The 274,765-nt window shown below is 32.9% G+C and overlaps 19 protein-coding genes and 1 non-coding gene across 26 annotated transcripts; 9 read left to right on the top strand and 11 right to left on the bottom strand.

The window, feature by feature from the left end:
- Window positions 1–19,976: 19,976 nt before the first annotated feature.
- LOC134236892 (uncharacterized) lies at window positions 19,977–34,483 on the bottom strand. Its single transcript, XM_062719046.1, has 8 exons — window positions 34,406–34,483; window positions 30,332–30,373; window positions 27,912–28,126; window positions 26,380–26,487; window positions 22,012–22,057; window positions 21,782–21,885; window positions 21,621–21,686; window positions 19,977–21,127 (listed from the first exon to the last, which is right to left on the bottom strand). The coding sequence occupies exons 3-8, from the start codon at window positions 28,078–28,080 to the stop codon at window positions 19,977–19,979; spliced, it is 1,644 nt and encodes a 547-aa protein (XP_062575030.1). The 5' UTR covers window positions 28,081–28,126; window positions 30,332–30,373; window positions 34,406–34,483.
- A 12,516-nt stretch (window positions 34,484–46,999) lies between these two features.
- LOC134236891 (uncharacterized) lies at window positions 47,000–50,849 on the bottom strand. The gene is made up of 4 exons (XM_062719044.1): window positions 50,630–50,849; window positions 49,876–50,400; window positions 48,583–49,591; window positions 47,000–47,099 (listed from the first exon to the last, which is right to left on the bottom strand). Exons 1-4 carry the CDS (start codon window positions 50,847–50,849, stop codon window positions 47,000–47,002), a joined length of 1,854 nt encoding a protein of 617 aa, XP_062575028.1.
- Window positions 50,850–51,051: 202 nt separating this feature from the next.
- On the bottom strand, window positions 51,052–52,389 carry LOC134236890 (uncharacterized). The gene has a single exon (XM_062719043.1). The coding sequence runs from the start codon at window positions 52,063–52,065 to the stop codon at window positions 51,052–51,054; it is 1,014 nt and encodes a 337-aa protein (XP_062575027.1). The 5' UTR covers window positions 52,066–52,389.
- Window positions 52,390–53,248: 859 nt separating this feature from the next.
- On the bottom strand, window positions 53,249–54,163 carry LOC134236912 (adhesion G-protein coupled receptor G6-like). Its single transcript, XM_062719081.1, has one exon. It carries the CDS (start codon window positions 54,075–54,077, stop codon window positions 53,277–53,279), a length of 801 nt encoding a protein of 266 aa, XP_062575065.1. The 5' UTR covers window positions 54,078–54,163; the 3' UTR covers window positions 53,249–53,276.
- An 8,418-nt stretch (window positions 54,164–62,581) lies between these two features.
- Window positions 62,582–72,804, bottom strand: LOC134236906 (probable G-protein coupled receptor Mth-like 1). 2 transcript variants are annotated; one of them, XM_062719072.1, is made up of 2 exons: window positions 72,355–72,804; window positions 62,582–63,792 (listed from the first exon to the last, which is right to left on the bottom strand). In XM_062719072.1, exon 2 carries the CDS (start codon window positions 63,785–63,787, stop codon window positions 62,618–62,620), a length of 1,170 nt encoding a protein of 389 aa, XP_062575056.1. In that variant the 5' UTR covers window positions 63,788–63,792; window positions 72,355–72,804; the 3' UTR covers window positions 62,582–62,617. The 2 variants fall into 2 exon arrangements, with proteins under 2 accessions (XP_062575056.1, XP_062575057.1); XM_062719073.1 differs by lacking the exon at window positions 72,355–72,804 and adding an exon at window positions 71,471–71,658.
- LOC134236909 (protein SCO1 homolog, mitochondrial-like) lies at window positions 64,849–241,307 on the top strand. 2 transcript variants are annotated; one of them, XM_062719077.1, is made up of 8 exons: window positions 64,849–65,008; window positions 65,220–65,348; window positions 65,798–65,888; window positions 67,372–67,569; window positions 69,365–69,457; window positions 69,802–69,917; window positions 70,040–70,184; window positions 241,292–241,307. In XM_062719077.1, the coding sequence occupies exons 1-7, from the start codon at window positions 64,922–64,924 to the stop codon at window positions 70,175–70,177; spliced, it is 852 nt and encodes a 283-aa protein (XP_062575061.1). In that variant the 5' UTR covers window positions 64,849–64,921; the 3' UTR covers window positions 70,178–70,184; window positions 241,292–241,307. The 2 variants fall into 2 exon arrangements, with proteins under 2 accessions (XP_062575061.1, XP_062575060.1); XM_062719076.1 differs by lacking the exon at window positions 241,292–241,307 and having other exon boundaries at window positions 70,040–70,244.
- LOC134236905 (uncharacterized) lies at window positions 80,717–86,967 on the top strand. Of its 3 annotated transcripts, none has more exons than XM_062719070.1 (15): window positions 80,717–80,980; window positions 81,089–81,100; window positions 81,227–81,387; window positions 81,660–81,833; window positions 82,758–82,842; window positions 82,956–83,119; window positions 83,306–83,406; window positions 83,532–83,611; window positions 83,717–83,815; window positions 83,925–84,044; window positions 84,689–84,787; window positions 85,130–85,273; window positions 85,510–85,611; window positions 85,789–85,903; window positions 86,043–86,967. In XM_062719070.1, exons 1-14 carry the CDS (start codon window positions 80,890–80,892, stop codon window positions 85,899–85,901), a joined length of 1,545 nt encoding a protein of 514 aa, XP_062575054.1. In that variant the 5' UTR covers window positions 80,717–80,889; the 3' UTR covers window positions 85,902–85,903; window positions 86,043–86,967. The 3 variants fall into 3 exon arrangements, with proteins under 3 accessions (XP_062575054.1, XP_062575053.1, XP_062575052.1); XM_062719069.1 differs by having other exon boundaries at window positions 80,720–80,980; window positions 84,680–84,787; XM_062719068.1 differs by lacking the exon at window positions 81,089–81,100 and having other exon boundaries at window positions 80,720–80,992; window positions 84,680–84,787.
- LOC134236904 (uncharacterized) lies at window positions 90,286–97,652 on the top strand. Of its 2 annotated transcripts, XM_062719067.1 has the most exons (12): window positions 90,286–90,517; window positions 90,853–91,230; window positions 91,348–92,591; window positions 92,885–93,058; window positions 93,401–93,485; window positions 93,680–93,852; window positions 94,785–94,879; window positions 95,016–95,095; window positions 95,320–95,418; window positions 96,759–96,881; window positions 97,021–97,119; window positions 97,531–97,652. In XM_062719067.1, exons 1-12 carry the CDS (start codon window positions 90,382–90,384, stop codon window positions 97,647–97,649), a joined length of 2,805 nt encoding a protein of 934 aa, XP_062575051.1. In that variant the 5' UTR covers window positions 90,286–90,381; the 3' UTR covers window positions 97,650–97,652. The 2 variants fall into 2 exon arrangements, with proteins under 2 accessions (XP_062575051.1, XP_062575050.1); XM_062719066.1 differs by having other exon boundaries at window positions 90,287–90,517; window positions 90,853–92,591.
- Window positions 114,837–123,244, top strand: LOC134236903 (uncharacterized). 2 transcript variants are annotated; one of them, XM_062719065.1, is made up of 14 exons: window positions 114,837–114,977; window positions 117,959–118,185; window positions 118,291–118,464; window positions 119,252–119,336; window positions 119,633–119,793; window positions 120,364–120,458; window positions 120,882–120,961; window positions 121,066–121,164; window positions 121,262–121,384; window positions 121,541–121,636; window positions 121,854–121,994; window positions 122,422–122,523; window positions 122,676–122,799; window positions 123,023–123,244. In XM_062719065.1, exons 1-13 carry the CDS (start codon window positions 114,866–114,868, stop codon window positions 122,792–122,794), a joined length of 1,614 nt encoding a protein of 537 aa, XP_062575049.1. In that variant the 5' UTR covers window positions 114,837–114,865; the 3' UTR covers window positions 122,795–122,799; window positions 123,023–123,244. The 2 variants fall into 2 exon arrangements, with proteins under 2 accessions (XP_062575049.1, XP_062575048.1); XM_062719064.1 differs by having other exon boundaries at window positions 123,002–123,244.
- Window positions 124,084–127,710, bottom strand: LOC134236910 (uncharacterized). Its single transcript, XM_062719078.1, has 5 exons — window positions 127,573–127,710; window positions 126,624–126,787; window positions 126,249–126,470; window positions 126,038–126,159; window positions 124,084–124,348 (listed from the first exon to the last, which is right to left on the bottom strand). Exons 1-5 carry the CDS (start codon window positions 127,602–127,604, stop codon window positions 124,139–124,141), a joined length of 750 nt encoding a protein of 249 aa, XP_062575062.1. The 5' UTR covers window positions 127,605–127,710; the 3' UTR covers window positions 124,084–124,138.
- LOC134236907 (cathepsin L-like) lies at window positions 128,773–152,648 on the bottom strand. The gene is made up of 11 exons (XM_062719074.1): window positions 152,526–152,648; window positions 149,815–149,862; window positions 149,477–149,590; window positions 147,909–148,016; window positions 147,265–147,350; window positions 140,050–140,077; window positions 138,620–138,724; window positions 133,163–133,229; window positions 129,945–130,157; window positions 129,500–129,638; window positions 128,773–129,358 (listed from the first exon to the last, which is right to left on the bottom strand). The coding sequence occupies exons 1-11, from the start codon at window positions 152,582–152,584 to the stop codon at window positions 129,180–129,182; spliced, it is 1,146 nt and encodes a 381-aa protein (XP_062575058.1). The 5' UTR covers window positions 152,585–152,648; the 3' UTR covers window positions 128,773–129,179.
- On the bottom strand, window positions 153,227–153,298 carry Trnaa-cgc (transfer RNA alanine (anticodon CGC)). Its single transcript has one exon. It is a non-coding gene; the product is annotated as a tRNA-Ala (tRNA).
- Window positions 154,702–159,535, top strand: LOC134236920 (uncharacterized). Its single transcript, XM_062719090.1, has 9 exons — window positions 154,702–155,038; window positions 155,241–155,343; window positions 155,836–155,923; window positions 156,226–156,364; window positions 157,048–157,204; window positions 157,753–157,923; window positions 158,430–158,552; window positions 158,695–158,808; window positions 158,908–159,535. Exons 1-9 carry the CDS (start codon window positions 154,730–154,732, stop codon window positions 159,198–159,200), a joined length of 1,497 nt encoding a protein of 498 aa, XP_062575074.1. The 5' UTR covers window positions 154,702–154,729; the 3' UTR covers window positions 159,201–159,535.
- Window positions 167,442–174,498, bottom strand: LOC134236902 (ubiquitin-conjugating enzyme E2 J2-like). Its single transcript, XM_062719063.1, has 9 exons — window positions 174,384–174,498; window positions 172,637–172,765; window positions 171,585–171,625; window positions 171,084–171,186; window positions 170,684–170,728; window positions 169,860–169,893; window positions 169,397–169,444; window positions 169,007–169,087; window positions 167,442–168,886 (listed from the first exon to the last, which is right to left on the bottom strand). Exons 2-9 carry the CDS (start codon window positions 172,756–172,758, stop codon window positions 168,668–168,670), a joined length of 693 nt encoding a protein of 230 aa, XP_062575047.1. The 5' UTR covers window positions 172,759–172,765; window positions 174,384–174,498; the 3' UTR covers window positions 167,442–168,667.
- Window positions 175,841–178,041, top strand: LOC134236908 (beta-1,3-galactosyltransferase 6-like). Its single transcript, XM_062719075.1, has 2 exons — window positions 175,841–175,933; window positions 176,872–178,041. The coding sequence occupies exon 2, from the start codon at window positions 176,975–176,977 to the stop codon at window positions 178,010–178,012; it is 1,038 nt and encodes a 345-aa protein (XP_062575059.1). The 5' UTR covers window positions 175,841–175,933; window positions 176,872–176,974; the 3' UTR covers window positions 178,013–178,041.
- LOC134236911 (metabotropic glutamate receptor 3-like) lies at window positions 192,989–210,443 on the top strand. Its single transcript, XM_062719079.1, has 12 exons — window positions 192,989–193,385; window positions 201,501–201,640; window positions 204,017–204,187; window positions 204,306–204,450; window positions 205,281–205,427; window positions 205,720–206,000; window positions 206,087–206,192; window positions 206,362–206,540; window positions 206,882–207,120; window positions 207,494–208,413; window positions 209,611–210,044; window positions 210,267–210,443. Exons 1-11 carry the CDS (start codon window positions 192,989–192,991, stop codon window positions 209,763–209,765), a joined length of 2,880 nt encoding a protein of 959 aa, XP_062575063.1. The 3' UTR covers window positions 209,766–210,044; window positions 210,267–210,443.
- LOC134236901 (tumor protein p53-inducible nuclear protein 2-like) lies at window positions 215,723–224,085 on the top strand. Its single transcript, XM_062719061.1, has 3 exons — window positions 215,723–215,881; window positions 220,736–221,026; window positions 221,907–224,085. The coding sequence occupies exons 2-3, from the start codon at window positions 220,903–220,905 to the stop codon at window positions 222,530–222,532; spliced, it is 750 nt and encodes a 249-aa protein (XP_062575045.1). The 5' UTR covers window positions 215,723–215,881; window positions 220,736–220,902; the 3' UTR covers window positions 222,533–224,085.
- Window positions 230,724–231,572, top strand: LOC134236895 (uncharacterized). The gene has a single exon (XM_062719049.1). It carries the CDS (start codon window positions 230,724–230,726, stop codon window positions 231,570–231,572), a length of 849 nt encoding a protein of 282 aa, XP_062575033.1.
- Window positions 241,267–243,863, bottom strand: LOC134236894 (uncharacterized). The gene is made up of 5 exons (XM_062719048.1): window positions 243,858–243,863; window positions 243,483–243,610; window positions 242,266–242,355; window positions 242,034–242,162; window positions 241,267–241,315 (listed from the first exon to the last, which is right to left on the bottom strand). Exons 1-5 carry the CDS (start codon window positions 243,861–243,863, stop codon window positions 241,267–241,269), a joined length of 402 nt encoding a protein of 133 aa, XP_062575032.1.
- Window positions 243,864–260,644: 16,781 nt separating this feature from the next.
- On the bottom strand, window positions 260,645–262,511 carry LOC134236919 (uncharacterized). The gene is made up of 4 exons (XM_062719089.1): window positions 262,388–262,511; window positions 261,377–261,466; window positions 261,090–261,218; window positions 260,645–260,847 (listed from the first exon to the last, which is right to left on the bottom strand). The coding sequence occupies exons 1-4, from the start codon at window positions 262,465–262,467 to the stop codon at window positions 260,727–260,729; spliced, it is 420 nt and encodes a 139-aa protein (XP_062575073.1). The 5' UTR covers window positions 262,468–262,511; the 3' UTR covers window positions 260,645–260,726.
- Between the last annotated feature and the right edge of the window lie 12,254 nt (window positions 262,512–274,765).

Here is a 274,765-nt window from a genome sequence, read left to right as displayed (position 1 = left end):
TGCTTGACGACGGGTGGTATTACAAAAAATAGCGACTGCGCGGAATATATGCGCGCACGGTTCACTGTAATATGTATTTGTATAAAACATTCAGTATAATATAATAAATATTGCATGTAGTTGAGTGTAACATTGAAAATTTTCACCCCTCGAAAACCATTGTCAACCTCGGCTGCGCCTCGGTTGACAATGGTTTTCTTGGGGTGAAAATTTTTAATGTTACACTCAACTACATGCAATATTTATATAATACATAGTGTAAAAGGCTTTTGATATCAGTGCATATTAAATGTACTGTAGCGCCAAAAGAAGAATATTGACCCCCATTTTTGGATTTGAATTTTGATTAAGCTATGTATGTGGAAACTAAAAATATACATGGCCAAAAAAGTTTAAGAACCCTCTCTATGTACACTGCACTCTAAAGAGTTCTGATTCTAAGGTATTTTTCTGCAGTTAGCGTGATCTGCCCTTAGATCTAAATTCTAAAATATAGAAAGAGCTTGGCCCACGAAGGGTCAAAATATGCCCTGTAAAATGGTCAAAATTAAACTGAAGTTTTGGCCAAAAATTTTTTGCTTAAAAGGAAGTCTAAGTATTGTAGTTTATCAAAGTGGAAAAAATCTTAGAGTTCCATACTTGTATACCTGAGATCTATAGCCCCAAAATCATAAAAAATCAGGAATTTGCTTGATTTATCACATCTTGGGGGCTAAATAGTTAAAAATTTTACATAGAGCACAGGCCTGCCCCAAATTTATTTAGGGTTCAGTTTAAAACTAACATTAAACGGTTTCTATTCATGAAAAAAATTTTGTGGGGCAGAAGTGTGCTCATACCTTAAAAAGAACATTTCCACAAAAATCCGAATTTCCTCAGTTTTAACCCTTTTGCCCCTTGTAAATTATATGGTTATAGATTTTGTAAGAATAATACACATTTTTCACAAAAAAATATCATAATGCGATTTTTTAGTTGTTCACTAACACTTTAGTAGGTGTATAGGTCCACTATTTTTTTTTTTTGGGGGGGGGGGGGGGGGGGCAGTTTACTGTAATTAGTTGATACCTCACTAGAGGTAAACAAATATCTTCGGACTTTTCTATGAAGTCATGCGTATAAAACGTATGTATCATGTATCAGCAAAAGAAAAGAATACATTAAAAAATACTAAATAAGAGCTACAGAACTTTTAAAAAAACCCATGAATTTTGAAGTTGTGTACAAATACTGAATATATTCAAAGTCATATTCGCTATTGACGTATTGTTATTGTTTGGCATTGCTCAGTAAAATGGACAAAATTCTACATCTTCATCCCAAATTAAAACCATGGCTTTTCCTTACACCATGTTTGTATAATTGATATATCAGCCTATTCGAACTACAATCAGGAAGATATGGTCTACAGCAGGTGAGAAGTGAAAGTAAAGTTTTCACTAAATACCAGAAACGACATAAAACGTTTTATGAAATAAATAAAGACACATTAATTTTATATCTTTTTAAAATTAAAACTCATACCCAGAGTGTATATAGCTTTTGGGTTAATTCTTCAAGGAAAGCAAATCCTCTTTTTTTCAGGCATTATTAGAGCTATGAAGGTCCTAGGAAGAAATATTGGAGGTGGGGGTTGCAGCCACGAACCCACAAAAAATTCCAAAACTAGCAGGAATAAAGAACGTAAACGTACAATATTGTTAAGGGGATAAAGCTGCAATTTATCAATATTTATCTATCTTTTAGTGTAAATTGGCAATAGTAATTCAGGCATAAAACAGCCTAGTTCAGAAAAACTGATCTTCAAATATATCTTTAACACTTACTTAAAATCACTATGTCAAGTTCAGAGCCCCCTTCCTCCCCTTTGACGGTACAAGGCGGACGACTTGAATACAAAACCGTTTCTTCTTCTTCCGTTTTTTGGGGTGGGTGGGGCTGTTCCAGCCTGCCCAAGTACTGATTGATTGTTAAGTAACACTTTGGTTGAAAAGAAAACTTACAAAAATAAAATTAAAGTTTCCCTAAGATTTTTCACTCAGTCTGATTCCCGTGAGATATTGCATTTGATTTTTTCATCTATTGTTTAGTATTATAAGGTGGGGGGGGGGGTGTTGATTGGAGGGAGGAATATACGTATCTAGCTGCCATGTGAGAAATAAAATGCTATTACTTTGTACAGTACAATACTACTTCTAGACTTTGATGAAATGCATGTGCATATCTCATTTTCTGTACACTAATTTTCACCAAATTTATTTCAAGGTTTAATATTTAATGGGGGCACAATTATTTACTGTTTTATGGTTTTAGAATAGAGGTGTCCAAGGCTAGGACAATCCCCGCTTTGAGACAAAGAAATTCAACTCTTAGTGTAAGAATTCATGGTAAGATGTTTTCAATAATTGCTTTGTCAGAGTCATCTTTTACATATCTGCCTCTTTTATTTTATTAAATAACTTACTGATATATAATTTCATTTTTCACTTAGGTTAATTGTTTTGAGGTGTGTGAAAAAAACTCTCACAAGATTCGAAATCTATCCAAAGCTCAAGGTTGGGCATAATACCGAACCCGTTTTTTTCTATTAGCCTGAACATGATAATAGTTAACCACTACGTTACGAGGGCTTTTTGTCATCAATGTATGTTAGAGTGCTTTAGGTAAATCGTGTTGTTGAATTAAATATCTTTCCATAAATCGCTTTTTATATTGAATGGTTTCGGACTCCATTTTTTGAAACGTAAAATAGATTCTACATTTACGTTTCAATCTTTATAACTTTAATGTGGAATGGAGACTTGACCCATTTATATTAAAAAAAAAACAACAATTTATACCCATGACCATTTTCCGGTAAATATGCGTAACAGGGGCGGATCCAGCAATTTTTGAAAGGGGGGGTTCCAGGTCGGTGCCCCAGCTCTCATGCATAGAATCACACCACGGCCACTTCAAGTCCATATAGCTACATTTATAAGAAGGGGGACTCCAAAAACAGTTGACTAGCTTGACTAGCAAAAAAAAAAAAAAAAAAAAAAAAAAAAAAAAAAAAAAAACCTATGCACCACACTCTTAAATCTGTTTTTTTTTGGGTGGAGGGTAGAGGGGGCTTCCTGTACCTTTTCTGTTCGGTACATTACTTACAAATGCTTGAATCTGCGTATTTTATGCATACTTCTAAAAGTTAGTTTTTTCTGAACATGGTCCAAAAATGGTATATCTAAGGTTCGTCAGAATTTTCCTTACTATGCTACATGTTACTTGCTGGTGGTCGGAGCGCCAGGGTTGTGAAGGTATAAGAAGGGAAGCAAATACGCGAAAATCTACAGATCTAGCAAGCAGAAAGGACAGAGATTTTTCATTCCTTCAAATTATTAGACGTAAAAATATCTACATTACACACCATGTATATCCAAACATGCGGGGTGTATGCTATGTTGTGCGCGGGGTGTATGCTTCCGAAGCGAGAGAAAGGGGGTCAATGTACGTTCTTTGTCCATTTTCTCAATTTACGGATATTTTTCGCCAGAAAGCATATGCCTACGGAAGAAAGCATTATCTAAGGAGTATATGGATACCTATGAATCCACTGGACACCTTCTAGTTTTATCAAACACCTCAACACATTTCCGAGGATCGGAGCAAGATTGACGCAACACTGTGTTTATGATCGAATATCAGAACAAAGCTTTGCTTTATCGTCATTTTTTTTATTATTGTTAAATACACGTTTACAATATAAACGTTTGTACAAATTGTCTGTAAACAAAACAGTTCGTATATAAAGATATTGACGAAAAATCAATGTTGTGTCCGGGGTGTATGCAACATGTTGTGCGCGGGGTGTATACCCCTCTTTTTACTCTATAGTATCATTGTCTGAAATGTCATTAAAAAAATCTTAACAACTGACTTTTGTGATAAAATTTCTACTTTTTGTTTCTTAATTATTCACCAGTTTTGTAAAAGCACAACTTCAGGTTCATGAATTCGATTTACTGGAAATAATACGTTCATCGTACTTTTGGCTTTACATGCACATGGAAGTAAATGTACAGGGTACTTTGTTTAACTGTTTAATGTGATAACCAGCAATGCATCCCTTCTTTCGATTTAAAGGCACCTTATTCAGATCCTTCCTTAATAAGCTTCACATATGCATCATTTTGAACATTTAACATTTCCTCATAATTTCTGTTTAACTTTTTTTTCAATATTTTTTAAATGAGTTTTAAAATATTTAGATTTTTGTAATGGCATCAACAACAAAAAAAAAATGTTCTCCTTCATGTAGTATGCGTAATAGTAATACGTAATAGTTTACGTTGTGTACTTTGGCCCCATAAGCCCATATCTGGCAGTAAAATATTTGTTTAATATTGAGGCATTGTATTGTACTGAGTACATATTTTCTAGGAATGGGCCCGAGTCGGGTGTGTTTGTGTCTCACGTCATTTTTTTTTTTGGGGGGGGGGTATCTTTACTACGTGTATATACAATAATAAAATAAAGGAGGAGTGGACATTCATTGATATTAATTACACGTCAACGTGAAATTGTAATTGTACCAAAAACAGTTTTTTTTTTGTTTTTTTTTTTTACAATTATGCATGCCCTCAGAAAATTGTCGTCCCTTATTACAAATGTGCATTTTTATAGCCGGCTTTACATGTTTATTGTAATTTGTAAAATACGAAATCTTATCAGATAAGGAAAAATGAGTCCAAATATTGCAAAAATTGAAAGGAAAATTAATATATCATACAGAAACGTAATAGCATCCCCTTTTTGTTCCAGACACAGCTTTTCACTACAGAAAATGTTCATCGAAAGTCAGGTTGTCCCCTATTTTTTGTTGCAGCATAACCATGCAATGGTTATGCTTTATGTTTAAGTAAAAAACAAAGAGAGAATTGGTACTGAAAAAAGACGGGACCTACAACCCCATCTGATCTAGGAGTTTTGAGTTCGATAAGTCCTCCCCCTTTTTTATAGCTAGTCCACTTATCTCAAGGTTTTTTTTCGTGTATCCCCCTTCAAAAAAGATTCTACATCATTGTCATAAATGCTTAAAAATACATGTATTGATAACATAAATGTTGCAGAAACAAAAATAAAAAGATTTATTCATAATACACCATTCATGTAGTGTTTTTATTATTTTTAACAAGCCAGATATTTAGAAGAAAGGGCAAAGTGTCTTCAATGCAGGGATTGAGGAAGGGGGGGGGGGCTTTGGAGAGATTTTTTTAGACATTTGCGCCATCTACAATGTAGATAACAATCGCTCCTTGTGCATCTAGTGTCTTTTATGCTTGAATATGATAGTTTGTTTTTAATTTTATTTTTTATTTAGTTAATTTGTTTTTTACTTCAGTACGTTTATGGAAATTACTTTTTGGTTCGGCATTAGTATTTTAAAAGATCTTTTATCAACACTATTTGTCGCTTTTAAACTTGTGTAAATAAAACTTCCATTGATACTTCGCACAACAAACCTAAGAAAAATATGGGGTGTATACACCCCGCGTACAACATGTTGCATACACCCCGGGCACAACATTGATTTTTCGTCAATATCTTTATATACGAACTGTCTTATTTACAGACAATTTGTGCAAACGTTTATATTGTAAACATGTATTTAACAATAATATAAAAGTGACGATAAAGCAAAGCTTTGTTCTGATATTCGATCATAAACACAGTGTTGCGTCAATCTTGCTCCGATCCTCGGAATTGTGTTGAGGTGTTTGATGAAACTTGAAGGTGTCTAGTGGATTCATAGGTATCCATATACTCCTTAGATAATGCTTTCTTCCGTAGGCATATGCTTTCTGGCGAAAAATATCCGTAAATTGAGAAAATGGACAAAGAACGTACATTGACCCCCTATCTCTCGCTTCGGAAGCATACACCCCGCGCACAACATAGCATACACCCCGCATGTTGGGATATACATGGTGTTACAGGAAAAATTTCTCCCTCTCTCTCTCTCTCTCTCTCTCTCTCTCTCTCTCTCTCTCTGTACAAAAATAAATGGGAGATGGGGGGTTCAAACCCCCGGAACCCCCCCTCTGCATCCGCCAATGCGTAACTGCATGTCAACTTTAAAAAATAATAAATTAAGTCATGCAATGAAATAGATGAATCAAACGTGTTAAAGATGACATAACTGACAACATAATTTTAGAAAAATAAAACTTTTCCGTGAATTTTTAAATTGAGAAATATAATGTCTCGGAGCGGGAGATTAAATTGTCCTCACCTTTTACGCCCTCTTTCCTTTATAAGGCATTTGCAGATTGAATTAATAGCTAAAATTTCAGATTCAGTCATTGTTTTTTTTTTTTATTTAATAGAAGTTTATGCCTTTGTTTTCCAATAAAATTTATGAACATGCTTAACTTTGGTTTCATCATGCTTTTTTTCCAAATATATACCTAGTCATTGAAAATGGTTTAGCCCCTCACTTTCCACAGGCACGTCGCAGTATAGGTTAAAAATGAGGAAAGTGGTCGTGTTTGGAAGAGACTTCAGTTTGGTACTGAAGTTCGAACTCCCCCCCCCCCCTCTCCCCACTACGGAATAGGATTTTCGTCTTTGGGAAATTGACTTTTTCCTTTTTTATTTTGCTTGTCAGGTTTTTTTTTGAAGGTATTAAAAATTCTTACACTTACCCCCCCCCCTTTAATTTGCTTCGAACGCCAATATAATATTATGTATTTGTATACTCACTAGTTTGCCACTATTGTCTTTATAAATAAAGAGAGGCATATAGGAAAAGTAAAACTTTTGGCTTATTACAAGTTAATGATTTTTCTAGCTCAGCATACTCAAAGGTGTGTTGTAATCTCAGTGATGTCTTTATCATAACAGTCCACAATAATGAATGTGTGGTGTATAGTAAAATTAATGTCCGGTAATGTCTGGCAACTTTTTGTGATCTTGTAACTTTTTTACATTAATTTTGTTAATTTCTGAACAGCGTAACTTGGGACATCGCCCATGATGATGACTATCAGGTCCCAGATTCTTTTATGCGAATATTCAGAGGGTTTAATGTAGAAAACAGAGACAATTTCGTTAATAACCATTAAGGTTATTAACGAAATTGTCTCTGTTGATGATGGTGTTACGTATGGTAGAAAATGACGAAGAATTTATTTTCTTAACAATATAGCGAATATTTCGGCAAAACTGCTTACAAGAATATTTTTTGCAATCAAAATTCCATGCAAATTGAATTCAACCAGTCTTTTTTTTAAAATCTTCATTGGTTTGGTGGATATTCGTACATTCTTGCAGTCATTTTTCAAATATTAAATACACAAGAGTTCGCAAAATTACTTTAAACAGATGAATAATGATTGTTATGAATGGGGTGCAAGCGCACTCTCATAGATGACTTATTTGGAAATAAATTCCGTTATCTTATTTTATATTTGTACGTAACAGAGAAGGGGGGTCAATATTATTTTGCCTAGTTTTGATACGTACATTTTTATTAAGATGCTGCCCATGGCTAAAAAGGTTAAACACTAGCTGGCTAATTCCTGTATTAAATGAAAGTTAGAGGAAGCCACCCATCCCTAACGGAATAAAGCTTTTTGAGGAGGTGTAGTGATTGCTAGTATATTTACTTTTGATGTATTAACTATATAAATATATATTTATATACAAATACGAAGCAAGAAATATTCCTTTTGGTGTATTTAGTGAAGATGTAAAATCAAACATAGTATTACCACCCCTGTGGACGCAGTTTATCAGGAGATTGTTGCTGCATGTTAATTTTTTGTGGAGGTTTTCTCCTCCACCCCAACCCAAACTTACATTCAAAAACATTGTTATTGGGCCTTGCATTGTTAGAATCGCACAAAATATAACTGGGCACGTACTTCTATTAAACTGATAATGTCATATCTGGTAGTCAATTATCCATTATCAAATCATTCCTGTGTTTACAATCACATAATTTTTATTGTCCTCTATGACGTTACGTCACGTTATACCAATTGTGACGTTCCGTTCACAATTTTCTAGTAAAACAATGCCATACTGCAAACTCTCTTAAAGAAAAAGTAAGACAGATATCAAAAAAAGGAAAACAGTTTCATAAAGCTTGAAGTCTATTCTATCTATTATCAAATTTCATTATTTTTTTAGATGAGGCATTTTTTGACCATTCGTGGGCTTAACTCTTTACAATTCAAGTATTCTTAACATTTTAAAAGGCCAAGATAAATTATCTGAACGTGTTATTTACATTCAGCATTGAATTATCATTTTTTGAAAGATGAGGTGTGTGCAAACAAATTAAATGACGCGCGTTAGCGCGTTATGAAAATTTGTTTGCACACACCATTCGGTTACGAGACTGCATCTTTCAAAAAAATGATAATTCAGTGCTTATATATACATTTTATAGCCCCTGTATTTTCCACTTTCCACAATTTTGATTTTTCTAATTAATGCCCTGTTCACACGGAGAGTTTAATTCGAATTAAACGTAAAGTTACTGCGAGTTAGCTTCGCTTGGCGTTCACACGGAGAATTTAATGCGAATTAGTTTGATTCGAATTAATTTACTGCGCATTAACTTACTTCGCATTAGCTCCGTGTGAACGCTAAGCGAAGCTACTTCGAATTAAATTTTGACGCATATGCGTAAGGCTAGAATTAAGTCAAAGGACACGTGTTGGTGGTTATATATAGGTATTTGTGCTATACTTGGTTAAAAAATTGAGGGAAAATATGTTTATCACTAAAATCAATGAATACCTAACGTTAGCCACTACAGTAATGATGTCAAAGGACGGTTCTGCATACATGACGTGATTTACGATAACGTCATAATAGACTTACTGACGCCTGACTGTAGAAGAAAAACTTTAGGGCCTACTTCGCATTAGTTTACTTCGATTTAGCTGTCGTGTGAACGCAATTTAATTCGCATTAATTTGATTCGCATTAGTTTACTTCGCATTTATTTACTGCGAATTAAACTCATCGTGTGAACAGGGCATAAAATCCTCGTCTCATCCTTCATGTAAGTTGCAATTGATAGAACAGCTTAAAATCCTAACTTCCTGCCAGAGTTCGTTTGCTCACAAACCAAAATCCGCAAACGAAAATAGTACACAATAAAATAGATAGCAACAATCAAAGTTTCATTTATTTTTCAATCTAAAATGATAAACTATATTTTTGAAACAAAGAAATACAGATGAATAGTAAAACAGACATAAATTTTTCGCTTTGTAATGGCGTAGTCCTTGTATTCATATGTCAGACCAGAGACGTACAAGAAAACATTGATGTAACCATCAATTGTCGCCCGGGAAATATATATAAAGGTAAACTATGGACATGAGTCAATCATCAAACCGCTTCGACGTGTGTGAAAAGGCATGCGTCTTATTGATGGAGACGATAGTCGCAAATATTCGGAAAACTAATATATTGGGATAAATGTCAAACAAAAACGATACCATTAGAAACTTCAATTCCTCGATAAATGTTGGCTGCATAAAATATAAATTAAAGTTAGACACATGCATCACCTTTATTCAAAAATGTATTTAATTTTCAATTTTAGAATATAAAACACGAATTGTGCAGAGTACGTTTTTATGCGAGAAGTAAAATTCGATATTCTAAAAAAAAGGACCTGTCGTTTTTTCGATATTAAATGATAAGCAACTTTATATATTAGATATGAAAAAATGTATATTTTTACAGATTCATTTTATGGTAGTAAATATATTATGTATCTCGTAATTTATAGAGGGAAAGAACATTCTGATTAACAATCTTTTCCGTGTTTAGAAAACCCTTAATTTTGAATAACTACTCCCACCCCAATCCCCATATACCAACACTTAAACTTATATGTATAGAGCAGCCCGGTCCTCCGGGCTGCAATAATAGAGGGACCGCTGACTCTTCCGGAGCACTCTAGATTTTTCTCGTCGTTTCAAAAATTCGTTAAAAATGTTCAAAGACAACACAATATCAGTGAATAGAAGTCAGACAGACTTTGGCGATTTGGTCTTGTGTGTTATCTGTATTTATCACTTGTAATGCTTTTTATCAGGGTCAAACAAAGTGAATGTAAATAAGTATTTTCTCTATTAAAGTAATTAACAGTGATTTCTATTCACTGATATTGTGTTGTCTTTGAACATTTTTAACGGGGGTAAATGCCACGCACCATATAGTAAAAATTATATAAATAAGCACAATATTAACTCCTTTATACAATATATTTATCTCAATGTCCAAAAATAGTTTGCACTTGTGTAGAGAGGGTCCTTAAGACTTTAAATATCAGGATCCAACGTCGTTAAATTATTTGAGAAGTAATGTTAATCAGATGGATGTGGATGTATATTTAAAAACTCCAAGGAACTTTTCGAATTTGAAATCACCAAATTAAAAATAAATCAAGAACGTCCTTGAAACATACATTCGACAAGTTCTACTTTATGAAAGTATATTTATACCTCATATCAAATTTAATTTAAATGTATGAGAAAAAAAATCAAACCTAAAAAACATTTGAATGGAAAAGAATAAACGAAAACCCAAGGGTGGTGCAGTAGGAGCAATTTTCAGTACCAAAATTTTCCAAATCAGCCTTTTTGAAGGCGTTATTACGCCTTTCTATTCCAAAAGGCGTTATTAAGCCTTTCGACAAGACGTTTTTACGCCTTTCTAAAAGACGGTATTACGCCCTTCTAAAAGGTGTCATAATGTCTTTTTTTTCACTGCATGACTTACTTAAGCCACCGGGGAGGGGGGGGGGGTCTTAACTTCTGGACATGAATTTCACAATTAGATATAGGGCTAATTTCTCAAAAAATAATTTACACAGATGTTGTAATGAGATTTCCATGCAGGGAAAAAATTTATATGCGTAAGACCATAAGTATATGTTCAATGTTGAACCAAATAAGGCCTTCTCTAATGCCAACCACACCTCTACCAAGGGTCATTTATTTCAATTGCTCATTATACCCATGCAAATAGTTTGTCAGATTTTTTCCAAGAGGATAGACATATATTTTTAAATAACATATTTGATTACGTTGCAAGCAAAGCCCCAAGCTGTATCCGCCTGTATCCTAGATTTTCACAACTTGTAGAGTGTTGACTTTTCTAAATTGAATGCAAACAGTTGTCAGTGAGATGTGTAGGAATATAGAGAATTCCATAAATAAAGATGGTTTTGATTCAAGCTTTCATGTTTTTATTAACATGAAATAACATCTTTTTATTTTCCATTTTAAACAGATGGCTATAGTCTTGCTATAGTTAAAATATAATAATCCATCTATTGATAGCTTGGTTCCTGAACATTTTATGCAGTGTGGTAAAAAAAATGTTTGGGAAAATTATTTCATTTAAATAAAGTTTTACCGAGAGCCCCCTCCCCCCCTCGAGTTTGGGCAGTTGAGTGGGGCGGGATGGGGGCTATGAAAAGCACGGGCCTGGCAAAGGCAAAATAATGGTTAATCAAAGAGCGTAATAACGCCTTTTAAGAAGAGGTCCAGGACCCACATCACTCACCTGAGCTCTGGCTATGTAAAACTAAAAGCAAAAATCAGTTCAGTACTGAAAAATTTAAATATAAAAGTGGGTTCAAGTGGGATCATGATTTGCACAAACTTGAATCTACACAACATGAGGATGTTTCCATATAACTATGACCAATCATGGCTACTTCTTGAGAAGAAGAATTTTAAAGATTTTTCCCATGTTTTCCTATGTTATGCTTTGATCCCTCATTGTGGCCCCATCCTACCCCTTGGGGTCATGATTTGAACAAACTTGAACACTACCAGTGGATGCTTCCACATGAGTTTCAGTTTTCATGGCCCATTTGCTCTTGAGAAGATTTTTGAAGATTTTCCCCATGTATTCCTATGTTAAACTTTGACCCCCATCATGGCCCCACCCTACCCCTGGGGGTCATGATTTGAACAAACTTGAATCTACACTACCTGAGGATGCTTACACATGAGTTTCAGTTTTCATGGCCAGTTGTTCTCGAGAAGAAGATTTTTTTAAAGATTTTCCCCATGTATTCCTATGTTAAACTTTGACCCCCCTCATGCTCCACCCTACCCCTCGGGGTCATGATTTGAAGTAATTTAAATTTACACTACCAGAGAATGCTTCCACACGAGTTTCAGTTTTCATGACCCAGTGGTTCTTGAGAAGAAGCTTTTTAAAGATTTTCCCTATGTATTCCTATGTTAAACTTTGACCCCTCATCATGGCCCACCCTAACCCTGAGGGTCATGATTTGAACACACTTAAATCTACACTACCTGAATATGCTTTCACATGAGTTTCATTTTTCCTGGTCCAGTTGTTCTTGAGAAGAAGATTTTTAAAAGATGCCATTAATTTTTCACTAATTCATAATTATCTCCCCTTAGAAGAGGACGTGGCCCTTCATTTGAACGAACTTTAATTCCCTTCACCCATGAATACTTTGTGGCAAGTTTGGTTGAAATAGGCCATGTGGTTCTTAAGAAGTTGACGTAACAAGTATGTACACTAACATGGAATTTGACGAGCTCCTCTCTGCCGTCAATGAAGCATATCAAAGCGCTAACAAGCCACAAAGAGACATCCCTTATCCAGATGCTGAAGATCTTATCTTCCTACTAAAGTGTGTCTTAGAAAACAATTACTTTGAATTCAATGGAAAATACTACAAACAAATTATAGGCTGTAGTATGGGTGCGACACCATCCCCTGAAATCTCAGATACAAGAATGTATCAAATCACAAATCATTTTATGTCAAAATTCAAATTCGCCAACCAAGTCCTCTATCATGGTAGATATAGAGATGACGGGTGTATAGCCTTCAACGGCACAAAAGAGGAAATCCTACAATTCTTCGATATCGGCTATACCTGTCACGATCACTTAAAATTCACATTTGAAATCTCAGGTGAAAGTGTTAACTTTCTTGACACCACAGTATACAAAGGCCTGAGATTCCATTAGAGTAATGTCCTCGATATACAATCATATGTAAAACCAACAAATAATTTTCAGTATTTACACAGAGAAAGCGCCCACAGTCCTTCAGTATTTAAAGGACTTATAAAAGGTGAATGCATCAGACATGCAAGAAATACAAGTGATTCATCTATCTATCCTGACAACAGTTTTAGCAAACTTTAAGACACACTTAATCAAGAGAGGTTACTCTGATAAGGAAATCGATCCCATTATCACTGAAATGGGCAAAACAAACAGAGAAAAGTACTTGCACGAAAAAATCATGAAAGAAAAACAGCGTCAACTAAATATTATGATTACCAAATACAATCCATATATCAAGGGTTTAAAAAAACGCCTTCTCAAACACTGGAACATTTTGCAAACAGACACAATTTGCAAAGAGTTATTTATCGATGAACCAATAATCGCCTACAGTAAACACAAAAACATAGGCGAAATGATAATTAAGTCACGCTTACAATAGCTTAAGACTAATACTCAAGGTCGGGCTCCTGATGATGGCGGGCCTTAAGAGCAAAAAATTATATTTCTCTTTAAAAACCGCCGAAACACTCTATGTCTCCATAATAACACTTTATTGAAAAAATCATAAGTGGTCTTGAGTGTCGAGCCCTGCTAAATTTACAACAGGCTTGGTTGATTGATGTCTTTTTTCAAAATCAAAAAAGAAGATAATGTGAAAAGTTTACAACGACAACAACAACGACGACGGACAACGGACAAATTATGATCAGAAAAGCTCAGTTGAGCCTTTGGCTCAGGTGAGCTAAAAAGGCATAAAAACGCCTTTTGTAAAGGCGTGATAACGCCTTTCGGAATGGGAAGGCGTCGTTAACGTCTTTTTGAATGGAAAAGTGTAATAATTAACACTTTGTTTTCAAAAGGCGTTATTACGCCTTTTCGCATCGATCTGCACGGATCACGTGATATGGGCGGTCACTTGACATGCTCCGCAGCGTTCTGTCACAGGCGCTTAAAGATTTTTCCGACTCGTATATTTCTTACCATGCAATTTATTTTTATGCCCCCGTAATCGAAGATTCAGGGATAAACAGTTTTTGTCGTGTCCGTCCGTCTGTTTTTCTAGCTGTCTGTTTGTTCACAAAAACTTTAACCCTGTCCACAGCTTTTGATTTAGTGGAACTATGACTTTCTTATTTTACATATGTATTCCTTGTGACAAGACCTTTCTACTGGTACCTTTTGACCTTGACCTTGGAGTTTGACCCATTTTTACACTAAAATCCAAGCTTTTACTTTAGTCATAACTTTGGAATGGTAGATACTTGGACTTTCATACTTCAAATATTCAATTCCTTGTAGCAAGATCTTTTATTGGATACCAACAACTATGACCTTTGGACTTTGACCTTGGAGATTTCCATACTTACGGAAAAACTTTAACCTTGGCCATAACTTTCGAACAGTAAGGAGTAGGGCTTTCATACTTCAAATATTCAATTCTTGTAGCAAAAACTTTAATTGTACATCAAGAACTTTGACCTTGACGGTTGACCTTCTTTTTAAAGAAATTAACTTTGGCCACAACTTTTGATTGGTCAGGGCTAGGGCTTTCATATTTCAAGAATATATCTTGTGAGAAGATCTTAATTTGGGTACCAATATATTTAATTTGCATTTAAGAAAAGTTTATTCTTTGCTATTTTGCTATACGAGGGCATCAGTGTTTCACAAAGACACATCTTGTTTATTGCAAAAACAGTCCATTTGTCAGAAATGGCCAAATCTCGGCAATAGTTTGGGTGGATAATGATATCTTTTCCAGAACGAGCATGGTGACCATCAAAACCCAAGTCCTCTCTCTTTGGAGCGTCGTTTATTCAATGTGGAAAAAGCATGGATGCATTCTTTTTATCCTTTTTAATATGTTTAAACTCTAAAGTATATGATATTTTAAGACTAATAATAATCATATTATTGTTAAGATATTCAACTATTTTTGTAACTGTAAGTTGGCGATATTTCATATCGAATTGGTTAACAAAAGACACATCTTTTCCCCAGCTTGCTTTCACTGTACAGTGTATAATAGAGCAAACATCATTTTAAAACATCTCCCTTCCTTCACTTAAACAATCAATCAAATTAATGATAAAACTTCTTGCAAGTCGATTGTCTTTATAAACCGTGTACAAATTATTATATGCTTCTGTAAAGGAATATCCAAGATACACGCTAATCTTTACAGCCGTACGTTGCTCGAATACGACTGAGTCAATCATTTATTTTCACAATTGATCTACATATTGACGTCATTTTCAAATTGTGACGTTACAAATATGGGACAAATCATTTCATTACATATGCTATTTATGAAACACGTGTATGATTCTCTGTGTGCCAAATTTCATTCTGATCTGAATTTTGGTTCTGTAAATACTAAGTATATATATAAGATAGTTCGAGTACTTTTTGATCACCCCTCTTAGTTTTTGCCCTGTCCGTCTATCTGTCTGTTTCTTCGCAAAAACTTAAATCTTGCCCATAACTTTTGACTGGGTGGGACTTTGGATTTCATGTTTCACAGGTGGATTTCTTCTGACAAGACCTTTCTTTGACCCTTTGACTTTGGAATTCGACACACTTTTACACCTAAATTCAATACTTTTACTTTAAATTGGCCTTCACATTTGAACGGTAAGGGCCAGGGCTTTCATACTTTACATATGTAATTCTTGTGACAAGAGCTTTCATTGAATTCCTACATCTTTGACCTTTTTGATCTTGACTTTGGCCTACTTTAAAAATAACTTTATCCTTGGCCATACTTTTTGAACGGTAAAGGTTAGGTCTTTCCTACTTCACATAGATGTATTCCTTGTGACAAGGCCTTTCTTCAGAAATAAACAACCTTAATTAAGCCTGACCCTTTGACCCCGGAGTTTGACCTACCCTTAAAAAAGTTAACCTTGGCCACAACTTTTGAACATGGTAATAGGGTTTTATATGTCACATTTGTATTTCTTGTGAGAAGGCCTTACTTTAATTGATTATCAATATGTTTGATTAACTTGTACATTTGAGAAAATTTAACCTTCGCTATGTTGTCATACGGGGGCATCAGTGTTTCACAAATACATCTTGTTTATGGTTATATTTACACAATTACACTTGTTTATATTGTCAATATTGCAGTGTTTCCTCATTTGAGTTTTTATCTGGCAATATTTCCATTTCTAATTTTTTTCTCTGTGATATCTGTTTGAAAGTTGGAGGAGTTTATTTCTTGATAATCCTGCTTGAATGTAAATAAGGCAGGTCGATAGGTCAGCACCTAAGGAGACTTAGTACGCATGCAAATCTCGTGCGCATCTGTCTCTGTGTCTGACTCTAAGGAGGCCAAATATGCATGTAAATCTCGTGCGGCTGCTTTTGGGTTTGACGTCAGTGTGCAGGACTATTGAAATTGGCATGGAACTCCTCGTGTAATTTAAATCTATTAGTCTACATTTTTAATGTCTAAATCTGCAATTTCATTTTACAATGAAATGGAAATATAAGGAATCACTGTCTAGTTTGGAGAGTATGCCAGGGACATCAACAATAGTGGGAAACATGGGATAATTTTAGCATAACGGGCTTCGCCCGTTATGCAAATTATCCCATGTTTCCCACTATTGTTGATGCCCTGGCATACTCTCCAAACTAGACAGTGATTCCTTAAATATAGTCTTGTTTATAGAACCCTCAACAAGATGTGTTGTTCTATACTTAAGGGGGATGTACGGCCACCTTTAGTGCAGTGAGAACAAAATGTAAACATTTCTTCAAATGCCTAAAATACATTATATTTTGATCAAATTTTAACTCCTTATGATAAAGATACAACAAATATGCATAACTGAATGCATGTTGTGTATATATAATCTATACTTTTGCAGAAAAATGCTTTTGATATGCTCATTAGAACTGCGCAGCTACAGAATTCAGCAGAGCCTTAAAAAATCCAAAAAAATATGCAAACTGTGCATTAATGTTCTCTCTACAACCATTTGTTGAGAAAATGTCTAAATATTACACTTTTAAATGATAATTTCAAGTTCAAAACAAGGTACCGTTGTCTTCAAAAAGAGTGTAAAGAACCATGAAAGTAGTTCATGGATAGCAGCACGTGGTCTATTTTTAGCACAGAATTTTGTTTTCCAGATCTCTTCTTAATATGGAGGGGCATAACAATCTTTAAATGTAGAAGAGAATTACAGTTGCAAAATATTTCAAATAATATGAACACTTTTAAAAGAGGAAAGGTGTTATAGTGTGGCTTGAAGTGTTTTATTTAGTATTATTATCGAACAGTTGTTAAATAGTGTACGTATTGATATAAAAAAAAATCGTAAACTTTTTGATTCCAGGTAAGGAAAAATGAGCACCATCAAAGTTAAAAATTAAAAGTTTGTAAGTTTGCCACAGATAACTTATATTATCTATCAAAATTTTAATTATCACCAATGAAACACAAAGAAATTTAGACACATAAAATCGATATGAATGACCTTGTTTTAGTACCTTCTAGTACGATGGGTGATCAAAAAGTTCGCGAACTATCTCTATATCTACAAAACCACAATTCAGATTAGAAACATAGCCAAACGCAAGTTCTATAAATAGCAAATGCTGAAGTTTTGCTCCTTGTTTGTGACGTCACAATCTGAAAATGACGTCATTATGCAGGTACTTGTGACGAAAAATGGTTGTCGCAGTGGAACTCGTTCAACAAACGACTATGATATTTATTGTATATCTTAGAAATGCCTTTGAAGTAGCGTATAAGAAATTGTTTACAGTTTATTAAGACAAATGACTTTTTATAATTTCAATCAATGATTGGATAGATCGTTTAGTGAAGGAAGGCAGATGGTTAAATATGATACTTGTTATATTGCCCGGTGAAAGCAAGTTTGAAAAGGGATGTGGTTTTAATTAAGCAATATGCTATCAAGGACCTCCAATTTACACTTTGAAAAGTACTTGAATATTTCAACAATAATATAACTATCAAATACCTAAGATATTGTTTACTTTTTGATCACCCCTCGTATACTGTGTCAAATAAACATGCATTTACAATTTTCATTACAGTGGAGCAACATTTGAAAAGGAATGAAATCATTCAGAGTGGGTTAGGAGACTTAATGAATAAAAAAAACTTTTTTTTCTATTTGCCCATATTGTCAAAATTACAATTTTACAAAGTAAAGAAAAAAAAAACTCAACATAATTAAATATTTTATACCATCATTAAAATGACGTTTGGTGGTCCTCCCAACTCAGGTAAAAATTATAGGGTCCGTATTTAAGGGGAGAAAAAAAATCCTTAAAATTTTAACATAATTGTTGACGGAAGAAAAAAATATCGTGTAATTGGATGTAAAAAAAAAAAAGAGTCGGGCCATTTCTAGGCAGTAGATCGGGAGATTAGGGCAACCAAATATTTTTATAACAAGTGGTCTTGTAAGGCTAGTACATGTTCCATCACATACTTAGTAATGCAAAATATTTGAATCTTTGGCACTATTTTAAAGACAAACATAGGATTTTCGGGGGGGGGGGGGGGTTAGCCTCTCAATTTTTTTTTTTGCGATGATAGACATAGCATATGCAATGGACCTTTCTTTGCACATATTGTGCTCGCTTCTAAATTTCAAAGAAACAACATAATATATTATCAAGCTTCGTATGTTCAATGAGCGAAAGCTTACAACGTTGACAACATAAGGAGACATGATGCGTTTTTATGTCCAAACATAACTCCATACAATGTGTGGGTCATTGCATACAATCTAGCTATTTATGTGAGGTGCCTGAAGGAAATCCTATAACTGCCTATTTTTTCTATCTAACTTCTAAACAAAATAGACATATGTACCAACTTTTCGAATGTAAGACATGGAATTACAATTTGTTTTTCATGCACCTCATATTGTTTAACATTTTCAAATTAAATGCTAAGCATCCTCCTTGCAGTGCCCCATTTGAAAATAACTTCTATCGCCACAGAAAAAAAGACCCACCTTAAACACATATGTTTAGGACATTTTTATTTTTTTTTCTTGAGTTTTAAAGAAACCAACAAATTATCAAGACTTGTTTGATGACAAATTAAATATAATCATGGTAATAAACGGATCTATCCATAGCAGATATATGCACATGCCAACCACGTGCTCAGTGGAATATTATTAACGAGGAAACTCGAGCTGTAAATAGAACAATTTTTCCCGATTTGCTGGAGTGGGGTTAAAATCGCGTTTTTTCAATAGTCAGACGATGCGATGCAACAAATAAAAGTAGTACGTAATATAACCTAATGATTATTACTTAATAATTTCTTGTCTTGATGTTATTATGGTCGCATTTATTCTAAAATCAATGTTATTCGAACTCTGTGTGACAGAGGAATGGCGGACGAAATAAACACATGGCCTCAGGAAGACATCCATACGAAAAATCAAATTTTCAAGAATTATGTATTATGACAAGAAAAAAGCGAAACAAATGGTTGTAGCCATATTATCAATGAATTAAACTAACACCATTTTTAATGCATTAATCATCTCGTGAATGCTGTAGCTGCGCAGTTCTAACATGAATAATTTCCTCCCAATTAAAACAAAATAAACTTAATTGTTTACTAATTTTGGTCTCTAACAGTAGGTAATTAGTGCATTAGCACTTTGGGTAACTTTGGGCTAGTTTAGTAGAGTATAAAGCGCATTCTTGACATTTCTTATTTTACACCAGACTAGATCCAATATGGCTTGTACATCCCCCTTAACCAAAAACCTGTTACAAATATTCAAATCTGTTTCTAACTTTATGAAATAGGAATTAAACACACAACTGTCTTTGGTCATTCTTCTCATATAATGTCCTAAAACACTTCTTGCCAAAAACATACGTGCTTCAGCTCGGACGACACATATTTTCTAATTCATCTCTCGCTAGCGCTGTAACCAAGGGATGTAGCATGTAATCATTTGACATATCTAACTGATGCATTCTGTCCAGGAATATAGGAATTTTTTCTTTATCAATACTAACTTCGAAGAATGATTTATTATCCTTTGGACGTACTAGCTGAATAATGGCATCAATATTACAATGCCTCAAGACAGCTTCCGGGTCCTTCTCGTAAAGTGAATGGAAGGCGCAAATGTAGATAAAGGGATGCCAGAAGACGTACTGTGTTGATTCAGGGGGAACATCATTTTGTTGATCAGAATTCCTCGGTTTTAGGTATCTTCCTAACTCATTTTTGTACATTCCATCAAATGACGAACCTTGAATTACAAACCCCATGTTTTCGCACAATTCAGCATCAAAACCATTTGACCGATCAAATTTGCCTTTCAAACATATGTACATTATCCATTGATAAATTAGCTTGGTTTTTTCATTGTTTAAAGCTGTCAAGTGCTCTACAAACGATTTCAAGAGATCACGATGAATTAGATATGCAGGAATGACATCATCATGAAACTTTGCCAGTACATTCATTTTTAATGGAATGCCAATATGACTTCCTCTTCTTAACATATCAAATTCCAGATCTTGGCATTCGCAAATTTTTTTCTCACACGGGTCCTTAATGTTTTCTTTAAAATATGTCTTATACTCTTCATACCTAGCTTCATTTTCGGTATCAAGACTTATTTCTTTATCAAAGAGATACTTTGCTTCTTTTTCTAACATTTGATGATATTTCTTTGACAAATCGGACCTCATTCCAATTACAATTTTGACATGCGCGACTTCATGTAAAATGTCCACAAGAGACTTGCATGCATTTGTTACATTTTTCATGGAACAAGGGTCTTCATTCCAAATACCAAACCAGCCATACACAAACATCACGGTGTTCTCGTCGATTACTTTTGGTATTTCTGTATATCTACACTGGATGATTTTCCAGTCCTTATTTTCTTTCACATACGCCGTCAGTATACGTAATGATGTGCTGGAAACAGAACTTCCAAATTTTCCCAAAATGACAACACACTTTTCACGTGATAGTGTTCCTAAAGCATTTTTGACTACGCGCATATCTTCCGTCACTAATAAATGTAGAGAAATGTTTGTAAGCATTAAAATAAAATGTACTCTACAACAAGTAAAATTAAAAATTTTAAATCATCTTTGACAAAGATTTATAATATCAAATCAGATCTTTAAATCATGAAATAATGTCAGTATCTCCTCAAGATAAACCTTTCTGATATAAACTTTTATAAATGCACTATTACAGTGTTGAAGAGAATCAAACTTTAAATGTCTAAATTTAAGGTTTCATAGCCCTACGAGATAAAAGGATGGATTTATATTATATTTCACTCCCTTTGGGGCATAAATAGTCATCTCCATTATGATGCAAAAAGTCTTAAGACATGATTTAATTAAATTAAGACTTAATTAAATTATCAAATTAAGTCATGTTTAGGCACTTTTTTTCCCAACATTACAGATAGTCTGCATGTTTTATTGTTTTATAATATGAAAATAAATCTTATTAATTAATTAAACAAATTAATTGAACAGAATTAATATTACCCGGTTGATGATGAGAAACTCCGGCCTGTGTGATCATGGGCTGTTGTTCTTCAGGCTTTCCTGAACCTAAAGCAAACAAGTATACAAATCAATCTTCATATTTTTCATGATTTTTTTTTATTTATTAACCAATCCAAAATTGAAGCTTATGAAATTCTCACCAGTATTGCCTCGTCTCCGCCGATACATAATAACAATGATCAATACAGCAATTGCAACAACAACAAAAGCAGTAACAAGTCCGGCGATCAGTCCTGTGTTGGTTCTGTAAAAAATATTTGTGATTCTGAGAATTTTGTTTAAATATCCAAACAATGTATTCATTTTTTTCAGTTCAAAAATACCATGAAACAAATTACTACGGTATCAGGAAAAGTAGTTTGTTGCTTACCCTAGATCTGCATCTTTTGGAGTATTGTTACCAAAACAAGCTGGATCTAAAAATATTTTTAGTATTTTAACGCAGTGGTGTGATACAAGTACCAGCAAATTATACAATAATAGGGAAAAATGCAGGACAAAAACAATTTTTTTATATTATATACACGAATTCCAGTCACTAATAAATAAAGATGTTTTATTTCAAAATCGAAATCTGGTTTGATTTTGACTGATAAATGAGTTAGTTGAAACTATAAGGTAACCCGAAAACATGGAAATACTCAGTATATATCCCATGTATGCTTCCCACACGCATCTGTCCATTAATACCGCGGAACATTAACTGGCAAAATTGGAAGTATACAGCTTACGTCATTTCTATCTGTTACAATTAAAACATTCAGTGATAGACAACGAAATGGGCGGGTACAATTCGACGCGGACGTTTGGAAAACATCGGATTGAAATAGCAGGTCGAAATTCATTTTCAATCCACCTGAGCTGTTTTCAAAGCAAAGAGTGAATGTATGATCCAAAAATCAACTATATTTCAACTCCCACATACGTATTGTTTGAAGTTCACATTAACATGAGTTTTAGCTTATAATTTTAAGAACGCGAAATATCATACAAGACAAAGATTATTTTTCAGGAGATATTTGATTCTAGAAGGGGGGGGGGATAAAAAATTGTTGAGTCAGGTCATAGCTTAACATGACAACATATTTTATTTCTAGGATTATAAGAGTACACGAGTTTTATACTTATTCTCACTGAAAACTGTTGGACAACTTTATTTAAAAATCGTTCAACCCCCCCCCCCCCCACCACCACCACCAACACAAAGATATACATATATTTACCAAACAGAAATGAAATATTTCTCCCTTAAATATTTATTCATTTAAAACACTGGACAAAAAAATTCAAACTGTACCAAAATTGAAATTATTTGTCTTCTGGGTCAATCAGTAATAATGTGCCTTCTACACACTTCTAGCTGAGGTGGATTGAAAACGAATTTCGATCTGCAATTTCAATCCGATGTTTTCCAAACGTCCGCGTCGAATTGTACCCGCCCATTTCATTGTCTATCACTGAATGTTTTGATTGTAACAGATAGAAATGACGTAAGCTGTATATTTCCAATTTTGCCAGTTAATGTTCCGCGGTCTTATTGCATTGGAGTTTATCATATATAAATTATTATACTTATTTTCCTCATAGGTATGGCACGCCAAATTCACAAAAATGAGTTAATCATAGTTTCACAATCGATAAACTAAGTTTATCGGTTGTAAACTATAGTTTACGGACTGTAAACTATAGTTAACAACGTTAATCTATTCTTACATCTGTAAACCATAGTTAACGCGATAATCTGTGTTTCACAAGCGTAAACTATACTTAACACCGAAAACAATCATTTGCGATTGCAAAACATATATAATCTGATAAATACAGTTTCACAATTTGTAAACTATAGTTTACAAACGGTTAAGTATAGTTAACGATCTGATAAATATAGTTTCACGATTTGTGAAACTATGATTAACAACTCTTAACTATAGTTTACGATTGTAAACAATAGTTTACAAACGTGAATCTATGTTTATCAACAAAATCTATTGTTAACGCTTATTTCAGACAGATAAACTTAGATTAGCATTCGTAAACTATAGTTAACAACCGTTAAATATAGTTTTACAGATGAAAACTATACTTAACGAATCGTTAACTATAGTTTACGATTTGTAAACTATAGTTTACAGTCGATAAACCTAGTTTATCAATTGTAAAACTAGGTTTAGCTCATTTTTGTGAATTTGGCGTGCCATACATAGGGATAATATTCAAAATGAACCAGGCAGTCATTATGTTGGCTAAGAAAAGCTCGGGAAATGGGGTTAATATGTTTGTTTGCAAGAAAATATTGACAAGCGCTGGTTACATTAATATTGGGTTAGGGGTATATTGCTGAGAAAAAATGGGTATACAATGCACACGTTAACTGAAAGGAAAACCAAAATAAAGTTGACAGCCTCACAAACCAAAATAGCGGACTAATTGTACTAGCTTAGGCTTTTTTGGGATTGTACTAAATATTGATTGCCTTCTGTTTGTATTGTTATGCGTTAAGTTATCGACACTTTTGATTGTAAACCTTCCGATTCCTCTCTAACAAGCAAGGGCCCTTCGTCGGAAAAAATCACAATAAACTGCACATTAACTTGTTTTGCATTTTCCTTTGTTAGACTATGCAATGCCAAAGCCAACTGAACTTCCGTCAACAATACAATGATTGCAAGAAATTCAAATCGTCCGTGAATATCAACAAGAGGCCCATGGGCCTTATAGGTAACCTGAGCATCATGCAACAACTTTACAACTATTGACTTTCGTTCATGTTTTAACACTGTTTAAACTAGACATCATGGCATTCACAATTTTGAAAGCAGCACTATTGCTAATCATAACTATACACTTAGCATGTTTAGTTTGGTTGCTTAATACCCATAGACAGAGTAGGGGAACAAAAAATGCATTTCGACTAATCAGTAATATTCAGCAATAATTAGTATAGTGCCAGTACCACACATGAACCCCTGACCCTTGGTCCACACTTGCTTATCAAAAATATTTGATTAATACAAAGGAGAAGATTTCAATCAATTAATTCATTTTCATTATATAAGTAGAGCCCCCCCACCCCCATGGTACCTTTACTCAGGGGCGTTGAAATTCACAATTCAGGAAGAATGGCCCTTGCTCATCATAGCTATATAGGTAGTTCATATGCTTAATACCCAGGAGCAGAGAAGAAGATTTTTGAACAATTTCTGCATTTTCTCTACCTAACCAATAGAGCCCCGCCCTAACAACAGAAACCCTGACCCAGGGGTCATAAAATTCACAATAGCATTCTTCCTCATCAGGACTATGTACTTAGTTAGTTTATTTAATACCCAAGAACAGAGAAAAAAGATTTTAAAAGAAATAATGTATTTTCACTATATAATCAATAGAGCCCCACCCTAAGACCAGAACCCCTGACCCTGGGGCCATAAAAATTCACAATTTTGGAAGAGGCATTCATGCTCATCATAACTATATACTACGTTAGTATATTTAATACCTAGCAGTAGAGAAGAATATTTTCCAACAATTTCTACATTTTCTCTATATAACCAATAGAGCCCCGCCCTAACACCAGAACCCCTGACCCTGGGGCCATAAAATTCACAATTTTGGAAGAAGCATTCTTGCTCATCATAACTATATACTTAATTAATTCGTTGAATACCCAGCAGCAGAGAAGAAGATTTTCAAACAAATTCTGCATTTTCTCTATGTAATCAATAGAGTCCCGCCCTAACACCAGAACCCCTGACCCTGGGGCCATAAAATTCACAATTTTGCAAAAGGTATTCTTCCTCTGACATCATAACTATGTCCTTAGTTTGTTTATTTAATACCCAGGAGCAGAGAAGATTTTTAAAGAAATCACGCATTTTCACTATATAATCAATAGAGCCCCGCCCTAGCACTAGAACCCCTGACCCTGGGGCCATAAAATTCACAATTTTGCAAAAGGAGTTCTTCCTCATCATAACTATGTCCTAAGTTAGTTTATCTAATACCCAGGAGTAGAGAAGATTTTTAAAGAAATAATGCATTTTCACTATATAATCAATAGAGCCCCACCCTAGCACTAGAACCCCTGACCCTGGGGCCATGAATTTCACAATTTTGGTAGAGGACTCAATGGTCATTCCATTCATGCTAACAGTTTGACCGCTTGATGTCCAGGAGTAAGGAAGAAGATTTTTAAAGATTGCACTAATTTTATTGTTTTGGCCCCATCCCTCAGGCCTCAGGGGGCAGGGACCATGGAATTCACAATTTTTGTTCCCCTTCACCAATGGATGCTTTGTGTAAAATTTGGTGGAAATTGGTTGAGTGGTTGCAGAGAAGAAGCTGTTAACACACGACGAACGACGCACGACGACGGACGAAAACAGATAGCAATAGGTCACCTGAGTTTACTCAGGTGACCTAAAAAGCAATGTGTTCATGGATGTACTTTAAATGCATCAGTATGTACTATGGGAGATGTATTGACATCGATATTATATCGTCATCAATATTCACGTGTTTCTATTTTTATTTACCACTTTTCGTACGTGACGTCACACATTTCATGGTTGCGTAATTCTGTCAACCACGGATTTAAGAGCACCGAACAAGTTATCAAGACACCGCTCTGACCATGTTTTAAAAACTAATTTTCAGTCAAAAAGTCTTTGCATATTATAACTCCTTGCGTTTGTCCTCTTTCAATCTTTGCATTTGTAACATCTGACAGCGTTATACTTACATTTATACACTTCGTTAGATACATAGGTGCTGTTTGGACACATTGGGATGGTAGTGTTACATGGTTGCCAGTCAATGTAGCCATCAGCAGTAAAAATCGGGCATTGCCCTGAAAACAAATCAGGAGACAAGCATTTTAAAATCTATTGCCCTTCTGTTTTTGTTGACAAAGATTTAATTCACAAATATTCAAAAACATGCTTCTCGAATGAAACATTTGGAGATAACGAACAGTATTCAAGATCAAAAGTCCGTAATATCGGGTGAAAACGAAAGTGTTACAGACAGACAGAAATGTAAAGATGAAAAAGACAGATGGAATTTAATACCCCCTACTTACAGTGAAAGCGAGGAACATTACCTTACATACTTCTTTTACTGATCCTGACATGTTTCATAATGCGATGCTTCTGATTTTTCAGCAATATATTGCTTTTTTGGGTTGTTAGAACGGAAATTAATGTCGCAGTTGCCGCACAAGCGGGTTATGTAATTTTTTTCTTCAATTACTGCATGCGACTTTAATTCCAGTACTAACAAAGAAAGACATTTTATTATTTATATTTACATCTGTTTTAAAAAACATTCAAAGTAAGATTAAGAATGCTTAATATTTTATTATAGACGTATCTGTCTTTTATGCATAACTGCTGAAGTAGCCATTGCTTAAGAAACCTATGCATGTGACTTTTGTTGTGTCGTTTATGGACTGATTACCGTAACGGTAATGGTCTTCATAAAACAAAGGAAATAATATTCAGTTGATGTAAATATATTCGTATGTTAACTTTCATAGCCCTTTGTGGCATCACTATACATGTATCTTCAAGGATGATGATTTGAACAATTTATGAATTACTCTTTGTGACGAGGCCTTAATACGTGGAAGCTTATTAATGCCAAACCTCATCTCTGAAGTTTGAAAAAATTATATTAACACTAAGTCAGAATTTAATATACACACTTTTTAAAAATTACTTGCCCAGCTGATCCTGATAAAAATTTAAATAATTTTCATATATCATCCCATGTAAAAAAAATTTAGAAAACTATTGTGTCACAAACATATCCTTGGACCAATAGTTTAAAAAATAGCATATAAACTATATTTGAAACTTTCACTTCATCAATCTTTTTTCCCCGTGTAACATGTGTAATGGTTCAGGAAAAAAATATTCATTTTTTTTTACTGTAGGTTCCAGAGTCAAATTTTGATCCCAATTTATTGATCAAACTTACCCAATTACTTTTACAATGATAAGCCTTTTTAGACAATAAGTGTACCGCTTGATAATCAAGGGGCAAAATACAAATAGGGACTTTAAGAGACAATGTAATTTAAAACAGAACTTAACACCCTTGGTTCTGTACCCATGAACTTAAAAAGGTTGAGTCTGGAGAGGAATCACCTGATCATTTTGCAAATTAAACGTTTTGCTTACCCCTTACCAAAAATTGCTATAATGTTAAGTATATACATTGTATGTTACTAAAATTAACCGAGACGAATACGGTAATTAATATATATTATACCTGCAATGATCTTTGTTTTCTCCACACATCGTTCCCACTTCCAACCTTTACTGTCAGACAGACAATGATAAACACTCTGTCCACCACAATCCGCCTGTTTTATTGCTGCTCGTGCCTCCCATGTTTCCTTGGTAACAGGACAGGCATCTATGTTCCCTCCCATTGACATATTCGAATAATCTCTCAGTAAAAATCACTGTTCATACAACCTTATGCTGTAATATATATACCCCGGTATATCAAACAAAACTGTTCATAAAATATTATGTTGAACATTAAAAAATGGTCGTAAAAATATGCTGTATTTAAAACTAAACTGTTTATAAATAAAGCATCTCACATACAAAAATGTGTCGTTAACCGTCAACTAGTCTCAATTGATTACGCAAAACTGTTGACCACTTGGAGTTGAACTTTTCTGAAAAGCTTTAACTGTTTTGACTTCTTTGACTGTTAGTTGAATGCTATGCTATGAAAATGTCATGTAAAATACAAGACTGAACTAATTGTTGAACACTCCGATTATGTGATATCTTAATTTGCAGAGTTGGTCCTAGTTGACCACTCGATGTAAGAAAATCTCTCTGAGTTTATTTGTGTTGGGTTTAAAATTACATTAATATATATTTCAGTACCATAATTACAACACATTTTTGAATCAGAGTATGTTGTATGAGAAGGTGGGGAATTTTGAATTGAAACATTGTTGTCTTCATGAATAATTCAGCTTGTCCAATCTCTGTAAGTATAAAATTTAAAGATTTTTCTTACTACTTATTTTTAAACAGATATTAAGTAAAAACTAAAAAATGTAGTCAGTATGGGTCCCTCCTATTGTGTACCTTTTTTAAATATTAAAAGAATTTTAAAAACTTGTCATGCATCAAGTGTTAAAATATGCCATATTGCTATATAGACTAAATCTATACTTTTTCTGTATAAAAAAAAGAACTTGTGAGAGTGTGCCAATTCCATGGCAAGCCCTTTTACTATTTATTCGTGAAATAAAAAAAAAATCTTTCAATAAGAGAGATATCTCTCTAACATAGAGAGATATCTCTTTAGCTTATAGAGATATCTCTTTGACTAAAAAAGATATTTATATACTTTAGAGAGATATCTCTTTAAATAAAAGAGATATCCCTTTTTGTAAGAGAGATATCTCTTTTACTTCGAGAGATGTCTTTATAAGCTAAAGAGATATATCTTTAAGCGAGAGAGATACCTCTAAAATTTAGAGAGATATCTCTTTAAAAAGGTTAAAAGAGATATCTTTCTTAGTTAGAGAGATATCTCTTTAGATTTTCCAAAAGAGCTATCTTTAAAAGCTAAAGAGATATCCCTTTTAATGAAAGAGATATTCTTTTTCTAGTGTTCCTCAAAATAGAATAATTAATTCTCTACTTTAAAACAAAAGCGAAACAGGAAGTAAAATCTTTGGAATTAAGTTTCGATGTTATAGGAAAAAAGACTGAGCAAGCAATTACCCAGAATAATATATGTACTGAGTAGACAAAAATTCTGTAAATCCCCTTCCTGATACAAAAAATAATAATGGCAACTTCGTTGATAAAAATGCTAAAAGTTTAATATTCAGGAATATATATAATCTCAAATGCAATGAACCGAATTTTCTCAGCTGATGAAATAATCAACTTCATGTATTTCTAATTTGAAATCTAGACAAAACTGAACTACTTGTGATGTTTAGTTGAGCAATAATGTAGAATATCATGAATATGTCGAATTAAAAAATACTTTAATGTACTTCCGTCAATAACAAGCTTGCTTCCGGTAAAGGGAGAAGTCATTTTAAATGGAATTAAAATAACAATAATGAAGAGAGATATCTCTTTGCAATAAAGAGATATCTCTTTTTGCCTGAGAGATATCTCTTTTTGACACTTTTGAAAGATGGTTCTTTCATTTTGAGAGATATCTCTTAAGATAAACTAAGAGAGATATCTCTTTTACTTTAAGAGATATCTCTTTAATTTGGAAAGATATCTACAAAAGTAAAAGAGATATCTTTCTAAGTCAAAGAGATATCTCTTTGTCCTTGAGAGATAAATCATTTTACAAAAAGATATCTCTCAGGGAGAAAGAGATACCGGGGTATCTGTTTCACCTAGAGAGATATCTCTCTAAGTATAAGAGATATCTCTCTAAGTTTAAGAGGTATCTCTTTCTCATAGAGATATCTTAAAAATGAGAGATACCTCTTTAAGTTGGGAGATATCTCAATTTTTTGAGATGTAATTTTAAGATAAATTTTATTTTCCGAATAAATAGCAAAAGGGCTTGCCATACAGCTCAAAAGATTTATCATGTATTAATATGAATAGAGTTTTAGAAACCTCATTGTTTTGACTTTTCATACTCAGAAGCATGGCAGTTTAATTTTAGAGAACACTGCTTGCCTTAGATTTCAAATCTCCCTGTGACGTCACAGCTGCGCCAAACTGTGGGATACCAAAAATATCCAATGAGTCATATTCATGGGATAAAAGGGGGTAAACATGGTATAAGACGTCAACATGCGGCGACTGAGACGGGGTTGAGTTAAATTGATATTTCTTTTTCCTTGTGTGATTGTGTCGCTTCAAACGTGGAAAATATAAAATATTTATAAAAGTGTTAACATACAATGTTAGGGGGTTTTATTGAACTTCTGGGGCTCGTTTCTCAAAAAGTCGTAGATTTGGGCCTAAGTTAGTCCGACTAAAAAAGTTACGCCAATATTTAGTCGGGCCTAAATCGCGTTTCAGAAAGCGGCGTAAGATTGGGCCTAAGACTAAGACCTCTCCGCTAGGTACTAAGCATGCGCAGATCGCATTTTATTTGGTTTAGAGACTACAATGACATGTGGCGGATCAAATTAATATCACACTTGAACCTAAATAAAGGATGTAAAGCACAGGAAGCACGGGCACACTTGCATGTTTCCTTTTCACCGTCTTTCAAACAGATCTATTACGCAAACCCATCCGTATTTTCAAGTTCAAAGCATTAACATTGTAGCGGATTCAGAAATCTTGAAAAAGGGCCAGGCAGATTGGGGTCGTGTTAGGCGCCCACAGCTACACTAAACAAATCTGACTGAGTAAATCTTTTATTATAATTTTGGACACAGCCTCCCTCCTCCTCTACATCCACAAGTGTTATATTAGATATCTACATTTAAACCAAATGATGTACATATTCATGATTATACATGTATTTACATGCACTTGCGAAAATTTGAAGTAAAAGGTAATTTAATTTTCCTGTGAGTAAAAGCCATGTATGGCTAGGGGCTGGAACAGGCTCGTAGCAAAAGTTTTGAAAGTCGGGGGAAGGGGGGGGGGGGGCAAGCAGTATCTGAAGGAAATTTTTTTCATTATTTGACGAAATAAATTTTCTTACAGAATGGAAGCTTTCTAGGATGCTTATCAGAAGGCTAGAAACAAGGTTAAAGGACTGGGATGGACAATATGTAATGAATGACACCAGTATTCCAGAAAGCCTGAAGACTTAAAGAAGCAGAGATTTAATTGGTGAAGTGGAGACTCTTAGTGTAGCAAACTTCTGAGAAAAGTGTCTGATAGATATTTTCAGAAATTTATTCTGGCAATATCACTATTTTCAGCATAAAATAAACTTTGAAGTATGATTTATTTGAAGTTATCAAAGTACAAATTTTCAATAATGCAAGGAATGGTTTTGACCTCAATGTGCATTTGACAATCTCAATCTGTGGGCTCTTTTCTGTAGGTTACTTAAAGAATAGGGTCTATAATCCTAGACCACTCAAAAAGAGCAGGCGCCTTCAAATGAGTGTCTAAGCAAAAATACGTGACAAGGTTTTATATAAATTTCAATCTGAAACAACTTTCATTTGTTTTTGAATTAATGGAGATCATTTGGAACATGTAATGTGAGCTTTGCCGTTGTGAAATTCAACGTAGCAAAAATGATGCAACTTGGTTTTGACTATTTACTTTAAAGTTTAAGATTTTGATCAGTTTTCAATATTTTAATTGGTAATTGTACATTATGAATTTTATGGATACATGCATCAGTTTGATAAAAAGAATTTTCAGTATCTTTTTCTTGTGTTTGTCAAATTGAAGATTCAAAATGTAACATATAATATGGAACACCCTTTATTTAGTTTTAAACGAAGCTTCAAAAAATGACATTTTTGACACAGTATATGAGCGACGATTTTATATACATGCAAGCCTTGAACAAGAAAGAAATTTACACATGTAAAATATTTTCTGAATAGAGGCCTAAAATGGCCCATATACCATATATAATTCTTTATAATTTCAATCAATTTATTCAATATGAATTAGACATACATGTATATTGGCAATCAAGGTGATACATGTACCTGCATGTATGATACATGTATTACATTTTGGACTTTTATGTACAGTTTTACACTGATATCGTAATGATAATTTACGTAGGCCATGTAGAAATACATATGTATACTATAGTATACACCATTTGCAATATAACACACGCATTCTCAATTTTAATGGAAATATTTTAAAAATGTATAAAAATTACTATATTTATTGCCTGTAATATGGTTCATAAGAATTCGATTTAAAACTATGAAGCTTTTGCAAGCCATTAAGAAAAAACGATTAACCCATCTACACTTCTCACCTCTCGACAGCGAGTGAACAGTCTTATGAACAGAATACCGGTACTTTAAGTATAATACTCGAACATTTTACAAATTCAAATTTTTATGTTTTATCAATATTATATTTAAATACATGCAATTAAAGGGGAAAATTAAAGAAGGATTGACTTGGTTGATGGTATAGTTACAGTATATATCTCATTATCTAAAACATATTCTTAAAAATGAATATTGTTTGAGGATTTATTGAAACATTATCCATTTCAAAACAAAAAAAATTATCCGGGACCTGGCATCGTTTTAAAAAAGTGAATGGATAGAGGAGGGGGGGGGGGGGGGTTAAGTAATTGAGTGACCAAAATATTCAGCAGAGAAGTGAAATGCTGAAAGTGGGCGTCAGCCCATAAATTATACACCTTTTTAAACAGAAAACGCATTATTTCAATAAAAAAGGCAGGGTTGCAGCCCCCCTCTCCCACAACGCGTGCCTACATTAAAAAATAAACCTGGCACTTTCAAATTTCTACCCAACTAGAATTTAAAATTCTTAATTATAACTTCCTAGTTCAATACACCTTTTGCGGAAAAAAGTCTGCATCTCTACTTTTCTACGTAATATTATATGTTTATTAATTTTCGTGATTTTTCGCATATCATATAATAATGTGCATGTATGCATGTAAAGGGTGTTAAGAAAGTTCGTTCCACATTTTTCTTTTATTTTCAAAAAAAAATACGATGAGAAGATTTTTAGAGTTTGTGATATTTCATATTTACAGAGTCCATTTTTGCTACTGATAAGGTTTTAACTGTCTTTTTGTTGAAACAGTAGGGGGAGGGCAGGTACTGAAACAGATGATGTCTGTTCAGAAAAATTAGGGATGATGCATATTTGTTACATATATTAAGCACATAGGTCAAAACATGCTTTCAAAAACTAAGCAAAAAATTATCAAATCTGTGAAAAATTTCAAAATGACAAACCTATTCTTTAAAAAGTGATCTATCCTTCCTATACCTAAGCTTATCAGCTTGTCTGATTTAAAATAAGCTATGAAGAAACAAAAGTAAAATATCCTTTATTTTCACTCAAATAGACCAGTATTTCTATCATTCAGGTGTTTTGAAAATATATGTATTTTCATATGGAAAAAATCCTATTATTTCCTGCTAGAAATTAATTGCTATAAATCTAAAGCACACTTTTGTGATTTTGTAAGACTTGAAAATTCATCTTAAGTTTTTAGTTAAGCACTACTTTAAATTTTTGAACATATTTCGTCCTGGAACGAACTTTCTTAACACCCCTTATATGAATAGGTATTATATCGCCTAAGTATAAAATAATTTTTTTTAACTCTTTATGATTAAAACATTTGCTCTTTTCCAAAGTTGTGTACAGACTAAGAACTTACGCCTACTCATGAGCAGGCCTAGATTTAAACCAAAATTTAGTCTAGACTAAGTCTCCGCCTTTTTGTGAAACGCAACTTAGTCCGACTTCCGCGTTTAGTCACTGATTTAGTCCGGACTAAGCTTACGCCTGGTCATAGGCCTTTTTGAGAAACGAGCCCCCCTGGTGTGTAAAAGACTAGGCCTAGTACATTGAATTGTCGCGAAGGAATGCTTGTTTATAATGCTATAAGACGTATGTCTTTTGAAATAAAGAAAATTGAAATTGATTATTAAGCCGGCGAGTAGTTTTGGTACATGAATCGAAAACGAAAGTTGTTTCCCCAAACAATTTTATAGAAGGATTTAAAACACAATTTTAAATAATAATTTTTAATAAGAAAATCTTATTAATGCGCAGAAAATGGATTTAAAATTTTTTAGAATTGGATTTACTTACATTCCTCCTACTTCGACTTCTTTCAAGTTAAGGGTTTGAGTTTTTGTTATAGTCTGGACATAACATATGTTAGAGACGCATTTAAAAAAATCAATGTTGTACGACAAGCCGTTGGTGTTTAGTGTTATTTCACGAGTGGGTAGGGTTTGGTTTTTTTTGATATTTTCACGAATTTGAAGCAAGAGTGAAAGTATCAAAAAATCCTGTCTCACTCGAGAAATATTGCGGGTTCGAATACCACTGTGGGACGTGGAGACCGGTTCCTCCGATGAAACCGTAATATAAACCGAGGTCCCGTGTCACAGTAGGTGCTGACACGAAAAAGAACTACCACTGCTCAATAGTCGTATGTGCCGAATTTAGGACAAATTTTGCAGTGGTGACGCCTCCATATGAGGAATAATTATCGAGAGGGACGCTAAACAACATGCAACAAATACTCGTGAATTAAACTCCTTATTCAACTACAAAACATTGATTTTTCCGTTTCATACATTTTCTTTAATTATATATATTTTTTGTTCCTGTCTTTTTGTTAAAAGTATCATGCATACTGCCAATACGAAAAATACTATAATTAGAATTCAAACGATGTATGCAGTCGACGGTTCGTCGACTATCAATTGAACATTAGGTGAATCATGCAAATTAGGGAGCGTTCAACCTATTTGCATGTAGACGTTACAGTGTACGCACGATGTTGATGACGTTTGACGTTACGTTTTAAAGCTGACTGACCACTGTTGAGCGCTCTAATATATTCTTTGCAGTTGACAATTAGTTGAATACTCTTCTATTTTCTTTGTAGTTTCCGTTACTTGGTTCAAATAGAGATTGTTTTTAAAATTATGGAATTGCGAACCAGGTCTACAAACCAAACATAAGTAGAGTCAAAGGGATTTTTAACAATGATTTGTCAACTCTAGTAAAATATGAGATTTCACAAATCGAGTGTTCAACAACGGTTAACTCTTTCCTCGCATGAAATTGTCAACGTTGAAGCATTCAAATAATGGTCAACACAGTGAAAAACAGTCAATTGACCATCAGAGCAGAACGGTTGAGACGTCATAATAAAGTGGTGCGATATAAAAAAAACATTGTAAACATTGATTTCAGCAACATATTCAGAGAAACTCTAGCAGTTTTAGTCTTTGTCAACATGATTTATTTACTCTATCTTATAACATGCCAAAGAGTATTTTACGACGATCCTCATTACGGGGAGGAAAATTGAGAGTTTTTCCGCACTTCTGTTATTTGTCACACTGTAAAAAATATATCATTTTGATATTCTTTTACACTGTGTCAGAATATCATATTTATTCAATAATAAAATTATATTTTTTTTTTACTGTAATAAATGTAATACATATCTATCCAGGCATCCATTTCTGTTTAGATCATCTGTCCATAATACACTACAGAGATAAATTTACAAACAAGGTCAATAATACGACAAAAAATTACAAAATTTTAATCTACCGTATAAGTGGAAATTTTAGCGAGACGCAAATTTAGCGATTTCTACCTAAAATATGGTATTTTATTTTTAGCGAGAAGTAATTTTAGCGATTTTAAAATGCTAACTAAAGAAGCTATTACAATTAATACGCAATTAATTTTTAGCGATATTGAATTTTAGCGATGTCAGCACCCTCGCTAATAATGCCAAAATTAAATCCTCGCTAAAAATTCTACTTATACGGTATATTTGGTTAAACCATTCAAACATCACTTTATGTGTTAATACCTGCCTTTGTTTTAGAATTGATCGTATTAAGAGCAAGGTCTGCATGAGTATCGGCAAGGTCTGCATGAGTATCGGCAAGGTCTGCATGAGTATCGGCAAGGTCTGCATGAGTATCGGCAAGGTCTGCATGAGTATCGGCAAGGTCTGCATGAGTATCGAGTTCGGTCAAAATCTTAGTCAAAATTATATTAATCATCACGGGTGTAAAATTAACATGAATTTTAATTAATAAGATAAGAAACAACTCTATGATGATAATTTTGCATGCAACCTATTTCCCAAACTTTCATTCAAATTTGTTCTTATTCTTTTAGCTTCAGATTTATTGAATTTGTTAAAATAATTCAGAAAATGGGTCCATTTTATATTGTTATACCCTTATAAATAGCTTTCTATATATTTATTACTAATAAAAAGTCCAACAAAAGAAATGTTTATTACGGTCTAATAATTTCACTGTTGACTTGCCTGCCGGTCCAACATAAGAATTGTTAGACTGCAACGTCACAAGTAATTAATCATCGTTCAATATCGGTGACACGGAAATAGCCGAAGTTAAGAGCTGAAAGAGTTGTTGCTACCACCAAGGCAAGGAAGAAGGTAAGTGTATGTTTTGTGATAAATAATTTATGTGATATAATAAAGATATAATTAATTTTGTTCTTTATTAGCTGTTCTTCCTTGGCCTGCGGCCTCTGGCAACATTCTCACCTTCAGGTCCAACAAATCATATGTTGCCCTCATACCCAGTCAATAACTGTATATTAGTTTAACTGTTTAACGAATGCAAAAATTGAAAAAACAATAATACATGTAGGTCAAGGTAGTGGATTTAATAGTTTATTTCATTTTTAAAGGCTACGGAGGGTATAATGTTACAGGAATAATGCAGTTTTCATTACAACCCCTGCGAAATGATATTCATGATTTTAAGAACCTTCATGAGTTGTTCATAATTGTTCATGAATGGTTCTTAAAGGATTCTTAACAGGTTCATAAAAGTACATATATGTAGTTCATGAATAAAATTCATGAAAACATTCATAATTCATAGTTCATGAACAAATGATGAACAAATATGAATATTGGTAATTTTCAGTTTAAAGAAAAAACTTGATAGTTCAAGGAAATGAATGTTCATGAATTTTCATGAAGACTAAAAATGTAAAAATTATTGTCACAAACGATTGCCAGAAAACACTCATTACTCCCATAATACAACTTTTAAATGCATATATGCAATTGTTGAACAAGCCCCTGATTTAATTAATAACATGCTTTTGTTTTGATTTTGAAAGTATGGGATCATAAGAGGTTAAAATCACTATTTTCTACTCTATGTAATTGATAACTTAGGTTCTTCGGGATAATAAAACTCTGTTATGAACTGTCTTATAGAAGGGAGATTGTAATTAAATTATGATTAATTTATAAAACACTGCATCAATATTGACAGCATTTTTTTCTCATATTGAATTACTAATGTTTCTTCATCATTTAAATTCACAGGCCAGCTATATTAATATTGTGCTTTAAATTATCTCATTTTTCAAGACACCACTTTGTTCGACCGAATTTTCTCTATTTGTCAAACTTTTAACAAGTTGTAAGAAAATGAAACAGACTTGCAGTCTAGGAAAAATTTCATAATCTTCGTAAAAATGTATCATAAATTTATTGACAACTAAAAAATTATATCTCTTGTCCGTACTCTACCGTACCATTCTTGGGTCGAAAAGCTTTATATTTTGATGCAGTTATAAAGTCACATTTTTCTGTCCATCGTGTGTAAATGATACAGCACAGGCTGCATGGTTGTGAAGAAGCTATGACATGAACCACATTAGTATTTTGTAGTCTATTCACCTATACACTTTAATAGCTCAGGGTACTCAGTTTGAGGACGAGTGGTTCCAAGAGATATTTGTTGTCCTCTGATATGGAGGCGGCCATACTTGAATACGAAACTATGGCTCTACAGGTATAATGTAAAAAAAATCCAGTTCAATAAATGATATAACTTATATTGATTTAAAAAAAAATTGATTTCAGTGAAAAATCATTCAGATAGTGTTTGTTATTTTTTGTTTAACAAAAATCTTGGCAATTCGAAACTATTTCTTAATTAGCTCTGCATGACACTTTTTAAAAGGCGCAAACTTTGAAACGCGCGAGACGTTGGAAAGTGAATCGGTAGAGTGGGAGGATTATTAGCGTAGATCTAGTCATTCTTTGTCAACCTTTGAAGAAAATAACAGAATACGAAGAAGGAATATCCAGAGGATCAATTTACTTCATAACTGCAGATCTTAGTGGTGAGTTACAAAAAAAATAAAGGCAATCGCTGAATCTGTGAGATATTTATCAAGATGTTACTGTCTATTTGTAAGAGTTCAGTTATGTCTTTTTTAATGAAAATTTTGTCAAACTTTGTTATGAGTAAGGATCCAACCAAATTACGTTACATTTAGTTATTAAAGATTGAAACATTCGGGACACTTCTAGTATACCGGTCCCCATAAATATGGCGCTAAAATAGGTGCCGCCGAAGGCGGTGTACAATATATAGACGATCGCGTGAGCGATCGACAAAATCGAAAAAGAAGCCACAAATTGCAAATTTGACCCCAAATTCGTGTTCCTTGTGAGAAATTGGGTTTAAAAAACTGGTTTTTAAACACAGTTTTTTAAATGAGAATTAAAAGATTTCGTAAAATAACGTACTTGTTTAGGAAGTCAAACTCCCATCTTGCGTTGTTTATGAATGTGGTCACATGATCATTTTTTGACGTAATCTCATAAATATTCATGAGATGCGTCATTTCTGTTTTGACGTAATGAAGAGATGCCTGATAGGACTCAAATTGCAATGTTATTAAAATTGCGAGATTTTCGTGAGAAATATATGGATTTAACAAATGTTAGCTAGTTACTAGTCATTGATGGATCGCATTGTGCATCATCATCGATTTGATAGGGAAAATATTCTGAATTTGGACATTAAGAGGTCAGGATATCGAGATGCAGTAAATGGTAAGTCACTTTTACAGTAGGGCCTAACTTGCCTAAACTTAGCACTCAAAGTCGGTCATGTTTGGACATTAGACCTAGATTGATTCATCCGAACTTGCATTCATAAAAAAATTCCTGTTCTTTGTATGCAAAAATTTCATGAACTAGGCCTAACCCAAAGGCAAAGTGATGGAGATCGATGTACGCCTATATCGACACGATTCGACATTAGGCTGATTCAAGTAAGTTTTTGGTCACAAAAGGCAAAAATTATATGAATTACCCCAAAGTCAGAAAGATTTCAGAGTGAATTTATAAAACAACCCCAATTTTAAAAACTATATAACCTAACCCTAATCACTCGATCGGATGCGTTTTGTTGAAGCGAGTGGGAAATTGCGGTTTGTTTACATTCTGCATAGCAACGGCAAGGGAAATAACTGCTCATGCGCAATCGCGTGTTTCTGGGGACCGGCATACTAGAAACTTCCCAAACATTCATCCTGTTCACCTATAACATCTTGAACATGGCGGGCAAGGGAAACAGGCTAAACTCGCGCTCGGAATGCTTTAAAATATGGCAGTGCCTATGATGCAGAATTAAATGAAACAAATATGCAAAAAAAAAAAAAACAAAAAAAACATTAAAGTCTTGAGTTTTCACATTTATGAGCATTTTCAGTAAATCTTTGTTTTTGTAGGGAAAAGAGAAGTAGTTCACAGATAATGTAGATGAGTTGAGATCAGAAGATTAAAAAACTCTGGCTGCCAAAAAAAAAAAAGAATATAAAAAATCCAGGCTCTTGAAGAAAATCAAAAGAAAGGAATAAAAATATGAATCGTAATCGATCAAAGGATCCAAGTGATGAAATTTTGCAAATTCCACACTCCTGGGAAAGCCAATAAGATTTTTTTATTTGACCACCTCTGCTCAAAATCCTTGAAAGCCCTTTTAGCTGATGCCCTAATTGCTGAACACACTTTCTGCCAGACAGTGATACTTGGATTAAAAATCATTCCATTTTAGGCATACGCTTTGAAATACATTGAATAAGGAAGCCACTTTCCTCTTGACCAAGTAAGCCACTAAGGTTAGGGATTCTGCAAAGAGTCGCGTTTTAATTGAAATTTTTCATAATTTTACTAGGAATGAACTACATAATTTATTTATTATCGTTATCACTTTTCAGAGTTGTTTACTTGAACAAAGATTTTGTTACCATGATTGGAAAACAAAAATTCTGTGAAATCTTTCAAGATGCTATTAAAGTATTTTCTTTTACAGTTTTTCATTTTGCATAACTTATTACATTTTTGTTTACAAAAAGCAAGAACATTCATGAATAGTTCATGAACATTCCTAAATAACTTTTACAAATTATTCATGAATAGGTATGAAAATGCATTGAACCTATTAATATCATTCATGAACTTTTCTTGAAAGTTCAAGAATATAATTCATGAACTTTTCTTGAAAGTTCAAGAATTATTCTTGATCATTTTGCAGGCATTTGAAAAATCCAAGTTTGTTCATGAACAACAAATAGTTCTTGAATATTCTTGAACTGGGTTTTCATGAATAAAATCCATGAAATCATGAGTGTCCAATTTTAACTTCATGGGATCTTCATGAACAATTCATGAGCTGATTCAAGAATATAATTCATGAACTTTTCTTAAAAGTTCAAGAATTATTCTTGATCATTTCGCAGGGGATGACTGGTTAAATTCAATGACATTCAAAAGCACATTGATATTTGTCATTTGGAAAATATATTTTAAGTTGACTATATCTAACTTTTGCTGTAAAAGTAAAAGCACTACTATAGGTCTTATGTTAATTATTGATTCGGTAGAGGTCCAGATAGGATAGAAATGTCCAGTTTACTATTGTTAAATGAAAGTACCAAGTGGAATACTGCATTTTAAGGATCGGTCACAGAAGTCTCGTTCTAGGGCATCAGCATAGCGATCGGGAGGCCCGGACTAGATCCTTGTTCGCCGCGAAAAAAGTATATATATATTATTATAACAGTAACTTGATCCGAAGGGTCGTATCACGTCGAGTTGACAGGCGCGGATCATCAGATCTAACGAGACGCGAAGCGTCGAGTTTGATCTGATGATCCGCGCCTGTCAACGAGACGTGATACGGCTCTTCGGATCAAGTTACTGTTATAATGATAAATTTATTATATACCCCCTCATAACTAGCAAAATATACCTAAATAAAACTTAAGAGATAAATTGTATAATATTTATCCATAAAACAAAGCATAATAACAAGGGACTTTTTAACGCGCAAGAAAAACAACGTCATGTTTCTGCGTACTACGTCATCAGTTTCAGAGAGTGGTGATATGGATTCAAAAAAGAACATGTTGGTGATCCGGAAAATCGGATCACGACGTCACGTGAAAGCGTAAATTCAACAGTAAAATTGGGTGATACACATTAGGTATATAATAAAACAGATAACCAACCAATTTAATTTAAAGAAAACACTTTAAAAATTAATCCTTGAACAGCAAACTTTTAAACTCATATTTTTGTATTGTCAATGTCATTGTGGGTTTGACTATTGCTATTCTGTGAGGTTTGAAATGTAACCGAATTCAATTGAAAGCTTATCCACTTTCGAACTTTAGAGTCTTTAGTCGTTATGATTAAAATACAAACTCCCTGACAGCCATTCAAAACAATATTCGTAATGTGAAGCCACGTCATAGATATATTATTTGCAACATAAGCCAATATCCAAGATCCGCCACAGAAGAAAAACATCTGAAGATACATCACCCACCTCTGTTTTTCTTTCTGTGTCTTTTGTAAATTTTGGGTATTTTTCTTCGCAATTTCCAAACCATGGAGAGATACCCCAAGACAAATCATATTGAAAAAAGTAGAAATGCAAGTAGGAATAATAAAAGTTAGAAGTAACGCATCTGCATTTCCCACCCAACATGTACCCCGTGCTCCATATTGCATTTCAAATGAAGAAAGATTGATATCAAGAGTATAACTCACCGAAACAATGACGAAAGGCAGCCCCCAACCTATAACAGAGTATCTGACAAACAAACTATTGTTCATGAATTCCCGCTTGAGAGTTTTGGAGCAAACGGCCAGGGTTTTCACCAGATCAAAAGCTAATACGCTTGACCAAGAGAATATGCAAAGCCATAAATAATGTAAAGATAAAGCAAACCAGAAACAGACTTCTGGTGGCAAAAAAGATGGAAGAATAAAACCAAATTGTGCGAAAAACCAAGATAAAGAAAACGAGAGAAAACATTTTGCTGGGCAAGTCTGTATCCCTCTAATCATAATTTGAAGAAGAATTGAAAGCAAAAGGCAAGATAATGATATAGAAAAGAATACCAATGTCAAAATCAAAGTTAATGTATACTTTTCAGAATTTGTTTTTTCAGTGTGACAAATATACAAAATTGAATTGATAATTAGATATTGTTTACTATTTAAAATGGTAGAACTTAAATTAAAGTAGACAAAATTGTTGACTATTTGGTATGTGTCAGACTCATATGAAGTAAGAAATGATGAACATTCTAAAATATTATTCATTCTACAGAAGTAAAAATGTCCATTTGTAAACTTTAAGGTTGTATTAGGATATTTGGTTATTATGACAGTTAATGAAAAACGAATCCTAGACAAAGGGACGGAAATTAACTTCCGCTTAAAAACAACATCAAGAGATCCATTCCATGAAACGGAGAATTCATCCGTCGTGAAACTCTCAAGAATACCCCTATCACAATTTAGTGACTGGCTCGGAGGAAAATTTTGTAAAATAAATGAATCTGATGAAGTATTCATTTCGGAAAATATTTCTGTTAAATGTTTCATATTCTTTTGAAAAACATCTGTGTCATCGACACCTAATCTGATTAGAGACATTTTCTCTATATCAAATGAAGAATTCATATTTTCATGTAAAATATAAACATCAGTGCGATAAAAGGTTTCCAGCGAATTAGGAACTTTCGGCTTACGTATAAATTCATAACTTGACTCATTGTGAATACATCTTTGCTCTTCTCTGAAAAATCCTACTGGACAGATTAAATTAGAACACAGCCCAGTTACTTGGTCATATGTCAAGCCTGGGGAACACTTATTTGCAGTATTGCTGATTTCAATATCCTCTCCAGTAAAACGGAATAAGATATTCATGTCCATTTCAGCAGGTACCCCTTTGTTAGGATGACTATCAATGACTGGCTCCAGTTGTGAAATATTGTGTCGGACTGCCAGAGCACAGTGCTTATTTCTGAAATATATCTTCTCATTTTTATCAAACAGAAGAGAAATGTAGCCATTGCATAGATTATGATCCGTACTCTTATTTGATAAAAACATCGACCCAGGGGATACATTTGACGTGTTTGTGTCGAGACAGTATCGAAGGTTTCCCTCTTCTTTGAGAGTATAAACCAGTGCACAATGTTCAGATAGTCTTTGAATGTCAAATTTGGGGATGCATTTATATTTCTTTGGACAATGCACAGAAGAGTCCCAAAGTAACATATCTCTTTTCTTATACCCATGACAGAGTGCACAGAAGGGATTTATAAACATTAAATGGTGTATCCCTGACTTGACGGAAGTTATAATATTCAGAATTTTATAACCTGATGAACATTTTGCATTAAGATTGCCGACGTAATGAGATGGACATTGATTAATTAATTTAACAGTAATTATTTTTGTCTGATTTCCAGTGATATTCTTTGCCTCTATCGAAAAGCATCCACTGTAGGTGTTAACTTGTAGCATATAGTCAGATTCCGAATTACTGTAATTCGTTGTTGATTTATTTGAAATTTGTTGAAGAAAAAGCTCTTTATCGAAGCTATCCTCGCAACAATCGTGGAACAGATTGCACTGTCTATCACAAGCGCAGTATCGAATGACATGTTTTTTGCCTGTGCAACTCCATTCATCTCTAATTCCAGGGTCACATTTAAGATAAGGGCAATCTGAAATTAAGCAAACATATGTAAATTTTTGAAATAAAAATACATTTGATAAAATCAAGGATTACAAGATTTGAATAATTCAAATACTAGTAAATGTATCTTAATATAATTAAAATTCCATGAAACGAATGGGTTCTACAATGGTAAATTTGCAAACCTGAAATGTTCCCTTGATTCCTTAATAATGTTGTATTAGATGATATGGAAAATGATTTAATCGGATAAAAAGACCCTGTAGTTTCAAACGTGGCAGCTTGAATATTATCTAAACCGTAAAGGAAACCTAAAATTCGGAAAATCATGTTATTTTTTTAATCGTAAAGAAAGCAATTTTCGGTTGCAGAGAAAAGAGTGAGGATATGTATTTAAAAAAATCTGTCATTTGAAAAAGAAATTATTTACTCAATAATAACTTGGCGTTGCTGTTATTTTATTATTTCATATATTTTTTAAATAGTATATGTAAATTATTACAAACATTTTACAATTAATATCCAGAATATTAGAAATTCATTCAGATACTGGTATATGGCAGAATGAAAAAAAAAACTATTCTACAAAATTGTATCACAAGTACATGTTCAACTCACCAAAAAATATAATGAAGATCCGCCTTACGAACATTTTAAAAATAAGCGTCCCCCCACATTTCATAATTTTATAAAGAAATACCCCATTATCACCAGATGGGACATTAATGTGCTTCGTGTTTGCTTTGTTCAGTCTAGGGTTTTGTCAATAAATTAGGAAGTTCAGAAAAAAAAATTCATCCAATTTTTCAAGTATTATACCATATAGCTCGATGAATTAAGTGCATTATGTTGGCGCTTATTCTTCTGAGTAAATACATTACCATTAAGATAAATTTTATCATTTAAAACTCCGGATATTTCATAATTATATAACACTGAGACAGATATTTGTTCGAACAATGGCCATGTTTCTAGATTTATTTCACGTGTTCTATACTTTTATACCGTCCACGGTAGCCTAGTGGTAGAGCCTTCGATTCGTGAACGGGAGGCCCGGGTTCGATTCTCGTTCGCGGCACCGCGTCATACCTCATGCGTAAAAATATAGGCAGTGACTGTTCCTTCGCCAAGCGCTCGGCACTAGAAGTGAATACATTTAGGTCTCGTATCACGGTAGGCATTGGCACGATAAAAAATCCTTACTGCTCAATGGCCCTGAGTGCCGAGTATAGGTCTAAATTTGAAGCCCTTCATCGCCATACGGTGACGTCTCCATATGAGTGAAACATTCTCGAGAGGGACTTAAACAATAAACAATCAATCAATCTACACTTTTATTTTTTTTCTCTATACAAAATCCTTGTTTTGATACGGTTGAACATTGTATGTACGGGTGTGCTTGAAAGCATTTATAATTTCATTTGAAGGGTGGATCTCACTAATCATTATCAAACAGATATGTTCAGAATAAGAGAGTACTAGTAGTACAAACGCAGCAGAACTTATCCAACCTCACGTACTTACCAATATAGAATCTGCAAGGTAAGAAAGTTAAAAAAAAAAAAAGCCTTATTGTGAGATAAATAATTAGAAGTAGTTTTTGAAATTGCTACAAAAATATATTGAATATTGATAAAATATATATTTTGGTGACTTATTTTAACTCTTAATAACACAACAAAGGTAATTTGGAAGATCACCTTTGAAATAAAATCAAACTGGACAGCGCTGATCATTTTTGAACAAATGGTTTCTTTGAAATTAAGCTTAATGCAAATTTAAGGAAATTTATGTCAAAGTGAAGGGGAAGGTCAATGTAAAAAAAATTAAGCTAGACAAAAAATATCAATATAAATGAGATCAAGTAAAAGGAATGGTCAAGAACAAGAAATATTGCTTTCATTAATATATTTTAGCTTATAAGGCTTAATATAAGTTTCTCGGAAATTGAGCTGAATATAACCTGTATAAATTAAAGAAAAAGAAGTCAAGGTAAAAGAAATGGTGATGCAGTTGGAATTATCTCATCAATATACACGAGTATGTAAATACATGTAAAAGTTTCTTGAACAGTTTTTATCAAATTAGACTAAACCAATTTCTCTTTAAAATTAAGTCAAGGTAAAAGAAAGGTCAGGGTCAAAAATGTGATTTTTTAAAATAGCTATCAATGTGTCTATATTATAATAATACAAAAAGAGGTTAAATGTTCCTTTGAAAAGGAGCTAAACGCACAAAGTATATTATATTAATGGTAGACAAAAAGAGTTTGTTAAATTAATTCTTTGAAAAGGAGCTAAACGCACGAAGGGTAATATAAAATGAAAGCCAGATATACAAATGATGTATAGATGTGCCTCTTCTGTTTATACAAGTAGTCACACCAAATATGAATCCTTTTGAGAGATTCAGTGGTCTCCTTAATCCCAAATACACCCAGAAATGTAATTTCGATATTTTACTCAGTTTTTACTTTATGTTAGTGCCACGATAATGTTAGCAGGGAAATGACAACAAAATGTTTGTTTTAACCTTTATTTTGGCGAACATTGGCCGTGGCATAGTAATTTGTGGGATGCCAATTAATACACACAACTTTTGGGCAAACCCACACAAATTCAACAAAATTCATCAACACAAACAAGTCATATGTGCAAAAAATGACCACCCCGGGTAAACCGCGGGTGGTTACTTATTTAAGGTTACTTATTTAAGTGTAATTAGTTATATGCACAATTCAAGCACAAAACAAATTATATCAACATATCAGCAAATATTTTACATATAAAATGGTTCAACATTTCAACCCCCTTCACAGTTCAATGGTGAAAACTTCACAACAATACAAAGTTTATTATGCTGTAGGCCTCAGTTGCTTTGGTGTGCGCAAACGCCATTCCTGTAAGGTTATGCCACGACATATTTCACGAAGACGACATCCAGTGCAACAGATTCTGTAAAATAAAAAGAAAAAGCCAGCACAACTAACCAAATTTGCAATAATTTAAACTCCAAATTATGGGAATGGGTGGGTGGGATATTTAAGGCAATTCATCGCAAAATTTTTCTTACAAATATTATGAAAAAACTTGACAAAGAAATATTCAACCTACTCTGTATCCAGCAAGTTGATGAAAAGAATGTTGATCCCGAGCTTTCCGACTTATATATACCCAAGGCCGCAGGCCGATCCCGACCAAAAAATTAATACCTTTTCCCAAGTTGATGAAAAAGTCATCTGATTTTATATGCATAAAATAGATGATATTATTTATACAGGGAAATGACAACAAAATGTTTGTTTTAACCTTTATTTTGGCGAACATTGGCCGTGGCATAGTAATTTGTGGGATGCCAATTAATACACACAACTTTTGGGCAAACCCACACAAATTCAACAAAATTCATCAACACAAACAAGTCATATGTGCAAAAAATGACCACCCCGGGTAAACCGCGGGTGGTTACTTATTTAAGGTTACTTATTTAAGTGTAATTAGTTATATGCACAATTCAAGCACAAAACAAATTATATCAACATATCAGCAAATATTTTACATATAAAATGGTTCAACATTTCAACCCCCTTCACAGTTCAATGGTGAAAACTTCACAACAATACAAAGTTTATGTAGGCCTCAGTTGCTTTGGTGTGCGCAAACGCCACATGACAGCGAACAACCGAAGGAGAGTTCGCAGTCATCCCACACATGGGGGAGCACCCAAGCAACTGACAAAAAGCCCCCACGGACCAATGTTCTTGATGTTTTGTTTAAGGATACACATTTCCTTGCTTTGACAGGAAAAATTCTAACCCCCCTTGGATATTATTTAGAAAGAGTTTATTTCCTAGGTCATTGAGGTGTACTCCATCTGGCAACAGAAATTGCGATATGTTTTTCAATAAATCAGGGTACTTTATGTAACAACCCCCCAACTCTAACACTAATGAAGCAGCTACCCTATTGGTCTTAAGACAACGCTCCATTGCTTTATTGTCCCCCGAATACCTCCATTTATTTCGTGGCAGCATCTGTGACCAAACAAGTGTAGAATGTGGAAAGCGAGTCTTGATAATCTTTAGATGGGATTTAATTTTCTTCATAATCTTTAGAGTAAACAGATCAATTGATCCTAAATCGTTTGCCCCACAGTGAATAACCAAAAATTCTGGGGATTCCTCTTTTTGTGAGAAAAAAAGCTTTCTTTTAAGTCCCAAAAAATTCAAACCTGAATATCCCTGCCACCAGATATTTATTTTCAATCTATCCAATCCAAGATTTGTTCCCCCCGGTCTGCATACTGATGCCATCATTGCATTCTTAATAATAGAGGAGCCCACACACCAGACTTTAACTTCAGAGACCTCTACAAATGTATGCAATAATTTGAATAATTCTTGTTATATTTACAAAATTACAACTTATTCGCCCCAACATCTGCCAAATAGGACATCTTATGTGTGATTTGTATGCCCTAGACTTCCAACGCCCTGCTTCCATTATGACATCTTGTGAACACCCCGCTTCAAATGCTGCAGTGGCTGCCCCGATACAAAATGAATGGGCCCTATAATGTCCCTGAACCCCCAAAACCTGAAGTGATTTTTTCAAAACCGAAGAGAACTGATATCTGGTAAGGGGATTTTTTCCACAGTGGATAAATAATGGCCCTTTAATTTTTGGTCTTACTGCAAGATAATCTATCAAACTTGCTACTGGACACAGGATTCCCCCACTTTTATCAATGGCTAAAGAAACCCCCTTTCTATCCTGATCACATTTTGACATTCTTATGTGTACAAAAACCTTGGAGTAATTAGCTTCAAATTGAACATCAGTCACTTGTAAAATTGTATGAACACTATTACCAGTAGACAATGTGAATTCCCCTATTCTGAGAAAACCAAAGAAGGCTAATATATAAGCAGCTCTGAACAATTTTGTTTCATAACTATTGCTACAAATGCTCGATAAAACCCTAACAACTTTAGTAAGCAACTGCAAGGTTATAGGTAGCCTTGCATCTGCAGACCTACCAGTTCTTCTCATACCCTCAAGAACCTTTACAACCAGAAAGTTCTTTGTTTCATCAACCCAATTGTGAATTTTGCATTGAAAACTAATAGAAGATAGATAAGATTTTGCCGTAGCATAGGAACACTTCTTAAGTGACAGATAAGCAACAAAGTGAACAACATCTCTAAGAGGTGGGGGCCATGAAATTTCGTACCCAAATTCTTTCCGGAAATTATAAAATGAATTTTGTCCTGTTTCGTATGCTGTCTTAGTGTTTTCAGAGATTGAAGCATCTAGCAATTTATTCATTTGAATCTGTAAATCATGTTGACTAATTCTACTGGAAGAGGGTCTGGTCTGGTGCTTGCCTCTGGTGCTAACGTCTTGAAGCGGAACCACTGTTTGCGAGAAATAGAATCTGCAATTTTGTTATCCAAGCTACTAATGTGATTTGCCCTAAATATAACATTGTTGATCATCAGTCTAAGAACCAAATGTCTTACCAATTCCATCACTCTTTTGGACTTGGAAGATTGGGTATTGATGACACTAACTAATGAAAGGTTATCAACATGAAACTGAACTTTTTTATGTAACAACCTAGGTCCCCATATCTCTATTGCTAAAACTACTGGTATGAGCTCAAGAAAAGTCATGTCTCTCAAAATTTCTTGGTTGTTCCAATGTTTTGGCCATTGGAGAAAAAACCAACTTCCACTAAAGTAACCCCCACAACCTAAATGACCTGAACCTGCACTATCTGTAAATAACTGTAAAATGCTAGAATCTTCCCATACAGTATTAGGAAAATATGCAACCCCATTGAAATGGTTCAAGAACACCAGCCACATTCTAAGGTCACTTTTAATTCCTACTGATAATCTTATATGATGATGTGGCTTGAAAACTCCACTAAATGCATCATACATTCTTCGAATAAAAGCTCTACTAGATCTGATTGCCTTTGAGAAAAAATTGAGCATTCCAACTAAAGACTGCATTTCTTGCAGTGTAACTTTTTCCCTATCTAAAAAATTTTCAATCAGACTCTTCAGGATTTCTAACTTAGCTTCTGGGATCTTAATTGTCATCTCTAGTGTATCAATTTCAAAACCTAGAAATATTAATTTTGTCGTTGGACCAGAAGTTTTCTCATGGGCTAGAGGTACCCCTAAATCCCCAGCTAAGTTACTAAAAGTAGACATTAGAATTTCACATTCATCACTACCAGACCTACCTGCAAAAAGGAAATCGTCTAAATAATGATCTAATGTATTCAATCCAGACTTGAACTGAGCAAGCCAGTGTAGAAAAGTTGCAAATGTTTCCCAAATTCTGCAACTAATGGAACAACCCATGGGAAGGCATTTATCTATGTAATATAATCCATCTACAGAGAAACCTAACAAGTCAAAATCCCCTGGATTTCGGAACTAAACGAAAAGCACTTTTAATATCCATCTTACCTATCAATGCGCCCCTTCCCAAATTTGCAATCATATTGACTACACCATCAAAAGATGCATACTGCACTGTACATAAATCTGGGTCTATAAAGTCGTTGATCCCCTGGGAACTAGGATAGGATAAATGGGTAATCATTCGCCACCCTCCATCAGATTTAGGGACAATGCCAACTGGTGAAATATGGAGGTTAGAAATTGGAAGTTGATCAAAAGGACCCATGATTCGGCCAAGCTTTATTTCCTTACTTATCTTTTCCATCAACTCATCATGGTGTTCACTTGCAGACTTAAGATTTTTTGAAAACACATGACACCTTGGGCCTGTATAATTTATTTCAAAACCCTTTGAAAACCCATTTTTTATATAATTAGCAGCATATTTGTCTGGATATGGCTGCAAATATTCATTTAACTTTTCAACATTAATAGGGGAATTTCCTAGGGCCCATATACCTTTGTGGTCTTGGGGTTTGGGTTGGGTGTGACAAAAGGGGTCTAACTTGAGGCTGTCCCTGCAGTTGTACCCTTGGGTAACTTGTGGACTTCCCAACATAATTAGATTGAGGGCACAAATATTGTGGATGACTCCCAGAACATTTAATGCACTTGTGCATGTACTGGCAAGAAGGTCTGTCACAATGACCCTTGAAGTTGAAATTATAGCACTTGTTGTAGGCTGGGCTGTTTGGTTTAATTGTTAGTTTAGATTGTGGGGATGATGACATAAACATCAACCATAACTCATAGTCTACTTTAGACCAATCTATGGTGGGATCGATACTGCGGCGAAGTCGAAACTGCTCGTCATATTTCTTCCATCCCAAATCCCCCTCCCCACATCTTGATGCCCCGAGTCTTATGTCATGTAAATATTTCAGCAAACCCTGATAAGATTCTGGGTGGGCCGAAGCATAAATGCTAGAGTAAACTAAGAATGCATCTGTCCATCTACTGATATTTTGAATCTTATTGCTAGGTTTAACAACCTCTCTTGTGACCAACTCCCCTTTTTCATTAAAAAATATTTTTTTCTCTGAAGATTCTGTCAGGGAAGTGTTATCAAGCAACAAACTAATCTCTATGTATGCTGAACTAATGATTTTAGACTTCAATGAGTTAGAGACATTGCTAGCCAATAGTGAATGAATGCTATCTACATATTGATTCTCATAACCAATGCTTGTACCTGATTGAGATTCAATTGCCAAAGCAGGCACAGGTGCTGGGGCCAGTGGGGTAGAGTTTGACTTTCTGGCACCAACTACATTCTCTTGGGCGGCGATGCTTCCTGAAGGACCTGGTTCCTGAACTGTATGATTATCGTCAACCTCTATCGCTACCGCTGGTCGCTCTTGTCTTGACCTCTTTGACCTTGATGCTTTGCCCTCGTTGTCTCTCAGTCTGCAATTCCGCTTAGTCTTATTTTTGGGAGGCATTTCCGCTCGTTAGAGTAAATAACAAACAAAAATTACTAATTGTAATTCACCAGATACAAATTTTTTGATAAATTTGCTACGGGCAAAAATTTGCAACAATATATTCAAAATGGCTGTCGTGTCACATTTAATCGGGCTGTAAATCCAGCACAATCCAGAGAAAATATATACGTTGGATTAAAAAAGTATTAAGAACATACAAACTTTATTATCCATTAACCAAAATTTAAATTTATTTAAGGCAGATGTAAAAAATTTCTTACAAATATTATGAAAAAAACTTGACAAAGAAAAATTCAACCTACTCTGTATCCAGCAAGTTGATGAAAATATTTTTTTAACATTTTTAAAATGGTTAATAAAAAAGAATGTTGATCCCTTGAGCTTTCCGAATATACAAATTTTATATATACCCAAGGCCGCAGGCGGATCCCGACCAAAAAATTAATACCTTTTCCCGTAAAATAAAGTCATCTGATTTTATATGCATAAAATAGATGATAATATTGTAGAAGTCAAATAGGTCAAAATTAAACTGTTTTACAATATTGTGTTGTTATTTGCAAAATTAGAGATAAATTCGATAAATAATAAATATTTTACTGGAGATTAAAAATTTTAATTAAGTATAAGGATGTTTTATGATTCTGGGGCCAGGAATCTGAATAGAAGCTTATGAATGAAATTCTGCTTCATAGGAATATAAAAAGATCGGCATATCCAGGGGCACAGTAAGTGCTCACGAAAATTTCAAAAGATTGTAGGAAGACCTAAGACTTTATGAACATAGATATTGTCTATTGGTTACAAATAAACTTAATATACTTAATATGAATAGATAACTTTGATTGAACTCTAAACAATGAATAACAATTTTTGATATATATAAATTTTTAATTACAGAAAGTGAAAAGGATTGGACAGAAGACAAAGGTTTTTTTATCCCTACAATAGCAATGAATTATTTTAGCAAATATTTCTTTTACCAAAAATAATTTCAGCATACAATATCATCTCATTAATCAGGTCAAGTGATTAATTTAATGTTACAATAACAGAAAAGGTGAAAAAGGATAAAAAGTAAAATTCAATTTTATGAATAAAGATTTAAAAAAAACATGTACTAACTTGTATATGTAAAGAAATAAGCATATAAAGATGGATTTTCTTCGGGGAAATATTTTTTTTTCTCACTATGAAATCTTTCTGTCTCATAATTTCGTGCTAATAGTTCCACCACCGCTGTTACTTTGGGAAGTATTAGAATTATCTGGTTCTAAGCATTTCATTTTAATTCTTATCCACCTTTTCACCTTAGAGTCTCGTGTTGTCATTATGAGGATGAAAACACCCTGACTGCCATTTAATATCAGATTTAATGTATGCATCCATAAAAGAGACACATTATTTGCCACGTAAGCAAAAATCCAACATCCACCACAGAGGAAAAACATCTGAAGATACATCAACCACCTCTGCCTGTCCTTCCTCGTTTTTTGTAGATTTCTAGAATTACGCTTAGCAATTTCCAAACCATGGAGTGACACTGCTAGGCATATCATGTTAAAAAATAGGAAAGTACTTGCTGGTAAAATATAAGCTAAAAGCAGCGCATCACTATTTCCTATCCAGCAAATGTTTCTAGCCCCATATTGCAAGGTAAAAGTACTTAAACTGATTTCGAGAACATTACTTAAACCAACAATAAGCAGCGGTAGCCCCCAGCCAACGATACAGTACTTAACAAACAAACTGTTGTTCTTGAATTCCCTTTTCAAAGTTTTAGAGCATGCATTTAATGACTTTACCAAATCAAAGGACAGAATGCTTGACCACGAAAATATACATAGCCATAGATAATGCAACAACATGGCAAATGTCAGACAAACTCGTGACGGTAGAAATGGAGGAAGGGTGAACGAAAACTGAGCGATGAACCACGACAATGAAAATGAGAGAAAGCATTTGGCTGGGCAAGTCTGTATCCCCCTTATATTGATTTGTAGAAACATGGCTAGTAATAAACAGAATAGCGAAATAGAAAAGAACACTGTAGTCAAAATTAAATTCAGCACATTATCATCAGAATAAGGGTTCTTTTTGTGACAGATATACAAAATAGAATTAATTATTTTATATTGACCGCTCATTAACACAACTGAACTTAAATTGAAGTGAACTGAATTGTTGGTTAGTGTATATTCCTTTGCTTTATATGAAGTTAGAAAGGTAGGGCATTTCAAAATAGATCTGTTAGTGCAAAAGAAGAACGTTACATTGGAAAATCCTCCAATCACTACCATAGCGTCAGTTTTTAAAATTTTGGCTGTGATAGAAAATCGAATTTTCCCAGAAGGAATTTGAATGGTCTTCTGGTTGTACAGAATGCGAAAAAAGTCATCTTTTGTTTCAAGCAATTCGTCGGCTCTGAGAGTTTCTAGATCCCCTTCCTCACAAATCAGGGACTCATTCGGTGGAAAATTTTGCAATTGAAATACCTCTGATGAAAAATTCATCTCCAGAAATATTAAATTTAGGCATTTGATGACGTTATCAAACACATATCCTTCATCAGCACTAATGACAAAAGTCCGTTGTGAATCATCAAAGTTTTTGTTCCTAAGATAAAAATACATTAAAGAATTGTTTTCAGACGTATCTGTTAAGTATGGCTGATAAATGAATTCGTAGTTAGGATTATCGTAGATGCATGATTTAGCTCTTTTGATAGATCCGTGTGGACAGATTAGACTTGCGCAAAGTCCGGTGATTGGGTCATATGTCAAATTTGAGGCACATTTAGAAGGGTTTCTATTGTCAAACCCATTACCTGTAAAACGAAACAGAATGTTCATGTCCATTATTGAAGATATCAGTTGTATATTTCGCATTTCTCTAAAAGGCTGTAAGAGAGAAAGGTTGTATCTTGAAGCGATTGCGCAGTTTTTATTTCTGAAACTTATATTCTTGTTTTCATTGGTGAGAGGGGATATGTATCCAAAGCATAAAATGTCATCTATCGTTTCTTCTCTTTGGTCTACACTGAGAAATTTCTCCGAGATAAAAGGATGTACACAGTATCGAAAGTTCTGATTTTCCTTAAAAGTATGAACCAGTTCACAATATTTAGATAGCTTCTGAATGTCGGTTTTAGGGATACCTTTGTAGGTTTCAGGACAGAGTACAGATGTGTCCCAAAGTTGGAGATCCTTTACGTTATATCCATGGCAGAGAGCACAATATGGATTTCTAAATACCAAGTCGTGTATGCCTACCGTTACCGATGTTAAAATGTTCAGAATCTGATAATTAGATGAACATTTTGTTCGAAGTAAGCCAGTGTAATGAGAGGCACATTGATTAATTACCTTAATGCTAATTATCTTAATTTCAGATGTACTGGGACGCTGAAACTTAATTGATATGCAACTACTATACTTAAAAACCTTCATCATGTACTCATAGTCAGTTTCATTGAAGTCCATCATTGAATCATAATTGTAAGAATGAAAATATATGTCACTGTTAAAATTATCTTCACAGCAATCTTGGAACAGATGGCACTGACTATCACAAGCACAATATTTAACTTCATCTTTTCGGCGAGAGCAAACCCATCCTTGCTTCTCTTCATCACACCGAAGAAATGGACACACCGAGTTTTCTGTGAAATTTAGTTCAAAAAATGATTATTAAAATCATATATTTTATTTGCAGAATTTTTAAACAGACAATTTTAACAATGTATAAAACCACAAAATAGGAAGATTGTATTAACGAGGCCGAGTCTAATTATTTCTGCCCTAGGGATTTTGATGATTTTTTGATAATTAATATTTACTGTTATATTTATTGTTTAAAGATTACAAAATCGAATGTTCACCATCGCGATTTCTTCGGGGGCCATCTCAAAATTTGTCAAAATTTACTATTTGACCCTATGTGGACTCATTGGAAAAGCGCCAAATCATCCAATTTTTCCCATATTTTTTGTATTTCTGCCCTAGAGATTTCTTTTTCATTCAAGTAGATGAAAGTTATTGTAGAAAGTTACCAAATAGTGAAATTTCAAAATTGTTCACCATCTAGGTTGGTCTAGGAATTAATTATGTTTATTTTTTCAAAGCCCAATACCTCTAAAATTGCCATATCACGGTATAAATACATTTCAGTGCAGATGAATTATCTTTGCATATGATTTTTTTCGGTTAAAAATAGCAATGTTTAGAATTCTAATATGTTTCTTTGGATAATCCAAGGAAGTCTTGAACACGCAAGCAAGTCATCCGTCATTTTTCAGCACCATGCATTGCTTGCAAAATCCGAAAATGGTGACGTCGTTAAAAGCATTTCAGCGTTTTTCCTAATTATTGTAGTAAAATCACGTTTTCAAACCAGTAGGGGTTAAAGATAATTTTAATTTTGAATTTAAATCAAAATATTTGGCAAAGGTGTACAGCCGCACATATTACTGCATGAAATTAAAAAGCTGCGCAAAGTCATGCGCACTCGAATTACACTCGGCCTCGTTAAATAAATCTGAAAACAAAAATTAAGAAAACAACCTAAAGAATTATTGTAGGATGAAGTCACATTGGAGATCGTGAATATTGTCTCATTAAGACTGCACCCTGGTGTTGTTAGCTTTCCTTGACTTCTCTCGAGTTGTTGCAAACAAACTACAAATCATATCACACGAGAAAAAGTGTCATATTTTCAAATCTGGAATACAATAAGGCAACTTCGTCTAAATATTATACATATATATCTATTATTATTATATCTACCAAGTTATAAGTACAGTTTAAAATTTCTATTTTTAATTAAAGTTTTTCATTGCCATTGAGTTGTACAACTCATCGGGATATCACAAGTCAATAAACTCATTATAAAATAACGGGTTCGTAGAAATGTTTTTTAAAAATGAGTCAAAACTGTACTAACAACTGCTTCAGACAGAATCCATAAAATCATTGCTGATTTAATGTTTTAATACCTTTTATTCATTAAAAAAAAACCAACAATAACAACTATTCATACTTATTAAATGGAGAATTTCAGCCGGAATGTATTTAATCTTCTAGTTCTCGTACTGATTTGTTGCTTATTGAAGCGGACATTTGAATGATGTGCGAACGATGTCTAAGTAACTAATTTTAAACATTTCATTTTTTACATTGATTTTTGATTTTGCATAAACAATTAAATACAATTTTCCGTAGATACGTTATTTAGTATTCAAAACTTAAAAATTGAATAATTCACTTACTATTTGCTATCACAGTCAACATTAAGAAATAAGAATTCACTACCATTACAGCCATTATGAAAATTAAACTCAATTTTTTACGGACTGTTTTAATTTATATAGTGATGTTTCAAAAAACACCAGGGAGATATTTCATATTATAACTGTCTTAATTATTATTTGTTCTCCGGAGAATGTCAATAAAAAATAGTAGGCTTCGTCAATTTACAAATTGTCAGTCGATGTACCACGCAACACTTCAATAAGAATAGGCACTGCTGCATGGATATTTTTTCAGTTAATGGACTCTGATCAGTTGACATGATTATAGCGGTCATGTAATAATGTATCATTTCTATATTTGTTAACGATCTTTTACGAAAAATCCGCCATGAAAGCATTAAGAAATTTTTATGAAGCATTGCATAATCAATTTTTTTTTGGCTATACAAAAACTACAGAAATTAGCTCTGCTTCGCCAGTCAAATAGCTCCTCGTCCTTAATTTTCTATTTAGGAGAGAGATAGGGATAATTCCTGTCTGAATTCTACACTTAAGTACACTGTTCTACTAGACCTTTTACGTTTTTTTTAATAGAGATGTACTTTGTTTACAGGATAGACCAGGGAAAAAAGGTCTGTCTGTCATTGGAAAAACACGACCAAATACAGGGAATGTCCGGTGACATCGAGGACGTTTTTTTTTATTGACAAATAATGCGCGCTCGAATCTGAACAAAACAAGACTATAACATAACTCTGTTTAGTGTCAGAGAAACTGTACAAAAGGATAGTTTTAGCTAAAATGTTGGATGTTGTGTCACTGTGTATGTTAAATTGCGTCGGTTTATGACGTCACGGCGCACTGGAGAGCAGTTCAATTTTGTATGTTTAGTATACGTTTTCAATGTTTTCAATTGACAAAAATAGTTTTAGAAATTAAAATAAATCATCGACAGATAGCATTTTATTAAGCAAAATGGGTGTTTTGTAAGCTTACGATTTTTTTTTTATCAAATTCCAGGGTAAAACAAAAAACATACGGGCAAACAACAACTAGTTAAAGCGACGGCACGCCATAGAGAAATATGTCTTTTTGAGGAATGAAGTAAGAATGGTGTCCATAACTTTCTGATAAAAATCCCAAGAAGGCCCCATATGTGTTCAAAATTAGTTCCGCAATCGTCAGTTTATGGGTGAATAAAGAGGAATTCACTTGTACATACATCAGTAAACAGCAGTACACCAAGTGGTAGGGACAACTGCATGTAAACTTCGTGCATTTTGAAAAGGCATTTAACAGCATATAATGAGGTAGCCTTTGGGGCATTCAACGTCATTATGGTATTCCATCCAACTTGTCCATTTGATTAGGAACTTTTACAAAAACTTCGGATGCATAGAAGAACACACAATAACAGGATGTTAAGACCGCAGTCAGCAAGGATGCATGCGTAATGACTGCAGTATTATTCAACTTGGTCATCGATTGGGTCATGTGGAAGACGACAGATTCTAAGCAAGGGAACCTGTTCTCAACTTTGGAGGATATAACCTGGGGGCCATAAAACTTAATTAGATGAGCTCACTTTTGATCTCAGACTCATTTTCCCCAAAGGATTTAATAGTGAAAAGTGAGAGTTAACTCGTCTAAGTTTTATGGCCCCCAAGCCTGGACTTTGCGGAAGACCTCGTACTGATGCGGCACACACACCAGCATATCCAAGAGAAGACCAGCAGGCTGCAAACCTACGAACTGCAGGTACATGTAAGATAAGAGTGGAGGAAGACTGTTGCTGCCCTACACACCACAGAGTGCAAAAGACGATGATTTATATTGAAAATTTTACTGAAACGCGCAGAGGTTTTGATTTCTCACAGTTTGTCTACGATTTACCGACAGCTGTCAGTGTGGTAAGAATCTAAGCGTATAATTTGTTGTGCATATATTTCTGACGATTTTGAGGCGTTAACAATTCCTAGCAATTGGACTTAAAACCGTGCATTTCAATCGCAAAAAATGAGATATGGATGTATTTTAGAAGACATTGCAGTATTCAAGCTCAAAATCCATTCAACCAAAACAAACCAGGCCTGGGAGCCATAAAACTTGGAGGAGCTCACTTTTGATCTCAGTCTCACTTTTACCAAAGGAATATATAGATGAAGAGTGAGACTGAGATAAAAATTGAGCTCGTCTTTGTTTTATGGCCCCGAGGCCAGATGAAAAGCAAACATGTGCACGGGCAACCAAAAACATCAGAAGTGGAAAGTTATGTGCTATGGAAGAGTAAGCATTCGCTGTCAAACGGTCCCACACGCTGTGTGCTCCTTGTCATGAGAGGGTAAGCGGAGAAATTTCAGTGTGTGAATAATGGCCTAACAATAAGTGTTACAGACGTCAGTTAGCATTATACCCTATGGTAGAATGTATTTTTGATAATGTCACTGTATCGACCATAAAACTTGCGAAATGTTGACTTTAAACGAGACGATTGATATCCTTGTATCATAACTTTAACTTTTCTATCGTCAACTTCCCTTATGCAGCATTATACCTTCATCACCTGCATACAAAGTATATACATCTCAGTTGATTCGATACACAAGAGCATGCTCTACGTATGAACAATTTCTTAAACGAGGTAAATTATTGACAAACAAACTGATGAAACAAGAATATCAGCAGTCTCGTTTAAAGTGATCATTTCGATCGTAAGTTCTATGGTTGATACAATTATATTGTCAGCAAATACAATTTATCATTGAGTCAAATGCTGACTGACGTTTTTCATACTAATTGTTAGTCCACTATTTATACACTGACTTGACGGGTTTTTCCGTTCTTTCCCTATCATAACCAGGAGCACACGGCGGGTGTGGTCGGTCGGCGGGGGGTGCTGACTCCTCCATGACACCTGATCCCACTTCTAATGTTTTGGAGATCCGTGTTTGCTCTGCTTCTATTTTGTATTGTTTGACCCACTTTTGATCTTGAATACTGTTCATTATCTCCATGCATGTTTCATCGTCAACTTTCTGGTCAATAGTTTGCCTCATCTAAAGCCAGACATCTCTTTCGAGACTGTAGCTCAGTTTGTACTAATAATAAAGGAAGAGAAAAGTAGTCATTGGCACTTGGAACTTTACAATGGCAATAAATAGATAAAATGATCCTTGATAAAGTCTCTTTTTTGGCAAGATTTCATTAAAACTACAACCTCAGGAGTAGCTTTTAATAAAAATCTTACAGTTACCATGGTAACATCATTCATCAAAATGAAAAAGAAAACAAGAAAGACAATTATATATCTCAGTGTAGTCTACTTGCATGCCACATCATATTATAATCAGACTAAACACTGTATTTGAAGTAGCTTTTTTAAAGTATTTCACAGAAATTTATATTTCTAGTGACCACGGCAACATCGTTCATCGACTTCAAAAACCGACATACAGAATTGTGTATCCTTGTGTCGTCTACTTTTGTGCAAAATTAGATTAAAATCAGACAAAAACTGTAGGAGGAGTAGCAATTAGTTTACAGATAGACAGACAGCTAGACGGACGGACGACAGACATATTACTATTGCATAAGCTCTTCTGGTCTTTGACCAGTAGAGCTAAAAATGACCGTATACGTGGAGCTTAATCATGCGTATCGGATAAATTTGGTATACATAAACCCCATAAGCAGATGATTGGTATATTGCTACATACTATTAAGTAAGGGTCTTTGACGATAGAAAAGTTGAAGTCAACACGTTTATTATAAAGTTTTGTTGCTATCTTGCTATTAATGTCTTTTTCTAGTGTAATATGCATCATATATGAAACAGATGTGTCAGACTGTGGTGTTGTATTTCAAGTTCACTATGATATATCCAGTCGCAAGAATGGAAGTAACTACGAACTATTGTTAATTGATTGAAAGTGCGTCGTCGACACAGCTTTAATTTGTTATATAGATTTTTTATGGTAAAGCTGAATATCGAACACGGGTCGCCATTCTTCGCCAATGCTTCTATATATTATTAGGTTACATCCCAAGTTGCAAAGTTTATGCAAGTTTGATCTGATAGGGCCATGAGATCAAACTATAAAGCAATTCAATACAGCATCTGACGCAATGTTGAAAGTGTTCCAGGATGCCCACCCATGCAAGATTGGTCTAAATAGACCTAATAGTTTCTTGGCAATAGATCTGCATCCATTACTTTAACCTGTTCCATTATCTGGAAAATGTATACTGTAGATTCCTAAATATACGCGTGGAATTAATTATCGCGTAATTTCGCGCGAAGCACCACACACTCAATTAAATTACTTGCCCTTATTTTTATTGAGCTGAAATCTATGTTAAAACTCTTGATCAACTGTCCATTCGCGAATTCTTATTCTCGCGATTTGCTGTTGAAGAGCCCATTCGCGATAAAAAGTACTCGCGAAAAATAAGGAATCTACAGTATTGGATTCAGCATCCGAAGCAAGTAAATTAGGTGCATTCTTATATAGAATTATAGATACATCATCTACGCAAGATTGTTCAACATATACGGTTACTTTATCCAAAGATTTTAACCTGTTTACTCATCCAAAAATGTAGGTCAGAGTCAGCATCCGAGGCATGTCCATTAGTGTACATCCTTGGATGCATCATTCATGCAAGTCTGATTATCATAGGGCTCAAAAACTTTAACCTGTTCACTAATTCGGAAATATAGGTTAGTCCTTGCCTTCGAAGCAAGCCTTGTTGTGTGCATCCTTAGATGTATCATCCATGCAAGTTTGGTCATCATAGGGTTCATAGTTACTTGGAAATGAGACCTGCTCTGAAACATTAATCTGCTCACTCATCTGGAAAATGTTAGTAACATCCATCCTACGAAGCAAGCCTGGTACATGTAGTATACATCCAGAGATGCATCATCCATGCAAGTTTGGTCTGTATAAGGTTTTTACTTACCTGGAAATGAGGCCTGCGCCAAAAAAGTTAACCTGCTCCAGAAATGCTATACTGGTAATTCCTTTGCTAAAATTGCAGAATCTTAAATCTGATACACACTAGAAGCTTCTCTGATGCAAGTAATATCAATGCAGAGTATAGAAGCACTTAATAAAAAAGAAAACTGTACCAAAACCCCTAACCTGGGACAACGACATCGACGATACTAGTATTACATAAGCTCCCCAAGCTTGGTTGAAGTGAGCTTATACCGAAAAACACAAAAGAATACAGTCATTCAATGAAATTTTATAAATAATTTATAACCAAAATACAGTATTTTACATTTGCTTAGAAATTCTAAATAGAGTGGGATCTTTTGACAGTGTTGATAGGTTTATTTGGAGTTGACGTGGTGAGAGAAGTTGATTTCGCTTTACTGTAAGACAGTTTGTATCTCTGCATCCTTCTAGAAATTCCTTTAACAACTTTAGGATGCTTCAAAGTCATAACCAAGACATAAACTCCTTGACAACCGTTTATGATATTGTGCATAACCTGTAGCCATAGGAACGGGAATGCTATAATGATAAAAGCCAAAACCCAAGTGACTCCAAGCAAGAGTGATATTTGTAGATATACAGTGCATCTTGCAGCGTCTTTTGTGCTCTTCTTAACATATAAAGATTGCTTTTTAACATATTCTATTCCAAACATGGATACTCCAATGCATACAAAATTGAAGACAAGACAAATTACGACAGGGGTTGTAGTGCTGATGTACACAGCTACTTTGTTGGTGATCCAGCAATGTCCACTCGATCCATAGCCAAAGTTCACCGACTCTTCAAACTGGTCAAGAAGAACACAAACCAACACGATTGCAAATGGTACAAGCCATCCAAACAGGGAATACTTTATGAACAATTTCTTACTGTCTGTAGATCTAAGGTAAGATATCCTGCAAATACTGAATGCGTACGCAAGGTCAAACGCCATCACGCTTGTCCACGTGAAAACAGCTAACCATAAATACTGCAGGAGGACAGCGTTAGTTTGACAAAAGATTGTCGTCAAGTGAGGAACCAGTGCAGCACTCTGGGCGAAAAAAAGTGCCGCTGAGAATGACATCATGCATTTGTCGTGTGTGGAGCGGTAAGTCTTTGTACAGATGTGAATGATGAAGGCAATGATGAGGCACGTGACTGAAATAGTGAACGTCACGATTGTTGTCAATACCCGGATGTCATTGATGTCAAACAATGCCTCCTTTTCACACACAAAAATCCCAGAACTGTTCAAAATATACTCGTTTTCTTCATAAATTTTATTATTTCCCAGAATTGAGATGGAGCTGTTAATGTCCAAATATGTTCCATTTCTGTAGAAGGAAAGGGAAGCGGAACAATTCAATATGGACTTCACCGTAGAAAGGTCAGCCGTAGAAAGGTCGGTGTCTTCCAGAAAGCTGGCGTTCTTCACAAACTGAAATTTATTTCCGTTCCAAAGCATCCTGTGTGTGTCTTTCATTTAGTCTGAAAATGAAAGCATAGAGTTTTAATAGTTGACAGTTTTAGGTAATCAGTGACGAATAATTTTTGGATAAAAATCAATTGAATCATTTCATCCATATGTCTTTTATGATTATTCCTCCTGGAACATTATCCATGCACATGTGTAGCAAAAATATAGGTAAGTAAGAATCGTACGTCCTTGAGTGAAGTATGGCCTTTATCTCCTGTCCATTACATACAATTTGTAGGTCAGAGTCATAAATCTCTGATCAGATCGACTAGTCATGATGAACAGCAGGTGTGAGCATTGTGAACTTTATTACATTGTATAATATATATATATATATATATATATATATATATATATATATATATATATATATATATATATATATATATATATATATATATATATATATATATATATATATATATATATATATATACTGGATTATTATAACTTTAACTAATGAACTTTTGAACTCTACATGTTCATCACCAATCTGAAGCAAAGAGTGCTTTTGGGTCTATGGCTGCCCGTCTCTGCTCATATCTAAATTATAATTTTTTTTTTCAGAAAAGAAAATTAAATATCTACATGAACAATGTATCTTTTTTAGAACGTGACACTTATAAGAGTTTACGAAACTTTATATATTTTAATACAATTAAGATGCTTTTTTTTTAAAAAATGTATGTATTAAAAAATGACCTCAGGGCCATCTTTATTTAAAAATTAATTGATTGCCTCGACGGACTAGCTAAAATGACCTGACTCAAAACTTTTTTTTTAAATTATAAGTTTATTTTCAACAAATTAAAAATCATTAAATATGTTACAGGTTCTGACTTCCGTAAAGACTACACTGATTTTGTCTAATCTTTTATATTTAAAAAAAAAAAAAAAACAAAAAAAAAAACCCCAACTAGTTTCAGCTTAAATGTTAGATTTTTAAGTTGAAGCACTTTGTGAATATGTCATAGAAAAGTATTTTTAGGCCCTACTGGGTTTCGAGTAATTTCCTCGTAACGCGTTTTGTGACGCGAGTAATGTTAAGAACGAGTTAATATGAGAAGCAAATATGGCTGCGCCCATGAGCTGACTGGATGACTTTGGTTACATAAATAAACTGAACTTAAAGAGAGGAAAATGTTTCCCATAACACGAAGTATTGCTGTGAGGAATGTATGCAAAGTACAAACGTTTTTAAATACACCATCTTTACTGAGACACCAGGTAAGAACTAAGAAAACAACTAGTCTATATATTGTTTAATGCAGCCCGAAGAGACTTTCTCCCGGTGTGTAAAAACCTGATAATAAAATGTTTATTCTCTAGTTGCTTAATGTTTTGTTTTTATTCAATATACTTTTACCTAAACAATCCCCGTATGGAAAACGTATTAACCACTAATAAATGATGAATAAATGATGTAATAATATTGCAGACTTTTCTACACAACAAAGCTGTCAGATCTGAATTACAATCACAACAGAGGATCATTTATAATTTTTTAAAAGAGCAGAGACGATTTCAGTCTTCAAAGCAGGGAAAGGAAGACAAAAGTGAAAAGACGGTAGGTAAAGAGCATCACATCTCATTAAAATTGTGTACTAAAATAAAATGATTCTAAAACATCGGATATTTTGATCTAACTTTTGGACTGCTTTATTTGGAAACTTTTTGAGATACTTTGAATTTAAAAGAATTGTCTATATTTAACCTCACTTATATTCATTATTTAACTTTAAAGAACTAAACAAATATGGATTTATTAGCGGTATACTGTAAAAGCACAAATATTCTCTGGGGATAAAATTCCATTTATATCATTGTTAACAATATTATTAACGAAATCCCACACAAAATTTTTCGAAAGTTTGTGCTTCTACAGTACTATCTTACATTCAATTTGCTGAGCATGGATATTGACTTACATTAATTTATAGATTTTTTTCAGACAGATTTCTCTCTGCATGATCTGTATGATTTATCACACATGTTTTCTATTACATTATATTGTAGCCAATATCATGGAGGATTTCTGTTGTCTTTGCTATTGTTGGAGGTCTCTATGCCCTTCATTTATACAACACAATGAAGAATCAAGAACTAAGTAAGCTCTATTTCACTTGTATAAATATTATTACTTCCATTTTCTTTAAGTTATTGTGGAAAGCATGTTGTGATTGAATTCAGTTCTTTTAAGACTGCAGAGATAAATTACTTGCTTGAGCATAATCATATACGAGGGTTGTCACAAGTTGTCTAGTGTAAAAACTAAACATCACTGCGTTCTGAAATTTTCACTATTATTTAGTACATATTTTAGTAATATACACAGCAAATTTCAGATAAATATATGCATAAATAAACAAACTATGTGATTTTATGCCATGTATTGTATCACCTTACGGCGCATGGATTATAACGTCAAAGTGTCTAAAACAGCGTCACGTTTTATCTTTATGAAAATGAAGTTGGATGAGTCCGACTTAAATTTAGAAATTTTATTGATACACATTCCAAATTAGTCTCCATAAAGAGTCGAAGAACCAATTGGCACCCTCATGCGATCTTCTGAAGATTTATCAGTAAGTTACGGACAATATTCTCACCATCATTCAACTATCTGGTAATAGAAAATCTCATATCGGCGTCTACTGTGACAGATTACAGTAGGAGTTTTCTATTTTTGTACTCCCCAGGGACTCGTATTCTTCGCTTCCTATTTCATTTGTATACTTATTAAGATATGGTGATATTTTTATAATCTTTTTTCTTTTGTGGTCATTTGAAGTCTCTAAAAGGTGTCATTACAACATCGAATTAAAACGGAACTGCTCTCCCGTGCGCCATAATGTCAAACAACGTCGCCATTTTTCGTGTGTTGTGTTTACCACTTTCCAATTTCGAATGCTCGAGAAACTGCCAAAAATTAACAGAATGCCTTAAAATTTTAACACAGACTACAAAATTGATTGTGGAATCGAATTAGGATAATTTTAATCCAAATCTTATGTATTTAAAACTTTTATTTTGAATTCAAACTTGTGTATTCTTAAATAAAACCTTGGTTTTTTGTCCGTGCGCTGTAGGACAATACCCCGTGCACATTCAAGCATAATAAAATCTTCATTTTTGCCTATATTTTATCAAAAAAATTATCATGCACTTAAATATGATAAATAAACATTAACTGAAATTTTCAGCTTAGTGCGCCTATTACTTTTCGAGAAAAACGCTTTGTCCACGATTTTACGGGACAACCATCGTACATGTAATTGGAGAGTACAATTGCTTTGTTATTTAACAAAAAGGTACAAAACTAGTACCGGTACACTGGAATGTGCGCCTCACAACCTTTTTGCCACATGCAGAGGAGTGGTTCTAAACTGTGATAGAGGTTTTCTCTTGTATTTGATATAATGCATGTTTTATCGCATGATATGCTGTTCACATTTAAACTGGTACAAAATAAAATGGGAATTGCTTCCAGTGGTGGTTGATAACTTGTTAATGTAGATAATTATACTTGCCAAAGAACAGCATATGACCATTGATAATAGGTTAGAAATTAAATTTGCTCTCTTTTTCAGGGGAAGCAAAAAGGAAGAGGAAGAAGCTAGGTACAGCAGCTATTGGAGGTACATATGAGTTGATAGACTTTGATGGAAAAACAAGGACAGACAAGGACTTCCTAGGAAAGTGGGTACTCATGTACTTTGGCTTTACCCACTGTCCAGATATCTGTCCAGATGAGATAGAGAAACTTGTAAAAGTTGTGGATAAAATAGGTAAGGAAATAACGATTTCTTTAAAGAAAATAGATATCTTGTATACAATTAATAAAATCCAAAAAGGACAAACAATTTGATCATTATTTTACTCTTGATGTACAGTTGTGTGCCAGAATTTAAGATCATTTTATTTTTCTCTTTGTATTTCATTGAAAACAACATTTTGTAAAATCACTGGCAAATGGTCAATTTTTGTCCAATTTCATTATTTATTTCAGTACTTAAACCAGAAAATGTTAATAAGTTATCTTTCTTTAAAATATCATTACATATTTAGTTTTTTAGTAAAAGATAGTTAATCACTTAACATCAGTTATAAAGTTGACTATATAATTCATTGTGAGTATGTGACTTAAAAAATCACGTTGCACTTAAATTACCATATTTTAAAAATATCAATGCTGATCAGGTAGAAACTATTGTTTTCATCAACTACAACAATTTCTTGAATTATCAAAAAATTTGTAATAAAATCTGTCAAGAATTGTTGTCATACCAGTGATTTACAAAATGTTGTTTTCAGTGAAATATTATAGAAAAAATAAAATGATCTTAAATTATGGCACACAACTGTACCATATTCTTGAATATTACTTTTTTAAAGTGACCTTTATAGAATAAATAATCTTTATAGAACAGTAAAATAGTATTGAATCTAAAATATGCAAAAATTACCTTGTACGTTAAAATATGATCAAGTTACATGTACATGTATAACCATTTGACTAGTTTATTAATGTAAAGAATGGGAAAGTTAATTGGAAAAAGTTATAATCCAGAGCAGCAAAACTTTAATTAAGGAAATTCACAGGCTTTCATTCCCATTTAGTACAGATTTTAGTAGGACCAAGTCATAATTCTCCTCATCCCTCCCCTCAAAGGACAGGGGATGGGCAATATTCATAGAAAATTCAAAATTTTATATTGGTAAAAATTAAAAATTTAAAAAATGGTTCAAATGACTTAAATCATGCCTTTGACATTTAAAAAAAAAAAATTTTCACCCATTCTCAACTGTGTTTCTTCACAGATCACCCTGAGCATTTTTTGTTTACTTGAGGAAAAATCTGATTAGAATGCAAATCTCTACATAGATGTAGAGATCTGTATTTTAATTAGATTGCTTAAGGAAACACCTGGGATGATTTTGATTGTTTGCTTTTCTTCAGAGGTTTCAACGTGAACCTTAGGTGTACAAGTCCATAATTGTTTGAAAGGAAAAACGGATTTCATAACATCTGGTTACTGGTTTTTGCAGACTTTTTTCATTATTTTTTTTAATTTGTAAAAGACACCTGGTAAGCATCATGTCTATTGAAAAAAAATAAGGAGTTGAGTCAGACAAAAACCAGTAACTACCTCATACAAATACTTGAACCTTTCTTCATAGGATACATGTATAACAGCACATATTTGATGCAGTCTGGGACAATTGTAAATACAGTGTTTAAAAATTGTGGTATTATTTTTAAATGTTCATTTGATCAACCCATTCCTACATGTAGAATTTGATATACATGTACGACTCCTATATCTTTTTAATTTTTCAATTTGTCATTGATACTTTCACTTCAAGTTTGTAAAGATGTACAAAATGGAGTCTCCTTTTTTGTCAGAGACAAGGAGCAGTGTGGCTCAGATGAGTTTAAATCTTTAAAAATTAAAATTTGTTACTTGTATCCAGTTGCTAATTTCCCCATACATTTAAGTAACTGTAGACATTAGATATCCAGTTGCTAATTTCCCCATACATGTAAGTAAGCTTGATTACCTTGTGTATTTTTTGAATTAGATGCAGATAAAGAGTTACCTAACATACAACCGGTGTTTATAACTGTTGATCCAGATCGTGACACTCCCAAAGCCATGAAACAGTACTGTGAAGGTAAATTATGTACAAGTTTTGCAGCCTCCCTAGAGAAATATCTTAATTGTAATTGCATTAATAAATAAAAGAATGTGAGTATAAATATTTGAGTGATTCTGTTTTAAAGGTTTACACTTTTTAAACATACATACATGTAAAAAAAAAATTAAAACCCTCTTATCTCAAACTCAGTAGAACCAAAAAAGCCAAGATATTGGAGGGGTCAAGTTATTGAGAGTAAAATGCATCAAGGTAGAATGCTTGGGACCATTTGTGTCCAAATGACTTTAACATAGCCATTCAAGATATTGATGTTCAAGATTCTAAAATTTTAAAAATGTTTTTTTTTATTTGATTTACAGAGTTTTCACCTAAGATAATTGGATTGACTGGCTCTAAGGAGAAGATAGATGAGGCTTGTAAGAATTTCCGTGTTTACTACAGTAAAGGTCCGGAGGATGAGGATGGGGATTATATAGTAAGTGACTGTAGGAGTATGTCCAGTATTAGATAAAACAAAGAATTCTAAATTTATAAACAAGCACACAATGCTACAAATCTTTTGAGTGTGTCACTTATACAATTTAATTTGTTTTGTAGGTTGATCATACAATTATTGCATATCTCCTCAATCCTAAAGGAGAGTTTGTGGAATATTTTGGAAAAAACAAAACTTATCAAATGTTAGTGGATGAAATCAAAGAGTACATGGAAAAATATGCTTTGTTTGAAGATTGATGTGTGTAAGAAACTATATTCCTAATAAATATGTTATTTTCATTAATAAATTTGAACATCCCCTTTATATGGATAGTTTGGTGTCTTCTCTTTTATACTGTAGCATGCATGATCAAATTGCTTGCAACATGTAAAAGGAAAATCCTTTTGTAATCTGGTCATACATAATTTTTTCATGCTCATTCGTGAAAAACACTGTAAATAACTACAGTTATAATAATATGCAAATACATGGTTGGTTTGCTAGACCCATCTTATGGTAAAAATGAGACACAAGTCAGTTTGCGGTATGTAGAGACTAGTACTTTGTATGAGACTGTATAAACCGAGGTCCTGTGTCACAGGAAGTGCTGACATTGAAAAGATCCTTCATTGTTTAAAGCTAGCAAGTAACAAGGCTTTTAAATTTCCTCTCCGAGTGAAAAATTTTCAAAGGACATTAAACTAGCAAACATGAATCAGTTCAGTAACATACATTTTTGTATTTGAACTACCGCTTGTAAAATTGTAAACTTTAACTATTAGATCAACAAATCCGTGAAGGATGGTTACATTGACATTTTTTTAAGATGATCTTTCCTTTTATTTCCTTTATTGTTTCAAATTCAATAAGAGAGTGTGTGTGTGTGTAAACCTATACCCTCTCTGTGTAGATACTGGTCAGTTGTGGAGGTGCATTCTGCAACCTGTTCAGCTAGATAAGTTATTTTTTACGAAGGTATTTTTAAACTATTGACTCATTTCCATAATGTTCGTCCTTGCATTCGGATAAGAGAAGGATTTGCGCTAATATAACCGATCCGTGCCTATTTCCTTACAAAATCCAATGGGAGATTTCTATTACATTACTGCTGATAAAGGTTTGATAAATATAAACGACCAGAATTAACTTTTTAATAAGGTAGACGTTTTTGAGCAATCTTTTTAAATGTAGAGTGTTAATTTCTCAGAAAAGGATATGAAAAGTAAAAAAAAAAGTTAGTTTTAACATTATTATATATATCCGGTCTTTTTCCTGCTGTAATTGAAATAAATCGTGAATACGAATGGATCATAAGCTATGCGTTTGGGTAACAGCAGACCTTGACCTTGAATTAACAAATGGGTATTCAAAACCATTGGTAAATTCTTTTTTTCTTCTCCCAGAAAATTTTATTAGTCCGTTCGGACTAATTAGCTACAATTTTTATTAGTTCGAATGAAAATGTATTAGTCTGAGACTAACAGACTAGGTTTGTTATGATGTACAATGTGCCATCATGAACTCTCACGTGAAGTATGTTTTGTACTCACGTTAACGTTTTGTTTTAAGTTGGGAGCGCACGTGTGTTGTTGCATCTATCATATTTAATGACCGTCACGGATTAGAAGTTGAGGTCCGGAAACCATTAACCAGGTATTGATATTATTTTTCTCATTTACACCGCCTTGTCAATCAGTATGTGGATCTAGATTGTCAGAGGTAATTACCTTTATCTGACAAAGAAGATTTGCACATCTTGTTTACGAACCAAGATGACTGCTTTACTACAATAAAACCCTCTGACATCTAAGTTTCTCTTTTTGGCACAGCACATGAGGCTAGAAATACATAACAAGTACTATTAACACATTCAGTTTCTAAGACCTGTATATCCAAGTTTTAATCAGTTTGAATTTTTAAAAAGCGCAACATTATAGCAACATACAGTTTTGATTCTTTCAGTACTGTCGCCTGTTTAATTCATAAACTTTTGATTTTTTTTAATGAGAAATCCTTGTGTTTCAGGATTATTATTTATATGAATCTTAAAATTGTAAGTAAACAGCTTGAACATTGTGACAATTGCTATCTTAATTTAGAGTACATCCTTATCTGGATTGATTTTATCTAAACATTGCTACTTCTTTAAAAAATAAAATGAGTTTATAAATCATATCAAGCAATTTGACAATATTCTGTTGCAATTGGTGAATACTAGTAAATGGGAATACAAATTAATGAATACTCAAAAACTCGATTTTTAAAAATACATATGATTTGCACAGAATATGAAAAAAAAAATGTATCATTTTCATTATTAAAAGATAAAAAAAATAGTTTCTAAAAAAAATAATAATGGTAAAATAAAAACAAAAAAGCAATTAATTTATTCACTGTAATTAAAAAAAAATTAAAAATCCTTTACCGTACTTACTCAATAGAGAATGGGTTGCATGATGCCGTCACACCCGGAATAAATCTCACACCGGAATTGATTAATTGCTCTGCACACTTAAGATGCCAGGACTCATTCAGTTTCCCGGGGAGATGATTCCATCATGTGCGATACAGGTCTGTCAGCAGCCGGTAAACTGTGGGCAAGCGACGACCAAGTCAAAGTATCGTGTAGATGGATTAAACTACAGAGGAGAGAAAGTTAGCACTGGTGAGAGAAATATGATAAAGCTAATCACAGAACAGATGATTTCTGTTTATCTTGTCCATTACTTATGACCCCCTGTATTAAATGTCAGAATACGTTTCTAATCTCCTGAAAACCATTGCGGAACATGCCGGTAATAGAGAAATAATGAAGTCAAGTATTTTGTGAAGGTCAGGAGGTTCATAAATTTTGTTTTATCGCCACTTACAACCCCGCGACCTTCCATTTCATATATAAGTAAGCAAAATTTGTACCATCTGGAAATATCCTAGTTAATATACGATAAAACAAATATCAGGCTTCAAAGATCTTCGGAAACGGAATTTATCTGACAGTGAACAGATCTCCTTTCTGGATTAAATCCTAGTAAAATGGATTATTTTTATATTGCAAAAATTAATAGAAAAAATATCTAGTTTTATAATGTTTTCAATCTTTTTTCTCGTACGTAACTTTGCATTCTAAAAGCTTCATGTATTCGAATGGACCTGCATCCGACTTTCAATGAATTAAATGATTGTTCTGTGGAACATTCAAAGTATGTGAGCGTTTTTATAAGGGTCATACTGTTCCTCATTTAATTCTTCTAATCATTCGATCCCAAATTAATAATATTTTCATTTTCATTTACCCTTCATTCAGTCTTAAAGCATTTATCGATAACTTAATATGTTTTGCACAATTTCGAGGCATGCAGTCATATCTGTGTTGCAAACAGCCAAATTGAATTACATGTAAATACATGTACGAGGGTCGCTCAATAATAATTAAGTACACATGTTTTGTAACATAAAATTTATTAAAATGCATAAATATGCATATAATCTTACTCTTTCACAGTCGAGAACTCATCATCACCAAAAACTGCGTTTTTCCCTGAAGTCTTCGCAAAAATATTAAGTCTTATTGTAAGCACGGTGAATGCACTGATCTGAAAACTTTAAAAACGGTCTTTGCCAAAAATTAAATGAAAATGAAGGCGTATCAAAATAGGGGCTCTTCACAAAAATCGTTGTAGATTCAATATGAAAGATGTGAATTTGATATCTGGAAAGACAAGCCTTTCACGCTGTGTTCAGATGGGTTACATATGTAAGAAATACAACAATGTAAACGGAGTGTTAAGACTACATTTGAACTGGTTAATCAAAATATCTAGGAACATCAAAAATATGAGTGCTGTGAGCAACGTGAAATCTTAAATGCCAGATTAATAGTGACAGACATCGGTAAGGCGCTCAGTAATTCAGCAATATATTTTGTGGAGTCGTGACAAAGGAAATTTGAATCTAAAATTGTTTCTATATTAGGTGGATGCCTTTCAGATGTCTAAGAGGAAACATATACGTTAAATGTCCAACGATGGTACTATATATATAGCGAACACTGTATTCGTACTACAAATGAAGGTTAATCACAAAATTCTTTAAAAATCATTAACATCAAAACAACTTTTTCAACTCTCTTTACAACCATTCCCTTCGATTAATAAAAGTGCAGTATTTTTGACATCAGTAACAGCTTCCTTTTCCATTAAAATAGAATTCGTAAGAACATTTTCTTACCTTGTCATTGGTCATTTGCAGAACTATTTTATTAAACAAAAGAAGTGTGAGCAATGAGCTCCCTAAATGATACCCCTCGCCTTCAGACTCCCTTAATGTTTTACATACAACTTAGAAATATGAAATAAAGCTTGATTTTCTCTCATGGTTGAATCTTTAATGGATCCATTACAGTTTAAGTGACCTCTTTTCATTGGTCACAAATAGTTTCATTAACATTATGATACAAAGAATCTGTGAAAGTATCATGAAGTTTTTAAAAATGAATGGTAAACAATTGCAGTAAATTAGAATGGAGTTAACCCTTTATTATAGAGAGAAAACTGGCAAGGTCCAGTGAAATATTCAAAAAGTAAATTTACAGAGGCTGTTTTATAGACACAATATGGATTTCATGTAACAAAAATTCCGATAAAGTCTCATTAAATTTCATTCAGTGGTATACAAGGAGTTGCGGATAACCAATGTACGGTTTGCCAAAATTAAACAAATTATCACTGATGATATTTGATCACTTTTCACAGCGGGCAAAATTGATAAAACATTCTTTTTGTATACACAAGTACTTTGAAGTTGATAATAAAAGGTGGTTGTGTTTCTATCTATACATGTACATATGTATGTGCTTTATAGTGATCAGCGGACCGTTTTACAGAACTCACACAAAAGACACCTAAGACAAAAATATATTAAATCTATATATTTAATTTATGCTGTTATAATATTACTTTAAATTAAAATGGCTTAATTTTTTTTAAAAAATAATCTGTAAACTTGAGATATTTTAGATTTGCAAAATTAATGTTGTACAATATTGCAATCAACTAAAGTTTTTGGTCTCCGTCGTAAGTTCCTTTGTAAACGGACCCCAGGTCTACCAACAATCTGTGGGCATTCCCTTTAAGTTGGGTATCAATTGCATGTGCCCTTTCAGTATCAGATTTATGAAAAGTTTTATTTAAAAAACCACTGTTGATATTTTATTGAATTGATTTGAAAAAAATACGAGTTTTTAAAACTTAACAGTAAAATATATAGGCCTATATATCCAAAAAATAATTAAATCAATAAATCTTGTGGACCAGGACATAAACTTCTGTGTAGACCTATACTGGTTTACACATAAATATCTACATAAACAAAGTCAGTCATTCGGGAAGTTTTTTCAAAAAATTTTTTTTTCCAATGGCTAATAAATATATAAATAATGTAAAAGTTGCATTGTAATAAACAAAAAAGTCAATATTAAATGTCATGTTACCTATAAGGAGTTTTGATGTTGTTCTGATCACGTTTGTTAGAAAATAAAGAAATACTGAAATTATCTATATTTATAGTAAAAGGTATAGTGATTAAATATACATAAGTATAATTTTTTCTTGACATAAAAAATAAAAAAAATATTTTAAACAATTTAACACAAAAATATATAGAACATTTTATTTCATCGAAAAGTTATTTTTAAAAACTTCAAATTTTTAGAGGATTTTTGACACACCTGTCAGGGCCGAGGTGTCAACCAGCACGGGCCGAGGTGTCGTTGGGCCGAGTAGTCTGTCTACCTTACAGTGTTTTAAAGAAACATTTGGCAGTAAAAAGCTTAGTACTCAATGGACACCTTATGTTTTGAAAATATGAGTGAAAACGACAGCGTGTAAGAGTATCTAAATAATTATTTTTAAAAAATCAACAATTGTAGTTATCAGCGTTTGTCTGAAATTCAGACAGATAATAAAACTTGAATACATTGCTCTAACCCCTCAAAACAAATTTACAATAAGACACAAAAACAGTCATGGTCTGAGAAAAGCTAAGAATTGCAAGAGCACAAAACTAGTTTTATATGATATATTAAATCATGTCTTGTGTATGAAATTCGATTTAATGGACTTGAAGTTCATTTTTGGGAAATCTACGAAATCAAAGTTGTTCAAAAAAAAAAATTGAAATTTTATGAGAGGATACAGTGGGAATCCACTTCAGTTTTTGTAAACCAAAACATGTGTATTTTAAGGAAACTTTTGGGATCATAAAAAAATAGTTAGCGATTTTGTCACACCAACATATTCGAAAATCTTTGTTAAAGTATTTGACTTGTTGTCATTTTCCAAAGTGTGTGTAAAAAACTTTTTCATAGGCAAATATTTTCTGTTTTTGTGAGATTTTTGTAAATTTCCAGTATATTTTATATAAAAATATTTTAATATTAGATGAAATATCAAATAAAATTTGGATTTGTAATTAATGATTGATTAAAATTTTCACGTTCTCGAGAATTTTTCACTATAGGCACTTCGCCACCACTTGTCGGTTTCTACAAATTTTATCCTATATACCCTGCACTCAGGGCCATTGAGCAAGTGGATCTTTTGTGTAGCACCTAAAAATATTAAAACTATAATCCAGAAAACCAGGTCTCCATGTTCCACAGCAAAACATACACACAGTATATTGTCACTTCGCGACCCTGAGCAGACGCTTAACAATTTAACGCACCACTGTTGTAATTAAAAGAGAATATATAAGTGAAATCAGAGCTCGTAAATCTGTTGAAAAAAACTTTTTGTACGTTTAACGGGTGTGATCACCGAGGCTATTTATTGAACAGCACTTAGCGCGGAGTGACGTATTTGTGAACAAAAGTTATTTGCTTTCATTCATTCAATATGTTGAAATAATTATTTTTCTGATTAAAATTCTAATATTTTTCAAATACACAAAAGATTGCCCATTTCCATATGAATATAATGAATAAAATTTTTGTGTGGAAAGTGCAAGGAATATATGTCATCAAAAAGTAAAAATTTGAAATTTCAATAACTTTAATGAAATAAAATTTTTAATATATTTTTCAGTGTGAATGAGATGCTATTAAAATATATGTAACAGACGGACAGAAAATATTAACTTCAAATCTGTTTCCATGCACCTTAAAAAAACATAAATACACCACTTGTGTGCTTTTCTTATTATTAAATTGCATTTTCCATTGAGCTCACTATATGAACAACCATCCCATAATGTCCATGTGTTAAAATATATTGTTTTACGAAAAAAAGAAGAAAGTCTTTGTATCAAATGTCCAGTGCTTCTTTACATGTATATGACGTCATAGGTAAACAAAAAATGGCAATTGCACACATGTTTTGCTATGAGGAAAAAAGTTGAAAAAAAAGTAAAAAATGCAGTAATTTGTGATAAAGATTCGTGTTGTGTTTCATTAAACTTTCACTAGGCAAGTATTCAAAGTTGCGGACAAGAAAAAGTTTGCAGACTGATAGTGTCTAATTTACATATAAAACAAACGGATTTTCCAAATTAATACTGATTAAGGATTCATGAAAATTCATGTGTTGTAATTTAACATAGAAATATATAATTTGTTTTAGAGGCCTGTGTTTGCTCAAATGCTTGATGAATTTTATGGTTATGATGTAAAAGCTTTTGAATATTTGTTTACAAACATATATTTTAGGAATTAAAGTTTAATGATAAGTGTGAAGGTAGAGAGTAATTTTATATTTGAAACACATATAAAAAGAAGAACCGTCCATGTTTGTTTTTTTTTTATTAAATATGAAAAGACATTAACTCCTATATTTTTTGGCACTTTTTTCATTTTAGTTGGCCCCTTTAATGTAAACTTTCACAAAGGTGATATTTTCGTGTGCTAAAATTGCATTATGCGAAGTTTAAACGTTTATTTTGGCAATTCAGGAAAGTCCAAATACCGGTCTCCGGGATAACTGTTTTAACAATATTGCTGCAAATAAAACACAGACGTGTAGACTAAAAAGAGTTGTTTAAAGAGTTCAATCATCCTCTGTATTCGCTACATGTTCAGTCATTCTGAGTTTTAATTATTCCAAAATCCAAAAACGCATTCAAAGAAAGACTATTAAAGTTAAGGTACATGTATATTATGCAGAGTGCTATTGAATTGCGTCGTTGAGCCTTCCTAAAACGGAGTGTAAGCTGAGGCGTTCTGATAATGATCTTTATAGGTATATGCATAGGTAAAAAGGGAAATCTTTTAGGGCTTAAACATAAAGATATTACTTATGTCCTTTTTTCTTTTTGAAAAAAAATTCAGTTACATGTATATTTTGCACTACTAATTGAACAAACTTCGTGTATAATTTGAAAAAGGCAAAGTCTGTGTATGGAAATCAGTGCCTTTGGTGTAGGCGTGTGCACAGATTGTTTCATTTGAACACTATATTCCTCCTACGAGAAGAAAAAAGTCAAAAGAATAGAAAAACTACAGTAATTTGTGATCGATTCGTCTTGTGTTTCTTCCCAAACTCTTGCTTTAGGCAAGTTTCAAATCGACAATCCAAAGTTTGCACTGATAGTGTCTAATTTACATATAAAACAAACGGATTTTCCAAATTAATCTGATTAAGGATTCATGGAAATTCACTTCTTTTAATGTTGACATAGAAATTATTTGTCTCCAATGTCAAATGCTTGATGAATGGTTATAGGTTATGCATGTAAAGGCGTCTAGATTTGTTTACAAACAAGTATTATTGAATCAGAGATTTAAATCAGTTTTAGGTAGAGATAATCGTTATTTTTAAACAAATATATTCCATAATTATGTGTTTCTTCTTTGATATAATGTTTATGAAGTCGTATTAAATCATATAAATTATTTCTCTGAATTTCCACATTTCACCTCAGGTGCTAGTGAAAATTTGTAATAGATGTATACATTTATCCAAATTGAAAGAAATTAGCATTTTCAATACTTACTGTTACCGATATTGATTAGCGAGTGCTACATGGACATTAATGATATTTTTCCTACATGCCCAGAAAGTAAAGAAGACTTTTCCCGGTAATTTTCATTTATAAGTCTAAAATTCCGATCATACATATGTTTTCATTTTCAAAAAAAAAAATATTTTAATTCTGACAAAAATTGAACATATTGTCCTTTCTGACATGTTGCAAATTTTATTTGAAAAATAAATTAAACAAGAAAGGATAATATGATGACCTGAAAGGCTAAGACAATAGGATACTAAATTGGTTGACATGTATCAATAATATGTGAAGATATAAAATGCCCCTTTGTGCCTTATATATTATTAGTTGTATTCTACCTTTAAAATATTTTGTTAGATTGCTTTTGTAAGGCAGTTTGCAGAGTTTTGCAAGATGCTTTACTAAATATTTCTGCGAAAGCTTTATAACAAGTGCATAATCATGATACATCTCCATTCCCGCAAGTCTCGACAACAAATTAACGGAATGACAGTACGTTTAAGGACTTCTTAATCCCATAATAAACCAGAGGAAGTAGTAATGGAACAAATGGTTTGGTTTTTTTTGACGAATTTGAAAAGTGAGTGATAAATGTAATTGTACCTTACTTCTGTACACCCAAAACAAAGTATTTTCCTAACAATCCTTTACCACATCAATTATTTTCGCACCTTCATAATTTGTGACTGAACATATATAGTGTAAATAATTTTCAGTAACAAAAAGCGCATTCTATTATATGGCAAATATTTATAAAAATACTAGTCGGCTGATGCCATGGTAACTTATCAACAAAACTTTATAATGAACGGTATGAATTCGTGAATTCTCCTTATTCATAAAACAATATACCCTTTTCAATTTTTAAAACAAGGCAAGCTATTAAATATTAAGTTGTTTAAAACAAGGATGTCGACAGTCTTGTTTGAAGCCAGCATTTTGCAAGTTCCATGGTCGCTACAATGACCTTATTAAGAAATGCAATCTATCACTGGGGTCAAATACTGACTTAACTTTTTTTTATACTAATTGCATTGTTAGCCCATTATTTACACACCGAAAGTTCTGGGGTCAAATACTGACTTAACTTTTTTTTATACTAATTGCATTGTTAGCCCATTATTTACACACCGAAAGTTCTAAGGATTTTTCCATTTACCCGATCAAGACAAGGAACACTGCGGGTGTGACAGATCGTCTAAGGATGCTTTTTCCTTCAAGACACCTGATCCCACCTCTGATGTTTTAGAGGTCCATATTAGCTCTGGTCCCTATTTGTATTGTTTAATAAACTTTGAGCTTGAATGCTATTTGTAATCTCCATATTTTGTGTTCAAAACTTATTTGGACAGCTCTCGCATGTATATTGCTCCTATTTAAATAAATTTCATATACAAGATAAACTTATATGAAGAACTTTATCAGTGATTAAGCTCAAAGGTCCAGTGATGTTGAGGATAGTGCATAGGAACCTCTGAATCATCAGGTGTGGATCAAGTGATATAGAAGAGTAAGCATCTCCTCTCGAGCGGTCACACCCGCTGTATATTTCTGTAATGATTGGTCAAATGAAAAAAAATCGTTCACAAATTTAAAATGATCTAAAGCATGCAAAATGGGCGTCTTTAATTTATGTTAATCAGTTTTTTCTCTCGCCAGAGAGCTGTTTACAAGGTCGCCTGATTTTTTTTGTTTTAAACATCAATCTTTGCTACACTTTCACGCAACTGCAAAGGCGCTGTCATAAAATGCAGCCACTGGTGCGGATCAGAAACCAAAATCTTTGTAGACATAGGTACAAAGGTTTCTATTACATCATAACAACAGATGTATTAACGCCCAGGGACTACATACAATTAATTTCTTAATTAAATTCGATCTTTTCTGGAACTTATAATTCGTTTCATTGCGGATTCGTGAACATTTTAAGATATATTCCTCTAAAACGCTGTTGGTATATTTTACAAATATGAGATATTTTATCCTGTTATTAATTGTGATTGCCCTGTTTGAAACTTCGCTTGGAAATCCTAAAACAAATGAGAAAAAAGAAAAGAAAGGTATGTGTTTTCGTAAATATCATGAAATCTTTAGAATATTTAATATATTTTTTTTCTATCCGAACTGTCAATATTAACATTAACACATATCATTTTCCTATCTTGTAGCACCGAGACTGGGTAAGTAAAACTTAATCAAAAATAAGTACTAACAAGTACTAATATCAAGATAGAAAGGTAAAAAAAAACCATTATAAACAAAAAGATTGACCCATTTTGTTATTTTTTGTTCTTTTTTCCCGCTAGATTTTAATAGTCTGTTTCGATACCTTATGAAGTATTTTCCATCAACTCCTGATTTTAAACAGCTCTTTGCTAAGCCACAGAAACCAGACGCACCTCCACCTTCCGAGAAAAAGACCACTGGATCCGCCGTTAAAATTAAGCAAGTTTCCCCAAACAGCGATGTAAGTTACAAGTTACAGCTACTAGTAATCTAACACTAGAATAAAACCTTTTGGCAATTATCAAACACATGAGTTAAAGGAAAAATACTAAAGAAAATTATTCAATTTGGTTGTTTTCTAGAACTAGTTCATTTATTTTTTCTAAAAAGTTCAAATGACATTAGCTTACCTTTCGTAACATTAAAAGAATTTTCAATAAGTTAACGAAAATGAGCAGGTACAGAACATTCAGTTTATAAAAGGTTACAATTTTTACTTGATATTTGTGCCAGGTTTCCTCATGCAGAGAAGAATTCCGAGATATTCCAGGACATACAATGTGTAAGAAGGACAAGGGAAAAGCTATACGCTGGGGTGTCTCTGAAACGGAAAAATTGGAAATTGTCAAACAGCACAACATGTTAAGAGGAAGCATCGAACCCCCAGCTACTGATCTCCCGGTTATGGTAATCTTTTTATTTCTCCTAAACTACCATAATGTTCTTTATCCCCCCCCCCCACTTCCTCCTATATGCTTTAACACCGATGATTTTCCGAAAGAAATCTATTAAAAGATTAGGAATGGCCAGATAGTGCTAACCTTGTGAGGCAAAATTTGTCAAAAAATTATCTTTTTACTCGACCTTTGTTTTAATGAAGTAGTTATCATTTCTAGTAAGAGGTAACTCTCATATTAGAGGGTCAATGAACCTTAATAGTCTATATCTAGCGAAGGAAAAACTTTAATAAACTTAATTCAGGGGTCATTAAATTTGTTCAGAACTTGATTTTTTTTGTTGATCCATTTGTTAATGATAATCCTACAATAGGTCTTTCCTTCAGACATTGGTGCTTGGAAGGCATTCTACGTGTTATTTAACTGATTGATGTTAGTAGCTTCATTCATCAGCACATCATGAATATGCAGAGCTAATATCAGTGGATACACGGATGATCCCTGTAGTCGAATTCTTATTGCTAGGACCAGGACCTAGCTCTTCTCACTAAATACGTAATCACTGTATACTGGGTCGTCATTCTTAATGAATATTAGCAAAATTCAGGAACCACATTGCACATAATTACATGCTTGATATTTAGTGGTTGTTAATTTCCTTTTACCATTTCATCAGAATTTAGTCATGTAATGTAATTAAAATAGCTAATTTCTAATAAAACGGAACGACCTACATTTGCTTTTAATTCTTTAACTTGGATATTTTTCCTTTACAAAGAACCGAAAGAGTTTAAGACATTCTATATATAAGAGAAGTAAAAAAGATTTGTGTCGACTTAGATAGAACCTCGGACAATAAGATTTTATAAGGATAATATTAATAAAAGAGTATACATCTACAGATCAAAATCAAGATCTTTTCAATGCTTTTTAGCTATGGGACGATCGATTGGCTGAAGTTGCCGAGAAGTGGGCAAAACAGTGTACAAACCAACACGACAAAGTCCGAACTATTCCTTGTACGTATACTAATATCTCTTAAGTACTGAAGGGCATGTTCATTCAAACTTTCGTAAATTTTCATGATTAAAGCATAAGAATAATTGATGTCCTTGTATATACTGTATATTAGCACTAGGGAGTACAACCGTTGGTCAGAATGTAGCTGGTGGACAGCCAAACTGGACAGTGGCTATTCAGATGTGGTGGGACGAAATTGAGATGTGGAAGTATGGACCGGAGCCCGATACCTATCTTGGTTTTAATGGGTGGCTTAAAGTCGGCCATTTTACACAGGTTTGACAACTGTACACTAGAATTGGTATTTAGTACAAACATTGTAATGAAAAGCTTCATCTTCAAGTTAATAATACAATAAAGAAGAAGCATCAACACAATATGCACAGAACCATATTTGATATATAAGTATACAAGGTTTAGATTCTAGTACCTTTAAGTAAATTGGTATTTATTCTTATACAGATGGCACAGAATGGTACGTACCTGGTTGGTTGCGGATATGCTTACACCGACGATGATCCTTTCCGTTACAAGAGATACTATGTCTGCAACTACGCTGCGGGGTAATGCAGCTATCTGTAATTCGTGTTTAAAAACATAATAACAGGCAAGGGTATCTTTAAAAGTTATACTTAGACTGCAAAAGTCAATGAAGTTTCTCACATATTTTTTAAAATTTATTTTGCAGACAATCAGATTTAGGCAAACCATACACACAGGGTAAACGGTGTAGCAAGTGTCCTAATTTCTGCAAAAATGGACTTTGTGGTAAGGTTAATAAGAAGAGTTTTGTATTCGATGGTTAATTTTCTAATAATGTCCATTTAATTCAATTTAACAAAAAATACAACAAACCCATTCTATTATATGCAGATTGTGGCGGCAAAAAGTGTGATAATGGCGGGAAATTAAATGTAGAAACATGTGAATGTGAATGCAAGAAATTATACACCGGACCATCATGCGAGCAACGTAAGTTTTACATATGGCAGAATAACCCCATTTTCCCTCTGTCTGTAAATCTGTTTGAACTTTTTGTGCATTCACTAAAATGTACTCTGAGGAATTGTTGTTTTTTTAGTTTCCTGTCCCGATGAGGATATGTGGGTCTGCGGGAAAACATGGACGGCTGATCTTTGTGATCATTACGCCAATGTCCCGTTTGACTGTCCCTACATGTGTGGAAAGTGCAAGTCTACAGGTATGGGTCATAGAACAACTTAATACTTATGTTATTGTTACATTTCAGTTACTTTCTAGTGAATAGAGATTAAATTACATGTATTACACTAAAACTATATAACGTTATACATGTAACATATGCAATACCTTCTATTACAGGGCTATAGCTACATACTTATATATTCAGATTATTCGTATGATTATAAAGCTAAACGTTAATTCAATATATTATATAAAAAAAAAACTTTGACATTTAATACAAGAATACATTCTAAATTCTGTTAAACTCGATTTATTATTACTGAATACTTTATTAGATTGCAAACTTGAAATCAATTAAGAAGATGACACAAGATGTGGCAATCTTAGAAGCACATCACTGGAAAAAAAAATATACAGAAGCATACAATTAACATTGATCATAAATCAATACTTCAAAATCCTGCATTGCACATTAAAGATAATCTATTTTTTTTTTTTAAAAACTATTCTTAATAGGAGCTACAGAAAAATCAATTTTCGAAATTCACACTTCTGTATTTATATTTTTTTAAACAAATCATTATACAGTTAACAGAATGTTACGGTAATAATTTGCTACTCCCTGTTAAACATTAATTTACTATGATGGAATGATATCAATGCATCTTTCAGGAAAGAAAGCAAAGAAAGCAAGCAAATATGGAGCATCTAAAACAGGAAATAAGAACGCCTTTACATCAAAACATGGATGTAAATATTCCGGAGAAAGAGCTAGTCGAGGTACATGATAAAAATGTTTGTTAATATGTGTGATGTGAAAAAATTATCTTGATAAAAAAAACTTATTTTTTCATTTAAAAATGTTAATTAATTATTTATATTCGTATCATTGTTGTAATATTCAAATTACTTGCTTGAGAAAATAATTCGTCAGCCTCACAGTTTTCAAGGAATAAAAACTTTAAGAATTTAAAAAGTTTTAATTATCCATGCACGTCTTGACTGAAGCGTTTCAAAAGTGCTTCATTATAGCAATAGCTTTGATCGTAACCTTATCTCCATTATAAGTACAACTATTTTACATAAGATGCTAATGTAACATATATATCCCTTTTTTTCTAGAGGAATGTAAAAAGAAGTACGGTAAAAATGGGAACGACATTCCCCAGTGTGGAAGTATGGGCGGATCCCTGTCCTGTAAAGAATGCGACAGATTCTCCAACGTTAGATCAGAAATGTGTCCAGTGATGTGTGGACTTTGTGATCGTAAGTATAGAGCAATGTGGTTGCTGTTGTATTGCATTTGATTTCGAAAACCATATCTCATGTCTTAAGTTTAAGCAGCCAAGATTGTAGAGCATAAATTGAATAATAATTAAATTAATGGCTTGTTTATTGTGGACGCAAAATTACTACAATGTACTTATAATCATCTTGGGGAGTTTGAGAATCTAATATTTTCCTTGACTAAATACTTACACGCGTTTTTGCGATACTTTCAGCTCCATGTGATGGGAAGGTTTGTAGTAACGGAGGAACACTCAACACAGACACGTGTGAATGTGCATGTGCCCCACCCTATGTACCCCCTACATGCGATGATGGTAGGATTTTTCTGTAGTCATGAGTAAATTCATATTATAAATCTTCTAAATCTGCAAAGAAAAGAAATTTTGACAAAAAAATCGATGCAATTTCTCTTTTTCATATTATATTGCATTGTTAAATGAAATTGAATTACTTGAATGCAAATGTTTATCAATGATTATAATTCTTGACAGCTGACTGCAGCAAGCCGGACGGGAAAAGCTGTCTTGCTTGGCCTAAGAGCTACTGTAAAAAGTATGCTAATGTTCCCGAACAGTGCCCCCAACGCTGTGGAATCTGCCCTTAGAAGTAAGACTCAGATTTACTGTGGGGATCCAAATGCAAAATTTTCTTGTTAATCAATAAATGAATTAAAATGTCTACATGCATTAAATAGACCGCCATCGATATCCATTTGTTAAAATACCCTTTTTAAATATTTTTACAGATTAATGACCAGGAATGGTGCAGAAAAGACGAGGGCTACAAACCACATTATTTTCACTTCTTTGTTTTGTATTTATTTGCACTATATTATTAAAAACATAATTCCATTTTTTAAACTTAGCAATTGAAATATTACTCTTTATCTGAAGAAGACAATTGCTTTTATATATTTATGTTGTTTAAAGGAGTAGTTTTAAAGACACGTCAAAAATGTGATTATATGTGGTATGGCTTGACCTTACAAGTATAGACCAAGCGCTTACATTCTTAGGTTCGTGAGCTAGGCTATCTAAGTTTATATGATGTACATGTATCTGAAGTTTTCAAACGCACACATATCATGCAAGAAATAAATGTGGACTCTGTGAACAAAGCCCATGGTTAAGGTACTGCAGAGTGATAAATACTAAGGTTCAATTTTAGCATCATCTTCTGCACATTTTTTCCCAAGTTTGAAAATTTCATGTTTCATAAAAAGTGATTGTTTTAATCAATAATTGTAATTGTTATAATAATATTTCAATATCTAAGCTTGGTTGACTTAACCTGTTAGCAAAGTCTTATGCTTTCTAGTTCAATACAGGCACACTTTGGAACTTGTTTTTTGTGTATCCTGTAGATAAAAAGGGGAGGAATTCAGATTCATTTACAAGTGATTTACATTTGCAGAAAACATCTAAAGAGTACAAATTACATTTCCAAATCTTCCGTTTTTTACATTTAACTTCTAAAATATTAAGGCAATTGATAAGATAATGTTTTAAACAGAGAAGTATTTGTCTGTGAAGTTAAAATTCTACCAATGACACTTCTACAATTGATTGAATGTAAATGAGTAATATTGTATAACAATCTAAAGAAATTGTTTTATTTATTCATTGTAAAGTTTTGAACAAAGTTTTAAAATAAACTTATTTCCAAATATTTATTAATCCTTTTATGTTTGCATTATAATTCAGGGGATTATATATCTTTTGAGTTATGTTTTATTTCAAACGATTTCGATAAATCTGGCAAATCGTGTTTGGTTCATAAAATTTAAATTCTTTTGAAAGTTTTGACACATTTGTATATGCTACTTCTAATATTAAAATCGTAACATGATGTTGTTTCTTAAAGATAAATATAACTCGTTTGTGGGATAGTAAAGTATTGTATACAGGTGAATTCTTGAAACGTATACTACTAAAATACAACGGGTACGTCTGAACTTTGATGTTTTTTTAATTGAAATGTGAAGATACTAAAAATGTTTTTAAACAATCGAAATTGTGGGGATTTCAAACACTGATCTCTCAAAGAAGAGATGGAGAAGCATGCATCTATTGGCCAGGTACACCAGTCTTGTGTCCCTTGTCATGATCGAGTGAAGGTAAAAACCCCAAAATAGATAAATAATCAAAAATAGACTACATGGTCTGAAAAATGATGGTCTTCCAATTTGTATGAAAGAGAACAGTCAACACTTTACCTGAGGACAGTCGACTTTCACAGACAAATTCATGGCAATCAGAATTATCAAAATGGGATAACAATGTATAATCTAACTATTTGTCAAAAGCTTGTTTCGTTTAAGAAATAATTTTTTCCTACGTACAGCATACTCTTGCAAATCGAATGAACTGGGCGAAATTAACTCACATGTGCAGTGATAATGATATATTACTGCATAAGGACGGTGTCAATAATACCAAATGAATGAAACGTATAAATTAAAGGTAAAGAAGTAAATTAAGGAAAAACAATTGTCCATTGTCCATTTTTTTTTTTGCATTTTCTCGCATCTTCTCGCAAGATAATACGTCTTAATCATCAATGATGGATTACAGAATTGCGAAAAAATAATTCTGTTAAGTTATTTAAATTCATGTTATATGTTTATTGTAGAATTCAGTGCACCTTTCACTTAAATAAATATACAAAAGAGATAAGAAATTACACATTTTTGTGAAAATGACATTTTTATTTTGTGTCTATATATATATATATATATATATACACACACACACACACACACACATGTAGAATACATTATATAATTTCATTTTGTTTATACATGTAGCGATTTTGTAATGCAGCTAACTTAAAGCTCTGATCCAATATTTTTTTCTAATTTTATTGAAATTTGCAATTTTTGGATACATAAAAATGAACATTACAACAAATATTGAACAAGATGTCTTATAATTACCCCCCTTTTAATGGGCTACCTGTCTCTCCCTAATTTCATTCATTCGTTTAAGAAATCAAAATTCAAAATTCGATGATTAATCTTATACTTACGCAATCATTTATTTCGAAATGTAATCACTCACAAGCAATGGATTGTTTATCCACTTCCAGAAAGTGCGATATAAGGTTTCTCGGTGAAATTTAATAATCTTGGGTTTTTGATAATGAAATATTTGTGCAATAAACACCGATTGACTCGATACAAGGCCCTTTTTTGCGGAAATTATCGCTTAATGATTATTTATATATAATATATTTTCTTCAATTTATTTTTTCAATATTTTTTTTACTTAACAAAAACTTTATCGTTTAGTTTCAAATGAAATTGATCTTTAAGGAGCATTTGAACCCTTTGAAACATACAGAGGTGCAGTCAGTCCACTATCTTATATATGAAAAACGCAGAAAATTGTTTTTGTTTGGAAAATCAGATTCGTTGTTTTATTTTAAAGACTGTTTGTATTTATTTATCATCAAACTTTTATTGCTGTTGAGAGGAAAGTTTTTTGTAAAGTTTCAAAAAACAAAATAGAATAGTTTTGTACATTGTCTTATTTGTATTTTATATCGACCTTTTTAAATCATCATAGACCAAATTGATAGAAATTATGAGACAGCTTTTATAATGAAAATTTCAATCAAATTGATAGAATTTATAATAGTTTTTAAGCATTGAATTAATCTTGGTAAGTGGATTGAGTAATTTTTGCACAGCAGTTGCAAATGTTTTATCTTATATACCCAGCGAGAAGATACTATCTTCTAAATTATTCAGATAAAGAAAGTGAATGTACTTTGAAATATTACATTCTCTCTCCGAACAATACGTACGTGAATATAGTTATAAACCCGCCATACAGATGACCTCAAAGACTTTTAGACCCCTTCTTTTAGTCGGAGGATATGACAAAAATTTGGTACATACATAGAGAATATTACATACTAAAATCCATATCATGTCATATCAGCTTTGATTTCAGCTGGCTTTCCAAACAACCAGTGTAGATTTCTTGTGCAATGCTAGTCCTTTTCAATCATAAGTTTTTTATGAAACATATGGAGATATCGAACAGTATTCAAGACCAAAAGTCCATGAAACAATACGAAATAGGAGCAGCACAAATACGGACCTCCAAAACATCAGATGTGGGATCAGGTGCCATGGACGAGTGAGCATCCACTGCCGACAGGTCACAAACGCCATGTGCTCCTTTTCATGATCGGGAAATAACGGAAAAATCCGTCGTCAATAAATAATTCTATATTTGCCATACTTACATCTAGTGAATATGGTATCTTTTTATACAGAATAAATATAGAATAAATTATATCTTTGCTTTTAAGCATGTGGATTACCGGTTGCAGCTATTGCAGAAAAATACATTACTTTCTTACACAGCATATTGATATAATTATTTTATGTATTTATTTTTTTTTTCATTTTAAACTGATTACTGTTTTTCAGCTCCAGCATTAATTTTCATATTATAATTTAACAAAATTAAATTCTTTTTAAACGCTAATATTAGAAAAATTTTTTATCAAAATTATATATATATATATATATATATATATATATATATATATATATATATATATATATATATATATATATATATATATATATATATATATATGAAAGCATTAACTATGATGATAATGAAATTCAAAAGAATTAGCTGTTTTAATTCTTTTTTTCTTCGTAAATATCGTTTTAGATTTTTTTAAATGCTTTGTTTTCTAGATAAAACATTAAAATCATTGTTTAAACATATATATACTTCTGTAAAGTACTTCCAGCTCATTTAACTTAATTAGAGCAAAAGCTGTTTTCAAAAATTTAACACTTGTTGAAAAAGTGAATTACATCTGCCCTCAGATTTACCTTTGTATATGGAAATGTTTTCTTTAAAACAGTGCAAGCTATTATTAGAGTTAACATTTAAAAGAACTTAATTCATCAGAGAGAGAGACAATTACGTATGTTTCCTTAACTTAAACAAAGATCACGATCCCATGCACATTCGTATTTTGTATTCAATGTGTTTAGTGGTACAGGGCTTTGTACCATACAAGTGAGACACTTCCCTGAGGGTTCCCTGAATGAGATGATGAAATGGATAACTGGTCTGTTATTGGTGGCGCTGTTACGTGACACACTATCACAGATTGCAAGCTCTTCACGTTCTCATTCATCCTCTTCTTCATCTTCATCTTCATCCTCTTCATCGAACAATCACCAAGGTAAGATTCAAAGCAATGACATTTTTAAGCAAAAATGTCACTGGGAAATATGCCCATTACGCATTTAATTTATTTGTACAGTTTTTGCACGCTTCTTGATAACAGCAGTTGCTATAGGTAAACATTAATTACCAAGACAAAATGCAATACAATTCGGTTAATGGAATGCATTTGTCATTGTTTTACACGCTTGACAATTTTTTGTATTCCTTGCCCTTTACAGAAAACTTGTTTAAAGTTAATTTGTAGCGAAGTATACCATTTCATTGTATTTTTTATTACGAGCCTCCTGTAGAGATACTTAAATTGATTTCATTTTAGTTTTATTGTGTTAGGTTTATCCAGGTTTGGTTCTTTTGGGGAACCCAATGATCCACACAATTTCGATTTGTTCGCGAATCCATCCAACTTGCAGTCAAATAGCCATTTCACCAGAGAAAACCAACTACCATCGACAAGACAGGGCAATGGAGCTTTTAAATCGGACAATTTTGGAAAAAAATTTGTGGAACATTTCGTGTCCTCTGGAAGTACAACAAATTCACAATCACCAATTTCTCAACCAATTCATAACTTACAACAGAGACACTCTTCTTTCGGAGGTCAGCAGAGAAACTCAAATCAGGGTCAACAAAATCCTCACCATCCATTTCTTCAATCTCAATCAGGAAGCTTAGTAACTCAAGATCAACCTCATCGTCTCAATCTTCAACGTCAACAAGGACCCTCAAATTTTCCAGGTCAACCTCAACATCCAATAATTCAAAGTCAACAAGGACCTTCGAATTTTCCAGGTCAATCTCACCATCCAATAATTCAAAATCAACAAGGCCCCCCGAATTTTCCAGGTCAACCTCACCATCCAATAATTCAAAATCAACAAGGCCCCCCAAATTTTCCAGGTCAACCTCACCATTCAATAACTGAAAGTCAACAAGGCCCTCCAAATTTTCAAAGTCAACCCCATGAATCAGTTCTTCAAAGTCAACAGGGATCTTCAAATTTTCAAAGTCAACTCCATGAATCAGTTCGTCAAAGTCAACAAGGACCCCCAAACTTTCAAAGTCTGGAACACTCCAAAATTCAAGGTCGACAGGGCAACCAGTTGATTCAAAGAAGACAGGATCATTCATTCTTTCAAGATCAACAAGGGTCTCCGATATCTAGTGTTCAGCATGGAAATCCTGTCTTTCGAGACCATCTAGGTCAACATGGATTTCCAGTTCAGCAAGAACATTCGATGACACTAGGTCAACAAGAGCCTCAAAACAACCAAAGTCGTCAGCGAAGTTTGTTGTTCGAAGGTGAACATGGAAATGCAATAATTCCAGGACAACCAATAATTCAAAGCCTTCAAAGTCATCAACGAATTCTGAATCAGGGTAAGCCTTTTATTGATACAGTTCAGGGACAGCAGGATTTAAAGGGACTTTTTAAACCACAGACTCATAAAATTGAAGCAAATAACCAAAGGCACCCAACTTCGCAGGGTAGTCATGCTGCTTCTGAGAGCCATTCTTTCAGCACAAGCAGTTTTGATGGATCAAGGCTGACACCTAGTGCTAATGATCATAGTTTCTTTCAAAAATCATTTTCATCAGTAAAAACAGACCAGGCGATAAAAAATAAACCAGGGCCTTTACTTACACCGCCGGTATTTCAAAGTCCCTTTACGCCATCATCAATGGGAAGACCTATTTATCCAAGAAATTTCATACTTCCCGAAAAATACAGGGTAAACGAAGCACATGGTACCGATATAAATACTGTATTTCAAACACAAAGTGAGAGAAACAAGCAGTCCTCAATTACTCAAAATTTTCCCGATGCTCCAGGAATATTTCCATCCCAGGGATTCCTTAAAGCCGAAACGCCGAAACCACAAGTGTCCAACAGCGGAACAGATACCCACACATCGCAAAGTAGTTCTTTCAGTTTCCATACAATAAATACTCCGCCGTTTGGTGAGGGTGACTTTCATCCTAAAAGAGTACAAAACCTAACAACATTCCATGGACCTGTGCAATTTAGGAACTGGGTACCTCAAACTGTGGCAGATGCATTTGACAGCGAGGTAAAAAGTTGATTTTTTCTAGAAATATCGTATCTCATGAGTTTTTTCACTTGTATTAAACCTTCGAGAAGGATTTGAAGCTCAATTTATTCAAAAGATAAATCTGAAGCCATTTTTCGGGACAGCTATCTTTTTTTTTTCATAGTTAATATTGATCGCAAACAAATTATCCCTAGCATCTTATGATTTGTGTTTTACCATGTTTTTTTTAAATCAAATATAAACATAACATTATTTCTGTATAATATTACAAACGTTAACTTACCTGAAATGATAATTGATTTTTTTTCAAGATAGTAACGTGCACTGAAGAGTATCAAAAACTTTCCAACCACACAATGTGTTATGTTGATAACCCTTTTTTGAATGTATCCGGTGTGTCAGAAGCGGAGAAGTTGGAGATAGTGAGAATTCATAATCAACTCCGAGGCAATGTACTACCAGAGGCTTCTGACATTCTTACCATGGTGAGTACTAATAGAACTATCGAAATATCCCAAAGATGAGACAAATTACTTTGCTTAAAAAAGAACATTTGGACCATATATGCACATGTTTCTAATAGAAAATAGAGAGAAGTTTCTAAATAGAAATAAAAAATATGGTTAATAAAGTAGCTTTTTCTTAATCTTAATTGAGACAAAAGAAATTTCAAAGTGATTTACTCTTGACGTATACATTTAAGTACTTAGTATATAGATGACAATTTTCCATGAGGTTGATCATGCAAAATAGCTATGACGAGTTCTCTTTCTTTCTGTGAGCAAGTCACCTTATAGCAATATATACTATATGTTCTCTGTCTTCAGAAATGGGACGATAGACTGGCCATTGTTGCTCAAAAGTGGGCGAATCAATGTAGCAGATACCATGATAAAATGAGAGCAGTGCCATGTAAGTGAAATTGTCAGTGGAATTTATTACAACCCCTATTTCATCTTCTTATTCTTCTTTTTCTGATGACATGAATTCTTATCATGAATTAGATTAAAAATGGAAATTCCTAGCTCAAAGTTCTTTATAATCTGTCTGTGTTGTTTTATCCTTGAGTCCTTTAATCAAGGAATTTGATTTTTTTTCCTTTAAAGCATTGGGAAAACATACATTAATTGGACAAAACTTGGCGGGAGGATATGCGAACTGGTCGACTGTGTTGGAAGAATGGTGGAATGAGAACCTTATTTGGCAATACGGCGTTGATCCAAAGACTTATATTCCAGAAACTATTGATGTTGCTGAAACGATTGGACACTTCGTACAGGTCATACTATTTTTAACTTAGATTTAGACAAATTTAAAGCAATGTCTCCAAATTGAATATGAACTATTTCTCAATAACATATTTCAAAACTTTTTCTTTACTATCGAAGTTTTGAGAAATAATTTGAGGATGCAAGGTTATCAACGATCTCGATTAAGGCCAAAATTTCCCAAATTATGTAACTGATTCAATAGCTTTGTTTGCAAATACAATATACATTTGTATGTGGTTAATGCAAAGACTGTCTTATGTCTTTTTTACGAATTGTTCGGCGGGTATTTTTGCACTGAATTGTCTACGATCTTTTTTTTGTTACATTACTCATTTAAGAAAATGAGGGCACGGCGGATGTTGTTGGTGGACACAGGATGCTTATTCCTTCATTGCATATGATCTACAATTTTTTTAAGGTCCATATGGGTTCTGCTCATAATTTGTATTGGTTAAATGACCATTTAAGAATGATCTCCATTAACTCACGTTTCATTGGAAATGGAGATACTGCATGAAGCTAGAAAATGATACTATGAGTTGAGCATGACAGATGAGCATCAAATCTAAATATATCTTGAAAATCTAAATATAACTTAACAAATTTATATAATTTATTTGTTTTGTAAGAACTTAAGCTTAAAAAAGAAGATCTAGAGAAAATCGAAGAATGTGCATCAAAAATATTTACAATACGTAACTATAATTTACTATTGTAACTAATTTTATATGGTCATTACACATTATACCACCTATAAAAGACTCAATGAGAAACTGAAACATATAGTAGTTTCTAAAGAAACAAAAATGCAAGTATAGGTTTTATACATGAATAGAGTATTTAATCACCAATGTCTATTATAAACTAAGCAAAAAAATGAATTACCTTTGTCTATTGATTGGTAAATCATAAATCACTTAACGGAAAACGATCTTTTTAGGCTGCATATAATGGTACCTACCTTGTTGGTTGTGGATTTGCTGAATGTGACGGGAGTCGATACGAGAAATATTACGTCTGTAACTATGCTCCAGGGTATATACTTCATTTAATTAAGGAAAACACATCATGTCTGAGAAATACACTCTTCATAATTTTCTTTCTGTCCTTCTTTTACTATAGTTATTACATATTGACCTTTTTACTGAATTATCTTCTATGTATTCTAAAGACTACGAAGCTTCACACACCCTTTCACAAAAGGAGCAAGATGCGGGGCATGTCCTCATAGGTGCAGGAATGGAAAGTGTGGTAAGATAGGGAATATCAAGTCAAATAAAACGAAGTAATGCGTATTTAAAAAGAAATTTTTCCCTTATTATTATATACGGGATATATAATAGTTACAATATTCAGAAAAAGGATATTTTTTATATTTTATTTTATTGTATGTTTTGTATTTTTGAAAATCAGATCTTATCTCAATTATTTATCATCATAAGTCATGCAACTCGTTTTTCATTCTAAACCAACAGATTGCGGGGATAGAGTGTGTAACAATGGGGGAACACTAAATACAGAGACTTGTCAATGCGAGTGTGGCTCGTTATATGCAGGACCAAACTGTGATATCCGTAAGTTTGTGTGTTTGTGATGTCAAGAGCGCACGGCAGATTTTAGGATTTTTTCCCCATAGTTCAAAGATTAGAGGCTCTTAAAAGCAGATTAGAAAATTGTACGAAACAAATTAAAAATTATAGAAAATATATAAAGATTGAATATAGAAAAAAATGGGGGGGGGGATTTGCATGCGATACGCATTTCTTTTCCAACATTTCCAAGTTCACGTCTTCTGTGTATTTCCTGCCAATAAATTAGTCCATTTCATTTCTATGAAATTCATTTCAAATAATACCGTATCGTTCATGAGCAGATATACCTGTAACAATTGTACAATGAATTTATTATGTTTTCATGATTTTCGATTTTTGAAAATTTACTTCAATAAGTTATACTTTAATGAAATTACCATTCATAAAAGTGCATAACAATCCAGTCTATAAAAATATTTTTTTTAATTTAAAATGTGATATTTAAATATCATTTTGTATAATTATACAAAATGATAAGTAAATATTACATTTTCAATCTTTTATTCTTTGTTTTGTTTGTTTGTTTGTTTTTGTTTTTGTTTTTGTTTTTTTTTTTGTTTTGTTTTGAACATATTTTATTTGCAAGGAAAGGGATAAGAAACATGTTCTAACAACTTACTAGTTCTTCTCTTAAAAACACATAGAAATTGTCATGCAAAATTTGTATCTGTTATGCATTTGAAAATTCATGTAACCTTTACACGACCATATCTTACCATCATAATAACATTTCTGTAAATTACAATAGTTAGTTATCCTCAATTCATGATCTTCAATTTAAACCATTAAAGGAATCCTCTTTTAGAACAAACGCATCATTTTTTTTTCTTATGTCTTGTACAATTTAAAAACGTCAGTTATTTACTTTGGTGCAAATATTATTATTATCCCAAATGATTTTTTTACCTCTTCTGAAGAACTGTACAACTATAATTTTGTGTTAATTTTTCATTGACAAACACAAGTATTTTTGTCATTTGATATCTCTTCAAAGCCCCTGGTGATGTATGCTGATTTTTTGTCCTAATCATCTAATTAGTTCTATAATTTTAATTCAAGAATATCTTGAAAAATTATTAGTAGGCATGTAACTGAAAAGTATGAGTACATGAACGTTGCGTATGTCAAATGTTTTTCAAATGTTGTCCACATCAATTTATATTCTACTTCTTTTCCCATTTTTAGATACAAACATTCAAATTTCTTCACTTTTCATTTAATGGAAGAGTTGTAAAACTAAACACAATTTATCTTCAACATGTACAGTATCACAATAAAGCTCAGTTATATTCAGTTAATCTGAACTCGTCATCTTTTCTCAGTGCGATGTCCATTTACCGACAATGCTGCCTGTGGAGTAGAATATCAGAAAGAACACTGTGTGGTTCTTCCTAACGCCAATCAAGAGTGTCCCTACATGTGCGGACGCTGCGCTAGAGGACACAGTATGAGATATTAACTTTAAGTATAACCCCAACGTCGTGTTTATGGCTAATATAAGACATTATATCCTAAAACGAACCTTTTTTAAATTACAAAATTTAATATTTATTTCAATTAGTAACAAATAAATATTTTTTTTAGTTCTTTGTGGCGGAAGGATATGCTACAATGGCGGATCACTCAAAGAAAACACTTGTCAATGCTCCTGCTCTCCTCCCTATACTGGCGATACATGCGAAGGTAAACAACATTTTAAAGCATAAAAAATATGAGAGAAAAAATAATTTAAGAAACCTTGCATTGATTTGTAAATGGAAATAAGGTTCAATATAGCTTTTACTTTTACATTATTCCAATCGTGCCACTCCTGGAATATTTTAGTGATTAATTTTTTTTAAAATACATATTTGGAATTCCATCAACGGTTTATTAGAAAAGAATTAATTGTTATTTAATAGTAACAAAAATGAATAAATCAGTAACAATAAATACTATGAACAATTTTGAATAAGAAGTGTTAAACCAGGCTGTTGCATTTACAAATCCATTTATGAAAATATCATGTAAATGACCTTATATTGATTTAATAAAGTACAATCAAACTAATATGAATATAAATAGAATAAATTGTTAACTGTTTTTATTTTGTAGTCAACTGTGGAGAAACGGATGATCCACATTGCCCTCGCTGGCCGGACGTTTTCTGTCATTGGAATCCGCTTATCCAAAAACAATGTCCACATAGATGTAAAATGTGCAATCAACAGTAGAATGTGGGAACAAATATGGTCAAATATAAATAGAAAAATAGCAGAGTTATCTCACTTAATTAGGTTTTTATTCTTTTGATTAAAAATTTTTCGACTTATTATTAATATTATTGGTATATACTTTTTATCGGACAGCTTTTTATCATGGACGGAATGTAAATATACTTTGTTTTATTAAGTACTATATGTAAAATTACCCGGGAGAGTTTTTAATGCGTGTAGAATTTACCCAACTATTTCTGAAACGATCTTAAAATAAAACTCACTTATACTTCCATTATTAAATAGGAAACTTGTATATAAGGAATAGTTTTTTTCACAGGCACCTGGCGTTACTTATTTTTCTTTTAATAAAAAAATATACACATACCTAATATGTTTATTATTAGGTATGTGTACACAATGTATATTTTTTTATTAAAAGAAAAATAAGTAACGTCAGGTGCCTGTGGTTTTTTATTTGAAAATAAAGAATTGTCCCAGAGACGAAAGCACATAGCACCTTACGGAGTCCTACGTGTGATGAAATATAGCTTTTGAACACTGAAAATACTAACCTTCTCAATTAAGGTATAGATTGTAATATTTACAGAAAATATTCAGAAAAAAAAACTTGTTTTGTGAACACTCAACTCATTAAATGATATCCCCGCTCATCCATATGATTATAACGGCAAAATCCATGTTTTGCTCTGGAAGACCCGAAAAACATGTTAGTGTCAAAGCCCGATCATGATAAGGAGTACACGGCGGATGCGACCGATCGGGAGCGGATGCTCACTCCTCCATGGCACCAGATCCCACCTTTGATGTTTTGTAGGTTTGTGTTTGCTCTGCTCCTAACTTGTATTGTTTTATGGACTTTTGATCTTGAATAGTGTTTGTTACAATTACACTATAAGTTTCATCAAAAAAGTAAAATATCATTATGTAATAAAGCGAGAGTCTCATTAAATCTTTCATTCAGTGGTTGCGGATAAGAGATTGGTACTTAAAAGCACAGCAGACGAACGGAATTTCGATTGCTATATTTTCGCTCACTTTCAAGCGGTTGTTATAGATAGCAACGACGGTTATAAATCATTAGCATATATCAACTCCAAGTCTTTCTAGGAAGAAAAACTTAATATAATTTAACACATACACCTTTAAATGTAAAAACCAGCATCTAATTGCAAAGTACTTATCAAATTCATTAAATCAATTCTGCCTCTTTATAATTATCATACGTGATTTTCTTTGTCTTAGTACTAATATTTATAATCCAACCACTCACTGATTGCTTGGCTTCTCAGCCGGGAAAAAATTAATTCGCATTTAGTCGATTGTTGTCTTACCAACCTAGTTTTTAGCCCCTTAATGTCAAAATATTACTTATTTTTAAAGTATACGTCACAGACATGAGTTTTAAGATAAGATTAAGACTTTAATTTATCAATTAATCACTTTAAATTTTGATATCTTGGCCTATAAATGAATGAATTTTATGCTATATGGTACTTTTAATCATAAACCCATACACCAAAGTTATGATTTACTGAAAATTAAACAGTTACATTACACACGTGAGTTATTTTAAATATCTATCTTGATTAATTAATTTAGTCCTCAAAAGACAAAACAAGAAAATTAAGGCCAAATTAATATCATTCTTCTAATAATTGAAGTCCTCAGAAAATTACGATACTTAAATTGTGCGATAATGCCCAACTTTGGTGCCAGGCACATTACTGGAAGAAGAAGAAGAAGAAGAATAAGCTTCAGTTTTACTTTTAAAATGTGTCAACAAAGCATAATATCTCTCCCTCTCTCTCTCTCTCTCTCTCTCTCTCTCTCTCTCTCTCTCTCTCTCTCTCTCTCTTTTATTAACAAAACACTTACCTTGAACATGTGTAAAGCTTGTATAATGAATCTCTTTGGATTAGAATATGAATACACTTAAACACTGCAGAACAGACAGATACATACGCACTATTTATTGCTAAATGTTTTTGTTTTTTTTTTTAATATTATTAATTATTTTTAATTGCTCCAAAATGTACATGTTTGAAGATCGTGCTTATTTACCTAAAATTGCACGTTTTAAAATATTTTTATGAGTTTAAATTATCATTTCTTCGTATCCCTCAATTACTGTTTCTAAAGATTAATTTTATCTGATACCTCAAAAATTTAAAATTCCGTAAATGATAATATCTTACAGTTGGATAATCGGTGATGCTTAGAAATATATTAGAGGTTTCTGGAAAATCGTGTTGCTTTATGCAGAAAGGACAGAAGAAAACTGTTTGCTTTCAAACAATATTTTCATAACGTGCAGTGAGTGGGCTTGTATAAAAAACAGACGATGGAAATTCTAAAGATAAGATGTGATACTAATTTTAAAATTATTGATTCATAATACATAAGTCAACTAGTGCTAATTGTAACCGGAACCGTTTTTTTTTCATTTTGGTTTTCCCTCTTTCATCAAATAAATTTATTAACTTATTTTTTCCTAATTGCTATAAAATTTTTGCATTGCACTTGACACTTGTGCATATTATTTACACTATTAAATTTTATTTTAATGTACTTACAAGGCATTTTAAAAAAAAGTATTTTTATGAGTTTTGTAATTATATGCATTTCATGCACGTGCATGATGATCCCTCAATTACTGTTTCTAAAGATTAATTTAAAGTTTTAGCCAATCAGATTGCATGCATGCGCGTGATTTCAAAATTTTAAATTCCGTAAATTTCAAAGATAAAAAACGAATGTATTGAGATTTTTGTTTCTTATAGTGCATGCGATGCTGTCCTCTTGTCTATAATACTATTTGTAATAAATTAGAGGTTACGTATATCAATTATATTGGAAAATCGCGCGCTCTTGTTGTTTTATGCAGAAAGGTCTACATAAAACTGTTTGCTTTCAAACAATATTTTCATAACGTGCATTGAGTGGGCTTAATAATAAAAACAGATGATGGAAATTCTTCTGGGGAATCAGATATTAATTAAAGATGTTATAATTGAATACCTAAAAATTTTAAATTATATCAACATTCATAATAATCAGGACGTTTATTCCTTATATGATTCTATGAAATGAATTTCATATAATGGGATTACTTATAAAATAAAAAAATATATATCACAGAATATTATTCAAAATAAATTTAAAACTTATTTTGTTGTTGATGATATTGTTTTTAATGAAGATCAACATTAATCTATATATATATATATATATATATATATATATATATATATATATATATATATATATATATATATATATATATATATATATATATAATTGTAACTTTACAAAGTAAAAATATCAACAATTCATCCAACTTCTACTTTTTTTTTTCCAAAAGAACTCCAATTTCTTATTGATTTCAAATTTTCAGGACGTTTATTCAGAATGCTTAAAATTTCAAAAAGTGAAAATTTATAGGCTTTCGTATGAAATGAATTTCATATAAAAATGGGATTAGGGGTCAAAAATTATAAAATTCAATATTTTGAAAAAAAAATATTTTGTTAAACATATAGAACATTATTCAATTAATTTAAAACTTACTTTGTTGTTGATGATATTGTTTTTAAGTGATGAAAATTGAAACAACATCAATCTATATATCTAATTGTTCAACACCTATGTCTGATTTTTACAGTGGTTTAAAAAAAGTTTGTGCGTATAATAAATTATTTTATAATCTCTCTCTCTCTCTCTCTCTCTCTCTCTCTCTCTCTCTCTCTCTCTCTCTCTCTCTCTCTCTCTCTCTCTCTCTCTCTCTCTCTCTCTCTCTCTCTCATATTCAGATATAACATAATGAACAATTTATGACAAAATAACATGCAAATATTGTAAAAGCAGTCATATGTCCCAGTTTGGGCATTTAGAATAACACATCTGTTTCTCTGACTGTTTTCCTTTCCTTTCAATTAATCACTTTCTCCTTCAATTACCATAATAATACGTAATTAATTCGTTGCACACGCTTTCTTGCAGATGCGCAAAAACTATATATGGAGGTGGGATGTCAATCACAATTATTAGATTTATCAACATTTATTGAAACCTGCATTGTTAAATGGGTATTTAATATTTTGCCCCTGGCAGCTCTAGATTAAGTTTACTTGCTTATGCGGAGTATAGGACAAATAAAGAAAATTCTTAAATCATGATGTTTTAACTAGAAATGTGTTACACGAAACACATGGAGATGACGAACAGTTTTCAACCTAAACAGTCCATTAAACAATACAAATATTGAAGCAGAGCAAAGACGGACATCTAAAACATTAGAGGTCAAATCATGTGCCATGAAGGAATGAGCATCTTCTGTCCACCGGTCACACCGCCGTATGCTCCTTGCTATGGTTGGGAAATATCAAAAATAATTCGTCGACAATTCAGTCTGTGAATAATGGCCTAACAATTAGTATGAAAAACGTCAATCACAACTTGAATTAATGAAAGAATTTATTTGCTGACAAGCATCTTTAGAATATCAACATAAGAGTTGACATAATCAGAATATTTTGAAATAAAATACATGTATGTGACATCATTCTATTTAATATTTGGATGCTATACTGAATAAAAAAACTAAGTACACTGTATGACAAACAAGATCTCTTCGGCTTTTCAACCTTTCAACTTTCGTTTGATGTACATGTATACAGGAAGTAATATTCCACTATCACTTGTATATGGTGCTTATGTCTCCAAACGCACTCAATACTCTAAAAAAAATGCTTGGAGTAAAACCAATTTGTTAACAGAGATTGGCTACAAATCCCATAAAGCCCGAAGGGCTTTAGTGGATTTTGGTTTGTCCTTTATTTATAAAATTCTGCATCATTTTTAAGTTTAACATTAAATCTGTATAACAGTGCAAATTGAAATATTCAATGATAAAACCTTATTACTTATATTTACATTTGTGACTTTTTCATACTTTATATTTGCCTGATTGTTACTTTTAACGTGTGAACATGCGTTTTTTTCAGTGAAATGCATTACGGCATGTATGTAAATATCATTAAATTATTTCGTATGAACCTTTATGACAAAGTTTGATAGATAAATATATATATTCGTCGAACGTTTATCCAAACGCACATTTTTTATGAAAATTTACATCTCTTTTGATGCTTTTTTCTATATTCTGTACTTTACACAGTTATAAAAAAAGCTTGCCTTAATTTTCTGTTATATATTTTCAAGGAAAACATTTGCAAATGTAAATATATATACATGAAGTAATATTCCACTATCACTTGCATATGGTGCTTTATGTAAAAATATTGCAGGGAAAACTTCGAAAATGTAATTTTAATAAAGACACAAATTTCAGAGAAATGCTTAGCGAGTAAGACCAATTTGTTTTGATTACAGATATATGGCTACTAAAAATTATGTTAAAAAATAAAGAATTTTAAAAGTATCGTTTTAAGGCAGTATTTTGTAAATTCTATGGCCGTTATGATGACCTTGTTAGCAAATATAACATATCTATAGGTCATAATTTGATTGATAGTTCTTACCATTGATAGATCATTGCTTTTATATTAAGTCCGTTGACTTTCTTTGTCTACTTGATTAATATATAGGGACCACGGAGATTGTGACCTGTTGAAAGGTGATGTTTACTCTTCCTAGACAACTTATCTCACCTCTTGGGTATATAGTCTAACAGGTTCATGTTTTTGTACTGTTCGCATTACAAAGAATGACATGCGTAGTTAAACTCAAGGTTAATCTTTATATATTTATTTTTGCAAATCTTGCTTTTTAATATCATTTCTTCTTTAATTTAAAGAGACAATTTCTTATCACTATTTCATTCAGAGAAGTACGGCTTATAATGTATAAACACTTTACGGATGATTGAGTATTATTAATATTAACATTTTTCTTTATCAAATCTATATGTATAAAATGATGCTATGTAAATGATTCTTGGTCTACAAGATGTCTGAAATTATTAATACTAAAATCATTGGACCTTGTATGTATTTGAAGGAACAGTACTGTTCATGTATGATATTTATATCAATAAATGAATTAAAAACAAAGAGAACGTACTTTTACACGTTTTCGTATACTTGTTTTATGCATTTAGAAAACTTAGAACACTTGCACTGTAAATTTACCACAGTGATAATCCTGTGGTTTGTTAGAAACAGGACAATTCATGCTATACAGTGTATATTAAGGTGAAATCATAATGAGGCATTAATTTATTTCTTCCTGTCTCGTGACCCATTTATTCCTTTGAGACTTTGAGGTTAAACTCATGTTTTGTACCAGAATTATTCATCAGATGATATATGAAAATACCATGTAAAGATAAACATTTTTACTGGAATCATTTATTGTCCCCCGATGACAAATTTGAAGATTTTTTCGTGAATCAAATTAAACACATTTTATAAACTATAAAATATTTTTATCTTAAGTGAGCATATGGCGAATTTATTCACAGAATTGAGAGTTTTGGTCAGTCCTTTGTATTGAAGTGGAAAATAAAATTGATAATTATTTTATTAAAATAAGTTTTCATCTTTAATATATCTTATTTCTTTGGACTGATAAAAGTTTACTTTCTATTAATTAATATCACACATTTGAAAAACTTTGCGAGAAAATTTATAATATTTGGTATTTCAACAATACAAAGTTTGATCTTGTCAATACACGTGTATATCTTTATTGCCAATATTACACTCCATTGCTTTGACGTCATATGTGACTCAAGCTTGGTCAAAAGTTCTTATTATGTTTACAAAACAGCATAATTGTTGAGTCTGTTTATTCAGTTAGATAATAAATAAGTGATAATTAAGTTATTGACATTTAGTAGGAACTGATTTGCAGTGTTTCGATGCATGAATTTGCAAATAGAGGATATAGAAAATTTCGGCATATTTCCTTGGCTTTTGCGGGAAGTGCAAACACAAGGGCTTTGTCACCATTGAAATAAATCGTTCATACTCCAATTACAATTTTTGAACCATAAGATATGTAAGGAAATTGAACCTTTTCTTAACCAAAAATTATAACCTATTTTACAAAGAAGCTGCAAAGAAACTAGTGAGAATAATGTGAAATTCGTCATCGTCTACCCCTTGAGATTAACCACTGGGAAAATGCATTATGGATTTGTTTATTTATCATTTATTAAAATCCTGAATAAAAGAGATCTTAAATTTTATTTTCATAAATATTTATGCAGTAAATTGTTTTATTTAGCCCCTAGTTGATAATGGTTTTGTCTTTGCTGCCCTCTCTGATTTTAGGCAAAATTTCTAATCTTCCCTATTTATAATCTGTGGGAGGCATTCATACATAAAAGTTGAAATGTCCATAACAAAAGGAATATTGCCGATGTCAAAATTTCCCCTAATTGTATTATGTAATTTAATTAAACATTAAAATCTATATTTTTACTATGACCACTTAAAACAAAGCTACAAACAATACAAATGTGTAAACAGAACAAAAAGCATAGACTCCGGAATATTCCGGATAACAGTGTCTTTGTAAAGATCATATACTGTAAACCAACTTTTATTCGCCACGACATTAATTCGCGATTTACTAGGGATAAACTAGGTCGCGACGATTTATTTTCGCGATCAAACCTTTTGGATTTGTTGTCAATTTTATTCGCGATGACGATCTCGCGATATTTCTTGTGCGCGAAAAAAAGTTGGTTTACAGTAATTTTAAAAAGCTGACTTTAAATGAGTGTGTTTAAATCCCAGTAACATCAATTTATTTCTCAGGTCTTAAATTGATCGTACTCGGAGCATGTTCTTAAGTATCGAATGAATTGGGAATCATTAATATCATATGCATATGGTATAAGCGGGATACTACTACAAAACTAAGGAACACTGACGAAAGAAAAACTGAAGTCATCTTATTTGTTTCGTAGTGTCTTGTTTGTGCCTTTCTTGTATAGGCAGTAAAACGTTCACACATTTGTGGCTGACTCAATAGTAATTTTATTTCAAGTTTACTTGGATGTTATGAGTCGACATATGAATATGAATTGCAATAATTGATAACTGAAAAAAAAGTAAGAAAAAAAACGACGCTGATAATCTGGTTGTTAAAATGAAAGTCCCAGCAAGATTTGAATGATATTAAATATTTTTTATTCCTTTATACATTTGAATTATTTATTGTTATTCAGCATTCTTTTCAATTTTTAAAAGGAATTGTGGATATAAAATTGGATAATGTGAAATTTCAAAGTCTATTTTTTGAAAACTTTTATCAGTTAGATGATGCTAAGTGACATTTTATTTTACATGAAATCATTATGTATGAATGAATGGAAACAAATCTGTACTATTACGAACAGTGTAGTATTTAAAGATAAGGAAATGAACTCGTTTTATTCCGACTCTAATTTTCACAGAAACGTGGTTGTAGAACAGGAAGATCGACGCCAGATGGAATTTATAATTTTTGAAAAACTTATTGAAGAATATTCGTATGCGCATATAAATGAATATAAGACTTCAACATCTTAATGAATTTTTATAAGTTTAAAACAGAAGTTTCCCTATGATTGCACAGAGAACATAAGTGTCCTTGAATTTAATCCCAGCACTATAATGACAAAAGAGATCGTTTAACTTAAAAACAAAAAATATCTTTTATTCATAAAGGAGATAACGAGCAGTGATCGACTTGCTAGGTGGTGCAGTGGATACGTGTATTATACATGTAATAGCGTTTGATGTAGAGTCACAGAGTAAGGAGTTCACCCTTACATCCCGGGTTCTAATCCCACAGCGGACAAGGTGACCATTTGGATGAGTCCTTTAAAACCGAGATGTCGTGTCTCAGTAGATTCTGGCACGAAAAAAGATTTTTCTTACTACTCAATGGGCCAAAGTGTCGTGTAAAGGTTTATATTTACAGCCCGTTAGTGAGTCTCGGGGAGACTTTAAATAAACAAACAAACATATTGGCCAATCTCAAAAAATCTTCAAACAATTCAAGTCTGCAAATTGGACCCAAAACTTAAAAACTTAAAAATATAAAAACGAAGATATTGTTAAGAAACTTGATTATTTTGTGTCCTCCAGCTTTGTGTGATCATTAACAATATAAATTTAGATGTATGCTACGCTACATGTGTATGGGAAGGGTAACTTGTCAAACCAGCAAATACATGTACCACATCTAAATAAAATATTTTTTTGTTTTTTAATATCATTACCTTTCGTTTTTGCGCTTTAACAGCGCTCTCTTTAAGTAAAATATTTTTTTTTTGTCAATCCATTATGACGAAAAATTTCAACTTTCTTTTTCCCGTACTTTAAACAGAATTATAGAAAAAATTTTCATGACATTCAATCTGAAATCATATGAAAACTTATATAATATCATTAACACTTTCGTTTTAGCGCTCTAATCATTATTTTGTCTATGAACTCTCTTTAAAGCAATATAACCTGCATTTTTGAAATTTTTATTTTGCAGTTAAAATGTGTTGTTATGATAAATTTTTATGCAACTTAAACCTTTATGAACAATTAGACTAAAATAAAGTAGAAGAAAAACTTCTATCTACAATCCAATGTACAGTTTCATATTAAAAAAAAAAATATTATTATACAGGACGACAATACATGTAATGTAATTTGATTTAATCGAAGCTTATAAATAGTTCTTCCATCGCAAATATGAACAAGAGGTGTTTATTAACGTTATTTTTATCGTCATTGAAAGTTATTAACAATTTTGCAACAAAAAATTCCGACATCAAACTTGCAGCTCATATAGCTTTAAAATACCATAAAACATACCATAAACAGGCTAACTACCATGTGACGGAAATTCCAAGAAAATTTGTCACACAACTCTTGTTTGGGAATTTGATTTACTTCGGGACATCCACTACAAAGGGGATGATAAGCATTTTGTTTTTTTAATTGACAATGTTCACAGCATTAATCTTTTTTATGTTTAATTACTCTTTAAGCACATTTTTACGAAGACGTGGACCTGATTTCATGACGATGTTATTTATATTTAGTTTACTACCCCCGGTTTTATATATTGCTACACTGAAAATCTTTTTTGAACATATAAACATTTAACATAAACAACTTTTAAATACAAAGGAACATCATTTTAGTTAAAGACTTAAACGTAAATATCGAATGCTTTAAGGGGAAATGTTTTAAAACAAAGATTAAAATTTTTTTTACACATAATATACTAGTACACAAATTCCAACTAATTCTGACTAGGCTAGGATAGGTGCTTATTAGGTCCACGCAATAAAAATGGCTGGAATGGTATTCGTAAAGCGAGTAAAACCTTTTAAGGAAATATAGAATACAGTATGTGTCAACCTCCTAAAGTAGTCAGATTTTAATTCACTAAGGAATACCAGAAAATGTTTTACTAAAGAAGTAGATATCTTATAATCGGATCAAACTTCTTAAATGCCAAAATGATACCGAGGTACATGTATTATTAGTTTTGAAAAAAAAAATCCTTACTTTAAACTTTAGATCATACAATGTACTTATATTTTAACATATAGAACTTAATAAAATTACCTAAAATGCATAACCATGTAATTTATAGAAGTAATACATCACATTTAATGACATTAATACAAGAAAACCCCAGCAAACTACCTCTCTTTAAAAGACAAACATCTTGGAATAATTGTACAACAGTAGGTCTAAGAATAAGCTTTGACGATATTTGTTTTGTATTTAAACCATAGTAATATTACATTTGTAAAAAAAAAAAAAAAAAAAAGATCCTATTTATCATTTAATAAAATTTTCAAAAAGTTTTGAGTGAAAATATTCATGGAACGCTCAACAAATTGATAAAATCTATAAAATGGGATGCCTTCAAAATTGCATTTTGACTCATTCCACACCCCAAAATTTCAACTAATTTTCAAATCTATGACTACAGTAATTGTGAAGTCGGACAAAAGAAACTGTTTGTCCTTGACCCTTCAAATTTAAGTTAATTTCACATAATGCATTATCCTCTTCTATATTCTTACGAAAGGCTTTAATTTTCTCCTTCCTCCAGCTTTATTTTTTAGGAATTATTAGCATATTTATAGCTCACTTATTCCAATCAAGATCCATAAGGTCAGTGCAAAAGTCTGTGTATAAGCTAGGCGGGTCCAGTTCAAAATTTTTCTTGCCGTTGTTTATGTATACAGACAAGGAAATGTACATAGTGTCAGAGAATTAGAAAACCATTAGGGGATCTGACACAATGCCCATATCCCCTGTCGCTTGATGGTGGTCCGTCAGATGAACTTCCTCAAGGCGCAACTTTTTTATCGTACAAATTAGAATATAAAAATTTATTATCACATTTACTCAAACGTATTTTATAGGCGTTTTTTGATTCGACAAATGGTGTTTAATGCCATTTTCATAATTTTGACTAATGAAGCAACCGTTGACATAGAACTCTTATTAATGATTGATGAATGAGTATCTGATTAAGCATTGATGCATGTGTGATTCTAGGCCGATGAAACCTTTGATGTACGTATTTGCTTAACTTAGTACAACGCTGCAGAGCAAAAGTTCTTTCTGTTATTATATAAAACATTTGTACTTTACGACATCATTTTTCATTGCAAATAAATCAATTATTTTTAAGAACTTTTTATGCTTAATGCTACGGTGGACCATCATCAATTAACAATTGTCTTACATTTTATGAGATTTTTGACATGCAGCTAATTACAAAAAAAAAAGCAAATAAATTTTTGATAACTTTGTAAAATGCAACTGAAGGAGGAAATCTAGAATCATAGTTTGTAATAAATATCTTCATTAAAATAAAATGACAAAGTTTTTAAAAATATTTATATCATAACTTCTTCTTAAAAGATCTGATGATTATGACTTACCAGACAAGCATGATTAGAGCGAGGACAATCATGTACAAGAGAAAATGTTTATAATGTGAACACAAACAAGGAACACGCAAATTAATTTACCTTTGCTTTCCTTTGACATCGTTGATAAAAAATCATTTCTTGTAAAACTACAGTAAGGTACATGATTACCACTGATTATTTATCCAAATAAATGATAATAAAATAAAAACTGAGCATACGTTTGTTAAAAAATGCAAAACTGTACCACTCCGAAAAAGAGTTAATAGACCGCCAAAAGCCTATCAATGCAAACAAAAGAACAAGAGGCACATGGAACACATCTCTCATCTAAACAATTTACTTAGGAAAAAGGATAAATCAGTTCAGTACCGAAAATTTGAAATATAAAATTGTTATCCCGCTCAAATCCGGGGATCATATAATTTATAAACAAAATGTATTCTACACTTTCTAAGGATACTACCACATCAATATTATTATTAATCATGACTTTGCTGTTCGTGAGAAAAAGATTTAAAAAACAAATATTTCCTATCTAAAGCTCTGATCGCCCATTGCAATTTCACATTCCCCCTTGCGGTGGTGGTGGGGTTTACTTGAATCTACACTAGTTGTGGAAGTGTCCATATAAATATGACAAATCATGGCCTTGCTATCTTCAGAAGATTTTTAAAGATTATGCCTACAAATTCATATGGAAAGCCTTGATCGCTCATTGTAACCCCATTATACCCCTTGGGGGTCACGATTTGAACTTGAATCTATACGCTACCTCAGGATGACTACACGTAAGTTTCATATTTTCTAGCACAGTGGTTTTTGATAAGATTTTTAAATGATACTATTGATTTTTCACGATAAGTACTGATTGGCTCTTTATTTGAACACATTATAGAAAAAAAAAATTGTGGCATGTTTGGGAAAATTTTCATCAGAAGATGGAAATGTGAAAATCTAACAACGGCTGAAAATCTAGTATTTCATTAAGCTAATTTAAATGTTTTGAATATCAAAATTACCTTCCAGAAGTAAACATTTTTTTCTCGTAAAATTTCTACTTTTGCCTCAAAATATGCCCATATATTTTAAATGTTTCGTATTGTTTAGCACATGTGCTTAAAGAGGCATCTTTTTGTTTTAAACTTCTTAGTAGAAAAACAGACAAATCAATTACTCAGTATAGAATTGCAATATTGCGATGAAAATGTTTTGTTAAAACACATTCTGATTGCACACACAAACACTCTGTTAAAGCTGACATCAAAAAGATGCTTGAGTTTCTGATTGACAACATCTATGTGGTTTTTGGAGACCAGGTCTTCCAACAATCTATTGGAATTCCCATGGGTACCAATTGCGCTCTGTTATTAGCAGACCTATTTTTGTATTCATATGACAATATGTTGATGAAACAAGAATATCAGCAGTCTCGTTTAAAGTCATCGTTTATTTGTTACCTCTAGCAGTCTCGTTTAAAGTCATCATTTAATTGTTATCTCCATAGCCTTCATTCGTCTTTATTCGTAGCCTATATATTATTCTAATGCAAGAAAATAAAAATTGATAATAAATTCTATCTATTGTGAATTTTGTATCAATTGCTATTGTTATTTTGGACATGTCAAGTATATTTTGCAGCATGATACATAATTTTTAAGTATTATACTTTTGAACAACAGTATGGTAACGATTTAGAAGAATTCTTGTACTGTTTGCAGCAATATATACATGTTGTGCTTTTTTCATTCGTCCCATTTTGACATCCTTGCATAAGAAAAAGAATCAAGTTAATACATGCATTATCTATATATACAAAAGATACTGAAAGACATGTGGTTTGCGTGGTTTTCATGGATAAAAAGGTTCATTGTATCTCTTTTTTTATTTTTTGTTTATACGTACTTGTACTTTGTATATTTCTGACAAAGTCAATCATATGTTGTTCATTCGATCAGATAATTAACCATGTGCACAACTCTGATTGACGATATTACAAACTGAACATTATCAGAAGATGAAAACGTCACCTTTCATATACATTTAGAATGATATGAATCTGCATTGGTTAACTTCATAGGATTGATCATTCAATAAGTAATTTATATCTATATTTTATATCTGTACTTGAGTGTTATATTATGTTAAACGATTTGCATATACACTGCTTAACCATTGATCTTTCATTGTAAAAGTGCTGCCAACTGCATATTGTTTTGTGGGCAAATTCATCTTCATAGTTTTTTCTCATAAAAACGTGTTATTAATACCAAGCTATAATACTCTTATTGAGTATAGTTTCAAAACTTTTTAGAACAACCCATGAAATATAGCAATTGCTAGACTTATTAAGAAAACTGTCATCTGATTTTTATATCTTAAAAGATTTGAATTTTAAAAGTAAAACAATATAGAAAACATTTTTTGAAATAACAAACATTGAATATCTTAAACTCAATGTCATAAATGTTTTAACACTGCAATTTACGGTTTAGGTAATATATGCGAGGGTCGTTCAATAAGTTATACAACCTACGGTTTATCATTACAAATGTAGAAGCATTCTATTATATATATATGTATTTCAGTTAGGAAATACTATTTCAGTACTTATGATCAACGAATGTTTTATTTTTTCAAACAATCATCACAAATAAAACAAAAAAGAAGATATAAACTTAGTTAATGGGTGTCAATCCACTTAAACGGATATTATAAAATGTGAATAAAAGAGAAACCTACATCTTATTATTGCAAAGAGAAACCAGAGCGTCAAAAAAGTCTAAAACAGGTTCTCAGTAAGTATACCAAAAGAATGGCGAACATTTTTTTTGGTTTTGCTCAATTTTCATTGTACTTAAAAGCTGCAACAAATAAAAATGAATAGAGTCTAAATCATGAAACACATGCAGATAACGAACAGTATTCAAGATCAAAAGTTCATAAAACAATACAAAATAGGAGAAGAGCAAATTTGGACCTCCAAAACATCAAAGGTAGGATCAGGTCCTATTAGTGATATAATATTGCTTTCATCAGCATTGTGTAATACTCAACGAAATACTAAAACGGGATGTGACTGGTCAATAGAAGATGTTCACTCCTCCTAGGTACCTGGTCCCACCTCTAGAATTTTCAGGGTCCGTGTTTGGTCCCTTGTTCACAGATTTGAATTTTTAGGTCCCTTTTTTAGATCGATCACTGCTCGTTATCGTCGCCTTCTCATCAAACAAACTTAATACTTCTTGTGTTTAATATTGACAATTTTACTTGATTTTACATCTTTAACTGAATGATGAGTGTACATGTACATTGTTTACCTACCAAATGTTTTTATTAATTGGCACACCTGTAAAATAATTGTTTATTTGATCAATAAAATGGGTAAGTTCTTTATTTAAATATTTCATTCGTGAACTACATTATACAATGTGGTAACTTAATGAGAACTTTGTGGTCACATAAGACATTGTAGTTTAGAGTAACGTTCATAAATCACGAAGCCTTTGTAATAATTTCGTATGTATACAGTAATCTGTCATAATTATCTCCACGATTCTATTGAATGAAAATTAAGAAAAATGAATGGGTATGAAAGAAATTATTTTTGAAGAAGATATTATGATGGACGAGGTGATTAAGGTTAAAGAGTACCTTACTGTGTTGTTAAACTTTCACAAGATTCAAAATCGTTAATCTAACATAATGATTGTTATATTTCAAACTTTGTCACTTAATTAAACCTTATTTGAAAATAAATTGCAAAACAGCTATTCCTCTATAAATAAGTATCAAAAATGTATTACAATGGAAAATGACAAAATGGTATTACTTTCTTTCCACGATGGAGTTTGTAATTACAGCGAAAGATTGATAATAAAATAATTTGATAAAGGTTAACATTTGAATTTAATTTTTCCCATCTGTCTTTCTATTGCAAATTTTAAACCTTATACGATATGATAATAAATGTGAAAGTCAACATAGATCTTTTTTATAAGATATAAATCAATTGGCATCGTAACACTTAAAACTCTATGAAGATGACCTTTTCATCATCAGTAGCCTTTAACTATATTAGAATTTGTTTATTGTTCGAACTACTAACATCTAACCTCATAAATTGATAAATTAAAAAAAACAAAAAAAAAAAACACAAAATTTGAAAAAAAATTTAAATGTTTCGAATTGAAACGTGATAAATGGATTCCCTATTTCGTCATATTTCAAAAGTTAAAAAAGGTATAAGTTAAAGTCAAAGTTTGCATTTTGACCTCTTAAAGGTATAACTCTTGATAAAACTGATGTTTATTAGATTAATTCTTAATTTAGATTTTCAGAGGGTGGAATAAATATTTTCTCTTGAATTATTTATTTCTAAAAAGTATAAATTTACAAGTAGTTATACATACTTTAAATGCAGGCTTCGTATTTTTATAACAGTTGCTTTTGATAAATCAGTCATATCGAATACTGAAGCTACACAGAACGCTTCCAAAACAACAAAAAACTTTTGGAAACTCCATAACAAGCCAATTTATTGATAAATCGAAATTCAGTAAATAGATTTGTTTAGAAGTCGGCATTTAAAATTGTTAAATCGTTTAAACTTACATTAATATGCTATTATTGATATTACAAAATAAGACAAAAGAAAAAAAGGCAAAATGGATCTAAAAACAAAATCTTTATTGTGTAACTGTTGCATTTTTTGTAGAAATTTCTATATGTGTACCCATTTGTTTCTTACGTTTTGTTTGCTTGGTATTATCATAAATCAACATATTAAAGAAATAAATACATGTTCAACAGATATTTTATAAATTAGTTTTATTTATTTAATACTTGGTGCAAGTTTGCGACGCAATTAATATAGTTTACGAATTGATAGCAAAATATATATATTGAAACCTGTGAAACAGTTCATTCTCAATGTCAATCTGTTCTATTAAAAATAAACCCTTTAGTTATTTTGTCAATGTTTCGCCTATGTCTAGTTCATTTGATAAATTCATTGCATAAAACACAAGATGTAGTAATAAAGTTAGTAAATGTAATAAATTTCTTGGAGTTTACTTTTATTTATAAATCATAAACCATCAGATAAACTTTCTGCGTAAGTCAACTTATAATTAGCATATAATCAATACGCCCAATTTGTTCCCCCAATGGTCGGTTCTAGAAGTCCAATTCCTCGCTCCTGTTCGTCATCGATTCGCATGGCTGGATACTTATAAATAAGCGTGCATCGCCTTGTAAATATGTCATAATCCTACAAGACGACACAATCCTATCTACAATGAAGACTGTTTCTCTGACCGTGTTACTTTTTTTGACACTTCATCTTGTTTCTGCCCAAATTACCTGGACCAGAACATGGACCACAGGCCCTAACGGAGGAGGTGGTGGGGGTAAGATTATTTTTTAACTTTTGAAGTATTTTTAAAACGTAAATATGACCCTAGTCCATAAAAAAGTCTTCTTTTTTAGCCGTTAAGTTAATAAAATCATAAGATTACATGATAATTTAATTTTGTAATGACAGTTCTGTTTCATGCCATTGTTTTCCATTTACACTCTAGGAAGATTCTTTGGTAAATATTTTATAATTATGTTTTTGTAACTCTTAAACTTATGTATTTGACGTGGACTACTAACCTAAATTAACACTATAATAGCACTATATATATATATAAAATAATTACATTGCACAAGATTATAAATTATCATAAATATTAGGAATGAATCATTTCTTACAGAACCAAACCTTTTATTATCATCAACTATTTGGATTAATTGACCAATTCAAGATTTAAAAATACAATTTGTCCTTTGTTACCAACAAAATATTTATTAAATAATTAAAGAGCTAGGTTCATTTTATGCATAAAATGGCCCTGTACTTATATCAATTAATTAACTATCACCCTCTTTCCCATTTCATATATATATATTCATTATAAAGTAGACACTTTGAGCTTTCATTTCCTGTAATAAAATTTCTTTCTGAGAATCCAGATATTGGAAAAATAGGCTTTGAGAAATTGCAATGTTCTTGAAATTTGCAGAAAACATGCTTATTTGACTACCTTCAACAAAGAATTAAAATTTGAGCACAGCCCATAATCCCAAAAATAAAACATTTTTTTATCTTCAGAAACAGATCTTTCATTATGTATTTGCATTAGGGATGTCAAAATTGTCAATAATTGATATTCGAATATTCGATAGGAGTATTCGAATATATTCGAATATTCGATAAAATAAATACATTTTGCATTATTAAATATATATCTTCACTCTCCTGTCAAGAAGTATAGGTTTTATGCCATTATTTTGGAATAAAAACTCATGTAGAGATTGGTATAAAATGTATTGTACTACATGTAAGTCCTACAAATTTATACCAAGCAGAACAATTATCTAACGGTGAAATATAAAAAGCAATTACTTTTTGCTAAGTATGAATTCCTGATAATGATTTCTAATGATATTTACATAAACAAGGGATCCATGTGTTTACTGTTAAACTGTGTCCTTACAACAACACAAGCTGATTGTAAGTAGTTGACACTATCATACAACTAATTAAGTAAACAAATAAATAAATTACTCTAATAGATACACTCTTCACACCTTTAAGGTAATCCAAGGGGAGTGTTTTTTTTTTTTAAATTTTGTACAAACTTGATTCAATTTCTAATAAAACTTGCCAGGTATTTTCTCTCTTTTTAATGCTTGTATACTTAAAACACGAATATTCGAATCATAAATTCATATTCGAATATCAACTCATCGATTGAATATTCGAATATTCGAATATTCGTTGACATCCCTAATTTGCATATTTTCGATCAGAGGTTGTGCTCTAGATGAAATATTGAAAAAATACTTCAACTTTAGGCCATTTTCTAAGAAAGTTACAGATATAAAGAAAATGACGCATTTTATGACGTCATAATGCATTGACAAGAGTGAAAATTACGTCATGATTAATAGATACGTGGTCACCAACTCTCCAAGTGATAAATACTGCATTGGCAACCTAAACTGAACGGTTTTGATTTTTCAGAAATTCTCAGGGCCAAATATGGCTCAAAGTGGCTCTTGCTCTTTATGATACTATTTTCTTTTGGTATATATACCGTACAAACTTTTTTACCATACATTAATGAATGCCATATACTTAACGGAAATCAAACAAAATTGTATAGGAATTCTATGTAGAACATTTTAAAAGAAAACGTTCTTGGTCATTTATTTCATCAAGTTTGACATGCTCATGTTTTCTCTTCATTCTTTAATATATAGTTTATAACAATGTGACAAGTTTGTAAATTTTAATCTTTTATTACGATTTGCGAAGCTACATTTATATAAGTACTACCATAAGTTTATTGAGTGTTTGTAGTTTAGTAACCAAATTAATACGTGTGAAAATGTCTGGTGCAGGATTGTTAATGCTGGACCTAATTCTTTGCATGAAAACCACAAGCCGTACATTAATCCTTATGACAGCATAACAAAATAAAAACGGTGTATATATTTACATAGGAAATATGTTTAGTTATGTATTAGTCAGCAATTTGTGGTTTACGGAGAAGACGTGCTAGCAAAAAGAAATATAAGTTAATCTTGGAAAAGATACATTGAAAATTAAAAAAAAAACAATTATTACATAATGCCTTTATTAAAGAAATACAGTAAGAACTACGCTAGTGGCAATAGAAATTGTGTTGTGGAAGGTGCTTAAGTACATTTAGAGACGTAACGAGCTTCATATGGTCAGGAATGTCTGAGCTCAATTATTTCGTCACAATTCATTAACCTTTACCTAAAGGTGAGAAACAGACCACTTAATGACCATTGAATGTTCTATTATCTGTAATGTATTGGAACATTTTAATGGACCTTCGGTATTATAAAAATCCATTAAGTACAAACTACGACTTATGATTAATGATTACCTATAACCTCATAAAATTCCTCTCTCGATTCATTTGCAGGTATTACATACTGTTTCTTCTATTTAGATAAAACTATATCCATATCTCTGTGCGACATAAAAAAATCATCTTTAAATATTACATTTGACTACTTCAAAACAATCTTTATCATAGGATTTTAGTGGGATTTGCGAGGAATTCATGTAAGCTTGATGTGAATTAAAAATCACGTCGGAACAACTTATTTACTTAGATAAAATCAGAAGGATTTTTGTGTAATTGAGTCTTCTGCTTCTCAATGAATTCCATGAATACGAATATATTATAAGCATTAACTCGTAAAAGATATGACAAATAATCTTTCATGTCTGCCTCTATGTCTGGCGTGCTTTCATTTACAGACATTACGAATAATAATTTTCAAACGACTTCTATTCTTTCTGCAGATTTCGGTCAGTTATTTAGAGAACTTCTTAATAATATTCCAAATGCACCGAGCTTTAAACAAATCATTTATGGAGGACCGCATCCGTCTCGGAGACCCAGTATTCCCCGCCCGGGTTACACGCCAATTGTTCCTTCCAACGGACCTCCCGTACCCCCTGAGGGGCCAAACGACCAGTACAACCCCAGACCAGCAAAACCACAACCACCTAGTGACATTAAACCTCTGGTAAATCATCAAAATTTGTTACAATCTTTAATAAGAAAGCTTTTATAAAATAAATATTGTGCTTATTACTTACTAAATACATTTTTCCATTGTTAATTGTTGCAGTCAGCAACATGCACAAAGGAATACCAAAAACTTAGAGGACACACCCTCTGTATGACAGACAAACCAAATGTTAGCAAACAGGGTATCACTGAGGCAACGAAGCAAGCTATTCTTGACCAGCACAACAGGCTGAGGGCCACAGTCCAGCCACCTGCCATGGATTTGGTAGAACTGGTAGGTCTTAATAGAGTATATACCATTAACCAAACATTTATTTGCAAACATGCATAGGCTACAAAAAATTAATTTGTTTAAAAAGCTTAAGCATCTGGATTATGTCTCTTTGAAAATGTGTGCAAGAATTTTATCAGATGCAAATTCAAAAATTTTTATGACTGAAAATTGGAATTGGAGCTCAAAGGAAGAATGAATCATTGTATAATTTTAAAAAAGTGCCTTCAATAATAATTTTTGGCACCACTACCCATTAACAATAATTATCAAATAATTAACAGAAAGACTAAATCATAATTATGTGGATTGATGATGAAGTATTGTTATGACACTTATTTTATTGAATGTTTCCTGGCTGTGTCGTGTGTAAAATACAAAGTATCGTCATTAACGCTTGAATCACCGTCAGTTCATGCTTTACCTTATATGTCTTGGTCGTCATAATTCGGACTATTTCTTCTATGGTCATCTTACCTGTTTTGGTTATACAACCTGTATAATTAGTGTAGGCGGTGACCGGGCGTCAGTTATTCGCTGATCATCGTTCCTTTTTTGTACATTTTCGTCCACAAGGAACGTTGTACCTAAACATAAAACCATCAGTGACATGAGACGCTAAATTACCTGATCATCATTTCTTACATCTTTTGAATAATTACAGATACTTCTTTTTTATTATCAACATTGTAGTTAGACTTTGTATGCTAAAAAGAAAAAAAAAAGAAAATCATAAAAAAGATGTTTACTTTGATTTTAACTTTGCAAAAATATTTTCTTCTTCTTGTAGAAATGGGACGAGAGACTTGCTGCCGTTGCTCAGAAATGGGCCAATCAGTGCGAAGCAGGTCATGACAGGCAAAGAAGCATTCCTTGTAAGTATTCAATCTTTCTTGAGAGAAATTAATTGCATTTACCTTTTACAACTTACAGCTGGTTATTTTCTTCAAAGGATTTAAAATAATTGATTTATTGTGATTTATTCTGATCGTTTGAACATGATAAATCATATCGATTTCTGTTTCCCACTTGCGTGAAAATTGACAGATATTATGCACTTAACAAATGCTGTAATTTTCCGATTGACAATTCATCAATGTTCTAAGGTAAATAGATGTTAATTTACTCCTACCTTGTCTCAAAGTTTGAAAATACTTTCACTTTTTGGCAGCTATCGGGATGTCGATTGGACAGAATGTTGCCGGGGGTTACCGCACGTGGGAGCAGGCGGTACAGATGTGGTGGGATGAAATCGACATGTGGACCTACGGCGTGGAACCAGACTCCTACCTGGGCCCAGGGGGCTGGAAGAAAATTGGACATTTTACACAGGTTAATAGCAATTAATTTCTTTCTCGTAAATAGTAAAATTTGAATACAAAGGAACACCACAGATGGCATGGAATCAATCAATCGATACCATTCTTAAATGATTGAATGCATGCCTTATGGAGTAATATAATAGTCTAAATTATAGCTCTGTATTCAATAGACTTAACTCTTCTAATGAAACTAAAATTTAATTATAATGAAGATATATGCTAGTAAAAGATAAATATTAAATCATGAAAGAGTTTTACAAATCTGAAACCTAAAAGGCTTACAATAGTAACTGTTTTAGATATATATGCACAATCAAATAATTATAATATCAAGAGGTTGTTCACATTATTATAACCTCGTTGCCTTGTTTCATTAACTTTACCACTATTTTATCATGCAGTTCATTATGATTACCGTACATTATGAAAAAAAACTTACTACCTTAATTAATCTGATAGCGACTTAATTTTTATAAAAAATGAATTTAAACAGAATGTTGCTTATTACGGATGGAGATCCTTAACCAAATGTTCTAAAAGGATCAACCTCATATATAATATTCCAACACTTTTATTGTAGATGGCCCAGAACGGTACCTACCTAGTAGGTTGTGGATTTGCTGTGTGTGACAGAACAACTTTTACACGATACTATGTCTGTGACTATGCAGCTGGGTAAGTTTCAAACATTTCTATTCCTGTCGAACGCATCAAACGTTCTCATTTTCTGTAATTGAAAGAGTTTCATTAAGTTTTATGAAGCTTTATACTTCCTCAATAAACCAAGCTTTGATGAAATTTTAGCTTTCATTATAAGTTTCGTAGTTTTTTGATATTTTTACCAAAGAAAATAGCAATAGTTTTCTTCATTTTGATATCTTTTGAAAACTCTGGTAATATATGCTGATTTTTTGTATAATATTTGATGGAAATAGGATTTAAAACTTGTAATTTCCTGGAAAAAATAACATGGAAAGTAAGATATGTATACTTAATATCCTTAAATTGAACAATTAAGTCTTTTTGTGCTAATGGACCTCTATTTTCCTCTATTTTTTCGCTATTTGAATAAATGCAATTATACCTTTTTTTGTATAGACAATCTAATTTGGCTTCACCCTACACCACCGGCAGAAGATGTAGCAAATGTCCGAATTTTTGCAGGAATGGACAATGTGGTAAGTGACTTTTAGTTGTTCGTTTGTTAATTTACTTTACACAATAAAATAAGAAAAATTGTGTATTTTAATATGAACAATCATTGGCTATTTTTACATTTTAGATTGCGGTGGTAAAGTTTGTTACAATGGTGGTACCCTCAATATTGAAACCTGTCAATGCGAATGTCAGAAGTTGTACAAAGGACCTACTTGTGAGCAATGTAAGTGACATTTTTACGTCATTTGAATTATATATACGACACTCTTGATCGATATATACATGTTGGTAAAACTTATTTCTACGCCGTCCCATTTCAGTGGATTGTCCTGCCGAGGATAAGTGGGTGTGTGGTAGAGACTGGACCCCGTCTTACTGTGGAAAATTTGTCAATGTCCCCTTCGACTGTCCCTACATGTGTGGCAAATGTGGCAACACAAATGGTGTGCATATACGTATATATAGACAACTTGAAAAAATTGTCTACGAACATGAGCTTTTTTCAGTCAAAGTTCAAAAGACAAAATAAATCCCTAGACTCAATTACATTAGTAAAATCAAGTACATGTAATATTATCTTTTTAATATACATTTTATAGATGCTATAGATGCTATGGCTGCCGAGAGTGAAAAACCAAAACCTCCATTTGTGTCTGCGTTCGGGTGCAAATACGGCGGCAAACGATCCAGTCGTCGTGAGTATCCCCTTCTCCTTTTTTTTTTTAAAAAGGCATGATACAACCAATGTTCTGAATGTACTTGTGCAAATTTATTGATAAAGAAAAATAAATTGATAAAAATTTATAGTTAACGGTTCTGAACATTAGTAAAAAATTAATTTAAGAATCAATTCATTCATGTAAAATAGGATTATAATGTAATTTAGAATAATAAATGATTTTTTTTTATCAGAGGAGTGTCAAGCCTATGGGGACCGCGGGCTGGACATCATGCAGTGTGGTTCTAAAAATGGCACTCTAACATGTGCTGATTGTAACCGATTTTCCAACGTTAAAAGGGAAATGTGCCCCATCATGTGCGGATTATGTGACCGTGAGTATTTATGATTCTTTGTGCTCTTTGAGTTATGGTTTTGGGATAAATTAAAATCGTAAATATTCTTTTCAGTATGTATTATGCTTAACTATGATGCAACTCTTACTGAAAAGGTTAAAGGGAAAATTCATGCTTATTACTAAATGTATTCTAGGTCACAACATACATGCATTTAAACATCATGTATAAACGTGACGAAGAGGTTGTGTTTTGTTTAAATCAAAATAATGTAATTTAGCTATACCATTCAGTAGAATAAAAGAAGGTATTTTCGTTCATGGTGAAGGCCTCTAGAAAGGACTTTATACAAATCTTTATTCTACACGAATGGCTTATGACCCAAATGTATGAAGAAGAGCACCCTTGCATATATTTTTTATTTATCCAAGGATTTCACTGCACGGCGTCTTTCTCTCTTTTATAGATCCATGCAATGGAAAGGAATGCCAGAATGGGGGAACATTAGATGTTAATACATGTACCTGCCGATGTGAACGTCCATATATCGGCGATATGTGTGAAAAAGGTATCCCAATCTTTAACAAGACTCCAAATTAAGTGCATTGCATTTTTACATAATCTTCTTTTTTTTTTATATTTGTAAGTATTTTTACGTTACAGACGACAATTAAGCTAATTTTTGTGAAGTTGACATATAATTGTTATTTTTCGCCACAGTTGATTGCAGTAACCCAGACGAAAGTCATTGTGAAGCCTGGCCGAAATATTACTGCGAAAAGTACGATAACGTTCCCAGAGATTGTCCCGTCAGATGTGGACTATGCCCCGGACCATAAGCCTCGTAAGTATATTCATTTTCTAAAACGCATTATAAGTGTTGAAACCACACAAGTTGCTGCATCATTCAAATTACGTTTTTATTTTGGGTTCCGATCATTTATTTTTCAATTGCTTTTATCTGTCCTAAATTTTAGTTTTGGTATTTAAGAGAGATTTTTATAACCAAGAGATTATACTAAGACTGCATTCTTTTCTCTTTACAGAGTTGTTTTTAATTCTTACAGAGAAATCCAATCTGCATTTTTGACTTTTCGTGATGATCACGTGACAGGAGATGACGTGATAGGTACAAAACTTCCTGTCTGTGTAAAGTGTGTGCATTATTTGTTGTGTTTTAATATTGTTCAGCATTTTCTGTATGCTATTTTCAAACAAATGTATATAACTAGGTGCACTTTAAGTTTATTTTTAGTTAAGTTAAATAAATTATTACAAAACTTTTGAAATTTGCTTTTTGATTTTTTTTTTCATAGATGGTTTCTCTTATAATTTAATAAACGAAAAATCGTTTTAAAAGGCATACATCTTCCTTCCTAACAAACAAAAGGATGGGCGGATCAAGTGCTTGGAGGAGTAAACATATCATTTGTCTAAATCTCACGTGGGTCTTCTGATTTGAATAAAAATTTAAGTCATATTTGTATTCAAAGTATGTGTAAAATCAATGACCTTTCAATTCTTTTGAACGTCACTAAAATGATGACAAAACGATAGGTTGCATTTGTCTACTACAAAATATCCAAAATTGTGACTTTAAGATAGATGGAGGAGAGTCCTGTTAATTTATTTTGTTTCTCAGTAGCCTTTCTTAGTTTAGGGAATTGATTGCACCTAGAATATGTTCTTGCTTACTGAATAGATATAAACTGCACATGCTGGTAATAATGGTAGAGTAGTGGTTATATATGAGGAGCTGACGATCAAATTAGATTATCAAACACTTTACTTGTAAGTTGACCTGTTATGTCTATAAAAAATCCAAATGTGAATCAATGTCACAGATTATGTGGTGTCCTTCTTTTGACTTTACTACGATATATCAATTCGCCAAACAGATAAAAATGACCGTCAATATATACAAATAACAAATAGATGATCACAACAAAAGACTCCTTCCCCTAGGACAAAAAGAATTTTCCATATAGAAAACCTAGAACAGGTCCACTACGACGGAATACATTATTTTCCCGTCAGACGTTCCAACATATCGTATTTATTTTACATGTACTCTTTGTTTTATAAGAATTATTTTATCTGCATTCTTGCCAAATCATAATTATACATTATCTAATGAAAACGAAGCCAACACAGTTTAATTTCTAAACCAGAAATAAATCAGATCAACCAAATATTTCCGGCTCCGCATTCGTGATGTTGAACTCCACCTCTACTAGAAGTGAGGCTTTAGCGGAGTTCGTCATGGCGGCATTCACCGTGATTCCGTACCCACTTGCCGACAACCAATGTCCAGAATTCCAGACAGTCAGCTTTTCTTCATCTGCTTCCATGCTTTTAAATAAAGCTTCATTTGCATGAGCATTTGTCCAAACCTAGAAAATCGTACAAATATAATCTATTATGTTAAATCTTCCTTTTTCAAAATAAAACCTGTTTTGCACGTTTATCGGATAATTTTTCTACATCTTAAGATTATCATTCTAAGACTATTATGAGTTCGGCTCATCCATACTAGTAAGTATAATCTAAAATGTCTACCAAAATTATAGACAATTAACTTTTTTAGTCAAATTGAATGCCAATTCACAATTTAAACTTCCAAATGAAAATTCATTCAGAATTCTACATATAATAGTTACTGTTTTTTTTTTTAATTTTAATATCAGACAGGTGAGCATGCCAAGAAAACCTTAACAGTCTGTCCGGAGAGCGAACTCAATAAAAGCCGAATTAACGTTAATCTGTGAAACTCCGCCGAGAGATGTTGGCGAGACGATTAATGTCAACAGTTTTGAGGGAGGGATCTTAAGTTTTACTGGGTTTAAAACATAGGTACATAATTAATTATTTAGAAGCCTTTGCACTCCTTCTTTTTTTTTGGGGGGGGGGGGGTTCATATTTTTCAAATACTGTAAAAAAAAAAAAAAAAAAAAAAAAAAAGAAAGTTAAAGAAAAAGAAAGTTAAAAATTATTAATTATAGTAAACTAATTCGTCAGTAGAAATAAGCTGTCTTTCAATTTTTTTTTAACGTATTTCCATATAGTTTTTTTTTTCCTGAGCATAAATTAACGTCGGGTACGATGAACTTGGTAGTTGTGGAAGTACCGCGCGTCGAATTATGGGGAAAAGGGTACCAGATTCCCGGAAGTTGACATCATTTCCTGGTTAAACAAGAGGGGAGAGGAGTACTAAATTGGTAGAGATATCACACCGGTAATTGACCAATCAAAATGAACTTAGTCAAATGTAGGTCCATACATATAAAATTGATTTTATTTGAGACATTTTTCTATTTTTTTCCAAGCCATTTTTAAAACTTTGGTACCTGTGCCTAGTAAATTTTATGTACTTTTTGAACAAATAAAGGTTTTTGACAGGAACTATTTGTTTCCCGGGAATAGGAGGCTACTTCCTGCGGTACACTCGGAATGTTTATAAACACATTGAAAACACGTGGATTTGAGGGTAGCCCTGTTTGCAGATGGAAAAAGTCAGAAAATGCCGTGTAGGTACTGTTTTGTGTGTGAAAGTGTCACAGGTAATGTTTAACACCTCCTGCTAGATATTTTTTTAAGTAAACAAATACCAGTTTTTTTTACGACTTTTTATTCTATATGGAATTTTATAGTGAAAACAATTACCGGTGTGACGCAACCTGATTGGCTATGTTAATATTTTTTTTTATTTTAATGTAAAAATATCACTGATAGAAATAAATGGTGGAATATATCAAGTTTATTTTTCTTTAACAAAGAAAGCTGAAAACCTATAATCCCCCCCCCTAAAATCAAAATCTGCTGCCGTAAATTGTCTCGCTAGTGTTTGGGGAATATGGGTGATTTGCATCAATTACACTTTTATTGACTTCATCAGTGCGTAAACCGGACGAGATTTCTTGGCATGACATAGTTTGCTCCTACCAAACCTTGTCGATTGATATATAATTCCGTCATCACATGATGCAAAAACTAGTATAATTCCATTACTATTGTTTTAATAGTTAAAATCACAGTTTTATCTGAATCATGCATATTTTCCAACTAAAAACTCTTATTCTTACCTGGACATGAAGTTCGTTTGAATTGATTCCAAAGAAAAACGGAACACTCCAGAAAACAGCTACTTGGTGGTTTGTTCCGGAAATGGTGTATGTAAGAACTCCAGAAGTACCCGCCGTGGCATCTAGGCGCATACGAATACTGATTTAACTAAAAAAATATCCACTTACATTACCAAGGCTTGGCAACAACCGTACAAAAAATTTCACTTACAGCTTGTTTTCTCAAAAGTGAAAATTCCTGCATCACCAGCCGGTAAATATCGAGGAAGAGGCTGACGAATCACGCCGTGAGACAAATACCAAGTGGGGTTCACGAGTTTCCGGTTACCAAGGTTCTTTAGTCCAATGACACATACCCGGGAAAAATCGACGTTGTCTGCAATCCCCTTCAAGACGCTAAAGGAAGCAGTTACCGCAGATATCACGCCCACAACTGTTTAATTAGATATACATATATTTCATCCTAAAAACTCACCGAGTCTTGACGATTTTCATTCTTTTAAGTTATCAAGGCTACCTGTGAATTTCCAAATCGTTCTTTAAAAAAATCAACCAACAATGATGCATTAATTAAAGAAAATATTACCTCTCTTTTGAGGAAGGCCAGCTTGCGTCAGATCTCGAAATCCCTGGTTCGTTTGGAGGAGCTCGCCATGGTTAACCACCATTTTGTCTGCAAGTCGTGCTTCATGTTCAAGTCTGTGTGTGTCTTTATTTGATTTTCCAAAACAATTAGAAATAAGTATAAATCTAAAATAACAAAAAAAATTAATTAAAGATTGTTTTGTAGAAAGTATGTCTACTAACAACTGAAAGAATATGCGAAAAAATCAGGAAAGAGTAATATATTCGTTGTGAAGTACAAAGGATGAATTAGAAATGGACACATGTTCAGAAAAAACGCAAGGAACACTTTTGAAAAGGAAAATTGGTGACAGTAACTGAAGGAAAAATAAACACATGAAACCTCATTATTTTTGGAAAAGAACCGATCTGAAAAACAAGAAAAATGATCCCGGATCGTCATTCTGGTATGTAATCAATGAAGCTGAAAAAAAATTACCAGATAAGTAACGTGCTTCAACCGTTTTGAGTTAAGACAACGAACTTTTTTCCATTTCCAATTTTCAAAGAGTCCATTGTTAGCCCTGGATAAATTGTTTATTGTTCAGAGAAAATGATATTAACAATTTTATTCAAGATTGCCCATGGACTCAAAGACTATAATCAAAATCGTTGATTATTGAATAAGACACGTTGAGAAATCTACCTATTGCTGAAGTCTTCTCATTTATCATACAATCTAGTTGTTAGTTTGACGTTGTCGTCTATAGTCAGTGAAACATGCTTCTAAGTAACTGTCTTTTATAATTTCGTTTTACTGGGAGTTATCGAGTCAATATGAATTGCAATAATTACCATCAAAGTGAACACTATACACGCTATATTACATCTACCAAGCCAATGCATTTTTTCATATCTAGCTTTCTGACAAACAATTTCTAGATCTTTTGGTGTGCAAAAAAATTCCTTACCCTACCAAAACAATAAATTTCCTTGAAACCATGACTGCTGTCAATATCTAATGTACCTTATTTTGGAGATGACCTTTGTCTTCACACAAGATAAAGATTCTTATCATGTAGACCAAAGAAAGATAACTCTCCTCATATAACTTGTTCTCAAAATATCATTGAAAATTAAAATCAAAAAATATATTTTAATAAACCTTTGACACTTTCATTGCTTGCAATACTGTGTTTTGGGTGTTCTTTATGTTAGAAACATAACTTTAAACTCATGTTACATTACATGACTTTTATTATATGACAATATTTACTTTTTAAAACAAAGTTCACCCATTCTTTTTAGACGAAACAAATAAAATACTTTAGGATTCAAGAATTACTAGTTGCGTTAAATGATATACGTTTGGAGTACATCAGTGTAACTATATAAATTATTCTCTATACTGTACTTAGTATGAACTCACAACTGAGATCTCTGCACGGATGGGAATGATCAAAAAAATTCTACTCGTCATTCCACACGTCCGTAAGTTGTAAAATAAAATGAATGTTTTGCATTCGACAGATACAGAACAGCTAAAACAATCCTGAGTTTGTTTATTTGAATGTATGCCCTACGCCCTACGAGAAGGGCACCAGCAGTTACCAATGTGACTTGTTGTAAATTTTCAAATTTACTGTAACCGGTATATTCAAAATTTACCTGAAAGATCGAAGACGACAAAGTCTTTAGCACTGTGCTCGGCTCTTATCGTCATCGATCAGTGAGAGTTCTTGTTCTAGACAGAATCTACTTGATCAATACATAGGCTCATGGCTGGTGTGGCCAGTTGACAGGGAATGCTAAGAAGAGGAAACAAAGCTTCTGATCCCATCTCTGGTGTTTAATTGGGTATGTGTACCATATTCACGATTTGTTAATCCTGGATTTATCTCTAACCTTTTGCAATTTACATAATCTTATTTGAAGAACTCAAATCCTGTTTCTAAGGATAACACGAGAGACAGAAATTAACCTTCCAAAAATTTCTCATACTTATCAGTTTAACAAAGAGTCATAAAAATAATTTTGTAATTATTAAAGATATTACATATTTTTTATCATAAATTTCAGTAAAATTGAAAGATATGCGGACTCTTGTGCAATCAACCGACTTTATCAACAGTTTTAGCGGAATCAGGAAGTAAACCAATATACTAGACTAGTACATGTACAAACAAGTTTATTATAAACAGAAATTTGTAAAACTATATCATTGGTTAAACTCAACATGAATGACTTTCCATATAGTTAGTATGTTTTAGAAATATATTTATTAAAGACTGTTTTAATTCCTGAGACACTTATTTCTGTTAAAAGCACGTTGTCCCCAATAATACATAATACAAGTATATACACAAGGTACAGTTTAACGTTTCTTCATTTGCAAAAAGGAATAAGTATCCTGAATTTTTACACTTTATATTAAAATATATTTTTCAATTTAATACACATACACATCTGCCAGTTACTATTTCTATCTGCTACAAAACTATTTCTGAACAAAGTTACATCATGGCACAATTATCATATAGCGAAATGTATTTTGAGCAAGAGCGATAACACGAGATGGCTAATTTTGATCCAATACGGCGGTGGTCACTGCAGTATTTATTCCACATTTCCCTTGTCCACGTAGCATTCGGAAGTAACCCTTCTCACCCCACTTAGGACCCCACGAGTTTTTGATTTTCCAATAGTCTTTGGTTCCAAAAATAGATTTTTCTGTTCCGAAACCCACCAGCAACACAGCTGGAAAGAAAATACCATTTTTAACCAAGTGTAGTTAAGATTTTAGTGCAATTGGATTTATTTTATTTTCAATATTATTTCAAATTTTGCAGTTCAATAAAATGAACCCTTTTTTGAATTACAGAGGCAAGAAAATCCTACCATGATCCAAACTTTTTGGGTTACAGACAAAGGATGGCGGATCAAAGATTCCATGATGGTAAAACTGAAGAAGCTCAGCATTAAGGGCCACAGACAATGGTCCCAGCTTTATGAGCTGCTCAGCAATTGATGTCTCATTCTGCAATATAATTGATTATTCCATTTTACCCTTCTATAGTCTCTTTTAACTGACAGCTATTGAAAATATCATTTAACTTTATAAAAAAAAAATTGTTCACATAAATGTAATTTTTTATGTTCACACATAAGATTTTTTAAATTTTTTATTTATTTATTGTCTGTTTTATTTACTCTTTTGTTTTATCAAATTTTTTTTTATAATTTAACTTTCGAAATTTCACTCTTTAAAAAAATATGAGTGTACATTTTGAATTATTTTGCATAAGAAAAGCCTCTACAAAATTTCATTTTGTTTGAACATTACCTCATCAATAGCTTTCCAGGACATTACTTTTAAGCCTGGGTGGAACTTGCTGACGTCTAATTTTGTGACACAGCTTTGACTCATATTACAGTAGGGTATGGGTGGGCCACAGAGTGTTGTGTTGTAGCCAGGGGCGGGGCAAACCTCACATGTGCCTGGAGCGCCACCTAGACCGGAACAATACCAGTAATCTTCCCAGGTTTCCAAACCTCCCTAAATATAAAATATTAAAACTCTCATATATATCTACAACTGAAAATTGTCTAATATCTACAACTGAAAAAGCCGTGTTGAGTTTTAATCGGGCATTTCTTGCGTTGGATCGGAAGTAATTAAAATTGGCCTATCTGTAAGAACTTTTACTGCAGGTCATCACAAATCTCTTACCAAATTTAAAACGACATACACCTATTGATTAATTACCCTAGGAAAAATTAAAACGAACAAGAAATTTGTCAATAGGATACGACTATCCTGTCAAAGGTTCAATACTCATGTAACACGATATTTGCATTAGTGTGTGAAGATTGTATCTTAAATTGCTTTTTTAGCTGTGTTATATAGACAAGAAAAAGTGTAGTCAATGGCCATTCGAAAGGTCCAATTAAAATGAAACTGAACATATAAAAAATTTCACTAAAATGAACATCAAATCTCTTGAAACTTGTAAATAAAAGACAAGTGGTCTAACCAGGGTCAAGGATTGATACACTAAAAACATACATAAATGAGATTTGATAACATACCTTGATTTTTTAAAAGTGAACTTAGTACACATTTGAGAAAAGTAAAGTCACAGTGAAAAATCAAAGTTAAAATGTTGTTTCACTATAAAAGCTTTGAACTATATTTAAAAGCATACGAATTTTCAGAAAATTACCCGGTATCTTCATCAGTTTCTTTGAAACTGAGCTATATGAATAATTTAGAAGATAAGGGCTAGGTCAATAGAAAAGTCAAAGCCAAACAATAGATTGTTCAAAGAAACTTTCTAAAAAGTATCAGCAAATGAAGTTTGATAAATTTCTTGACAAAACTGATCAACTTATATAGGTCTCATCAATCTGTATCAGAAAAAAATATGAAAGTCCTAGCTCTCAATGTTCAAAAGTTTAGCCAAGATTAAAGTATTTTTCAAGTAGGTCAAACTCCAAGGTAAAGGCGAAACATACTTAAACCCAAGTAAAAGTCTTATTATAAGAAATATATATCGTTCAAATGTTATGGCTAAGGTGTTTAAGTTTGTTAAATGTTGCTGAAGTGGGTCAAACTGTAACACCAAGAGCTCAAATATATTGGTACACAATTAAAGGTCTTGTAATAAGGAAGACACCTATGAAACCTATAGTTCTAACAAGCAACAATTTGCATCAGCAAATGTGGTTAAATAAACAATATCTTGAAATTTTGTTTGAAACCTGCTAAACACATTTTTGAAACTTGTTTTGAAATGTGATGTCAAGGTCAAGGAAAAGTAAATTTGTTGATGCAGAAAAATAGCTTTCATCCACACGGATCAGCATATGAAGGAAGGATAAACAAGCTAATTCAGAGAATTCGTGTCCCCCGCTTAGGGAAAAAGTCGGATCCCCCTGACTGAATTAGTAGAATTATTAAATGTATACATGTATACTTATGCAAATAAAATACATTTATGTCAATATGCGTATAAAGATTAGATTGTGTGTGAAATTCTTTTTATATGGAATATTTATCACACTGTAATAATGATTTTATAACCTTAAATTTTTCTGTTCACATGCTGAATACTATCATTAAAAAAAAAAGAAAATTAAAAAAAAAAACAGGATGCCTAGGACCTCTCACTTATGAAACGGGAGACATACCACTAGACCATCGCTTTAAATGTTGTCGCGTATATGCAGAAGTGAAGTCACATACCTGTATATATTCATGCTCGATATTGTCAAAATTTTATACAATCCATGGTGTTTGATTTATTTAGCCTTTATTAAACAGTTCTAATAGATGTTATAAGCCGCCGAGAACCTGTTTTATGCGAAATAACTCTCCGCATGCCCCTGTGCTAAAAATAGCGACATGTAATACAATAAATACTAATATATCGAGAGGTCCTAGAATTTGTATGAAATTGCATAAGCAAAATCTTCTTGAAATATTATGTTACACACACACAGAATGAATAAATTTACGACCTTGAACTTTGACCTTTTGACCTCAAAATATTTTCCCTAGGCCACAAGTTGTTATGTAAAATTTCATTGCAATAGCTCAAAGGGTTCTCGAGATATTGTGGAAACGAAAGTGTTATAACAGACAGAATTTGCTTATTTATAACCTTGACCTTTGACCTTTTGACCTCAAAATCAATAGAGTCCATAGGGAGTTGTGTGCTAAATTTCATTGCAAAAGCTCAAAGGGTTCAAACGAAAGCGTTACAGACAGCTGTTAATAACTTTTCAAGCGGGGGACAAAAATATAGGTGCCTAGGATTAAAACTGACAAGAGGTATTTAAACAAAACGTTCATTTATAAAGGTCATATCTAAGATAAACCCAATGACAATTAAATTCAAATATTATTTTTCTCATATATTCCAAGCTCTCTGATTCGCTCAAACTTGATCACATGATCAATTATATAACAGCATACATGTATAGACTTGAGTTACTATTTATAGATTCTAAAATGCATATCGACTTAATGCTTTTAAAAAAGGATATAATTTTCTGTAAAACAACATTTGTGCTGAATTCAAACTAGCTTAGACAGAGTATGACTTGATTTTTCTAAAAAAAAAAAAAAAAAGATTGTACTTCAACTCTTTATTATAATTGCAATGTTCTGTAATAATAAGTAAGACATTACGATGCCTTGAAGAAGAATCTACTTTATGTTAAAACAAAATAGATATGTTTTTCAAAAATCGATACAAAACTTAATTAGACAAATTAACCTTTTAAAAAGGAAATCCCCTAAATTACCCCACCGGTACACACATTACAATAAACAGATTAATTGATTTGGATCTCTAGTCTCTCAGTGTTAAAAAAATACAAGAGAGGAAACTTATGGTTGATTTAGTAAATCTTTGTAAAAAAAAAATAATATAACAAATGTAGCCTTTTAATTCGGTCAATCCATAGATATATTGACTTCACAGAAAAGCATATCTGTGAAGTCGATATATCTATGGATCAACCTCATCAAAGGCTATATTTATATAATATACATACCGCTTTCATGACATACTGATACGCTAGAAAGGGCCAACCTCCAAAAACTCCACAGTCCGCCTCACCCCTAAAATATTATAGAATATTTCGAACTTGATACAATGGGTTATATACTAGTTTATACATAAATATATTCTTCTATAACTAGCCAGGGTAAATTAAACATTTTAAACATTTAAGCTTTTATTAAAACCGCTTACTATAATATTATCGAGTATAATCTGGTTTGGGTCAGTTTACGCCTTATAATCCGCGAAGCGGATTATAAAAAAGCGTAAACTAAGCCAAACCAGATTATACTCGATAATATGGCCAAGAATTAAAGTCATTCCTTATAATTTAATTTTAAAATAATTAAACAACTTTTGATGTAAAATTGTGTTGCTTTTTATCAGTTTAAATTTACCGCGCAATAATACAACCGCAGTAACGGAAGTGATTTGAAGCGAGGGGATTTAACTGATTAGATCTATGATGTTTGTTTACATGAAATTGTTGAAGGTACATTTATTAAATCTAAATTTTCCATTGAATTTGAAAATCAATTATACAAAATGTTTTGCGTTCCTTTTTGGAAATCAACCAATGAGAGGCGAGAATACAAACAAAATTAAATTATTTGAATTTGAAAATCACTTTATGGAGGAAATTCTTATTCTTAAATTGTTAAAAATTTTATAAGTAAAATCTTTACAAAAAGAATGCTACTCAGCTCGTTATATTTAAGTCAGCTTTTACACCTCATTTATCTTTATATGAGAGTTTACATACTTTGACTTTAATGTCCAAATGACAAAATGTATGTCATTATTTATTTATTACAATAACATATAATACAAAGTAATCAATCTCAAAAGTCCATTAAGCAGTACAAAATAGGAGCAGAGCAAACACGGATCTCCGAAACATCAAAGGTGGGACCAGGTGCCATCGAGGAGTGAGCATCCTCTGCCGACTGGTCACACCCGCCGTGTGCTCCTTGTCATGATCAGGAAATAACGAAAAAACCGTCGACATATAATGGGCTAACAACTAGTATGAAAAACGTCTGTTAGCATTTGGCCTTATGATAATTCAATTGTATTTCCTGACAAGGTCATTTATAGGTCGACCATAGAGCTTACAAGATAATAACTTTAAAAGAGACTGCTGATATTCTTCCTTCAGCAACTTGTTTTTCAAAAACTTACCTCGTTTTAAACTTTGTTCATACGTAGAGCATACTCTTGCGGATCGAATCAACTGAGAGATATAAACCCCGTATATACACAGGAGATGAAGGTAAGTAAGGGAAGTTGACGATCTAAAAGTTAGTCATCTCTTTTGTCGTAAAGCTTGGTTGTTAGATTACCATTCACATCTTATCAAGTAAAATATCTAAATATGAAACCGATGTGTTTCTGTGGTTTCTGTTCTCTATAGTATTTTCATTTCAAGCTCACTGGGATATATCGTATGGACATAAGAATGGCAAAAACCATTGTTAATTGACAAATACGTCATTGATAAATCTAAATGTCGAGTTGAAGGCCACAAAGAGTGCTTTCTGTTTCCACGTACTTAAGATTTTGGAAAAATTCTACTTAATATAAATACAGAAAAGGTCTGATTATAAAGGTGTGTAATTGGTAATCATAAGATATCCAATACTAGTAGACTGTTGGAAGACCTGGTCTCCAAAAACTACATAGATATTGTTAATCAGAAACTCAAGCATCTTTTTAATATCAACGTTAGAGTACTTGTGTGTACCATCAGAATGTTTTTCACAAAATAATTTGCAAATACTGTGAATTGCTAATTTTCGTGGGGGTTTAATTTTCGTTATTTTTTAGGTATGGGGTGACCCATGAATTCATGCCCATCACGAAATGTAAAGGATGTATTCGCTTTGACAAAAGAATTGACCTATAGGAGAGAACAAATTCCCGGAAAAAGTGGCATTCAAGTATTAATCTTTCTTTGTTGTTTTCTACTGTATATATGTCTAAATTTTTCAAATTTGTATTTTAAACCTTAAATTCATCATTTACAACTTTACAATAAACCTCCAAAGTTGGCTGAAACACCATTTTGTCCGTTAAAGCGTTAATTTTTGCATGAATTTTGGCCTAAAAGTCCTTCAGGGCAGGCCTGCCCCTAAATAAAATTGTGATATTTTGATAGGTAATGATGTAAGAAATATTTAAATAGGATCTTTTTTTATGCCATATATAATTCACAAAAAACCTACAAAAAAATAAGGAAACCTGATTTTGAAAATCTGCTTCAAATGATACCAATCATTCTCATAGACGGACTAGCTCAATTGATATATGAGTTGGTTTTACACCGTGAAATGCTTCTTTTTTAAGTCGCGGGTTCGAATCCACCTGGCACCACACTTTTAAACTTTTAAATTTCGCCTTTTGAAAGACTATTTTAATTTTTTTTAATAGACTTGTGTATTTTCCTTCAATTATCTATCCTTTATGTATGCCCATTCTTGTTACAAGAAAAACTAAAGAGATGTCAGATCGTAACAATCAAATGCACAGTTGGCACTGGCAGTCAGGCGGAACAAACCTCAGAAGAAACACTTTCTCCGAGGACAAGAATAACTCACTCTGTTACTCAATGCAGGTATTCTTGGAAGTATTGAGCTGCGACGAATTTCAATTGTATATATTCCTTAGAATTTAATCACAATGATTTTGGCTACATATATCAGTAACTGTACTCCCTTGGATTTCATTCAGGCCTATATAATTTGCACACATTAATGACGTGTTTTATGGTATCCACGGATAAATAGCATAGACATACAGAATAGAATTTCAGAGACAGTAGACATTACCATTATGCATAATGAGAAGTAAAGACAAATATCAATTATTACATTTAGAGATAACAAACTCAGAAAATCAATGAAAGGGTTTCTTCTACCTCTACTCACTGAAATAATATTTAGGAAAAAACAAATTGTTAAGTGTATTCAGCCTAATGTCATTAATCGGAACGGAAATCGACAAGCTTTTTGTAGAGAAAAAAACCAAGCCCGGTCCTATAGGTCAAATCCCTATTTGTAATGAAGTGATCCTTTCCATATGCACAACTACAAATAAGTTCTTTATCTACGAAATCAAATCCCCATGAACCAACATTTTTTCCTCAAACCACGAAAATTTGACCCCATGAAAATATGTGATTTTAGAATGACAAGGTAAGTGAATCTACAAGCTCCACTATCAAAGAGCCTGGACTTTAATTTATCGTGGGGAATAGTTGTATATAAGGTTGAAAAGTTTTCATGCTGTTTATGTTGTTGATTTCAGTAAAATTTTGTGATTCCAATGCTCCAAAAATTCCTTGGAATATCCAACTATTTAAATATATTATTGCACAGTACTCTTCAAGTTTCTCCTTCTCTACTGTTAATATCTCAGTGAGGAGTAAATAGAGATGCCTGGCAGAACAATTACTGAAACCCGTTAAGTATCTTTGTTTGTACGGATTTTAATGAATTTTCGGAACACAATATTGATATGGTTAGCCTACTTCATTTTGTTTGTTTGGAATATTCAAAACTGATACATGATTTTGAAGAATTCCTTCCGTGCATGCATTCATTACGGAAAATCAAAGAGAGGAATCAAATTCCAACTTTGATTTTTTTAAATGCATCCTAATTTGTAGATAATAAATTGTTATATAACATAATTTGTAAATTATTCTAATTGTTCTACTTTTATTATCCAACGTGCGTTTCTTAAACTTATCAAAGGTAAAATGTAATATTATTTCTGTATATATCATTCAGTTAAATTGTAGAATAGCGACTGTCAACTTCTATATTCGCTGGAGATTTTATTACACTACTAACGCTTATTAAAGCCAAAATATAACCTTCAACTCGCTTAATTGGACATTTGGACGAGCACTTACCAAATCCTGTTGGTAAGCATAAAATGTTAAATTACAATTCGTGGCTTTTGCTGCTTAACTTAACCGATAAGCTACCCAGATAAGTGTTTAGCAAATTGTTCAAATAACGAGTTTCTAAATCTTTCTTCTCGAAATCTAATATTTTTCTGGAAGTGATTTTAACCTTCAAAATTACTTTTGTCAATTCAAAGCATAATATCGCACAATATTTTTTTACCAGTACTATTTAAAAACACAATTCCATTTATCAAAGAATCGATTGTACCAACTTTGAATGATATTGTGTAGTGTATCAACAAAATTCAATTCGAAAATATATTCTTTAAAGCAATAAACTTGTTAACAACTAAATATTTAAAAAATACCCATACACATTTACAAAATGCACCTTGCAAGTTGGAACTTTTAATATGTCCCTATAAAAACTATCGCAAACGCAAATAATTAAAATCAAAGCCGTAAATCACACCCGTTCGTTGGAGCGTGATTGCTTTACGTAAAACCTTTCTATCAATGCCATGTTAACCAATAACATATTCAGATGGACAACATTGGATCCTGACACGAGATTTCTCTTATATTAACGTGGATAATAAAGAATCAGACCAAACATAACCTGACACATATCTTCCTACAGCTCGGGTCAAGGTAGCATGACTATAAATTCTTAATTATCTGCTAGGCGATTTCCGAATTTAATACAAATATGATGTCTAATAAGTTAATAAGATATACATGTACAAAATATAATCTGCAAGTGAATTAATATAATGTTCCCATAAATTATTGAGAATTTTTCTATGATACATTTATCTTAAACAAAAACGGATTAATTTAACTTTACTATTTTATTTAATGACATTTCTTCTGATTTCTAATGATACATGCAATTTTCATGGATAGCCTCCCATTTATATTATATGCGTCCTATATTGTCCGCTGATGTTTAAAATTACTGCGTTAAAAAATGGAAAACCTATAGTAGCCACGTATTATATTAAGGAATTGTTAAATCTTGCAATTTTTCTGAAACACTTAGTAATATATCATCATCTACTTAGTATTATGTGGTATAAAATATTAAAAAAAGAAGAGGAATTCAATTTAAGAAAAGAGTTTGTAGGTCTATATTAACTAACATTCACATATCTAAGAAAGATTGGATATCTGCTCCAAAAATAACACTAAGTGTAGATAAATGGGATTTCATTCCTAGCCCTAGTAGCTCTTTTCTTCTACCGAATTCTTTTCCACTTTTAAATACTTTGTTCCACGTGAATCAACAGTAGACAGTGGAATACTCTGTGCTTCTGAAGAATTGATAGTTTTTTAAAATCATAAGTATCGACGATGGGCTTTCTTTTTTTTTTAAATCAGTCTAAATATAAGCAGTAAACCGAAAGACTGCAAAGAAAATGGTTAAGTATTCACGAAGACTGCATATAAAATGAATAAGAAGTAAGTATTGTCTTTTGATAAATAACTATAGCCCTCGGTGTAAGCATTGTTAACAACTTATAGAGTGTAACTCACTTTGGGACATCCTCCATCCCATCACAATCCACAATCTGCTCCACAGAAAAGTTGGTCAGAGGTTTCCCCATCATTGCCCATTGTCCCTCTATGTTACCAATAGCGCTGAAATTCACCCAAAATTAAATTAATCTTTATATACATATTAAATATATTGTCTTGTACTATTTCATGCTCTTAGTCTGTGTTACACTAGCAAAACAAATCTATGATGGTAAATCTTTGGGCTAAATATTTGTTACCTATAAATTCTGTATTGCAATATATATACTACGATCATTTCCAGTGTGGTGCGATATGTATTTTCTTACAAAATGTCATTTTCTTATTATTAACTTCCACCGACATGCAGAATATACATGGCTATACATAATAAATGACAAAGAAAAATGTCTTGATTTAATTATGTTTTGAAATATTACACTTTTGCCTTACTGTCGCACTATTTTTCATATATTTTTATCCAAATATTTTTTCCATAATATAAAAAAGGTTCATGTTCTCATGAAATACCATGAGAGGAGTATGAATATTTCCATTGTGATGTGATTGAAGTAAACAAAAATAGTTCACTTTTTTTCTTCAAAAAAGATCGTTGAATGACAAAAATATGTGGCAAGTCATCAAAAAAATAATGTAAAAATAAGATTTTGAGAATTCATGAGTTCATATGAACTACACCGCTTCACACCTGCATGCAATGAAATATGAAGGCATGAAGCGTCGTAGTTCATGTCCTCATGAATTTCTCAAAAAATAAATTCATCTCTAAAAATAAATCCTTTGTCTTAGCATTTTGTCTACATATTGGTACTACAAAAATGTATGGCAACACGTTATTTTTATCATCGTAAAGCAATAAATGTTTATTTTTGGCAACAATCGTCTTTGTTATAATAATCAAACAAGAATGTGTAAATATATGATGTGCATGTGTGTGTTTGAAAAGAGAGGGATAATCAGGTACCAATTCCCAAGACATTCCCAAGACATTGATAGCAATCTGTAAGATGACATGCTCAGTACAAACAAGAGGTTTATGGATCACTTTACTAACCCGAGTCACTTTGGTCCTGCTGCAGGTGATCTTTGAATTTTTCCTTTTTATTTTGATACATTTGAAACAATATTGTACAAGTGGACCTAGCCTAACCTTAACATTATTTAAAAAAAAAATTTTTTTTGCCCATCAATATGAAATGGTGTGAGGCTGCTACTTTAATATTTTTTTTGATTTAACATCCTATGTATTCAATGCAAAACTCTGCGGCCTTTACTGTAGCTCCACCCTATATAGTGAAAACAACAAACATACGGCGAACAGTTTACAAATGTGTGAGTTCTATAGTTTTGTCCACAATAAATAAAAACCCCGAAATATTGACAGAATAAGGAGACGCTATTCCTGTTGCACTGATCACGTGACTTACCTGAAAGCCCAACATGACCCGGCAGCACCTGCAATAAAGAACAAATAATCGATGTGGGTAACCACGAAGTATCGCATTTGTCATCTTAACAAAGCAGCAGAAAAGTTTGGTTTTGGTTTTTTGTTTTTCACTGCCGTATAACTGACCATGACCTCAATATTACGAATATTTATTAAGAATTAGGTATGATATTAAAAAATTATCTTGAATTCAAATTATTCAAATTTTTATATCAGAAATACCTTAAAAATAATAAAAGTGTCTCATTACTAAGAACATTTTCAGCAGGTTCTCTCTCTCTCTCTCTCTCTCTCTCTCTCTCTCTCTCACGAGCACTGTACCTATTTGAACAATTTCTTTGGGCCATTTATCTTTTAAGTTGCATGTACGAAATACAAAATTGATGGCATGAAATTGGCAATATTGTGTGAATTTACGTAAGAATGTAAAGCATAGAAAACCAATAGAAAAATTGCTTATATAGACATGGAAAACCATTTGAATTGTAAAGGTACAATTAACCAATAGAATACACATTAAATATGTTTAGGGGGATCTGTGACAAATATACAGTATATAAAAATTATAAATGTTGATTTTTTTTCATATTCAAAAATCGATATTTGATATAAAAAATAATTTTCTAAAAAAAATTATTTTTTTTAAATTGAAAAATTATTTTTATCTGATATCAAAAATAACTTGGAATTCTTGATATCAAAAATTAATGTTTTAATATCAATAATCCTTATTCTTAATATTTAAAAAAAATGGTGATTTTCTTTTTATCAGAAAATTGATTCCTGATATCTAAATATCATTTTTCTGTAATCCAAAAATCGTATTTTTAATTAGAATAAATGAGTAAGTATTCTTTTTTCTAATATCAAAAAGGTTTTGCAATTCTTTATATCATAATATTAATATTTTGATATTAATTTTTCAAATTCTTAATAATGTAAAAGGAAATATATTTAAAAATGTGGTTTTTTTAAATTTCTTGATATCAACATATCATTTCTGATATTAGAAACTTTATTTTTTTGATATCAGAAAGGACAAGATAGGGAAACGGCCGAATCTTACCCCTAATTAATTAGATGTAAAAAACAGAACACAGGCAAAATTGTGATAGTTTGTAGTTAAGAACTTAAAATGATGCTTGCTTTAACACCAGCACTTATTTGGGTTCAAAGCTTACACGGAGGTCACGAGAGGGTGCAGAAGTAGGACATTAATTTACTCGCTCAATTCTGGTGGAATTTCATTATACTTGTGATACTTTTCTCTTATGAAAACTTATAGCACAAGCTTGCCTATCTGAGTTTTTCACACATAAACTGTATTTGATACTAGTGTTTAAAATATATAATTTGGTAGATAGGCAAGCTTGACGTTCTCTATGATTTTCGAAACAGTGTGCTGTCAAATCTAAAAAAAAAAAGTTGCAAAAAAATGAGAAAAATCGAAAAATTGACATATTTTCTGACCTCTCTGTATATTCCAAAACTTAGAACTTATATTCATTTTGTGGCAGGATGACAACAAGTTTTTATTGATAAATTGTTTCATCATTCTAAAAGACACCCAAAATCAGGGACCAAAAAGAGGACTAAGCCTATCCTTGTCTTTGTTTCCTTTTTATTTTTTTGACATATAAAATATTTTGTATTTTCAGATATAGAAAATCGATTTTTGATAGAAGAAAATAAGACCCCATAAAATTGTGATCGGACTAATGAATGCTCCTTGTGGTGCAACCTTCATCTTTCCACCAGAAATCAGCAGGCATGTTCACGAAGCTATCTTAGGACTACGGTGTGTCCTAAGAACGTCTTAGGAAATGTCCTAGTCTTAAGTCAGTTTCTCGAAGCTTTCCTAAATTTAGGAACTTGCCTAAGTTTTTCCTAACTTTAGGACAAAATAAAGCTTGTCTTAAGATCATCCTAAGTTTGTTGTGATGCTTTTGATTTTGAACATTGCAAGTATTAACGACAATTTCTTGTTTCTCAGCAGTCCGTGTATGATCTGTGAATTTATACAAATAATTAAAAATGAAATGATACAACATATGTTGCAATTTTCGATACTTTTAATACAGAGATGATATTTATATTTTCCACATTATCAAGAATTCACATGAATATCGCACTTGAAAATTTCAATTTTTTTTTTATCACGTTATACAGTTTTTCAGGTTAAGAAGGGGGGAAATATTAATTAAATAAAATTTTCGGAAAAAAGCTTTGACATAAAAATAAAGAAAACGTTTCATTCAGAAAAACATATTTAATACACGTATGTGTTTTGGGGGAGGGGGGATGGGTTATTCGTTAATTAAAAGTGAAGGTGGGGATGGACCGATCATTTATCAAAACTTCTATCATAGATTAACCGGTTGGGAGTAAATACAAAATTTAGAACAGTTGTCATTCAAATATTTAAACTATAGAGAGTTCCAATATTCAAGAAAAAAAAAATAGTGATTTCTTTGTTTGAAATTTTTTTTTCGTGTCCTACAAAATTCATTTTATTTTTAATCAGCTTATTTATCAAAAAATGACAGAGACTTTTATAATACTTTACATACGCGTCGGAGGCATGGGGTGTGGGGTGGCTAATTGAAAGTAGGGGGTGGGGGCTAAACCAACAGAATAAGTAAACCCTAATTTTCAATGCCAATATTATGTCTATCTTTGCAAAAAAAAGTTGGGGCGGGATAAGCCCCCCCGAGCGCCCCCCCCCCCCCGGTTCTGACGCCTACATGTATGCTTTATATCACAATCATCATCAAGGTAATGTGAGGTTAATAATATTTTTTAACTATAAATCTTACCTATAATTTGTTTATTTCAATACGATTTACAAGCGGTACTTAATATCTTATTATTTTTTTTTTAAAAATGCAAACATCAAAATATACTGAGGTCACATGTACATGTAAATGGATTTCCTTTTTTTTATGGCTTAAAATGTCTCCAAAATTTCATATTTATCGATATAATATCTTAGGAATAATCTTAGGACAAATCTTAGGAAAGTTTCATGAACATGCCTGCAGTTGTATACCTCTAGATACATGTAAGCAGATACATGAATAACAAAGGTTCGTTATTGTTCAAAATTTTGTGATCTTGCGGTCCCTATTATTAACTTTCCAAATCACATACAATTTAAATTTCATAATTCTTAAATATATCATGGATAACAAAAACGTAAAAAAAAAAAAAAACTATATTAGCAAATTATTCAGGATGCTATTTTTTCTTCTTTTAAACAATGCTTAACAAGTATTTGTCTTAAATAAATAGAATAAACCAGGACCATCGAATATATTACTTAAATAAACGTGTTTTAATGCATATTTGCTAATCTCTGTTATTTTTGCCTCTGTGAGGAATTATAATGTAGGCTATATGGAAAATCAAACTTTATTACGGAAAATTCGTCTAAATTCTTTCATTAAAAAGTTGAAAAAACAACAAAGTCGAGAAAGCAGACCAGGAAATATGGTTCAGCGATTTTTCTTCTGCAGGCATGTTCATGAAACTTTCCGAAGATTTGTCCTAAGATTATTCCTAAGATATGACTTAGAAGAAAGTTAGGAACATCCTAAGTTCAACTTAAGACATATCATAAGATGTATCTCGATGTTAACTTAGGAAGATCTTAAGTTACGACATCCTAACTTACAATGAACAATTGTTTCTTAAACATTTATCGATAACTATGAAATTTTGGAGACATTTATAGCCAAAATAAAATAAAAAGAAAGGAAATCCATTTACATGTACATGTGACCTCAGTGTATTTTGATGTTTGCATTTTTTTTAAATTATAAAATATTTAGTACCGCTTGAAAATCGTATTGAAATAAACAAAGTATAGTTAAGATTTATAGTTTAAAAATATGATTAACCTCTCATTACTTGATGCTAGACATAATATAAGCATTGAAAATTAGGGTTTACTTTTCCTGTTGGTTTAGCCCCCCCCCCCCCGAACTTTTAATTAGCGATCCCACTTTCAGTTTGCTTTCGATGCCTATGTTAAGTATTATAAAAGTCTGTGTCATTTTTTGATAAATAAGCTGATTAAAAATAAAATGAATTTTGTGGGACACGAAAAAAAAAGTATTGTCAAACAAAGAAATCACTATTTAAAGCCAACATTTTTTTCTTGAATATTGGAACTCTCAATAGTTTAAATATTTGAATGACAACTGTTATAAATTTTGTATTTACTCCCAACTGGTTAATTCAGAAATTAGAACATGTCAATAGTTCCATTATCTCGTAAAATTCCACGTAGTATGCTAGGTAATCGGGTTGGGGGAGTTAGGGGTTGGGTTGGTCCCTCGTTATTTTCCGAAAGTAAGTTTATTGCTATTAATCTATGATAGAAGTTTTGATAAATGATCGGTCCATCCCCACCTTCACTTTTAATTAACGAATAACCCCTCTCCAACCCCCAACCCCCCAACACACATACGTGTATGTTTTTGTGAATGGAAACTTTTCTTTTTTATGTCAGTTTTTCCCCCAAAATTTTAGTTTTTGTTAATTTAATTAATATCCCCCCTTCTTAACTTGAAAAACGGTACAACGTAATAACTTTTTTTTGAAATTTTCAAGTGCGATATTCAGATGCTTCTTGATAAGGTGGAAAATATAAATATCATCTCTATATTAAAAATATCGAAAATTGTAACACATATTGCAAAGAAGAGGCTTTTTGGTAACATTTCTTTTTTAATCATTCGTGTAAATCATAAGCTCATACACGAACTGTTGAGAAACAAAAAATCATGAGAAATTGTCGCAAATACTTGCAATGTTCAAAATCAAAAGCATCACAACACACTTAGGATGATCTTAGGACAAGCTTTATGTTGTCCTAAAGTTAGGAAAAACCTAGGCAAGTTCACAAATTTAGGAAAGCTTCGAGAAACTGGCTTAAGACTAGGACATTTCCTAAGACGTTCTTAGGACACACCATAGTCCTAAGATAGCTTCGTGAACATGCCTGCATGTCAATAAAATAGCTATTATTTATGTGAAAATTCTTCGTCATTTCTACTTTTTTTTTTATATCAGAAATTATATTTTTTTTATATTTACAGCTGTATATATCAGTTGAATTTCTGATGACAAAAAAAATCATTTTCTGATATGAGAAAATCAGATTTTTGATATCAGATAGGACCTACATTTTTGGAAAGAAAGAAGTTATAAAGAAACAAGAGGCCAACGGGCCTTATAGGTCACCTGAGCATTATGCAACAACTTTCCAGTTATTGAATTTGATTCATGTTTTAAGCCAGATGCTATATGGCATTCACAATTTTGAAAGAGGCACCACTGGTCATCATAACAATACACTTAGAAGTTGCTTAGCTTGGTTACTGAATACCCATACGCAGGGTAGGGGAACAAAAATGCATTCCAACTAATCAGTAATATTCAGCAATAAACAGTAGTGCTCCTAACACTGTGACAAAAACCCCTGACCCTAGGTCCACACATTGCACAAATTTTAAAAAGGCACCCTTAAAATTGCCTATCAAAAAATAAATAAATGTTTTATAAATACAAAGGAGCAGATTTCAAACAATTAATTCATTTTCAGTATATAAGTATAGCCCCTCCCCCCCCCCCAACACTGACCCTGGGGCCTTGAAATTCACAATTCTGCAAGATTAGGGCCCTTGCTCATCATAACTATATAGGTAGTTCATCTGCTTCATACCCAGAGACAGAGAAGAAAATTTTCAAAGATTTAATGTATTTTCACTACATAATCAATACAGCCCCGCCCTAACACCAGAACCCCTGACCCTGGGGCCATAAAATTCAAAATTTTAGAAGAGGCATTCTTCCTCATCATAACTATGTACTTAGTTAGTTTATTTAATTCCTAGGAGCAGAGAAGAAGATTTTCAAAGAATTCATGTATTTTCAATATATAATCAAACGAGCCCTGTCCTAACACATGATGAGAGCCCCTGACCCTGGGACCACAAAATTCACAATTTTGGTAAAAGCACTCTTGCTCACCATAACTATGCACTTAGTTTGTTTATTTAATACCTAGGAGCAGAGAAGAGATTTTCAAAGAATTCATGTATTTTTACTATATAATCTATAGAACCCCGCCCTAACACCAGAACCCCTGACCCTGGGACCATAAAATTCACAATTTTGGTTGAAGTACTCTTGATCATAATAACTATGCACTTAGTTTATTTAATACCTAGGAGCAGAGAGGAAGATTTTCAAAGAATTCATGTATTTTTATTATAATCAATATATATATAAAATTCACAATTTTGGTAGAGACACTCTTGCTCATCATAACTATGCACTTAGTTAGTTTATTAAATACCTAGGAGCAGAGAAGAAGATTTTCAAAGAATTCATGTATTTTCACTAGAGCCCCCCCCCTAACACCAGAACCCTTGACCCTGGGGCCATAAAATTCACAATTTTGGTAGAGGCACTCATTCTCATCATAACTACATGTATGTACCTAGTTGGTTTATTTAATACCCAGGAGCAGAGAAGAAGATTTTCAAAGAAATAATGCATTTTCACAATATAATCTATATAGCCCCACCTAGCACTAGAACCCCTTACCCTGGGGCCATGAATTTCACAATTTTGGTAGAGGACTCAATGCTGATTACAATCATGCAAACAGTTTGACTGCTTGATGTCCTGGAGTAAAGAAGAAGATTTTTAAAGATTGTATTAATTTGAGTGGTTTTGGCCCCACCCCTCAGGCCCCAGGGGGGCAGGGATCATGAAATTCACAATTTTTGTTCCCCTTCACCCATAGATGCTTTGTGCCAAATTTGGTTGAAATTGGTTCAATGGTTGCAGAGAAGAAGCTGAAAATGTTTAAATGTTAACACACGACACACTACACACAACACACAACACACGACGCACGACGACGGACGAAAACGGATAGCAATAGGTCACCTGAGTTTACTCAGGTGACCTAATAAAGGCGATGATAGGACTTGCCATGTAGCAAATTCCTCCAACAAAGGAACTGGATGAAAAGTAAGACTCCCCATCCCCTCTTTTTTAAATACATAATTGTGAACTTACTGCGCTATGCCTATAGATTTATTTCTTTTCAACATATTTGATATTAATGATTATGCTAATAAGTAATTAAATTTATCAATTTCCAGTATGATTCCGTCACCTTGATCCTTGATTGCTGTGACTTTGTTTTGGGTTGACCAATCGAATGAGTCAGGGAGAGATCCAGACCTTGAGCTCCTTACATATCTATAAACATAAATATCAATATTAAGTTCCAGCATGAACAGGAAGGACTCAAACAATTCATTTAATAAAACGGAAAATAAAAACCCAGACAATATTGTACGTTTGTTATATGAAGTTTAATCATGGTCATGAGAAAAAAAAAATTGGGACCAGACATTATATTTTTCGGATTACTGTCAATTAATTTATTTAACAAAGCAATTAAAGGTCAATGCTAAAGCATGGACTGTTTTTGTAAACAAACAAATGAGGAAATGTTATTTTTTTTCTACATACATGTGTTCTTGCTAAAGGCAAACATTTATTCATGTCTGACAATGTATTAGGTCGTGTTAATCACTAGACAAACGTTAACATTACCAGTTTACTTGTTGTTTTTGTACGTGTTACAATATATAAGACGTGCCGAAATTCCTTTTATCTGTTAGAGTCATAATTACAAAATATTGTTCATTTATTTCTGTAAAGTGCTTTCAAACACTCACTTTAATTACCATTAATCTACATTTTAAAAGCCCAATGACACTTGCATCACGTGAATTAATCATTCTATATTACCTTTCTTTTTCAAAAACTGGCGCCCTTCTTTTGGGCATTAATACTGTTTTGGAAAATTCCTTTTGACTTAAATCTGCCAGATGGTTCAAGCCAAAGACCGTCTTCCCCCTGAAACGAAATGTGTTTAACAGTTAGGGCACGTGCAATTTTTTGCATTGCCTGTTAAACTCGCAAAGAAAAATAAATCTGTCTCAACGTTTTACATGCATCTCTCCATGAATGATGAACAAATAAGAAACGTCATGCCCTAAACGAAAATCAAAGTGGATTTTTTTTCTATGTACAGAGAAAATTAGCCATCATCGAAAGTAAATGAAGAAAAAAATCATTAACATACATGTACATGTAATTTGGATACGACCAGAGATCACATTCACTGAACACTCAGAGTTCTTATCTTAAAAATTAAATAAAAGGAAATATTGGAATTCCTTACAAAGCTATACTGCTTTGGAAAAAAAAAATAATCACTAGGTTCAAAATTAAATGACAATTTGTGACACAAATTCTGAAAGATTAGATGAAGTAATGGTTGTCACCTCTCTTTTATCATTTTTAGTATGGGTTCCATAATGCTTGCGTACCATTATCTGTTAAAGACTTTACTGTAAAATGTACATGCTTTGATGAATTTACCTAAACATTGCTTCACCATTGCTATCTTGACTACAGTGTACTGTATATTTTATGTTAACAGAAGGCAGAGTTGTTTCTTTTTATTAAATATATAAAATCGCTCGAACAGGCAAAAAAAATTCTACTGTTGTAGCAAAATATATATTTGGGCTTCCATTGAATCGAAGATTTTTTAAGGTGAATTAGCGTAAGATCAGACTTTGATCATTTATTGATTGATTCCTGCCAGAGATCTGACGAACAGGTGATTGATGACATTAAACATGTGATACATGATGTCAATCACCAGAAAGGACAAATTCTCACTATTTTCTAACATCTGGACAATTACGAAAAGTATTCTTTCAAAAATAAAAAATAAAATAATTCATTCAAGAAATATATTCAAAAAGTAAATTTTCGTTCTTGTCATCGCCGAAATGCTGTATATGCTGTTGTAAGAAATATATCGTATTTCTCACCTGTATGTTTTTCCCTATAAATTTTACCGATGAAGAATTTAATAAAGGCATAATGGATTCGAGCTGCCAGTAACCCAGTTCAAACTCCATAAGGACAAATAAAATACCAGACAAGAACACTGACCCTACCAAAACAAGGGTGAACAGATGTGGATTAACTAACTGCTGAGAACTTTTGTCAAAATATCTTCTATTATACTGATTTACGTAAAATGTAAAAAAGGACATGATATTTCAAAATAAATCCCTGGGCCACAACGCTCACTTGAGTAAACTTTTCCCCAAACTTTATAACTTTACAACTTTGCATATTAATATGTTAATATGATTTTTGAGGAATTCTGCTCTTCTAAAGAAGATTTTTTTGTTTAATTTCCTAAGTATTTATATATGGTCCATATAAATCTGAATGCTGACCAGTTTGAGGATACCGGTATATAAATAATGTTTTCTACTTGTAACAATACTTACTCAAACATAACGTTGAGTTCGTTTATGACTTTCAGATTTTCCATGAAGACCTTGAATTTTCTGCCTTCTATTTCCTGATTTCTGTACTCTTTGTTGTGCTCCTTTTTCCACATTCTACAAACAACCAAATAACCAAAAAATTGGGCCACACAGTACAGTTTTGACCCATAAGGTTACGCCCCAACCCCTACCCAACCCACAGAACACCATTATAATATTTCATGTCAGTAAATAAGAAACATCATTTTATTTTTATTTTTCAAAAACAGTACAATTTATAAAGAAATATTAAATAATACTGCCCTTTTCAGAGTTTTATATATGTAGTGTGTTCTTACTGAAAGATTTTCAATGCGGTCTCTGCATCCTCGGGGTATTTTTCACAACTGAAAATAAATTTTAAAAATATTAAAACTCTTTGAATAATTTACACTATTTATGCATAAATGATCTCTCATATTTTTCCTAACGGTACCGTTATATAGTAATGCTGTAATAAAATTTAGTTATGAAGATTTGACCTAACACACCCCCTCCCCCGAACCACCACCACCACACACACTCACACAAAACAGGGTCGTCATTTTCAGGATTTGAAAACCCCCTTTTTTCTTTTGCAATTTTTTTTAAAGTTTACAACTCCCCCCTTTTCAAAAAACGATACTATACATTCCTGAACACATTGCACATAGATTAATGGCTACTCTCGCAGTCGTTGTGCTGTACGTTTTTTTTTAAGTTAGCAGTATTCTATCGCTTGTTTCTGTAAGCCCCGTGGAACCCAGGGCTAGCGCATAGAAGGGGTGAATACCCCCCCCCTCACTTTTTCCGAGTGTAGTGTCTGTAGTAAATCTGTAGTTTGTACGTTTTTTTTAAATTTTGTATATTTTCATTTAGATGCTAGATGCTTCCCTCCATCCCCTGACCACCTTTTATTGCTGTAATGGCGAGCGCAGGCAAATTCAGGCATTTAAAACAGTTTCGGCAAAGGCCAACCTCCAACCTCCTCTTTTTGTCGAGTTTATCATCAAAACCGCGTTGCTATACGTGGGTCTATTTGTAAGATATAAATAAGTACTTTCTTATAGTCCGCAATTGGTCTTTTAACTAGGTAACTAATGAGTTTGGTTACATAAATTGTGTATTGAAATGCACTTACTATTGCCTCAGTCACATGGCAAACGCATGTGACCTTCATTACTGCCTAATGATTTATATAAGAAGTAAACGTTAACGACACTATATTTCTCCGACAACATTAAGACTTTAAATTGTCTTTTCCTCATTTTATCTTTTAAGTTATTTTTTTTAATTGAAAAAATATTTTAATTTGGGTATGGGGGTGTTTTTCTACTTTAAAAAACTCAAAATAACAAACAACAGCAAAAAAAAAAAAAAAAAAAAAAAAAAGAAGGAGAATTTTTACTATAGTAAGTACAGTGTATTTACCTTGTAAATTAATAAATAAAAAAAAGATTAACAGTCTATTCAGTTGGTTTGCAGCTAGGTTATTCAGGATATTGATTAGAAAAATAAACTGGCATGTGCGAAATTCCAACTTTCTACATCAAATGCTAGAATACGTGTGAATAAAAACTCAGAAACGGAACAAAATCACTGGTGCATATATTTACAGATTCTCCATGTTTCAAGGAAAAGTGCCATAACTTCCTTCAACTGAGTTAAAAAAGAAACGGTCGCCAGGAGGCAAATGTTGTTGGAGACAGAGAGTTAAAATATTGCGAAAAAAATTATAAATACTAAGTAATTAAAAATGTAATATTGCATAAGTATTTTAAATCGCGACGGTGGATTATAATAAAATGCCTCTTCATTTATACATGTACATATGATATTGTTTAAAATTATTTATTAATTTATTCGAAATCATTATTTTTTACATGTACTTATTTTCGTGAAATCAACATAGTAAATGTGGAGTTATTTACTAGAATAAGCATGTTCAGTTAAATATGGAATTTTTTTTTCGTTTTACACCTTCAAAATTATTTTAGGAGACTTCTGTTTCTGCAAACAAGAGCAAAACGCAATCCCCCCTTCTTTTTTTTTACATACGGAACGATTTAATCCAATTTGTCAATTCTAAGCAAGAGGAGAATTATTTTTTCTACATTTTTATTTTATTTTTCTGGTTAAAATCACATGTTAATATCATATACAACTTTTCTCATTTATATCAGGATTTATGCCTTTAGATAGACTCGTACATCGTCTGTAAAACAGTGGTCAGCAGGATTTTTTTTACAACAAAGTTTTATAAAACACTTATGAGACTATTAATATCATCACACCTCGGTAGCCAAGGGTGACGACCCTCTCCTCATCTGGTCACACTTGACTTCTCTACTTCTGAGAATTTCTTTGTTTTATTTTTATATTCTTATAACGGAATCTGGAAAATATCAGAAAAATTTCTGCAGCTATAATTTATAAATATTGTTCAAGAGAACCCCCACTTTTTAGCAATTTTATAAAGGAATTCAATTTAAACTACTTCAACTTGAAGGACGATAAATACTTAACATTAGAAATTATACGTCACACTTCAATTTTTATTATTCCTGCCTTTTTTGTAGTTTATTGTTTCCGTAAAAATGAAAAGTGGATTATGTCAAGTGTCTACATAAAGCAGGACTGCATGCCAGGATCGAAAAAAATAATCAGGTTGTCACCTTCGCCTGACCTGCAGACTTTTCTATAAAACATTACCCCAACCTCCCTCCCTTTTTCCAATACACTAGCATTAGTACATCTGTATTTATATGATGTATGCCATGATTACAAGACAATAAACAACGTTGAGACGTGTTATATAACCCGTATAAGAACGACTAAAATCTGTCCGGACGTCGGTCGCCATCAATCATCGTCAAAGTTCGGCCGATCTGGGGCGAACTGCAATAAAATACCTCACATCGTCCCCCGTTCTAAAAGACTCCAAAGATAGCACAGACGCATGCATGTACATATTCCTGATAATTTTTTAATATTGGAATTTTAAAAAAAATAATAATTAAGGAATTATTACCTTATTAGTTGTGAGACAGTGACCCAGAGCAGGAAAACCGCTAGAATCCGGGATGTCATCCTCTGAAAGCACTGGGGTAAGATCTACCTATATATAATGGAAATTAATTAATGTCAACTGAATGAGAATATTACTAGCGGTGGACAGATTAATTCTTTTCAAAATGTCTCATGCATATACTGCACCGTGCGTTACCGTGTACAGTATTAAAAGTGTGTCTGTGGCTTGCTTTATCTATGATTATAGACAAAGTCCAATTATTTTATATTTTCTTTCGTTTACATTTGATATCTTGACAATGTGACTTCGTGATAATTATAGTATCGATACAGTAATATAATTACTGTCATTTCATTGCACACTTGATTTATTTATGCAATAGTATTATACTGAGATAATTTTATACATTAAAAAAAAAATTGATTCATTTATGTAAATTTGCTTTTTACAATCAATGTATACACAACAAAGATAATATATCTTTAAAAATTCTATACATCTTTAGCATGCCAAACATGAAGGGCTCAAAATTTTTGTATTACTTAGAATAAAGCTAATTTTATTTGTTTAAAAATCTGTAATAGTTGAAAAAATATTTACATATACATGTATTTAAAAAAATAGAAAAAATAAAATGCATTATTACTTTCTGTATGTTTGAAAGTGAGACAGAAAAAAATATTTGAAAAAAAAAAAAACTGTGGAGATGCCGGGGATTGAACCCGGGGCCTCTCACATGCGAAGCGAGCGCTCTACCACTGAGCTACATCCCCTGTGCCAAACAGGGATCGATAGATTATTTATATCACTTAGTTTAACGCATACAGTTCTAAATTTAGATTGCTTTTTATTTGTTTCATTGTCAGGGCTTTGTCATCTTTGACTAGCATAGAGATAAAAATATGTGAATATTGAGTACTATGAGAAATAAAGACAGTATCGATAACCTTGAGTTTCCTATCACATGACGAATTCATATGAACAACTTGACCATAACAGCCAGCGCTTAAAATAAAAGATCGACATATACGCAGGAGAAACGTCTGTTTCTTGAATAGTCCTATAATCCATCAGAAATACTGGGAGATCAGATTTTGAATTCATTAAAATTGTCCAGAGACGGCGTGTATATAAGATGAATTAATATGTACAATGTACTTACCGAGATTAATATGCACGCTTCTCACTTTGTTTTGGTCTGTTCCAAAGAATGAACTTACACCCGCGTGAGCTCTCGTGATGGAACTGCGTACCAGGTCACATCGAGTGTGAGGCACGTTCGCAGCTTTATACATGTATTTTTTTTTTAAATCAAATATTGTGGCATTTTTGGGTATACTCATGTGTAGGCCATTGGCGTCGGAAGCAAATTGAAAGTGGGGGTGGGGGGGCTATGTGTAAAGAAAAATTTTTGTACCTTCAAAAAACCTGACAAGCAAAAAAAAAAAAAGGAAAATGTCCATTTCCCAAACATGAAAATCCTATTTCGGGGGGGGGGGGGGGGTGTAAAGTACCAATTTTTTTTTTCCAAAAACCACCTTTCCCCATTTTTAACCTATACTAAGACATATCTGTGGAAAACCTCCAAAGATATGTTCACTGTCTATACTAAGTATAAATTTGGAAAAAATTTATGGGGGGGGGGGGGTAAACCTCCGGAGATATGTTCAATGTCTATACCAAGTATATATTTGGAAAAAAAGTGGGGGGGGGGGGGGGCTAAGCCCCCCTAGCCCCCCCCCCCTCCCGGTTCCGACGCCTATGTAGGCCGTATAGATATAAAATGAGCACAAAAATTATATACTAGTATACTGTATAGTATTTCAACGATTTCTAAAATGGTATTTTCCTGTAATAAATAGAATAAAAGACCAGTAAAATACTAGTAATAATAGGGATATACAGAAATTAAAAAAATAAATAAAATTTAATAAAATTTAAATTTAATAATAATAATAATAACATTATCATATTTAGAGATAATAATTAAAAATGTAAATTATGAATATTGTTATTATTTAGTCTAAAATGAAATGACAAATTATTCAACTGGTATAGGAATCCTTGCTCTGGTACCCCCCCCCCCCCCTTCTTAAAATAGTGTAATGGATCAGTTTTAAATTGCTGCAAAAATTTATCAAATCAACTTCTTAATTTTGTTAATCATCTAGATATGCAAAGGATCGCAACATAACCACTCGGACATGATCGAAAATTCGCCTCTGCGGAGATGCCCATGGCTAATGGAATGGAAAAATTGTCAATTTGAGTGCACATCATGTGGGTTTTCAGTACTACAATACAACAGATGCACCTGTAGTTCTGAGTGCTTCTGTCCAGAATGCACACGAGTTTTAGAGTCCCAAGCATACCAAACTTTTCTAAGAAATTCAAATGTGGAGTATCGGTGTTCATGTGTGGAGAAATCTCTACAAAAATCTTGCCTTTCAAATTCAGAAGAATTCATATCAAACTCTCAAGTAGAAAAATCATTAGAGTACCAAAGTGAAATTGTAAGTATTTTTATAAAAAAAATAGATAAATAAATACGTGAATACATATATACATATCAATTCCCAGGGTTTGAAATAAAAATATTTGATTTAAAATTAATTATATATTTGCAAAAAAAAGTAACTAGTATGTGCATGCATATAAAAAATATATTTTTTGTTTGATTTTTGGGATATCTATTTATTTATTTATTTATTTTAGAACCAAGCATTCGTCCCAGACAATTCTGTCGAAGGTTCTGATACCATGTTCACACAGCATCCAACAGAAAAACTTAGCAACGGCCATGTGTCTCCCCTGGAGGGTAATTCAAACTCTGATAGACAATGTATATAGATAATGCATGACGAATTTTTCTGTTCGCTTTATTTTCATCATTTATTTAGTTTCAATGACGTAGCATCGTTTTTTAAATTGGGGGAACAACGAGAGAAAAATGTTCATCCTAGATGAAAAAACTTGACAAGCAAAAAAAAGGGGGGGGGGTATTTCAACTTCTTTCAGTACCAAATTTTCTTCCTATAATATACTACATTTAAAAAAAAAGGAGGGGGGGGGGGGGCAACCAGCCTTTCAATGAACATTTTCAACAGTAAAAAGTTATGTTTGGGAAAAAAGTTGGGCCTCCCCTGTTGCTACTCTTCTGATTTTTTTTAGAGTAAAAGTTTAAAAGAAAGGGATAAATAGTTTTGATTTGCAAGATGTACTTAGTTATTCGACAAATCATTTAGCATTCTTATTCAATATTCGTGCATAGATAAAAAAGATTTTATAATAATATTTTCTCTCATTTTAGAGAATAGGAAAAACTTTGAGATGAATCTGGATCTTTTCCTGAGATCGAAAGGTGTCCAAAAAGAACGCAAAGTTTCTAATGCTTCCAGGCAAGAACTGTTTCTCAAAATGAGAAGAAATATTTTTTAATACAGCAATTTTAGATTCTTCGTGCTCTTCTCTTAATTATTTTTGTAATTTTTTTTAGTTTGAATATTTTATTTTTGTTCTTTCATTCGTTGTTCAAAATATTAAAAGTTTGTTCGTTGTCAGCTTCTGTGTTTTTTTTTTATAGAATACTTACGTTCATTTGAAAAAAAATATTTCAACTACATATAGTATCTACAAAATGAGCGCAATTCTTATCAGATCCATAAAAAAAAAAATCAACCGTGTCTGTCTATCTTTGCAGAAAATTCTACGAGTATCAAGATAAATTGATAGCGGGGTACGAGGAAGCGGAGAAACCAAAGGACGACAAACAAGCTCGGTCTAAATCACTGAGGAAAAAGACGTCATTGTATGCCAAAATTAGTTTTGCTGCAAATCTGGTGAGTGCTAGGTGATCTGGAGGTCTATTGTTAAAGCAGTCTCAATAGTTTTGAAAACTGAATTTTTTTCATTCTGTCACAATCTTGACAATCATCAGTCATTTTTAGATATTCTGATGGACACAATCATTAATACAATTATGAGTGAAATAAATTCATAAAATGGGGAAAAAAGCAATACTTAGATATAGACTTCAAATTCCTGGAAGCAAATTTTCCGATTTTGATAGACTGCTAAGCATTTACATCATCTAGTACAGTGAAATAGCATCGTTTTGAAAGGGGAATTCAACATAACTGAAAAAAAAACTTGACAAGGAAAACAGAAAGAAAATTTTCCAAAGTCGAATTATATATCCTATTTAGTGGGGTGGTGGTGGTGAGGGACGGGGGTTTAACTTCTTTCATTATCAATTTTTCTTACTAAAACACTAAGTTATGATCCTTATTTAAACTTCAGCAATAATTTTCTATATTAAAATGTTAAATATATGGAACATCCCCCCCACCCCGATACTATGTGCCTCTGGTAGGCATATGTGCTTTAAAGTTCTACGCATCGACATGACTAACATTCGATATTCCACGTTATCAGACGATCTAAATTTCAGTGCAAATACAGACATAAACAGGAAAATAGATACACTACCTTCTTTATTGTATATGAACATTTTGTTTTTTAGGTTTTACTGGCGGCCAAGATGACAGCGGCTATCCTGTCGGGCTCCATGGCCATCATAACCAGTCTCGTCGACAGTGTGGTGGATCTAGTTTCTGGTTTCGTTGTCTGGATAACGACCAGAGCTGTCCGTAAAACTAACCATTTTAAATATCCTAATGGTAAAGCAAAATATTAACTTTTCCTCCGTATGTCTAAAATTCGATAGCCAATAACATCAAGGTTTTACAAAGCTATAAGAATTTATATGAAGAGCCATAAATACATACATGTTTATGTATCTGTAGACAGAACTTCTGTTAAATGACTTTTTCGTTGATTTGGGGTATTAACGGTATTTCGTAATATTAATAAGAGACCCACTTTATGTTTCTGGGTTTCTGTTGGTACATGTATTAAGAGACCCTTTAATTAACGTCCTCCACGACTGTATTCAATTTCAAACATGAACTATTTCTTAACACCACTAACAAATATTTTTCCTTGAACCGCGAAAACACAGGCCCCACGAAAATAAGTAATTTTACATTAAATAATTAAACGTACATTACAATCGCGATGCAAATTAAGCTTATGGATGATTTATAAGATTGTTACTGGAGTATTATCTTAAAATATTTATTATATCATAAATTATAAAGATTACAATATTAGAAAGCATTGGACGAATCTATTTAAAAAATCTAATATGGCGTCGGTTTGTTCATAGGGCGCCACCTGTTGGAACCTCTTGCAGTGATTCTGTTGTCGGTCATCATGGGAATGGCATCGTTACAGCTTCTGAAGGAGGCGCTCGGTAAAATCACAGCCCTGTCTAATGGATCTATAGCACCGCCCACGGTGGATTACATCACCATTTCTATATCATGCGTCACTATAGGTACGGGATTGTATTATCAATTCTATGTTTTATCACTAAATATAAGATTTTAAACATATATTTGATTTCTGCTAAAAAAAAAAAAGTAAAATAGGTGAAAAGAAAAATATAGGAAACGTACAATTTAGGGAAGATGACCATCTCCTAGGGGAGATAAATCTACAAATTGATCTTACACTAAGATTCATTTACCTGAATAAACTTTTTGCATATAATATTTCAAATTTGACCTGATTAAAATCCGAACCCTAGTTGGTCATAGTGGCACTATACGTAATCAGTGTAAGGATACAAGAATCAAGAGCTCTGATTTGAATCTTTTTGTGAATATGTATATATACAGTGTATTTACATCCTCCGTTAGAAAAATTAAAATACAATACATAAAGTGGCAGTGGGTTGCATGCTTACTCCCTATGATCGGGTTCATTATTTATAATGTCCCTCAACATATAGGTATTTCACGTTGTGTCTTAATTTTATCAGCAATATATGCGTTTTTACAGTACTAAAGTTGATCCTGTTTCTGTTGTGTCGACGCATCATGACCCCTACGGTACAAGCCCTGGCCCAGGACCATAGGAATGATGTCTTATCTAATACATTGGCCATTGTCTGCGGATATATAGGTATGAAAGTTAAAAGTAAAGTGCGTTTATTTATTAGAACTCATGAAGGATCTTTCCAGTAAAAAATGTAGCTCCCAATCTGTGATACTTGTATATTAAAGATTTGTACAGACTGTACATGTATGCGAGTTTTACATTGAAGGATCAAAGGAAATCCAGGACGAGTTAGGAGAAAGATGTCTTGTATTTGTGGATCCAGTTGGGGCCATAATTATTTCCCTATACATAGCAATCACTTGGTACATTACCGGAAGAGGTAAATACATTATTGGAACCATTTTCAACCCTCGAAGTTTATATATTTACAATTGAGTTGGTTTAATTAAGGGATAAAGTGTATTTCCTTTTTTTAAAGATCAAACCAAGCTTTTGACAGGCTACAAAGCGGACCCAGTCATTGTCAGTAAATTGATTTGGCTTTGTATGAACCATCACAACCTCATAGAATCAGTTAATCACGTGAGCGCATATCACGTGGGGTATGACATCACAGTTGAACTGGACATTTGTGTCTCAGCAGACTTGTCAAATTACAAGGCACAGGAAGTGAAGGATTCTTTGAAATCGAGGCTGGAAAAGGTTGACAATATCAGTAAAGTTTACATCAGCGTGGTTTCATATAGTGAGAAACAATGTAGTAAATTGTGAAAGATGCCTTTTGATATAGATGTCTCAGAAACAGGAGTTCTATAGTGAAAAACAATGTGGCCTAGTAAATTGTGGAAGGTTCTCAAAGGAGTATGCTTTCATTGAATGACTGCCTGATTAATTCAGCTACATATGTTTCAGAGACAGAAATCTGAAAAAGTAATGACGTGGTACAAGACAGAATGAAGAGAGAAAAAAGTGCTTCAACATCTTTTACTGATTTACACGTGTAGATAATTGTATACGTAGGAAAAACAGTGAAATGAATAGTTATTCTCTCTATTCTCTCTATTACTTGTATGACTTTAACTAAAACGTAAATTATGTCCTCTCCATTCCACTGTATGTATTGATATTATGTAAATAAAGGTTTTGCTGAAGTCAGCCCCTCGATAAATCGACAATTCTCTGGTATACATCATCCTCATAGTTCATGTCTAAAAGTTATATTGCCAAATAATGTTACTCAGCTAGACTCTTACGAGAAATCCTTTTTATATAATATTTTCCCTTTATTCTCCCTGATCCTTTATCAATACCCTCGTTTCTTCTCCCTTTTCCAAAATTCTTCTTTACATATCATAATATAGGCGAAGTCCCCCTCTCCTCCCTGATCCCATACCTTTCTTCCATCTTTCCATTCCATAATATTTTCCCTTCTCCCCAATCCTATACCTTTTTTCCCATACCTCTCCCATATCCCTCTCCCTTCCTTCTCCTTCCTGACCCTAATAACCTTCTTCCCATGTCCCTCTTCCTTCTTTCTCCTGATCCAATAACCTTTTCATTCCCTCTTCCTTCCCTCTCCCGGACCCCATAAACTCCTTCAAATGCCCTTCTCCCTTCTTTTTCCTCCCCTGTCCCCATACCCTTCTTCCTTCCTTCTTCCCAAACCTCTCTCCCTTCCTTCTCATCCCGGATCCAATCATCGTCTCAAGGAGTCTGTATATAGCTCTCATGGAAGAGGATCGTACATTTTGGCCTTGATTTGCGGCGATGTGATCCAATAAACTTCTTCCTTCTTCCAATACTCCTTGTCTTCCCCGTTTCCATTTTTTCTCCTTCCTTCCTATACCATAAGATTCTCTCTTCCCTCTTCCTGTTCCTAAACCCTTATCTCTTGCCTTCCATCTACTTTTCTCTTATCCATTTTTTTCTTGTAAACTATAATTAACAATTTCGATAAATTTCGGTAAAATCAGGAAGTGGGCAATTGGCAAAGGAGATCAAAGAAAGCAGTGAATGCGAAATGTTTTACTTGAATTCTGCACAACACACTTTTAAAATTTTCAAAGAACAGACAAATATGTGGCTAGGAAAGGTATACTGGTTTTGTAGAGAAGGTTTTCGCCTCTCACAAAAAAGGCTCTAGAGAAGAATTTCCTTGGAAAATATGCTCGGGCGGGAGGAGGTATCTAAAGTAATATTACATACGAGGGCTGTTTAAAAAATAATGTCCTGAACTCTATGATATACATCACAGATATCATATGACATTAAGGTTGACTTCTTCTCACATGATTGAATTTTTAATGAATTGATATCAGTTTATGTGACCACTTTTCATTTCATATTTTTATTGTGAGAAGCTGGAAAACAAGAGCTATTCGAGACACTGCATTAAAATGAATGGTAAAGAATTTGTAAACTAGAGTGAAAATAAACGCTTCTTAAAAGCTGTTGTGCGAGGGCTGTTCAATAAATAATGTCCTCGGTGCTCGAAAAGAAGCAAAAAACGCTTTCCAATGATTTAGTCTTAATGATTTCACGTAAGTATTCTCTTTTAATTAAAACACATGTCCATAACATTTTTATCCAATTTCTTAATGTTTTAGAACACATTTTAGAGTATGGCCCTTCGTATACTGGAATATAGCACATCCTATGATTTCCTGGACTTGTTTCTTCTTTCTAAAAGGTTGTTTTTTTAAGTTTGGAAAAAAACAAATGAATGGGTAAAAGATCTGGCCAATTTTGTTTATGTGACAAAACATTAACTACCTGTTTATCCCTAGAACTCCTGTACTCTTCATGGCGTGTGGGTTTTGACTTGTCATGAAGAAATTTAATGTAGTGGATTCCTGATTCGGGTTCCATCCTCTCATAAACCTTTTGATTGTTTTGCAAAAATTTGCTTTCTAGACTTTATTAAATTTTGGCAAGCAGTACATTGGTTGTTGTAAGTCCTTGTCGCCAAGGACGGTACCCATTTTTGATGCCCATTATATAATTTTTGTTCATTGAAATCCGCTTGCTCATATGTCTATAAAACAGACATTGGTTGCTGTAAATTTTACATAATTCAGTGAATATTATTGGGGGGGGGGGGGTTCTTAAGACGTTTAACGCGGGATGTTCAATAAATACTGTCCTGAGCTCTATGACATACAATATAGAAATCATATGACATAAAGCTTCACTTTCTCTCATGATTGAATCATTAATGAATTGATTGCAGTTTATTTGACAACTTTTCATCACATACTCCGTGTAGTTTCATTGTGAGAAGCTTGAAAACAAGGGCTTTTCGAGACACTGCATAAAATGAATGGTAAAGAATCAGTAAACTACCTAGCAAATTTGATAGGCATCAATTTGGGGATAGTTCATTCTATTTTAAAGAAACATTGACAGTAAAAAAGCTTAGTGCTCAATGGTCACCTTATGTTTTGAAAAATGAGTGAAAACGACAGCGTGTAAGAATACCTAAACTACTAATTAAAACAAATCAAAAAATGTAGTTATCAACGTTTGTCTGAAATTCAAACAGATAATGAAACTTGAATCCATTGCTTTAAACCCTAAAAACAAATTTACAATAAAATGCACTTTACAAAAACAGCAAAGGTCTGAAAAGAGCAAAGAATTGCATTAAGAGTACAAAGACAGTTTTGTATGCCATTTTCTTAAATATTAGTGGTCTTGTTATTTAAATTCTTATTCGGTGAGACAGTTCAATTTCTGGAGGAGTCTGAAAGCAAAATGTTTGCATAAAATCGAAAGTTTTAGGAGAGGAAGGAACCAGATTAAGGAATCCACTACGTTAAATTTCTTTACGACAATGTCCAGACCCACACTCCCTGAAAAGTAAAGGTGTTTTGGGGATAAAAGGAAAGTTAATGTTTTGTCACACGAACGATAAGATCTGAGTTGGTTCATTTTCTAAACTTGAAGACACACCTTTCAGAAGGAAGAAACAAGTCCAAGAAACATAATATCTGCCATATTCCAGTATACGAAGGGCCATACTCAAAAATGAGCTCTAAGAACAATCAGAAATTGGATAAAAATTAACATTAGGATGCACTTTACAAAAACAGCCAAAGTCTGAGAAATGCAAAGAACTGCACATGCACAAAAACAGTTTTATTTGCCATTTTCTCAAATATTTGTGGTCTTGTTGTTAAAATTCTTATTCGGGGAGGCAGTTCAATTTCTGGAGAAGTCTAGAAAGCAAATTTTTGCAAAACAAAAGGTTTATGAGAGGATGGAACCCGAATCAGGAATCCACATTAAATTTCTTCATGACAGCGTCAAAACCCACACGCCATGAAAAGTACGGAGTTCTGGGGATAAACAGATAGTTAATGTTTTGTCACACCAACAAAATTTGCCAGATCTTTTACACATTGACTTGTTTCATTTTCCAAACTTGAAAAAGAAAATATCTTTCAGAAAGAATAAACAAGTCCAGGAAATCATAGGATCTGCCATATTCCAGTATACGAAGGGTCATACTCAAAAATGTGTTTTAAAAACACTCAGAAATTGGATAAAAATGTTATGGACATGTGTTTTAATTAAAAGAGAATACTCACGTGAAATCATTAAGACTAAATCATTGAAAAGCGTTGTTTTTTTGTTTTTTGTTTTTTGTTTGTTTGCTTCTTTTCGAGCACCGAGGACATTATTTATACTCCAACGCATATCCCACATCAGATTCAGTTTTCCAGGAGGGAATCCTACTATGCGTTCTAGTTAAAGAGTGCTATTTCCCCAAGAACTAATTTTCTCCCAATGAAATATGATGATTGTACCAATGTATGAGGAAGGGGTACACATTGTAACAAGTGACCTTTCTTCAATATGGCGATCAATGGAGTTACATTAGAAAACATACAAAGTATGACAATTTAAAAACTTTAAATCTCTTTTTTCTGAGTGACTTGCATCTTCGCTAGCCAAGGGTTTCTGATACACTACTCTCATGAGGAGGTAGATAGAATGTTCTATCGTTCAAATGATAAATGTCCTACGGACCCGGTTTACCTGTGGTGAGGGCTTGTCCCGAGACACAGTTAGATTATTCTAACTAATGAGGAGGGTACTAATGAGGAGAGTAACGTATCAAATACCCCTGGATAGCTAAGATGAGCGACTCGATGGTTTCAGATTTCATAGAAATTTGCAGTTCTTGAGTGGAAAACACTTCTTATCAACTAAGTTTCCACGTAAACTTTTAGTAAAAAATATTTTCGATATGATTTAGATTTGTTAAAAGAGGGGACATCATACTCAGATTGAGAGAAAGAAAAGGAAAGGCTCTAGTGTACGACTTCCCCTCGGGGAGTACCTATTGTTGGGGAAAGCTGGCTATAGAGAAATCCTACAACACTGGTGTGTTAAAGTAGGATCTCCCCAATAACCCGGATTTTGTAATCTAGAGAAGGAATTACCCCGAAAATAACTACCAGATGAGGTTAAAAATTCGCAAATTTCATTATACTTGGTTTAAAGAGGATTTGGGTAGTCTATTTTAAAATTTTAATTTAAAGAATATTCAACATTTTTCTTACACATTTGGAAGCATTGATTATTTTAATAACATGTTGAAAGTTCGCATTAAAACAAGAAATGTTTCAATAGATGATTTAAAAAATGGATGCTGACCTAATTTCCTACTGTCAATGCCTTGTAATACTTTGACATAGTGAAGATGCTTTGACTTTGTATTGTTCAATGTACCATTTGAAAGACACAATTGTTCTGTCTGATCTATTTTGATTATTTAAGTAAATTTACAAGACTTGAGTACAATTTTTCCTCATGCAAGACAATTGGGAAAATGTTTATCTATCGCTACATATCAGCAGATACAGCCCATCACATCTGCTATGTCAATATTTTTTGCTGCTCTTACATTTTATCAGTACAAAATGATATTGTTGAATATATTGAATCATTATAAGATTTTAAAGGAGGCTTTATACTCAGTAGTCAGTACAACCCAAAGTTACGTATCTTGAAGCAGCAACTCGCAACTCATAAATGATGGTGTGAATACAGTTAATACGACATCTATTCCCATTCCCTAGCAATCAGAATCAAGGCATTTTCTAACCCCCAGCCCCTTTTCAAAAATTTATACTAACATGAAATCTTTTGGAAGAAATTATTTTTTTGAAGATATAGTCTTCTTCGTCAATCTTAGTAAGATGATAATGATGAAAACCATCTCTTGTTTTATTAAGACAAAACAAATTATGCTGGTAAAATATATATTGTAAATAATAACATGAATGTAATTAAAATATGTTTGAACAGTACTTATTGGCATTTTACATGCATATCATTACAGGAACCAAGCAACTTCCATGTAATGATAGTTAAAAGTAAATGAGTTTATATTTTTGCTAAGTTTAAAAACTGCAGATCTCTCATTTTCATGAAAGCTTATGTTCTCAAGCAAATTGTGCGGTATGTTGTATGCTGGGCAAAATTGTCAGAAATTTTAGCTATAATTGTAAATAACCACAATACCCAAATACGCATGAGAATAACATTTTTGCAAGGAGACAGTCTTATGTAAATAACTTAAAATAGAGTTCATACGAATAACCAGAAGTCTCTGTCGAGACTGTAGCTCTACTGGTTTGTACTTATAACAAAGGATGAGAAAAGAAGCCATTGCCATCAGACCAAAACTGTAGGAGTAGCATTTTGAAAGAATTTCACAGAAATTTCTATTTTTAGTAACAATGGCGACACTGTTCATCGAAATCAAAAACCGATGCACTATTTTATGTATCTTAGTGTAGTCTACTTGTGTGCCAAGTTATATTGAAATCAGACCAAAACTGTAGAAGGAGTAGCGTTTTAAAGGAATTTCACAGAAAATTCTATTTTTTGTAACCATGGCAACACCGTTCATCGAAATCAAAAACCGATGCACTATTTTATGTATCTCAGTGTAGTCTACTTGTGTGCCAAGTAATATTGAAATCAGACCAAAACTGTAGAAGGAGAAGCGTTTTAAAGGAATTTCACAGAAAATTCTATTTTTAGTAACCATGGCAACACCGTTTATCGAAATCAAAAACCAATGCACTATTTTATGTATCTTAGTGTAGTCTACTTGTGTGCCAAGTTATATTAAAATCAGACGAAAACTGTAAGGGGAGTAGCATTTTGAAAAATTCTTTACAGACAGACGGACAAACAGACAGATAGACGGACGGACGACGGACACCTTACTATTGCATAAGCTCTTCTGGTCTCTGACCAGTAGAGCTAAAAAGTGATAAACAGTATCATATTTTAATTACATTCATTCTGCTTTTCTGTGGTACATTTGAAAGAAAATAACAATACCAACAAGAGGCCCAGGGGCCACAGCGCTCACCTGATCACATCAGCTAGGAAAAAACACATATCAGATCAGACCTAAAATTTAACTTAAGTTGGGGGGGGGGCTTGAATTTTAACCCCAAAGGGATCATAATTTGAACGAACTAGAATCTATATTACCTGAGGATGATTCCATACAAATATAACTAATCCTGGCTTTGAAGTACTTGAAAAGAAGATTTAAAAAGGATTCCCTATATATTTCTATGTAAAACTTCGGTCGGCCATTTTGGCCACACCCTTACCCCGTGGTCATGACTTGAACAAACTTGAATCTACACTACCTGAGGATAATTTCACATGAGTTTCATCTTTCCTGTTTCAATGGTTCTTGAGAAGAAGATTTTTTAAGATTTTTCCTATATATTCCTATGTAAAACTTTGATCGGCCATTTTGGCCCCGCCCTACCCCCGGGGGTCACGACTTTAACAAACTTAAATCTACATTACCTGAGGATGATTCCACATGAGTTTCATCTTTCCTGGCCCAGTGGTTCTTGAGAAGAAGAATTTTAAAGATTTTTCCTATATATTCCTATGTAAATTTTGATTGGCCATTTTGGCCCCGCCCTACCCCCCGGGGTCATGACTTGAACAAACTTTAATCTAGGGAGAGGGCTAAAATAGGCTTTGCCTGCTGCCCAATCCCATTCACTTTTGTGAATAAAATTTTGTATAAATAAAAAAAAAAAACTTTAATCTACACTACCTGAGGATGATTCCACATGATGGAGAGAGGAACGAAGCGTAATCAGCCGTGGGTTTCCGACGATGCACTACCTGAGGATGATTCAACATGCGTTTCAACTTTCCTGTCCCAGTGGTTCTTGAGAAGAAGATTTTTAAAGATTTTTCCTATATATTCCTATGTAAAACTTTGATGGGCCATTTTCCCCACCCTACCCCCGGGGGTCATGAATTTAACAAACTTGAAATCTTTACCTGAGGATGATTTTACACGATATATCTTTCCTGTCCCAGTGGTTCTCGAGAAGAAGATTTTTAAGATTTTTCCTATATATTCCTATGTAAAATTATGGCCATTTTGGCCCCAAATATATATTGTACAAACTTGAATAACACTACCTGAATGATTCCACATGAGTTTCATCTTTCCTGTCCCAGTGGTTCTTGAGAAGAAGATTTTTAAAGATATTACCTATATATTCCTATGTAAAACTTTGATCGGCCATTTTGGCCCCGCCCTACCCCCGGGGGTCATGACTTGAACAAATTTGAATGTACACTACCTGAGGATGATTCCACATGAGTTTCATCTTTCCTGGCCCAGTGGTTCTTGAGAAGAAGATTTTTAAAATTTTACCAAATTTTCAATTTATTCCCAATACTCCCCTTGAATGAGAGCGTGGCCCTTCATTTGAACAAACTTTCCCCTTTACCCAAGGATACTTTGTGGCAAGTTTGGTTGAAATAGAGCGGTTCATACGAAGTCGAAAATGTGAAAAGTTTACAGACAGACGGACAGCTAGACAGACAGACGGACAGACGGACGCTGGACAAAATGTGATCAGAAAAGCTCACTTGAGCCTTCGGCTCAGGTGAGCTAAAAACATAATAGTATTAAACATGAGAAAAAAACAAAGATATAACACATATTTCTAAAATTTATCATCAACTTTATACAGATGTATGTGTATTAAAAACAAGGAAATAAGAATCTACATAGAATGCATACAAATATACATGTAGTAAGTTTATGTCATTATTCAAAAACTAAATAAAATGCTTACATACACAGGTGTTGTATTCTTTTTAAAAACACTTTTCAACATAAAATTAGTCTCCTGCAGCATTCAGTTCATATACAAAATTAAACATTTTAATACAATATATAACCCCTCTGTTTTATAGGTATTATTTTAATCCATTTTTATATTAAAAAAAAAATAATAACCACAATAAAATCATTTTTGTGTTCTAATCAGTCTTTTATGAAAGATTCTTTAAGTTATAGAATTATATTTCGTATAAAATGAACAACGAATTTCAAAATGTATTTTTAATGACATTAAAAGTTGAAACATGCCTGGTAAACACTATGTTACTATTTAATGTCACATGTAACAAAACAAAACAGCATCAATCATAGAGTTCTTATCTTATCCATTCTACTTAACACTTTATTTAACATAAAAAAATTAAAATGTGTCAAGTCTTTCCCAAGTCATTATTAGATTACTCCAAAGTTATTATTAGATCAGGCCGTCTCTAAATAAATTTCTACTTATGTGTTTGCCCCCTCCCAACCACAAATCAAACATTTTCTTAACCTCCAGAAAATAATATTAAATTCAATTCATACATACGGAATTTTTCTCTTTCTTTTAATTTCCTTAATTTCAATTTCATATACATGTATCATCAAGTTTTATTGAAAAAAATTCCTTATTTACATTTCTTGATACTTATTTTTTCCACCTGAAATGATTGAAAAAAAATTTCCAGGTAAATACAAGAAATATGGCCTCTGGTATCGAAAGTATTAGCTCCAAAAATTTTTACAACCTCACAAACATTTATGTAGAGATTCTTCATGAAGTATTTGCAATGACCAATCAGATAATATCTAATTTTCTTTTTATCTGATTTACTTTCCCAACACTTAATGTATGAATATTCTAAATGACACTGAGAGCTCATTCCAAGTATCTACACTAAATCCTAGGAAGAAAGCTCTCATTTAGTATGTGAATTTTAACAAAACAAGGCCCAATCGGGTTCCTTATTGTGATGATAAACAGTACCTCTTAAAAAGAAGACTTAATGAAAGACATTCCAGTACAACCATTCATAGTCTAGGTCAGAAATTATCACCTCCCCTACTCAACAATGCTTTTAAGAACATATTTTACAGTGTATGCAAAAGCTGCAAGTCCTACAATCACAAAGATATTTGCCAGTGCACTCCCAAACAGTCCCTGGTTTTCATGGTCTGCTGGGTTTGGTCCATCATTTGAATGTGACCTTTGACCTATTGCTCCACGGTTGGTTGACTGTCTTAATTCTTCTGCTCTTCTTTGCTGTTCTTCCTTAATTTCCTGGGAAAGCAAAAATTTACTCATATAAAAAGTCACTCATTTATAAAGTGTACAGTAAGATTTCTAAATCATATACAGAATTACTGTGGCTTTAAAAGTTTTAGAACAACTGAAAAATACCTCTGCAACATCAGGAAAGAGATCACAGAAGACCTTGTCTGAGAGATTGAAAGAACCACTCTGGGCAGCTAGCTGTCTCTTCTACAAATACAAGCAGGTACTTTAGCTATTATTTAGCTATTATATTTCTGTGTATATTTCAAACACACAAAAAAATGTAAAAATAGAATTTCAACATTGATATCTCATAAATTCATCTAGATGAATAAATATGGCCATCATACTCCATATTAACATGATCTTCATTCCTATTTCCTTTCCATAGCAATTCAAATCATTTTCAACTGAATGCTGGCAAAAAATGTTAATATTTATAATTCACTTTTTTAACTACTTGTATAGTTAAAAGCATTTAATAAGATGCCAGAGATTTTCATCTTTGTTACTTACAGTGTAGTCTGATGTTTCTATACTCCCTAGCGTTGGATCCTTCTCCAGCTATAAAAACAGAAGTTGATGCAATATAACATTGTAATAACTAAAATAATACATGAATACTGAATTGAACTTTCAGTTCTTGAAGTCTGAAACACCTTATAAACTTTTGTAACCTTTCCTTGCATTGGCCAGCCTTGCTCTAAATCACATTTTTCTTACCCTCATCCAAATATTGCTTATATTTCAAGACTTTCATTTATCATCAGTTATCAGACATTATAAAATACTTGTACATCAATGCTGCCTTAGCCTGCACAGTAAATGCACAAGAATCAATATATGTGTACTGTTGGAAGAATACACCCATAAGTATTCATTTTGTTGCTAATCAAAATCCCCAGTCTGTTAAAACATACACATGTATTAATTGTTATTTTTTTAAGTCCATTCAGTGATGACATGTAACTGGTAACACTAAAGGGGTTAGTAAGGGCGAAATGGGCCAGAAACTGCCAAAATATTGACTTACATGTATAGTAATAAAATATAAAAGCAACCATTGTCTTGCATATTTATTTAAACCTAAATTCATTTATAGGCTGTAAGGTGTTCTCCATGTTCATGAAACATTGATCATGCTGTCAAAATGGTTAATGAATGACTGATAATCTAAGCCAGTAACTTTATAACGGTCACTAGCCCCTGGGCTACTCTGGGCTAGTAGCAGGTTTTTGTAATTGCACATGCCTTAAAGGTTTATATATAAATTTCTGTGAGGTACTGTAATGTCATCACATAATTCATTAATTAATTTTTGCTGAGAATTTTGTCATATTTTATTATTACTTTTTACTATTTATATTGAATTAGCAGTATGGTGGACACATACCTGACTATAATTGTATTGCCGGGTACTTTTATAAATTTATATTAAATAAATAATTCCCTACGTATTTCTCCCATTTAAGAATATTTTATTCCCATTCTGGGTGAGAAGTCATATTTCTGATAGACAGACACAGTCTAAAATTAACAAGCATTAATAAATTATAAACTTTATAGTTCTTTGTCCAATATACAGACGCAGTTGTCTGAAATTAACAATATTTAAACCTAATTCATTTATAGGCTGTAAGGTGTTATCCATGTTCACATTGATCATGCTGTCAAATTAATGAAGATAATAATTACATAACTTTATAACGACAGACACAGTCTGAAATTAATGCCTTAAAGGTTTATATATAAATTTCTGTGAGGTACTGTAATGACTGACCATGACACAGTCCTGAAATTAACAATATAAATGTGTCAGGGTGGAAATCACTGATAGACAGACACAGTCTAAAATTAACAAGATAATAATTACATAGACAGACACAGTCTGAAATTAACAAGATAATAATTACATAGACAGACACAGTCTGAAATTAACAAGATAATAATTACATAGACAGACACAGTCTGAAATTAACACACACAAAATGTATATAAAGATGATAAAAGGTCACCTCCATCACTTTATAGCCCTTTTTCAAGTGAAAGACGTAGTTTCATAAAATTGACATGATAGTTTTTCAATATTATGTGATTAACATTTAAATTTAGGAGAGGTACCATCAGACAATGTAGTTGAACAAAGACAAATATTTGTAAATCTTTGAGGGCAACCAATATCCTGTATCATTTGAAGTTGTACCTTGTGTTGCACTTGAACCTTCCATTTGGAGTAATCATGTATATACTGGGTGGTTTGAATGGAAATTCTCGTGGAAATATGAGCTTCCCATGGTATATTCCACCTGTAAAATACATGACTAGCAGTTGTTTTCATGGAAGCTTTAGTAAGAAAGAAGCCACCACATATATCAGGTATTTTGGTTTTAGGGACTCTTTCCCTAAAACCATATATTGACTATATTTTCATCTACATTGTATATGTATTACCATTTGTACTTTCAAATTTAAAAAACTGATATTTCAAACAACACAAACATTGAATAGTAAAATTGCATTTTTAAGCATCCATGATGAAAGCAGATTATTCGGGATATAATATTTGAATTGAACCACATTCTCCATTATCAGAACCCATGGGTTTTCTCTCCGTTACACTGCATTTAACAGTGTAACTCAGTGAAATGGAGAGAAAACCCTTGGGTTTTGACAATGCACATTCTCTTAATAAAATAAACCTTACCTTCATAGGGAGATTTTTCTGGTCCTGTAACTATATAGTGCCTAAAACAAAATGCAAGTACACAATTATTTTTAATTAAAAAAGACAAATTATGTATATCAAATATGAATTCATTTGCATTTATCAACAATATATTTTATTTTATCTTTTGCTTTATCCTCGATTTGAATCAAATAGCATAATTATTGACATTTTATAAGTGATGATAAACTTAATGTACAGTGCATGTTTAATTCTTAAAGATAAAACTACTAAAAGTAATAATGTTAATAATTTTTTTCAAAAGAAGTAAAGTATCATCCTCCTTTTCAAAAAAGTAGGATATAGTCTTATTTTATAGGGATGGATATTAGTCTTATTCACAATATACATGTACTTAACAACTTATTTAGGACATACACACACATAATCTTCATTTAAAGCAATAAGAGCTGCAGTTTTGAGAATTTTATTTTGCTGTTAAAATGTGCTGTTAAGATAAATTTGAATATTATTTAAACCTTTATGATGAATTAGACTATCATTAATTATTATGCTTCCTGTCAAATATAACCCATACAATATGAGCTGCAGTTTATATAGCGAGAATTTTATTTTGCTGTTAAAATGTGCTGTTATTATAAATTTGAATATTATATATAAACCTTTATGATGAATTAGACACAAGAAGGAGAAAATATCATATATTTGAAAACAGTTATATTATTCTAAGGAACTTTAGATAATGTGTACAACAAACTTTCAAACTAATTACATACAGATCGTTAGATGAACTGATTTTATAGGGTCATTAAAACGCTTTTTTATATGACTGTGCAATGGAATATGTATAAGAAATACAGGACGACAATAATGTAATTTTGCTTCGATCGAAGTACATAAATAGTTCTTCCATCGCAAATATGAATGACAGATGTTTATAAATGTTCTTATTTTCTATTATTAAAATAGTTCATTACAATTTTTCAACAAAAATTTCTGACATCAAAGTTGCAGCTCATATTGCTTTAAACATGTTTGATTTGGATTAATCAAGCCTTTGTGATACCTACCACTCCAGTATATTGGAAGGGAGGGGCAGTGCTCTGACGTAGGGTACAGGATCCTTCATTATCCTCATGTAATCCTGCTTCAGGCGAGCAGTTGCTGTTGTGTTCACACGTTTAGTGCTCATTGTGATTCTACAAATATTAAACAAAGCTTGTTAAGGCCCTAGAAAGAATTTTTATTTCACTTTAACTTGCTATTAATAAAAAGTTTGTGGAGTAGGATTTTGCATGTCTTTCTCTCAAATTTCTGGAATTTTTTTCTTTTCACTCACATGCAGACATAACTTTACTTTAAATACAGTGGAAAAGTGTGCTGTTTCTTGAGTTACTAGTATTCCTCATTAGTCAGCATATTTCAAAATATTACTAAAAGTGTGTTTCTAACCTATTCTTCTACTAATTCCACAACAAAACTGCATGAAAAAGTCATCCATAAAGCACAAACCCAAAATGACAAAACAAACAAAATTTTTTCTACTCTGTCAATTTCATGCCCAGCAGGGCTATTTACAAAAAGTTTAAGGGATTTTTTTGCTGTGGAAGTAGAAAAAGAAAAATTCAAATTCATGTTCTATTTTTAAAATCGTCTGCCAATATGAAAATGCTATATAAAACATGCAGCAAATCTAAATCTTCCTCAATATCTACATATTGTAGCATTGAAACTGAAAGCAACGCTGAACGGAAGTGACAATTTTTAAATGATATAATTGAAAATGTAGAGGCATTCCGGTCTTACTCAGAAATTCTTGAGAGATCAAGTTTGTCATGGTTTCTGGCTTCTCTAGATCTACTGTGCAATTCTGGGACGCCACTACTCTTACATTGTTAAAAGTCATCACTTCCATTGCTTTCAATTTCAATGATAAGTATCAAGGAAGATTTTGATTTACTGCAAGTTTTACATGACAAGTTCATATTGGCAGGCAACCAATGGGCATTATTCATTCATTTTTGTTACCAAACACCTTAGATAGAATGTTCTGTCGTTAAAATGATATTGTCCTACGGATCTGGTTTAATAATAGAATTTGTTCCGTGTATTTGTTACGTTGCAAGAAACACAGGCGATAACTCATACTCAGTGCATTTACTATGAACAATCCAAGGAGTTCTGAATGTAAACAAGGCCTATAAATTTGAAGCTAGAAAAAAACATTGTGAAAATAAATAGATTTTTGTCTTCATTTGGATTATTTTTTGGGGGGAAAGGCATATGCAATCTCAAAAAGGTCTGTTATGATTAATGTAGTAGTTATTTTAAGTGCAACCCCTTTTGTATTCTAATCTTTGAATTCATTTTGGAGCAGATCCGCTCTGATTTGCTACATTGCAAATATATGAGAGGTATTCTAACTGTGGTGAGGGCTTGTCCTGATACACAGTTAGATTATTCTAACTACCAAACGCCTAAGACACCCACGCGTGTTTATGAACTGGGAAAAATGGTTGCTAATTAGTAATTAGGTTTTTTTTCTTCTAATTTTGTGAATACATTTAATAAGATTGATACATAGCTTTTACAATAAAAAGCAAAAGTAATGTTATATCTCTTTCATTTATAGCGCTAACAATTAAAATCACTAGTAAACAGCTTGCAGTTAACGTTAAGGTTTTTTTTTTTTTACTTCTGTGTATTGACTGCCCTTGCATAAGGGAGATTAATCTATGAAAAGTGGGAATAATCCTGACATCATAAATGCTTTGGAGGCTTTACACATCAAAATAAATAATTCTCTGTTTAATTTACCAGAAGGATCCTCCCATGCGACAAGAACAGGCTGTCAAAAAATATGACAGTATCGCCAACTTGTCCTCTTGTTTCCGGCAAGCGTCTAGGTGATGATGACTTTATGTAACTCTAATGCGTCGTTCCTCCTTTGATTTTCACCGGAACTTTCCTCATTTTCTTAATACTGAAGAGCAGATATTGAATCCCTCATTATATTTTAATATATGCAAATTGCAGTCTGTACTCAAACCTAGCGAATGCATGGTGCTCTGCATGATAAATAACACTGTCATAGAGTATACATGTATTTGTGATGTGATTTTAAAAAAAAATTATAATTATATTAAATGCCCGTAATAAAAGGGCCTATCTCTAAAAATATACAAAAAGGAAAATGACCCCAGATAACTAAATATGGGTTTAATAAGCTAACAATTTGTTTATTTTTGATGAACTTAATCAGGGTCTGTTTAAAATTCCTGATTTCTTTTTTTTCGGGGGGGGGGGGGGGTATCCTATGACAGTAACCTTGATATTGTATAACCATCACGCCCGGTTGCTTAGAAATAATTCAACAAGTGCTCAAGCTAACACCGAGTCAGTTTTGAATCCTAGATAGCCAGTCCCTGTCCCACCGCAATCGGCAATCCTCGACTGACTAATGCTGCAAGGTACGAGCCACCCGAGGAGCTCCGAGTGGCCCCACCGCCTCCCTTCCCCGCCGCACCAAATTATATATCAAGCTGATAATTTCTTCGCCGAGTGACGACTGAAGAACATTGAATCTTGATAGTAAAATTAATTTTTTTCAGGGAACTACTAATTTTCACAAATATACATTTTAAAAAAAAAAAGAATTTTTTTCCATTTATTCCTGACTTTTTTTTGGAAGAAGAAGTATTACGAAAGTCTATTATACCTGTTGAAAAGGCGTAATAACGCCTTTTGGACAGGGGTTATAAAGCCTTTTGATTTTTCTCTCTATTGATTGATATAATTTAGGCTTTCGTAATATATCAAGGTCAATGTAGGCACCTGACGTTACTTGTTTTTCTTTTAATAAAAATAAATACCCCTTACCTGTATTATTATGTATAGGGTGTGTGTTTTTTTATTTAAAAAAAAAGAAAAATAAGTAAGTCAGGTACGTGCCTCATCGTCGGAAACCCACGGGGGATCTCGTCTAAGTTACTTATCACCCGGTGATGAGTAAAGATGAGATCAGCCGTGGGTATCCGACAATGCATGCAGGTACCTGTGATAGAGCTCAATCTAAAAATGCCCACCATGCATATTACAATTATCGATCAGTGAAATATAAAATCAGAACTATAATTTACATGCATATACATGTAAATGCTTTTTGTTGGTTCTGATTTTTTTAAATAAAGGAATAAAATCATAATTGGTAAGTTCTCGTCTGTGTCTACGTACATCGAGGTTCGGAATTTTCGGAGACCGTTTTCTAAGTTGATCTCCATCATCAAAGCGTTTAAAAATAAGTTATTTTTGCAAGACTACATAAAAGTTGCAAGCCATGTGTAGCCATGTGACAAATTGTAAACAATGTAAGTAAGAAAACATGAATAATTTATATCTATTTTTTCACGTTATATTACGATTATGATAATAAAAATGCTGTAGAGAAAGGGGCAGGGTTTAAAAATATATGCTTTCTATGGAATATCATATGGCATGCCGTTTGGGCAATATTTGAGGAAAAGCGTTACTGAATCTAGAACTTTACACATATTTTAAATTGGAACGTGTGTTTACAGCTAGGAAATGTCCCACATTTGAAGGTGCAGACACATAGCATCGGAGGGAGGGGGAGGCTAGATAGAACGTTCTATCGTTAAAATGATATTGTCCTACGGACCCGGTGAGGGCTTGTACCGAGACACAGTTAGATCATTCTAACTAGGGGGAGGCTGGCCCCCACTTAACTTTTTCTAGACATATCATTTAATTAGGTCAGATTTTACTAGGAAATGTTTATTGAATGTTCTTTTAAAAGATCGGTTGTAAATCTTTCTCGAAGTGGGGATCGTATAGGTATTGTTATTTGCCGTAGAGGGCAATCTCTGAAGTTAAACAAAAGAGGAAAAATACGTCAGATATCGGAATATAACAGATCAGGATATTTATCATGTTTATTTCTAATTTATAGACCAGAAAAGACAAGTTCAGAAGGGGACGGGTGCACTTTATCCATTATTCAGGTTCCTGTGTATAGCCTATAGGCGTTGGAAGCAAATCGAAAGTAGGGGAGGGGGGCTAAAAGAAAAACAAAACAGTTACTTTCTAAAACGTTTTATTCTATTTTTGCAAAAAATTGGGACAAAGAGCTCCCCCCCCCCCCGTTCAGATGCATATGCTTTGCATCTTCTTTGTGTCAAGGTTTTGTGATACTGCCTCTCTTGTAAACCTTTGAAATTGTAAAAATGAATTAGGACTAATGAAACCACTAGAATGGTCAACTTGGATTGTGTTACTTTTTTTGCAGAAATTACGATGGAAACGCTCCATAGAGCCAACAGGGTTGGATGCAAGTGTGCTGGATAATTCTAAGTTGCGTTTGAAAAATAATAAGTTTATAAGTAAACACAATGTCACTTTCTGTAGAACGAAGGCTGAATAAGCACGCCACGACCATTCTCATTGGTGGACTATTTCTATCAATGAGTCTGCTATTTTATTTGGCGTTTTGCAGCATGCCATGTGACGATCCCACTTACGGAATATCGCGCTCCGATCTCAGGGATGCCCAAAATAAAGCGTTCTGGGACGGACATATACTAGCGCCATCACGTGACCTTTCTTTTCCACAAGTTGTACTAGTTATGTCTGCCCCCGATAACTTGATGGGAAGAGACACGATCCGCGAAACTTGGGCGAGGAATCTACCAAAGACAACGCTGTTAAGGTTTGTGATTGGTGCTGGGTCTCTCTCAGCGCAACAGTACAGCAATACACACAGGGAAAACTTCATTCATTCCGACCTGCTGCTTCTAAAAAGCGTCAACGATAGCTATGAAACCCTGACCTTAAAACTTTTAGAAAGTTTCAAATGGTTGGACAGACATGTTGAATTTACTCATCTAATAAAAGCAGACGAAGACTCGTTTGTGAGAGTCGATCGTCTGGCATATGAACTTCAAAAGAAACCCAGAGAGAGGTTCTACTGGGGATTTTTCGACGGCAGGGCCCACGTGAAAAAGGCGGGGAAGTGGGCCGAGAAAGAGTGGATACTCTGTGACAGGTACCTGCCTTACGCCCTGGGCGGGGGCTATGTTATATCTGCTGATCTTGTTCATTACGTGTCTTCCAACTCCAAATATCTGAAACTTTTTAACAGTGAGGACGTTTCATTGGGAGCCTGGCTTGGTCCACTTGATATCAAACGGTCACATGACACTAGATTTGATACAGAGTACAAGTCACGTGGTTGTAAGAACAGCAATTTGATAATGCATAAACAGACACACCTACAAATGCGAGAACTAGATAATAATTTACAGAAAATGAACCAGCTATGTTCCAAGGAAATTGAATATCGAAAATCATACATTTACAACTGGGAGGTATTGCCATCTCAGTGTTGTAAAAGACCACAAGATGTCACATCGAGAAAATGGCCAACATAAAATCAAATACAAAGATTGTTTTGTGGGGATTTTGTTGTTGTTGTTGTTTTTGACCGAATACTCGGCACTCAGGGCCATTAAGCAGTGAGGGATCTTTTTCGTGAGAAATCGTTTTTTACGGTCTCTTCCGAATGACCTTTCTCCACGTCCCACAGTGGGATTCGAACCTCAACTCCTTACTCTGTCACTCTAGAGCAGGCGCTCTACCACTGCGCCACTCCGGCGATTGGATTGTTTTGAATTTGTTGACTTTTACAACGAAATTTTATATGCATCAGACGGAAGAGATTCTTATTTAACTGTAAGAATCACAATTAAACTAAAGCCATATAGACCTATTTTAAATACATCAAACAGACATTTTAAATCTCAGTTTTAAGGACAGATGATACAAAGAAAAAATGGATGCCTGGATCGGTATATATTTTTTGGCCTAATTTCAGTGCAAATGATCCAAATAACAAATTTTAGAATATAAAGAAATTGTAAACCTTCTGTGATGTTCAAAAGTCTACCCCTCTGAGACCATCCTTTTTAATCTATACAAATATTTTTCACTTCAAATCCCATTTCTGTGAAATTTTGAATAAAAAATTAAAAACTACGCGGTAAAAATTATTCATTTTACTCATTTAAACATGACCCAAGTTGTTATTTTCATTTTTCAAAATAAAAACGAGAAACGCCAAGATCTAGCAATCCCTTGCATAGAAAACTTCATTAATACTTGACAATTACATGTTACTTCATTAATTTTTAAGTACGCTTATGTTAAAAAAATAGGACATAGGCCCTAACATTTTATATGAAAAACGTCACTTGGCATATTTGCTTACGATGTCATCAACCATAGATATCAACTTGTTTGTTAATAGCTTCCATCTTTTAAAAATAGTTGGTACATTGGGCATGCTCTTGCTTATCGAATTATTTGGGAAAATACATGCTGTAAATGCAATACATTTAACTAGGGCTAATTGTAACGGGAACCGTTACAGATGTTCCCCAAACGCTCCCCAAATCCCTTTTGGTGCCTTAAGTCCCTGTAAGCTTCATTAAATAAGACGAACTCTATGCCTTTTAGACTATAACAATGTTTTCCCAGAAGTATATTCAGTATATTTAAATTTATGCATTGCACGCATGCGCATTTGAATGCATATGCGTAATGACCATATCATCTTGTCAACACTATTTATATACTAGAAATTACAGCGTTTTATCCAAAAAGTATTATAAAATACGTTTTAATATAGTGTATTTGTAATTTTACTCATTTCACGTGCACGCACGTGCATGCATGTGCATGTCGACTGTATCTTCTTGTAGGAGTCTGTTATGTTTGTCTATGTTCTAAATCCCATCCTATTTGGTTGAAAAACGAGGAAGTTATAGCCATTTTAAGTTTAAGCCAATCAGATTGCAGCGCACGTGTATGCGCATGTTTACACGACAACTGTTATATATCATATTGTAGGACATCCTAATGCATGATTATGTTTAAAATTTTAAAGCATTTCGTCAAAAATTAAAAAAAGATATTGCGATTTTTGTTTCAGCGAATCAGAGCAAAGCACACTTGCATGCACGTGCATGCATGTGCATGACGACCATACCTCCTTGTGGGAGTCCATTATGTTTGTCTATATTCTAAATCCCATACTGTTTCGTTGAAAAACAAGGGAGTTATAGCCATTTAAAGTTTAAGCCAATCAGATTGCAGCGCACGTGCATGCGCGTGTTTACATGACAATTGTTATATATCATATTGTAGTACATCCTAAAGTATGCCTATATTTTAAATTTCATAGCATTTCGTCAAAAAACAGAAAAGATATTGAGATTTTTGTTGCAGCCAATCAAAGCGAAGCGCACGTGCATGCGCGTGAGTTCGTGCTAATTTGACAGTGTCACATTATCTACACTATTAATATATCCTTATTAAAAGAGTTTTAAAATATTTCATCAAAAAATGTTAAAGTTATGGCTATATAAAGTATATCCGTCATTTCACTCATTTCACGCGCCCGCACGTGCATGCGTATGCGCGCAAAATAACCTTCGTGTTGCACACCTACACTACACACCTATTAGCCCTAAAAAGGTTTTAGCTCAGTTGGGTGAACAGTTTCTGAGAACACTCGCGGACAAAAAAGTACCGGAGAACAAAGAAGAAAAAAAAGAATAATAACTAGTGCTAATAATTGTAACGGGAACCGTTACAGATGTTCCCCAAACGCTCCCCAACTCCCTTTTAGTGCCATATTCCCTGTAATATACTATATGTGAAAGCATTCTGTCCAAAAGTATTAAAAATCACTCATTCGAGTGTATTTCTAATTTCATTCGTTCCAAATGCACGCACGTGCATGAAACCAAACCTTCATGTAGGAGTCCCTTATATTTATCTATGTCCTAAATCCCATCCTGTTTGGTTGAAAAACAAGGGAGTTATAGCCATTTCAAGTTTCAGCCAATCAGATTGCAGCACTCGTGCATGCGCGTGATTTCATGATTTTTTTTCTATATCGCATCGTAGAATATCCTAAAGAATGATTATATTTTAAATTTCAAAGCATTTCGTCAAAAAACAAAGGAGATATAGTCATTTCAAGTTTCAGCCAATCAGATCGCAGCACACGTGCATGCGCGTAATTTCTTGATTTTTTTTTATATCATATTGCAGGACATCCTAATACATGACTATGTTTTAAATTTCAAAGCATTTCGTCAAAAAATAAAGGAGATATAGCCATTTAAAGTTTCAGCCAATCAGATTGCAGCGCACGTGCATGCACGTTATTTCATGAAATTTTTTCATACTATATTGTAGGATATCCTAATTCATGACAATGTTAAAAATTTCAAAGTATTTCGTTGAAAAACAAAAGAGATATTGAGATTTTTGTTTCAGCCAATCAGAGCAAGGCGCACGTGCATGCGCGTGAGTTCATGCTAATTTAACAGTGTTATATTATCAACACTTTTAATATATCCTTATGTAATGAGTCTCAAAGCATTTCATAAAAAAATGTAAAAGTTATAGCTATATTAAGTATTTCAGTCAATTCACTCATTTCACGCGCACGCACGTGCAGGCGTATGCGCGCAAAATGACCTTCGTTCCGCACACCTACACTATACACCTATTAACCCTAAAAAGGTTTTAGCTCAGTTGGGTGAACAGTTTCTGAGAACACTCGCGGACAAAAAAAGTACCGGAGAACAAATAAGAAAAAAAATAATAATAATAAGAAACAGAGTAAAAACAATATGTTCCCAAACTCCGTTTGGGGAACATAACTAGTGCTAATTGTAACGGGGACCGTTACAGATGTTCCCCAAACGCTCCCCAACTCCCTTTTATAGTCATATTCCCTGTAAGCGTAATTAAATAAGACAAACTCTATGCATTTGAGACTTTAACAACGATTACCTAAAAGTGTACCATGTTCATTCAAATTTTATCATTGCACACGTGCGAATGCGTAATGACCATGCCATATTGTCCTACACAATCTATATATTTTAATATGCTAAATATTAATGTATTTAATCCAAAAGTATAAAGAAAACACTCATTTAAGTGTATTTTTTATTTTACCCATTTCACGTGCACGCATACATGAGCATGGTGACCATACCTTCTTGTAGAAGTCAATTACATCTATCTATGTTCTAAATCTCACCCCGTTTGGTTGAAAACCAAGGGAGTTATAGCTGTTCAAAGTTTCAGCCAATCAGATTGCAGCCCACGTACACGCACATGTATGCATGTGCATGGTGACCATGCCTTCTTGTAGAAGTCCATTATATATATCTATGCTCCAAATCCCATCCTGTTTGGTTGAAAACCAAGGGAGTTATAGCTGTTTAAAGTTTTAGCCAATCAGATTGCAGTGCATGTACATGCACGTGTATGCATGTGTATGCATGTGCATGTGCATGGTGACCATACTTTCTTGTAGAAGTCCATAATATATATCTATGTTCCAAATCCCATCCTGTTTGGTTGAAAACCAAGGGAGTTATAGCTATGCAAATTTTCAGCCAATCAGATTGCAGCGCACGTGCATACACGTGCTTTCATGATAATTGCTATATGTCATGTTGTAGGATATCGTAATGCATGGCTATGTTCAAAATTTCAAAGGATTTCGTCAAAAAACAAGAAAGATATTGAGACTTTAGTTTCAGCCAATCAGAGCAAAGCGCACGTGCATGCGCGTGAGATCTTGCTATTTTGACCATATCATATTGTCATTGCCACTAATATATCCTTATATTATGAGTTTCAAAGAATTTGATCAAAAATGTAAAAAGTTATGCCTATATCAATTAAATCGGTCTTTTAACGTGTTGCACGTGCGCGCTCTTGCAAGCACGTTCGCGCAAAATGACCTTTGTTCGGCAAATCTACATAACATGTCTACTGACCCTAAAAACATTTTACCTTAGTCAGATGTGTAGTTTACAAGATCACTCGTGGACAAAATTTTCCCAGGAAGAAGAAAAATAATAATAATAATAACTAGTGCTAATTGTAACGGGGACCGTTACAGATGTTCCCCAAACGCTCCCCAAGTCCCTTTTGGTGCTATTCCCTGTAATCTCTATTAGATAAGAAATACTTTATGGAATTTAGACTTAATCAAGGTCTTCCCAGAAAAATAAAAATATATTTAAAAATAGGCATTGCACGCGTAACGACCATATTATCTTGTCTACACTATCTCAAATTTTAATATACTTAAAATGAAAGCATTTAATCCAAAAGTATTAAAAAATACACTCATTCTAGAGTATTTATAATTTTTCTCATTTCACGTGCACGCACGCGCAAGCACGTGCATAATGACTACACCGTCTTGTAGGAGTCCCTTATATTTATCAATGTTCTAAATCAAATCCTGTTTGGTTGAAAAACAAGGGAGTTATAGCCATTTGAAGTTTCAGCCAATCGGATTACAGCACACATGCATGCGTGTGATTTCATAAATTTTTATCTTTATCGTATTGAAGGATATCTAAATGAATGACTATATTTTAAAATTCGAAACATTTCGTCAAAAAACAAAGGAGATATTGCCATATAAAGTTTCAGCCAATCAGATTGCAGCACACGTGCATGCGCGTGATTTCATGATTTTTTTCTATATCATATTTTAGGATATCCTAATGCATGACTATGTTTTAAATTTCAAAGCAATTCGTCAAAAAACAAAGGAGATATAGCCATTTAAATTTTCAGCCAATCAGATTGCAGCACGCGCGCATGCGCATGCTTTCATGAATATTTTTATATATCATGCTGTAGACCTTCATAATGTAGGACTATGTTCAAAATTTCAAAAGATTATGACAAGAAACAAGAAAGATATTGAGATTTTAGTTTCAGCCAATCAGAGCGAAGCGCACGTGCATGCGCGTGAGATCTTGCTATTTTGACCATGCCATCTTGTCTATACTACTAATGTGTCCTTACATTATGAGTTTCAAAAAAATTCATCAAGAAAAAGAAAAGTTACAGCAATATCCATTATATTGGTCATTTTTCGTGTTGCACGTGCGCGCTCTTGCAAGCACGTGCGCGCAAAATGACCTTCCTTCGGCAAATCTACATAACATGTCTACTGACCCTAAAAACATTTTACCTTAGTCGGATGTGTAGTTTACAAGATCACTCGTGGACAAAATTTTCCCAGGAAGAAGAAAAATAATAATAATAATAATAATAATAATAATAAGAAACAGAGTAAAAACAATATGTTCCCCAACTTCGTTTGGGGAACATAATAACTAGTGCTAATTGTAACGGGGACCGTTACAGATGTTCCCCAAACGCTCCCCAACTCCCTTTTATAGTCATATTCCCTGTAAGCGTAATTAAATAAGATAAATTCTATGCATTTGAGACTTCAAGAGCGTTTACCCAGAAGTGTACCATGTTCATTCAAATTTTATAATTGCACACTTGCTCATGTGAATGCACGTGCGTAATGAACATATCATATTGTCTACACAATCTAAATATTTCAATATGCTAAATATTAAAGTACTTAATCCAAAGGTATAAAAAAAAACCGCTCATTCAAGTGTATTTTTGATTTTACCCATTTCACATGCACGCACATGCATACATGAGCATGGTGACCATACCTTCTTGTAGAAGTCCAATACATCTATCTATGTTCTAAATCCCACCCCGTTTGGTTGAAAACCAAGGGAGTTATAGCTGTTTAAAGTTTCAGCCAATCAGATTGCAGCGCACGTACAGTACAAGTATACATGTGCATGGTGACCATACCTACTTGTAGAGGTCCATTATATATATCTATGTTCCAAATCCCATCCTGTTTGGTTGAAAACCAAGGGAGTTATAGCTGTTTCAAGTTTCAGCCAATCAGATTGCAGCGCACGTACACGCACGTGTGTGCCTGTGCATGGTGACCATACCCTCTTGTAGAAGTCCATTACATATATCTATGTTCCAAACCCCATCCTGTTTGGTTGAAAATCTAGGGAGTTATAGCTATTGAAAGTTTCAGCCAATCAGATTGCAGCGCACGTGCATGCACGTGTTTTCATGATTATTGCTATATATCATATTGTAGGATATCCTAATGCATGGCATTGTTCAAAATTTCAAAAGATTTCGTCAAAAAACAAGAAAGATATTGAGACTTTAGTTTCAGCCAATCAGAGCGAAGCGCACGTGCATGCACGTGAGATCTTGCTATTTTGACCATGACATCTTGTGCATACTACTAATATATCCTTACATTATGAGTTTCAAAACATTTCGTCACAAAATAGAAAAGTTACGGTTAAATCCATTATATATTGCTCATTTCACGTTTTGCACGTGCGCGCTCTTGCAAGCATGTGCGCGCAAAATGACATTGATTCCGCAAATCTACATAACATGTCTACTGACCCTAAAAACATTTCACCTAAATTGGATGTGTAGTTTACTAGATCATTCGCGGACAAAATTTTCCCGAGAAGAAAAATAATAATAATAAGAAACAGAGTAAAAACAATATGTTCCCCAACTTCGTTTGGGGAACATAATAATAACTAGGGCTAATTGTAACGGGGACCGTTACAGATGTTCCCCAAACGCTCCCCAACTCCCTTTTGGTGCCATATTCCCGGTAAGCTCTATCAAATAAGACATACTTTATACAATTTAGACTTAAACAACGTTTTCCCAGAAGAATGAAAAATTTATTTAAATTTTAGCATTGCACGCGTGTTCATGAGAATGCATGTGCGTAATGACCATATCATCTTGTTTACACTATCTATATATTTTAATATACTTAATATCAAAGCATTTAATCCAAAAGTATAAAAAAAAAATACACTCATTCAAGCGTATTTTTAATTTTACTCATTTCACGTGCATGCACGTGCAAGCATGTGCATGATGACCATACCTTCTTGTAGGAGTCCATTGTGTCTATCTATATTCTAACTCCCATCCTGTTTAGTTGAAAACTAAGGGAGTTATAACCATTTAAAGTTTTAGCCAATCAGATTGCAGCGCACGTACATGCGCGTGATTTCATGAAAATATTATATATCATATTGTAGGATATCTTTATGCATGGCTATGTTTTAAATTTCAAAGCATTTCGTCTAAAAATAAGAAAGATATTGAGATCTATGTTTCAGCCAATCAGAGCAAAGCGCATGTACACGCACGTGCATGTATGTGCATGTCGACCATACCTCCTTTTGGGAGTCCATTATGTCTGTCTATGTTCTAAATCTCATCCTGTTTGGTTGAAAAACAAGGGAGTTATAGCCATTTAAAGTTTAAGCCAATCAGATTGCAGTGCACGTGCATGCGCGTGTTTTCATGACAACTGTTATATATTATATTATAGAACATCCTAAAGTATGCCTATGTTTTAAATTTCATAGCATTTCATCAAAAAACAGAAAAGATATTGAGGTTTTTGTTTCAGCCAATCAGAGCGAAGCGCACGTGCATGCGCGTGAGTTCCTTCTAATTTGACAGTGTCACATTATCTACACTACTAATTTATCCTTATATCATGAGTTTCAAATCATTTCATCAAAAAATGTAAAAGTTATAGCTATATTAAGTATATCAGTCATTTAACTCATATCACGCGCACGCACGTGCATGCGTATGCGCGGGAAATGACCTTCGTTCCGCACACCTACACTACACACCTATTAACCCTAAAAAGGTTTTAGCTCAGTTGGGTGAACAGTTTCTGAGAACACTCGCGGACAAAAAAGTCCGGAGAAGAAATAAGAAGAAAAAAGAATAATAGTAAGAAACAGAGTAAAAACAATATGTTCCCAAACTCCGTTTGGGGAACATAATAAGAAACAGAGTAAAAACAATATGTTCCCCAACTTCGTTTGGGGAACATAATAATAATAATAATAACTAGATATGAAACTCGTTGCGAGCAACGAGAGGTCTTCCGTCCGATTCCGGAAAGAAAACGTAAAATCGAGCTGATCAAGTAAACAAAAATTGCATACAAGGGGGATTGAGTCGCCAGCATGAAAATCCAAAGGGCTAAAATATTACGCATTTGGAACCTCTGCTCTAAATCTTCTTGTATATACCTCTGTTTAACAATGATATTGTCTTATAATTATGAAAGGCGAGTCATTATTCATAATTTTGCACCAAACGCCAAGAATTAATCTTAGCGCCTTTTCTTTGGAATGTTCTATTTATTAGGTGTGATAGCTTCAATGAAATAAAAAAAAATGTTCTGATAGCTAAAATTCGAGGATTAGAAAGTATCTTCAACATTCATTTAATTTTATAAATTCCATATCGTATGTAAGCAAGTAAGACTAAAGCAGTGAAGAGGCTATGGATTTTTAACCTTTCTTAATTTCCTGTTTATCCCCAAAGTGAACTCTCCCGATTAGTTAAACTTTCATAAAAATGTCAGGGAACTGGATACCATTTGTGCTCAATAACTTGAACCAGATCTTTGAGACAATAATTTTAATATAAACCCCATTTAAGCGATCTTTTTTAAAAAAAGCGATCTTATTTCGTCTTTTCTATTAGTTTAATATGACAACAGTTTTATACTTACTGTATTCATTGATATTCTTTCTTGAAAAACTATTACTTATAACTATGATTTAAGATCTGTTTTTCCGTGATGCAAATTAGAAGATATTAGTTATCGAATTTCATTTGTACATTTGGTCTTTTCTTTTTCTACTTTGAGAACCAGCCAAAACCAATTATAGAAGACGTTTAAGAAGAACTTAGTTTGACACACAATTGCAACGTAACTAGGACGTGAGAATCCACGTATTCCTTTTCATTTCATTTGTGCTTATGTTACTTTCGTTCAAGCAAACGCTCGGCTGCCTCCGTAAACCCCTATTGCGAAATGTCGGCGTTGACAGAGACAGCCACCATATTGGACCCGCTTCAGATTTTTGAATGCTAATATTTAGAGTTTGGATTTATCAATTTACAAACAAATCATATAGTAAGCATTATAAGAAGGATTACTGTTAGCATTCAAAAAATAAATGAAAAATATTGAAAAACAAAAAAGTTAGAAAAAACGATTTTTTTAATTCGCATCTGGTAACAACCGGAAGTACTGACGGCGAACGAAAAGGTAATTCTGCAAACCAGAAAGTCATGAACTATCGTCTCAATAAGTCTCCAGTTCATATCCTTAGCCATTTTCGACAAAAAGGGGCGACAAAATCGCATTTTAAAATCATGAAATCGTCCATAACTTGGCACCAGAACAGAATTTTCCAAATTTCTCTTCAGATGTAACAACTTCATATAATGACACATATTTTGTGAAAGTTTCATGAAAAACCGCTGAATAGTTTTCGAGAAATCGCCTGCACAAAATTTTGTCAAAAAAAGAATAAGAATAATAAGAAACAATACAATCACTATAACGTCTTCCGTGAAGACGGAAGACCTTAATAAGAAACCGAGTAAAAACAATATGTTCCCAAACTCCGTTTGGGGAACATAATAATAAGAAACAGAGTAAAAACAATATGTTCCCAAACTTCGTTTGGGGAACATAATAAGGCAGCAAAATTCAAATTCTCATTTCTCTACTAAGATTTTTACATCGGGCTCGGAGTTGGTTTTCTTCAGAAAGACAGGACTGGGTTCAAGGCGACTAGGGGTACCACACCGGTAATTGACCAATCAAAATGAACTTAGTCAATTGTAGGTCCATACATTAAGCCGATTTTCCTTTCTTTTGAGAGTTTTTTTAATTTCCTTCCAGGCCAGTTTGACAACTCTGGTACCTGTGCTTAGGAAATTTTATCTACTCTATAAATAAATAAAGTTTTTTGACAGGAACTATTTCTCCAGGGCATAGGAGGCTACTTCCTGGGGTGCTTTTGTGATGTTTATAAAGACATGGAAAACACGTGGATTTGAGGGTAGCCCTGTTTGCATATGCAAATAAATCAGAAAATGTCGTGTACGTACCCTGGTTTTTTGGTGTCAGCTAATGTGACAGGTATTGTTTAACACCCCCTTATCAATATTTCTTCATGAATTCAAACACGTGAGGTTTTACTGGAAAGAAACGTGTATTGCTTTTTAATATACCGAAACTCGCTATTTCTGGGGATTGTGTAATTCTAAAAAAAATTCAGATAAATTTCAATGGTGAAATAAAAGAAGAATGCTTGGTATTAAAATATTAATTCATATCAGTAGAATTGAATGCTATTAACGACATCTGGAGAAATAGGCTTTAAAAGGTTTATATCATATCTTTGTTCGTCTGCACTTAAATTTCAAACACGACAGAATTTGTAATTTTTGCCGTAAAAATTCATAATTTCTATATACTTTAGAGACTTACCGTAAAACTTTCAGGAAACTTTCTATGAAGTCTTTTCTGCACCTTAAGTGAAATTTTATGTCGATCCCGGGTGTTGATCGAGTTTCAGAGAAATTTTCTACGTTGTTATTGATTTTTTTTTTTAAGGAGAAGGGGGGGGGGGGGGTTGACTTTTTTATTCTAAGCATTTGTTAAAGTGAGTTTGTAAATACATCTACGAACTTGAGCTGGATTGTGACCTTTGGGTCAAGGGGTCAAAGGTCAAGGTCAAAGGTCAAGGTCATCAAAGCATTTCATAAAGAAATATAAAAGTAACGGCCATATCAAGTATACAAGTCATTTGATCATTGCACGCGCGCGAAGGTGCAATGCATGAAAGCTATATCATCGTGACTACACTTTTAATGTGTTTCTATTCTTTGAATTTTGAAACGTTTCATAAAAAAAATTACGACTATATCAAGTAAATCGGTCATTTAACGCATTGCGCGCGCACACGTGCATGCAAGTCCTTGCATTCAAGTTTGATAGTAGCATAATGTAAGAATCCGTCATATCTATTCATATTCTAAATTTCATCCTGTTTTGTTGAGAATCAAAAAAGTTATAGGCATTTAAAGTTTAAGCCAATCAGATCGCAGCACACGTGCATGGGCGTGGTTTCTTGAAAACTTTTATATATCATAGTTTAGGACGTATTAAGGTATGATTATGTTTTAAAATTCAAAGTATTTTGTCAAAAAACAAGTAAGATATTGAGATTTTTGTTTCAGCTAATCAGAGCAAAGCGCACGTGCATGCCCGTGCATGCATGTGCATGATGACCGTAACTTCTTATAGGAGTCTATTGTGTCTGTCTATGTTCTAAATCTTATCGTGGTTGGTTGAAAAACAAGGGAGTTACAGCCATTTGAAGTTTAAGCCAATCAGATTGCAGCGCACGTGCATGCGCATGCTTTAATGACAAATGTTATACATCATGTTGTAGGACATCTTAAAGAATGCTTATATTTTAAATTTCATTCCATTTCGTCAAAAAACGGAAAAGATATTGAGATTTTTGTTTCAGCCAATCAGAGCGAAGCGCACGTAAATGCGCGTGAGTTCTTGCTAATTTGACAGTGTCACATTATCTACACTATTAATATATCCTTATATAATGAGTTTCAAAGCATTTCATCGGAAAATGTTAAAGTTATGGCTATATTAAATATATTAGTCATTTCAGTCATTTCACGCGCACGCACGTGCAGGCGTATGCGCGCAAAATGACCTTCGTTCCGCACACCTACACAACACACCTATTAACCCTAAAAAGGTTTTAGCTCAGTTGGGTGAACAGTTTCTGAGAACACTCGCGGACAAAAAAGTACCGGAGAAGAAATAAGAAGAAAAAAGAATAATAATAATAACTAGTGCTAATTGTAACGGGGACCGTTACAGATGTTCCCCAAACGCTCCCCAACTCCCTTTTGGTGCCATATTCCCTGTAAGCTTCATTTATTAACACAAACTCTATGCATTTGAAATTTTAACAATGTTTACCCAGAAATGTACCATGCTCATTCAAATTTTAGCATTGCATGTGTGCGCATGTGAAGGCATATACGTAATGACCATATCATCTTGTCTACATAATCTATATATTTTAATATACTTAATATTAAAGTATTTAATCCAAAAGTATTAAAAAATTCGCTCATTCAAGTGTATTTTTGATTTTACCCATTTCACGTGCACGCACGTGCATACATGAGCATGGTGACCATACCTTCTTGTAGAAGTTCATTAAATCTATCTGTGTTTTAAATCCCATCCCGTTTGGTTGAAAACCAAGGGAGTTAAAACTGTTTAAAGTTTCAGCCAATCAGATTGCAGCTCACGTACACGCACGTGTATGCATGTGCATGGTGACCATACCTTATTGTAGAAGTCCATTTTATATATCTATGTTCCAATTCCCATCCTGTTTGGTTGAAAACCAAGGGAGTTATAGCTTTTTAAAGATTCAGCCAATCAGATTGCAGCTTACGTACACGAACGTGTATGCATGTGCATGGTGACCATACCTTTTTTTAAAAGTTCATTTAATATATCTATGTTCCAAATCCCATCCTGTTTGGTTGAAAATCAAGGGAGTTATAGCTATTTAAAAGTTTCAGCCAATCAGATTGCAGCGCACGTGCATGCACGTGTTTTCATGATAATTTCTATATATCATGTTGTAGGATATCCTAATGCATGGCTATGTTCAAAATTTCAAAGGATCTCCTCAAAAAACAAGAAAGATATTGAGACTTTAGTTTCAGCCAATCAGAGCAAAGCGCACGTGCATGCGCGTGAGATCTTGCTATTTTGACCATATCATATTGTCTATATTACTAATATATCCTTACATTATGAGTTTCAAAGCATTTTATCAAAAATTTAAAAAGTTACGCCTATATCAATTAAATCGGTCATTTTACATGTTGCACGTGCGCGCTCTTGCAAGCACGTGCACGCAAAATGACCTTTGTTCGGCAAATCTACATAACATGTCTATTGACCATAAAAACATTTTACCTTAGTCGGATGTGTAGTTTACAAGATCACTCAAGGACAAAATTTTCCCAGGAATAATAATAATAATAATAATAATAATAATAATAAGAAACAGAGTAAAAACAATATGTTCCCCAACTTCGTTTGGGGAACATAATAATAAGAAACAGAGTAAAAACAATATGTTCCCAAACTTCGTTTGGGGAACATAATTACTATATGCGAATGAAAATTGAATACAGTGTATTGCTATACATATATAATGAGCAGATGCTACAAACAAAAGAAAATTGGAAGCCTGACTAAATATTTTATATACATGTAGTAAAGTTTTTCATCACATTTTTCATAGTTTTGTTGTAAGGTATCATTATCGTCTTTTCAAGTAAAATATCCATCTATGAAAGAGATGTGTCACATTCTTTGGTATTATTTATTTCGAGTTCCTGTGTATATGTATCGAAGCATCTTAAAAGAATCAAAGTCAATACTGATGACTGAAAAAAAAAACAATTTGTATATTAAACATATTAATAAAAGTTGAGAATTTACTCTAAAGTAGGATTTTATAAAAATGTCATTTTCCAGTTTTTTCCATATCATTATCAAGACTGTAGGTTATCTAGATTGATTAACATTTCTAGAAGTCAGATCGTGGTATAGTAACTGCTCATTAGACACATTACCAAAAGCACATTAGAAAATGTCTTTTATCAATCTCTTGTCGACAATAATCTTAGTCTTAAAAGCTTAATACCTGTTGATTTTTTTGTTTTATAGATTGAGTCTACATTAAATATTAAAAACGAATTCTAAAGGTGGAAAAACAATTACGGTAATGATAAAAATTAATTTCTTTGTGATAACGCAAATTGCAATCGAAGACATGACAAGGGTGAAAAAGAGTTACATACAATGTATAAACCATTACTAAAATGAAAATATGCCTAGTATCAATGATATCCCACTTTAATTTAATGCGAACAGTAAAGAGATGAAAAAAACGCTTTAAATGCCATTTAATAAAAAAAAAGGAGAGAAAACAATTTTATTGCACCCGAGATCTGACGCTTGCAAATAATGCAGGTCAAGTAAGATACTCGTCAAAATATACATCATATACCATTTGTCGGTTTAAGAATATCATGCAGTTTTATAATTATTAACTGCCGTTTGCTTATTTTCCATTTAAGAAAGCATTTTCTTGAAAAAATAACGAACTCGCAAAAATACGTTGTCCTCAATTTGACCATCGGATTTCCGTTTCGGTTCCACAGGAAGGCGTGTTTTTGTGAGTCACGTGACCCTCTTACATATCTGTTTTTTGGACACTTGATGATAACGATAGAGCCCTTGCTCTTAAAGGTCCGCAGAATTGGCTTCTGCTGTCGATGTAAGATCTTATGGAAATATTAATTTAGATGAACACGAGAAATAAATTGATAACATGTATAGTCGATACTGTTTTCCGAGTCTCTGAAGAATTACTTACCCAAGTGAATAGCGGATACTTGAGGAAATTATTAAATCTTCTCAATGCTCAACCCTACTAACTGATACTGAAGTAAAATTAATGGCACTGAAGATGGATCTTTGTCATCTGCTAATTTTTCACTTTGTAATTGCAACAAAAAGCCTGAAAACTCTGAGTTCTTTTGGCAAAGAGTCGCAGCTTACGGTAGTGGGTGCGCATGGAAATTATTCTTGGCCGGAGAGGGACAAGGCGGTGCATGTGGGTGGCGACCTAATATTAGGAGCACTGCATATGGTGCATGAGAGGAGTGAGGATAAAATTTGTGGCCCCATCATGCCCCAGGGCGGGATACAGGCCTTAGAGACGATGTTATACACCCTGGATGTTATCAACGCCAACCCAAAGCTTCTCCCAGGGGTTACCTTAGGGGTACTGGCCAAAGACGACTGTGACAGAGACATTTATGGTCTGGAGCAAGCCGTGGACTTCATTCGAGGTAAAGAAAACATTTAGTTAAAATTTGAAAGGTACAAGAAATGAAAGATAATTGTACACTAATATGTCAATTTCTGCCATTTCATTTGACATTTATTCATTTCAATATCTTGATGGTATTTATGCTCTTTTTGTATTGTACATTGCAACATACTCCTGCTACTGCATTGCGTGCGTTGGTATGATATTGAATTTTATTTTACTCAGGAAAATAAGCTTTACATACTTTTCAGTATTAATGGGCAGATTTGAAGAAAATGATGATTTACAATACAATCAGAATGTTTATTTAAAACAAATTAAAGAACCCAAATCATAAATCACCTGGGTTAAGGCTAGTCTGTTTTACAACATGCTGTATTCATACAGAACCTAGAAAAAAATACCCGGAAAACTGAAAGCATCCATTGGCAATCACACGATCGAGTTCATATAGTTCTAATTTCGAATTGAATGGTAAAAGAAGTATCTTTATTGGCGTATGCATTACTTATATCTATTGCCACAAAGGTATAACAACAGTTTATAAAATTGTTTCGTCACAATGATCAACATTGATCACATCGTTCAATTTTGCCTTTGATGATTTTTTTAACACTTTACTTCCTTTTATAGTTAAAACGTCTACAGACTGTAAAATTTGCCACACTTTTTTGCTCTTTAGTTTTGAATCTCGACTTCTTTTAATTTGAATCTTAAATGAAAAGTCAGAATTTTCTATTTGGACGCGAAGCAAAAAAAAAAAAAAAGTCAGAGAAAACCCGTTCAAAACCGGAAAAGACTTTAGCAGAGAATCCCCCTAATGGAGCTGTGTTATTAATTCCAGTTTCATCAATTACAGCGGCTCCGAAAATCAACTTAGGTTTTGATCCATTGTGATAGGAAAATGATCATCTTAAAGGCCTCGGAGTAGTAGCGACATGTTGATGAAACAATTAGAGAATGAGCCGCCTTAAATCAATTCTGTCCAATAGCCCTCTCGGTTTCAAAAAAGAAACTTTCGGTAATTAATTGATTTTTGGAGACTATCTTATAGATATTACTTAACGAACGTGATTATGAGAATATATAGTTAAGATCGGTACTATTGGAGGAATAGAAAGGTGACAGAGTTCTAATGAAGGGATCACATTCTAGCTCTTTAACATCTTGTCAAGATCATATATTCTTGTAGAAAGTTCAGAAAACACAGAAAAGTCGTGGAGGATTTTTAAGATTTCTTTATTGAATTTATATTGTTCCTTTTTCAGGAAAATAGTTTTGAAAATGAGTACTATATAAAGTAATCTTTATTCATGTTTATATCTAAATGCTCATGAATATATTTTATTGATACAGTGAAAAAGAACCGCTTGTTGTCTAACTAATTTAGTGGTTTTTGATTTCAATGAACGGTGTTGTATTGGTAAATTTCAGTGTGACTTGCCACACAGGTAGAATACATAATATACATAATTCTATGCATCAGTTTTCGATTTAGATGAACACTGTTGCCATGGTTACTAGAATTAGAAATTCCTGTAAACTTTTCTTCTCTACAGTTTTTGTCTGATTACAATCTTGACACAGAAAAAGAGACAAATCAAGAAACATTATTAATTTCTTTTTATTGCCATATCAAACTTGTTTTGTTATAAGTACAAACCAGTAGAACTACAGTCTTGACAGAGACTTTGGTTTTTGTTTTTGTTTTATTAGCTTTACAAGCATACATAAAAATAGAGAATTTAGTGAAAAAAGAAACTTATTGAAATAGTACGTTTATCGACTTCAGAGTACATTTAAAGTACATTTACATGTAAGCCACTGTATGAGAACTTTTTAAGGTTGTTGGTAAAGATAGGAAAACTAAAAAAAAAAAGAAGAAATTTACACTTGTATTTCTGATTGCAAACCCGCTCTATTAATCCTTCCACCATGGCCATGATCATAACTGACTATAGACCTCTATCGAACAAACATTCTAGACATATATTGTACATGTATATTGACATGAGGTGATATCGTTTGTTATTGACCGTGGTCTCCTGTCAGCTAATTTTCCTAACGGCACAAAAAGAAGTTTACTTTCCGTAATAATGATTTTTTTTTTCTGATCTTCTTTTGTTTTATTCCGCGTGAGATTACTCTCATTAATTCTCACATTTCCGCAACATATTGGCGACATTCCTTCACTAGCCGGAGTAAGGTCCCGAAAATAAAATACACGATTCAATTGTAAACTACTTGCAGTTTTATTAAGTCCTCTTCAGGTTTTGCAATAAAGAAATCACTTCCAATATAGGCTGATTATTACACTATCAGAGCAATGCCCTGTCGTGGAAGAGTCTATGGAATCCTTTTTGCTAATTTGGAATTCTGTTAAACCCTTTTCAGAAAAGAAGACAACGATGTTTTAGTCTTTAGTCCCAATTTGATTTTGAATTAATTAAATTTTGGACAAACTAGAGCCATGTACTGTACTTTTGAAACTGTGGTACATGTAGTTCCCGTTCCCATACAGGTGTAATGGTAAAGTCCATTTTTGCTGTAGGAAAATTATATAAAAATACGGATATATCAAGAAGCAAAATGGGAGATCACTATGGCACTATGTCATGACAGTTCAAAGGTATATAGGAGATGTGGATAAGTGATAGTTAAGCCAAAGAACGTACAGACTTCCTGAAAGAACAACACTTCAATCACTATACACTCCCCGCTTTTCACCGAAGGTTTAAACTTGCATATACTAAAATTCCTTTGTGAAAAGGTTAAATGAATTTCTATATTTATTTAAAGAATTTAAGTTAAAAAAACCCATAAAATTAAGGTTAAACAAACTACATTTACAGGACTTTCATGTTATCTCAAGATATCATATTAAAATTTTCCCTTGGCCTTTTTTATACACATACATGTATCTACTAGTATACCCTAAAAAGCGGAGAGTGGGACAAAGAGTAATGAGGGTGCCCGTCCGTTTGTCTGTAATAATGAATGGGGATCCCCGATTACCTGTCTCCTGCTATACAAAGGTAAAACAAGATGTGTTTATAAAATACTCCTGACCCGTTTGGGAGCTTGTGGCAAAGATGCAAAGGTATATGTTTCTCAAATGCAAGTCAACTCATAGTTAAAAGCAAAGAGATAAGGTACGTTGATACTTCAAAAAAGGGACTTGCCTCAATGAATACCAATCGGTACCAATATTTTCACAAACTTGAGCTTGAGTTTGACTTGAATTTGAAAATCTTTAATGTTTGTCATGAACTTCCATGCAGTTGCATCAGCGTTTCAAAAACACATTTTGGTTGAAATTCAAGACTAAAGAGATTATCACAGGTTTGAAAATTATATCACAACTTCTCCTTATTACTGTACATAGTATTTTGGGGAGTAAAAATTGGACATATTGGTGGTCATCCACCGTGATAATTGCATGTTCCCTGTTATACTGATAACATCGATATCTCCATGTAAACGACAGAATCTGCCTGTAATCGATACACTGGCATTCAGTCTCTTCCACAAGAGTTCACATATTTAAGTTTACACACTCTACTCGCATACAGGGGTACTTAAGTTTTATTTTTTGATCTGTTTACATGTATATTTCTCTTAATAATTGTTGTATTTTTTAATTTATACAAGTGAAATCGATAATGATAGTTGTTGCCAGTTTTTTCTTAAAAACACTTTTCACTTATGTCATTCATTTTTAACATTAAAGAAGAATCAAAAGATATTGAAAAATGTTTAAAACTTATTAGATGAATACAGCTACATGTAATCAACATGCATTTTGTTATAGTGCTTACAAGTGTTCATTTGAAATACATAAAATAGAATTATTTCGATTCGTCTTTTGTTTCAATAATTAGAGCTTGTATCGATTTGTTCTGTTGAAGCACTCATATCTTTTATTGTTAGGACGATTTTCACCTTAGTTTGGACTTTCAGAAGGGCGTGGCATTCTCGGCGCTACGTAATGGCAAATACTTGTAGATTGGTTAAGAAATTAATAACATCAGGAACTTGGGTGACAACGATGAGACGGCTCTGTGCCGTGAGAGAACTTTTAATTGGCTGTTTACTACACCAGTTGACATTCGGCCGAATTTCTATTCTATGTATATATATTTCAACAGTGAAGGAAAGCTGTGTAAATTTCAGAAGCTACATAGGTAATGTCGAGAATATCACGCCTTACTGAAAATCCAAACTAAGCTGATAATGGTCCTATGTTATTGTCCCCCGCTTGAAAAGTGGGGGATATTAATTTGGGTTTGTCCGTCCGTCCGTCTGTCCGTCCGTCCGTCCGTCCGTCTGTCCGTCTTTCTGTCTGTCTGTAACGCTTTCGTTTCCACACGATATCTCGAGAACCCTTTGAGCTTTTGCAATGAAATTTAGCATAACAACTCCCTATAGACTAAAGAAGACCCCTATTGATTTTGAGGTCAAAAGGTCAAAGGTCAAGGTCATAAATAAGCAAATTCTGTCTGTTAAAACACTTTCGTTTCCACACGATATCTCTAGAACCATTTGAGCTATTGCAATGAAATTTTATATAACAACTCCCTGTGGCCTATTGAAGACCCCTATTGATTTTGAGGTCAAAAGGTCAAAGTTCAAGGTCGTAAATTTATATATTCTGTCTGTGTGTAATACTATTATTTCCGGGCGATATTTCAAGAATATTTTGAGCTTATGCAATGTAATTTTATATCAAAAGTCCCTAGGACGTCTCTCGCCCCTCTCAAAGTGTCCCGCCCCATTTGTTGTCCCCCGCTTGAAAAGTGGGGGATATTAATTTGGGTTTGTCCGTCCGTCCGTCTGTCCGTCCGTCCGTCCGTCCGTCCGTCTTTCTGTCTGTCTGTAACGCTTTCGTTTCCACACGATATCTCGAGAACCCTTTGAGCTTTTGCAATGAAATTTAGCATAGCAACTCCCTATGGACTAAAGAAGACCCCTATTGATTTTGAGGTCAAAAGGTCAAAGGTCAAGGTCATAAATAAGCAAATTCTGTCGGTTAAAACTCTTTCGTTTCCACACGATATCTCGAGAACCATTTGAGCTATTGCAATGAAATTTTATATAACAACTCCCTGTGGCCTAATGAAGACCCCTATTGATTTTGAGGTCAAAAGGTCAAAGTTCAAGGTCGTAAATTTATACATTCTGTCTGTATGTAATACTATCATTTCCAGGCGATATTTCAAGAAGATTTTGAGATTATGCAATGTAATTTTATACCAAAACTCCCTAGGACGTCTCTCGCCCCTCTCAAAGTGCCCCGCCCCGTTTGTTTTATTAGTATTTATAGTATTACATGGCGCTATTTTTAGCGCAGGGGCATGAGGAGAGTTATTGCGTATAAAACAGGTTCTCGGCGGACTTTATGTTCTTATTACATCTATTAGAACTGTTTAATAAAGGCTAAATAAATCAAACACCATGGATTGTGTAAAATTTTGAGAAAACCGAACATGAAAACATGAATATATACGTGTATGTGACTTCAGTTCTGCATATACTTCTGTCTGTATAAAGCGACTCCGTGGTCTAGTGGTTATGTCTCTCGCTTCAAATGTGAGAGGTCCCGGGATTGAATCTCAGTCGAACGTTTCATTTTTTTTTTTTTTTTTTTTTGTAAATACTTTTTTTTTTACTAAATGATAGTATTGAGCATGTGAAATGAAAAATTTATGAGGTTATAAAATCATCATTACAGTGTGATAAATATTCCATATAAAAAAATCTTCTATACACATAATAAAGAATAAGCAATCAAATCTTTGTATGAATATTGACATACATGTATTTTATTTCCTTCAGTATACATGTATACATTTAATAATTCTACTAATTCAGTCAGGGGGAGCCGACTTTTTCCCTAAGCGGGGGACACGAATTCTCTGAATTAGCTTGTTTTATTAGTATTTATAGTATTACATGTCGCTATATTTAGCGCAGTGGCATGAGGAGAGTTTTTGCGTATAAAACAGGTTCTCGGCGGACTTTATGTTCTTATTACATCTATTAGAACTGTTTAATAAAGGCTAAATAAATCAAACACCATGGATTGTGTAAAATTTTGAGAATACCGAACATGAAAACATGAATATATACATGTATGTGACTTCACTTCTGCATATACTTCACGCTATGTAAAGCGATTCCGTGGTCTAGTGGTTATGCCTCTCGCTTCATGTATAAGAGGACCCGGGATCGAATCTCGGTCGAACCTTTCTTTTTTTTTTTTTATACTTTTTTTTTACTAAATGATAGTATTCAGCATGTGAAATGAAAAATTTATGAGGCTATAAAATCATCATTACAGTGTGATAAAAATTCCATATAAAAAAATCCTCTATACACATAATGAAGTATAAGCAATCAAATCTTTATATGCATATTGACATACATGTATTTTATTTGCTTCAGTATACATGTATACATTTAATAATTCTACAAATTCAGTCAGGGGGAGCCGACTTTTTCCCTAAGCGGGGGACACGAATTCTCTGAATTAGCTTGTTCTTTAATGTGTTCATCCAATGTCCTTCTTCTATACAAAATAAACAATTTTCTGATTCACCTTTAGTTATATGAGAATATTTTATTTACATTTGTAATAGTGAATGTATATTGTTTGTAAGAGATTTATACTGGAATAAATGGTAGCAATACGACGCACACCTAGAATCCCATGAATCTTTCATCCATGGGCTTTTTCTTTGAATTGTTCAATTGTTGTTTATTTTACATCAAAACCCCTAAAGCTGCTATTGAATATTGCTTCAGAAAATATGAAATACTTGTAGACGAGTATAAATAAATTATTTCTTATATGTCAAGTTAAAAAAAAAACCACAAGGATAAGATCACAAGGCAAGTTGTCGAAAGTTCTTAATAGTTCAATTTCGTTATTAACGCAAGAAAACCAATCAGCATCGTTATACGCAAATTCTGAAAAATCCACAAAGCTTTTTAAAATGGATCTTAAGTGCCCAAACACTCAGGGAAGCAAGAGAGGCTTAGAAAAGTCATTAACGGACTTAATTCGATTTTTACCTCTAAGCTCAATGTACACTTTTTCTTTCCCAAGAAAGCCATGCCAGATATTGAAAAATTGGCTAAAGGCGCTGTTCTTTTTCATACTGTTTTGTTGTGGTTAAAGCTATCTGTATTATGTTTCTTTCTTTTCTTTTTTACATTTTCTTCTATTGTATTAATAAAAATAAAATAATATAAGAAAGAATGGGGGAAAAACACTTTTGGAGCAATTCATTGAACAACGGAGGTAACTTAATGTAAAATAATAATAATGCTAAAAGTGAATTGTAAACTTTATGTAAAATAATAATGCTAAAAGTGAATAACTGAGTTGTTTTTCGTACAATTATTATTCAAGTAAGTAAGTGTTAACCTAACTGGAGATCTAGAGTCGCTGGTCTTAAAAATTGAAATGTAAAAGAGAGAGAGCAACAATGTCACTCACTGAAAAGTGCATGTTTATTGCGCACCAAAATGCGCTGTTTCTAGATTTATTTCTCTGTATATTTATGCTGCTATGTCAAAATATTATTTACCGTGTTTTCCTAACATATTTCATTGACTTCTACCACACAATACATTCCTAAAAATTGTTGTTAATAGTCCTGTTGGGCCTGAAACTGAGATCATCCAAACGTTCGCCTATTTATACGGCCATTTCGAGAGACAAAACAATTTGGTCCATTTTACGTGCTTCGTGCGAATACCCTTTTGTCATGGAAGAAGTACAAAATAAGCTAGGAACATGTGGTTAGAAATATACTGAAATTTACTGAGAAATAAATCAAGAAGTAAATGTACACTTTTTTCGATGAGTGGCATTGTTGGTCTTTAGTTGTCAATTCCTTTTTTTCAATCCAGCGAACTACAGATCTACAGCTAGTAAAAATTCCCGGCCCTTACGTAATCATTTTGAAAAAAAATGTAAAAATTTGGATGGAGTTGATAAGCTGAAATCGCGTTTGATATTTTAATTGCACACTGCTCTGATAGTACGCAACATGAAAGATAACATCTTTCGTTTTTACGTCACTCGACCTTCTTAAATTAATTAAAATAAAACTTAACATTTTTCAAGGCTCAATAGCAAACATAGGAGGATCCGAGTACAAGTGTCACGACGGATCTGATCCGGTCATTCCTGGAGTGATTGGAGCGCCATCTAGTGTGACTTCAATTCAAGTAGCAAATTTACTGAAGCTGTTTAAAATTCCACAGGTAAGATTCAGCAGGACTGTGTACTAGTACTTAATTTAACTTTGTTTAATTTAACCCCTTTTGTGTCAATAGATATATATACATGTATATGCGCAAGCAGTATTTAGTACAATAGATAATTTAGATGGAATTCGTTCGTTAATAAAAAAAAGTTTATTATTTATAAGAATGAATCAGCTATTAACATACCTGATTTTATATTCTTAAACAATTTTGGTGCATTTGTTTTACATTTTAAAAATAGCCATTTTTCAAAGATGTACGTGTAAAATGTCAAATCCCAATGGATTTTTTTTATGGTAATGATTTTTATCGTTACACCCAATGTTCATCTGTGTTAAAAATCATTTAAAATTTAACAATTTTTCAATTTTATGATCTATTTTTATAAAAAATGTTTTAAGTAATAGCTTTCGGTCAATCAAAGGAGTAATATCACCTTTGCACTTATCAGTTTATCGATGTTTATTTCGTTATTGTTTCAGTAAAACTCATTGTTATACCGGCCTCAGGAAGACAGTTTGGTTCTTGGGTCAGACAAAATGCATGTTGCCCTCGAACTCAGTCAATCGATGTATATCATTAAGCACGAATTGAAGAATATCCAAGTTCTTTTTAGCTTTTTTTCTACTTGTATTTAAAAACACTTTTCCATTTTGTTTCCAAAGAGGCAGTTTGATTCTGAATTTAACTTGAGTGAGAAATTGCTTAGGAGTGAGCATCAAATCAAGGACACCAGTCAGAGTCAGCTGCGGGTGATCTATGTATTTCTGTCAAAAAAGCAGAATTTGTCAAGTATTTTAGACTACGTTGTTGGGCATTAGCAAAATTTGTTTGCATTTCGCGAACACATCTATTTTCTGGTATATGAGTCGGTGGACACAAACACAATATGACATAGCTATATTTCAGTAGTCCTCCGCAGTTAGCACTGTGACGTCGTACATCAGCTGTAAAACGTTCTCACATTTGGACAGGAAATGAGAATTTTTTTGACAATAAAACATATCAGAATACGTTCCTAAACAATCTCCATGCCTGTCAATACTCGGTAATAAGTCAGGCCTATATTCAACGTCAGACCCTGTTTGCGCAGCCGTCAAAAACCTGTAGAAATAGCGAGTTTTACACAGAATAGTGAAACTAATTCATTTAGGAATCAATCACGGACTGATATTCCGGGAAACCCAAGCTGCCTTTGAAACTCGAATCCTTCAATGCATCAGAAGGACTTTCCGTGTCATGAATTAAGACTGCCCCACGGCAAACATGTTACATTATACGGAGTGAATATTGGAATATTACTAAAGGATCTCTGTATTGTTTAACATTCTGTCAAACAAATTAGATTAAATAATGTTACATCTTAGAGGACTTATAGTTCCATAAAGTAGATTTTGTTCCAGATAAAAAAAGAATCCTCAGTTAAATTAAACCAATGATGAACTTTATCATACTTAAGCAAAAAGAAACGGATCCCAGAAATCCATTGAAAAACAAAATTGCCTGATATTTTGTCAATAATTATAAGAAAATATCATACATGTAGATTTTTTTTCAACCTATGGTTTCCAAAACTGATCAAATTATTTCTAAACAAAATAAAAACTTGTACAGTAGACATTTACGTTAAAAATGAATTAATTCTGTTGACTGAAATACACATACTCATGGAATGTTTGAAAAATGATTTACTTAAATGAAGAATCTAGATTTGGCTCTATGCAAATATGCACTTTCAGAAAATAAGTTTTACATGCATCGCAATTGGCGTGCGAGTGTATTTTTGCTACTGTATATATTAGAAAAATTCTCATTAAGAAGATTCGACTACTCCAAATAACATTTTATTGAAAAATTTACTTTCTAAAACTCCATTCTGCAATTTTTTCATTCATTTTGGTAGGACCTCTGAACAAAATGATATCAATTATTGAAAGCTTATCGAAAATAAAACACGGATAACTTATAATGAGAAATAAATATTAACTTTCCTTTTCCAATTAAAAAGAAAATTACAAATATTTTTTTTCTGTCAGAAACTCATAACTGAAAACCAAGTTGGATATAATTGTATTGTTCGAACATAACACTTTGTGATTTAAGCCTCAACCTAACTTTCTAGCTCACCTAAGCTGAAAGTTGAGGCGAGATTCCTTATCTCCTATTGTCCATTGTCCGCCAATAACTGTTATAGCTTTACCGTCTTTTGCAATTTTGGATCATAACGGTGACTTGCATAGACTGAAAGAATTACAAAAAACAATACCCTTGTTAATAAGTCTAAATGCATGTTATTGCTTCAACTTTAGCAGTGAGCAATGTATCCAATCAATAAATATGAAATGTACTGTTCCTCATGACTTGACTCCTCAGGTGAGCTTCTTCTCTACCAGCACTGTGTTGAGCAACAGAGACAGGTACCCTTTCTTCCTAAGAACCATACCATCTGATGTCCATCAGGCGCAGGCCATGGTGGAACTAGTGCGCATGTTCGGATGGACTTATGTCTCGGTGGTTTATGAGGAATCAAGTTACGGGATGCAGGTAAAAAAAAAACAGACTGGTCATTTCAAAAGAAACAAAAATGAATGCAGTCCTCATGCTGGAAATATCTTAAGTACTTTATCCATATAATACAACAACAACAACATTGGTTTTTAAGGGTTTTAACGAGCTGGAGAAGCTTTTGAAGGCCAGTGAGATCTGCATTGCGGCGACAGAAAAGTTAATCAAGGATTCCGGTGTGGCTGGCCAGGCTACCTATGACAAAACCGTGGAAAGGCTACTGGCGAAATCAAACGCAAGGGGTGAGCACCGAGTATAAAGGAGTCTTTCACTTTTGATAGTAATTTTAAGATCTCAGCATTTTATAATTAATTTTTTAATAAAAAATTAAATATTTCTTGTAATTCATCTTGACAGGAATGATTCCCCTTGATGAACCATTCGATTTACATTTTCTGCATTTTATCTTTGCTTTGTTAATGAGTATAAAATTCTCAATCAGCAAAAAATCTGTCTTTGCTAAGGTATGTTTACTAATGATTATGTCAGGCCCAATCATCACTGCAGTAAAGTCTGCAATTGACAGTTCTTCTCCATAACAATGGGAAAACAAACCCATCTGCAATCATCAATATGCAAAACTGATACTCGCATATAAGTCGGTTGTATTTTAGAACTTTATATTGGATGAATTTAGCGTTGACCCGCTTGAAAGTGGGAAAAAAAACATTTTGCCAGAATACTGGTATTTTGTCAATTTCCAGTCTTCAACTTTTGATGAATGGCGGTCCGCATTTTATATTTACCGCGATAAGCCAAAAAGATATATAAAGACAATTAAAAAAAATTGCTCTGTGAAGAAATTTTTATAAAACTCAATAGCAAGTCTTGAAATTGCTAAATTTTAACTACATGTATAGTAAAACACTGTTTTGAACAAAGGGAAGGACTCTCAGAACAAAAATATCTAACTCTGTGCGATTTTGCCATAAATATTATATCAGGTTCCGTGAGCCTCTTGTTTTAATATACACTCCATAAATAATGGTAGAAAAAAGTATATATTCAAATTTTCCTTAGAACTATAGCATACATTCCTAGCTTACATCCAAATTTCTCCCCTGCGTTGTAGGCGTGATTGTATTTGGTTCCGACCAGGAGGTTGGTGAACTGATGCAGGCCGTCAGGCGGAAGAACGCCTCCCGCTGGTTCTCCTGGATTGGAAGTGACGGCTGGGGAGGGCGGAGCCTCGCTGTGGATGGCAACGAAATAGAGGTAGGTAGGACAGTTCAGGTCACCGGGAACGAAGTAGAGGTAGGTAGGACAGCTCAGATCACCGTTAACGAAGTAGAGATAGGTGGGACAGTTCAGTTCACCGGAAAAATTTCAAAACTGTAAAATTCAACTCAGGTGGCAGAATATATAGAATGAATTTTAAAGACCTGGGTTCTCTGTCCTCTAAGATTCCCACAAACCAAAATCTCCCGGCGTGCAAAGCTGTTGTTGGCTATATAGTTGCAAAACTGCTTATATATTTACCTCATTTGTACTTATTTCCTTTCGGTAGGTAGAGGGTGCCGTGACAGTTCAACCATTAGCATTTGAAGTAAAAGGGTTCAAAGATTATTTTCTCAATCTCACGCCTCAGAACAACAAAAGGAATCCCTGGTTTGTGGAATTCTGGGAACAGCAATTCAGATGTAAATACCCAGGAAGCAATTGGACGCCATACAATGACGGTTTTAATGTGACGTGTAGCGGAAACGAGCAGATTTTTCCACAAGAATTCGAAATGGAGGCACAGCTTCAATTCGTCAGCGATGCTATAATGAGTTTTGCGTACGCTTTCACAGTGAGTTTTATTTGTTGTTCATTTGAAGATGATCTATGTCTTTTGAGATCAAGAATGAGTATATTACAAATTCTGTCGATTTACAGAATATGCTCGCAGATTTCTGTGGAAACGGTTCTGGGTTATGTGACGCTATAATGCCAATTGATGGGGAACTACTAAAAGACTACTTGGTCAAAGTGAATTTTACAGGTACGAACACGTGCATACTTTTGTGGCATAATTCTAAATCTGTGGAAGGTACAATATGGCTTAAATGTATAAAACCTTACCGCGATACATTGAGACTGTGGTAGACTCTGATTGAAGCAAGAAAAATTGAAATCACAAGAATCAATCAATTATCAGTTCTGTTCTCTAGGTTTGTCTGGACAGCAGTTTGCGTTCCTTCCCTATGGGGACGCTCCAGCGCGTTACCGGATCCTGAATTACAGACAAGTCACAAGAGGGCGCTACGAGTGGAAGACCATTGGTTTCTTTCTGGGAAAACATTTATTTCTAGACAGCCAGTCCTCTAAACGAATTTACACAATGGAACAGGTATTCATATAGAATGGCCAGATATGAAATTTGTCCTTTTCCGACATACCCTCTCTTAATTTTACCTCCCAGTGCTTTCAAAATTAAGGTCTTCTATTATTATATTGAATTGTTATACACTCGAAATACGTTACCTATATAACCATTTTGCTGTGAAATTGTCAATTTTAAGAGTTTTTTTTATAAAACAGGTAAAGTATTACTGAAGGAAAACAATAAAATACAACATGTGTAATAGATTTCAAGTTACATCATGATAGTATCATGATACATTTAGTTATCTTGTTATTATACTACCGTATGGGTTATGCTGATTGTGTTGTATGTTCTACAACACATAGATGGTTGACATGAAGTTTCGCTGGGAAGAGCCCGAACACCCTGAATCAGTCTGCAGTCGACCGTGTCAGAAAGCGGAGGCCCATCATATGATCGACGGCTCAGCGTGCTGCTGGACCTGTTCTCCTTGTCATCTGTTCCAGTATCTACCCACCAAGTACGCATGCGTTGACTGCCCCTTGGGCACCATTCCCAGCTTTGATAGGCAGCACTGTGTACAAATACCGATTGTTTATCTGAGGTAGATTTGATATCATTTAATAAAAGTTGTGCCATTGTGAGTACACATTGAACAACATGCCATTGATTATAAAAATATTTTTAAAGGTTAACGCAGAATTATTGCTAAGTGTTTGAATTTAATTAAACAACAAAAATGGAATGAAGTGATTACGAAGTCGAAAATGTATTTCAATTAATCAATAAAATTGTGAAGCCATTTTAACTGGTATTGGAAGGAATAAATTCTCGACTTATGAGGAGTCGAGATGTCAAAAATCAACGTTTCAAACGTATTATAATATTTAGAAAATACATGTACATGTAGATCTGTGTTAAATTAATTCAATATTTGGCTAACGATTTTCACAATTGCGTAATCTCAAATTTTGTAGGTATACAGATGCCATAGCATTGGTTGCCATGACGTTTGCTTCTCTCGGTATCATAGCAACAGCTGTTGTCATGGTGATCTTTATCATATACAATGATACCCCAGTAGTTAAGGCGTCAGGGCGGGAGCTAAGCTTTGTTCTTTTATTTGGAATTTTTATGTGTTATGCCATGACTTTTATACTGGTCTCAAAACCAAGCGAGATCACCTGTGGTGCTCAGAAGTACTGCATTGGATTATCATTCTCCATAGTGTATTCCGCCATACTCACAAAAACCAACAGAATATCTAGAATCTTCAGAGCAGGTAAAAGGACTTCAAAACGACCTCGATTCATCAGTCCACGATCTCAGCTATTTATCTGTGGGGCGTTTGTAGCGTTTCAGAATGCCGTAGGAATTGTGTGGCTGTTACTTCGTCCGCCCCGGGCTGTACCGTATCATGCAGACCGTGACGACCATCAGCTTGTGTGTAATGATGCGGTTGGAGCCTGGTATATGGTTGGCTTCACTTACCCGATTGTTCTCGTGATTATTTGTACATTCTATGCTATTTTGACGAGAAATATTCCAGAAGCATTCAATGAATCAAAGTATATTGGATTTACAATGTACACAACTTGTATTATATGGTTAGCATTTGTGTCAATCTATTTCAGTACTGAACATAATATTCACATTAGAATAGCAACTATGTCGTTTTCCATAAGCTTAAGTGCCACGGTAGGACTGATTTGTATGTTTGCCACAAAACTTTATATTATAATTCTTCATCCGGAAAGAAATGTCCGACAGAGCCTGTTAGCAGCAAAGCCCGTTATGCCATCTCCAAAGCTAAACAATTGCTACTCCAGTATACCTTCTAGTTACCATTCTAATGGACGACAGGACACCGCTCAATCTGTCCAGTCCGATTATGGAGGTAAGACATTAACCTGACACCGTGCAATCTGTCCAAGTCAGATAACAGAGGTAAAATAAACCTGACACCGCCCAATCTGTTTGAAGTTATGATAATTAAGAAAATCAAATAAATGCAAAACCTCTAAAATGCCCAACTAAATCTAAGTTCTAAGAACACGGCAATACCAAAGAACTATATGTTGAAGAAGTCATATACTTTGAACGTGTTGAAATCTCTAAAATTAATAAAAACTGAGTAATAAGAATTTAATGTAAAATTGATAATTTCGATTGCTTGGACCTAATGGGAATAGGGAATTTCTGTTGCTGCAAAGACGTATTGTTAATATAGAAATAATTTGTCATTTGTATGCTTCCTTCTATAAAGATATTTGTTATGTGTGGCTGCTTTGGTACCACGCATATTTATAAGCCGATTACAAAAACAATCTTGATTGAATAAGACGGACCAAATTAATTTGGTCAATGAAAAGATGTTTATCATTGTCTTGGGGATCGCGCGGAGAGCAGGGTTCCGAAAAGGTTAAGCATAATTCTTGGTCCTTCGTTCTTCCCTGACTGTGTCCTGTGGTCGAAGCACTTTATTTGATTATCCAGTTATTGGAAGTGCCATAAATTCTAGCGTAGAAGATGGTATCGATTCCTAACGTGTTAATTAGTATGACGGAATATGAAAGCGATATCCATTGATCTTTTATTAGACAGGATACAGCCCCCAGTCTTGAATGTCTTCTCTCTCTCATTTGAAGGGTTTTTATTACATTTTCACGTATGAAACTGGAGGCATAACCGTTTGTCTATTATTTTGTCTTCCAGAAATTTTAAATTTTAGATATTGAAATATTGAATCGGATTTGGATGGATCCTTCTTCGGTTTTGTTCACTAAAAAATAAAAAAAAAAAGGACATCGCAATGCAGAGCATCCCCCTCGCAACGAGCATATAAGAAATCAAATCAGCGTGCGACATGTCGATCCCGATGGAAATTACGTCACTTCCGTTTCACAAAGAATAAACTCACTCGCCCACAAACGAACACAAGCTATTGCGTTAATATATACCCTCCGACCCTGTTGTGAGGGGATAATTAAGTAACCTTGAGACAGTGGGATAAGTGTGCTCTATACATACGTTAATAACCATGCAGTTATTAAAACTGTGCTGGCATTGTTTTAATCTATATTTCTTGTTACAGATATGGAAATGATGAATAGACTGCGGCCCTCCTCCTCTTTTAGTAGTACCATCAGTCGCTCTACGTGCGCCACCCAGACGCTAGCTAACGGTACCAGCATCAGCACTCAGACTTTGGAAGCCATCTCAAGAGGAGCAGACGATGTACAACTTTAACATCACGTGACAACTTCTTTCTTCAATTAAGACTAAACCCAAAAATTTACATGTATGTGTAAAACAAATCTGAAGCTACATATGTGCTTAAGAAATTGCTTCCTGTTTTGTATTTTAATATCCATCTATTCAATAATTGTTTTAAAATCTTTGCTCTAAATCTGTATGCCGTGGGTAAAGGGTAGTAAATACACCGATGTTCCGATTCACGCTGCAGCTACGATTTCTGGATTTCATATCAGATTTACATTTTTGTAAGGTTCTGAACTTCTTCACTTGGTGTGTGTTTTATTGCATTTTTACAGTATATCATCTTCGCTAGCGAAAGTTTTTCGGTCTGCTCTGCTCCCCATAGCTGTTTATGGGGATTGGACCTTAAAGCCTTGGCTTTCAAAGATGACAGTATATATGAATTCAAATTCATGAAATTTGATTATCATGCACTCACACTCTATTATCCTAGTATGTACTTATTTGGAGGTATACGTGTGTTATATACAGGGACCATGTCATCCTCACAGCGTCATATTGATTCTGAATCCACTCGTGGGAGCAAAGGACACGATTCAGGTGCATGTGTGAGGATGGGAACATATATATTAAAATCTGTTTGTACCTTATTTGTGGCATGGAATGGCATTTTATGCAACATGTGTACGAATAAATGTAACTCTATTACTTTTCTTTTGTGTGAATTTGTAGATGTCAGATGAGAAAGATCGGAAGAATGAAAGAGAGGTTGTAGTGATATTTTTCTATGACTATGATTTTTGATTTGAATGGACAAATAAAGATATTTTAATCTTTATGTAAGTTGTTAAACAAATATAGATCCAAGATGGGAAACAACCACTCCATGTAGGGCCATTTGTTTTCTTGGGGAAGAAAAGGTGTAAATGTCTTTTGCATGGAGGCCACTTTTGAATCACTCGGAGCTCAGGTTTGCATGGAGCGGAGTCAGCCGAGGATTGCCGATTGCTTCTGAATAGAAAAACTGCAATTTCGCGCATGCTCAAAATTCTAATTAGTACTCGTATATACATAGTACATTCGGTAGACTTCTGCAAAATGAAATGGTTTTGATTTTTACAAGTTAACACTTAAATTGTTCATAGTAACCATTGCTAACACATGTATATTCTTGTCTTTATAAACTGTATATAACATCACCAAAATGTACATTGCAGTAAGTACAGGCGACGAACATCTGGAGTTGAACTTCGTTTAGAAATGAGTTGAGTTCCCCTGAGACGGGTCGTTAATTACTCCTTTACATTTAATCGGTTTCCATGGTGTCCAGAGTTTTTTAAGTGAAAAAAATCTCAGCAAAATACATTTGTCATTCATCACCAACATGGTCAAAATGACAATTTAATTGATGGACGGCATTAAATTAGAGAAATCGACAAGTCATTCATATCAATTAGCGCGTGAAAGTGACACGTTTTGACGGTAAATGCGAGATTCCGCCGGACAGTTAACCCTGTCTTGATTTACTCCCAATCTTATATAGCCATTAACTCCTTGTCGTGGAAATTGAGATGTTTTTAACTTTATTATCTGCAGTTTCTGGTCCGTAATACATTTTTCTTAAGACATAACTATCAATCATCTATTGTTGGAAGAATTCCTGGATTAGTTTATAGATAATGTTCCTTGAATCCTTGTTGTGTTCAATTAGGACTCTATTTGACTCGGGAACTGAATGCTAAGTAACACTTGTGGACAGAAATAAAGTACATGTAATGTTCTATAAATCTGCTTACTTTATTGCCTTTTGCTTCGATAATTCATTACATTGCTACGCTTTAGGTAGTTAGTGTTAGGTTCGAGGAATTCGAGTTCAGATCTGAGAAACATGCAATTCAAAATGAAGATGTTTCGCAAAAATCTAGACTCATTAGGACTAAATGCATCGTAGAATCTGAGTAGCTATTGTTCTGCAGGGCGGACTTATACGCTATGATTAATTGGCATTTGGGGAGGAGGAGGGTACGATATGTATTTCAAAAACTGTGAATATCATTAGATAAAAAGAAATATTCAGATGCTAACTAAATTACATGTAACAGCTTGTCTTGTTTCTTTTTAGCTCGCCTGAGCCGAAGCCTCAATTTTTGTGAGCTTTTCTGATCGAAATTTGCCTTGTGTCTCCCGTCGTTGTTCGTTATAAACTTTTCTCATTTTCATATTCTGAAGAACCACTCAGCCAATTTCCATTTTCAATAAACTTGTCATAAAGTATCCTCGGGTAAAGGAGACTAAAGTTTGGGCCACGTCTTCTTCCAATAGAGGATAATAACGTATTCGTGAAGAATTACTGGCATTATGTGGAATCATCCTGAAGTAGTGCAGATTCACATTTGTTAAAAAATTAACCTCCAGGGGTAGGGTGGGTCCACAGTGGGAGCTCAAAGTTTTACATAGAAATATATAGGAAACATCTTCAAAAATCTCAAGAACATGCAGCAAAGTCATTGTTAATCGTGTTTATAAGAAAGCATCGTAAGGTACAGTGTAGCTGAGTCAAGTTTGTTTTAATCATGACCCGCCCCCTACCCCCTAATAAAACGACAATTCTACGATATATTTTCTTTGTTTGTTGGTTGGTTTGCATAAGGACTGCATTGTAATTAAACTAAGACTAATTTATGAAAGAAGACAAATAAAAATATCCTTGAACCAGGGAAGTATATAGCTGCAGAACTATTTCTCCGAAAAAAAATATATTGACAGGCCGGAGAGCCACAGTGCCATCCATCGTAAAAACTGTATATTTTTGCGCACAAAAAGTTGCGCTTAGTTCTGGATTAATTCTTCAAAATTCTTACCCCAATCGCAAAAAAGATAGACTAAGAATAATCCTTACTCCTCTATCATTTAGTACTCTCTTGGTTGACATCTGCATGAAGCGCTTCGGAAAGAATTATCAAGAGTGCAAACCAAAATGGCAGTATAAATTGATAAATAGACAAAATTTTCGACGATCTCAATTTCAGGGCCAGAAGGGCTATTTACAAGTATAAGGGATGTTTCGCTTGTAGAAACAGTAAAAAAAATATGTTAGAAACACATGGTTAGTAATATTTTGAGATGACAGTTTAAAAACATGGAGAAATAAATCGAGATCGAAACATACACTTTTTTGTGCGCAATAAATATACAGATTTTTAATGGGTGGCATTGCAGCTCTCCGGTTTAAATTGTCAATATTTTTTTTTCCCGGAGAGCTACAGTTCTGCAGCTAGGGTTTATATTAAGACGGGATGAGTCCTGTCCACATTCATTCACTATAAAGAGATTTAGGTAGAACAAAGTAGCATTAGATTGTGTGCATATCATATTGCATTAATTCAAACAAATTTTCGGGCCTTTCCGAGAAGTGGAAAAAACATCGAGATGTTCCGAGTTTTTCCGAGATTGTCCGAAAAGCCCAAGAAGATGAGTTTGACAAGATGTCTCTTCGTTGTAGTTTGAAGTACTGTTAATCCAGGATTCCTCTGACTCTAACCCTTGCTTTTATATCATGACTTGTGCCCCCGCACAATTCATAATATAAAAGCGGAGGTTAGAGTCAGAGGAATCTCGGATTAAGGTACTGTGAGCACTTAGCTCACTAAATGATACCCTGCCTCCCATAGTATGGTATACGTAGCTCTCTGAAAAATATACATTGACAGACTGGAAGAGCTATGTACAGTGCAACCAACTGAAGAAAAAAACTGAATGCTAGTATTTATTGCGCACAAAAAAAGTGTGCATTTCTCGATTAATTTCTCAGCGTTTTCAAGACTGTCATCTCAGAATATTACTAACGTTGTGTTCCTAACATATTCTTGTACTGTTTCTACAACAAAACATTCCGTATAACTGTTGTTAATTGCGTCCCATTGGCCCTGAAATTGAAAATCATCGAAAATTTATTTAAATACTGCCATTTGGGTTTGCAAGATAATCCGGTCCAGTGTGCTTATTGCAGATGTCAACTACACGAGCACTTGACAGAGGAGGAAGTAATTTTTTTGACAAGCTTTTTTTGCAACTGAGGTAAGAATTTGGAGGAAATAATCCAGAACCAGGCGCAACTTTTTGGGCGCAATATATATTGTTTCAATGGGTGGCACTGTACCTCACCGGTCCGTCAATATTTTTCGGGGAGCTACAGTTCTGCAGCTATAAGAGAAGTTGCTGATTTAGAGATGGATACGCGTAAGCGTAACAGTCCCCAAAAGCAAAACATGGACTTTGTCATTATAATCATATGGGATGCGCATTTTTTATACCGTATCATTTGGTGTGCTTAGTGCTCACAGTACCATGGTTTAAAAGGTCTAGCGCCTGTGGTACATATACAGTATATCTGAAAATGTCACATTTCTGTATTCAGCGGTTTATTTTTAATTTTAGGTGTTGTACTCAGACAAGTCTAGATTTAAGAAAAACACAACATACAGCGGGATTATCCTGAAATCATGCGCCTTTGGTCATTACTAAAGAACAGGGGTATAATTGTCTCTGTATATGATTATACTGTACAAAGAGAGTTAACTCCTAAAGAGAGTTTAGTGTACGAGACCACAGGCATCAAACTCGCTTGAATTGTTGACCTCCTATAGTATACTGAGTATCTTTAATATATACTCGGGTCACAAATTCAAGGCAGTTTGATGCCTGTGGTACAGATGACCTTGGTGAATATTTTCCTCAACTATATACTGCATTGATTTATTATCCAAGATGTTTAAACCCATATATACGTGTCTGCTATTCCAAAACTGCTCATCTTCGAAATTTCTCCAGGAACAATATGATAAAATCCTAATTAAAAAAATTAAATAAATAAAAAAAATGAGTGATAATACTTGTATTAAATCAATTTGGAAAGGCTGAAAAATATATTAATTCAGTTTACTCGGTCGTACATTTACAGAGAAAAATAAGTTGAATCTAAATTGATGTAAGCTATCTTTGAATTAATTAAAAGGATGTACTGTCGTTTTTTTTTTTTTAAATGATCAGCCAGGGAAATATTTTTCCCGAAAAACGTATGACTTAAGCCCAGGCCGAAAAAAGAGGGAAAAAGAAGATGTAATGCCCGAACTCGGGGAGGGGGGTTGGTTTCGAAATCTTTTACCTCCAAAATTCCAAATTTACTACTATATGACTATATTGCAACAAAAAGTGCATGGGGAGGGGATGGGCAATGTAATGGCCTTTCAATAAACATTTTTAATAGTATAAATTAAGATGTTATACATGTAGGTCTACATGTACATATAAGTTTGGGGGAAAAAGGCAGGTTCCCTGTTGCAACATATGCCTCTTACGATTCATCAAAAGTACCTTTTATGATTATTCTTTCGGGGAATAATAATTGTACTTCTCGAACATGTGGAAAATATACTGTATTTTCCTTTTACAGCGATTTTATATTTTTTCATGATGCATAAAATATATCATTGGTTCAGGACAATAATTCGCCAAAATATTAATTTGGATGCTGCAGGCCTATCTTTATGTAAGTTTCTTTCGAGTTTATAATTTTATAAGCAAAATCATGGAGAGATAACTCCTGCCTACTAACTTGCAAGCGGTACCACCAGATCCGCCACAAGTACACCTATTATATCATTGGATTATTTTTTTCTCGAACCATGTAGTTCAATGACCTGGACATGGCTTTTAAAATCTTACTCTAATTTTTTCAGCTAGAAATTCGACAGCAATGAATAAAATATAAATACGAAGATAGTTTTACTTAGGGTACTGAATGCTTTGTTTACATCACGATTGTAGAAAGGGAACGAGGTTTACAATCACGATCTATTCATAACATTCACGGATGACAGAAACTGCGCGCGCAGATCCGTTGCTATAATGGGTTCATCGATTCTTATTAATATTCATGAAGTTACCTTATAAGGACGTGACAATCGGAAAATTGACCAATCAGATTACGCCATCAAACGTAAACACTGTTGCGTCGATTATTTTAGAGTCGTCAGCTGAGAGAGGAAAACAGAGGAATAATACAACGAAATATTCACTGAAAATTATCGAATTTTGAAACTAAGTTTGATTAGTTTTGCTGAAAGACGTCTAAATACTGTTAATACGTGAGTATGACCACCATTTATCGCCATTATCATTGTAAATTTTAGTCTTCAAGTTTGACAGCTGCATCGATTTGACCTTCATAATGGCTGCCAGTTTGTTTTGTACATACGCTGTTATAAAATCGGTGCAATGATAAAAATGCAAGCATTTTCTTGAATCAGTTGTATGCGTAGAATAAACAAAAGTGCTTTGTTTTACCGGATAACATCAGTGGTATGCATTTTCCTGTTTTAAACAGGTCAGTCGTTGACGCGTTCTTTGTCCAGATTCGGGCGGATCCTCTTTTTGTTGAGTTGTGCTTGTTGAATCTTGATCGATCAAATTAACTTACTCCGTCCTTTGTAAATACGGAACATGTTTATCCTTTATATGATGCATAGACCTGGAAATTGGAAAATTTAATTGAAATAGCTAAGTAGTTTCTTGGTGAAAATGATGTCTGCCCGTGGATTTACATTTGCAAAATCAGTTAGCAACGCTCTGATCAATATATTGATTTCTCGGAGTATATTGGTTTATGGTTGAGAGTTTCTATAATCATCATGTAAAATGTTCTGTTAAAATAATTGGAAACTGTGCAATAAAAATTCTGTTTCAGCTTTCCAATTCCTGGCTATATAGCTATTTTTAGATGCATAAATGGCTGATGCAGCATTTCTGTGTATTTTTAGATAGGTCTTACGTTACATGTATCATGTATATAAATTAACCAACCAATGAGATTCTTTAAGATGCATGTTTTAAATAATTTTGATAAATATACAATAAAGATATATCTTTATTTTTTTATTAAAAGAAAATGATTCTTAATTTATTTTAAATATCTATATTAAAACTGAAATTTTTAACCTCAAATTGAGTGCCTTCCTTTATTTTTCCACAAAAAAAAAAGTTTTTCAAAAATCCATACTGTATATTCTTCAGTTTGAGTTTCTTTAAAGTAAAAAGTAAATACATGTACAGACTGTGGACAAAAGTATCGGAACGATTTACGTTAGTGTATTTATTGATGCACATGTTCGCGTTATTTATAGCTGGCATTTTCGGTGTAGATACGATTTGATGCTACACCTTGGGTATTTAGGTTGATGACTACTTCCTGTTTACATTCACTACGTCATTATTTATCGTCTGCAATCTAAAAGTAAGTAAAATCCACAGGCACCTGACGTTACTTATTTTTCTTTTAATAAAAAAAATATACACATACCGAATAATAAACAAGGTATCCATCGAAACCCGCCATCTTGGATTTTCGAAGTAGGTCATCACTTGTATTTTCGTCTGAAACTCCGTCAAATAAATTCCCTGCAACCATATTCTTTCTGTAGCCAGTCTTTCGAGGTCTAAACTTATGGACACTGCAGCCAGGAAGGCGCATTACACTTGCAAATATTGAAAATCCCTCGTCAAACTCGACCTACTGCTTCAACATTCCGAGAAATCGCCAAAAGGGGGCCGGAAGTTTACATACGACTTCAAATTCTTAGGGAAAGCCCTTTTTTGATTGGTCAATATATTTGTGTGATTTATTTTTAAAAAAACCGGCGGAAGTTAGTACTTATTCCAAAAACAATATTTCAGACAATAATACAACGTAATATACATGTAAGAACATTCTTTTTATTTCTCTCAAAATAATTTTGATATATCTTGATTAATAAAGCGATTATATTTTGTAAATGTCGGAGATCGGCCTGATCATGCTAGCTGATCAATGAACATTTTCGAGACAAATTGAGTTGGTTGTAAGGCCCTACTTACATGCACTAAATATAATTAATAACACTGTCATTATTGATGCCCTGATTGAGCGCTATCCGTGCAGAAGATTGACTTTATAAGTATGTACGCACGTGTGTGAGAGGGGGGGGGGGTCCACACTAAAATTATCCCAGGGAATGTTGAGATCTGCAATTTTATGTATTGCAATAAAGTAGTGACATGGCGACATTTTTATTTTTTTCTTGGTGACAGATTATACATATACATGTTGCATAGGCTTATATTTGATTTCATTACATATCCTTTTTTCAGTGTGATCCTTCTCCTTTTTCAATTAAGCATATGCCATGTATATATGTATACATATATATAACTGGATGGTTTGCAGTCTATTGTTTTTTGAAAACGATTCAATTAACTCTAGATGATTTGTTATTGATTTTTTTAAGCCCCCCCCCCTCTTTTATTCAAAATTGTTTCGAACGCAACGACCTGTATAGATTAATATAGTATATTTTACAGGTATATTTATAAGAAGTGTTTTATTTTTCCCATTTTGCATTTTTTTCATTTCTATAATCGAAATATTCATTAAAATTTCAAAGTAATTATGACACCCCGCTTTAGATCCACCACAAAACTGACAAATACGGAATTCCCATTAGCATATTGATGTAAACTTCCGGCCCCCTTTTGGCGATTTCTCGGAATGTTGAAGCAGTAGGTCGAGTCTGACGAGGGATTTTCAATATTTGCAAGTGTAATGCGCCTTCCTGGCTGCAGTGTCCGTAAGTTTAGACCTCGAAAGACTGGCTACAGAAAGAATATGGTTGCAGGGAATTTATTTGACGGAGTTTCAGACGAAAATACAAGTGATGACCTACTTCGAAAATCCAAGATGGCGGGTTTCGATGGGTACCTTGTTTATTATTCGGTATGTGTATATTTTTTATATTAAAAGAAAAATAAGTAACGTCAGGTGCCTGTGGTAAAATCTGTCCCCAAAAATCATGGCTGAGAATCGTCATTATGCATCGGATGGTCTTAAAAAATCCGTTGTTTTATTAGTTCAAAATGGAAATTCTTTTCAAAAAGTTGCAGATATGCTTAAAATGTCTAAAACAACTGTGCATCGAATTTATAAAAATTTTTGTGAACGAGGAACTGTAAAAACTGCCCCGAAAACAGGTAGGAAAAAAAGTTTGAGCGATCGTGACGGGAGAAAAATTTTGCGAGAAGTAAAAACTAACAGGAAAACTCCGCTGGCTGATTTGACGGAAACATTCAACAACAATGAAAACAGAAATGTGTCTAAAAAGACAGTGTGGCGATTTTTGAAGAATCAAAAATATCATCGCTGTGTCTGTAAGAAAAAAATAAGGATTTCCCCTGTAAACAGACAGCGGAGAGTAGCATGGTGTCGTGCGAAATCAACATGGACAGACGAAGACTGGAAAAAGGTAATTTTTTCAGACGAGAGTCAAGTTGTTATTGGCAGTGACAATAAAGTTTACATCTGGAGAAAAAGTGACGAAGCATTTAGACCAGAGTGCATTTCACCAATTATTATAAAAAACAAGAAACTTTCCGTGATGGTTTGGGGTTGCATAACCTATCATGGCGTCGGGACATTAACACGTGTGGAGGGAAACATAAATTCAGATAAATATATTCAAATTATAGATGACAATCTATGGCCAGTGATAGCAAGACACTTTCCGGACAATAATTATATTTTTCAAGATGATAATGCACCAGTTCATCGGTCTAGGGCAACGAAAGCTTTCATGGAAAACAGCCATATCAATACAATGGAGTGGCCAGCGCAGAGCCCCGTATTAACATCATAGAAAATTTATGGTTAAAGATTAAAAGAAAAATAGAACAATCCATGCAGGAAATAACTTCTGTGGAACAATTATATGATAAAATATTTTCAATTTGGACTCGGTTTGATTGCGTAACAATTCAAAATTTATATCGATCTCTCCCCACAAGAATCGACGCGGTACGTAGGGCCAAAGGATACATCACAAAATATTAAGGTAAGTTTTAAAAAATAACCTTTGTTTTAATCAGAGAAATGCAAAATTGTTTCTTCTTTCAAAAATTGTAATTTATATTTATTAGCTTTTACGTAATACGGCTATTTTAAGCATCGAATCAAACGCGAGTATTTTCCAAATATAAAACGACGACGTAAATCGTTCCGATACTTTTGTCCACAGTCTGTAGTTATATATCCTCAAATATTTATGAAATGTCAAAGTCTAACGTATACATGCATGACTAGTCATGTAATTCCTTCTAAACAAATTTTCCATATTGCATCATTACCCGCAATACTCTGTTTTACCTTGAAAAGTAAACTTATGAGGCCATCAGGGCATTTAAAGTTACTTGCCGGGTGTCAGTTGGTTAAGCTCAGGGAGCACCACAGGACATTTTAATGCCAAACAACCAAAATAGGTATTGTTTTCTTCCTATTGAGTGAAAAAATATAACAATAGACCTCTAATTGAGAAGTCAACAATATAGGTATTGTTATTTCATTTTAGCATATATACGTACAATAATCTGTATTAGCCTTATGAAGAAGAGGTGTTTTTAGGAAAATTCATGTATATTCTTTGGAGTCAAACAGTTTTTCCCATTAGATACTGTATATTTTAGTAAAATTTGCACCACATTGTGTAATAGGGAGTGAAATCATTTCTCCAGTACATGTATGACTACATTACATACTGTATTGCACAGTCAGGCATGTTACCTAATGATTCATGGTTGACTGAATTCTTACCCCTGTTTATGACAGCATAGGTATTAAACCAGGTAGTTGTATTATGCAATTGTACATGTGATCAAAACTGAAATACAAAATTACTTGATAAAATTCACTCTAGCATGTTAACTTTTAATACTTTTAATGGACTTTAATGAAAGTTAATTTATCAGGTCAAGTTTCATGTTTTTTTATTTGTTTTATATACTTGTTATCATTAAATTTACAAATTAATTCAATTGAATTCAATTTAAAGAAAATGATATGAATTAATTGTTTGAATTTTACTCATTGATATTTAAATATTTGAACTGACAACTGATTTTATTGCATTGGTATTTTACAGAGAATCACAGAATTAAAGAATTACTGCTTAGATCAAGACAAGAACACCCTCCACTAGCAACCGAGATATATATATACAAGATCAACCTTCACTAAACACTGAGATACCTAGACACAACCACGTCACCACTAACAACTGAAGCAGCTAGATCCACCCCTTGTGCCAATATGTTCAGCAGTGTGGCCAACTATTTGTTTGGATCCTCCCAGCCTGAAGAGGAACCTGTTAAAGAGATGGAGCTGGAGACAGCCCCCGCCAAAGATGATGACTGGCTAATTGTCAATGTACAAGGTATAAACAAATGGAACTGTAGGAGTTAATTCCCTTTAACACATTCATTTTCCAATGCATGTTCAATTAATATGAAGAAGATAACCTTATTACTGCAAAATCTATCATAATTTCTATATAAATTTATTTTTTTCTATAAATCAGATAAAGCATACTGTTTAAGTAATTTATTGTGGTCTTAATGTTTGCATGCTTTTTGTGATGGTGTCCCATCATTGGTTATAATGATCCGCACACCTTATATTAATTGTGTACTTATTTTGACTGGTTCTTTGGCCAATGTTTTTCATAAATACCAACATAAAATGATTCTAAATATAATGTACATAGATTTTAACACTTATCAATATAACTAATTCAGGGTTGCATGTGCAATCAGAAAAAAATATTGAATATATAATGAAATAAGTACACATATAGTATATTTGCACAAACTTTAGCAAACTAGCTGACCGGGCCCTCATAGTTTCATGGTGCTGTAGAGCATGTCATATCTTTTGATATAGCTTAGCATTTGACTAAGTCTGTATACTATATTTCCTGGGTGTTGTAATTTTGCATAAAAAAGTAAAAAAAAAAACAAACAAACAAACAAACAAAACAAAAAACAACATATCAACATGATAACATATATAATTTTTAATTAAATAAAAAAAATCAAAGTTTTTCAACATGTAAAATTAAAAGAATAATTTGAAAAGAAAATCGATAAAATCTCCAGGTGTTATTTTGAGAGCAAAATCTACAGTACATGTATATTAAAAGATAACGTGTCAAGAAATTGTGCTTCAGAAAAAAAAATAAAATAAATTTTTTTGGCTTGATCTAACTTCCTGAAATAGACCCTAGTAAAACTGCAAAGTAGAATTTCTCCTTGCAGATAAGACTACGTGTGTCACTGTACCATCAATAGGTCGTGTGTATGGGCATTCCCCCTATAATAGTGACAGCGACACTGGTGTGGGCCATGGCACGCCCAGCTCGTCTGGCGCCTCCACGCCTAACTCCAGGTTCTTTCTGCGCATGCATGAAAGTTGGATTTTAACCCCACCTCCTTGTTTTACTGCAGGCGGCCCTTCATCGCAGGTTCCCATGTCAGAGATGGAGAACCTTCTCATAGAACACCCCAGTATGTCTGTGTACAATAGTCACTGTTCCAGAGGCAGTTCAGGCGAGGACAGCAATCTCTCCGAGTCTTCCAATGATAATTTCAGCAATGTTGTGGCCAAACGAGGCCTCCGTCCAAGAAACAGTAAAGGACAAGTTGTCCGACAGGCTCCCAGGCGGCCTAACGCAGTGGCAGCTCGCTGTGGAATTCTTGCTCAAGCCGAGGCCTATAGGTCTGCTCAGCGGGTCAAACAGTACAAGGAAACTCGTAACCTCTCCAATGGCAGCTTAGATAGACACAACAAGAATATGATTCGTAATGGCAAGAAATACAGTCAGAAAAACAGAATCCAAACCCCATCAGCACGCACCTTCAACAACAAGCAGATGAAGCACTGAACATTTTGCCAAATATAGTCCCTTACACCTCTGATTTTAAATATATCTTTGTCATTTATTTATATCCTTTTCCAGATTTTGTTTTAGTTTAGGTGAATTGGGTAAAATTATGCTTGAAACTGATTTAAGTAAAATTTCCATATTCATATTTCTGCACATTTTAATTGTGTCAAAGACAAGCATTAAATTTTATCACCTGTTGTGTTGTATGTAGATTGTGGTATACTATAAAAATCATTCCACTGTTACTTGGAATGTAAAAAAAGAATTGTTAGATAATGTTTTAAGTTAGATGTCCAAAAAAAAAAGTTTGTTGTTATGCCTTGTATATATAATGTTATCAATAGTGAAAGACTAACATGTGTAAAATACCTCATATTTTGATATGATAACATGGTAATTGCTTTTCTTGCAAACATTTATTGGTGCATGAGTTTTTAATAATCCATTGTTTTGTTGGGAAATTACAAAAAAACTCTTTTAAAAGTATTTATCCACCGAATGTTTATAAACTTACTTTTAAAATAATAGCTACAAATGTTTTTCTTGTATTTGATCTTATACATGTTTATATATATATGAATAGAAATGACCTTTTCTTTTCAATTTTTAAGTAAATTTTAGCAATTGTTACCAGTTTCAAGTCTGTAAAATGTAAATAGTTACGTAACATTTTATTCCATCAGCATTTTATGTGCAATACCTGAGTTAATTTACCCATAGTAACAGAACTACTATTGTAAATACCGGTTACACACTGTTAATGGTTGCCTATTTACCTGGTAATATGTTAATGTTTCTAAGATCTCAGCTCATACAATGTATTTAGTGGTCCCTTAAAAATCTGATTACCATCACTATCTATCTATGCAATGTGTTTTAGGACCATCTATCTTATGGAACTGAAGAGCCTTTTTTGAAAGAACTTCGTTTAATAATTGTTTTACTATCCTTTATAATGGTGCATGCTTGAAAATGAAATTCCTTACTCAGGTGAAAAAGAATGCAGTGTGAATGAAAAACCAAAGATAAACAGAATTATGAATGAGCTGCATAAACGTTTGCAGAAGAATAGCAACAAATAAGTAAAGTGGTATCTGAATTTTAGAATATGTTATTTTAAAAGGGAGAGAGAGGATATCTAGTTAAGCAAGCAGTGGATTTTTTTTTGTTACTGCCATATTACAAGAGTTGGATTGAGGAAGTTTCTTCACTAAGTCTTTATTTGGTTTGTTAATTTTCAAATTCCTAATTAAAAAAAAAAGACACCATTGTTATTCATTATCATAATAATCATCATATTTAATATGTTAAAATATAACACACATCCTGCTATTATGCATTGGTATCTGATGTTTAAATTATTTTACAACTGTTGATTTATTAAAGAGTTTTTCTTTTGGTATGATTAGAATCTCGAATTTTTATCAATTTCTTCTAAAGTTGTATTGTGGATTTAAATGTGAAATGAATAGACTAAATGTGAGATGATGTAATATTCGTTATTTATTTTGTGCATTTTATTGCGATATTAAAACTTGCATTTTTAAAAAGCTGTCTTCATTGTCATTTGTTCACTAACTTATATCTCTTTCCATTGATGTCAAGAATGATAACATAAAGATATGAATTTATTTTATCATAGGCCGGTTTTGATATGTCAGATTTTTAAGACATTTTTTCTTAATTATTTGATTTAATTTAGTTTGGACACACCATTTCCCCTCAAAATCATAAAAAAGTCTGGTCCTAGATCATGGGTTAAACAACAAGGATGTTTTCAAATATAATGTTTGCATACGAATTTAACACATATAAAACTGTCCCAGTATATTTTCATCGCTACATGTTCTCCTTTAGGTGTAAGTCATGAGCTTCCTCTTTTTGGGACTATAAGAAGTACTAACTTTTAAAATAATTTTCAAAGGAAGGATGCATCTAATAATTTAGAAATAAATATCACGCACAGAAATTTTACGTCTATCCTTAAGAGATTTTTTGAAGGAATGTAAAACATATTTCACATTCAGTCTGTAATTTTGAATGAGGTTACTGGCATGACAATAGTTGACAATTCTAGGAAATAAACTAAGGATTAACATTTAAGTAGGGAATGTCACTGCCCACCTAATGGTCATTACACCTGCTGAGAAGTGTATACATGTAAGCATATTTAGCGGTATTTAAAACAATTACAAAGGAACCCCCTAGCAAGTCGCAGTCTGGTATGCCATTTATATCAGACAAATGTCACGGGTGAAAGAACATCAGTGACAGTAAAATGACCGAATCCCCCAAGGACAAAATATCAAGATGTCCACATATCACCCCAGGTGTTTCTTTCCAGACATGACTTTTTTTGCTCACTATTTAGTGCATCTGTTTATGATGTGATAAGTCGAAGTTATCAATCTTATTCGTTATCTTCGCTTATGCGCTTTTCAAGAATTCTTTTAAAATAATTTTTAAATGATATTTCACCCAACATGCCCAAACTCTTGTAATTGTTCTTGAAACAACACCCATAATAATCGGGGTTCATTGTAAATGCAAGTCCACATATACATGTACCGACTGATATATTAAACAATATCTGGTGCACTGGAAATTTATGAATTACTGGTAATATGAATAACACATTACTCACATTGTCCTTAATTTTGATTCAGAACAACTTCCTACAGTTCAGTCTATTACGAGTTACAATGCATAACACATCCTTAGTTGTCACATGCACCGAGAAAGATTTACGCACAAAAATACCGAACATGATGAAATCGAGATTATCTGAAAAAATAACAAACGACTATATGTAGCAGTTTTTCCCCAGAATGGTGCTTAAACTTATTCAACAGCTATACTAATGGGAACAAGCAAATGCAAAGATCTGTGCTCCCTCCCCCGCTTTCAGTGTCTCTGTGGTTGAGAAGTCATTATTTATGGCATATTGTGTTAAATATACGAACGCTCTATCAAATGTCATTCAAAAGTTATCACCAAAATTGATTTTTTTTTAAAAATAAGGTCAAACATGAATGTCAAGGTCAAGGGAATGTCAACGCTCGGAAATTTCGTGTCACAGGTAATACAAATGTCCAAAAATATAAAAGCCCTATCTCTTCTCTATATCCAAAGTTATAAGGAAAAAGTAACATTTTTGAAAAGAATGTCAAACGTAAAGGCCAACGTCACAGGTTCAAAAATCTTAGTATACATAGAAAGGTCTTGTCACAGGTAATATACACACGTGAAAGGTGAAAGCCCTAAATCTTCTCATCCAAAAGTTATGACCAACTTTAAAGTTTTTTTTAAAAGTTAGTCAAACTTCAAGGTCATGGTCATAGTTCATTTTGAAAGGTCTTGTGACAGACGAACAGACGAATGAGAATTACTAGTAATTTCCCCTCGCTTTCGCGAAAGCGGGGGGAAATATGTGTAATTCATACTAATGCTAAATATATTCAAGTTGTGAAAAAATGTCCATAAGCTTCAGGATTAAATGAAGGAGAGGCGGGAGGTGTTTTATTTATAATAAAAGTTCAAATTATTAGCAAATCTGGAATTTAAAAAAAAAATGCTTCAAAATTCAAGAAGACACATGTCACGTGGAGGGATAATTTAATTCGACTATCAGTGTAGGTTTTAGAAAGAATGCCCTTAGTCAATAAAAGTTACAGTTGTAAAGCTAAAACACTGATACGAAAAGAATCCAACAGTGTAGAGAAGAAAATAGAGGTACTACATGTTTATATATATATATAGAAGCTCCATCTTGACATCTAGAAGTTTGCAACAACAAACTACAAACATCTTTTACATAATAAGGACATAAGATACTCAAGGATATGTTACAGGAAAGTAAACTGTTTGTGCAGGTTCAATACTTGCAATTTAAAACAAAATTCTATTTATCAAGAAATCTGAAATGTTACAAACAAAGGAACCTTACCCTTTCATTCTCCAAAAATTCATACTTTCAATATCTGTGTCGATGGTATGACATTCATTATTCAATGTATACATATGTACATACGTGTAATTATGAAAATATTATATGTCAGATATATTCAGTTCATGTTAGAAAAGCAAACGGAGAGCTGCTTTTTAGGTGGAAATATTTAATAAATAATGAAATGCTCTCTTTGCTTGTTTTTATGGGAATTATGTTGCAGCATCCTAGCAACACCAGGGGTCCCAAGTCGACACGTTGCCGTGGGATATCGTTTCTTGACTCGGGGCCCCTAGTATTGCGAAGATGATAAATATTGTAGTTGTTGCAAAAAAAAAAAAACCGTTTATGCAGATTGTGTATTTGTTTTTTGCAATATCTCAAATATTAATTCCAATACTATCAAACAAAGAAAGGCATTTTATTATATATTTACAAATACATTTAATTATCAAAAGTAAAATAAAGCAATTAAACATCGAATGTCAATTTACTTTTCGTTGATAAAAGAGCCACTTTCAAAAATAAATACAGGACAGTATGCTTATCGTTGTTTTCTTTTCTTTCTTTTTTTTTTTTTGTTTTTTTTGTTTGAGAAAATTTATTTTAACTTTCACACAAATTATACAAATATGAAACAGACGTATATATAAATACATATACAAGAAGGTTTATAATAAAGCAAAAACAAAAAAAGAAATAATAAAAACTAGTGTGAAAGTTTATGTGGAAAGAGAGAGGGGGAGAGAAAGGGGGAAAGAATGAGAAAGTGAGCGAGAGAAAGATGAGAGGGCACACACTTTATTGAACAGGTAACGGTAAGAAAATTTTAAAGGTTTTCAACTATTTCCTGCCAGTGTCTTTCAAATTCATCAGATTTACAATTTTTTAACAGAAGATATTTTTCTACTCTAATTCTTTCAGTAATAACATTTTTTAAAGTCTCAATGTTTAGTTTTATAATTTTGGCATACTTACTCGCAAAAATATCGTTGTTTTCTTATTGATGATATACTGTTATATATAAAATCACCTATATGTTTTTGTGGCCTCTGTATACTATTGTAAAATGGTGAAGAGATTCAAATAAATGATTGATTGATTGATTGATTGTACTATGATTAATGGCAATGATTTTCTTCTAATTAAGAAATAAAGAAGAAAATATTCACTGGATGTTAATATATATATGTTATGTTATATATATGATTCTTCTATTATATGTGTTGGTGAAAAAATGCATATTTTCATCTCAGTAAGCATCCATCACCGAGAGTTACCTTTCTTTAAGGATATTCGATCCTCAGCCAGGAAGGATAACTACAGTGTATTTGAATAGTTGGTTTATTTAAAAAGTCTCAAAATTAAGCTTGAAATTGAAAGCTTTTCGTGCAACAATTTTCAATATTTCTGCTTTTCCATGTGATTCAAGATTCTTTTCAGTCGTTTAAATTGTCTTTTAAAAATTTGACTTCTGTATATACCCCACGAAGAACAAAAATAAATACATGTTCATAGACATCGAATTCCCTTTACTCTAGTCTCTAATACCAAGCAGTGATCAATTTATCAGGATGAATTGAATGTAGAGATGATCTGTGGCGTCTAAAAACGATAATACAAATGTTTTACACTATATGAATTTTATAAAAAATGAACTAAATAAAAAAACTAAAGTGTCGTGTGAAAACGTATGAAAAACAGGCAATTTTCTCTAAATACCTGGATACCTATAATTTTTATCGTAAAATATATTTTTTGAACAATTTTCAATCAGAAAATATAAAGGGTACTTTGATTGGCATATCCTGAAAAAAATATTAGAGATTTTTATAATTTCCTCCATATAATATGATTAATTTAAATGATGGACTTTGAAGAAATAACGTGGGTATATATATCCATTATTAAAATTCAGAGACATTTTTGTGAGCATTTTCAATTATTCAACTGATTTTCAGGGCTACCTTAAAATATTTTTGTAATAGGAAAAAATGATAACTCTACATATGGTGTGGTACATGAATGTACATAAAATTACTCACCCAAAAGAGAGAGATATAAACGTAAAATCTATTTAAATACCGAAAGGCATCTTTATAATGAATACATATTGGTAAAGTTACGGTTTACAAGTCTGAAATATGAAAATATATTTGTTGTCAGAAAAAAGAGAGCCATATCTGAATTCTACAGATGATATATGCTCATCGGTTACTGAGTTTTTAAAACTGTTTACAAGGAGATAATGAAATATTTTCGTATTTGTAACAATAAATTGTTTTTGGTCAAATGGGCAAAAGGAGATACATATGTAGATGTCAATGATTAATCCTTCCAATGGACATCATGTACATTTTGATCTGCAACAATAAAATAATTCTGGTGGGACAAATCAACGGATACGAGTACTCGTATATTTTAAATTGGGTGTTAAGCTCACCTAAGCCAAGGGCTCAAGTAAGCTTTTCTGATCCCTTTTTTATCCGGCGTCCTTCTGTCTGTCCGTCTGTTAGTTTTCATATTTTTGACTTCTCAACCATCGAGCCAATATCAACCCATTTTGGGTAAAAGAATTTAAATTTCTTTAAAGGAAGGGCCAAACGTTATTCCTAGGAGAAATAATTACAAAAAATATTGAAAAACTAATGACATCATTTAAAAATCTCTCAAAAACCGTGGGCGAAAAAAATGTGAATCTTAAGTGAAAGTAGAATAATGTTCAAAGCATGACCCCTGTTGTAATTGTACAGACAAAATGGCCGATCAAATTTTTACAAAGGAATACATGGGGAAAATCGTAAAAGTCCTTTTCTCAAAAACAGCAAAGCCTCCATTGTTCATATTTGTATGCAAGCATCTTCAGGCTATGTAGATTAATGTTTATTCAAATCATGATCCCGATGGTAGGGAGGGGCCATGATGAGCAATCAAAGTTTTACACAGGACATCAAGAGAAAAATCTTTAATTTAAAAATCATCCCAAGAACAACAACTAAAACCAAATTTACTCATATTCATATGGAAGCATGTTCAGGCAGTTTGTAAAAATCATGACCCAAGGGTTAGGAAAGGTCACATAAGAATTTGGAGAAAAAGATCCTTTCAAGAACAGCAAAGCTATGATTAGTAAAATTTATCTGGAATTATCCTCAGGTTATTTTAGACACAAGTTTGATAAAATAATGACCCACAACGGGCAACCAAAAATTTACAAAGAAATTACAAGAAAATTTATTAAAAGGCTGCATTTTAATCTTTAATCTAATTCTTTTTAAGAACATCAAAAGCAAGATTTTCATTCATATCAATTAATTCAGAAGCAACCTAATGTACATGTATTGTAGATTCAAGTTTGTTCAAAACTTAAAATCCCTATCCCTCTTTTATATTTAAACTTTTCAATACTTAACAGATTTCTGCTTTTTCCTGGCCAAAGTGCTAATGTGAGCGATGTGTATCCTTTTCAAGAGTTATTCCATCTAAAGCTAAAACTCGGTTTTTACTTAACTTATTCTTGATATCATCTTGGGAAGAGTATTTACTTCTCATTTGTAAGAACTTTTTATAACATACTCAAGTATTCAGTCATCTAATCAGTGATAACTATGTAAAACAATACAAATATCGAAACTGGTAATTGACACATACATTAGATAAAAGTTCACTGACAAATTCTTTAATATAGTCCATGTCAATGCCCTTTCATTTTTATTCATTTGATGTGACGAAGGAAAACATAAGTACCAGAGCGCAATTGACATTGTTTTGCAAACATTAACTCGTCAAAATGAGGAGGGCAGCATCATACATGTACATTGTACCATGAACATATTCGAAAGCCCCAGTTGTGTAAACTCAGTGTGGACATATACAGTCATCTTCTGATTTGATTATCAGAATTGTTTCCTGGACCTGTCTCCCAGCCTCTGATACCAAGCACCAGAGAGAAGAAAGGTGAGACAGTTTTACCAGTGGACTATTGAAAATCAAAGAGATGTCAACTCTCCTTTTCTTTAAGTAAAACTGGCATACACGTACGATCTAACAAATTCCACTGCAATGTTCAATGTTTTATGTATCAATGACAGAAGTTAATGCGAGAAGTTTTAATGTATAGTCTATTTGGAAAAACAACAGTGAAAGATTTTGAACTTATAACTAGTTGTCGTGATATCCTGCATTCATCTGCTACCAGAATATCTACAATAATACCCTGTATGTATTTAAAGGTGAAGTTCAATGGAAAAATCAAGAACTTTTCAAGAAGCAAAGCACTATTTCACAGATGTATGGTCTCCTGAAAGGAAACGAGTTATTGTAAATCTCACACACATCAAAGAAATTGTCCAAGAGCAGGCCAAACTCTATTGTATGGTTTCTATTGTGTACTCGGGTATCGGGGCTCTTGGTGGAGGACTAACATTAGCTGGGATAGTCACTGCTCCCTCATCACTGGACGTGTCCCTCGAATTCACCGAAGCTGGCATCGCTACGGGTGTAACGTCCGGGGCCTCAGGACTTATCTATGGATGTATCAAAATAGAAATTGTTAAAAAGAAATGCAGCGATGCAAAACTTTGCCTTGAAAATCACAATAGAACATCTGCAAAGATGAAAGACTTAATAAAAATACTGAAAAACGATAGTGACAACTTTGAAGCCAAAATAAAAGACAACAGGGATTTAGAAGTGTCTATGACATTTCAGGAAATGAACCGTGTGGGAGAAGCTATATCCGTTGCCAAAGAAATAAGAAATTTGATAAAACACTCCCATGCTGTAGATGTGTTTTCTGAAACCGGAAGATCAGATAAGGTCGCTAGGATCTTGGGGCTTGGTTCCTTGATGGATGATCTTATCCCGTCTGCACTCAAAGATGTCTCCGGGGGAGTTGTGAGACTTTCGATGAAGGTCTTGGGCACGTTTACTATCTTCGGAATTGTGTTGGACCTCATATCTCTAGTTTCGAATCTTTGGGAGATATATGGAATGGAAAAAGGAAAACTGTGCAAGGAAGCAAAAAGACTCAATGAGATTCTTGAGGTGTTGATGAAAGAACATGAAATTTTAAGTGAATATTTTGAATAATCAGACACATACTTAAATAAAATAAAAATTGAGATTATGTCTATCACCGATTTCAAACTTTTTTTTAATCATATTTGTTTCATTATCACTAGACTCTGGCTTAAAACATATCTAGTGTAAAAGTCTTTTAAAGATGAGACAAAATAGAAACAGAAGTACTATAACCCCCTACTGCTTTTTGATATAAGTTTGTTCCAATTAGTAATTAAGACTCGTGTTACTACATACATGTATAAATATTGTATGATGTAGAAATGGTAACCAATTTGCAAATTCGAAAAATGTATATGTGTACTAGTGTATTTTAGTGCAATTTCATCATTAAAATAGTTCAATATGAGTATTTTTTTTTTGATTAAGACTCAATTTTTCAATACGAGTTTATTTTGTTTAAATTTCATTAAAAGAACTTTCCACAAAGAAGGCATTAAATACAAAATTTTAGGTTAACAAAAAAAAAAAAAAAAAAAAAAAAAAAAAAAAATATTAAAATCACATTTTGAAGCAACGAATGAAAAAAGTTCACATTAAAAATAAATTCACATTTTGAAGCAACATTCGTATCTCTCCGAGAAATTTGTGAAATCCCTTTAATCAAATGTTATATCAAAAACATTATTCTAACCCCAGGTTATGAGCGGTTTATAAAGTGTAAGTCTCCGAAAAAAAACTTACGAAATAAGGATTTTTATTTGTTGGGTTCGAACTTGGAAAAAAGCACTTTCCGAAAAAATTTTCTATCATATTTTTTACACCTTTATTATATTTTTACACCTTTCAATGAAAGAACTTAACTCAATGTTTATTTCAAAATTGATTATGAATTTTAAAATCGTACAAAATATGTTTGGGTACATGAGTATTTCAAATTCTTCTTCTCAAAAACCAATAGGCCAGAAAAGATAAAATTTATACGCGAAAGCTTCCTGGCATAATATAAATTAAAAGAAGTAAGTTCAGTTACAACATAAAATGGTCCTGTCATATACCAATCAACTGACCAAGTCTTACCGTCCCATTTCGAACATTAACATAATGTGGAGATTTAGTGCTTTCATTTCCTATATATAAAAAGTATTTCCTCTGAGAGTCCCAAGTAATGAAACTCATAGATCAGGCTTTCATAGATAGATTAATGAAACTACAATGTTCTTAAATTTGAAGAAATGAGCGAATTTGAGCATCTTCCGACTATTGATTAAAACACCTGAGCCCATCCCACGATCCCAATTTTTTTCACGGATTAGAATCGATCTTCTGAAAAAGATCCTTCATAATATAATTATAAACATTTTAGATTAGAGTTTGGGGGCTATGCTAAATATTCAAAAATATTTAATTATGTTTTATCTTTTCAAAGAAATGTTCAAGATTTGAGGAAATTGTCGTCATAATGCATGGACAAGAGTATAAAAATACGTCCTTTTTTGATATGAAATCACCAAGAAATTTAGTGAAATTTAAGATATTTTCAACTAAATCTGTGCAGCATCTATTTTTCAGAAATTCACAGGGCCAAAAATGGCCAAAGTTGAACCTTCGGTTGGTCTTTGTATAAACCATGACCCTTGGTGGTAAGGTGTGGACAGAAAAGATGATCTATGTGGTAACTTCCATTCTTAATATGTTGATACAATATGTCCTGGTGAGCTTGAGATAAAAGATACAACAGAGTCTGACATAGAGTGTTTCATATTTGGATATTTTTTTACTTGAAAAAGAGTTAATGCTAATCTAACAACCAAGCTCTAAGATAAAACGTGATGACTTTAACTTTTCTATTGTCAACTTCCCTTAAGATTTAAGTCGTTCAACCGCGGGGCAAGGGTGGGTCACAGAGAGCAAATTAAGTTTTTCTAAGAAAAATATATACAAGGAAATCTTTACAAATCTTCTTCTCAGGAATAGCAAAACCATATTTGGTGTTACTTATAAGGAAGTGACCTTAGGTTGTGTAAATTCAAGTTTGTTCAAATCATAACCTATGGGGCCAGGCTTTAGTCTCAATAGGCAAACAAAGTTAACATAGAAATATATATGTATAGGAAAAACCTTCAAAGATCTCCTTCTCACGAATAGCAAAGTCTGGATTGGTCATATTTATAAGGAAATGCCCTTAGGTTGTGTGAATTCAAGATTCATGATAACTGTGGCTAGGTTGTAGTCTCAGTAACCAGTCACAGTTTAACATAGAAATATACCTGTAGATGTATGGGAGAAACCTTCAAGGATCTCCCTCTTAAGAATAGCAAAGTCATAGCAAAGGCAAAGTCATGATCGGTAACATTTATATGGAAGGTTCCTCTGGTAGTGAACTCCAAGATTTAATTTTTTCCCCCCAAATCACGACCCATGGGTTTTTTGAGGAACAGTAATTAGTGATGAAACTTTTACGTAGGTATACATATGAAAAATCTTTATCAATCTTCTACAATATACGAAAAGCAGGGATTAGACATATCTATATGGAAGCACCCCAAAGTAGTGAACATGCATTGTTGTTCAAATGATGACCCCTCAGGGGTAGGGAGGACCATAAGTTAACACGAGAATACATAGGTTAATTCGTTCATTTGCATTTTTTGCTATTAAGACGAATACTGAAAGATAAAAATGTTGATCTTTAAGTTTCATCAACAATGTGTAATAAAGATAAAAAGAAATACATATATGGGTTAAAACTATTTAAAACTAAGAAACAATGATTTCAAATTTCAGTTTTTTTTATTTTCGTAAATCTAGAATAATTTATATCTTCATTAAGAAAATTGAATATGTACCAGAAAACATTGAATTTCACAATTTTATCAGGTACAAATTAAAATTTGCACATACACGGTTTTCATAGCTAGACTATGCATGCACATGTATATAATCAAGAAATATATTCTCTGAAATAAAATCAACAATGAAAACCTTTTCAAATTTTGTGTTCATAACAATTGTGCTTTGATAGAACTATCATGATAATCTAACAAAAATATTTAAGATTGAGTAATGTCAAAGTGATTTTAAAAAAAAAAAGCAATTCTCTAAAATTTTTGCTCAAAAATGCCATCAACAACATTTTTTTCAAATGAATATTAGAATCGGCGATTGACACATTGGATAAAAGTTCACTATCAAGCTATCATGAAGTGGCCATGTCATTACACTATTATCGGTATGGGTTAAGTTGATTGTGGAAAATTTTTGTAAATACGTTCGGGAGAAATTGACAGCAACAATTACGTTATGTTACAATGACCTAAAATTAAGTCAGGGTTACCCCTCAATTAATATAAAACAGTATGCAACCATTGGCACTTTCAAAAAGTTCATTGATAAACTATTGACATGGCCGCTTCAAATATTCCCGTCATGATACATTTAATTTTATTATGTGATGTTATAGCAGTGGAGTCTTTTGCAGTAGTGAAACACTGGGGACCATCTGCAAGCGCAGGAAATATAGGTAAGGACATTTAAATATAGTTATTTAAAACAACGTGGTAAGCATTCGGAAAGTAAAGTCGGCAATGTGTATATCTTTTTATTATATACCTACTGTGTATCATTCAATTTTACTGTTGATTTTACGCAATCATGTGATGTTGTAATCTGACTTTCTGGATGACCACACTGTGGTTTTCTGAATCCACATCACCACTCTCTGAAACTGATGACGTAGTACGTAGAAACATGACGTTATTTAGTCCCTTGTAATTACGCTTTGTTTTATGGATAAATATTATACATTTGATCTCTAAAGTTTTATTTGCTTTATTTAGCTAGTTATGAGAGGGTATATAATAAATTTATCATTATAACAGGAACTTGATCCGAAGAGCCGTATCACGTCTCGTTGACAGGCGCGGATCATCAAAATGATAAAAACTCGACGCTTCGCGTCTCGTTAGATCTGATGATCCGCGCCTGTCAACTCGATGATACGACCCTTCGGATCAAGTTACTGTTATAATAATGTATATTTATGTATCCTATCTTAAAGCTTGATAAATCTGATTACACGTCTTAGTTTAGGTACGTCTTGTACTTTATGTAGAAAAAGAGACCAACACAACGAAAAGCCTGCATCGACAAGAAACTCAACAAAATGAAAAAGCGGAAGATGTCGGTATGGCAAATTGAATATTTATTTTGGTAATGGGCTGATCAGATATTCATATTCTTAATTCGTTTGTATGACGTAGATTTTTTTTAATATTTATTGTTATTTTGACAGTTTTAATCTTTGCATGGGTATCTCTGTGCACCGTATTTTTGGTATTCTTTGGGATTGTGGTAAAGATTGCAACAAGGTATGGGACAAAGCACATTTTATATATCTAAAAGTACAAAGAATAGTAATTTATTTTTAGTTTAAAAAGCTATGAATTACAAAACTATAATTAAAACTAATTTTTAAGTAACTATACCTTTATGCTAATTAGAGGGATAATTATTCCACGTTGTGGAAAATTATACCTTCATCAAGTTCAGCCAAAATAATAATAAAAACAGAGTCGTTTATAAAAAAAAATGAGATTGATTTTTAATTCATAAAAAAGAAAGCAAAATACTCGACCATGTAATTTTTAATATTGCCATTAGACTATAAATCTTTTTTTTTAATTTCAGAAAATACGTGAATAGAATAGGAGAGGTATATCAACATAAATTGACTATTGTTGAAAACCCTTTATATCAATTAAATCGGAAAGGAACTCCTTACATCAGATGGAAGAAATCTTTACCCACAATTCCAGAGGAAGACTTGGAGGAATACATAGCAGTGACTGGATTTCTCACATTTCATAAACCGTCCGTTAAATATTGTAGTCAACCAATCAGGAGTGAAGATTTATAATTCTAATCTGTTCAGTTTTAGTACAACTTCACTTAAGATCAAGATCTAGAAGTATGCATTCTATTGAATCGTACATGTACGGTGCTGTAATTTATTTTCCAGATACTGGGTATTTATATTGGTTTATATTTGATCTACCGGTGACTTTCACTTGCATATGTCTATCTAGAGTTACATTACTTCAAACTTAAACATCATGTAGATCCAAACGCTAAGACTAAAGAAAGTTCTTACATAGGATTGAAGTCTTATACAACACGCCATTACTGATCATTACTGGTGAAGTAAATTATGCTAATAAAAGGACCCTTATTTCAAAAAGGTTACATTTAAGGGAATCTCGATCTTTCAATTGGCGTCATAATTTCACAAACTGGAAGATAAGCAATGGACCTAGCATGAAAAAGATCTAGACACTTTGTCAGATTTCAATCATAAGATGGATATTGAAATCTCGCATTTCGCGATTAAGGCGCATATAAAAAAAACATTCTATCTTGCTGTCTTCTTTTATTCAGAAGTGAAAAAAAGTTAGACAGATTACATGATTAACTAGTATGCATTGGTACCAAGCTGAAAGGGCTTGTAAAATCAGTGTCTTTGTATGTCAGGCTTATTACTTAAAATTGAATCTTACTCACGTTGTAATCCACCTTATTTCCATAGCTCCTATTTAAGGAAGACATTCTTCAAAGTCATATGTCAGTTTTAAATATTTTTTCAGCATTCCAAATACTAAGTAATCAGATTAAATTAAATTATCATGCAAAGGGATAAGTGGCTCACATGATATTCATGTGATTTTCTATTTATCTGAATATTGTGTGTAAATCTTGTCAAAATTAAATATATATTTTCTCATGTGAATATAAAGTGAATTGAATTTTTTATGATATTCACATACAATCCTTTCTTTCAAACAAATTTTATTTGCACAATATTTATGCGATTTGCTCTTCAAGTAAATTAATGTCAAAACCATATCAAAATCGAATGAAGTTTATGAATAAATTTCACATGTCTTCTTTTTCATTTTTCTCATGCGAATTAAGAATTCACATGAATTTCATGCAGATAATATATAAAACTTCTGTAAGCTACTTTCCCTTTCTACTTATACTGGATGCCTCAACTTCATTAAAATCCTAACAAACCTTGTGTTTCAGTTTCTTTGTCTTTTGTGTATATCGTAGTATATGATATGAAGTCCATTTTCTCCTTTCTAATATTGACAGCAGTGAAGAAAAAACTTCAGGGACCCGTTTTACAAAAGAACTTATGACTATGAGACCAAAATTTGATACTGCTTATAACTTTCTTATATATATATTTAATAGAACAGAGTTTTATTCTTTTTTGATGGAATTGAAAGGATATGTTATCAATAGCAATTTAAAACAGAATTATTTATTATTACAAAATTTCACAGTCTAATTATGTTTTTGGTTGTTTTTGTAAAGTACAAAATTTTCGAGAATTGGTGTAAATTACATGTGGATACTTAAATTAAAATTAAATTTATGAACAACAGCATTCCACGATAAGTTTTTTAAGGGCAAGGTTTTTTTGATATTATTGATCAGCTTTTTCAATAAAACTGGAAATTGTAAATTTGCTTACCTTGTCATTTGCAAAATTATTTTGTTGAAAACATCTGATTGTACATACACATACTCTGAAGTTGATTTTAAATGGATGCATTAGATTTTGATTGATAATATCTAGGTAGCTTTTAGCGATTAGATTTTCAAACAATCTACCGAAATTCAAATGGGAGTTTATACATATTGACGTATTAGATACATGTATATCGATATATTACTGATAGTAATTTTCGTTCCTATGTTGACTTGATATATATATTTCATTGAACTTGAAATAAACGATGCCACAAATTCTTTTTCATCTTTTTTCATAATTATTTAGATATTTTACTATATAAAGACGTTAATGGTAAACAAAGAACAAAACTCGTTGACAAACGTAATGACTTCAACTCTTCTTTCGTCATCTTCCCTTACTCATGTTACTTAAATGAAGCATGCAGTATACCCTTAGTCAAACTTATTAAAATTAGATGTTAGATCCGATCGCATAATCGCTATACTAACGTTAGTGTATCGAGTATGCAACCGGATTTAACCATTTTAATTAGATTGACCCTTACTACCTGCATATTTGTTTATGTATCCCAGTCTATTCGATACGCCAGCGTATGCTCTACGTATAGATATATAATTTTTAAGATGAGGTCAGCTATTGACAAACAAGACTATCAACAATCTCGCTTAAACTTAGTCATCATTTTAGAAGTGTTATGCTCGATAGATTGAAACATTAACCTTGTAGGCAAATATACTATCTATAATTAAGTCGAATGGCGTTTTAGAGGCCTGTGTACATGTATGTATGTAATCGACTTTTGATCTTGAATACTGTGTGATATCTTCTTGTTATAATTCCTATTTTTGCACATATAAATTGTTGAAAAAGCAACAATTGTATCAGTCTTATACAGGAAGAAAATCAATTCCTATCTATACTGCTGTACCAATTGTTTAAAAATGACTTCAGAACTGATATTATATAATATTTTGCACTAGTCTCAGTGATTAATGTTGCCTGGTCCTTTATGAACCTAGTTATACTTGATTTTCTATCAGTTAATTGGAAAAAAAAAAACAAGAACATCCCTACGATGGCCGATATCAGCCATGACAGTTTACATACAAATTTAAGGGTAGCGTGTCAGTGAATTGTTTCACATGGCAGTCTAACCTTAAAGCAAAGTGGCAAAATGTACAAGCTGTCATTCCGTGATGTCAAGTTACTGTGGCAAGATATACACTTTGCTTTTCGTAAAGTGTACAGCGTGTTCATACAACTTTGCTTGATGGCACTTTACCCTTAAGTGCAATTAAAATACTTTGTATCCCAAAAACAAATAAATGAATAAGTAAAAAAAAAGATAAGATCAACCAACCAGCATGAGAAACTATTAACATAGAGAAAGTGCAGTTTCTGAGACTTTATTGTGGTCGCAATCGGGGCCAAAATGATTATTAACAAATGCGTATATCCAATTAACTTATTGGTGATATACATGTATGAACCTTTAACTATGTAGTAGAATGTATTTTAATTAACCTTAAACATGTGGCTATATACCTGCTGCCTAATCTATTTATGTATTTATTACATAATAAAATATGTTCAAATCTATCGTCCTGAGTGTCAGTAAAGGTCAATTTTTGGAGCCCATCACCGGTATATTGTGACTTCATTATATGAGTGAAAAATGTTTGAATGGATAGTATAAAATCAATCATTCAATCAATCACATTATCATTTCATTCCTTTGAAATTTTTTTTTCACAAAGCTTTCAAGTTACGTTTTGATAAAAAAAAAAATGGATGACGAAATGAATCCTTAGAATACTAAGAAGGTAGATAACACCTGCAAAGCATTGCCATATTACAAGAAGTTTAGAAAACTCGTTATTTTTGTTTATTTTAAAATCTTTATTTGTTTTAGGGGGAGGGGGCATTCACTTGGTAGAGGTGTAAGGTATTATTCAGATCGCGTACTTTTGTAGCTGTTCAAAGGACCTTTTGGGGGAGGCATGAGATATATACTATAAATATCCTTACTTTCACAAAAAATCATTTTATAGTTTTACACAAAGTTAACGTTTATAATATGTATGTTAATATAATGATATATGTTTGTAATCCCCCGTTTATTGCAACCGAAATAAATGTCTCAGAAAGCGAACTTTCTCAATGCTAATAGTTCCCCCATGCTGGTTGGTTGATCTTATCTTATCTTTTTTTTAATTTATTCATTTATTTGTTTTTTGGATATAAAGTATTTTAATTGCACTTAAGGGTAAAGTGCCATCAAGCAAAGTTGTATGAACACGCTGTACACTTTACGAAAAGCAAAGTGTATATCTTGCCACAGTAACTTGACATCACGGAATGACAGCTTGTACATTTTGCCACTTTGCTTTAAGGTTAGACTGCCACGTGAAACAATTCACTGACACGCTACCCTTAAATTTGTATGTAAACTGTCATGGCTGATATCGGCCATCGTACATCCCACATACATTTGGGATTTCATACGAAAGTTAACGTCAGGTTTTTAGAATAATTTGTATGATGGAAACTGCAGGTACACACATGTTAATAATTTCACCTGCTGTGCACAAAAAGCCCAAAATAAAGATATTGGATTTGCCATTATTCACCTTGTGGTATTGAGTCCGTAAATTGATATTTTTGTTATGATGCATTATATATGTACGTCCCAGTAGTTGAACAGAGAAATGTTTATTATAATAACAAGAAATATATAATTTAGTGGAATAAATTTGCAGACAGAAATCAACAACAACATTTTCAATAAAAGAAAATAAGAAAATTTATTCAAATGAAATCAAAATAATATTAATTTAATTTCTAAATTCAAAGAAAGGTAAAAAAAAAAAAAAAAAAAAAAAACTATACCGTAACATGAATAAACACTTTATAAAATGTTAACTCTAGAACTCAAAAAACAATGTATGTTTCAATATTCAACGGAATCTTTTATAAAAATTAAAATCCTATTATATCGTATTTTCACTAACAGTTAGAGGAAAATGCATAATGTCTTAGCTTGCAAACGGTTGATAAAAGCAAAAACATTTATATAAAACAGAACGAGCTGTATTGTTATTTCATTTATGTTGTTGTGGGGCACCTGCGCCATGCGTGGCAAGAACAACATTGTGGGTACCACCTGGAAATCAGTCGGAAACCACAGCTTGGGCATCACACCCAAAACCTCAGCTTGGTCCATCAGGTTGTGAAACACCGGCTCTTGTAAACTATATTCCTGTAGCAATCACTACAATCACACAAAGGTGAATTAGGAAATTAGTAAAACGCAAAGTAATTATGTTTAAAGATGTTTTAGGCTAAAAATAATATACCATTAGCAGGAATTTACATGTATAATCATTGACGCGTTTAACACGTTTAGAGTTGGTCTGTACATTTTCTTAATTTGATTTTGATGCATCTACTCTTGTAATATAATCTCTCGTAACAACCACTCATGCAGATGCTAACAATAAATGCAAAATAAGAAAATGTTATATAGGTAAAATTATGAGAGTTTTCTTTTTCGTAGTGAATGAAAATATGTTTGATTATTTCATTTTTTTTAAGATGAGAAAATGTGTACACAGTTCTCTCGCTGGATATAGTTCAACATTTCAAAAAGCCCCATATGGTGAATTTTTGAAGTTTTAAATTAAATGTTTCTTTTTTAAATCCACACTTTAATCTAATTTCAAAGTTAACCAGAATACACCCGATAGACCGGACGCATTTCATAGCGCTCCGGATTGTTCTCTTTAAAAATGTGTATAAACTTCAAATTTAACATGTAACACTGTAGATATTTAGTTTTTGTTACTAGTAGTTTATTAGCAGTGTTAGAATTGTTTTGATTCTTCATTTCATTTGTTTTTTACTAATTCTCAACTTTTCTCTTTGTCCTGAGGAAGAGACAGGTCTTCCCGAAAATTTGACTATATTCCTGTTGAGTAAAAAAGTCATACCTTCCTCCACAGATTGCGTAGGTCACCCTCTGTTGTCTTGGATGCACAACATAGCACGTTTCGCGGTTTAAAACAAGGTATGTGATGAAAACTAGTCTCCTTGGACAAGTGTCAATTGCCACGAATAAGCTGTTTAAAGATTTAAAAAAATTATGAACTATTCAATTTCATAAACATGTTCTAGTATATTAATATTATAGTAGGAGTGGCAATTCGATGATAACTGACTAACTTTGGTATGGTTGCTAATCTCGTGGCGGATATTTCGTTCACTGAAATGTTGACTTCAGTATTATTACTCAAGGCAACATCAATTTTCTTCCTAGAACATAAAACCATAATATAAATATTTTATAAAACTGAAGATATTGCTTCATAAATGATCCCTTTACCCTTCATAAGGATAACAATTTTTAATTTTTTTTCTGAAATGTTTTCATTGAAACGAAGGTGAAAAGATAAAAAAGGGGAACCTCAGATGTTTATTAATAAGAAATCAGAAATCACAATTTCATATAATACATACATATCTACACTCAATCTCCCATTATTATTATCATTTTTTAGATCAGTTGCACCATACATAGGTATAAAAAAAAAAGAAACAAGTTGGTGAAACAAGGATTTCAGCAGTCTCGTTGAAAGTCATCATTTCTTAATGACCTTGTCAGCAAATACTATTCATTGTTGAGTCAAATGCTGACTGACGTTTCTCATACTAATTATTAGTCCATTATTTTCACTGAATTGACGACGGATTTTTCCGTTATTTCCCGATCATGAAAAGGAGCAAACAGCGGGTGTGACCGAACGGTAAGGGGTGTTCACTCCTCCATGGCACCTGATCCCACCTCTGATGTTTTGGAGGTCCGTGTTTGTTCTGCTCCTATTTTGTATTGTTTTATGGACTTTTGATCTTGAATACTGTTTGTAATCTCCATATGTTTCATTTATAGGTTTTAATCAAATCTTATGAGTTACATACCACAAAATATATATTACATACAGGCCTCCACAACGATTTGTGAAAATTCTAGCGATACATTTTCATCTAAAATTAATATCGTCAGGTATTCTTTTTAAAGATAACTGAATATCTTACTTTTACGTAGTTTTGCTTATATTTGTGATTCTTTATTTTTTTTATATTTAGTTTAAAAACTTTTCTTGAAGACAAACAATGCACTATTCGCTTTATATTTCGCAACATCTAAACTAGTTTTATTTTATAGATTAAAACAGAGAGGCTTTTCCCCCGAAGATATTTTGGATAAAGTTTCATGAACATTTTGCATGTAATTTTTTCCCGAATTGATCTTTTCAATGATTACTTAACCTGTCTATGACTTAAAAGAAAGTGAAAACAATGATGAAAAAAGGGTTTAACACCCATTTTGGCTGAGAGTTTGCATTTTATGTTTATGAGAGTAAGATCAGTTCATTACTTACATAATATAAGTTGTCTGGGATCGATTTCCCCCATCAATCTTTCTCTCTACTGGATCTTCTAATCGGCATATACTCTCCAAACCATAGGAATACACAAAACACGCCACAAAGACAGCAAGTATGTAAGTCTGAATAAAAAAACCCAGCATAAATGTTTTTCAATTTATTTAATTGTTATACCATATGCCATTGCATTATTTATCCAGAAATGAATAAAATTAGAGTCATTTTATTTGTTTAACTGACACCCCCCCCCCATAATAATAATAACAATAATAATAATAATAATAATAAATTACAAAAAAAAATTCAGATCTTTTGTAAAAAATCTTTAAAAAGAATTATTACTTTTTCTTTGAAAGAAATAAGTCTTACCTTCATTTTCTTTATATTTCTGCAGTTGATGCAGTTTTGATACAGATTGTTTGATGATAATGTTTATAGCGAAAAGTGACAACGTTTTTTGCATAGTTTAGCCAATCACAATTTATAAATCTGAACAGGATATTGTCCATTTTCGGATAACCAAACATCTAAAATAACCGGCATAATAAATAAATCATAGTTACGTAAAGCACATTTAGGAAACCAGAAATTAAATTATCAGTGTTAAATCTACAGTTTTGTGTATTCAGTATATAAATATTTGAGAAGAAATAAGAGTGGAGATAGAAAACACATTTAAATTATAAAATGATTTTACTACAATAAATGGAATTTAAGAGAAGAACACAATTGATTTTTTTATATTCATAAATAAAAACTTAAAGGTAATATAGATGGAATATATGAAATCAACAAACAGTATTCGAACTCAAAACTCTATAAAAGTCTTGAAAAATACGAACTCCTAAAACATCAGAGGAGGGATCAGAAATCATCTAGAAGTGACTATATATCCTATGCCGACCGGTTACACCCGCCGTGTGCTCCTTGTCATGATCAGAAAACAACGGGAAACTCTGTCGACAATTCAGTATGTAAATAAGAAGGAATCTCACACAAAAATTTTATTTCATAGATCTTTAAGACATCACTGTTAAATTATGGTTTCCTCATTGACAATCTCTTATCGGCAAAAATACAAACAAACAAATATCCTTGAATTATGTTTACTTATTTATTGAAAGTATGTGTTCCTTATTACAAAGAAATTGACCGGAATTTTCCGGAAAAAGTCAAAATACTTTATATAATAAGAGCCAATTTTGGTCCCCTAAAAATCAACAATTTGTTATGATACTCAGATATATTTAATTGATATTTATTTTGTCCCGAAAAAATCAGGTCGAGCAAAAATTGATACGCTTGCCTTTCAAGAACATCTCTGGATAATGGTTTTGTTGGAAAGATATTGCAGACTAGATGACCAATAGATACTTTCAACTGGATAGATACGATAATGTAAATAAAAAGTTCGTTTCATAATGTCTTCATTAAACAAAAAAGGGGTACACCTGTAATTGAAAAAGCGACTAAATGGGAAGTTCTTTTTAAGAGGATGCAAATGGTAGAGTTTACAAATATAGAAGAATAATTTCCCCAAGGTGTTCTAATGGATACATCCTAATGGTGTTGACATTTACTTACATTTACATTAAGTTTCTTTTGGATATTGATACATTTATAGTCTGACACATCTCTGTTTTATTTTACTTGAAAAAGACATTAATGTTAATCTAACAGCCAAGCCTTATGATAAACGTGATGACTTTTACTTTTCAGGTCGTCAATTTCCATTACTTATGCAGCAATTATATCTTCATCACATCTACACAGGGTTTATATCTCTCAGTTGATTTGATACACGAGGATATGCTCTATGTACCCAAACTACAAAGATAGAACATCAGCAGTACAATCACACAAATGGCAGAATAAGAAAGTAATTTTCACACTCACCAATGCTTTATAGATGAGGAATTGATAACCTTTGTTTTTTAAATATCCCTTCAAGAAATACACAATCTGAGTTCCTCAGTCTGCTACGCTAAAACAAACGTTCTAACTGAGAGACACTATGACGACAGGACATGACTGAGACAACTATCAGGATCTGGACTACTGTACAGCTAATTAAGCAACAGATTCTGGGGTTAGGATCTTACCTGAACAGCATTATTTACGAATAAATGGAACCTTAGCCTCCAAATAATCCAGTTGTCAGAGATTAAACCCTGAGTTGCATAGCTAAGCTAAGCGGAACGAGCAACAGAAATTTCAGCCGCTTGGTATTTTAATGGTTTCGTTTACGGACAGTGTGGAGAGAAAAGACTAAAATTTTATATTTCATAATGACGATCAAGATAAAGTCCTGGAAAAAAATTTATAGTTGGCGACAAGAAAAAACTTCCGGTAATGTGCAACACTGGTGAGGAAAAAAAATATACCTGTAGCTATTTCAGTTAACGCCCTTATTCCTTAGAAAAGTGACATTTTTATTGTACCGAATGGCAGGAGGATAAAAACCTAATCCATTACTGTATAACTTATATCTTATATTTCATAATAGTGCAGCCAATGTTGCTTCCCCTTCCCTGTATCTTTCCTAATATCAGATCATTATTCCCTTGACAGAAATAGCTTTTCTGTTTGTTCTTTTACACTTTAATGGCTTCACAGCAGTGAACCAATGACAATTGGAAGTAATAGTTTGAGTAAGTAAGAGTTTTTTAAAAATAAATTTCGCTAACAGAGGCGTAGCCAGGGTATATTTGATGTGGACGCCTGGATAGGCTGGGGGTTTGGGGGTCGCCTTAAGGCCCCCAATGCCTCCAGGGCGAAGCCCTGGTGGGGGTGGTGAATTTTCGACAATTTCGATGTGCATGTTTGAACCTTCTGAAAGCATTTTCGTACACCTTTTCTGTTTGTTATGCAGCCACATTTAAGGTCTGTTCTTTCCTTGTATAAAAAGCGGATAGTAACTTAAAAATGAGAAAAGATCTGTCCAAAAGCGAACCCACTAAAACAATTTTAGACTTGAAGCTCGACAAAATACGTATGGTAACATACGGTAGTTGGTTAGGGTGGTTGACTTGTTTAGACAGACCACGTAATTGACTGATAGTCAGGCTTACATTAATATTGAAATTACATCTCTAAAAGATTGAAAATAACAAAGACAGAAGAATTCTTTTCAACGCATTTCTCTTGCACATTACCTATGTACATTGTATACATTTTAAAATGAATGTTCATAAATATTCACAAATCTAGTATCTTAAACTTTTTGCAACAATTATAAAAACATGTAAAATATACTACTAGTTTTAAGATAGTGTTACGGATGCCTTATCAGGGGCGGATCCAGGAATTGAAGTTAAGTGGCGCAAAATTTAGGCAGGGGGACTGGGGGCCTCCTTGAGGGCTGGTGGGGGCCAGGGGGCGAAGCCCACAGAAGCTCATGGATTCTAGAAGTTTTGTAGGGTAAAAATGATGTCTACCAAGTACTGCGAGTAGAGATTTTAATCCTGAATTTTCTCGACAAAACTATGTATATGCTAACTTTGACAATTTTAGGGTTGCGCCCTTACATCCGCCACTGCTTATTATTTTTTTTAAAGGTTAAACTGAATTTACCAATCTTTCAATTTTTGATGTTCATATATAAAGATGAATAATGATTTTTGAAGTCTCCCATGAATCCGATATTACTGAGGTTAAAATTTGGGGGGGGGGGGTATCGTTACAGAAGTTAAGCATTGCGGTTGGAAGGTAATTTCCATTAAGAGAAATTGAAATTTTTGGCATTAAATGAAATTATCGTTTCTTTTAAGGAACCGACTTGGGTTTTATTGTGTGACATCTACAATAGAGAAAGCCTTTAAGAATGTAATAATTTTTTACACTACGCTTTCCATTATTACGCCTGTCTCGCTCTTTTCTCATTTCTTTTCTTTTCTTTTTTCTTTCCTATTGTTTTTTTTTTTAAAATGATGTGGACGTTTTTGCGTACAAAAGTACGCCTGGCTACGCGCCTGGCTGAAGTGAAAATCATTTTATTGAAGATATTTTGAAGAAAGTATACTTCCAATGAATAGTATAACATATGCGATATTTTTTCAGATATTCATTTAAAATCTAGAGGCAGCAGATATGTTAATGCATTTTTGACTAATGGTCACATATTTCTTATTTCTAACCCAGTACTTTGTTCTGTATAATTTAATGTACAATTGTATATTGTATGATTTAATGAGAATAATGCTTATTATTTTCATGTTTTGGGCTTTACTTAGAAATGACAGATTTCATGTTGAAATCTTTCTCTTAATTTTTATGTGGAATAGCTACCACCCTCAATTGTTTATTTAAATAAAACGTTAAAATCATTTTGTGGTGGGTTAGCTAGATCTACTCAAATTTAGAAATAAGAACTTGATATTTACTAGATTCGTGTGCGAGAATGAGATGTCACATAATAAGTATCACATAATTAGTGATGGTCAACTTTTGATTAAGTGCTTTTTTTATATAGTTATTGATTGGGAAAGAGGGGATGTTAGCAGAAATAAGAGGCGATACAGGCTGTAAGTAGTAGTGCAGTCTTCCTAGGGGTCTTCCCAAACATCATATCAGAAATCCAAAGTAAGGGGTAATGTAGTTTTCGAGTTATTAATGAAAGCATTAAATTTATTGATAGACAACAATTTTAACATTCAGGAGTTTTACAAAAAGAGTTCTTTGACAACAATTAGCAAAATTAGTTTCATTTGAAAAGTTTTGATAAGATATGAAACAAAAATAAATCAAATCGTGTAATTACATAAATGTTTTCTTATAAGATGATATTATTTTTCTTTATTATTCTAAGCTCTCTAGCACATTGGCTTAAACTTCATCATATGATCAAGTATATATATATTATTATAACAGTAACTTGATCCGAAGGGTCGTATCACGTCGAGTTGACAGGCGCGGATCATCAGATCTAACGAGACGCGAAGCGTCGAGTTTGATCTGATGATCCGCGACTGTCAACGAGACGTGATACGGCTCTTCGGATCAAGTTACTGTTAAAATGATAAATTTATTATCTACCCCCTCATAACTAGCAAAATATAGCAAAAGAAAACTTTAGAGATCAATTGCATAACATTTATCCATAAAACAAAGCATAATAACAAGGGACTTTTTAACGCGCAAGAAAAATAACGTCATATTTCTGCGTACTATGTCATCAGTTTCAGAGAGTGGTGATATGGATTCAGAAAACCATAGTGTGGTGATCTGGAAAGTCGGATCACAACGTCACGTGATTGTGTTAAATCAACAGTAAAATTGTGTGATACACATTAGGTATATAATAAAAACAGTATAAACGGATCTACTACGTAGATACACGGTTACGGATGGAAATTTATGTACCTACAGTCTGTGCATTTAGAACTTTTCCTTGCTTTTTCACTGAGCGTCTGTCCGCCTTGGATTGTGATCACTAATGACATGTCCTCCCATTTGTGACCTTCAAGGTTGAAATGTTCCAAAACGGGTTCATTGAGTGTTTTGGTCCTAATGGTCGAACGGTGATTAAGATACAAGATACAAGATTTTATTAATCCAATTTGGGCCCCCGGAGGAGCAAAAAGATTTACAAATAGAAGGAGGAGGATCCAAATGATAGAACAAGCATGATGATGATATTACAAATAAAGAGCAATTGTTAAAAAAAACAAAACAAAAAAAGTATATAAGAGATATACTGAATATACATACATGTATCGTATTGTAAGTTACATACAAATATATATAATTTATACATATATATATAGTTAAAGGCAAGAAACTGGGAAAGAGGTATATAATTTTTTTTTATGCTTATCACAATATCTTCAATTAAGGTAAATTACTAAGGAATCCAGTAAGTGATCTAAGGATGTCTGGGTCTTCAGAAGTCATGAGCCAATAAAATTGATTATCATAAGATAGAGACTGAAAATTTTTACATTTAATTTTACAAATATTTATGAGTTCAAGTCTTTGTACATTAAGATGAGGACATACAAGGAGAAAATGAATTTCATCCTGAATCTCGTTGTGATGACAAAGTGAACAAATTCGTTCCTCTCTAGGTATTTTTTGATAACGTCCAATTTCAATTTTAAGCCTGTGAGCCGATATTCTTAACTTTGTTAAAACTGATCTATGTTGATTGTTTGTAAGAATATCTAGATAAGGTTCAAAACAAAATTTAGTCTTTATGCTGGTAAAGGTAGACAATTTGCCATCTTTATGTAAATTCCTGTCTTTTTCCCATGTTAATTTATAGAAATTCAGTAATATTCTTTTCAAATTGATTTTAAATTGTGGGGTTGACATACCTAGGAAATCACTAATTTTGATATCAATACGGTTGAGTAAGAAGTTAACACAAGAATACCATGAAGTAAAACCATTTTGGTGTAGTGTTTTAGAGCAGTTAAAAGCCTCACTAAGCAAGGGAAATTCACCATCTAGATTCTCTAATCTATGCCAGTATAACAACATATTTTTAATGACATCAAAATGTAAATTCAAACGTCCTAGCTCAGATCTTACAGCAAAATTGCTGCTTTTACCATGAACCATTAGTAAATGTTTGTAAAATTTAAGATTTAGAATTTCGCCTTCTAAGCTTTGGTATATTTTGTCTAGTGTTATATTTGGATTTCTCTTAAATTTAGAGGTTGTTGGGTAAAAAAAAACCCATAACTCTGAACCATACAGGATAATGGGTTTAATAGTGTGGTCAAATACATTTAAAGCAGTTCTAATTGATGGATTAAATGTGAGAAAGTCTTTTTGAAGTTTAAAATAGGCTTTTTTGGCTTTGTTACAACAATCATTTTTAGCATTACTTAGTGTTCCAGATGCATTAACAGTCAGACCCAGATACTTGTATTGTTTAACACATTCAATATTGTTGTTATCCAGATGGAAGGGAATTTTAACGTGTTTACCAGATGAATTGAAGACTATAATTTTTGTTTTCTTTGTATTAACTTTGAGACACCAGTCCTTACAGTATGTACTTAGTATATCGAGTTTTTCTTGTAGACCTTCAGCAGTTGGGGAGAGAAGTACCATGTCATCAGCATACATTAGGCAATGAATGGGCATAGATGAATCATTGTTTAATTTTACAAAACTTTTAGAATTTGACAGATAATTTGATAGATCATTGAGATAAATCTTGAATAGGTTTGGGCTCATGTTATCACCTTGTCTAACCCCATTGTAAGTACGGAAGTGACCAATTAATTTGTTACCCAGTTTAATAGAAGAATAGCTTTTAGAATACATATCCTTAACAACTGAGTAAAATTTAGTGCTAATACCAGCTTTTAGTAGTTTAAGCTTCAGACCAGCATGGTTTATACTATCGAAGGCCTTATGAAAGTCAACAAAGCAAGCATATAGCTTCCCTTGTTTTGATTTGCAGTATTTTTCAACAAGTGTTTTCAAGACAAAAACATGATCTGAAGTTCTAGCTTGTTTTGTAAATCCTATTTGACAAGGATTGATTTTATCATTGCATTTTAAATATTTATCTAATCTTGAGTTAAGAATATAGTTAAAGAGTTTGCCAATTGAGCTGGTTATTGTGATTCCTCTATAATTGTTGGGATCATTAGTGTTGTTAGATTTGTATACTGGAGTAATGTATCCTTCACACCATGAAGAAGGATAATATCCATGAGTTAAGCAACCATTAAAGATTTTCAGTAATATTGGTACCAAGACCGTTTGACCATGTTTAAGCATTTCATTGCATATTCTATCAGTACCAGCTGCCTTACCATTTTTTAGTTTACCTATTGCTTTACTTATTTCATTGAAAGATATTTTGTAGTCAAGTTCATTAAATATGGGTGTTGTTGTTTTCTCAGCTTGTTTTAGTTGGTCTTTAAGAAACTGATCTCGATCGAGGAAATCCTCATGAGTTTTATTCAATTTTTTGAAGTGGTTTAACCACTCATTATTAGAGATTGATGTATCAATTGTCTTTGTATTTCCAGTTCTTAATTCGCCTATAAGTTTCCAATATTTTTTTGGATCAGTTGAATTTAAAGCATTTAGGTTGTTGATAATATTAGAATGGTATGTTCTAAATTTTTGTTTTCGTGGCCAAATAAAGTTCCCTTCCTAACTAGTTTTGAGCGCATATTTATCAACTCGTTATCAAACCATTTCTTTTTATGTGTAGCAGAGCTTTTATTACTTTTACATGTTTTATTTTTAGGTAAGTTTGGTTTTAATGACATAATGGCTGCAGCTTCCAAGGAATCTTTTAATCTATTTATTGTCGATTCTATAGATTCTATGTCATTGATGCTCATGGTGTTATCAAGATTGCATTTTATTTTGGGGGATTGTAATGCCTCTATAAATTTAATAGCAGAGTCTTCCCCCCACTTAAAGGATGAATGGGTCTTGTAATTATTATTATCTATACTATTTTCTCTATTAGAAGAATCATGTTGAGAAAAAATATTCCATGATAACATACAGTGGCAGTCAGATAATGTGGAAATAAAATCTGATACTTCAAAAAACAAAATACGTTGTACAATTTCTTCATCAGTTAAAAGATAATCAACAACACTACTTCCATGATAATTATGGCAAGTGAAATTTCCAAAAATGTCACCAAAACATCTTCCGTTCATAATACGAAGTTGGTTTCCAATACAAAAATCTATTAGTTCTTTTCCTCTCTTATCCACACAAGTGTCTCTATTAACTCTTTTGAAAATATCATTATCAATTTTATATGTTTAAAATAAGGGTAAATATTGGTTGTTATCATCTAGTATATAATCAGTTGCATTTCCTGTTCTAGCATTAAAATCTCCACAAAGCATTATATTTCCTAAATCTTTATATTGATTAATATCCTTCTGTACGAGTTCCAGAATATTAACATTATTTCGTGTTATTGCAGGTGATCCCTCAGGGGGGTTGTAAACAGTACATATATACAAATCTTTATCAAAATTAAAAAAAAGTTTTTTCTAATTTGATCCATTGATACTCACTACATGTATTTTTAATTACAGAAACATGATCTTTAATCTCATGCTTAATTAATATTGATATCCCTCCAAAGTATCTGCCATTTTTAGATATAGATGGCAGTAAAAATCATCATGTAATACAACTGTATCTGGTCCAATGTGTGTTTCCACAAGAAATACTAAATCTTTATCTATAATTTTTGATAGAAAAAGCTCGTCATCCATTTTGTTCATACCTTTTGATATCAATCCTCCAATATTCCAAAAAGCACATTTAACATTTGTTTTTCTGTACATCTGATACATTCTAAGAAAAAATACCAAATTTTCAAACCCAAATCAAGAGAAAAGGTACAACATCCTTCAAAACATCTAATACAATGTATAATCTAGTAGTAACAATATGTGAGAAGAAAAAAATAATAAATCAGTTGCAAATAAACATGACATTCATGAGTACAGGTGCACCGATAAGTGGAAGTGGTACAATATTCGAGAATGAAATTCATACATTGAAATACCCGTTAAAAGAATCGCATTGTTTATATATATCATCAGTGTAATTGATAAGTAACATCTGATATGATGATAAAAAAGAAAATTTAGTAATTGTAGTTAAAGCCATAGCTGGCAGGATGGTAAGGTCTCCCTTCCCATGGTTCGGATGGTGCGTACTGGTAGTTTCGCCACTTTCGCTGGTATTTGTACAACTTATTTGGTGAAGCACGGTGATAGTCAGGGTCTTGGTCTTTTCCCATCTGCAATGGAGCCTGTTCGATTCCTAAAGCTAGAAGGATTGATCTTTTGATATTGAATGCTAACATGGCAACACCATCTTGTGTAAGATGAACATTGTCCCTTTCAAGGACCTTGGCAGGCCTATTAGACATGTTTATGTTTTCACTGATATAAACGACTGAGTCACTTTTGTATTTCTTCTTTAGTAGGGCGTTGATTAGAGCACTATTTGCACTGTGTAATTCGTCGTCTTTACGAGGAGTACATAGTGACAGAACCACTTTGGCTGACCATTTTTGAGTGATAATGTTGATGATTTCTTCCGTCTCGTTAACACAAGTCTCAGGACTTTTTGCCTTTACATCATTGGTGAGGTGATGAAGAACGACAACATCTGGTGCTACATCCTCATATCTTACTATGGTATCCTTGGTTTCATCAATTGTGTATGCAAGTTTCTTTGTTGTTATGAATGATGAACTAAGAATGTCTGGATTAATCTTCTTAGTGTTAGATGTCCCCACTAACAGGACTTTGGGTTTAGGGGGTTTTGTCTTGGGAGAAGTCTTATATATATCCCTTATGAGGCTCATATGGTGAAGAGTGATTTTCTTCAACTTTCTTTTCTCCTACACATGTAAATTTCTCACTGTTAGATTCCATACTCGAAACATGCATTTTCAAACCAAGAATCTCTTTAAAAAGTGCCTCGTTTTTTTCTTTGAGGATTTTGTTTTCATTTTCCATGTTGAGTAACTCTTCATTTTTTGTTTTTAGTTTTTCCACTAATGTTGAGCTTTCTGATTTGTTTGCTTCCAACAAGTCAAGGAGTTGGTGTTTGCATGTATTGTGCATATTTTTTCATTCTTCAGTTGGGCTTCTTTAGTTTCTAATTCAAGTTGTTGATTTGCGATTTTAACTTGAAGTTCATTCTTGATTTCATCTGATTTCTTAAGCTTGTTTTTTATTGAGTTAATTTCATTTTCAGGACTTTTTGATTTATTTGGTGTTGTTGACATTTTACTGTACTGGCTGTTCAAGTTTTCAACGGCTAAAGAAAGAGTACTAACTGTACTTTGAAGTGATTCCAAACCTTTTAAGATTAATATTATTAACTCTCCTGCGGAGAATTCATGTTTCCCTAACATACTGCTTGGAAAAAAAACTTTGCAACTGATGAGATAAATGAAGTTGTCTGTTTGAAAGGACAAATTCCGTATTGTCTTCTAGCTGAGGTCTGTAATAGGGCTGTTAAAGCTGTCTGTGTTAGAGCTGTGCTTACAAAGAAGACATCTCCTGTCAGAGACCCTGTTAGGTAATGTATTGTCCAGTCTGGTTCTTACCACCTTTTCTTTCATTGGACGTCTGTATGCAGCCAATGGGGCTTCCTTAAAGACCTCTAGCATTCGTTCGTTTGAGATGGGAAATTGGCAGGTTCTTTCTTAAGGATACGCCGAGGTTCTTAAAGACGGGATGGTACATCTACGTCGTTACCAGAGGGACCCTGCCACTGGTGTCTTTTTCACTATAGCGTAATAGGTTTTGCCTGTCATGTCCCGGCACCTCATCAATGACAGTTTGTAAGGACTGCGGGTATTGTTGCAATTGCCTCTCTTACATCCCGCTTTGTTCTTGATATTAGGCAGGGGATGAACAGATGTGCCGAACTCTGGAGGCTAGACCCTTAGGTACACCATTAAATAGGGGGGGGGATGACAGCTAATCGGAAGAAACAGATGAGAATTTGTGAGTTTCATGTGAAGACTGAACTTTTTCGAACTTTCCACAGCATTTTGATAATTTTTTTTTTAGTTTTCAAAGTACATAATATTGTATATTTAACTAGTGCTCCGTGACGTTCTACGACGTCATCTTTTTCTCTTTACATTGAAGGCTCTCTATTTTTTTTACTTTTCTGAAGTTAATATCTCTCCAATTAAGCAAATTATAGCATAATTTAGAATATGAAACGGTATAAAAATTCTAGATATGGACGTCTAAACTTTTTCCCTTTTTGTGCAATTTTAGAGAGGGTAAGACTACAGATATTTTTAGTGTATTTGACATTTTATTTGTAAAAAACGAAAACTTTATTGTAAACAAGGAAACTTTTACTTGCTCCTCAATCCGATTTTCGTCATCTTTAAACTGAAATAAATCATGATATTTAAAAAAAGTAATACATTTCATTTGTCTTTATTGTTATAAAAATCTTAATGCATGTTCTGTAAAAAAAAATTAACTAATTGTTAGTCCATTACACTGAATTGATGACGGATTTTCCCGTTATTTCCCGATCATGACAAGGAGCACAAAGCGGGTGTGACCGGTCGGCAGGGGTTGCTCACTCCCCCATAGCACCTGATCCCACCTCTGATGTTTTATATTGTTTAATGGACTTTTGATCTGGAATACTGTTCGTTATACCATATGTTTCATGGATACCTGTATTATAAAATCAATCTCAGTGGGAATCAGTGTCAGTGTCACCCCGTTATTTGTAAACCTTTTTTTATATTCATATGAAGCAGACTTTGTTCAAGACGTACATGTACACATCTGTTTCATACTTGGATATCTTACTTGAAAAAGACGGTAATGGTAATCTAACAACCAAGCACTATGATAAACGTAATGGCTTTAACTTTTCTATCTAAAATTAATTTGAATCATGTTTCAGAGATTTGTGTTTACTGTACTTCTAATTTCATTGTTTGAATGGACTTTTGAGCTTGAATACTTTACCTTTATTGAGTTCGAGGGCAACATGCGTTTTGTCGGACCCAAGTACCAAACTGTCATTTTAAGATTTTATTTTTGGCAAACATGTATCTTGTACTTTCTACCATGATGTAAACCTCAGGTCTGTCATTGTTAAACACCTACGAATACAAATGAGATTAAAGCTGACATGAACTCTTAAAAAGCCATCATTTTTCATCTTTGTACGACTTACTACATTTCTGTACGCCTTTGTCCGCCATATTTCTTCGATTCCGCCATATTTAATTGAAAATTTTTGGTCATCTGTACCTGCTATATATAGCCTTGTACGATTGCTTCACTTGAGTGATTTTCTAGCCTGACTGTCGACGTGTACACATCTCCGATAACAAAGTTTTTAGAAGTCCATAAACTGACCAAATACATGTTTGAAAAGTAAAAATTCAACAAAAAATAGAACTTTACCGAGAATTAAATTATTTTTGAATGCATTTGCTGCAATATAGAAAATAAACTAACACGGAATACATACATGTACATCAAACACCCATACAGGTCGAGAAAACGCGTCAAACGCAGTGATAAAAACATTTACCTGACTACTGCTATCGTTACAGGGATGTGCACATATCAAAAGAATTATCCTATTTTACTTTTATTGAAAAATGCATCTCAGAAGTCATGTAATCCATTGCTAACTCAACAGTAAAAGATGCTTGGACATACGTGGCCCATGCCAATCATTTTATTTGGTCAGGGAAAATATCAATGGTTGAAAACTCAGTGGGGTTGATTGAAAAAAAAAATGCAAGTAATTTTTTCAAAAATAAACATTACTCTTGTCTGTACATGTTGTAAATAAAATTTACGGTTAATTAAGTACATGGTTTAACTTCATCAAATTCATTTTAAAAAAGCAGGCATTATTAGGAATCATTCACCTTTTGAAGATAATTTTCCCGTGATATGAGGGGGTGGGGGGTGGGGGGTAATAAAACATGCATAACACTCTCATAAAAATAATGTAAGAAAAACGTCTGAAACAGATTGGATTTCTTTATGATCAATTATTATCAAATAAATATTGTGTATTGGCTTTATTAGACCTAATATAATTTAATTTAAAGTTATTTATAATTTTATGCACTATGAAAGAAAAAGTGAGCACGTTCACATACCCCACGCTCCCCCAAAAGTCGAAGTAGTGCTGAAATTCCCAGAAAAAATTAAGGAATCGTAATTTCCTTGTAATATGCATATCTATACACATTGTGTCCTAAATATCTGCAAAGTTTGACGAAATTGTGTGCAGCGGTTTATGAGGAGTTGCGCTGAAAAAACTGCTCACCTCTATATTCAAGATATGGCCAAAATCTAAATGTAAAAGTGCGGAAATTCCCGAAAAATAAAGAATTCGGAATTTCCTGGTGATGTGCAAATCTACACACACATTGTCTCCTATAAATATCTGCAAAGTTCGACAAAACTCTGTACAGTGGTTTATGAGATGTTGCGCTGACCTAAAAAAAAAAAAAAAAAAAAAGACTGACTGACTGACGGGTCAAAAACATTATACCTCACGCGTGTGGCATAATAAACGAGTTTGATTCTTTGGTACAATGATAATGAAAATAGAATTTAATGTGAATTAAATTTCTAGACATAAATAAGTAATGATTATTAGAAAAAGCATATAGGAAGAGAGAGTAAACTCCTCGTGAGAATTCCACATTCTACCTAAAACTAGCTTTTTAAAAATTCTTTTGTCTGTTGTCCAAGTTCGACACATACGTTTGAGAAGGTATTCGAGAAAGTTCCCAATGTTCCCATTCCTGTGATTTATATTTCACGTTTATTATATCCCCAGCCTGAAAAGTGGGAGGTAATCGTTATGTCCGTTCGTCTGTCTGTTACGCTTTGGGGTACCCATCTCTTATCCGCAAATCCTCTTACACCACTTAGAGAAATTTAATTAAACTTTCAAAGAATCTTAAGTTTATTACAGATTACCATTATGCACCTCCTATTTTACTTTTTGATCTGACACGTATGGGTTTAGCGAAATATGGACTTTGCCATTATAACCATATGGGAGGCAGGGGATATCATTTAGTGAGTTCATTGCTCATAATACATGTACGTCTAGTTTCTCTTTCAGTTTGGGCGTTTGGGTTAATTTCCTGTCCAAAGTAAAATTATTATTCAATTTATGAAGTTTTGACATCCCGCCTGAAAAAAATCCTTGATCTGTCCAAAGGCATAATAAATGGCACAGCACAAACTGCGTAGGATTTTATACCTATCATTGCCCCAACGGGTGGTTACAGACAGAAAGAGAGAGAGAGAGAGAGGGGAGAGAGAGAGAGAGTTCAATATACAAAAGAATAAATAATAATTATCCGTATTCAACCAGTGTGTCAAGTATCCCTACCCTAGCTTTTAAAATTATCTCCCAAATTCACTGACAGAAATTATTTATATATATATAAAAAAATACCTAGACTATCAGGCAGGGATACTGAAATCTCGAAATACTTCTTGTAACAACATAATTATAAAACAGTTACATTCCTCAAAATGCACATACTTTGTGGTCGGAGTGACACATTTTAAAAAAAATCTCAAAACTGAATTCGGCAAAAATGTCTGTCTTCCAAGAATATTTAAATGACGGTCATGTCATTTATTTTTGTATGCCCCCCCCCCCCCCCGTCCAAAAAATCAAATGCCGAATTGTCAATCTGAACAGGGAATGGCCTTTCTCCGTGTGTGTATGTGTTAAAGAATGTATAGATGTACACATAAAAATTTGTATTCTGGTTAATTGCTTTTAAGATTTGAAGTAAATTATAGCCGTACATCAAATTACTTTGTTTAGATTTGAGATTAGTACTAAAATAATCAGTTATAATTGACAAATGAATTTTGCGACGCAAACCAACTGCAGACTATATACATGACTTTGTATAGAATGTATATTAGAACAACATGTAGATAAAGAATTCACAATTATTGCTCATGAACATCAGTTATAATATCCCCCCTTTCATCCGCGCAAATACCAAATAACTTCTCTTTCCACTTTTGATATCTTCCCTGACCAAAATCTGATCAGCACGGACTAAGTGTATCGTAGTGCTAGTGTGTACGGAGTAATGACAGTGTGTTTACTATTGAGCTTTTATGGAGTTTATTAAAATTTTCTTTTTTGTGATGCATATTTCAATAAAAGGAATTCAGGGTGTATTTCACTTGACTTGTGCACATCTTCGAACCGATGCAGTAACCTTATTACCATGTATGGGTACGTTTACAGCGTTCGAGGCGTTTTCTCGATATGCATCAATTGCATAGGACCAGCAAATCAAAGACGTTGGTTGTTTTGTTCCATTCAAATGATCAAAATGTGTTTGCAAATTTTACTGCTTTTCATTTCAAGTTTATTCTGCATAAATTGGCGCACTGTAAAAATACGTACTCATGCATCTAAATTTCTCTTCAAACTTGCATTTTTTTTCTTTTGATTCAAATCAATAATCATTCAAAAATATGATTATTATGTTGTTTATTTTGTTTTTGAAATGTCTTGATCACCTCATGTGTTCTCATATGCTTTACCATCGGAGATGTGCACAAGTCGATACCCAATCCAAAAAATCATTCAAGTGTAACGAGCGCATTGGGGTATACATCGTTACAATGAGACAAGGTATCTGAAAGAAATATGGCGGAATACGGCTATAGTTGGTATGAAACAAGTCGTACATAGATGAAAATGTTGCGTATTTAAGAATTCATGTCAGCTTTAAGCTCCGCCCATTGCTTGACGTAAGCGATCCAACATCTAATCGACAGGTCCAACATCTCACTTATCGGTCAAACATAGATTTTTTTTGCCCGCTCAGTAAAACATAGAAATGGTACACTTTTTTCGGTAAAGATTTGTATAGGAACAAATTTTTAAAAGTATAACATTGCCCTTTATCTACATATTCCGTTGTTATAAATCATATTTTTGCACACCTAAATTGTCTAAGAAGTAAATATTGTTTCAATTTCATAAAAGAAAAATAAGCCCATTTTTTATTTATATTGCCGTCCAACTACAAAAATTGACTTCCGATAAAGTACTGATCCATAATATTTTGCACTAGTCTCTCATTAGTGATAAATGTTGCGTGGTCCTTTATGAAGCTACTCATACTTGTTTTTCAATTCATTTGGAAAAACAAGAACATATGGATTTTCATGTGAAGGTCAACATCATTTTTTAGAATAATTTGTAGGATAAAAACTGCAGGAACATACAATAACGTAAATAACTTAACCTTAATTCTTTTTCGCACACAAAAAGCCCAAAATAAAGATATTGGATTTTTCACTATTCACCAGGTGTTATTGAGTTTGTAAATTATTATTTTTAAAGGAAGAAAAAAAAAGAGTTTGATCTGCTATAAACACTTGAAATTAATATATTTCTACTAACAATAACGTACTGGTGTTATCCCGGTAGTTCAACAAAAAATATTTATTATACTTACAAGAAATGTGCTACTTAATGGAAATTTTTCACAGGCAGAATCAACCAAAAGAGGAAGCAATTTATTCAATAATTGTAAAAGAATTTTTATCCTGAGAGAAAGAAAGTGACAAAATTCCCTTAATGTCTTCATTACTTAAAAAACGGTTGATAAAAGCATGAACTTTTTCATAAAACTAAACGAGCAGTATTATCATTTATTTATACTTTTGTGAGACAACTGCGCCATCTGTAGCAAGAACAGCATTATGGGTACCACCTGGAGATCAGTTGGAAACCACATCTTGGACACCACACCCAAAATTTCAGCTTAGTCCATCCGGTTGTGAAACACCGGCTGTTGTAAAATGTGTTCCCGTAGCAATTACTAAAATCATAAAAAAGGTAAATAAGTAAAATATAAATAATGTTTAAGATTATGATGAATAAAAGGGGTTTTTACATCATTTATAATTTTGTAATAATTTATAACCAATGATACGTTAAAAATGTTTGAAAATCATTGGTATGAGAAATCATTAAGATACTTAGAAACTTTTTTCAGGTTGACCTACAAATGTAAATCTTAATGCGTTAAAACCGAAATATATGACTAGAAACAAATCTTACCTTCCTCTGCATATTGCATAAGTCACCCTTTGTTGTCTCGGACGCACAACATAGCACACATTGCCGTTTACGTTAAGTGAGGTGACGGATACTAGTGTCCTTGGACAGGTGTCAAGGGCAAAGTATTTACTATAAATCGAACGAATTTTTAAATCCTTCATGTTGAAATTATTCATTATCATTTGTTAAGTCTTAACCTAAATTTTGCTAAAAATGATACGTATGCAAAATGGGTTCACAGAAAATAGAGATAAATAATATCCTGAATACATGTATAATCGACTCACTTTTCGATGGGTGCCACTCTCTGAGCGGATATTTCGTTCACTGAATTATTGACTGCAGTTTCTTCACTCAAGGCAGCGTCGATCTTTGCTCTAGATGTAAAACAATATACATGTACGAGTTTAGGTTGTTAAATAAATGATTTACAGTATTTGCCAAAAAGTTTATAATTTAATATACCTTCACACGACCGTGTCTACAAACCTTGATAACAATTATACTGTGATATCCGAGATAATTCTTTTTACTAGATACAATGAAAGGATACTTCACATTTTGTAATTGTGCAGTTTTGGACACAGCGATGATACTAGGAGGGGGGTCCCAAAAAAAACATTAGATTCGTCCATAACTTATCAGTATAAGCATATTTTTAAAATCAAGTCCTATCTTTTTGCCATTTTTAGTCATGTGTTTTTATTATGTATACATATACAGTTCTATATGCATGATTGTTCTATATCAATCAGGGCAAATTTAAGATATGCACTTCATTTTGTATTGTATGAACCTTTTGGGTTTTTTAAAAAAAAAAATTCTTGTGACAAGTGTAACATATATTTTTTAACATATTTAATATTAAATATTTATCAACAAATCAATTATAGCTGCTTATTTCTTTTTTTTTTTTTATTATTTACGAATTTACGATATACTCGTAAATGCAAAATTTACAATATGAAAGAAACCTATTATCATGCTGTAAATTTTGCATTTACCTTTCCGAAGTAAACCCATAATTTACAACTAGATAAAAAAAATTAAACCATGAAATTTCATAGAACAGAGAGACTTTTCGAGAAATATAATTGATTTTAATTTCTAGACAATATTTTTCTGAATTAAATGCATGTAGTTTTGTGTAAAAAAAAAAAAAAGATTTTTAGATCACTTGAGCATTTCTATGACCAAAGTGTGAGTAAGAGAACAGTTGGGTAGATAATGAGCGACCCTATGAAAGTTGAAAGAGCAAAAATTCCATCTTTCTAATAGGGTGTCTTTGTACTACTTACAGAATATCACTTGTCTGAGCTTTTGTTGTACCATCTTGTCTCTGTGGGAACTTCTTAAAGGCATTTAGTCTCCTGACCATTGGAATAAATAAAACACGCCACAAGAATAGCAACTATCCAAGTCTGTATAAAAATACCAAGGAAATACGTGTTTATGCATATAATTATATGTGCGTTATCTCCATATGTTTCATGACTTAGAGAAAATAATAAAAGTCTCTTGTTCATATGAGTAGTGATTAATTTCAATATAGATGATCATCCTGAATGAAACACAAAATTACAACTAAAGTATGAGGTAATCAAAACTCGTCCTGAGCATGAATTCTTATTTTCAAATCAAATATCCGAAAATATTGCTTTCTGTAAAAAAAAGAAAAGAAAAGAAAAGTGAATAAATGCATGTATTAATCCGAATTTTACACAATTAAGTGCTATAGTTAATGTATTAATTCTTTTGTTTCTTCAGTCGATGCAGTTTCCAAACTGTTCCACTGCATTAATGACTGATTTATCTTCTTATATATTATGTTAAAGGTATTAATGCAGTTTGGGAGTGTATTATGATCTAGTCAGTTAACTGACATATGAACAGGATACGGTCTGCATTCTGATAACAAACATTTGTTTTTAAACGGTAAATTGAAATGTATATAATGACCAAATTTGAAAAAATACGGATGCACAAATACCCTCCGGTAATTATTACCGATATTATTTTCTAAATATCATACTTTAGTGTTCAATAAGAGGTTCAACGTTTTATGTAGTGGCTATTTTATATAATTATATGAAAAGAAGACAAAAAACTAAAAGTAGTGAGCATAGATAAAATGTCAAATTAAAAAGAATAAACTATTTTAAAAACAGAATACACCTATATGTTTATGAATTGTGATCAAACTCATGAACTTGATTTACTTGATTTACTTTTGTATGGTAGTCCCAATCATGGACTAGGTATTAATATTCAGATATTTGAAGCAGTACATGCTTTCATCACAGCAACCAAACGTTTTATTTGACACTGACTGTCATGTATGTTATTTTTGCAAACGCTTTCTAACCGGTGCTACATTGTAATTTTTTTTTCTCTCTTTCTACTTTTTTTTCTTTTGTTTCTTTGGTACTATGTTTGTCTATTTATTTTCATACCTATATATTGTGTGTTCATCTTGACCTTACGGAGAGGGCTAAAATAGGCTTTGCCTGCTGCCCAATCCCATTCACTTATGTGAATAAAATTTTGTATAAATAAAAAAAATATGTTTATGTCTCCATAAATTATCTATATGTTTTGATTATGTTTCAGTTATAAAATATATATACAAATTTGTTTTGGAAAAGATAATGAGGAAAATCTACAGAAGAAAAAGCATATTCCTTACTACGAGGGCGTTCAATGAACAATGTCCTCGGTGCTCGGAAAGAAGCAAAAGACGCTTTTCAATGATGTTGTCTTCATTATTTTACTTATTAATCTCTTTTAATTACAACACATGTCCGTAACCTTTTTTATCCAATTTCTGATTGATTTTAGAACTCATTTTTGAGCATGACTCTTGGTGTACTGGAAATTGGCAGATCCAATGATTTCCTGGACTTGTTTCTTCCTTATCAAAAGTGTTTTTTTTTTTTAAGTTTGGAAATAGAAATAAGTCAAAAGGTCAAAGATCTGGCCAGTATTGTTAATGTGAAAAAATATTAACTATCTGTGTGTCCCGAAAAACCCCTTTACTCTTCAGGGCGTGCGGGTTTTGACGCTGTCATGAAAAAATTTAATGTAGTGGATTCCTGATTCTAGGTCCTTCCTCTAATAAACCTTTCGATTTTTTTGCAAAAAAATTGTTTTCTAGCCTCATCCAGAAATTAAACTGTCTCCCCGAATACGAATTTGAACAACAATACCCGCGACCACTAATATTTAAGAACATTCCATATAAATCTGTCTTTGTGCTCTTGCAATTCTTTGCTCTCGCCAGACCTTCCCTGTTTTTGTCAAGTACATCTTATGGTAAATTTTGTTTTGAGGATTTTAAGCAACAGATTCAAGTTCCATTATCTGTTTGAATATCCAAAAAACGTGGATAACTCCAATTACTGATATTTTAAAATAATTGTTAAGACATTCATACACGCTGTCGTTTTCACTCATTTTTCAAAATATATGATGACCTTTGAGTACTAAGCTTTTTTACCGTCAAACGTTTCTTAAAAACAGTGTTAACAACCCCCGATGTGATGTCTATCAAATTTGCTATTTGTCTTAAAGTCAATCCTACATCATCAAGTATTTTTGTTGAAATTTGGCAAACAGTACACAAGTGTTATAATTTTTTGTTGGCAAGGACGGTACCCATTTTTGACGCCCATTATATAATTTTTCATCATTGAAATCCACCTGCTCATTTGTCTATAAAACAGATATTGGTTGCTGTAAATGTCACATATTTCAGTGAATATTTTTTGGGATTTTTAACAAGTTTTACAGCAGCTTTGTTTAAGCTTTTATTTTCACTCTAGTTTACCGATTCTTTACCATTCATTTATAATGCAGTATCTCGAAAAGCCCTTGTTTTCCAGCTGCTCACAATGAAACTATGTGATGAAAAGTGGTCACATGAACTGTTATAAATTCATTAAAGATTCAATTATGAGAGAATGCCAATTTTAATGTCATATGATAGTTCAAAAACTTCTTTCAATAGAAGCTTGATGCTAGTGTTTTTCTTTTATATTTTGCAATATCTTCAAAACCAAAATGATTTTAAAGCAGAGACACCTTTTCTTTTAAGATATATTCTAGATAAGATATCACGAATCCAGTTTTGTTTTGTTTTTTCAATTTAACATATCAGTAATTAGCTGTCACTGAAGATCTTTATGGCTTAAATGTAAGTGTCAAAAACAATGACGAAAAAGGGGGGTTTACATCCAAGTACACTTTAGCCGAGAGTAAAAATACGACAGCTACATTTAGTGCATTAGTTGTCTGGACTTGACTTCCACATTAATAGCTCTCTCTGCTGGATCTTCTAAAAGACATTTAGTGTCCTGGCCATGGGAAGAAACAAAGCACACCACAAAAACACCAAATAACAAACAATTGTAATTTCTACATTTACTAAGAACTAAAACAAAATAAGTATTTTTTTTTCAAAATAAAAGAAGAAAAAGAATTGATAATTAATAAAAACAATACGTCAAAAATGAAAAAAATAAACGTATGCCTTTTAAGTATCCTTAAAAAGATTTATTCTTTTTTTTTTTACTTAATTTCCGAAGAATCTTACCTTCATCTTCCTCTCTTTTTCAAATGTTGCAGTTCTAAATTCAAGTTCTATTCTTTTGATTTTTCAGGCCTACCGTCCTATACATATATAGTGAAAGGTGTCAATGTATTTTTGTATGTTTTAGCCAATCAAATATTAATAATTTTGAACAGGATATGGTCCATTTTTCGGATAACCAAACATCTAAAATAACCGGCATATTCAATCGCACGTAACTGAATTAAAAAAAAGGATATAAAACCAGAAAAACCTATTTTATTGTAAATAAAAACATTTTTGGCAGCAAATTTTGTAATGAGATACTGTTGTTATAATTATATACTCATCATTGATAACCTAAATGATTAAGATCTTTAAATTAGCCACCAGACATGTAGGTGGGGGGTATCATTTATCATTGGCATCTGGTGAATAATTACGCGTCAACAGATGGAATTTGCAACCTGGCATGGCAGGGACACTGTGTATGCAATAGCCATCGTATTAATACAATTAACTATATTTGAAGTATTGAAATCTTATCTTGGTCAAAGGTATCTCAATTATTCACTTTTTTGTAAGAGCTGCTGGATTTTTACAAGAATTCAATTTACCCACCCACCATCATCCTAAAAATTTATCTATATAAAATCAGTTGTCCTAAATTACAAACAATTTATACCTTTTTGGTTTTTGTCTTGTACATTTATTATGATTACATGTATACTATTATATTTTTTTTTTCCATTTCACAACTTGAATATGTTATTCTATGAAACCTGTGTTACAAATTGTACTTTTATCATTTATATCTTTTAACCCGTGTTTCAAATTATAATTGTATTACATTATTTTTTACTTATGTTATAATGTTAGTACATGTATTTCTTGTGTTTGGCGGTTTTTTAACCCCACCTCTGCAAATTTATTGTCATTTATTCAATTAATTTTGGTTAATCAAACATTAATTTCATCATTTGATCAAATATATTTTATGATAAATTGAATAAATGACCTTTCTCACAAACTGAATATTGCAAATGAACTCAGACTACTGGAGAACATAACTGATTGTCTCATGTTGACGAATAAAAGGTATTTTATGTAAACACAATATGGAATGAAATTTTAAGTTTTCAAGTTATGGGAAAAATTTGGGTGACAAAAATAAAATTATCTGAGATGTCATTGTTAATTCATCAGTATTGCGTACCCACTAAATATATTTGAAATTCCTTAAGTATATTTATGTTATCCTAGTGATCTGGTTAAGCTACCGCATAGGTTATACTTGAGAATATTGAGTGAGAATTGTTATTCATTAAATAAAAAAAGGCAATATATAACATAATTATAGGTGATTGAAGATCAACGGAATGATAACACAAAAAAATTCCTTTGTCCAAAGTATGATAAAATTGGCAATGGAATATCCACTGTTGCAAAGAATCATCAGTTTGTCAAAAATATTTGACATATAAAAATCAAAATCAAAAAGTTGTCAAAACAAAAAGCTTACAGGATGTATACTTGTGAAGAAATGAGAATACAGGTAGGGAACACAGTAAAACACTAAAATAAATTAATAATTAATCGAACAAAAAACAAGTAGTTGCAACAAAAAAAGCATATTTGATTTTATACATGTATATACATTCATAATTTTAACAAACAGATAAAAGAGTACCCTTTTTATATTTTTATTCATTTCTTGAAGTTAATATTTCAGTCTGGAAATACGTATATGGAAATAACGAAAACAGTACTCAATCTTAAAAGTCCATTAAACAATACAAAGTTGGAGCTGAGCAAACACGGACCTCCATAAAAACCAAGCTGGGATCAGGTGTCACGGAGGAAGGAGTATCCCCTGCCCACCGGTCACATCCGCCTTGTGCTCCTTGTCATGATCGGGAAATAACGAATAACAGAAAAACCCGAGGACAATTCAGCGTGTATATATTGTCCTAACAACTAGTACGAAAAACGTCAGTCAGCATTTTATTAAATGATAAATTATATTTGCTGACTAGATCATTGTATCGAGACCGTTGATATTCTTGTTTCAGAAATTTATCTGTTAATTATTGACCTCGTTTTAGAAAGTGTTCATATGTAGAGCATGTTATTGCGTATCGAATCAGTTGAGAGATACAGTGTATAAACCCCATATGCAGGTGATGAATGTATATCGCTGCAGTAAGTCAAGGAAGTTCAAGATTGAAAAGTCAGAGTCATGAAATATCATTCGATTAATTATTTCTCCTAAGAATGATTTATTTTAAATAATTTTTAAATTGACCGAATTAAAGTAGTTCAACAAGTTAATGAAATACTATATTTCATCAATTGTATTTTCTTGAATATTTATTTAACAATTCATCTGTAAACAAACAAGATATCAAGAAAGTACTTTTTAAAATTATAATTTAATATTCAATAGATGGTTTCAAATTCATTCATTCCCGCCGAGATCAGATAGCCTTATTTTTATGGTTATTTTTATTACACGCTTAAAGTGAAGTGTCACATCAGGGCAATAATGCTTAAATGTCATTGGACGCAATGTTAAAAAATAAAACTACCATTGACATAAGGAACTTTATCCCCATATCTCAAAAGAGATGTATATGTTTTAGACCAATAACTACTTTGAACTGGGTAATGTAACCGAAAAGTCGATTCATAATGTCTTCACTAAACAAAACGAGTGGTTGATAAAGAACATATATGGGAACTTCTTTTTAGTTGGATGCACTTTCAAAAAGCTAGAGTTTACAGGATATTAATGGGTATACCTTAATTATGTTAACCTTTTCTAAAATTCTTACAATTTCCTCATTTTTAGGATATATGTTCATACATGTATGTATATGCGCAATTTCGCTTAAATTCCATCAATTGTAAAAAGCATTTATTGCATCAACCATAACTAGACTTTCTTAAGTCATATTATTAAGGTTCTAGGAATTTTAAATTCACTTGATTTCCAAGTCTTATGAACATGTTCATTGGAATCGTTCAAATATATATTTTTTAAATTAATTAATTAGAAAACGTCTGTAATAAATGCAAGTTGATGTCCTTTAAAAAAGACTGCAATAGGTGGGCCATACGCATGTGCTTCTAACCGAAATTCAATTGGGGAAAATTTCTAGGTTTAGTGAATATTCATGTAGGTTCATTAACATTTCTACAATGATCTGCCTACTATAACTGATAGTACTAAGTCTTTCATAGCAAATTATTCAATTTTATCTCCGATTAGCCTAAAGTTTTGTCATTTTAAAAATCGGGCTATTTTGATACATGTTATCAATAACGATTGGGACTTGACATCTGTTCTGGATATATACGGAAGAAATCTTTCAATGAAAAATAGATCTGACTGTTCAAGTGTAGCACGGTTCTGTAGAACGCAGATTTTTTTCAGAGCTCCCCCCCCTGGAAAACCTTTACCACTGGCCTCTATCAAGCTGTATTTTACGAAAGCCCAATGAGCTCATTTTCATAGGTAAAAAAAAAATAAAAATAATAAATGCGAAACTTTCGTGTTATAACGCAAAACTTTCGCGAATAAAGGCGTAACTTTCGCGAATAAAGGCGTAACTTTTGCGATATAACGCGTAACTTTCGCGAATAAACGCGTAACTTTCGCGATATAACGCGAAACTTTCGCAATATAACGCGTAACTTTCGCGAATTAACGCGTAACTTTCGCGTTATAACGGGAATTTTTTGCTGTTTAACCGGACATTTGCTTTAGTCTCTACTTTCTTTTGATTTTGTCATCAAGTTTATTCATAACAATGATAAGCAAAAGGCTATTTTAATCTTGGACTATCACAAGATAAATTTTAAGCTTTCTTGCTATTGAATCCATCTTTACCGTCACAATTTGTCTTTCTCAACGCTGTTCAAACAATTCAAAGATTATGCGAGTTTTCCAAAATTTAAACTTCAAGATTATCACCCCTTTCCGGCGTATTTTTATGCACTCTCTAGAGAATTTGAAATAATTTTATTATATAGAGATCCTGATCTCAGAAAATTGACAAAATGAGGTAAATTTGTCAATTGTGTCCCACCGCATTTGTGAAAATTGGATAGCAGATTTTCATTTGTCTCCGTTGGATTCACTGTGGAAATACAATATCCTATTTTGAGGTTGCACCACGTTGTCATTCCATTGCTTACGAAAACATTGACAATTCAAAGTGCACAAATTCTGCTATATACCTTCATAGTTTTTATTTATGGCTAGTCCACGAACTTCTCTATAACCCAATATATAAATATTGGAGAAAATTTAGAGACCCCTCCTCCTCAATAAATTTGTAATTAACAATATCCAATTATAATTGTTATTTAAACAGCATCATATGACCCGTTAAGCTCATGAAATTATACATTGTTCATTCACTTTAAAGTTATGTTTTTACAGTGTATAATTTTTGGTCAAAAATGATTGATTGCTTAGTTTACTACTGGTAAATTTGTAGTAAATGTTAACGATTAAAAAAAAGCTTGAAAAAAGTGTCAAGTAGAGATTTTCCTTAAAAAATAATCAGTCAAAAGAATTTAACAATTGAAAAACATGTACAAGAAAGTAAAACTCATATTAATTCAATGGTAAGGTTTAAAAAAAAATATTCTGATGACTAATCTATCCTATTCTCTCATCATTTCTCCATACATCTTCTGAGGAAATGATATTTTATAAATAAGTTCCTGAGAGTTCCCGTATGTGTTCATGTTCTAATCTGTCAGTCAAGATCAATGTTGATGAATAACATTAGTATATGCATGTTATTTGGCAAAATAACGCGAAAGTTACGCGTTTATTCGCGAAAGTTTCGCGTTATAACGCTAAAAATTTTTTTTTTACCTACGAAAATGAGCTCATTGGGTTTTCGTATTTGGATTGCTGTATATCAAATTATTTTGCGAGGCTTGATGATCAAAACTAATGCCTGTGAAGACTTGTTCTATATTTTAAAAGCTAGAACTAGTCATTGAATGTTGTTTTTCATTCAACTGTTAAGTTACCTATATACTGCAAGTTCTTCCTACTTTTTAAAATGCTTGTGCCATAGAATCAATGTTTAATTTGTATAATATAAAAGTATATGTAAAAGAGAGAAATTCGTATCCACCAATGAATATATGAATACAATATGCAGATTTAAAAGCGAGATTTGCCAATGAACGGCAAATTCTAATTCGTATATGGAGAATTATTCTACGGGCAAGTTGTTTTAGGGGCGAAGTCTCCAGCATCCTCGCGCATGCGTAAGCTATCGTTTGCCCATAGCATCCGGTTTAACCTCGCTTTTATATTTTCTGTGTGGACCTCAGGGTCCACGCAATAAGCATTTCCTAGATTTGGATTTTACTCTGCGGTCAAAGCTCAGATATGTGCACGTGGATGTACACTACAGAGCGATCTAAGAGACAAATAGAGAAGATGAGCAGCACAACCGCAGAAACAGAGAAATAAGAAAGTAAGCTTCACATGACCCACCATATCGAAGTGAGGACTTGACGTTGTTTGCTTGTTTTTAAAAGACTCTTCCAAGAATTTTTCTCTTTTATCGAAGAGTGTCGGTTATGACAGTAATGTAATGTCAGTTTTGAATATTTTTAATTGACCAAAGAACCAAAAAGATTTTGAAATACAATATATATATATATATATATATATATATATATATATATATATATATATATATATATATATATATATATATATATATATATATATATATATTTCAACTTTATACACAACTTCCCCACGATAAATTAAAGTCCAGGCTTTCCGATATCATCGACAGCTGCTTTTTTAAATTTAAATTTTAAATTTTAAATTTACTTACCTTGTCATTGGTCATTTGCAAAATCATTTTGTTAAAAAACATTTTGATTGTTCACACAAATACTCTGAAGTTGACATCAAAAAGCTGCTTGAGTTTCTGATTGACAATATCTATGTCGTTTTTGGAGACCAGGTCTTCTAATAATCTATTGGAATTCTCATTGTTCCAATTGCGCACCGTTTAATAGACCTATTATCTACTCCTATGAAGCAGAATTTGTGCAAAATCTCATGCGTGAAAAGAAGAAAACACTTGCTCTGGTTTTCAACTCGACATTTAGATATGTCGACGACGTATTGTTTATTAACAATGATAATTTCCATTCTTATGTCGATATGATATATCCTGGTGAGCTTGAGACAAAAGACACCACAGAGTCTGACACATCTGTTTCGTATTTGGATACTAGTATTCAAACAAGCTAGCTCTATTATAAACGTGATGACTTTAACTTTTCTATCGTCAATTTCCCTTATTTATGCAGCTTCATCACCTTCATACGGAGTTTATGTATTTCAGTTAATTCGATACACAAGAGCATGCTCTACGTATGAACAATTTCTAAAACGAGATAAATTATTGACAAACAAGTTGATGAAACAAGAATTTTTGCAGTCTCGTTTAAAGACATAATTTCGTAAGTTTTATGGTCGATACAATGACCTTGTCAGCAAATACAATTTATCATTGAGGCAAATGCTGATAGACATTTCTCATACTAATTCTTAGTCCATTATTTATACACTGAATTGAAAACGGATTCTTCCGTTATTTCCCGATCATGGCAAGAAGCTCACCGCAGGTGTGACAGGTCAGCAAGGGATACTTACTCCTCCATGGCACCTGATCCCATCTCTGAAGTTTTAGAGGTCCGTGTTTGCTCTGCTCCTATTTTGTATTGTTTTATGGACTTTTGATCTTGAATTTTGTTCGTTATCTCCATATGTTTCATCGTTACTACTTTCCTGCGAATAATTTAGACATGTAGGCGTTTTCCGTTGATGTTCGAGCTAGCATATTCTGAAACAAGGGATCTCGTTTACGAGGTATCACCCGAAAGCACATAATTTATAACATCCGCTGGTGGATTTCGAAACAATGAAGGCCTAACCTTTTAGACCATAGCACACTTAATTGAAGCCTTAAAAGCATCAGAGGGTTTAAGGTTATGGTCTTACCTAAACAGCAATATAATAATATACAGCTAAATAATCCGCTTGTCAGATTAAAACCTGAGCTAGATACCTAGACATAAGAGATGGGTTCCTGGGCCAAACAATAGACAAATTAAAATGTATTTGTGTGAACAGCTGTGCATATATTTTTTTGAAATTTAGACAGATCTGATAAAAATCCATCTCTAATTGTAACACAGTAAGGATACATAACACTTTTTTCATCTTCTACACAGACGAGTTACAATGGTATTTTTTCAATATTTCTCTCAATCTAAATAGAAATGTAGTTAAGGAATTTTGATTGTGTAATACCCTGGTATATTAAAATACACACTTGAAAATGTCCCCAGAAACTTTGCCGAAACAAAACTTCATAAATTTCTTTTAAAATTCAAAATGTTTTGAGCTGTAAAGTTGTAAGTTCTATGTTCGATACAAGACCTTTTCAGTAATCTATCGGTAAGTGCTGACTACATTTTATACTTATTGTTAGATCATTGTTTACACATCGAATTGTCCACGGATTTTCCTGTCATTCCCCGATCATGACAAGAAGCCCACGGGCGGTGTAACAGTGTGGAAGGGGAAGCTCAATTCTCCATGGCACTTGACCTAACCTCTGATTTTGGATGTTCGTGTTTGCTCTGCTTCTGAATTGTATTGTGTGACTGGAGTTTTGATCTTGAAAACTTGTCATGTCCATATATTTCATTGAGAAAATCAATATTATTTAGATTGTTTTCATCACAAGTGATAAACATAGAAATTATCTTATTATAAAATCCAATCAAAGCTGATTAACCTGCGGGGACGGACCAAATTAAAATGGTCAGTCAAATTACTTGTAAAATAAGATGATACATGAAAAATAAGTAGATAAAGAACGGTACCTTTAACAATATAGATCAGGACCAGAGCAAACACTGACCACTAAAACAATTGTGATGAAAGCCGGGTTTGAACCATTCAAGATCTCATTTACTAGCGCTTGTAAGATAAACTCTGGGTAATGTTAGTAATTTTACTAGGCAACGTATCTCTCTTATCGGGGTGTCAGTCAACCGTAACTGGAGTGTGGTAAATTTGATATTTTACGCAAACACATGCTCGGCACAAATAAATTAAGAACATTAGGAAAGATGAAAATTTTATTCAAATTAAATTTTAAAAAATCCAAATTTAAGAGAGAAAACATTGAAAAGAATCAAATATCTAGAAAAAAAAGTAAACGACTGTTTAAAAACGAAAAGTTAAAGCCGCTTAGTCCGATTCTAATCGCTAAAAAAAGATATTCGTTTTTCTTCTTGAAAAATAATTGTCCATAAATTATTTCAACTTTTGTCAAATTATATCTCCAAAGTCTTTTTCTTTTTAAAGATATCAAAATTCAAAAGTTAAAAAAATAATTTTTGTTAGGTCACACAAAAAATAATCCTTTGTTTACACTGTGTGAAATCACCTTGGAAAAATTAAATTTATCGCTTACATGTATAACTCATGAAGAACAAAACCGAGCATTTTTTCCACAATATTCTAGCCCTCGTTACTAAACTCCCTTTTTACAAAATCTTTAAAAATATATGATTTTCCTTTATTCTGTAAATATGCATATTAATATAAAAATTACTATGGATTATATTCATTTAATTTCTTAATTTTTAAAAGATATATCATGACTTAGGATTCTACTAATGAAAAAAAAAATACTCGGGTTTGAATTCTCTTCATAATTAGATATAACCGAAACCGATATAATCCATGGCACTTGACCTAACCTCTGATTTTGGATGTTCGTGTTTGCTCTGCTTCTGAATTGTATTGTGTGACTGGAATTTTTATCTTGAAAACTTGTCATGTCCATATATTTCATTGAGAAAATCAATATCATTTAGATTGTTTTCATCACAAGTGATAAACATAGAAATTATCTTATTATAAAATCCAATGATTAACCTGCGAGGACGGACCAAATTAAAATGGTCAGTCAAATTACTTGTAAAATAAGATGATACATGAAAAATAAGTAGATAAAGAACGGTATTCTTGCTCAAA

This window comes from Saccostrea cucullata, unplaced genomic scaffold, assembly GCF_032062105.1.
Source record: "Saccostrea cucullata isolate Sc308-1 unplaced genomic scaffold, CSIRO_AGI_Scuc_v1 ctg34, whole genome shotgun sequence".
Classification (NCBI taxonomy): domain Eukaryota; kingdom Metazoa; phylum Mollusca; class Bivalvia; order Ostreida; family Ostreidae; genus Saccostrea; species Saccostrea cuccullata.
The sequence above is the reverse complement of the archived record's forward strand: the minus strand, read 5'-3'. Positions and strand labels throughout refer to the sequence as shown.

Bases quoted from the DNA above. Each gene is read 5' to 3' on its own strand.
- LOC134236892 (XM_062719046.1), bottom strand. From the start codon at position 28,080: ATGTCAATGGGAGGGAACATAGATGCCTGTCCTGTTACCAAGGAAACA. The intron at 26,488-27,911 runs GTATAATATATA...ATTTGTTTTCAG, and splicing joins GAAAACAAAGATCATTGCAG to GGCAATGCCCGATTTTTACT. The intron at 21,886-22,011 runs GTAAGCAACAAA...TATTTTTTACAG, and splicing joins CCAAAAGATGCAGATCTAGG to AACCAACACAGGACTGATCG.
- LOC134236906 (XM_062719072.1), bottom strand. From the start codon at position 63,787: ATGAAAGACACACACAGGATGCTTTGGAACGGAAATAAATTTCAGTTT.
- LOC134236907 (XM_062719074.1), bottom strand. From the start codon at position 152,584: ATGACATCCCGGATTCTAGCGGTTTTCCTGCTCTGGGTCACTGTCTCA. The intron at 149,863-152,525 runs GTAATAATTCCT...ATTTATTTTCAG, and splicing joins ACTGTCTCACAACTAATAAG to TTGTGAAAAATACCCCGAGG. The intron at 129,639-129,944 runs GTAATGTTCAAA...ATTATATTGCAG, and splicing joins CCTGGAAAGCTATTGATGAG to AATGAGACATCAATTGCTGA.
- LOC134236912 (XM_062719081.1), bottom strand. From the start codon at position 54,077: ATGTTTCTACAAATCAATATAAGGGGGATACAGACTTGCCCAGCCAAA.
- LOC134236890 (XM_062719043.1), bottom strand. From the start codon at position 52,065: ATGCCTCCCAAAAATAAGACTAAGCGGAATTGCAGACTGAGAGACAAC.
- LOC134236901 (XM_062719061.1), top strand. From the start codon at position 220,903: ATGTTCAGCAGTGTGGCCAACTATTTGTTTGGATCCTCCCAGCCTGAA. The intron at 221,027-221,906 runs GTATAAACAAAT...TTCTCCTTGCAG, and splicing joins GCTAATTGTCAATGTACAAG to ATAAGACTACGTGTGTCACT.
- LOC134236920 (XM_062719090.1), top strand. From the start codon at position 154,730: ATGATCGAAAATTCGCCTCTGCGGAGATGCCCATGGCTAATGGAATGG. The intron at 155,924-156,225 runs GCAAGAACTGTT...CTATCTTTGCAG, and splicing joins AAAGTTTCTAATGCTTCCAG to AAAATTCTACGAGTATCAAG. The intron at 157,205-157,752 runs GTAAAGCAAAAT...GTTTGTTCATAG, and splicing joins CCATTTTAAATATCCTAATG to GGCGCCACCTGTTGGAACCT.
- LOC134236909 (XM_062719077.1), top strand. From the start codon at position 64,922: ATGTTTCCCATAACACGAAGTATTGCTGTGAGGAATGTATGCAAAGTA. The intron at 65,889-67,371 runs GTAAGCTCTATT...TCTCTTTTTCAG, and splicing joins AATGAAGAATCAAGAACTAA to GGGAAGCAAAAAGGAAGAGG. The intron at 69,918-70,039 runs GTAAGTGACTGT...TTTGTTTTGTAG, and splicing joins ATGAGGATGGGGATTATATA to GTTGATCATACAATTATTGC.
- LOC134236911 (XM_062719079.1), top strand. From the start codon at position 192,989: ATGGCACTGAAGATGGATCTTTGTCATCTGCTAATTTTTCACTTTGTA. The intron at 193,386-201,500 runs GTAAAGAAAACA...ACATTTTTCAAG, and splicing joins AGCCGTGGACTTCATTCGAG to GCTCAATAGCAAACATAGGA. The intron at 208,414-209,610 runs GTAAGACATTAA...TTCTTGTTACAG, and splicing joins TGTCCAGTCCGATTATGGAG to ATATGGAAATGATGAATAGA.
- LOC134236904 (XM_062719066.1), top strand. From the start codon at position 90,382: ATGATGAAATGGATAACTGGTCTGTTATTGGTGGCGCTGTTACGTGAC. The intron at 90,518-90,852 runs GTAAGATTCAAA...TTATTGTGTTAG, and splicing joins TTCATCGAACAATCACCAAG to GTTTATCCAGGTTTGGTTCT. The intron at 95,096-95,319 runs GTAAGATAGGGA...CTAAACCAACAG, and splicing joins GTGCAGGAATGGAAAGTGTG to ATTGCGGGGATAGAGTGTGT.
- LOC134236905 (XM_062719069.1), top strand. From the start codon at position 80,890: ATGAGATATTTTATCCTGTTATTAATTGTGATTGCCCTGTTTGAAACT. The intron at 81,388-81,659 runs GTAAGTTACAAG...TATTTGTGCCAG, and splicing joins AAGTTTCCCCAAACAGCGAT to GTTTCCTCATGCAGAGAAGA. The intron at 85,274-85,509 runs GTAAGTATAGAG...CGATACTTTCAG, and splicing joins GATGTGTGGACTTTGTGATC to CTCCATGTGATGGGAAGGTT.
- LOC134236895 (XM_062719049.1), top strand. From the start codon at position 230,724: ATGGAAAAATCAAGAACTTTTCAAGAAGCAAAGCACTATTTCACAGAT.
- LOC134236894 (XM_062719048.1), bottom strand. The intron at 242,356-243,482 runs GTAAGTAATGAA...TTTATGTTCTAG, and splicing joins TCCCAGACAACTTATATTAT to GAAGAAAATTGATGTTGCCT. The intron at 242,163-242,265 runs GTTAGTCAGTTA...ATCTTTAAACAG, and splicing joins AGATTAGCAACCATACCAAA to CTTATTCGTGGCAATTGACA.
- LOC134236919 (XM_062719089.1), bottom strand. From the start codon at position 262,467: ATGGTCAGGAGACTAAATGCCTTTAAGAAGTTCCCACAGAGACAAGAT. The intron at 261,467-262,387 runs GTAAGTAGTACA...TTTTACATCTAG, and splicing joins GCTCAGACAAGTGATATTCT to AGCAAAGATCGACGCTGCCT. The intron at 260,848-261,089 runs GTAAGATTTGTT...TTATGATTTTAG, and splicing joins TATGCAATATGCAGAGGAAG to TAATTGCTACGGGAACACAT.
- LOC134236902 (XM_062719063.1), bottom strand. From the start codon at position 172,758: ATGAGCACTAAACGTGTGAACACAACAGCAACTGCTCGCCTGAAGCAG. The intron at 171,187-171,584 runs GTAAGGTTTATT...TGTATTTTACAG, and splicing joins AGAAAAATCTCCCTATGAAG to GTGGAATATACCATGGGAAG. The intron at 169,445-169,859 runs GTGTTACCAGTT...CTGTTTTTATAG, and splicing joins CGCCCTTACTAACCCCTTTA to CTGGAGAAGGATCCAACGCT.
- LOC134236908 (XM_062719075.1), top strand. From the start codon at position 176,975: ATGTCACTTTCTGTAGAACGAAGGCTGAATAAGCACGCCACGACCATT.
- LOC134236891 (XM_062719044.1), bottom strand. From the start codon at position 50,849: ATGGGTCCTTTTGATCAACTTCCAATTTCTAACCTCCATATTTCACCA. The intron at 50,401-50,629 runs GTAAGATGGATA...TCCTTTTTGCAG, and splicing joins GGGAAGGGGCGCATTGATAG to GTAGGTCTGGTAGTGATGAA. The intron at 47,100-48,582 runs GTTGGGGCGAAT...TTTATTTTACAG, and splicing joins AGATGTCCTATTTGGCAGAT to AATCTGTTGCACTGGATGTC.
- LOC134236903 (XM_062719065.1), top strand. From the start codon at position 114,866: ATGAAGACTGTTTCTCTGACCGTGTTACTTTTTTTGACACTTCATCTT. The intron at 114,978-117,958 runs GTAAGATTATTT...TTCTTTCTGCAG, and splicing joins TAACGGAGGAGGTGGTGGGG to ATTTCGGTCAGTTATTTAGA. The intron at 118,465-119,251 runs GTAGGTCTTAAT...TTCTTCTTGTAG, and splicing joins CCATGGATTTGGTAGAACTG to AAATGGGACGAGAGACTTGC.
- LOC134236910 (XM_062719078.1), bottom strand. From the start codon at position 127,604: ATGGTTTCAAGGAAATTTATTGTTTTGGTAGG. The intron at 126,788-127,572 runs GTAAGGAATTTT...TTGTTATTTTAG, and splicing joins AAATTTATTGTTTTGGTAGG to ATTTATACTTATTTCTAATT. The intron at 124,349-126,037 runs GTAAGAATAAGA...ACGATTTTCTAG, and splicing joins CAAACGAACTTCATGTCCAG to GTTTGGACAAATGCTCATGC.